This window comes from Chlamydotis macqueenii, chromosome W, assembly GCF_036417535.1.
Source record: "Chlamydotis macqueenii isolate bChlMac1 chromosome W, bChlMac1.mat, whole genome shotgun sequence".
Classification (NCBI taxonomy): Eukaryota; Metazoa; Chordata; class Aves; order Otidiformes; family Otididae; genus Chlamydotis; species Chlamydotis macqueenii.
In genome coordinates, this window is record NC_141592.1 from 631668 (window position 1) to 918989 (window position 287322).

The window sequence follows — 287322 nt, forward strand, 5'->3', positions numbered from 1 at the left end:
GGGCATGGCTTACTTGGTTTAAAACTTTCAGACAAATCTGGGTCAAAGATTTAGGCTGGATCTTTTTGTGGAGAAAACTGACACAATGTCACTGAATTTATGCCTTTGCTATTACCTATTAACATCAATGAATCTGTGCTGACTTAGATCAGTTTAGCTTATGACCATATAATTTTTGAGAGGAAATTGCTACAGGAATTCCTGGGCTCAAAGTGGGCAAAGCTGGTCTGTATCTGTTTATGCCAGGTTACTCTAGTATTCAAGGGCCGTCAGCCTTCACAAACATTCAGGGAAGGACATTTAGCAGCGCTAATACCGCAATATAATAGACAAAGGTGAGCCATATGTAGTGCTAGGACAACTTAGATCACAGAAGGGAAAATGTTGTGACCCTTGTAAGTGAATGGCTAGTGGTTAAAGATTACCTGTTCTGGTCATTCTGACTACTAAGTAGAGAAAGATTAACTTAGAGCAGTATAAAGTAGAGCAAAGGTATTTAACCGGGAAACCATGATCTCTTCTGATTTCTACTGGGGCTCAGTAAACGAAATTGATTTGAGTTTCCCAATCATCAAACTCATTACATCAGTTCTAGATCATGCTGGCATTCCCCGTAATGATTCACTATCTGACACATCCGACACAAAGAATTCAAGCTGAGGATTATCTTCAGGTTAAGAGTATGAGGCCTGGCTAACAATGCACTGTCCATGAAATTTCTGTTCTCCCAGCAAAATAGTTGTGGATAGAATTTAAGCTACTTTGATGTATGCAGATGGCTAACAGAGAAAACTTACGTTTCTTTACCTGTCCCTCGGGGGGAGCTCCCCACCCACCCCTCAAGAAAACTGCTTCCTCTGCAAACGCTGCTGTTTGGCTCCTCAGCTCCAAGTCTTCTGCCCAGGTCAGCTGTACTGCTTCCATCAGCCCAAGAAATGAACTGTCTGTCAGCGGTTATCAAAAGCACAGAAGTTCCTTTTTCCTGTCAACCACTTCTGCAGCCTACACATTTCAGGGCAAGCATTAATCCTATAAATCACAAACCACAGCAAAACAAAGTACTTAGTAATGGACATTTACTAAGAACACCAGATCTTTGTAACTTCCCGTCCTCCCTACGCTTTCCCAGGAGGTCGAGAGGCCTCCCTCTCCACAGCCGGCCGGCTGTGAGCATGGCCACAGCCCTGCCCGGCACATATATAGAGTGTTTTTCTGAATTTCAGTCAGTGATTACCAGTTCACTGTGCTGCTGTATAGTGATTGCTTTTTGTCTGGCAGCCGTTAAATGCATGGAATTTAGTCAATGCACTGTGAATGGATCTCTGATCAGAGATGTGTGTCACAGCCTGTCTCTTGTCCATGGCTTCAGTTGCTCCATACCACATCAGGTACTGGCATGCTACATGTGTGGGATACAGAAATTTTAATCTTAGAACAGTAAATAAAGGCTAGTCATTTCAAGACTATTGTCCTAAATAATTCTGGAGTCCAAATCCCAGTATGATTATTATATTCAGGAATCGCCATGGTAAATCAGACCTTTGCTTATTAGTGGCCTGTGGCACCTACCTCAGAAAAGACAAAAAAAACCTACTCACTCAGCATTTGCCACCTCCTCTGGTCTACAGATTAATGTACTTTAACACCTTACTAACTTCTGGTCGCATGTATTCAGGTCCCATGTACCTGCAAGACAGCTCTGCGCTCAGCACAGGTGTGCAGAGCTTTCCTGCTGGATTTACCACACAGCAGCCATGATGCAGTCAATGCGCCGCGGTGGATTTGAGGGGACCATCCGCTACCTTTTTGTTAATGCCACGTGAGCTGCATAGAAAGCAGAGTAGACAAAGCACAACATGAAAATGCAGATAAGGACAAGCAACTTTATTCCTTTTTTTGTACTTGCAAGTTAAAAACCTGTTTAAATCCACTTCTGAGAACTTGAAGATACTTTTGTGGCCAGAAATCTGCCCCCGCTCTCTGCTGCGGCCCCGCATTCTCTAGCTGTGTCCCCTGTTCCCTTGGGCGCCATTTTGCTGCAGGCGGTTTTGGCCATTGGTGCCCACTGGCTGTGCGTGCTCGGAGGCGAGCGCAGCTGCGGGTAGGGCCGGCAGCATGGCGGGGCTCTGCCCGCACAGCCAGCCTGGCCCAAGCACCCGAAACCAAAATGTCCCTTGCTGGACATTGCACAGGTGAATTCAACTCCGATTTCACATGGTTATTCCAGTCCTGGATGCCATAGCCCTGCTGAACTGAACTATTTTTTCACAAAACCATGGATTTCAAGACCTCAGAGAAAATGAATCTGCTGTTTCTTTTTCTAGTGCATCTCTGTGAGTAATCACTGTTCCTGTCAAGAGAATGTGTCTGTAGGGGAGGGTGTAGGCTTCCCAGGTGCAGCCAGTCCTTATTTGCTTAGATTAATGCAGGTGCTGAGCATCAGGCACCCTAAGGTCTTTGTGTATTAAAGGAGATTTCCAAGTGAGAAGAGAAAGGACTGTAGCAGGGAGAAAAGGAAGGCAGCTTGTCCTGTAGAAGAGTTGCAAGAGCTCTCTCCCTCTTTCAACAAGAAAAGTTTGTTTGATGATGCTATGGAAAGGGTTTTTTCAGTAAGTAGAAGCTGGTTTCAGTTGGAAGCCCGAGTGGCTGTAGCATTTCTTAACTGGCCAGGGATAGCTATGAGCAGTTTGCACGTTGCAGGTAACTTGCTCATATAAACAACAGCTGAGTGAAATATGGATCTTCAGCTGAAGATAAAATGAAGCAGTAGCAATTCTTGGCCTACCACTGAGAATTGCAACATTATTTAACAAAAATATTGAAAGAGGAGTTATTAATCTGCTTTACAGGCTGTAGAAGCAGGGTTTGGGAGTTACCCAGGTGTTGGGATAAGCAGGAAAGTTGTAAGCCTTCATTAAGATCAGGTGTGAGGGTGGAGCAGGGACCTTTCTAGAGGCTTCTCAGTCTGTGGAGTGAAGCTCGCTGTGGCAGGTCGTCAGAATAGCCTCTGTTAATCTGGAGAAGCTTGCATCCTGTGCTGGATATGAAGCTTGCTGGATACTAACAGCTCTGGAGTTCTTGAGACTGCTCTTCAGGACTGACTCGGCTGGAGTGAGCAGGCTTACGACTGGCAGGTAAGTAGAGTTCTGACCTCTGGTTGTAATGGGGTGACTGAGGTTCCAGTACTCAGTGGTTAAAGCAAGAGGTGGTGTTCCCTTGGCGCGTATGAGATTTTATGCCCTTTACAGAATGGATGTCTATGGGAAATGAGTAAATAGAAGTAAATCACTAGAAAACTTGCCCCCTCTCCCCTCCATGCTATCTCTGAGGGTAGAATAAAAAAAAGAAAAAGGTGTGGTTGATGGAGTCAGAGGCGGCCTTGTGTTTCAGCCTGGGCAAGTGTGGTAGTGTCTGGGTCCCTGCTGCTTCTGTGGTTTTTGTGTTCTGAGGGTGTGGGAGGCTTTCTGGGTGAGGTCGTTCAGGACAGAATAATGGGGCTTTTCAAAATCAGCCCTTGGAAACTGGGGGGTTTGCCATCTGCTAACTAAGCCATGTGGCACAGAGCTCCCCAGGGTATTTTGCTGAGGTGTAATCCCAAAGATGGTGTGGGTGTTCTAGGCTGAAGCATTCGTGTCCCAGCAATTTACAAGGTCTAGGTCTTACAAAGTATGTATTTGGTGTTTCTGCTAGCATATGCAGCATACCTTGATGGAAACATTAACTGCTTGGGAAACAGAAATGTTGATACTGGAGTCTCAGTAGCTGAGACAAGAGATCTCCCTGCTTTGTGAGCCCTCCTTGCCTGGAGACCTTTTACTGAAAGGCTGGAGGATAGCTACTGAACGCCAGATCTCAGGCATGTGTCAAGGGATCCTCAGTCAAAATGTGGCCTGGTACGTTGTGAAGCTGAGGAAGAGACTGGATTTGGAGGGGTTTTGCCAAGGAGCTGTTACAGGCCATACAGTGTTTTGAAGACCAGTATTGAAGCATCACCCTGGCAGAGCGGAGTCCTAACAAGAGGCAGGGCCCCCTTGGAGCTGGAAGTGTGCTGTGCTGCCCTGAGGAGCAGGAGGCTGCTCTGGCCGGGCAGTGTTAGCGGAGTAACGGGTAACCCCCTGGGCTCGGGACCCTGCCATGTATGCAGTGGCTGCAGCAACTGCTGTCTTGGTGTAGTGCCCTACAGCTCTGGAACTTCCTTTATTTTTTTTTTTTTAAGTGAGTATTCTCAACAAAGCTCCTGGCATGCTTTTGCTGGTATTTGAAAAAAAAGAACATCCCATCTTCTACCTTATGGTGAAATACCTGCTGTGAAAACAGAAGCGTTCAATAGTATGGTTGTTCTTGTGCGTATTCTTATAACACACCATCGATCTGTTACTCTGTGCACATGGCTTATTTTCGAAAGAAGGAGCTGGAGCTCCGTGTGGAAGGGAAGACTTTCTCCTTGCCTGGTCAAGCGGGGAGGGGAAATAAGTGACTGAATGCATGAGCTCTTTAAGAAAAACACATAGCTTTTTAAAAACTGTTAGGGGTTGGATGCAGAAGGAGTGAGCTGCCTGTGTAATCACATACCAATTTGAATCACCAGAGCTTTAAATCTATTGGCATGACCTCACTGGTTTTCCAGGTTATACAATGCTGTGCTCAGAATACAGTTAAAAGAAAAATGAATTTCAGACTTCCTTTTTTCTGTGCTTAATTTCTTAATATCTCACTGCAGTGGTATTAATGTTTGAAAGAGGCACTAGTTTGCTGGTCAAACTAACTTCCTTTTTTTTTTTTTAATGGAGAAATGAAGAGCCACTTGTGGAAGAGGTGAACTTTGGTTTTTTTTTTTTTTCCCTTTAAAGAAAAAGTGGATGAGAAGGGAGGAAAATTCTGTTTGGTTTGCAACAAATGCCTAATTTAATTATCTATATCTTGAAAACACTTTTATTTGGATACACTGCTAAGATGGTGTTGTGTGTGTTTTTTCTTTTTGGACCAAGGTACCTGCTGCTGTGTTAGTCTCTAGTGGCGCTGTAGGGGATTATATTTCTTCCCACCATGCAGTCCCCATAATGCACTTCTGCTGAATCGTCGATATTGTCTTGCTATTGTTTCCCAGAACATAGAGCATATATCTAAGCTACAATTTTCTGTCACAAGAATTTTTAAAAATGTATGTTTAGTCTTAGAGGAGTTGTCTTCAGCTGAAGATCCCTGAAGTTTCTGTGGCTTTTTTTATTTTAAAATCTAAAACTTTCTACTGGCACTAAAATAAAACAACACTTTCCAACCTCTACTTATTTTTCTATTGTATTGGAAATCAATTCAACACATTCAATTCTTGTTTTAATAATCTCAGTGAATTAATTTTTATTTTTATTAAATAGAAGATAGACTTGAGTTTATATAAAGTTCTAAAGATTAGTTATTTTCCTGTCCAAGTGAAGACTCTTAAACTATGCAATTTGCAGTCATTTCAACATTATTTACTTTAAGGCTTATTCAGGGATTCAGAAATGATTGCTTACCAAGTTTAAAAAAAAAAATCTAAATTTTATGCTTTCAGGATAAATTCTGTATGAAATGAAATGTAGAACTCACCTGCTGTTCCTAGAATACTCCTGAAAGCTTGTTTTTCTTCTGAGGAAGTTTATTATGACTGGAAAAACAAACACCACGTATACAAATCTTAATAGTTATCCCCAGTGGAAGTGGGTGACTTCCTGCAGATGCTAGCTGATGTTTTCCAACTTACATGAGACCATTATCCTGCTGCCTGTGCTGCGCAGCTGCCGTTAGTGGGGTGTGGAAGGAATGGCACTGTACAAAGGTGGCACTTGTACCTGCTGCACCGAAGGCACGACTGCCCGTGCTGCTCCAGGCTCCCAACGGAGCCTTTCCCTGCAGCTTGGCTGCGTTAAAGATTACTCAGGCTGAAGCGTATCAAGCGCAAGCCTTCTCTTAGATCTGACCGTTACTGCGGGTGTTATTTCTCTAGGACTGGTCAGTCTGGGCAGTTGTTTGCCCTTGGATAGGGCGCCATTTCTTGGGGTGCTCTGTTCTCTACAAAAAGTCAACAAGCCGGGTCACTAGGAGCTTGTGCTCCTGTCACGGCTGCTTGAAGCTGTTGGGTTTTCTGAGCACGGCACTGTTCTGTGGTGCCCCTGGTACTAAAGAGGCTGTGGTTGCGCTACTTGAACTCTCTCAGCAGACTGATAGTGTGCTGAACCGAGGTACGCTCCAATGCGCCTGGTCACTGCTGCGGAGAGCCATGTATGTTTGTGTTGTGAAATATGCCTTCTGGTGGGGAAAATGCTCATGTTTCCCCAGTGTGACTGGGGAATTCAGGTACAGTGTTCTCATGGGTTGCTTGTCGGAGCTATTTCACAAGTATGAACTTGAGAACGTTAAATATTAATCACTCTTATCAGCCCTCTGAGCAGTAAGCCAGTGCTCCGTTTTACCTTCAGGTAAATGAACAAACACTCTGGGGTCATTCGTGAGACTAAGTGGTTTGTGTAGCAAGATTTGGTTTGTTTCACAATTCTTAAATGCTAGTGGAATATAAAGTCCTATTTTAATTTAGGATTGGTGAGTAACTCAGCCAGACACAAGTACCATCCTGCTGTGGCAAGCAAAGTTTAAGATAATTTCTTGTCACAAGTGCTCAGTGAGCTGGCTAGGAAAGGTGTGTTTGTGAACAGAGGAGGACTTGAGAGGTGCAATGGTAGGTGTCTTGGCCACAGTGATTATGAAATGGTACAGTTTAAAATTTTTGGTGTAATGAGGAAAAAGGTCAGCAGAATTGTTACCCTGGCTTTCAAGAGAGCAAACTTTAAGCTACCCAGGGAGCTGGTTAGCAATGTGCCCTGAGAAACTGCTTTTGAGGGCTTGGGGGTCCATGAGTGTTGGTCAGTTCTTAAGAACTATATTTTTTGCGGGTTTGTTTGGTTTTTTTTTTTTTTAAAGAACGTTGCACAGGAGCAGGCAATCCCATTGTGTCAAAAGTGAAGCAAGTGAGGCAGATTACCAGCTTGGCCGAACAGGGAACTCCTCTTGGGTGATCTCTGGAAGCGAGGTCAGGAAGACTAGCACTGTGGTTTGCCAGCGGTGTTCCTCAGGGCTCAATTCTGGGGCCAGTGCTGTTCAACAAATTGATCAATGATGTGGATGAGGGAGTTGAATGCACCCTTAGTAAGTTTGCTGATGATACTAAACTGGGACGTGCTGCTGACTCAAGGGACAGGAGGCCTTGCTGAGGGATCTAGATAGACTGGAGCACTGGGCAATCATCAACAACAGGAAACTGAACAAGTCCGAGCGCCAGGTTCTGCACCTGGGATGGAGTAATGCTAGGCACAAGGATAAACGGGGAGAGGAGTGGCTGGGGAGAAGCCCTGCGGAAAGGGATCTCGGGGTGCTGGTTGACAGCAGACTTGATACAACTCAGCAGGGTGCCCTGGCAGCCAAGAGAGCAAACTGCATCCTGAGGTACATTAAACCTCATCTAACCAGCCAGTCAAGAGAGGTGACTAGCCCATGGTACTTAGCATTGGGGTGGCCTCCCCTAGCATGCTGTGGGCCCCACAATATTAAAAAGGATGTGAAGGTACTGGAACGTTTACTCAAATTCAGAAGGGCAACCAAACGGTGACAGGGCTGGAAGGCATGTCCTCTGAGGACTCTGGATTTGTCTCCTTTGGAGAAAAGGAGGCTGAGGGACGACCTCATTGCTCTCTGCAGCTTCCTGAGGAGGGGACGTGGAGAGGGGGGTGCTGATCTCTTCTCCCTGGGATCCAGGGACAGGGTGCCTGGGAATCATAGAGTGGTTAGGGTTGGAAAGGACCTTCAAGGGTCATCTAGTCTAACCCCCCTGCCAGGAGCAGGGACATCTCCAACCAGATCAGGTTGCTCAGAGCCTCATCCAACCTGGCCTGGAATGTTTCCAGGGATGGGGCATCCACCGCATCTCTGGGCAGCCTGGACCAGTGTTCTACAACTCTCATTGTAAAAAATTGTTCCTTATGTCCAGTCTAAATCTACCTCCCTCTATTTTAAAACCATTACCCCTTGTCCTGTCACATCAGGCTCTGCTGAAGAGTTTCTCCCCATCTTTCCTATCAGCCCCCTTAAGGTACTGGGAGCCACTCTCAGGTCTCCCCGGAGCCTCCTCTTCTCCAGGCTGAACAGCCCCAGCTCTCTCAGCCTGGCCTCACAGCAGAGCTGCTCCAGCCTTCTGATCATCTTTGTGGCCTCCTCTGGACCCTCTCCAACAGCTTCACATCCTTCTTATGCTGGGTGCTCCAAAACTGGACACAGTACTCCAGGTGGGGTCTCACCAGAGCAGAGCAGAGGGGGAGAATCACCTCCCTCGACCTGCTGGCCACGCTCCTCTTGATGGAGCCCAGGATGCGGTTGGCCTTCTGGGCCGCAAGGGCGCATTGCCTGCTCATGTTGAGCTTCTCGTCCGCCATCACCCCGAAGTCCCTCTCCTCAGGGCTGCTCTTGATCCATTCCCCACCCAGCCTGTATTTGTGCCTGGGATTGCCCTGATCTGTGTGCAGGACGCTTGGCCTGGTTGAACTTCATGAGGTTGGCACAGGCCCACCTCTCCAGCCTGTCAAGGTCCCTCTGGATGGTATCCTTCCCCTCCCGTGTGTTGATGACACCACACAGCTTGGTGTCATCGGCGAACTTGCTGAGGGTGCACTCTACCCCACTGTCCATGTCACCAACAAAGATGTTGAACAGGGCTGGGCCCAACATGGACCCCTGAGGAACACCACTCATGACTGGTCTCCACTTGGACATCAAGCTGTTGACCACCGCTCTCTGAGTGCAGCCATCCAGCCAACTCCTTATCCACCGAGTGCTCCGTCCATCAAACCCATGTCTCTCCAGTTTAGAGAGAAGGATGTCGTGTGGGACAGTGTCAAAAGCTTTGCACAAGTCCAGGTAGATGGTATCCATTGCTCATCCCTTGTCCACTGATGCTTTCACCCTGTCATAGGAGGGCACCAAATTGGTCAGGCACGATCTGCCCTTGGTGAAGCCATGTTGGCTGTTGCTCTCCATGTGCCTTAGCATGGTTTCCAGGAGAATCTGCTCCATGACCTTGCCAGGCACAGAGGTGAGACTGACCGGCCTGGAGTTGCCTGGGTCGTCCTTGTTCCCCTTTTTAAAAATGGGGGTTATGTTCCCTCTCTTCCAGTCGTCGGGGACCTCAACAGACTACCACGACTTCTCAAATACGATGGCCAGCAGCTTGGCAACTTCATCCACCAGTTCCCTTGGGACCTGTGGATGCCCTTCATCAGGTCCCATGGACTTGTGCACCTTCAGGTTCCTCAGATGTTCCCGAACCTGCTCTTCGAGTGCAGTGAGTGGTTCTTTGTCCTCCCAGTCCCTGCTTGCACCTTCCACAGCTTGGGTGGCAAGACAAGAGCCCTTATCAGTGAAGAAAGAGGAAAATAAGTCATTGAGTACCTCACCCTTCTCTATGTCCTGGGTAACCAGGACACCCGTTTCCTTCCGGAGGGGGCCTACATTCTCCTTGGACATCATTTTGTCCCTGACATACCTATAGAAGCCTTTCTTTTTGACATCCCTGTCCAGATTCAATTCTGCCAGGGCTTTAGCCTGCTCAGGGCTGCCCCAGGGAGGTTCAGACTGGACACAAGGAAGCATTTCTTTGTTGAGAGGGTGGCCAAACCCTGGAACTGGCTTCCTGGGGTGGTGGGCGATGCCCCGTGCCTGTCAGTGTTGAAGAGACCTCTGGACAATGCCCTTTATAATGTGCCCTGACCCCTGGCCAGCCCTGCAGTGGGCAGGCCGTTGGACCAGAGGGTCCTTGCAAGGCCCTTCCAGCTGAATGTTCTGTTCCAGAAGGTGTGTGCACAAGCTGCCCTGGTTCTGTACTGTAATGTGCATGAAGTGAAAGTAAGAAGAAATGGTCTGAATTTGTGTGATAATTTGACCATGAGAAAATGAGCCATGCCCAGAGTGACACTGAAAAGTCCAAGCAGAGTTAGTGACCTCCCTTCTAACCATGTGTGACTTCTTCCTGTTGAAGCAATGAGAAAATAGCATAGCTCTGTCAGCTGGGAGGACTGCTGAGCAGTAGCTGTGCAGTAAAATGGTATGACCTTGGGAATTTGGGCTGGAAGGGCTGTCGGGAGGTCGCTAGTCCAACCTCCTGCTCAAAACAGTGTTAGCTGTAGGGTCAGACTAAGTTGGTCAGGGCTTTGTCCACTTGAAATCCACTCCAGATGGAGACTGTACAACCTCTCTGGGCAATGCGTTCCCAGCTTGAGCAGATGGGATCCTGTAGGTCAGCTGTGTAACCACCAGATACCAAAGAAAATAACATCAGATGAAATAATGACCCTTTGACCTGAAATATTCCCTAGGAACTGGTAACACAGTTGCCTGGTTTTGGACCTACACACAGAACATCAGTTCTTTGTTTCAGTTTTTGTATGTTAAATCATTTTGGGTGAGCTACATTGTCAAAGAGCAACCTCCTCACATCAAGGGATGCTTTCTACTGAACGTGGCAGGTGCAGACACCTCTGTGGTGAAGTCTGCAAGAAGTGATGGACAGTTGCTAGAAGGCCCGGGTGACCCGAACTGCATGCTCTGTCCCACAAGCTGCGAGGGCTGTGGGCGGTAGCGCTGCTCAATGCGTTTGTCAGCTAGTGTAACAACAGACTTTTCAGTCCAGAGGACTTTGTGCTCCGTGCCTGACCGCTTTAACTAGTTCATCTGGCTGGCCTGTTAAAGCTGCTGGTGTGAGCTTAGACGTAAAGGCTTGTTTCATCCTGTTAGCTCTGCCCTGTGACGGGTGTGTGTACCCAGCTCGTGTCGCGTCTGACAGTCCGTAGTCAAGTGTGGAAGTTGGGGAGGAAGTATACTGGGAAAGAGCTGGAAATGCTTCCCATTCAGAGAAGGGAAATTTGCTTGATACGGGGCCTTTTGTATTTGCAAGAAATCTACCAAATTCTCAAGGAACTGAAGCTGCCAGGGAGTGAAAGGGGAAGTCTTCATGTGAGCAAATACTTGGAGAGAAAACAAGACAGGCTGTAGTTGTTGGTCTTGTCTCTAGGTGGTTCTTAAGGATCTGTAGTGGGCTTTTCAATATATTTTAGGATGTAATTAACATTTCACAATATGAAAGGTTTTGCTGAATCCCTGGCCCGAGTTTTTTTTATGGGGTGTTACCCTTCTACCCCCGCTTTTGGTGTGCCAGTAGAAACTGATAGCCAAGAACAAACAAGCTGCTCGGTAGATGACCAGATGAACTGACTGACTGGTCGTTGGACTCCCGTCCTTTGGGATATGGACAGACGTGCTCAAACAAAGCTATTTAAACAGATGCCAGTGGCACAGATAACAGGTGGTATGGATATACATGTGTATATGTACATCAGCCTTAGAGCCAAAAAAAAGGAAAGAAAAAGGGTCTGGTTTTATTAGTAACTGTCCACTGGGAAACCTGATAGCAATTCTTTCAGCAGTTTAACTTAAAGTTGTTGTGACAGGCCAGTAAGTCTGTCCTCTTTGTAAATGCCACTCATGCTGGTATGTTGTTGTTAGGCATTATTAAGTTTTAGTATGTTCTGGATTTTCTCAGGTAACCCTTATTTGTGCATGCGGCAGGTGCAGAAGGAGCTCTGACTGCCCTGAGATTGTGTGTTCCCAAGCAGCTTGATGTGGGCTGCAGCTTATGCTAGTCAGACTAGCTCTTCCTCCTTCCCCACAGCTCAACTCTGTCCTCGTCAGCTGGTTTATTTTCTGGGCAGAAGGTGCATGGGTCTTTACCAGAGAGATTTCCATAGAAGGTGCTGTAGATCAAACCGTCATTCAGTAGAAAATGGGAATAGAAGGCATGGAGGATGAAGTGATTCATTCTTCAGTTGCTGGGTTTTGTAAGCTGCTGCTGTCTGTCCTGGCTGGCTGTGGTACACGGAAGGGTTGAGTGGCTGCTAGCAATACTTCCTCCTGCTGCCTCTCACCATCCGTCTTTAGGCCTTCGTGCAACAGGTGCCGTACCTGCGTGCAGTCGGATTTTTGATTTTCAGGCTAGGATGGGTGGTGGGTTGGGTTTTTTGTTTGGGACTTGTGGGAACTTCTAGGGCCTGTGTTGAGCGGTTCTTGTACTGCATTTGGTTAAATTTGCTTCTGACCATTGCAGCAGCTGCTTGCCTTACTGAGTTTTCGGTATTGACTTTTGAGGTGAACGGTGTTCAGTGATGAGCTCAACTCACAGGCTGAGCTGCAACGCTTACCGTTAGGTTATCTTTTAATACAGAATTGACTCGTTTAGGTGCTGAGGCAGGAGTCTCTCCCTTATTTCCCTTACACTGGACACCACTTCAGACAAATGCATTGGGCTGGGTGGGTTCCCTGAACCGCAACAGGCTGAGTGTCCTTTTTCCCATTGTCATTTGCTGGATATCTGAGACCTTGCCTATGCCTGGGATTCGGCAGTAGTGGCCAGCTTTCGCTGCGGTGTCTGCGTTGCTGTAACAGGTAACTGTCGCACACTCAGGAGAATCCAGTGTCCAGAATGCCGAACGTGCCTGACGTGTTTGAGCACGCCAAAGAGAAATGAAAGGATTCTTGCATTAGCACTGGTTTTCTATAAGACCAGCATGTAAATAAACGAGATGGTTAGGCAGATTTGGGTTTCCTAAACAGACAGGGTGTGTTTATGTCTGTGCCAAAAAATAGAAGTGATTACCTTTCATTTTGAGAGTTAGCAGGAAAATAGGACAGTATTTGAAGTAAGGAGACTTTACATCCTTTGTAAAACTGAGTAAATATCAGATCTGAAAAATAATGCTCATTCACTAGCTCAAATAACCACGAGTGTTTTTGTTACTTTCAGATATCGTTATTGTAAAGCAGGCTTTTGTCCTCCTTTAATTCCAAATGAAAAGGGCCGGTGAGGAATACTTGTCAGTTTGTGATGTGGCGTGCAAAATAAAACCAGGACTTTCTGGGAGTCTCTTCTTGACCAAGCAGACCGGTTCATCTTTTCCCTGACTTTCTTCTCTTCAGGAGTAAATGTGCCCAGCCAACCAGACAGAACCCTTCTGGCAGGTGGTCGTTTGGAACAGTGGATGGGTAACTCTCAAAAATTGCTCTGGAGCGTTAAAGACGAAAGAGGAAAATGCTGAATATGAATATACGAACCCTCTGCAAATCCTTTTTCTTAGAAACGTGTGTGTATAGTCAAGGGTTGCCTAAAGAGTCAGCTTTGCAGGAACCTGAGTACTGGTGGCGATGCCACATTCACGCGAGGAGTTGCTGAGGAAGTGATTTCTTCAAACCGTCCCTGCAGCTACCGGCAGAGCCAGGCTACAACTAAGGGTTTTCCAGTTCCACTCTGGACCACAGACAGACTTTGTTGGTCCAGCTGCTTTTAAGGCTGAGTTTACTTTTTGCTCCTGAAAACTTGGTCTGGGTAGAAGTGAAGACTTTTAACGCCAGTCTGGAATTTGCCCAAGTTGTGAGGAATGTTCCCACCAGTATTGCTGAGAGCCAAGCCTGACTCTGCTTACTGCTCCAAACAACTACTAGGTGTGGAAAATTATGCTTTTATGACCAGGAAGAAGAAGAAAATAGTGAGCTGCTTTTACTGATGCTATTAGAAGATTGTTTGCTCTGCAACAAATAACTGTAGTAAGAAAAAGCAAAATTGAGATGATGAAGGTATACTTCACAAACCTGAAACTGTTTGTGGTAGAACTATCAATATATGTTGTATTTGTATCACCAAAGCATATTTCAGCAGTTTGATGTGCTCTTTAAAGGCATGAGAGGCCAGAGGTTTGGGAACTGGATCTGATCTGAGTCTTCTGGCTCCTGCATTCAAGACCTGAGAGAGGCTAGACACAACAGCAACTGTTAACAATTCTAAGGAGAAGGTGTCTCCTTGGAAAGCAGGGGTATTTTTCATTTTTTTAAATCTAAGTTAAGAGATGAAGTGACATCTTGCTTCCAGGAATCCTCACTGGAGGAGATTAAAACTCTCATCCAGAACTTCTGGTTTACAAGAACTAATACTGGCTCTTTAGTGTTTGGCTCTACGTTTAAGTCCTGATGGATTTTTCTGTGTTCCAAAAGACAATGAAGGAAGTACAGTGCTGGTGACAGCTCACCATAAAAGATTGTCATAGCAAACAAAACATCAATCTCTTCATTATCCTGAGAATTCAGAGTCTAAAAAAAATCTAAAGATTAAGGCATTTTTAGAAAAATGCCATGTTTGTCAAATCTAGGTATCTGAGGAACACTAATTTCTGTTGGGCCGCTGCTTGTGCTGTAATACTACCTGCCTTGCTGTCTTGGAGGTTAATTCTCCCTGAATACTGGGTGATCTGCAGACTCTGGTATTAGGGTTGGAACTGTTAGGATTAAAAGGCAGAAAGGAGAGAGAGGGAGATGTTCCCTGCCTTGCTATCAAACAACAAAGTCCTTTATAAAGAAGGGGGGAAAATAATTTATAACTTGGACTGCATGCTCCTATTTATTTTTTTTATACCTAGGGAAACCTCTGGGAAATAGTGCAAGATGTGCATGTTATAACAAGCCATTGAGATAACAACAGGTAATCACAATTTCTATTTATGTTGTTATTAAATAATCAGAGACAGTGAACCATCTGCGTGGTTGATTAGGAAGTAGAAGTGCTTAAAACTTGACAATTTTCTTAAAAGCTGTTGTTCACAGAAGTAAAGCACTAGAGCAAAGGAAATCGCTGGGATAGTAGGGAAAACGTCAGTTGTGGGAAGAAATAGCCCTCAATTCCCTGAATTCTAGAGGGACTGCAGAAGAAAAATTCCTAGACTTGCACAAAATATTAACCTCTAGCTGTTTCAAAGTGTCTTTTTGTTTTGTTGTGTGTAAAGAAACCTTTAAAACTAAAGATCTGTTCTGCATCAGTATACCAAAATATTTAGAGGTACAGCAGAGAAGCGTTTGTCCACTGCATGCGACTAATATTTGCCAAGTATTGATCTAGTGTCCATCTCTGTTATTCTTTAACTTTCGTCCAAGGTCCAAAGTTTACCTTTTTGTGTAAAAACTGATTTCACAGGGAGGTCGTGTCCTCTAGCTGATCCAGTAGTGATCTGTAAAGTGAAAATTGAGGTTACCACAGCTTGGAGGAAAGCTCTAAAGCCCAGACAGAAAACATCTATGGCGTAGATGTGTGTGTATCCACAAAGGCAGCAGTACGAGTGAGCCTGAGAAAGTGATTAAATGGGGCAAGTAACGAGGCCAAATCAGCAGAACAAGCACAAGCTGCAGGTTTGTCCCACCTGTTTCTGTGCATAGGCAGCAAAAATCATGTTGTGTTTCTAATAGCATCTGTGCTAGCTTAAGCTGGCCAGACTGGGGAGTAGAAGCTGGAAACCAGAGCACAACTGTTGTATTCGTATCTTTGCACGTGTTACTGTGACTCTGCTACCCGAGTCACTCGCACTGGTTTGAGGCGGTGTTATTGCTCACGTTGCTGTGTAAGTGTGCATTACAGCTAAATTCTCTGTTAGATGACAGCGAGTGCATTCAGCACTCCAGAAGATCAAGCTCACAAGCAAATTATTAGAACACTTTATTTTTCCAAATTAAAGTATTTTTAATTTTCAATCTTAACATTTTAAGTTATTGCATTGTTGTATGCTGCTGATAGAGAATTATCAAAGAGAGGAAAATGTTCTGAAACTTAAAGTAAAAACCCCTGTATTAATAAAGTTGAGATGACAGGGTAACAGATAAGAGATTTACAACAGTGTATATCTGTAATGAATATATCTTGAGTTTATATCGTATTGGACTTTAAACTCAAGAGTCTAATCTGTCAAGCTAATGAAACACCCACAGCAAATGGATGAAAATAAGGTGGGTGAAAATAGAGCAAGAATAAATTGAATTTGAACAAGGCTCTCAATCAAAAGCTGGGGAAAATAATCAATGGTAGTCATCAAGAGATTATTTATTGTTGTGGTCCTTGTACAGGGGATGTTTGGAACAGGAGTGTTTCCTGTGGGGTTGCCATGGCAAACCCTGGGTGCCTTTCTGATGGTAGTGTTGTGTAGGAATGCAAATGACAGTGGGTTTTATGTAGAGCCAACCTTGGAATGAAAGAAAGGCATGAAATTGAACTTGTCATTCAGCTGGATCTAAAACACTGAAGATTGCTGCAGCAGAGTAGGTTGGCTTTGAGAAAAGGGTATGGACCAGATTTTTTTAAAAAGCATTGCAGCCTTTTGTGATTGCCTGTAGATTTTCAGTGCCCAAATACTCATTAAATCTAGTTATACCTAAATCCTCAACAATAACTGTAATTCTCATATGCACAACTGCTCTACTCTGTTATCCCAACCTCATTAATGTCCTAACGTAGATAATGGATTTCTGGGTGTTAGCATGTACTAGTTTGAGGTCTGTCCTGCTGTTGCGCAGAGTGGGTGGAGTGTAGCCAAGCACAAGGCGTTAACGCTGCAGTGGCCGTGGGTGCGTGGTGCTCTCTGGCACTCCTGATCGGTGTTTCTCCAGCTATGCCCTGGAAGGTGTTTTGCACCAGCACTGCAGTGGCAGTTCCAAATGTTACCAAAGCCCTTTCTCAGCCTGCAGAGGTGAGGGACTTGCTGTTCAGGTTGTTGCTGGTGATATAAGCGTGACTGTACTTCTTGTTGGTTTTATCTCCCCTTGGCTGGGTCCCAAGCTGCTGCCAGGACTCGTTTCCATGTGAGAGAACTAGCTCCAAAGTAAGAGCCTATGTTGGCATCCACATGAGTGTGTAGGAAGTGTTCTGACAGCCTTCCAGATTGCGAGCCGTGGCACGCGAAGGAACCCGGAGAGCTCTGGACTACATAGATAGCAAGCGGGGTAGAGGTGTCTAAGGAACACAAGGATGAATGTGTATGAGAAAAGATACAAGGTGTCAGGCTCAAAGCAAACTCCTTCATGCTGAACATGGTCACAGGTGCTGTGCTCAAGCAGCTGTAAATAGTAGAATTTGCCATGACACTAGAAACTACTTATTTAAAAATGTCAGTTATATTGCTGTTGACACGCAAAGAAAAAGGTAGCAGGTTCTTGAGCTGCATGTCACTTGTGTTTGCTGGAAGCACTACTGTTTGCCCTCCTCTTAAGCTGTTTTGGCAGAATCTGCAAATCAGGTACTTGTCCAACTGGACCTTTAATTTGGTCTGGTGTGGTTGGTTTTATTAATGACAGCACACTTAAAGAAAGGGAATTAATTGGGTAGTGTAGGGTCTTTTCCCTCGTCAGGAGTAGGAGATGGCAGGGTTGGAAGCAGCCAGGTTTTGGGCTGGAAACACGAACACATTCACTGTTCAGTTACTGCAGCGTCTCTGTGGGTGGCCACAGGGTGGGGGTGGCTGCAGGTGTGGATTTGGGATTCGAGTGGGTTGACACGGGTGGGTTGGGTTGTTCCTCAGGGGCACCAAAACTGTACTAGCCATATACAAACAGCACATGGTAAGGATTTGCCGTTTGCTAAGGGCTTAGAACGCTATCTTGCCACAACTTAATTCTAATTTCCAATTAGAACCACAAATAGAATTGCTGTGTGGTGTGGGGTTTTTTTGGTGTTTGTTTTTTTGTGAAACCTATTGGATGTAACTATGCCAAAACATTAATGCCTACATGTAGCATGTAGGTATCCATCCCCCCTACCTTTTTTTCCTTTCCTTCAGAAATTGCAGCAGAAGGTAGCCGCAAGCGTATGCAATGTGACCCTTGATGTGTATCAGTGTGAGTCAGACCGGTGTTGTGTGCAGGCAGGGCTCCGTGTGAAGCTCAAAGGCCAAGAGACAATCTGTTATAGGCTGAGTCTGTATTTGGGACTGACAGCTTAGCGCATCTGCAACTCTTACACGCTGATACTAGCTGGGAGGAACGTACTGTGTTCCTCAAGTGAGCTGTTAGGTCAGAAATGTAATGTGGTGGGGGTTTGGGTTTGGTTGGTTCTGGTTTGTTTTTGTTGCTGGATTTTGTTTGGTGTGGTTTTTTGAAGTTAGGCATTCACACTGATTTAACAGAAGAGGCAGCATTAGTTCCAGTGCTGTCAATAAGTTGTCCTTAGTACTACGACATCGGAGCTGTAACGCTGAAAATAAAACACCTTTACCAATGCATAGCCTTGCAGTGTCACACTGAACTTTGTTGCGAGTAGGTCACTCTGTTTGTAGTACACACGCTGTTGTGGGCTGCAGAAAATTCTGCTCTACACATAGAAATTATGCAATGAAAATGATGAGACAAGAGCCACACTTATCTCAGGTATGGCTTAAACAGGGGAAGTCTGAAAGCGTGCCGCTTTGTGCGGTCACTGCCGAACTGGGTGCCTCAAGAACAGAGCTCCTGATGGCAGTCTGGAGTATTACAGGTCTGGTCGGAGACACGATGGTGGAGCGGAGATGCCAGCAGTAAGAGGTTGGGAGAGGTGCAGTTTTGGTATTGTATCTAGTGACACTTCTTCAGAGAAGGCTGTGTAATCAGTAACCTTACGGTAACGGCTCCTGTCCTTACAGAGAGGGTACCTCCTCCTGCCTTCTGGAGGGGCCCGCGCCCCATGACAGTGCCCACTGTGAGCTCTGTGCAGGGCTGTGTTCTCATTCTGCCGGGAACACTGTACAGGTGGCACTGTCATGGGCAGGAATCTGGGATCCCCTTGTACAGAAGCCGCAATATGTGGAGGGTGTGTTTGGTCCCTTTAAAATAAACAGGATACAGGTGGGACTGCGTGTGGGCTCCCCCAGCCGCATCCCAGCTGTGAAAGCCTTCCTGTAAACTGTGACCTTAAGGCAATTTTTTTTAACAAAACAAAACAAAGCTTCAGTTAGACAAAAATATATTTGAAGTATAAAATGCTGTAGCTTCCATAATTCTTTATTAAATACTTAAAGTTGCATCATTTCATTACAACAACTTCGTTTTGTCACATTGAGCTTTTGCTGTCAGGAAAACAAACTATAGTTCCTTTCACTGCTCCTTAGAAAATAAATGGAAAAAATGACTTTTGTCCATAAACAAATCCTTTTCCCACAGTTTAAAGCTGTATTAATTGTGAAAATGAGCATTATTTGTAAGTAGTAATTTAAAAATCAATTTAAGGTAGCTTAGCATAACTTTGAATAGTCTTCTAGTATGAGGTGATTTAAAAAATATTGAACAGTGAATTTAATCTGGAATGTTTGACACTTTTGCATGGTTGGAAATTATTAATAATCTCAGTTATAAATTAGATTTAAAATTTGTGTTCACAAATACAGAACATAGCAACATAGTTATCTGGAATTTTCCATTTGGGTTTTGAGAATCATAACGTATCCACTGTTGCGTGGCTGTGAGAAATGTGCAGGGGAGCCGGAGGGATCAGCAGCCTCTTTACATGCAAGAGAATGGATTACAGCATAAAAATGCAACACGTGTGCTGCTGTGTTTGGCTGCGCGCTGTGTATATGTTCGTGCATATATATTTGAAAAATTAAAAGGAAAAAATGCAAGGTCTATGTGCAAATAATACAGAAAAGGAAAAAAACCCAACATGTAAGCGGAAGGTAACGTGGACAAACAGATGTTGAGGTGTGCATCACAGACGACTGGCTGTGGTCTGCGCGGACGGTGCTGTACCTGAGGGGTTGTGGGGCCCTGGGACAGCCCTGCTGCGGATGTAGCGGTCACACGGGCACAGCCCGGTTCCGGAAGTTTCCCTGTGCGTTTCAGATACGCGTTACTGCTTAGTGCAACGTCCTAACAGCTGGGTGAAGACTGCAGGGCTCCTTTCTTTGTTGCAATTTTATGTATAAAAGGAAAAGTTCTTCTTCAAAATATAAGAAAATCAGAGTACATGTTCAGATGTCCAGGTGTCCAGTCTGGTAATCTACCTTTCTTCTACTATACACACTGCTAATTAGCCCTTGCAATCATGTAGGTAGGATCACCTCTATTTTTAACTCTTAAAAGTGCAGTCCAGCTATCCAGCTTCCTTTCCCTGGCCTCCCTAGCTTTCACAACTCCTTGCCCTTCACTGTGATGTAAATGCTTCACCCAAAGCTTCGGGACCAGGTTATGGTGGAATGCTGCGGTCACGATTAGTGGGGGACAGGGCTGAGCCCAGGACAACTGCAGTGCAGCCCTGGGGGAGCAGGACAGCGTGAGCTGCGTGGCTGGTACTTACAGCAGCGTCCTCTGCTAATTTGCCGGCACGCGACATGCTAGCGTGGCACTCGCTCCTTTCACTCAGAACTCGGAGGGAGCAGCCGGCATGGGATAACTCTTGTGGTAAAGGGTGGGGTTTGTTGCTGTTAGTTTTGGACTGAAAGCTAAAAAGCAGAGTCTCCAGCCGCTAGGCACGCAAGCGGGAGGTAATGTGATCGGTGTGGTGTACACTAACTGCAGCGTTACACCGCACCGCGCTGTGAGCCTTCGCGTGAACAGGAGGGACAGCTGCAGGCCCTGCGTTCTGTCCTGTGACTACCCTTTTCATCACTTATTTGCTTTTAAGGCTCCTTGAGCAAACAAGGAATGGTTTAGGTACTGCCTTTATGATTACCATTTATTAATGAAAAAACTGCAGCTGAATAGAAACTTTTAAAATACTGTTGGTCTGTGTTGCGGTGAAGGGGCCGAACTCAGCCTAGAAGGGTGTCCTGTGCGGGGGAAGGCACAATGCTGTGGTACAGGTCTCACAGGAGTGTGCTTTGTGATTCAGATGTTTTAAAATAAAGTAAGTGACACTTAGGGACTTCTTTTTCCCAGAAAGACTCCTTCAAATGCAGCTTCAGGAGCTGCAGGAGGACTCCTGGCTGGCCAGTCCAGACTCCAGCTGAGGCTGTTGGTAACAGCACTACAGCTTCATGTTCAGAGCCCTGCAGAAGAAAAATCCATTTCCTCTGCAGCTGCTACTGTGCACAGCTAAGGCGGTTTACTGAGCCTCACACAGGTTACTGCAAAAGTGACTGTAACTTCCTGGAGATTTTAACTGTCTGGCTGCGCCATCAGTGTAGCCACCACTAACAGAACCTGGAGGTGCACAGGTGTACAGTACGTTTCAGCAGGGGCTTGTGTCCCCGTACCTACAGCAATGCCAAGCCTGTGACAGCCGCGCTTGTTCTAGCGAACAGGAACGTGTCTGCTACCTCCAACAACAGCTTTTATGCAGGAATGGGACTGGGCTGAGCAGTTCTCCTCAGCTTATCCTACAAGTAGTCGCGGTCATTCATGAAGGCTGGCTCTGGGTTACTTATGGCCCCTGGTAAGAAACCATGCAATCCTGCCCATGAAGGGTGAGACAGCCGAAAGGGCACGCATTTCAGCAGGAGCCGCACAAGTCTGCTAGGGCCTGCATTTAGCTCAGGCTCCCTCTACCTTCCCCGTGCTCCTTCCCACAGCGAAGCCGTCAGTACAGAGCTTTATCCACTTTCTCATGTTCAGGCTCACTCATCGAAGGTAAAAGGTCAAAAGGAATGTCAGGAAACATATCTAATAGAAAATTAGTATTAACCTGTCTCAAAATAATAAAACAACCTTCCTCGTGCATCTGTTAGCTCTTCGGACTTTTTGCTAGCACACAACGGTTTGACTGTGACTAGCACTGTGGCTCCTTGCCCTCGCCCTTTCTGCTGGAGTACGGGTGTGGTGGAGCTCCTGCAGAACAGCTGCTCCTTCTCAGGCCTAGGCTGTTCTTGCCAGGGGGTGCTGGGGATGGGGACAGGGCTAAAAAAGCTGTTGGCAATGAGGTGAAGTTCTAGTTTGGCACGCGGTGTTACCTAGCTTCACAAGCATTAACTGGGATCCTGGGGAAGCTCCTGTCAGAGGTAAGTGCGTGGGCAAAACTTAGAAAACTGCGCGCTAAGTTGCTGAAGCCACACCCTGAAACCTACCCTGGCAGAACCAGAACCATTTAACTTCCGCAGATCAAACACCAGTCCTTCACTTCTAATCCATCACAAAAGAGATGCAACTGAGACATCATAGTTTAAGCATGCAACATGTCATAGGTAACAAAATTGATTAGATAGCAGTGTCGATTAAATAAATCTCTGTGACTAAGGAAAAAATAAATCACAAAAGCAACTGCTGAGGAACACGTCTCAGCTCTGTATCTGTGTTTTTGTTGTATTTTTTCTTTTATACATCAGCAGCAGCCCCATTCACAATTGATAGATATTGCACCAGAAAGACATGTGCAGTGAGAAGGAACAGAATCACATTAGTGTTTCTGATAAAAACCAGATATGCCTTCTGTGTGTCACGTAAAGTGCCTTCAGAGTCGGTGCAGTCAGAAACAAACCCGCTGTTACCCAGATACCGTTAGCAAACGCGTACAAACAGGAGACCACAGACCTGTCTGCCATGGTGCTGATCACACCGTGCCAGGCTTCGTTCGGAATGCCTCCTTTGCAAGCAGGAAAGAGGAAAGGATAATCAAAGAATCGCTGTACAAAGATTAACACAGGGTTAAGCATATCTTCTTCAAACGATTAATGCCAACCCTACCCCAAGTGTTTCTAGTACATGTAAATATTACCGATCATGAGGCAATTTCTTTATTGAACATGAGATCTGGCATGCTGGGTTATGATTCTCCTTGACTTGTAACTATTCTAATATCTATACAAAAATGCAACATCCAGGCCATACTTGTGGATACAGAAAATATTTATGTGCTCAATGAAAAGAGTTGCTCTGGATGTATAGCCCAGGTAAAGAACTTCCAACACGGCTTTCTCCTACGTGCTTAATGGTTTGGGAACACAAGGCTCAAAATGTGCTTTGAAAAAATGCCACTGGCATCGTCTGGTATGAAATTAAGAAAAATGCTCATTTTTCCAAGTGTATGATATTTAATTGTCATGAAACAAAATCTGAACATGTCTAAATCAATTAAAAAGTAAACATGAGTTGTAATACTATACCTGTAAAATGATTAATTCCATTCATTGTCATTAGAAATTACGTAAAATATTTATTAAGGGCTTTGCCTACAGAGGCACAACATAAATAGAGTAAGTCCTGCTGAAATGTGATCAGAGTTCTCGTTAAGCAGTGGGCGCGCTGCTGTGGAGACCTCAGAAAAGCCACGCACAGACTGCAGTTCAAACTTCTGGATTCCAGCAACTGCACCGTCAAAGGGTTTGCTCCGTGAACCAGTGCTGTGCAACTGCTCTGCCATAGTCACTGGGGCCATTGGGCAAATGCAAAAGTGCAAGCAGAACTTGCTTGGAGGGGAAAAACAGTCGACGTTTTAGTCCACTCCTTCAAATCCTTGAGCGTTTTCAACCGCCATAAGGAGCTTCTCTCGCAAATCTTCAAAAGATTCATATAGAGGTAAGTCTAGGCGATTAAAGCTGAAATGTAGAAGGAAAAGGATAACTTAGTAATTATTGAAAACTGTACATATTTTAAAAGAAATAGCAACTATTAAACAACGTGGGAGCCTTATCACAGGGTCTGTCTCATTGTCCAAACGTGAGCGATCTCCCCCGTGTCCCCTGCAAACCGAGGTGGTGCTTGTGTGCCCTGCAGGCGCTCCTGAGCCTGGCCCGGCCCACGGCGAGCTCCCGGAAACGACTCTGTGCCGCCTCTCTCCTTGGAGCTGGAAGTGGGGATTTGTCAAAAACCCCTTAGGAAAGGGCAAAAACAACCACCAGCAACTCCCCACTGCATTTAGGTGATCTGAAAACTTTTCATCTTTGTCAGAAGCGTGGTTTCCTAAGCTCCGCACTGGTGTTCGGAGTTTGTAGGACAGGCTCTCCGCCCTCCTGGGGAGAAGAAGAATGTCTTGAAAAGGTCTTGTAAAATCTCACAGATCGGGGTACACAGAGACGATGGGCTGATGCTGGAACATGTTTTGGGTTTTTCTTCTTCAAGAGAACGTCTTATTCCACAGAATGACTATTTTAATGGAAAGATCGCCATTCTGTACTAATGTTCTCAAAATGCTGTTCCCGTCCAGCACCACTGGAGTTACCTTCACAAAGCCACATTCCCCAGGGGGAGCAGAGCACAGCACAGCTGTGTCCTGGCTGCTGTCCCCCCTGCAGCCCTGCTCCGCGCGGCCCGAAGCCTGCCCGCGGGGCTGCGCCGCCCCCTTCGGGCAGCCCGCGGCCTCCAGGCGGCTGCCGCACGGTTTGGCACCGCGGCCTCGCTGCAGGTTGTGCCGCTTACTGGGACACGGGAAAACGACATCGCGGAGAACTGCGGAGAGGTGGGGTGCTTGGGAGAGAGGCGGGGTGCTTGGGGAGAGAGGCAGGGTGCTTGGGAGAGAGGCGGAATACTTGGGAATACTTTGGAGACAGGCAGAATACTTTGGAAGACTTGGGATAGAGGCGGAATACTTGGGAATACTTGGGAGAGGGTCGGAATACTTGGGAATACTTGGGAGAGGATCGGAATACTTGGGAGAGGGTCGGAATACTTGGGTATTCTTCGGACACAGTCGGAATACTTGGTATAGAGTCTGAATATTTTGGAATACTTCGGATAGAGTCTGAATACTACGGATAGAGTCGGAAAACTTTGGAATACTTGGGATAGGGTCGGAATAATTGGGATAGGGTCGGAATACTTTGGAATACTGTGGATAGAGTCGGAATACTTCGGATACAGTAGGAATAGTTTGGAATACTTGGGATAGAGTCGGAATACTTTGGAATACTTGGGATAGAGTTGGAATACTTGGGATAGAGTCGGAATACTGTGGAATACTTGGGATAGAGTCGGAATACTTGGGATAGGGTCGGAATACTTGGGATAGAGTCGGAATAGTTTGGATAAAGTCGGAATACTTTGGAATACTTGGGATAGAGTTGGAATACTTCGGATAGGGACGGAATACTTTGGAATACTTGGGATAGGGTCGGAATACTTGGGATAGAGTCGGAATAGTTCGGAATACTTGGGATAGAGTCGGAATACTTGGGATAGAGTCGGAATAGTTTGGAATACTTGGGATAGAGTCGGAATACTTGGGATAGGGTCGGAATACTTGGGATAGAGTCGGAATATTTTGGAATACTTCGGATAGAGTCGGAATACTTCGGATAGAGTCGGAATAGTTTGGAACACTTCGGATAGAATCGGAATATTTTGGAATACTTGGGATAGAGTTGGAATACTTGGGATAGGGTCGGAATACTTGGGATAGGGTCGGAATACTTGGGATAGAGTCGGAATAGTTTGGATTATTTGGGATAGAGTCGGAATACTTGGGATAGGGTCGGAATAGTTTGGAATACTTGGGATAGAGTCGGAATACTTTGGATTATTTGGGATAGAGTCGGAATACTTTGGATTATTTGGGATAGAGTCGGAATACTTGGGATAGGGTCGGAATAGTTTGGAATACTTGGGATAGAGTCGGAATACTTTGGATTATTTGGGATAGAGTCGGAATACTTGGGATAGGGTCGGAATAGTTTGGAATACTTGGGATAGAGTCGGAATACTTGGGATAGAGTCGGAATAGTTTGGATTATTTGGGATAGAGTCGGAATACTTGGGATAGAGTCGGAATACTTTGGAATACTTGGGATAGAGTCGGAATACTTGGGATAGAGTCGGAATACTTGGGATAGAGTCGGAATAGTTTGGATTATTTGGGATAGAGGCGGAATACTTGGGATAGGGTCGGAATACTTTGGAATATTTGGGATAGAGTCGGAATACTTGGGATAGAGTCGGAATAGTTTGGAATACTTGGGATAGAGTCGGAATACTTGGGATAGGGTCGGAATACTTGGGATAGAGTCAGTCGGAATAATTTGGAATACTTGGGATAGAGTTGGAATACTTGGGATAGGGTCGGAATAGTTTGGATTATTTGGGATAGAGTCGGAATACTTGGGATAGGGTCGGAATACTTTGGAATATTTGGGATAGGGACGGAATACTTTGGAATACTTGGGATAGGGTCGGAATACTTGGGATAGAGTCGGAATAGTTCGGAATACTTGGGATAGAGTCGGAATAGTTTGGAATACTTGGGATAGAGTTGGAATACTTGGGATAGGGTCGGAATACTTGGGATAGAGTCGGAATAGTTTGGATTATTTGGGATAGAGTCGGAATACTTGGGATAGGGTCGGAATAGTTTGGAATACTTGGGATAGAGTCGGAATACTTGGGATAGAGTCGGAATATTTTGGAATACTTCGGATAGTGTCGGAATAGTTTGGAACACTTCGGATAGAATCGGAATATTTTGGAATACTTCGGATAGACTCGGAATACTTGGGATAGAGTTGGAATACTTGGGATAGGGTCGGAATACTTGGGATAGAGTCGGAATAGTTTGGATTATTTGGGATAGAGTCGGAATACTTGGGATAGGGTCGGAATAGTTTGGAATACTTTGGATAGAGTCGGAATACTTTGGATTATTTGGGATAGAGTCGGAATACTTGGGATAGGGTCGGAATAGTTTGGAATACTTGGGATAGAGTCGGAATACTTGGGATAGAGTCGGAATACTTTGGAATACTTGGGATAGAGTCGGAATACTTGGGATAGGGTCGGAATACTTGGGATAGGGTCGGAATACTTTGGAATACTTGGGATAGAGTCGGAATACTTGGGATAGAGTCGGAATAGTTTGGAATACTTGGGATAGAGTCGGAATACTTGGGATAGAGTCGGAATAGTTTGGATTATTTGGGATAGAGTCGGAATACTTGGGATAGGGTCGGAATAGTTTGGAATACTTTGGATAGAGTCGGAATACTTTGGATTATTTGGGATAGAGTCGGAATACTTGGGATAGGGTCGGAATAGTTTGGAATACTTGGGATAGAGTCGGAACACTTCGGATAGAGTCGGAATAGTTTGGAACACTTCGGATAGAATCGGAATAGTTTGGAATACTTCGGATAGACTCGGAATACTTGGGATAGAGTTGGAATAGTTTGGAATACTTGGGATAGGGTCGGAATACTTGGGATAGGGTCGGAATACTTGGGATAGAGTCGGAATAGTTTGGAATACTTGGGATAGAGTCGGAATACTTGGGATAGGGTCGGAATACTTGGGATAGAGTCGTAATAGTTTGGATTATTTGGGATAGAGTCGGAATACTTGGGATAGGGTCGGAATAGTTTGGAATACTTGGGATAGCGTCGGAACACTTCGGATAGAGTCGGAATAGTTTGGAACACTTCGGATAGAATCGGAATAATTTGGAATACTTCGGATAGACTCGGAATACTTGGGATAGAGTTGGAATAGTTTGGAATACTTGGGATAGGGTCGGAATACTTGGGATAGGGTCGGAATACTTTGGAATATTTGGGATAGAGTTGGAATACTTCGGATAGTGTCGGAATACTTGGGATAGAGTCGGAATATTTTGGAATACTTCGGATAGAGTCGGAATACTTGGGATAGGGTCGGAATATTTTGGAATACTCGGGATAGAGTTGGAATACTTTGGAATTCTTGGGATAGAGTCGGAATACTTGGGATAGAGTTGGAATACTTTGGAATACTTGGGATAGAGTCGGAATACTTTGGATAGACTTGGAATGTTTTGGAATACTTGGGATCGGGTCGGAATACTTGGGATAGATTCGGAATACTTTGGATAGTGTTGGAATAGTTTGGAATACTTGGGATAGAGTCGGAATATTTTGGAATACTTGGGATAGCGTCGGAATACTTGGGATAGAGTCGGAATAGTTTGGAATACTTGGGATAGAGTCGGAATACTTGGGATAGAGTCGGAATACTTGGGATAGAGTCGGAATAGTTTGGAATATTTGGGATAGAGTCGGAATACTTGGGATAGGGTCGGACTACTTTGGAATACTTGGGATACAGTAGGAATACTTCAAGAGGGGAAAAGCTCTCTCCTCTCTCTGTTACACACACTTTAAAATGCCAGCAGTTATAGAAGAAAAGTCCTGAGCTGAAAGGGTTACGTGGATTACAGTAAATAGCAGTTAACAGTCTTTGTCAGAACAGCTCCTCTGGGCAGAGTTTGTTTTGGATCCCTCCACCTGCATTTACTGCAGAACACCTACAGCTGCTTGCTCTTTTACCACAGCCTTTCACACATCCCTGAAAAGGCAAGCCACGCCTTGTTCGGCAAGCAGGGGCACGGTACTGAATCGCGCACATTATATTCTGCAGCTGTCAGCAGATGAGTGCTTTTTTGCCTTCTACATACATACATACCTGCACACTCAGACAGAGGTGTGTGGGGTCCAGAGTATCCCACCTCATAAACAGCTGGGTGATCTACAGCTAAACTACATTAGCAAGTAGCAGCCATCCGTTCCCCCGTTCTTGGCAGTGTAACAACATAGAAACACTATCCAAGCTTACGCTGTTGTGACTTACCAAGTGTGAGCTCTGGGCAGTTTATCTGGACTCCCCCATTGCTCTATTGTAAACAGCTGAGGACCGTTTGAACCTGGTTGAAAATGAAAATCATATGAAATATAAGTTACGGGACACTACAGGGATGGCATATATATTATTTTAAAAATTAAATGTTTGCATAAATTGTAAGGTAGATTTTTCAACTGGTACAAACTCTCTTAATTACGAGTACATTAAGGAAATAGGAATGCTCAATTTCCAAGTCCAGTTAGCTTGTTAAGTTTATCTAACTACCTCCGTGTAGTGTATGTATCATGCAAAAGAAAAACACACTGAAAAACTGAAGCACTAAACATGCATCCTTCTCTTCTTTCTATGACATGAATATGACATAGAATATGACAGCCAACTGAAAAACACCAGGAGCTGCGGGAGCTAGGAAAGCATCCACCTAACACCCATGGTGTACAAAACTTTACTTCTTCTCAGTGTACCCCTCAAATTCTCCCGTCCTCTTGGCATCCAGGCGGAGAACTCTTACGTGGCGTCCAAAGCTGGCTATGACTGCGTTTCGGTCATGGCCAGGTTTTCGTGTTCACGTTCAGAAGTGGTCTGAACCATTCTAGCCGTGAGCGTAACCTGGGGGCAGCTGAAGGGAAACTCACCGTAAAGTTCAGCAAATCCATTCATAGGCACGCGTGACGTCCCTGTAACGAACTGCAGTAACCGAATCCTCTTCTCAGCATCCATCAGTAACACGGCCTGTTGACAAACACAGTCACCGTCACGGTATTTTTAAGAAAAACAGACACGCCCTTGAAACATCTACGGCTATTACAGGAAAAAGCATTTTAGTGGCTTTTCTGGGGACATACTTTTCATAAAAGTGTTTTGCTTCACAAATACTGCCAGACGCCTTCGATAAAACCAAAGATCCAGAGTTGCTATCATGGGTCTGTTTCTAGTACAGTCTCTCATGAGTACCACAGCTGTCACTTCCAACACAGACAGGTGTCTTCAAGCAGTTTTATGAAGAAAAACGTTTCATAACGGACTCCTCAAAACAATACAGGCACCTGCACTTTTAGGAACAACCAGAGCGCCAGATGTGGTAAACAGGATTACCTTCCAGAACCACTGGATAACGGGATGGTTTGGGCAGTAACCGTTTTTGTAGATTGTATGTTGTCTCCAGTCGTTAACATCAACATCGCCGAGGCCGCACATCAGTAACTGCGTATGGAAGTAAATTGTTTTGGCGTTAATTGAAGACAGTACTGTGTTATCCTATACACTCTATCAGAAAACAAGGTTACGCTTTCCCCCTCTTGTCTGACCTTTTAAACAGCTAAGCGGTGCAAATATAAATGCAAATGAAAAGGAGACTATTTCATTTTACCGGAGAAATGCCGCACACTAAGTAGGTACGCTGCGTGTGACAGCATCTTTTATGGCATTTCGCTCAAAATATGGCTGGTGTAGGCGTAACGGCGTTAGTTCAGTAAGCTACTTAAGTGCTTTTGTATGCACTGACTCAGCCACCTCACTGAATACTTACAGTTTTTTGTGCTTTTATGTGATTGATAGATTTATTAATTAGGGAGAAAAATCTAATTTCCCACTATATGCAAAGCATCTTTGCAAATTCACTTACGACGAGTAAGCGAAAGGTGAGCCTAGAACATAACACATCTCCTTGTGATGAGCATTACTGAGCTATTGTCTCTGGGCATCAATTAAACTCACCTCTAGTTCGTTTTCATCAAAAATTTTAATCAGATCAATAGGAAGAAGTTCTGTGAATCCCTAAAGGAAAGCAAAGCAAAGTTAAAATTCTCATATAATGTAACATTAAGTTTTATCTACCAGGCTTCAGGAAACCTAAGTAAATGACACAGGACGAAGAAGGGTTTTGAAAACAAAATACAGTTGCTGAAGCACGAGTCTCTAATTTAAAAAAATAATCACTAAATTATTTCAAGACCAAGTAATTAAAATTTGAATAAGAATGACCTTATTCTCATGGGGGAAAAATTATATATTCTTATACAAGGTAAAACTGTGAAATGAAAAACCATAAGCATTCCAGAACTTGTGTGGTTATGCAAAGCTCCCCACTCCCTTAAGGCAGACACTGATGGATAAGAACTCTGCATTAATAAAAATTCTGGGGGGAAAAAACAAACAGCTAAAGAACCTTACCTCCAAAAAAGCATTCATTTGTTTTTGAACTCTGTTTACAAACCTCCACTGGATGACCAGGCTAGAGCAGATAAAAAAAAAAAACAAACCACACATAAGCATTCTCATCAGCAAATTGCAAAGTAAGCGTTTAGAGATTTTAGCAACCCCAACAGTTTCAGTTTCTCCTTCACAAGTTCAGCCATCTCCCAGCCACACTCTGATGTGAAGGAAACAGCAGCTCTTTATTGATTGTTCATATTTATCTTGCGTGACTTATGGAATTGTTGAGAATGATCAGTGCCTGTGAACAAGCAACAGTATGAACGCTTTCCCGTTAGTATGCAACAAAACTCTACACGCACACTGCCCTGTTCCAGAGCTCTGACTTCCCTACATCACCAAGAACGTTTCTGATCTAACACTATCGGACAACACGCCATTAACTGTTTTCATCCCATGGAGATTAACCCGAGGAGGAACACGGTGCAAAGGCTCGTCTGTGGGCTGAAACAGCCGGCAGGCTCTTTGCCAGGCTTTGGCTCTTTGTAAAGGAGGCTCTCACCCAGGCTCTGGGTGCTCTATTTACCGCTGCCATTAGGCGCCTAAAGGACTGCACACTTTATATTTCCAGAGCTCCGAGAAATTAACAATTCCCAAGGAAGTCTGCAAAATTTGAGGACAGATGTAATTATATCTAACAGCCTACCTATAAATAAACAAACAAACAGATGACTAAAACCTGCACTATCAAAGGAAAAGGCTCACGTTTCAGTGCTAACCACCTCCAGCAGAAACGCCGCACAGGTTCTAGAATAATGCTTGAGAAATCCTGGGCCTTTCCTACAGAAGCACGTTTCAGTCCTAATCTGCATGAACACAGCAATGATAATGTTTGCTCCCCTCTAAAGAGGCACTAGTTACAAATGCCAGCAGATATAGTTGACGTTATTATTTTACATTCTGGGAGGCGGAGAAACAGAGGAAGCTTAAAATGAAACCTGAACAGCCTGTTTGGATGTGGCCAGTTTTTTACAGCCACGCTGGCAGTGCCGACACGGCTGCGCGCTGCGGGACTGGCAGAGGGCGAGAGCCGGCTGGAGAGCACTGCCCGGCTCATTTTAACTCCTGTGCTCTCAGCCACATCTTTCTTGTTGTTCCACCATTACAGCCGAGTCGGCGTAACACAACATTGCAGTGAGATTCACAAACAAGTACAAAGTTCTCCTCCTAGAGGAATGCTTAAACTTTTACAGAGTTCCTGAGTTCCTCTTGAGTGAACACCGCAACGGCAAGCAAATGCAAACTTGATCAATTACACAGACTCCCACTTTCACGCCTTTTTCCAGCTCCAGTTTAGCGCTCAGGCCTGCACTCACTCTTGATTTCTATCCTGTGGCCTAGCAGTTTATGAGGAAAAACTGAATCCTAGGGTGGAAGTTCATGGCTGCTGTGGAGATCTACGAAGCAGAGCTAGTTACTCCTGGCACTCAGGGAACAGATAAGCAGGCACGAAACCGGGCAAAATTTGTATCTCTACTGTAACACATCCAAGAGTAACCTGGATACAGATGTCTGTCATTCAGAGCAATCCCATCCCTTCTTGAATGTTCCTCAGGCCTACCCGTTACGAAAATAACTTCCTACTACATCACAGCCTCCCCTGATTAGCGCAATGCACGGAACAGGAAAGGTTAAAATTCAAACGTTCTAAGGATTAGGGTATCAACAATGCCAACAATAAGATTTTCTTTTGAAAGGATCTCTAATTATCTGATGGAGTACAAACTAGAGTAATTCCAGCAGGTTAAATTCCAAGACAAGTGCAACTGTGCTTTCTTACACTCAGGAGAAGTTCCATAAATGCATACGTACTCGATATATTCCCTTTTGTTTTCATTCGTTACCATGATTTCTGACCCATTTGGCTTCAGGTCAACTTGATATGTCTGTATTGCGAAAGAAAAAAAACCAAAATACAACATGACATTATTTCAGGGAACATTTCTCACAAAATCTGCTCTCCTTGAGCAGCATTTACAAATAGTATCAGAAAATTATTGTGCCATAATAGCCACTGAGACACCAAAACATTCCATGTTTAAAGACGGTATCACCAGGAATTATTCTATGATCACTTGTAAGAATGAATTCCTGTCATCAGCAAGTCAGCAAACCATTCAAAAGCAAACTTTTAGTCCTGAACAGCAGGCTCACTTGGGTAAAGAAAACATATTCCATTTTAATAAGGGGAGAAACACGTCTTCCTCGAAATAAAAAACAAAATGATTACTTAAAATCCAGAGAGAAACTGTTTCATAAAAAGGCCAAAAAAGAAAAGTAGAAAAACAGATAACAGAAATGGTGAAGCACAAATTTGCCAAGGATGATGTCGGCATTGATTGTAAAAATCAAATTCATTACAGTTCACAAGAAACTATGGCAAGTCCAAATAACGTGTTTATTTCTGAGGAACGTGATTTATCCGTAGGAATGCACGGAAGTAAGGCAGGTACCAGGACAGCCAGAAGTTGGTAGCTTTTACCAGTTAGTGCCCACACAAAATTGCTACCAAACGGTGCGCTCCATAGCTGCAGCTACGAAGCAGCATTTTTCTGCCTCTGCAGATCCTGGTGTTGACACACAGCATAGGCACGAAACCGGATTAATCTCTTGTAAAGCACACGTGCTTGGGCAGGAGAGAAGGAAAGTCAAGTATTTTGTTGCCTGTAAGTTGGCACTGTTACAGTCAACGTGTTCCATCAGTTCTGAACCACAGATCCACTGGAAGCAACCAAGATGAGACTCTGCACCCACATTCAGCCACGCCTGTTTTTAAAGCTGTTCCTGATCTGCAATAATTACTCTTACAGTTACATCAAGGGCACTTCCCAAAAAACCCCACACATACTGTGAGCATGGTAAAACGTTATGTCTAAGACAAAAGAAATCATAAATGCCATTAATTCCTTTGCACCCATGACACACAGGAATGGCACAGGGAGCAATTTGAATAAAAAGGTAAATTAAGAAATGAGCCAGAGAGCCTCAAGCTGCAGCTGTTTTTAACACCAGTTTGTAAAGTGTCCCTGAGAGCATAAACCCTCCCAGACAGTCCGCAGCTTCTAAAATTGTGTGTCACACTTGAGCAGTGATCGGCTTCTTGTCTGTACAGTGCTGACCTGCTGAAGAATGGCATCAAAAGGATTAATCTCTGCTGGAATCAGATGCATCTACTGTCAATTAAACAAAAATCAATCCTGCTGATAATGCCAGAATTAGCTATGTGAGGTATTAAAGAGTCAGGAGAGGAGCAGAAACTATCTCCAAGTAAGTTGATTTATGTTTGTGAGTCAGAGAACAAACTTCTGCCAGCAGAAGTGAAAGCTGGCAACGAAAGGCTATCGATAATTTGAAGCTAAATCATTAGAGAACAGAAGATAATGAAAATGACCAACAAACAACAGAGTGTGTTACAAAAACTTTTCATCCTATGGCTTTAATGTTCTCCCTAATTTTCCATGAATTGAGAAACATAGGTTGCTTCAGGAAAAAAGTAATAAGCCCTGAGAAGTGGATCAGAATGTTCCTGACAGTACCTTGGCTGCACAGGTTTTGAAATGCTGAAGTCAGCTTTTAAAAAAGGCACTGTGGTCCACACCAGTGGTACCTGGAGCCAAGAGATCTAGGTCTAAGAGTTACACAGCGTGACAACACTAAAAAGGGCAGAAAAGCCTACAAGCAAATTAATTTAAGAGACACAGGTAGGTATTCTTAAGTCCCAATATTGTACAAGATCAGTATGGTTTTGTCATTAATTGTGTGCATGCATTTACAACATGGTTCCGCTCCACAGCTTGTAAATAAATAGGAAGATTCCAATCACAGGAGGCAAGTCAGTTCCAAGCTCATGTAAACTCATGATTTATTGGCCTTTAAGTCCTCAAATTAAATCCAACGCATACACTTATGTACAAGACATTTATCTGTACCAAGTTATTTCCATCCAGAAACTGGTCCAGCTCTCTGAAGTTTGCTTTAATAGGATTCTCTGTAAAGACAGACTGTAAATCTATAACAAGCTGTACCATAAGCTGTTCTGGCAGCTCCTACTGATAAAATGAGTTACGGCTTCGGCCGATGAATTATAGTCCCACCTACTCACTTCTCAATTGTTAAACATGTATCTAACATTTTTCATTTGTAATGGGGAAAGTTACCCACGCTTGCTTTTGTTGTATCACCTGCCTGCATTACAAAAAAGCACTATAAACAAAGCACTTCACTGATTATAATTCTACGACTTTGTCCTTCAAGAACATCTTCAACCTGTACAACCTCAAACAGTATTTTCTGAGACAGGCTGAGAGTATTTTCTAAGACAGACTGTGTGAGACATTTATTACTCCTCACTGCAAGTATTTCATTTGGGTTCAAGAACTGCTTTTCACTAAGATGTCACATTGCTCACAGACAAGAACATAATTTCCTTCTTCGCATCTCCAGCCTCAGCTCAGGAAGAAACAGGTTAATATGCACAGCCTGCCTGTACTGATCAGTGACATTCAGCACTCCTGAGGGAGTTCACAACCACGAGATGCTGCTCAGTATGTAACGGCTTTTTGGCAATAACCAGTAACAAGATGGAAGTCCTTTACATACCTGTCCAAAGTTTTCTTCATCTATGCAAAACATGAGATCCAGCTCTGTTGGGTCATTTTCCAGGATCCACTTCAAAGAGTTGTAGTATTCGCTATCCTATAGCAAATTATAATTAAAAAAAAATATTGAAAATGTGAACATTGAATGTGTAGTTTAACTTTACATAGAACAAATGAAGACATGTAAAACTAGAACTCTGAAGGGACTGGAAAGATGAGAGCTCATTTATTTGCACAGCTACTGTAAAGCAGGGTAAGACGGATTACTTTATTCATAGGCTTTTTTCTTAGATGCTCTATTTTTAGATTCACATAACTTTTCTTAATTGACTTGTAATTATGTTATTACACAACACAATAAACTGACTCCACATCTCTTATTAGGTAAATATGCATACAGTGGTTTGAAATAATTTTTTAGAAAATGTCTTACTGATAAAACTGTACATTCTTTTCAACACGATTTATATAGCACTTCATTACATCAATAATATATTAGACAATAACCGATTGCATTGTTATTATTAAAAGCCTTGAAGTTTGCTGAATAAAAGACCTCTAATTTCCTAAAAGAGTTGTATCCTCCTCATGTGTTAGATTCGTAATTAAAGACTGACCCAAGAAAAACGAACACTTAAAGAGAAGAACGACCCGCTGAAGTTTGGTGACAGTGAGAGCTGGGGGAGAGATTAAGCAGCTGAACCAGTGTTTCTGTCAGTAACGGAAAGTCTGTCGAACTCTAAAGCATAAAAAATCGTAACCTGTGTTTTACTCTTCTCATACCGAGTATACCTTTGGCAAGACCAAGGACAGCTATTGCAGAGCTAAGAATAAAACGTTTCCCAGCTACTCGTAAGAATAAAGAGCCTGAACTTCCTTTTCAGATCCTTCGGGATATGTATCTCATGAGCTTGGTTGTCAGCTTGTACTTGAGCTCAAGTCATCTCATCTTCTGCAGAACGCGGGATCCTATTTACTGCTGTCCTTCATTTTACAATACAAAGTCAGAGATGACTAACTTGTAAAACCATTCGTTTTTCTCCCAGGGAGTGCCAAACACAACAGTACTGGATTGCAACTAATGCTGAAGGTGTGAGAGTAGAGGACGCACAGGGAACAAAACCAAAATGGACAGAAGGCCTAAGTTGTGCTGCATTCTTTAAGTATGTTTCGGAGAGAATGGTTTATCATTTGGCAACCCTTTCTCCTTCCAGCACTGGAACTTGTGCATGGGCAACTTCCATGCTTCCAGGTCAGAACTAAGCCTTTGCATCCCCTCTTCCTGGCTCCACAGCACAAGAAAGCTGCAGGGCGTGGTGGTGCCCTTGTAACAGGGAGAAAGCTGAGCCAGTGGAAAATCTGAAAGTGTAATTAGACATCTTCTCTTGTGTTTCTTACTGGCCTATTCACATCTCTCTTCCCTGTCCTTCTCACCACTGGAAGTGCACTGGTATTCAAAGAGCTGTCCTAGCAGGGAAAATCTGTTTTATTACAAAAGGACGTACATATCTTTCTATAGTTGTTACAGCTATGACTTGTGTTTTCCACCATGCAGTTTACCAGAATTGTTGGCTCTTAGAAACTTCCCCAGAGGAAAAAAAAAACCACGTAATTGCTAATGCTGATACGGCTTAAATGTTATCTTACCACGGACTCCATGTCTTTCAGAGTAATTGGCTTCCCCAGCATCATTTTGTAAAAAGGTCTGATGAAGAAGCCTAAAAGAGAGGGAAGAGTGTTACCTCCACTGGTCTGCATTTTCATCTTACATAAAGACGTGACTGCTCAAGGATAATACACCGCATTTCCTAATGCGCCAGCAAGACAGAAGCCTCCTGAAAGCAGCAGCGCTGTAACTGCTCAAGTTAACACACCAGGCTCATTTTTCATTTAGCACAGAAAGTCTGATTTTTCAATTACAAGAATTATGCCATTAGTTACCATAGGTCATTAAACACCATAACATTAATGGCAGAGAGAAACAGAAGATGGGGAATTGAGCTCAAGGTACTCTAATCCGTTTACAATTGCCATTTTTCTCTCAAAGAGAACGCTAGAGAAACAGGACAGTCAGCTCCCTCTCACAACGTGCTGCACTACTGCTAACTAAAATATAGTCAGCTTATTGTGGGATTTCAAAGTTTATCAGAAATAATATTTTCTCATTAAATCATTCAGCAATAATTTAACAGATCAAAATATGCTGCAATGGACATCCACACAACTGCTTTGGCTGCAGGCCTGCACGGAAATGGCTGATATAAATTCAGTGCTTTTCCTTTAGGGAAAGTGATTATTTAGCAATGCTGAGTCTGTAGTTTTACCATCAGTGGAGAAAGAGCGAAACTTTATACGGAACTTATTTGTTGAGTAAGACACTATAGTTTTTGAACCCCCATTCACATCAGGAATGCAATTTCCAACAGTTCCAGTTCCATTACTTCATCTCAGACTCTGTCTCCAGAAATACTGCACTCTAAAGCATATGAATTATTGAAGTGATTTATTTTACTTAATAAAAATCCAGTAACAGTAGCATAGCCATGCAGTGTAATAACTCACCATCCAGCAGCTTCCCATGATATACTGCCAGACCAGCAACCCGACCAATAAACGTGAAATACGACAGATGATCTTCGTTACAAAGACCTGAATTAGGATTAATCTGAAGTGTATAGTTGTCCCTTTTTGGGGAAAGAAAGAAAATATCTAAATAACCAAGTCTTTAAATAGGCAGATATTCAAATATGTTAATAAATGATTTGAGCATAGGGCCGTTTCCTGTTCCTTTTTGCAACAGTGTAATACTGTAATTTCTCCACGCGTTCCCCAACAGAAGTTTCTGACAGTTGGTGGGCAGGCTGACCTCATCAAAACTGCCTTGCTGCGACCATAATGATTACATGAGAGGTACCCAAAACTCCTGCTCGTGGGGCAACAGGATTCCACCTGTGGCAAGTGTAAGAGGGCTGTGCTAACCTTGTCAAAGCGTAAAAGCCTGCCGTCACTGAAAACTGTAACATTTTGCCATCAGCTTCAGCAGAATAGGAATTCCAGCTAAGTTATCTCTTCTGCTGGGCTTGGTTATTCACTCTTTCCAGTCAAATTTCAGGGCTTAAAATTTTAGAATTCTCTTTTGCAGTCGTTGCTTTTAGTTCCTGAAATATCTGAAAGTACTGAAGAGGAATTAAGTATAGGCTCATGGTCCAAGGGTCCTAGGATAAAGAACGTTTTCTTAATGCCGTCTTAAACTGCACATACTAGCAAACATCTCTGAAATACGCTTAACCCCCAGGCTGCTGGAAAGAGGTCATCCAAGGACTCAGATCTTTTAACTGGGTAACAAAGCATTAAGACTCGTGTGAAAGCGTGTGTCACAATAAGGCGTTAGGGTAAAAGCTGTACTTTCAATTTGCAGTATATTCTTAATCTCTGAAGAAATATATGGGAGTTTTAAGTACATTTTTTTCTTCTTTCTTAAAATAACGTTTGATTTCTGGACCTAAAACAAAATAACATTGTATTTAAAATATCTACTGTGACCTACATGCCGTAAGTGGAAATGTTTCAAAACAGATGTTTACCCAGTATCTGTTAGCACACAGGCAGTCTGCGCTAGTTTAAGCTGTGTTTCCCTTCAACAGCAGAATGTGTCTTCTCTGAGACACAAATGCAAGGAAACTCTCATTATGCAGTCTTTGTTCAGCTACTTTACCATCTATTCAACACTTAGTAGAGAGAGAGACTGATACTGATATAAAAACAACTGCTGCCTGCAGATAAGAAATCCAGCCTCACTGTAGCTAAGTGCGCAGTGTGGAATTGCATACAGCACATTAATACGAACGTATTTTAAGCAGGAGAGTTCCTCTCTCATTTACACTAATGGATTGCTCCAAGATTTTAAAACAGGACAAAACCAAATTTAAGCTTATGTAAAGCTACTGACATGTAAATGAGAAGCTGTTTTGTGAGCCAATTATGAAGGAGCGCTGTAATTCTGGACAGCAGGTGCTCTACAGTGTAAGGGGAGGGCATAAAAAGCGTCTTCCGTCTGACATGGCTCCTTTCACCGTTACTGGCCTCAAAAGTTGCAGTTTTGCTGCAAGCAAGGTAACACTGAATATTGCCTTAATAATGAAAATGTTCTATGAGATTTCAATGACAATGTGAAAGGTTCTCTGAAAAGCAAGTAAGAAATGATAGCACAGAACAGAGAGATTTGACTGATGCACCACGACCTAACTACTTTCCAGTGTCACTTATGCAAAACCTAATGTATATCCCTTATGAACAGAAATATTTAAATGGACACTTACGTTGCTGAATATTCAAAGAGACCATAATAAGGGTTAAACATCTCCTTGGACAGGAGAAAAAACCATTCTCTGGCCACACCTCCATAGTCAAGTCCTTTCTCTGACTCAAATTCAATCCAGAGCCTGGCTTTTAGTACATCAGGTCTCTTCACAGACATGATTCTTCTGTAGGACTCCTCAAAAATATTATTTCTGTGTAGCTTCATCTCAAATCTGTTCGGTATATCGGCCTATGTGAAAGGAGATTACATTACACTTGTTAGTCTCAATCGCTAAGTCTTCAGGCAGATTACTGGCCGGTGCTAACAACTAAATGACAGATTAGCCATCTAAGGTATAAAGTTCCCCCTTATTTTCGTCTTTCAGTGCTAGGCCTACAGGTTGAGAGCATATAGAGAACTAGGTAAGTTCCAGTACAGTGGTTCAGAGATTTCTATATTTGACAAAAGAATCAAACAAGACAAGTAAGAAACAAACAAGCCCTAAGAAAATGACTGCTATTACTATGCTCTATTTTAAGGGCCTTTTAGCTTAAAATGGTAACAAATGCATGTCTGTAAAGGCCAGAAGAGTGTCACAACAAGGACACCCACAGCACCATACACAACAGAACTGAACCGCAAAGCCGTCAACAAAAAAGCATCGGGCTGCCAAAATGTTTTAGAAGGTCTGTCTGAATAGGAGGCAGCTAACGCCCGCTAGGAATCATAGACTCAGCTCTTCTGTGATTCTGTGATTTAGCCTAGGGAGCTAAACTCAGACAGGACAGAAGAGAAGTGAGTTATGAATTTGTACAAAGACTGGATGAGCAGATAAACATGACTGTTACAGCCACGTATAGTTTTCCTGATAAAACTGACTTGAAACAACTGTCTCAGAAGGTTTGCTTTTTCCTGTATCTACGCTTGGCATGGTCTGTTGTTTCTCCCTGACACAGAACAATTGATTCCAAAAAAAGCAGCACGTGTCTACTCACTGGCTTCTTTAACTTCTTCCGGAAATAGTCATATTTCTGCTTGAACTCCCTGGAATATGGAACTGCCTATCAGAGAGAATCATAAACAGAGATTACTCCAGCTACGCAGAAGTTTGATATTCCAACATTATTTAAACAAAAAAAAGAAATTTAAGGACATGCCATCTACACACGTATGCCAAAGGTCATTTAATAAAACTCACCATGCATGAAGTACAGCAGCCAAAATTTTCCCATTTCTCAGTGTGTAAATTGAGTTAAAAGGCATGAAAACTTTTGACCCAGTTCTTCTCTTTACCAAATACCTACCCACCCTCATTTTTCTTCTTCTTTTAGGAACAGAAAAGACCAAACCCATCTTGTAACACAGATAAAAAAAATCTGGAATGTATTGCTGCCATCCATGTGTCTCATTAGGCAATAACGGGCAGGCCATATGCTAGTAAATTTTAAAAATGACTAGTGCCACCCCAGAACGTGGACTTGCACGGCTGAAAGGGCTATGCATTCCTAGGCACTACTCAAAAGACACTGAAGTCAAAGAATTTTGAAAATGAACCTAAGAACAAGTTAAGGGACTGCAGTAAAGCTGTGACATTAACAACAAACACTGTCTGTCCTCCAAAACGTGCAGGACACAACGTATACCTACACAGCAGAGTTAACTAGGCAGGGCAATGCCCACAGCTAGAAACTACCTTTTCAGCACAATGTGAATGAATCTAATTCTGAATAGTTATTAAACTGTCATCAAACTCTATCCAAACTATTCTGTAAATTACTTTTAATGAAAATACACACCTTCATAATGTCTTTAATCCAGAATCTGAAAGTATTTCACAAACAAATTAACATTCTTTTGAACCAAGTAGAAGTCACTGTGTAACATTTATCTGAATGCTCACTGCCTGTGAGTTAGACCACATTTTGAAGTAACAGCAGCATAACAGAATAATTTTAGAAGTTTAAAGATAAAAAAGGGCACAGTAAAGGCCAGTAGAACTACATTAATCAGCAGAGCCGGAAATTGGTTTCTGGCATATGTAAGCACCCCTTAAGAAACACCACAGGTCTCTGAAATGTTTCCGTGGCTTTCCAGGTTCCCGCAAGGCCTCTCAGGATGACTCCAGGCACGCACAAATCAAGGCTGAACAGAGGTTCGGACAAGCTCTGCCACCCGCAGTTTCGAAAGACATTTCTGCTTGAACACTGTGCCTCTCTTTCCCGCTAACACTGTTGAGCCAAGTGAGGACGTGACGCTAAGCTAGAAGCCTGCCATGTCTGACGGTAATCCGTACGCCACTCACTGACCACCACGGTCGTCAGGAAGGCGAGAGCGTTCTCTTCCACTACCTGCTTGTCTTCATCAGACTCCTGTGCTTTAGCATCAGGTGGAAACGCACACAAACGTCCCAAAAGGCCAGGTCCTCTACGGCACCAAGAAGTACCAGAGCCAGAAGCAGTGGAGGTGCTCTGACAGGCACAAGTCTGGCTGTAACAAACAACTGCTATGTTTGTAAGATTCCTTAATTCTCTGTGGGTTTTTCTGACAATTAATTCTTCAAGAATTTTGGTTTTAGACACCATAAACAACATCAATTTAATCAGAGTTTGGAAAGAGCTGTGAAAAAAAAAAAGACAAAGAATGCTTCCTGTCCTTGATCATAATATTTTCCGACTACATCCTTTCCTTTGTTTGCTCTACTGTTCCTTCAAGATGAAAGAGCAGACCTAATCAAACGGCTAGCTGAACAAATGAGGTGCAATTTCTTGGGAGCAAAAGAATGATTTTGAATTCCACAAGGCTGCAAAAGTTACATTCTCTGTTCCCAGAAGGCTGAATCACCAATTGCAAAGGTTCAAGTTCAGTTTCTGGGTGAGGACTGGGATTTTGGAGGAGGGAAGGTGTGGGCCTCACTGAAGTAGAGTCATGACTGGATGTAGGTGAGAGCGGGAGGTGGAAATATTTCTGTGTGGCTTTTCTCTTGCTTTGGACCACTGGCAGCAGGCTGGAAGAGTCTCCAGTGCACTCCAGCCTGTGTGAAACAGAACAGCGTCTGCAGAGTGGTCCATGCCAGGGACAAGGCATCCGTTTTGGGGCACCCTGGCAGGCTGTCACTGCGCTCGCAGACTCACAAAAGCTGGCACCTGAGCCTCTCACGTCCATCAGGAAAAGGCAACGCAAGGCCGAGGTCCTGCTCCCTGCTCTGTTCATCATGCAGAGCCTGACCTGATCTCGAGAAGAGGTATGACCTGCTGCTCGATGATGTCTCCTGCCTATACCAAATGTACGTCAGTCACAGCATTTAATGGCAAAAAAACCCAACATAGTAGTACTTACTGGACCAGTAATTGCCGGGTTCTGCAGTCTGGGGTCTTCCCACTGGGTAATTTTATTATCTGTAAATAACAACAACAACAACAAATCATTACTTCTTTGTTACCACTCTGAATTTATGTTGTTTTTTTTCTCCCTGCAGCTCTTTTCCCTACCATTTCCACAACTTAGTATTTCAGGGTTAGAAAAGGCTGCGTTCACCCATCTACACCAAAACCCCACCACACTGTTTAGTTGAAAACACTCGTTCAAAAACGCAAAACTACAACAGAATCCAGTGCATTTACACTGCTTTTATTTCTAGGTCTGTAGTAGTAAACATGTTCTATTTGAACATGGTCTGGTATTCAACTCGTATTAGAAATACACAGACTTCATGCCTGAAAGGTAAAGGAAGCCCAAAACTTTGTCAAATGACAGACTAAGTTCACTTTCTTGAAATTTTGCATAAAGATAGCCAAAATGCCATACTTTTAAGACAGCCTGTATTTAAATTTGGAGGGAATAACATTTTTTTTTTTTTTTAAAGTCCTGGACACTGATTTAATGAAAAGGTTAGAGGACCATTAAGGGAAGTAAAATTATACAGTTACGATATAAGAGATCATTCAGTTTTGAGACAGGAGATTCTGGCCGTAATGCGACAGAACCCAGTTCATCTATGGTTTTTAAGAGCACCAGGAGGGTGATACAGTAAAGTTATACAGGACCACGGTGAAACTCGCCCTGCCTCCAGACAACTGCTCCTCACAAGATTCTGAACACAACAGAATCACAACAGAATGATGATGTTGCAACAAGAAGACAATGCTCCAAAACCCAAACTAGACGCCATCGGCAATGGCCAGGTGTAAGTCATCCATTTCCTGCACTGAAGGGGCAATAACAACACATCTCTTTGTTAATGCACTGCTTTGATTTATGTGCTGTCTCTTAAGACAGCAGTCCAGATTTTAAGTTTTGTAATTGCTAGGCTTGGGAATAAACACACTAAGTTTCAAGAAAATTGTTTTTATGGCTAGTATAGGTAAAAGCAAAGAACCAAACCCACTTATAGTAAAACAAAAGTATTTTCCGTGCTTCTACAGTTGGAAAAGGCCAGCTAGTTTTAAAATGGACTGGGATTTGAAAGGTGACATTCCTTAAATGTTAACTGAAGAAAATTCAAAAAGATCACAAGCACGTTTCAAGAAATTTGACCTACCAGTTAATTTAATGTTAAAATACCATTTTGTTTCCCTTTACAGGTTCAGGCTATTTAGTGCTTATGGAAATTATGGAGGAAGGCTGTTAGACTGACAGCTCCAGAGCCACATGAGATCCAGAGACCAGTCTGCCGTAAAGGTGTGATGCCCAGTCTGCCCCTTCTCATCTTCCTTCAGCCTGGTCACTCAAATTCCCTTCTCCAACGTTTACTGGTTTTATACCAACTCATTTCTTATACCTGCTTGAACCTGACAGCCACAAATCACGGTGGTAATTTTCACTGAAATCAAAGGTGATGGAACTGGAAATGACTGCAAGTTTCTCAATTCTTTCTTATTGCCCTACATACTTAAGAGTGTATGATGTTACTGCCAAATCTTTGGCTAATTTTTTTTTTTCCAGAGTATTACACTGACAGGGACTTTATATTATAAATGCTATTCCAGGGCTTACGTGCCCCACCAATCACAAGGGTCTAACGTGACCCACTCTGCCTGGCATTGTAGCTCAAGATTCTCTGTCCTGTCCAGAGTGGATGTGGACAACAAATTCATTCCATTGCAAAAATCTCTCTTGAGCCTTCACACAAATCCAATAGTCTGCCTTCCCTCATAAATAGGGCTCTAGAGCCTTTGCAGATTCCCTCTTCTCCTCTGGTTCCTCTCCTCTCCTGAAGTTTGGGACCCCCTGCTAGGTGCGGTATTATCATAGCCGAGACATCACCAGTGCTGATGGGACCAGAAGGATTACTTCAGGTCTTATTTAAGACACTCCTGTTGATACATCACAGGATCAGTTAACTCGTGTCCAGTTGATGATATTTTTCATGCCCTTTTCAACCAAAATTCTACTAATTGTTCCCATTCTGAGTAATACTTCACAATTCTTATTAAACAGCATCTTACTTCACACTAGGGCGGCTATTCGCCAGACTCACTCTGACTTCTCATCCTGTTTCAGTGAGCACCTCCCACCTCTCCTACACTGTTGTTTCCTGCTGAACTAATGAGGACATTTCCCTAATTCACTGTTCAGATCACTAATGAATACACTGAAGAATGGTGGATCCGATGGAACCCATTTAACACATCCATCCCTCTGCCAGTGACCACTGATGACTGTTCTGCATATGGTGGGAAAACCTTTCTGTTTTCCTTCACGACACCTTCCAACAGGCAGATCATATTTTCCTGTAAGGCTCCTAGGAAATGCAAAGTATGTGCATGCTACAGTGAACACAGAATCCTGTTTTATTCATGGCTGGTAAATAATGTAGACTTAGCTAGCTAAGGACCAATCATGGACAACTACAGACTGTGGTTTTTTTGTTAAAAGACTGACCATTGCAGAAATTAGAACTGTTTATAGTTGAAATCTAAAAATATTGTATTTTCAGGCTACTATGTTACAAGTAATAACTAAATTACTTTAACAGTATTTTGCTTTACTAGTTTATACGACATACTTAATAGCAGCTAGTATTGCTCCACAAGAGGAGGTTTCTGTGCTGGTTGCATTAGACGTTTTTACAGTTGCTCTCGGGGATGAGAAAAACATCTCAAAAATAGGACAACGGTATTGGATAATTATGCAGAAGAATTACAACATGTATCTGGGGAATCAAGACATGAATACTACCTGAACCTGTCAACACTTTCAATATTTATATCGTATTCTACACTTGTTGCATCTTAACGAATGGCTCCAGCAGAGAACGACTGAAACGACGGCCAGTTTATCCTGGTAATGACCACTGGGACTTGTGTATTTAGGGTGAGCGTGGCTGATCACAGCCCGACTGGTTTCAGCATACGCTCTCCAGCCAGCCATGAACCACGTTAAGAGGCAGCAGGCTCTGTCATGGTCAAATGTCACCGCTCTGCCCTAGCCATACTGTGACAACGAATGCTGCTGTCAAGACGGCTCAAGCCGAAGCGCTGGGCTGTTTGCAGTCATTCCCTGAACAGTGAGCACAACACGATCGCAGTGGAGCCGCAACGCCTCCACTGTAACACCACTGGCACCTCTGCTCCTACAGTCCACTGGTAATTGTAGCGGTGTGGCACCAGAGCCAGACCAAAAGGATCTTTGCTGGAAACAGCAGCATTATATAAAAACCTCTCTGAACTTCTGTAAAAACTGCTTTATAAAAAGCTAAAAAAATCTCTCATCCAAAGAGGGGATTTAGGAGACTGAAAAATTTAAACTTTTTACAGGAGGCTGGGAGGGTCAACAACTATTCAGAGATTTTAAAGAAGATAGTTTTATTCTGTGACTCTCTAGTGGCAGCATTTTAGAATAATTTGCCATATTTAAGTTTCTAGATATCTGTTGGGAAAAACAATTACAGAAGGTGTGAAAATAGTAATTCTGTACTGATGATTGAAAGAGGTTAATCTTGTACTTGATAAGTGTATTCTTTCTAATTTCTATTTAAAACTATTTATACAATTTCAAAATTTGTATTACTTCAGAGACAGTCTTTTAATAATGATTTAAGAATGTCATATACCACTACAGATAAGCATCGGAGTCTGTGTTACCGATGCTGAAGGAAAAACATAATACTGTCAAATATGTGTAACAGTTTAAGATTTTAATTCTTTTCAGTTTTGCGTAGCGTTTCTGCCCTCTTCTAATGGTCTTGTGAGTTATTTATTTGTGTGAAGATTATGCCATCAGTAGAAATAGCTCAGTCTTTAAAAAAAAAAAAGGGGGGGGGGGGAAGAAACTACCTAGCCTTTCTGGGCTGCTTTATTTTCAAACAACAACAAAAACTCACAGAGCAGTTCTGAGATGCTGCAGTAAGACAAGTCTACAATGAAACATCACTTACACTAGAACTTCACTAACAGAACTGAATAATATTAATGGGCTGGGTGCAGTTTAACATGCTATAAATAGGAAATAAGATCAGAATCAGCACTGCCACAAGGCCTTCTTAAAGGAGAGGAGAGGCTACTTATCAGTGCTAATTTCTCCACCGCCTACGTGTGGAGTTGTGGCTATATGATCTTTTCTCATCTTATTTTCTATTCCTAGTGTGTATTTTAATTTATTAAGTGCAAATAAGCCATGGGATCATCCACAACAACAACAACGAACCCAAAATATCAACAAGAACAAAAGAAACCACAAAGAAGAAATGTTAATGCTTCACAAGTCAGAGAGGGACAAAGCTTGATGAGCCAATTAAAAGCAAGCTTTCAGTGAATATACAGTACCGTACGAGGGCACTAAGTCTCTGGTATCAATGTCTCCACATATCAACACCTGGCTTCCTAAATGAAGAGTAAAATTATAAAGCTTTCACTTCAATATTTATTACCTCCCTTTGTCTATTTGCTCTAGTACCTGAGTGCTTACTTACTATGGTCTATATAAAACGTTCTTCCATCCAAATGTATTCTCTCCTCCCAACCAGGCTGAAATTGGGAAATAAATTTAAAAAAAAAAAAAAAAAAAGAGAGAGAAAACAAGTTAAATACTAGCGCACTCACACAGCTTGAAGCAATACATTATCCACACCTACTTAAATGTCTGATAGATGCTTGTGAGGTAGAAAACACAAAATGATCACGGATGCATTATATCAAGGCCAAAAATTTAGGAGATTCAATGTATTGGCTATTTATACAGATAACTATATCCAATACAGTAACTATTTTTCACAAATCTTAGTAGTGGAAACTTCTTGCATCAGGGTTTATGCCTATTTCCTACCATGAGGAAATGGTCACAAAGAATAGATTGTCCGTCACTGGTTAGATTTGAGTTTCTGCTTCTACTTCTGAAACACACGTGAGGTATTTACTGTAAATATGTAAGCCAGGATCCCACTGCAGTGGGACAAGAATGCCTAAGCTAGTCCTCGATCCTTCCCTTTTTATCCATTCCCTTTTCTCATCTCCCAAGCGATTACAGCATAGAAAGGAGAATAAATGGAACACTGTTTGCATATGCAATGCTGTCCAGTCTAGCATGCATTTCGCCTGTATGCGCTACACGAGATTCAGACTCCTATAGAATATAGACAAGAAAGTATTTCATTTTGATCTTTGAGAAATTCTTGTTAAATTCTATAGTCATTCTTACCTGACCTGAAAACGGACCGTTTAGTGGCGGTTACATCTGTTACTCATTATATATTTCCAGTGATATAACGCTGAGCTATCCTGATTCACTGCAGGTTTTACCTCTCACAATTAACAGAATAAATTGTAAACTGGACCTTCAGTTACTTCCATGCAGTGCATGCATTTAAGCAATGCGTCCTCAAAGATTAATCATGCTCAACGTATCTGAAGAACTGCCAAAGAACAGCTGCTTCCACAGCTGTTTTCTTAAAGATGAGCTGCATGACCACTGTGTTGTAACCAGGAAAAGCGTCACAATAGAGATGTTCAACGGCGCGTAGTTTTTTATCTAATCAGTGATTCAAGACGTTGGGCCTGACGAATGGCCTAGCTTCATTTAAATACAAGGCAAAACCTCTTGCTAACGAAGACAAGGCCAGTGAGATTTTAGGGTGTTTCAGAGGAGCACGTCAGACCACAGAGGGTAACTGAGGTCACTGCCCCTCACCAAAGGTAGCAGTTGTCACCACTCTCGCCCAGAAGCAGCACGCGTTTTGGTTTGCTGGCAGAGTGGTTCACCTAAGCAAACTGTAACGCAGCTCAGTGAAAATGAGTAGCGTTATACACTTGTTATTCCAACTGTTTAAAACTAAAATAACGTGATCTGCCACGTTCTGAAGGGTGGGACAGTAGCCCCTTCTGCCGGCACAGCTGTTAGCAGACAGCTTGTCCACAATACGTGCTGGAGCACTGAGGTTTCCAGGGTGGCGAGTACAATTTCAATGGCCATTTCTCAAAAGTACGCTTAGTTTAATATGAGGCAATGAGCTGAATTAACACTACACTGTAAAAATTAGTGCCTTGGAAAAAGTGTTAGCTTTCACAGACTAGTCTCTGCCATTAGGGATGCGTTTTTTTAAAAACAAAGCAAAGCTCTGTATTTGATAGGGCTGTAAGTCAGTATTATACTTTGGTTACAAGTATGACAAAACTTCTGACATTAAAATGGTAATTTTCTCTGCAGAATATGGAAGTTTCATTGAAAAATAAAAATTTATTTAGATTTCTGAACAGCAATATATGCTGGTACACTGACAGAGCTCGCTTTGAACACACTGCTCCATTTTTTTCCTAAAGCAACAGGTAATTATCTAAAAGCAGAGACAAAACCAAGGTAAGTTTCTTCAAAACTCAGAGCTTCAGATAAGCAAAGAAACATGCACTCATTTCAGAAATACTATGGGCTGGCTTCAAAGGGCCTGACTGAATCACAGATCACCATAAAGCTTTTTGGTGCTATATACAAGCATAGCTTTGGTATCTCCAGAGACGTGATGACAGCAACGTATGTGTCCACATACAACACACGACTGCAATAACAGATCAGATCACACAGGCCAGCAGGTATGTATTAAAATACAGACACACTTACAGGAAGAGGGCCCAAATCATTAGGGTTCAAAGATGCTTTTGTTCTCAAATGCACTGGAAATTTCAGTCGTGGATCCTCCTGTAACAGAAACGTGGAACCATAAACCCAACAGATCAAGTTACATCTACATACTAAGTCAAACACAGAATTATCTGGAAAAGAAATCTTCCTACCTTACAGTTGTTCTAAAACATATAAAAGTGATAGAACATTTAGTATATAGATGTGTCACATACTTTATCGGGATTCATATACTGAATGATTTTTTTAAATGTTAAGATTAGGGTGATGGTAGACTGACTCCATTAAGCGTGCTGTATCCAGAGATACGCTTCAATAAATACAGCCTCGTTCTTAGGAACGCATGGCCTCCCCTAAGTGGCCTTTAGACACAGGGGCACATTTCTGGCTCTTAAAAACATAACAGAAATAAGCCAGTCTATCATAAAAACACTCCTTAACATCAATGTCCAAATGAGGCAAAAAGGGGCAAGAAAAGTCAGTCACGGAAGACAAATCTAGACCAAAAAATGCTTGAGATTTCCACTCACGTAATTTACCCACATGCAGCTGGGAACATCATTAAGAACTACCATTAAAAATATGTCATGTAACCAGTGTGCACTGGGAGCCTGAATGATGCTTAACAAATTACAGTGCAACTCATATTTCAAGGGTGATGAGAAATGCTGGGTTGTCTTTGACATTTCTTTCCTAGTGTAATTTTACTTCTTCAATCTGTTGATGAAAATTCCAGAATTATTGAAAAATGGATCCTCGTGACATAAAACAAGTAACAAAATGGATTCTGTTAGCTGAAGATGATGAACATACATTATATTAATAAAAAAGCAGCGCTAGTCACAGTGAAACACACTACAATTATGGACAGTCTCCAACTAAGCAACAAGCCAAATTCCATATCTCCATTGAACTGTATGCCTCTAAAATCCAAATCTGGGGAATTTAGAGGATAGGACTTGTATGCAATGCTTTGTCAAGTACAAAAAGATCAAACACAAAATGCAGAACACTCTTGCACGGTATATGATGTACACACACGTCGGAATCGAAGAGGCTACGAACAAATCGGCTTCCTTTCTCTCAGTGCAGCAATGGCAGCACTACGTCATCTGACAAAATCAGCCCCTCAAGGCTGTTGCTACGGTACGCGACTGCACGAGAAGCCAGTGCGATTCCTACATCAGTTTTACGGAACGTCAGGCTGACAAATCCCCCCGTAAGCACAAGCAACGCCACAATACACTTGGGGGGGGGGGGGGGGCGGGTATATAGGCAGGAAAACAAAGACAGAAACATTTAAAAGACGGCAACTGAACTGAAACGGATTATCTAGAACGCCTCTTACCCACGTGGTAGTTTTAGTGTTATGGTCGATGAAGAAGGGCCGGCCGTTGGGTGCTATCCGCATCTCCCAGCCAGGAGGGAGGAAGCTTTGTGCAACTTTGTGCTGTGGTTTAGGAGAGTTGTATGGCGAGGGCTGGGGAGACTGTGGATTGGAAAGGGTGTCCTTCACCGCTCTGCGCACAGGGGAGTCCTTCATACCCTGAGGAAAATGACAGATATTCAGATTTGTCAAACATCACTCAATAAAACTTGGTTTCACAGCAAATAGTTTTTCACTCCAGATGTAATTAATACTAAAGTGCTGGGACTGATTTCCTAGAACGAACTTAGCTAAATTCTGCTTGTTACAACCCACTGAGCTTTTTGTTGTAAAGGACACAGTGTTTTATCACTTCCCTCTGCAATTATGTTGTCCACAGTATTTACAAACAAGTTTCTAAAATAAATGGAGGTTTGTAAACCTCCATTAAAAACCTCCTTTAAAAAACCAACCAACCAACCAAACAAAAAAACCAAACAAAAAACCAACCAAAACCCATCATAGCCACAAAACCGCTTCACTGATCAATGCCTATTGGTTAAAAGCAAAAGTTAGATGATGTGGTTTGGTTTTTTTTTTCTTAAATTTTACTGGGAAACTGCACGTTTAGATGCCTGAACAGCTTGAAAAATTTGATCCACATTTACTCACCTTTGAAAAATACAGACTATCACAAGCAGAAGACAAGACTTAAGTGCTATGTTTAAATCCTGTTTGCATTTGTAGCGTTCAGTTACTTTCCAGAAACATGCTCTCATTAACTGATGTGCGCTAACTGTTTTCGTCTTGTTTTGCCAATTATTAAGATTCAACAAATCTATGTATGCTTCTTTAGGCAATTTTCTAACTTAAGCCTACATTTAATTGCTATTTTTTTTTGAGTATTACATTAGAAAATGAGGCACCAACATGGATATTTACAAAATTACTCTAGCCTTATTTGTGGCTTTTTTCGAGCTGCATTTGGGTGGAAAATGCAGTTAGATTACTGTCCTCAAAAGTAGTATTTAAAATATCTTGCATTAAATAAAAGCTTTCCATATGTTTTGTACACAAAGTGGAACATTTTACAAAAAAAAAACCAATTTAAACAAAAGAAATAACTTCTAAAAAGTTGACCTCATTTTTTTCAGGTGGTTGTATCCTTTTAAGATTTTAATATTAGTCAGCCTACACCTTACTAAAAAAAAATTAGTTCAGAGGTGAGTATAAGACGACCAGTTTGTGCTCTTCAGCATCCTCGTGGTTTCTGAGCACTGAACAAACGAACCACCCAACTGATGAGCGGAATGTTCTGCAGTGAAGAGAACACTGGGTTTGTAGCTACGGAATAGGTTACTGCCCTTAAAAGCCAGCGCAAGCTCCAGGTGCTTAGTCAGGACTTCCACCAGCTCAACTGGTTAAAATGTCCACAGGGAGAGGAACATCACTCAACAGCGTTCTGAATTACTTTTAAAGATACTTAAAATAAATTAAATACCTTTTTGAAAGACCAGGTACAAAATGCAATCAGTATCTTAATCCGAAGATTTTCCAAACTCAATTGCATGTATTATTTTCAAAGTTATCAGCATCAAAATAAATGTTTCAACTTAAAAAAATATTTCTGATTTTATACACTCGTAGCACTGGAAGGGAGTCACAGGAACGTATGTTTCAGACACGCAGAGAGATTACGTTTTAGCTGACCAAACCAAATAATCATCTACAAAAGACATCGCTCAGTGGCCATAAAAGCTAAGCAAAACTCCTGTACAATGTAAAGATCCAGATGGAAAATTGCTGAAGGAAACAGCAATGTGTTAGGGCAAAGTCAGTAATAAGGAAAAGTGGCTACGGTGCATAAATACAAAGGGAAGAAGAAGTTGTAAGATAAAGCTGTCATCACTTGTAACAAAGAATGAGCAGCCGGACACAAGCGATCTTTCTCGGTAAGAGCGTTTCTCACCTCTAGGGGAGCAGATAAAGTTACTGTGGGGGAACTGAGGCTGCGAGGCCGTCTTATCTGGGGTTCGCTCAAATGGTTGCTGCTGTTCGCTGCCGACCCAACCATGCCATCCTCCGCAAGCTATTTCAGAAGCAAAGCCAAGTCAGCAAATTGTCAGAAACACAGTTCATCCAGAGCCAGGACACTTGAAAAATGATGTCATTATTTATTATTATGATGAAATATTACATATATTTTCTTAAAGATCAAGAATTTAAGTTAATTCCATTGGAAGGGCAAATAAAGTATGTTACTATTAATAGATCAACACAACTTTCCAATGCAATCCTAAGAAAGCATTTGCCTCTCTGTAAATTCTTTCCCTTGTAGCAATCAGCTTAACCTGTACCTTAATACAGTTAAAGGACGTAACAAAAAATCCTAATAACTGCTGTTTTTTATGATTATCCTGAGTTGTCAGGACAATGCTTAGGATTTTTTTTATTTTAATGTCAAAGTCCTGAGCAGCTGCCTCAAGTGAAACTCTGCTCAACACGTGCGAAGTGTTTGCTCCCTGGATGAAGCGCTGTAACAGATCTCCATACCTGCATAATGGGCCGCGTCCATGTTGTGGTGCGATTGTTATGATTGACGTAGTAGGTACGGCCCTTGGCATCCTTCCTTTCTTCCCAGCCCGAGGGTAAGCCTGGGGTAGTGTGTACGTAGGCCACTGAAGGCTGTTCAAGCAAGAAATCACTGGATCGTTATTTTGTAATAGCTAAAACCCCATTTTCATAAGTCTGTTGTTTAAAAAAGGGGACTTGTTAATCTGCAACATTCTTAAACCCAACAAACATAGAAAAATACGGTTTCTGATTTCATTTCATGTAAGCTCTTCCACATGTACCTTTGAGTCAAATTAATCTTCCTCACAATAGATGTTTTGATCTGCTTTTGCACAGATTCAGGTATCTTGTTCAGAAAACAGCTAAGCTTATATGCCCTGAAACTTTTTAATGTGTAGACTGCATAATGGTTTTTTCCTTTTATTACTATGGATAATTAAGAACTCAATTAACCATGCAGTCAAGATCTCCCAAGTTCTCTTCTTTTCTTTACCACCAGGTGTCTTAAATCAGTCCCTACAAACTATTGCGGGTATAAAAACTCAAGTTTCACCATTTTGTTACAGTTACAAATGCTGCATTCAGGGTTAGGTGTCCTGAAGGCACAGGATACACCCCGAACTGGAGCCCCAACTTTCGTATGGAAAGATTTTTTTTTTTTTAGTTTAGTTCAGAGTCTGATGCACTGCAAGCTATATTTTTTTTGGCCACAAAACAATAAAATGAAGAGTAGTAAAAGCTTAAAAGGACTGAAATTTAAAGTCACATGAGAAATATAACAAAAATACTTTTAATTATACTGAATTTATATTAATTTAAAAGAAATATATTTTTTTTTTGCCAGATTTCAAAGAAAGAAATCATTAGCAACTGCATTATGGCTGACTGTGTAAGAAAAACTTATAACCACTTACAGCGTACATAGGATGAAGAGAACAAATGCAAAATTAACCAGTAAAACTTAGATGGCTAAGTATGATTCCAGTTTCCAGTTCAACACCTGCAATCCATTCACTAATACCTTACACTCTAACAGTTTCACTGTTTTTCCTTATTTTACTACTTAGATTCCTCAGCGCAAGTATTCTGTACCTTACGACAAAGGACATTTTTCTTTTCCTGAAGCGTGTACTGTCCCTGCTCTGAGCTTCTAAGCAGACTCACAAGAGCACGGGCAGTACCGAGCCACAGCCGCGGCTGCTTGGTTAGCTGCCTCTGCTTCTGGCTCTGCGGCTTTACTCACCACACTAACCACAAAGCAAGCGACAAAGGTACTCTTGCAGTGCCCTTACAAACAGAGATCTGTGGTTTACGATCATTCAATTTAAAAATACGTATACAGCGGGAAATTACTGCCCAGAGATCGACGATGTGAATTATGCAGTAGGATTTGACAACTCTCCTTAGGCCTCTGAAGGCTCCTGCTGAAACTGAGGATACGCTCTTTTTCTACACTCCACATTCTTTGCTCCAGCAAAGTAATTAACTGTAATTCTCGTTCTGGCTTCATATTCTCAAGACCTCCTTCCCAGGACTCTTGCTTAATTCAGTGTATTTGCTTTTCAAGAGAAGAGCACAGCTGACCCCCTGAGCTGGAGAACTGCCTAACAATCAAGAAAGGAAAGGAGAATAGAAACTGGATGGGTCAGAGAGTTAACATACTACAATGGGAAACAGAAAACAGAGGAAAACAGGTGAGGACACTAAGCAATACTCATTTAAACACTCCAAGACTCTGATTCGTTGCTTTCCTAACTAGTCAAGTGCTGGAAAGACCACGCTATTTTCCCACTGCTCTGACTTCACAGAGCTGGCGGGCAATGACAAGGAGACTGCCTTTTCCCAGACTGTTCTACTGGTTTCCAAACTGTTAATCAGCGGTCACTAAGGCCACAGTAAGTGGTCTGAAAACAGTCCACAGACAATGCTTTAGTTAAAAGTTACGTAAGTAAGGTATCTGATAGTCTGGGAGAAACTGAGGGGGCTGCCAGCGATTCACAGATTTTCTGGAGCAATGGACGACTGCCACACAGCTCTTTTCGGGCTATCAATATTGTCTACAGTAAACACAGGGTGTGGGTAATTCAGAGACTTTACCTTAAGCAATGGAATCATTTAGTTGGAATAATACCCAATCTATTCACTATAAGATGACACGCTGCAAATTATCAAGTTCAACTGTGGGGATACAGAAACACAAGAAAGATGCTCTAGTTTCCTTGCTCTTTAACACTCTACTACAATAAATTAATCTATCAGGAGCCTCTCTCCTTACTATTCATTGTGCACCATAATGCAATCCGCAAAACAGTTTGTCCTTCAACTTCCTTTCCCTATGTTAGATAACAGTGTAAAAGATATTACACCACACAGAGCAGAAACCTGGGAGATTTATCAAGAGCCTTTTACTCAAGAACTGAACGCTTTTTAACAACTGTTTTCAGTAAATAGTGGGGGAGGAAAAAGTATTATGGTTAAGGACAAAATGCCGTAAGGAAGGAGATGCTGGGACACATGATGCATTCATTTACGTTTTACTCAGACTAGTTTCACAATGTACCCTTCAGAGAGGAATGGTAAAAGTCCTTGGGGACTTCAAAGAAAAAAAAAAAAAAAAAAAAGAATCCTGAAAAGCCAAGTGGTCAGTAACCACAGATATATTTATCCAAACATGCACTTTATCTGCAATCATCAACATCTACCTCATTACGCACACTCAAGTGACAAATTTATGCATCTTCTGTCAGTAACGAATATAAAAAGTCAGCCACACTGTACCCAAGGCAGACGTAACATTTTTGCAGTCACACGTAATATTTAGTGTACCAATTTATTATGAGCTAGCTAAATGCTTAGACTTGGACCCACGGGGGGGAAATCAGGCAGCGTTAGTTTGTATGAATACACCCTTGACTAGGCTCCTCAGGCCCCAAAGCTGGCCGTGACAAGCCACAAACCCACACAGCCTGTTTCCTGCTTCAGTGACGCTCGCCAACAGAGAGGGTGAGGCCGCGGCGGCAGCACCGCCCCTCTCACAAACCAAGGGTAACCAGAGCAATCAACCAGGACAGGTCACTGGGGTTTAACCGCTGCTCCCGAAGGGGCCCAGCTCGCCGAGCACAGCGCCGAGCAGGGTAAAGCGCCAAGCACGGTTATCGCTCCCTTGCCAGTGCAACGCACCTTCCATTCTCACCGCGCAACAGCTTCCAGGGGACAGACAGTCCTGCGCTGAGCGAGTCACGTGGACTTAAATCATCTCATGCACAGGAGTGCACAGAGCTCGGTGCTCATTGCTCTTAAGTAACTCAGCTAAGCCACTTATATTTCTATCATCGCTGCTTCTTCAGATGCCACAGCGTCGCATTTTTATGCGGTCCAGCCCTGTGCCTCTGTGCTGGGCATGCTCCCAGCATGCCTGCAGAATTACGTCTCTTTAGGGGCTGAGGCTGCAGAACCTGGGTCCCAGTCCAAGGAGGGGTTTTGTAGGGACTCTGAAAGCAAAACTAAAACGATCCAGAAACTTCTACCATTGACAGATTGTATGTCTACAAACTTCAGGTGCCTGAAGGACAAAGAGAATGGTAACCTTTGAAGATAATGACTTTGGATTTAAACACATGAATCCTACTTAAGTCCTCTAGAGATCTGGGTTTCAGAGTATAAACACACACCGAATGAAGACCCTAAAGGGGGCTGCAGGAAAGACGGGGAGAAACTCTTCAGCAGGGCCTGTTGTGATAGGATGAGGGGTCATGGTTTTAAACTAGAAGGAGGTAGATTCAGACTGGACATAAGGAGGAAACGTTTTAGGCTGAGGGTGGTTGGCCACTGGCCCAGGTTGCCCAGAGAGGCGGTGGGTGCCCCATCCCTGGAACCATTCCAGGCCAGGTTGGCCGGGGCTCTGAGCAACCCGATCTGGTTGGAGATGTCCCTGCTCCTGGCAGGGGGGTTGGACCGGGTGGGCTTTGAAGGTCCCTCCCCACCCAAACCATCCTGTGATTCTATAAGACAAAGCAGGGGGGTAGGGTCCCACTAGTAAGCTGCAATATAATTAGGTTTTTACCTAATCTGTGATATAGCTGTATTAATTATGAGTCAGTGAAGTTGGAACTCAGTTATTTGCAGAAGTAGTAATATTTTTCTCTAAAAAGTATAATCAAGACAAGATGCTCTGCCAACGAAAGACCTTCTTTACATTACAATTCAATACAGTACACATTTTAGCTAAGGATTAACAAGTCAAGAGGTTTTGCAAGGACAAAAAAAAAAAATTGCTATTTGCAGAACCAAAATACAAGTATGCCCCTCTGATTCTAAAATGCAAAACCCAGTAAATAGAGACTGTATTACAGAATCATGCATCAACATCCAAATTAAGATCTGACATTACCACATATAAATAGGAAACATACCCAGTTTAAATTGCGTCTCTTTCCCTGAACAAATTATCTAGGAGCAGATATATTCATAAAGCTATTTATGATAGTTACTGTAAAATGATTTCCATTAAATAACTTGCGTCAGACTGACATTTAATCAGGTTAAAAAATAATGAGATGTTTTTGACAAAGTCTAACATAAATGAAAACCACTTTCCTTGTACAAACTTTCAGAAAAGCACTTCCAGAATTTTATTGGACGATCAAAGTAAAAATTCAGCCTTGGACTGCTGAACAACTACTGGAAGATGAAAACTGGCATTAAATAAGAGCATTAAAAGCTATGTGATATATTACTGTACCTCCATGGTTCTCAAATTAAGATCAACTAAGAAGTAAATGAGTTAGTCAAATGCAGAGTAAGGGAAGACAGATGCAAGCTAAAAACACAGCTACATGTACACCGATTTGATGTCTCTAATCCCTGATTCTTTCAGTATCAGTTTTTAAAGAGTTAGGTATTGAATCTTTCATTTTCTAGAAGCCTATGGTATTTCCTTAGTGCACAGCTCTGTTAAAACTCAGCGGCACATTCACATCATTAAAACGTGTTAGTATTTGAGTGAAACTGCAGTGTTTTGAGAAATTTTGAGAAAATTTGAAAAAACTAAAAATATAACTATTGGGTTCAGTGCTGTATTTCATTCAATACATTGCTGCTTGATGAAAAAAAATGTCCTTATTGTGTAAGACCTAAACCTACCCATAGTTTATTTAGAGATAGTGCTTGATAAAAGAGTATTATTACCGTTGGCTCCTCACCACCTGTGACAGTTGAAGAACGAGCTCTCCTAGATGGACCACTCTGCTGTTGAATGATAATTAATGTTACAGATAAGTATATTTAGTGATGAAGGTCATAGATTACTGTCACATCTTTAGGAGTAAGGAATCACAGACACTCAATTTATTACAAGAGAGCAATTGGATGGAAATAATGTTTAAGATAACAGCAAAAAAAAAAAAAAGTCATCAATCACTGATAATCAAGTCAGAATCTCATACAAAAACCACCAAAGGAATTAATTTCAAGATTTCTTGTATCCAATTCTACACACTCAGTATTGCTCATTATATTTGTTCTAAATGTAATATGATATCCCTCCCCTCCAACAAATTTTGCAAATTCTGCCCCAAACTATGGCAATTAAAAACCAAATAGATAAATTCTGGTCATCAATGAGTGCACAGAAGTAGTCAGATGAAAAAGATGGAACGGATACTATGAATTTTCAGTGAGGATTAATACGGTCAAGAAAAGTACTGTGTTTAGAAAGAAATCATGTATTTAGTTGCTAGAAGATAAATGATCATTAGCTCAGTAAAGGATTAAATATGGTTAAAATCAGGTAACATCCTTGTTTTAGAGCAATGCTTTCAATTCTGCTGGCTTGAACATCTGCTAATTAAATCCGTGTTCTGCAATAACAAAGTGGAAGACATATCGCCAGTACCAATCTGACCACACCAGTTAAAGAAGCCCAGGCTCCGTAAAGTCAGAAGAAACCCAGATTCCATAAAGCGATATGAAACAAAGCAGCAGAACACCTCTGAACAACCCGCATTCGAAGTCAACTTTGTCTAGTAGAGAGAGAAGACCGTTAGGGCGCAATTGTACTGGAAACCACACCACCGTCTACCCAGAAGAGAAAGCAGAGAGATGGATAATACTTCAGAAGGCGTGAACAGCAGCTATTGCGTGCATCTGTGAGCAGCGAGCATAGGTACACTCAACAACTTCTACAACATGTGAAAAAAATTTAACTGAGAGAAAACCACTACGATTATTGTACAAAATCTGCCCAACAGCAAGAACAGCAAAGGAGAGACACCAGCTTTAATAACAAACTTACTGATATACTCTATTTACTCAGTATTTCCTTAAAAAAGATACACAAATAAATGTGCTATTTGTGGATTCATATGTACATATTTCTAATAACAACTTGGAAAAACATCCTGGAAGAAAAGCATCATTTTTTAAAATAGTGAATGATTTTGAAAATCTGAACAGTTTTACTCAAAAGCATACCTTGCACAACCCTATTTTAAGTAGTCTCTCTACAGTCTACCACCTTTGCAATCCTCATACTTGGGTAGTAGGACAAAACATGTAGAGCTTTCTACGAACTAGATCAAAGGTGTGCATGGTTATGACGTGAATCTTTTTTAAAAAACATCTTTGCATCTTTCCCTGTTTGAAGAATCTACCTAAATAAAATGGCAGAAGCAGCTGCTTACCTAAACCACTCAGATTAAAAAACCACAGCAGATGAAATTCTATTCCATTCTATTGTGTGAGGACTATCACAAAAGGCTCCTTTTAACTACAGCTAGGTAAAACACTGATCCTCTGTGACGTTACACAGATTCATATATTCCAAGCAAGATCAATTCATAGGACACAACAATATACCTGACAGGCGAGTCCTGCAGCTGCTACAGTTCCAAGCGTAGCTGGTGCTACTGCCGTCCCCCACCCCAGCTGCAAACACCCCTTGGAGGATTTTCTCTCCACTGACTACGTACCTAGGGTGTACTAAACTAAATTTCTACGTCAGATAGCCGAAGCTGTGTGACTACGCTCTCCGTCTCAAAACGCTCTTCTCTCTCCTGAATGTCCTCATTCTAGCTGCTGACCAGGATTATACGAATTTGGTCTCCATTACTATTTGGGGCAGTCATATGCCTGGACTGCTACTGATCTGTATCACTAGAACTGACCTAAGCAAAGACACTATTCACAATCAGGGAATGTTCAAACAAAAAGAAGGAAACAGAAGTTAGCTTTGGTTTACCAAGGATAATTGAGACTGTTCAGCAACTGTGTCTGTTACACTGCACGATCTTAATCTTGAAGAAGGATCTCTCTGCTGGAAAAAGAAAGAAAGACGTCTTTAAGTTAAGGTGTTTTAAAACATGGAGGTTTTATTCAGTAATTTTACATTTTTCCCATTTAATCCAAACACCTAAAAAAATATTTATGTTGCAGTGGTTTTAGTTTTAATACTTCTACAGAAATGTGGCAAGCAATGAAAAATCTAAATTCTCAGCATTCCATCCCGGACTGTTTCACATTAACTGAGAAAAGGAAAGCACTTGGGCACATACCTTGTACTCATCGCTAGCATACAAGTTATACTGTTTTACTGCCCTAATCTAAGAGAAGAGGATAGGCCATCCCATCTGGGCAAACACGCAGGAAAATTAACAGTTGTGGAATCAGTAGCAAAGGGGAAGATTAACTAAAGACATAATGGGACATGAAAATGCCATGGAACTTTTGGAAAACTATTTTCAAATATCTTTGGAAGACATTTTAGAGAACCTAGAGGGAACATAAGAGGTATAAGAAAAATGTAAAACTTCTGCCTGAATACTGGCAATGTAGTCCTTGGAAAATCAATAGGCTGTCCCTGTTTACAGTGACCCTTTTTTGTAAAAAATATATATATATATGTGTGTGTATATATATATGTACGTGCGTATATATATATATATAAAGGGCTCATTCATTTTCTAAAGGAGAAATGTCAACATGAACAAATTCTGATTGAAAGAAGTTGGAATTTTTTTTTACTACTATCATAAAAAGTGTCAGAACGCAGCAGTATTACCCCAGGTCAAAATACTAATTCCAGGAATTCTGGTTTGAAGTCAGTGAGGATCAGCTGAACTGCTGAATGTCTTTGGAAAGGTCAAACAGAAAGGGCAACTCTTACGTTAGAAATCCCCAGTCCCACATGATTTTCTAAGTGTAAGTGATGGGAAATCTTAGCATAAAAGCAGGCCAATTTGTCCAGCAATAAATAATTTTGATATGGAAAAAAATCTGAGCAGTTAAGCTAAGAACACTGTTTCTTAGATAAAAACTAAGCAGACGACACCTCTCTTAAAACCAGTCATTGTAATGAAAACTGTAGCTGTAATACAGCTTACTGTATTACAGTAATTTGGAAATATCCCCATAGCTGGCACGAAGACTTCTAGAAGGCACTAGGCATGCCATCAGCAATCATTTCTTGTTACTCTCATGAGGAATCCCATATAATGAAAAAAATGTTCAAACACAGTAGTGATGAGAGCTGACAACAAAGCACGCCATGAATAGAATACTGCAGTTGGAAGGGACCTACAAGGATCCAACTGCCTGCCCACCTCAGGGCTGACCAGTATTCAATAAAATACAATCTTTATACACTGTTCAATAAAATCAATCGGTATCTAAACAGCATTTCACTTCGAATGCCTTTTCTCACCCACCTTTTCTGCATGGCTTCATTGAGGCTGCAAGTTCCACGTACAGAAACAAGCCCTGGGTAATCCCTAAACTTATTTTGCATAACTGATACCTCATCTTTATTCGTACTTATTATTTTCAATATCTGCTGTAACATTTTAGATATGTTTTATCAGTATTCACTTATTAGCCCAGCACCGAGGGTTTATGAGGCAAGGACTGCCGATTCGCAGGGAACCAGCCCAGACTGGAGCGCTGGAGGAGGCCAGGAGCCCTCGGAGAGGCTGGGGCAGCCCCGTTCGGAGGCCCGCGCTGCCGTGACAGATGTGTTGGGGCTGCACACCGAACACCGCTGACCCACTGGACCCTCTACGCAGACTTTGGGTGCCTCAGCAAGGCACCTTAGAGCGATTTCACTGTCTGGTTTTTCTGGTGCTTTCACTATCCCAACCCCTTACGCTGGCTGATGCACAGTAACAGAGATTTTGGATGCTTTGGCAATTCCTTACTTTGCAAGTGTGGTCTGATTATAATTTTTATGGCACTGACAAGAAAGATGCTATCACTTAATGGCGCATGTAAGAGCTGGTTTGGATAGGAATATAATTATTGAATTATTTTCATTAAGATAACTTTGCAGCTATACAATTTATTTATTAATTATTGTTAGTGTAAAAAAAAACGTAGGCCCTGATCTTGCCACTGAAACAATTTGACTAACCTCCTGCCCTCTAAGTGAAGGTCTACTGAAATCTGCAGTTATCTACAAAAGCACAATCGCTCTTCATGCAGATGGTTAGCCATCAGAGCTATCATTTGCTAACTGATCTCTAGATAACTTTCAAATCATTGTAAGACACCTATTGCCTAAGCTCTTGGCGAAAAACTTGCACCTAATCAAGATTCTATTTAATCAGAACAAAGTGAATATAATTTATCACCTCTTGCACTGCAGAAGTACCTTGATGACATATACCAGGAAGAAAAAAAAAAAAAGAATAAAACACAGCATGATGTTCTGTTTAATTCTTAGTATTTTTTTTCTTAATCTAAGAGACATAAGATATTCCCCTCCTTGCAAATGGATTATCCTTATTTTTGTGCTATCATCAGCCTGACAAACTAACGTATAACACAAATATCGAGAACATTTTTTTGTTTTACCTCAAGTAAACCCTGACGGTAAGAGACAAATTTCTTCCAGACTAGCCATTTACAGACTTGTGGAGCGTTTCACCAAAACTACCTACTTCCAACCCTAATCCTGTGTCAGTCTTACAATAGTTTATCCAGTAAAGTACGAGGGCTTTATAAAATCCTAATATAAGAGAGCACATGCTTAAATATAAACACGTAGAGTTAAAATACTGAACTGAAGAAGAATTATCATGTCGTAAAACAGATGGTGATTGAAAGAGCATCGACAGGTTTTCCTCTTTGGAAATTCTTAGCTTGGTACTCTCTAGTACTGCATAGCTTGTTTCACTAAAGGTGTAACAGTAGCAGCATCTGAAGCTAAACTCACGCAGAAGAGGACATTAAATCTAAACAGAGGAACTGTGGCGTTCCAGGCAGTTTGCTCTATGGTGAAATTATGATGCATTTTTTGGAAGATCATTTTTCCTGTATGCTCAGGTTTTCCTGAGACCAGCAATTACTACCCACCCGTGTAAATGATTCAGATTACGTCAAACTGACAGAAGATTACAGAAATACAGGTTTATGTAGAAGGAGTAGCATGCCACTTACAATCAAAGAACTGAGTTGTTCCCCACTGGAATCAGGAGTGACCTGAAGTCTTCTGCTCAGCTCCTCAGACAGTTCCTGAGGACTGGTACGGGATACTGGAGACGCAGGAGGAGGTGGCAACGATAAGCTTAAGGAATCTCCACTTGCACTTGCCTCCTCTGAAATGGTTTCCCAAGGCTAACAAAAGAGAAAAACTACATTAAGGATTTATAAAGACAGACCAAGTCGTCTTTCCCTTTGCCTTCTATGTGACTCCCTCATCATGACAGACACAGGCGCGATGATGAGCCTCAACATTTAACGAAATAAACCAGCGCCTAGAAAACACAAACATTCTTCTCGGTGTGAAGCAGTCACACGGAAAAATGGTTTTCATGTTCACTTCAAAACGGTCTTCATGTTGACGATGACACAATGCTTTGTGGTTCAACACGGAAAATTTCGTAGATGAAAATACACATAAGACAGTTCTCATTAAATAAACTCCATTCAAAATTTTTGTTCAAGATGTAACTAGCTGCGCTCTTACTAAAAACTTGTAAGAAACAACTGTTAATTTTAATTTCAAATAAAATGTGTAATAGAAAGCACTCATTAGTATCTGCAAATCAAATATTAACAGGTGACGAGTGCAACAAAATTTCAGCAGTCTATGTTGTTCTGAATAACATTTAGTGAACCGAAACTAACTTTCACAAAGGATTTTGTCTGAGACTCACATAATAAAATATTGTTTAAAGTTGAACGGGATTAGAGCTTTGCACAAACTCTCACTTAGGTCTACAAATATCTACCAAATTTAATTTATTTAGTCTAGCTATAAATTAAACAAGCACTCACCCTGATTAGTAATTCTAATTCTACCTAAATTCCAGGTAGAATTCTACTTAAAACCAAGTATTTTGGGAAAAAACTCAACAGCTTCTCTTTTCTCTAATCCAAGACACTAAAGAAAACTGAAGTACATGATAGTTTCAGCCAGTATGTTTCCCTTCTTTTTACAACTTATTCCACTGTTATTCAAAGCAGAATATTGACAGTGTTTCTATCAATGTATATATAGCAAGCAATGCTTGGGATTCTAAAGGTTTGTCTCGGCATTTGCATAGCATTTAATTCTGTGCACATATTACCAGGCACCCACAAACGCACGGGACTTGGAAAGTATAGCTCTGTTTAGGGTTTTTATTGTGTCACTGGAATTGTACTAAGGCAATTTCCACAAACACCATATAAAAACATTACTATGGATGTTGTATAGTAATTAGCTGACAAATGACAAACACATCAGCCTGAAGTTCAGTCAACTTCCTAAACCCAAGACCTTCACATACCTCAGGAATGTCTCCACTCTCCGTAGGTTCTGGTTCCAAATCCTCACTAATGTGTCTCCGCGAGCGGAACCGCCTATGGGCTGCTTCTTGGTTTATTTGTCTGATATTGTTATCTGAATCAGATCCCACATCACTGGAGAGCGGGGAAATGAAAGCACGTGAAGGAGAAAGGAACAAGAAAGTTACAAATGTTAAACTAAAACACCTGCTTTGTCCATTACTTCCAAAACCTCATTCATGCTTTTGATTATAAAAATCACTATTCTTGCATATGTCAAGCTTCATAAATGGGAGACAGTTTAACCTCTCAATCAAGAAAATCACACCCTTCACAAATGCCATAGAATCAGAGAATCTGAGCTTGGAAGGGACCTCAAGGATCATCTGGTCCACCCTTTCTTGGCAAAAGCATGGTCTAGACAAGATGGCCCTGCACCGTCTCCAGTCAAAACTTAAGTGTCCAACGATGGGGAATCCACTGCTTCCCTACGGAAATAATTCCAATGGCTGACTGTTCTGACTGTGAAAAATTTTCCTATTGTGTGTGCCTTTATAAATTGCTTCATGAAAGCCTTGGTTACATTTGTAAACTCAAAATGGTTACCTTTGTTGGAAAAAATTACAACCGTTGTTGCTAACTTTGCACACACCCACTAAACAGTACACTGCCACTTACATCAAACTTGGTCGATGCCACTGAGTAGTCCTGTTGTTATGGTTGACGTAGTAAGTCCGTCCCAGGTTGTCCACCTTCTCTTCCCATCCAGGAGGGAGTGGAGGTGGTGGTAACTCCTCCTGACGTTGAGATGCGGAGTCACTGGAATCAACCACATCCCATCCATGCTTAGGAATGAAGAAGAAGAAAAAAATTCAAGTTCAAAAAAGTTCAAGTTAAAGAGAAGTTATTTCATTGTTGCTTACATCAGTGTATAGGTGCAGATTCTGAACATTTTCCAAAGAGACGTTCAAAACTACTTAAATGTAAACCATATAGAAAAAGAATGAACTCCATGGTTACAGTGTGCACCTCATTTCAATGACAAACACCCTAAAATCCCACCAGTCTATTACACCAAGGATTCCCAAACGTATTTGGGTGGTTGCTCATTCTTGTGGAGGCTAGCTGCAGATTCCCAGTCACGCAGCCAAAGAGAACCAACTGCCAGCTTGCGCACGCAGAGGTGTGTGCCTTGGGATGAGAGCCCCCGTTCCCAAGTTACAGATGACTGCTGCACACGGCGGGTAAGGCAGGCAAACTTCAGCTGACGTTCACTGTCAGCCCTAACTCCAGCTAATTCTTAAAATGGATGGTGCCTGCGAAGTGCTGAGAAGTTTTCAAACCTGCTTGCATGAGCCTTATTCTCTCCAAGCCAACGCTGCCAAGGAAATAAAGAAGTATCTTCTAACACCTATTCTGAAATGGCCTCTGAAGAAGAGGTACCTAATACAGACCATTACATTTATAAACTACTTGCACAGACTTTCTGAATTCTTCTCCTTGGCACGATGTCCACTTTTACTTCCTCACACACTGAGTCAGCCAGCCTTTAGAATTCACTGTGGCAGCTGAAATACTTTGAAATACTTGAAATGGTTGAGAAAACATCAGGTTACAGTTAAAAAAAAAAAAAAAAAAAAAAAAAAGGCAGCTGGAGAGGGGGAGGAGAGCAAGCTGCTACTAACACTAGCACCGGGGTCTTGTCTTTGAGGGTGCAACTTCTTCTGCAGTGATACTTGAATCTCTAACAACCTGAAAGCCTCCACAAGCACCGAGCCTTACCTCGGAGTCATCCCTCTGATCACTGTTTTCTTCCTCTTGGCCACCATTTTTAGGCATATAAGCCATCTTCAGTCTCAAGAAACCCTTTACACGAGACTTGTGGCTGGAAGACAGGAGGTACGTGTCACTCACCGACCCCCAAACGATTGCAAATAAACCCTGAAGCAAGAAGCGTTTCAGAGGACAGAGGTCCTCCCGCTCACCTTCTTGGTCTGAGGAGGAAATCCTTAAACGTGTACGGCCTTTCCATGGTGGGGTCTTCAGTCTAGAAGCACGCAAGAAAACGACAAGTTAAAGGGCTGGCCCCGGGGCGGGGGCGCGCAGGGAAGGGGGCGCGCAGGGAAGGGGGCGCGCAGGGAAGGGGGCAGGCCGGGCGCGCAGGCCCCCCGCTAGGTGTCGCTGCACACGGCGCGAGGGCGGGCGCGGGCGCACGGGCCGGCTGTGCCCGGTCCCCGCCGTGCCCGGCCCCCGCCGCTTCGCCCGCCCGCACAGGTTGGCAGGCAGGAGGAGCAGCGCTGTCCCTCAAGACCAACCGCCGCAGACACAGCCACGCAAGCGCCGCCGGGACACTACAAAGCCATCCGCCTGCGCCGCTAACATCCAGCAACAGCGGGAAGCCAAATTCAGGCGAAAACGGCAACAGCGGTGCTAGAATCGACACCTTACTGTGACGTAAACATTTCAGTTGCTTCCACCGGGCCCATGTCCACCCGTTCAAACACAAAAACCCTCCAAGTTCATGTAAGATTAACGTGTACAACATTTACAAAATACTAACTACCCCCAGAACCCTGTCCAGGTAACGTCAGGCATCCCAAACACTACAACGGGTACGAGAACACACTCATACCAAGCACCAAACAATCGCTGGATGTATACATACATACACAGAATTTACTAGAAAGCTGAAGTAGAAAGTGCAGTTTTTCGCATTTTCAAAGATTAAAAACAACTGCAGTGCTTCACTTTTTGGCTTTTTTTGATACACATTTTCTGCCAAGTTCATTTTGGATTTTTGTCTCCTAAAAAAAAAAAAAAAAAGCAAGACTATAGAGCAATACTGAAAAACCAAAACCGAAGCAAATCTAGCCATGAAATAAAGAATTCCTTCTCACTTCTCTTTGAAAATTGCTTGACGGAGGCTTTTGCAGCAGGGGAGGCAGCACTGCAAGTACCTCGCACCTTGTGAAGGAAGCTGTCTACGCAACGCCCAGACTTCATCTGCTGCGCGCACAAACCGAGGTTAACGGCAGGCTTCCTACAAGGAGAACGTCACAGGCCCTCTCTGCTCTCTCTTTACAGAATTACGGAACAAGCTTTACACTCAGAATCCCTCCACTTATTAAGGAACAAAAACAAATAAAGAAGACATCACCACTCTCAAATCAAACACCTCAAATATTTGACTCTTAACAATAAAATTATTCAAACTCTGTGTCTATTATTTTAATTATTTGCTATTAGGACTCTTACTGCTAGCAAATAATTCAATTTTAGCTAAAATAATGGATACAGAATCACAGGCTGGTTTGGGTGGGAAGGGAGCGTTAAAGCCCACCCAGTCCGGCCCCCCTGCACGGAGCAGGGACATCTCCAACCAGATCGGGTTGCCCAGAGCCCCGTCCAGCCTGGCCTATGCACCACGTAGCTATTGCAGCCTTTTGGTTTTCCATGCTCATCGATACCACCTGGTATTTCTGCACAGAAGGTTTCTCTGACCACAGGGGCGCATCCCTTCCCACGCAAACCTGACGCAAACCAGCAGAACACACTTCCATGTCACCTGACTTGTGTGTCACCACTTCCACAACAGTGCAACTCGCTAACTGAAGTCATGAGCATGTCTTCAACAGCACACTACTTAGACAGAAAATCAGACACATAAATAGGACTCCCAAAAATGTGTTTTTTTCAACGTTTTAACAAAAGTTCTGGAGGAAATGGAGTTTGCACTGCTAAGGGAGAATACAACTAACTGTTCCAGCTGTAAGGGAAAATCAGGAAAAGGACGAAGTCAGAAGATTAAAGGGAGAATCATCGCCAATGGTGCGGTGAGAAACAACCAGTCTACTAGCCACACGCCATTCATCAATTGACTCAGACCAGACACGGATTTTAAGGAAGAACCAGGATGAGGTGCATCCTGCATGGTGAGAAATTTAACAGATACCAGAGAACAACTGTGTTCCTTGTCCCTGCGAAGGGAACAGTCCCTCCCAGCTCCTGTGCACAGTGGCACTTTGCTGTCCATAACGTTTTTCTTTAAGCCTCTAACGCTAGGCTGGGAGTGCTCGTTGTAAGAAAATTTAACCGGACTACTTATGGAAATAAATTCCATATAATATCGGGGTTTTTCACATCTGGCGATGACAAAAAAGAGCATGCGGAGACACAAGAACTGCTTACCGGAAGGTGACTAAGTGGCACATCCACTTGACCCAGGAAGTCGTCTCTAGTCTGCCAAATAGAAAAAAAAAAAAAAAAAAGAGTAACTTTACCTCTAGGGCCATCATTACATCAGAAAAACAAACGATAGACATCAATTCAGCCACAATGAAGCAAAAATCAAGCTGGCTGAGTACCATCATTTCAGCAATTACTGGTTTCTACCCCTTTACTGTTGCACATTATCTGTTGTTATAATTTATCTATTCCAGCAGAGCATATTCTGTGACGTTCCAAACGGCTTCTTACTCCACAGTGTGCATGTTAAGTACTGAGAAAATCCCGCTTCCTCTGACCACCCAAGCACAATTCAAAGCACAAAGCAATAACCCAATCTTTCCACGAATTAGTCTCCACGTGCAATGAGTGAAGTTACTGTTCACCATGCTGTTGAAACGTTCACGTCAAAGCTGGGTGAGTTTTTCGCAGTTATGTCCCCGTAGAAGTGATAAACACTACTTTTCCACACATTCAACGCTGTCTGTTCAATCGCCACCTTCTCTGACAGCAGACAATCCAAAGGCAGCCTCTCCCGCGAAGGTAACCACCGAGAAGCTGACAGCGGGACCCGGTCCCCATCTAACCAGGCCTTTACTACCGGGTACTTGAAGCACTACTCGTAACTCCACCAGCTGTGTTCCACACCTATTTTACAGCTGAGAAGATGCCAGGACAAAGAGAACCCTTCAAGGTGTAGAGGTTCAACGATCTATCTGATCTCTGCAATACTCTGTGGCTCTTGAAGATGCTCCGACTGGACTGCATGTAGCGGCCTAGCCATCTATTCATACCTACCGTGCCGAAGAGCATAAAAACTCACGCTGGATATTTCAGTGCATTTCTAGCAATGCACTTACAAGTACAGACAGAAGAAAAGGAACATGACATATTAGCAGAGGTGGACAAGCTAAGGATAAACTTTGAGAGGGGAAACGTGTACTGTTATCACTCACTTCACAGCTCAATGAGGCCTAGAAAGAAACAGCTCTCATCCGTTTTCTCAGACAACGACGTCTGTTCAGTCTGTATACTCAATTATACTAGATAGAACATCTCCAGCTGAAAACACTCGCGTACTGAATGGACTGTGATTGCTTTAAATAAATTATAACTTTACAGCACTGCTCAGTTGTTATCTTTATCACTTAGAGACACCTCAAAACTAATTCAGCATTTAACCATTTTTATGATTAACAGTGTCACCTGAAGAGCAGAGTTGCACCAGAACCTTTTATTGTCAATTAACGTAAATCTCAGGGGTGATTTTTCTTTTAAATGTGGCTGTTACTATCCATCCAACCTCAACACATCCCTGTGCAAACCAAGAACGCAGGCCGTCTCCCCGTTTGAATCACATACGCACGACCTGCCCTGCTGGTAAGAAATAAGAGGGAACCCAGCAATAAAATCAATAAAAAGCACAGACAGTGCGGTCAGGCACCACGTGGTGAGACTCCCTTCTGCCTCTCAGTGCTGTGTCGCCTCGAAACGCCCCGTGTCTGAGAGCTTACTGGTGTTACGAGGTACGCTGGCACGCGGCAAGTACTCACACACTGAAAACGAATACAGTCACGGGGTCCCACCGAAATACAGCTCATAACGAGACCAAAAGCACGAGCGGCAGCATCCTGGCCTGCGCTCTCAGGCGCTGTGAAGAGAAGGCGCAGTGACCGCACCAAGGATATTCAGAAGCAGCTGTGCAGACACCAGACAAATATTCCAGTCTCTCCTTATAACCAGGTCACCCTTCTGATGGATTTTCATCGGCGTGCTTGCACTTAGCCTAACCAGCCGCGCACAGTACCACTCTGGACAGTACTGGGGGGAGTATCCCCAGAGCCGTGTGAGGGTGCCCACGTGGCAGCGACGCGGACGTGCTGAAAGTCAGCGCCGCGGCTTATCTAATCTACTCATTGATCACGATCCTCGTTTGCTCATTTGTAACGGCAATTCACTGTTCTCGCAGCTCAGAGGGAGACTCCTTCCTTTTCTCCTGTGACGAAAGCCATTAAAAACATGGCAAAACCCCAACAACCCAGAAACCCCACAAAACCACCGAGGAGCCCCGGGCGACTGCCTGTCAAAGGGAGCGGCTGTGGGACGACAGTCCCAAGCCTCCCTTCGTGTGACCAGTTCCCCAGAGGAACCGGGCAGCTTCTGAGCCCCCGTGGAAGGGACAGCCACGCTGCAGGCACCAGCGGGGCATCCCTCGCCCCCTCTCCAGGAGGGTCGGCTGCTCCCCGTCCCTCCGAGGTTAAGCGAGCGCCCACCCTCTGGGCGCCAGAAGCCCTCCTGAGGCCAACACAGGGTCCTGACAGGAGGGATCAAAAGAGGGAGAGCAGAGATGTCACGCCGCTGCCTCTATGATCTTAATTCCCACCAGTGCTTATTATTTCCCTCACAATCCACCCACGACTGAGGAAATCTTTCATCTTACGATAATTTTGGCCTGAAACATGGCCAGCTCTGAAACAAATTGTCTGAAATGCAGATACCTTTTTGTAAATCAAAAACACACAGGCTGTTGTAAACAGCAGGTAACGCAGCGATGTGGCCATGCGGACAGGGGTCATCAGGAGACCTGCCCAAAGGCACCACGCAGACAAAACCAGGCCTGGGCCGCTTCCGCTCGTCTCTCACTGGCCAGGCACGGCTGGCACGGGCGCAGCAGTGAGAGCAGAGATCCCTGTTGTGGAGAGGCCAAGTTGCGGCACGGGCCAGAGCCCCTGCACTGGAGAGCGCTGGTGGTGTGCCGCGCGTGCTGGGAAGATGTGAAGAGAGGAAACGGGCGCTGGAAGGGCGTGCGTACCTGGGTCCCGGGCGGAACCACCCCGGCGCAGGCAGGCTGCCGCTGGGGACAAGGGCCTGTCCTCCAGCCCGGGCACTGCTGGCCGCCGCGGGGCCAGGGCTGTCCCGGCCCGCTCTGCTGAGCGCCTGTGTGCGGGGGGCAAACGGAAATCCCGGGTGAGAAACCAGCACCCGCTCACAACAGCCAGGTTTGACCCATGCAGGAAACGTGACGAAGTGTGTGCCACTGAATGTCCTGGCAGCCACTCCATCCCAAACGCCCCTGTAACCACGGCGTTACACACCAGGTAACAGCAAGTTAATAAAACATAACAATGAGGCAGAAAACCCTGATTCTTGTGGCTTATTAAGAGCTTGAACCATGAAGGGAATACTTCTCAAAGGATTTGTAAAAGCCTGTTTAACCCAATACAAATATATAATCTTTCCAGTGCTGTAGACACGTGCACAAACAAAATATAGCTCCCTTTAAAATTATTTTAAAGCTAGACCTAAACCACACTGACAATCCTATGCTTATCAATCATTTTAGTATCTTACCTAAACATGACGATTTTGATCTAGATTGGAAATGTTATATTCAACAGTCAAAGGAATGACATTTTGGCAAAAGATGAGGTATAAAGTAATTAAATAGCACGGATGTGCTTGCTTTGTGAGCTGGGCGCTGCGCTCGATGGATACTTGGCATTCATTAATAAGACATGAATTTTCAAAAGAAAGCATACTGCGTTCTTCAGAAATCAACTGTCTGTCAGGGAAAGCAATTTCTGCCAGATACTGTTTATGATACCAGATATCGGCCCCAGCGGTTCCCAAATAACCTGCTGCCTATTTATAACCCCGCTATGCACAGAATTCCAGGAAGTGCATACTGCTGCTCCAAAGCCAAGTTTACATATTTCTCATAGCAGAGCATTAAGTTTAATATTAAAATTCATATTTTATATGATAACATCATAAGAATTCTGTTTCTACTACAAAGACAGCACAAAGTCCCGTGATCCCCAAAGCACGGACACATACCGCTGTGCTGCATGCCCAGGAACACCACAAAAAGAACACCTGCACCAGAGAGCCTGCCTGTCTTCCAAATTTAAGTAATAATAGCTAACAGATTTTTCCTTACAGAATTTGTCTATTAATCTTCTCCCTAGCAACTACTGGAAAAGCCTGGCAGCACGCACCGTTTTTAGAGAATTAACATATTTCTCCTTTAATATTGGCAAATACCAAGGACCTCCCACCTCCTGCTTCAATAGAGTTACTACTCGGAAGAAAATGTATACCTATTTCTAGATCTGCGCATGTAGCTTTTAGTTCACAAAAAACACTGCTCGCAGAGATGGAAAATTTTCAGGTTAGTCAGAAACAGAATGGTGACCGGAGAGGGACGCATTTTCGCTCCGTATGTGGGGAAGAGGGTCCTTCTCCTGCCTAGGCAGCGGTGACTTACGTGCGAGCACCAAGCCTGAGGTACCTGATACATGCTGTAGGTACACCACGTATTTACCTGATTTTAACACACCTAGGAACGACTGGAGCTGCTGCATCTACCCTGAATAACTGATTTTGTCTGCCATTTCCAGTGGCACTGCAGCTACAGGAGCAACGTTAAACTGGGCTGCAAGAACTGGGTAAATTCCAGACTGGCGTTAAAAGTCTTCACTTCTACCCAGACCAAGTTTTCAGGAGCAAAAAGTAAACTCAGCCTTAAAAGCAGCTGGACCAACAAAGTCTGTCTGTGGTCCAGAGTGGAACTGGAAAACCCTTAGTTGTAGCCTGGCTCTGCCGGTAGCTGCAGGGACGGTTTGAAGAAATCACTTCCTCAGCAACTCCTCGCGTGAATGTGGCATCGCCACCAGTACTCAGGTTCCTGCAAAGCTGACTCTTTAGGCAACCCTTGACTATACACACACGTTTCTAAGAAAAAGGATTTGCAGAGGGTTCGTATATTCATATTCAGCATTTTCCTCTTTCGTCTTTAACGCTCCAGAGCGATTTTTGAGAGTTACCCATCCACTGTTCCAAACGACCACCTGCCAGAAGGGTTCTGTCTGGTTGGCTGGGCACATTTACTCCTGAAGAGAAGAAAGTCAGGGAAAAGATGAACCGGTCTGCTTGGTCAAGAAGAGACTCCCAGAAAGTCCTGGTTTTATTTTGCACGCCACATCACAAACTGACAAGTATTCCTCACCGGCCCTTTTCATTTGGAATTAAAGGAGGACAAAAGCCTGCTTTACAATAACGATATCTGAAAGTAACAAAAACACACTCGTGGTTATTTGAGCTAGTGAATGAGCATTATTTTTCAGATCTGATATTTACTCAGTTTTACAAAGGATGTAAAGTCTCCTTACTTCAAATACTGTCCTATTTTCCTGCTAACTCTCAAAATGAAAGGTAATCACTTCTATTTTTTGGCACAGACATAAACACACCCTGTCTGTTTAGGAAACCCAAATCTGCCTAACCATCTCGTTTATTTACATGCTGGTCTTATAGAAAAGCAGTGCTAATGCAAGAATCCTTTCATTTCTCTTTGGCGTGCTCAAACACGTCAGGCACGTTCGGCATTCTGGACACTGGATTCTCCTGAGTGTGCGACAGTTACCTGTTACAGCAACGCAGACACCGCAGCGAAAGCTGGCCACTACTGCCGAATCCCAGGCATAGGCAAGGTCTCAGATATCCAGCAAATGACAATGGGAAAAAGGACACTCAGCCTGTTGCGGTTCAGGGAACCCACCCAGCCCAATGCATTTGTCTGAAGTGGTGTCCAGTGTAAGGGAAATAAGGGAGAGACTCCTGCCTCAGCACCTAAACGAGTCAATTCTGTATTAAAAGATAACCTAACGGTAAGCGTTGCAGCTCAGCCTGTGAGTTGAGCTCATCACTGAACACCGTTCACCTCAAAAGTCAATACCGAAAACTCAGTAAGGCAAGCAGCTGCTGCAATGGTCAGAAGCAAATTTAACCAAATGCAGTACAAGAACCGCTCAACACAGGCCCTAGAAGTTCCCACAAGTCCCAAACAAAAAACCCAACCCACCACCCATCCTAGCCTGAAAATCAAAAATCCGACTGCACGCAGGTACGGCACCTGTTGCACGAAGGCCTAAAGACGGATGGTGAGAGGCAGCAGGAGGAAGTATTGCTAGCAGCCACTCAACCCTTCCGTGTACCACAGCCAGCCAGGACAGACAGCAGCAGCTTACAAAACCCAGCAACTGAAGAATGAATCACTTCATCCTCCATGCCTTCTATTCCCTCCCGTCCCACCTCCCAAAAACCATCAGGAAATCTCAGGGTCAACAAATTGCTTCCCCTTAGACACGGCACAGCACATGGACTCTGCGCTAAGGAACCGTCACACTGGGCTTCACACGTACGTACTCATAACTCCTTTTCACTTCCGAAGGGGAGAGCCTCAGGATTAGCTACTGCTGTTGGGAGCAGCAGGAGTGGCAAGGCTCAGGCATCCGATTTTCCTGTTAATTTAGCAAGGGAATACAGAAAAGGAGGTACACGCAACCGAGGAGGATAAGGACAAGTGGCGTAATAGCTGCTGGAAGAAAGAAGATACTGGCTTAAAATGGATGTAGAACAGAGTAAATGTATGTATAATCTTACCGTGTCACAGTTTGTCTTTTACTTATGGTATCGTTAAAGATCAAATTGAGAAGACAGCTATCATTAAAGGCGATGGCATGAGAAAACACTTCATTACTATTAAGTGTTACTAGTAGTCAGTGACTTAAAAAGCTTTAAAAACCAACAGAACTACTTTAAAATTCTAACTTGTGCCTAACAACTTACAACATGAAACAACTGCTCCGCATTTGAGATACAGATGACAAGGTGACACTCACAAGCCAAATGCACATAAAAATTAGTCTGCAACTCAATAGATGTCCAAGTCGTAAAGCCAGTAGGAGAAGCCTGGGATAAAGTTACACCAGCCTAAAAGCCCTTAGTCTAGTAAAGAGTATAGAAAGGAAAGCATCCATCACATCTAGGCACAAAACATGAGCGTCTAGTTGACACTTAGGGTGGCATACGTGTACCTCAGTTTTACCTGGTACCGACAAAAATGGGAGTCACATTTAAAAACTACGAAGAAAGCATTGTATTGACCTTAATTTCAGCATTTCAGTTTGTTGCTTTCCGGAAGGGAAGGTGTCTATAGTTAACAGCTAAGCTCTCACAGACCCTTAATAATTGACAGCTAATGTTTTAACAGAATTACAGAATAATCTCCAATTCAGAAAGACAACGCTTCACAAAGGGTTCTAACACACTTCCAAGAACGAGACACATACTAATTTGTCTGGAAAAGGGCCACACAGCTACAGCAGCTCTTCTGAGAAGCTGATCCCCAGTAAAACTGGAACAGCACTCAGTATGTGGGAGATTCCAGATAAGCACCTATCAGTGAAAGCCTTCCTCCCCTCGCATTTTCTTATACGGCATCTTCTTGCAGGAGTACCTGCTTGTTTCAATCCTGGAATAAAAGATAACATTACCTCTGGTGTACACCTATTATTTAACCGTGATTCTTTAGGGATGCCTAAGTACAGTATTCACTGTAAGATAAAACAGGATGTTACGGTAACCCTTGCAAACTCAGACAACACCTGAGTAACAGCTGAGTGCGTATGAGTAACTGCTACAGGCATCTTAAGCTGGCTTAACTTTATTCCAGCCCAAACAGAAATTAGAAGTTCAGAAAATAACAGAGGTACGAGACAGGTCAGTCAGGACTTCCGCCAAAAGGTTGCACGAACGATGTGAAGGACCTGCAGGAGGAGGGGGCAGGTCTCCAGGCCAACAACTGGTTACCACAGCTGGCACACACAACAGGGAGTCAGGCTTTCAGCTGTGTGTATAAATATCTGACTGGGGAGTAAAGAAGGTGAAGCCGGACTTGGCAGTGCCCAGCGACAGGGCAAGCAACAGGCAGAAACTGAAACACAGACAATTCCACTTAAACAAAGACAAAACTTTCCTGTGATGCTGGCCAAACACTGGAACGCGCTGCCTGAGGACACTGTGGATTTGCCATCACGAGATACTAAAAACCCAACTGGCCAAGGCCTGAGCAACCCCCTCTGGCCCGGACAGGAGCAGGGGCTGGACTAGGTGATCTCCAGGGGTCCCTTCCAGCCTCGCCATTCAATGACCCTGTGACTAGTAAGCAGAAAAAATACCCTCTTTGTGAATCCCTTCAGTTTGGATAAGATGGCGTGGTCACGCCTGAGCAGCTGCAGGCGTGTGATGTTAGAAGGCGGCCCAGCATGCAACCACAGCTCTCTCCTAGGACCTGTGTTCACGCAGAGGCTTCCAGCTCCAGACACTCAAGACCTACTTCAAACTTAACTTCAACTCAAGTATGTCAGGCAAGCTCTAGTAGGTAATTCCTCTGTTAGTGTTTTTTTAAATACGCTTCCTGCTGAATTTTCACACATACCTTTCTGGTTTATGTTTTTATTTTCATCTTCATAATGATTATTCATATACATTTCCACAGAAGGTCTGGGAGTAGGCAGATGGTAAGTTAACACATTATCATTCAGTTGGTATCTCTAGAGGAACTTGAAAAGCAAAACAAAATCCTAATCACCAGAAAAACACTATTAAAACCCCCGTATTTGTACACAAACACGCATGCCTACGACACAGTTCTCCTCCCAAGCAGACTTTAATGCTGCAGTTCAGTAACAGGTCAAACTGGTGAAACCCTGTGTCGCATCTTCTGACCCCCAAGATGCACCTCCATCCTCGACAGCTGTCTCGACAGCCCTGCACAACTCACTCTGTGTATCTTAAGACTATTTCCCTGTCAACAAAGTCATGTCAGCGACAGGAATCTAAAGAGTCACCAGCCGGGACACTCTGAGGGTTCACCAGCGACCACCTGAGGGGCAGCACCTCCAACACGTACGTGCTGTTACGGTATCGGTGCAGACACGTGACTGTGACAGGGCGTGACTCGCGTTCACACGGTATCGTACGCAGCATATCAACAGCTGCATCCAGTCATTTACTAAGTCAACACAAGAAAATAACTTAGATAAAGGATTGACTGATGTAAGAGTTCCAGTCCATGCCATGCAATTCCCATTTACAATCACTGCAATTAGCATTTAGTGAGAAAAGCAGATCAAGTCCTTCCTGATTCCATGCTTTCTGCTTGCTTCCTCCCTGGCACCGAGCACCTTCCACCTCCCATTTGTGCTCGCGTGAACTAGATCAAGAAATCAAGCTGGCTTGAAAAACAGCACACGAATTGCCTGATCTAGATCACGAAGTGATTCCGTTAATAATCCCACTGGCACAACCGGGGAGGAGGGATGGCACAGCACGGAGGCGGGAGCCGCGGCAGGAGGGCTAGGGCAGCCACGCGTTGGGAAGGATCACAGCCGGGTTCCCGCTGAACGCTCGTCTGTCAGAACCCGCTGTCGGTCGCCGTGGCCTGGGAACCAGCCACACCTGCAAACCACTCAAGCGACGTCTTACCAACATTTGTACATGCAGCTGCAGCAGTGACAGAGACACAGGGAAGAAGCAAAAAGAAAAAAATATATATATATACAACAGAATCTGTACTGCTGAATGCTGACACCCCCTGCGATGCGGAGGTGAGCCCTGCTCGGCTGTGGTTACCAACAATCCCAGAGGGGTTTCCAGAGATGGTTTGGTTCCCTGGCCCAGCACCAGGTTGGGTAACAGCACTCCACCTACCTACGCTTCCCTTGGCATTTTCAGTTGGTCAGGATGTTCCCAGCTTCCTGACCTAAAAATTGTTGTGTACTATTTCTGTGCACTGTTTAAACAGATGCCACATTCCAACCCAGATATTGCTTGATTTCAGAGCTGGCTGACACCATCCCTATAGTAAATCTTACTGGTTTTTAATCCCTGCAGCTTCTGCTTAAAGCAAGATACAAGATGTTCTGTACCCTAAACTCACATCCCATGTCCTGTGGGGGCCCGCGGGTCAAACCTTTATTTTCTGTTGTTTAGCTCCTCATCTTTCTCTCATGCTGAAGACCAGGAGCTCCTGGCGCCGGAGGAGCGAGAGTCTGGACGCGCAGCCCAGCGCGCGGTGTGCCCTGTCACGTCCCCAAACAGGCTGAGGGGCCGTTATCGCTGGGGGCCAATTTTAACACTGGCAGCCTTAGCTGCAAGGAATGATCAGCATGCCAGTGTAAATCATCGCCCAAAGGTGCAGAAGTACAGCAGGCTCTGGGGATGTACAGCCAAGCTTTAAGCTGAGGTGTTCTTAAAGCCAAAAAGCTAACGACACAGTTAAAACGGGGAGAAACTGGCAAAATAAACCAACCTGGCAAAGAAAACCAGGAGACTGTAAAGAGGCAGTCACCACCACTGAGCAAATTCAGTAGCCAAACTGTTAGAATATAAAGTGTAAAATTAAGCAAGAATTAAGCAAATTTTACGTATGTATTACTGCACTTGAGAGATGATGAACCATCACCAAGTGCCACAGATAGCATTCCCGGAGCTTTAAAGACTGTCTCCCTTATTTAGCACTGCGTTTTCACACCAGAAATGCAACAGAGTTGCAGATACAAAAAAAAAACCCAACCCAAGAGCAGAAAATATCTGCTACCTTTAGCTGAACGTCCAGGAAAGCACACACCTCACCGCCATAGAGAGCTCTCCCCCCCGTCGTGAGCGAACACAGAAACACGTTCCAGCCACGTAACACTGCAGTGGAGTCCTGGTTCGGGACTTCACGGACAAAAGCACCGCTCATTTTGCAGGAGCAATCATTCTAATATAGGAAGCCATTGCTGCATTAAAAATATTTTTACAGATATCACAATAAAAATCAATCATTCTGTCCTCCCCAAGGGCACTACGTGTAAGGAAAACAACAGGAGAACTGACAACCTGAGACACATACTTTCCCTTCTCCCCACAAATGCAATTAGGCTTCCAGTGTCCTTAATTTGTCTCAACTCCCAGAGCCCCGAGATTCATAGTAAGGTACCTGAATTGGGAAAACACTGAGCTTTACTTTTACTGAAGGCTTTCAAAACCAATATAACTTATGTTCCTATAAGTATTTGTAAAATTATTTTTTGAAAACTAGCAAAATATGTTTTTACTAATTGAAATAAAGCACGTTCATCTTTAACTGCTTTTGACTATCATCTTAAAATATTAATTAGCCATCACAGATGTCTTTCTGCACCTGGGGCATACCAACTCCCTGATCTCATTCGCATGAACAAAGCTGCACGGATAATTTTATTACATTCATTTATCATTTGATGAAAGGAATACCAACATTCAATTCTTAGTTGGTAAGTTTCAGAAATTTCTCTGTCTTCTGCAACAAAACTCTTCTCCTTTACAGAAACGTAAAGGAATTTTGTCAGTTGGCAGTGGAACCTCTCCTTTCTGAAGTCAAACACTGCCATCAGGACTCCCTAGCTCCCACGTGCAACCACAGTCCCGTTTTTCCAACTTATTACACTCTGCAGTTAATCCACGCAACGTGTTTCCCAAAGGTTTTTAAACAACGGTGTTTTAAGCACTTCAGGGTTTGAACGATCATACTTTAAAACCTGAGCTGAAGTCAAACATGGGTGTAACTTTAGAGAAATATAGAAGAAAACACAGTCACTCTCCCCCGAATTTGCAGAAGTTTAAGTGAGAAAATCTCATTTAACAAGACATGAATTCCAAGATTACTTCCATGGCAAAACCCCAAATCATTACTCCAGGGTATTTCAGACACAGTCACCTGGGTTTGTACGACAGAACCCTGAACTCTGGTTTCAGCTAAGGAGGAAAGCTCTCACAGCAGCCTCACTAGCTAATTTGTCTAACTGTACTCGCAGCCTCTCCCCCCCTTCACAGTCACGATAAAAATAGCTTAAAGTAAAAAAGAAACACTGTCACCCATTCGGCATTTTAGACCAAATGAAACACCTTCTTCCTTGTAGAATTATTCCTCTGCCGAGCTTTTTTTAGAACGGCGTTATCACAAACGTCAGGCTAAGCTTTCGCGTACAAAACACCTTCATTTCTGCAGTTCAGACATGACAGAGCAGGAACTGAAAGCCGGAGGAGGAACAGCGAACGCTAAACCTATCCGATTAGAAGTCACTACATTAGAACTAATCAAACTTTATTTCTGCTGGAATTTATTATTATTGGACCTTTTATTTAAACGTTGGCGTTTTCAATTGCACTCCAAACACTCGCAACACAGAGAAACGCTCCTAAACGCAAGCGCAGTGCCGCGGAACGCGGGCCCACCGCGGCGAGCCAGCGCCAGGGGCCCGCGCGGCCTGCGCGCCGGGAAGGCGCCGCGCCACCACGCGACCTCCTCGGGGCGCGGCCTGCGCAGGGCGCTGCTTCCGCGGCTCATCAGGCGCCCGGGCAGCTCCGGCCGCGCCCGGCCCCTCAGCCTCCGCGGGGTCACCAACCCGCCCACGCCGTCTGCGCCAGGCGGGAGCTCCCCACACCGGCACCCCAGCGCCGTGCCCCCCGAGCCGGCGCGGCGCTGCCCGTCCCTCCCGGCAGCTCGGCGGCATCTTTCTGAAACGCGGAGAAAGGTTTTCGTTCCCCTGCGCCGCACCGGCGGGAAACGCTGCGCGCTGCTTTGCGCGGCGGCCCAACCGCGACCGGCGGGCACGGACGGTTCAGCGATCGCCTTCCGTCAGACTCTGCGCACGTAAGCGCGGGCCTGCAGCCCTCGCCCAGGGCTGCATTCTTCATTCTCCATCGGTTTTTTCACTGTTTCTTTTTGTGGCATGAAACATTCAAGATTCTTATTCTAGAAAGCAAAATACTAAAGAAAAAAGTTTTTACATTGCAAACATTTTTTTTTCTTGAATGCATAATTTTTTTGCACTTGGTATTTTCTATTTTTAATTCATTTTTACAAACAGCTCTGCTGACAGAAGCATTACATGAAATTTTTATTTTGGGCACAATTTACTGCCTCACAGTAATCTAAGGTTAGTCGGTGTTTGCGTACCATTTCACCACGGAACAAAACAGAATAAACACTGGCGGTATTTTCTAGCGGCTGCTCCTACTCCAGGTCTCTAAGTGAAAGTACCGCAAAATACAAGGGCTAGTTTTGTTTGCTAAACAATTTTCTTCTGTTACTCCTTTGTACAAAAATAAACAAACACCGTTCCTCTAACAGCCTTCACAGAAACCAAACACAACAGCAGCGCCGGTTATGCTTCAGTTTCCGTAACGCTTTCTTTCTCAGCGCAAAGCCAGGTCTGCCGTGGGGACACGTTAACGCCAACAAGCCCGTTTCCAGCACGGACGCCCACGACAACGAGACCCTTACTAACACGCGTTTGGCAAGCCACAGTACGCAAGCATGAACTATTTAAATTCTGCAACATTTCTCGTGTGTCACCTCTGCTTATTTAACCATACTGAAAAGCCCTGGGCACCCACGCCAAGATCTGATGCATTCCTGAAAGGTGAGTAACATCCAAAAAAACTCCGGATGATGACAGGGAAAAGACAGCAGGTTAAAATTGATTCCATTCATTCCAACAAAACAGCTTCCTCTATAGATCCCCATTATAATTAACCGCATGACACACAGGAGTGCTGGAAGCAGACCGCTATTTCCTCGCGCTAATGCGGGGCGCAGTTATAAAAGGCGGTATCCGTGACGTCAGCTGTGAACGGCTGCATCCGTGACGTACGCTGTGACAAGAGCGAACGCCTGCTATTATTAGCGTTACTGCATTACTAACAGCCTCTGGAAAGCAGAGAATATGTTCTTCTCTAGACACTGCACAGACCAAACGGGGAACAAGTAAAGGAGCAGTCTTGGCAGGAGGGGGCATCTGGTGCCCGAGAGATCCTCACAACAGGCCTGAGCGGGGAGCTACTCAAATGCTTAAAATGCGTCCTGGAGAACTGCAGCAACCGAGATCCGAAAGATGTAGGAGCTCAAGAGGCAGAACGCATGCAACTCTGGCAACCGTGCTGGAAGATTAGCAATAGGAGAGCAAAAAAAACCCTTAGAAATGGACATCACCTTCTCTTAAAACTTTTCTCTCCTGCTGCTTCTTGAAGAGGGCAGCTGAGAAGTATGAGAGCATCTTCTCCTCTGTTGTCATGACCATCCACTAGCATTTGATGGGGGAAATCACGGAGAGGTTTAGAGCCTGTCGGAATGCAGCTGCCTTTGAACAACATTAACACTGGGATTTCCATGGGAAGTCTCATATTTTTAGTCCTCCATCCCCCAAACATCATTACACTGATGTAATATTAATTTATTACTGAACAGTATTCCTGAATTTGTTTTCCTCAATACGTACACTACCATACCAACGTCAAAGTCGCAGTAAAACATGACAAAACGTGACTCAAGGCGAAACAGAAGTCCCCAGTTTTCCCCTCAGTAGCCGGACTCATTTCTGCTGTCTCACACTCTCCCCAACACGCTGGGCGCTTGGGCACGGGCCACCACAAACAGCCGAGGCAGTCAAAGAGCAGTCATCCCGCAGCGCCCTGAAGTTTGCTGTAACTTGACCACATAACACAACGTACTCAAATGCCCAGAGACAGGTTTTGAAAGCCAAGAAATGTTTACCTGACCCCTTTTGAACTCCTGATAAAACACGTGGCTGTAAGGGCAGACAACAGCTAACACTGATTCAAGCTGCCGTTCCCACCGAGAGCATATCGAGTATGCAGAGCTACCAGTTACAGCTCCCGCGTCTCCGAGCAAATTCTCTCCGTCTGGAGCAGCTGAGGGTGCATCTTCGTCAGCACCACTCTAGAAACCTGCGTGTGCAGTCAGCCTCCCTGAAAATGTAGGAGCGGGCTTTTGTTTAAAAATTACATGCTAGAGCTCCAGTGGTACTGAGAAAATTCTGCTCCTCCTGAACGCTGTGAGACCGTCCTATAAATTGCCAGGGACGGACGGGAGCAGAAGTCACAGCGAGCACCTTCTCCGAGTATTCAGTTATATTGCATTAGGAGTCAGCAGCATGTTTATCTTGGACCGTGATGCAGTACTTCAGGCATGTGGCTGGTGGAGGAACTGGAGACTGAGGTTACAAAAGACAACAGTGACAAAGAAAAACCCCAACCCGTGAAAGTATGAGGAGGAAGAGCAATGAGACAGCAGTAAGGGAACCAGAGGAAGCACGCTGACAGTGATTCAGATGGAATTCTCCAAAGGAACTAAGTACGTTCTTTCAACCATCCGATCGTTCGAGAGGGCATTAGACTTGGCAGTATTTGACGTAGTATTTTTGCTTTTATGATTTTCCTAATGTTAATGGCAAAAACAAAAATACACAGTAAGAATTCTAAATGCCAAGCTGATCTGACAGAGGAACGCGTACAGCTGCCGTGGATCAGGAGGCTGAGGGGAACCATGGCCATGCACCGACCAGAGAGAAACAGAGAACTGCTTGGTGTTGAGAACATCGAAATGCGGACTAGCAGACACTTCACTAGACTTCGGATTTCTGTAAAGGAATGAACATTCCCACCAGTACACGCTCAACCCCTTCCTTTCCTGCCGAGACAGAGAGCCTTGCCCCCGGCTGACCGGCAGAGGCCTGTTGGTACGGAAGACAGCCCAGGTCAGCTTGTCTCCTGGTCTGACACCACCACGGCCCCGCTTCCCTGCGGGAGCCCCTCCAGCCGAGCTGTGCTCCGCACGACAGGAGAAGGCAGGGTCTGAGTTTATACTCTGAAACATTTGATGAACCCTGCTGTTACTGTTCCTCAGAAGTGACCTTTCAGAGGTCCACGAGCTGATTCAGAAAACCCCTCCAAACAACCTACATGCTTACCCTGCTCATACCCCGCAACAGGGAACCAAAGCCATTCCGACTGGAACGATTTCATTTGGGCAGTCATCGTTTCCTCTAACAGAACTTCCTTCTGATGGAATTTAGGAAGTTACGAAAAGTCAACTTGGAATAAGGGGACGTTTTGTTTAATTAATTCTTCAAGAACAAGACAGTTACTAGTTCGCACAGATCAATCAATAATATTCACTGCAAGGTCTGTACGGCGGGTAATCACTTAAATCTCAGTCAGAAGAGTAACTGGTGATATAATCTCAGGGTCAAAAATAAAGAACGTGGCAGAAAACCTTGACAAGTTTGTTTCACGTTGCACACATTTTTAACATCAGCTAGCAATCTCTTTTGTTCTGTCCTGAAATTCTGCACAATGAGTTGACGTTTATATATTTACAATTTGATTGTAACAAAAAGCAGGAAGGCCAGAGCTCCAGAAATATTTGCTGCAAATATCTGGTCAGAAACACTAATCCCCGTGAAATTCAGGAACATAACAAAAGGCAAGAAAGAATTCTCTGCAACTGCAGGCTCACAGCAACTCATCAGAAGGAGACTGCATGTGCTGCAGAAGGGACGCGGCACAAGGCAAACACACACGTCAGCTCCATGGAGAATGGGGCTGGCGCTGCAAACCGACGGCTCCACATTCCTTCTCCTCCTCTTCCCGCATCTGTTTTGGCCGGCATCTGACACAAGACATCCAAGTGATGTCACCTGCAGTGCTGGAACTCGCGCCTCAAGACAAAAACAAAGCCGAAAAGCAGGCAGAGAGCTCGGTGATCCGGGCCCAGGAGAGGCAGTTTGCGGGGAGCTCGCCAGCTGACCGTTCTCTGCGCCCACATCGCTGCTCTGTCACTGCCGTCCCCGGCTCCTGCGGCTCAGTGAGCATCAGGGCAGCGCGTGGCGCGGCACAGAACAAACACACCAGGAACAAATGCTGACCGTAACACATGCAAAAAGGAAATGAAGAAAAAACTCAGCCACCAAGTGTTTTGAAGGGAACAGGCCGTGCGCGAGCTCCCAGAGACAGAGCGTTGCAGCAGCGCTCAGGGACTGGGCGTTTCCCACAGGAACAGAAGGCGTTCTCCGGCATAATGCGTTCAAACAGACGCGCCTTGCTGCGTGTCCCGCAGCCAAAGTTTACCTGTCTCCTGTTTCCATCTGCTCCTGGCTCTATGATAGAGGAGCTGGTTAAGGTAAGGTCATGCTGCCACTCCAAAGCTGTAACACGTTAGATGTGTATTGCAATAACCCCTAGTTCTTACTAGCAAGAAAAATTGGGCAGGACTGATAAACCTCTAAGACATCGGGTCCTCCTGTGGGATAAAGATGCGTCTAGTTAATGCAAAATGAAAATATTTTACATTTTTACATACAGATACACTCTGCAAAGCTGGGCAGTTCATTCAGTGTACCAAACTCACAGTATTTATGAGTCTATACAGCGAGAGCAACCAAATTCTCTACAGAAACCCCTCTCTACGCCTTTTTAAAATTTCTCCTAAGTTAACAGAAAACGGTCTCTGTCTTTGAGGCTCTCACTGGACCACACTGCCATAACACTGTTCATCCTGGAATCTGGAGAAAATCCCTGCCACCTTTCTGGATGCGCATCAGTAGAGCGAGCAGCTCTGCAGGACGTTGATGCCTCAGCGCGAAGGGCCCCGCACAGCCTGCCTGTTCCGAGCCGCATCCGCCCGAGCGGCACCGGGAAAGCGCAGACAGATCTGCACACTCCTTCGAACAGTTGTTCTTCCCCACGGTTGCTATGCGAACAGAAGCAACCTTCTACTGCACGAACAGACTATCCTCAGACCAGCAGCCCTCTCCTGCACGTTTCCTTTGCTGCGGAGCGCTCACGTACTGAGTCCTGCCCACAGGGAGCTGCGCTCAGAGAGAGCTCAGGGTACAGTTCAGAGAGGTTTGCGTTTGTTTTCTTTTTCCTTTTTTTTTTGCCCAGAGCTGAATGACGACACTTTATCTAGAGAGGAGACAAAGCGGACAATCTGCAGTACGTTACCAATATATGAACACAAAGTAATTTTTTACTTTAAAATACGTGAGAATTTTAAATTCCTCCAATGACTCAAAGACTGATAATTGCAGAAGCTGCCAGACGTAATCCTGAGGACTGGAAAACCCACTACCACTTTTGAAGATGTCTGAAACTTCTGCACGCTCACCTGTGAATAACAGGAACATACAGTAAATGCAAACTCACAGCCTTGTCGCTGCGCAAATAAACGCTGCCGTGTAGGTGTGCTGACTGGTGAGCCTTCCTCCTGGCAACGGCTAATGCGGGGCTTTGAGGATGTGTTGTTTCAGCAGAGCTTGTACATGTCCCAAACAGTCCGTTTCCCCTATTCTGGCTCCCCCCACTCTGTTTAAAAGGATTACTTGTTTGCTGCTGTGCTTCCATCAGGAATTTGGCTGGAACTGCTGCGCAGCGATTAGGGTTTGGGATCTGTCCCACACCCGAGCAGATCCGCGTTCAAACACGGAGTAGCAGTAAGCATGGACCGCACCTACAGCAAGAACGACCTCCAGGCAGCCCATCTGAGAGCTTCCGTTTGCCTCAGAGGAGATACTAAGCTGAAGCCTTTGCAATTACTGTGGCTAAATATAAGAACAGCATAGTAAAAGGAAGTTCAAGTTGATGGCAGAATCCCTAATAACTTCAGACTGGTCAAGATTTAGCCACGTACCTTCAAATCCCACAAACTAGCCAGAATCCTCTACTGCTGTCTGAACCCTCAACACGTGTGTGTGACAGGGCCTCCTAGAAGATCGGGCACAGATCATTTTAACTAACCATTTTAGTTTGCAGTGGTTACAATGAGCGCTTTACAGGAAGCAATTCCTGCCCCTCTCTGCCCTGCCAGTTTCTCATTTCTATCCGGTCGGTTTTGTCTCGGCCCGCAGGGAACAGGAGCCCGTTCCTCTGACTCACTCAGAGCGGCTGCGAGCGAGTCACGTGGCAGCGCAATGCACTCCGGCATCAGCAAGAACATTCCGCACGGCTGGGAGGGAATCGGGAAAGCTGAGAATGTCACAAGTCCTGTAAAGTATATAATTAAACAAAATCTTTCAGAGTTACGCTGCAGCTTGGTTAGCGTGCCTTGTGGAGTACCTCTTGCCATCCTACACTTCAAAATGTCCGATATTTAAGAACCCTTCATGCTTCTGCCTAGGGCTGGAAACCCGCGTTACGGAACGCTGAACTCCGAGGAGCTGCGTGTGAGCAAACCGGCTGCTGCAGAGCCGCACGGGGCATCACCAAACGCACCGCAACGCTTCCCAACGAGTTCACTGTGTTTATAATAACACAGGGTGCTGGCAAGCGCGCTGATAGAGTTTCTAAAAATACCGAGGCGTTGGGAATCCAGCAGCGCCAGCAGCCTCCCCTCGCAGATCTCTGGGGAGAACACCAGGACCCGGTGTGTCGGGTGAGGGAGACTGCCCGGCCTTTCAGCAATGAGTTCCATCCCGCCCTCACGGAACGTGAAGCAAATAAACGTCTTTAAGAGGATGCTGGGACCATAAAACCGTGCTTGAATCAGATTGCAAATAACTAAACGGTTCGCGTATTTGTATTTAAAGTCCTTACAACACCAAGTACTAAAAGATAAATGCAGTATTGCCAAAATGCACAAAACTTCCATTACAGGAGTTTTTCACCATCCAGGATGATACGTGCAAAAAGTAACGGATATATTCTTAGCCTTGATAACAGTGCTCTAAATTGTTATTTAGCAATATGAAAATGTTTTAAGTAATTGTGATTTAACACAATTCCTCAAATAATACTGCTAATCCCACATCTTGATGCCCTGTAGTTTTTGTGCACAGGATATGGAGTACAAATAATTTTTAAAGCAGATTTTTTTTAAAAATTATGTAAACTCTTTTAAAGACTCACTTGACATGAAACTTAGGCTATACCTTTCTCAAGTAGGCTATCAGCCTCTAACATCTTGTTTGATGAATACTTTTCTTACTGAAGTAGCTTGCTTTCCATAATAAAAGCATTTCAAATACCACACTCCAGAGTTTCTCTTCGCCTGTCCAGCAATCTGTTGAACAATAAAGTTAACGCTGAGTAAATAGGCTCCTGTGCCTTATTTATTACAAACAGCGATTATATATTGTTCCTTGCCATTACGAAACCCCTCCTTACACAGCAGGACTGGGAACGTAAGAGTTCAACAAGTAGCTGGCAAGGCGGGCAGTCAGGTCATACAGATCCATTTCCTTCTGGAGACAGAAACCTGCGTGGCCATGCTGCTGATCGTACTCGTTTCTGCTTCCGAACAGAACTGCTGGCTTGTGGAAGCTAGCAAGGCCATTCTAGTAAATGGAAAACCACATAAAAGCATGAGATTTTAGATGAAGCTATGCAGTAACACATTTTACAATGAGGTTTAATCTGGAAACTAAGTAAACGGGAGATTTGGATTCAGAACAGCCTTTTGAGCTAGAACAGTCATAAACCATGCACATTCCTGAATCCTGGATCGCCTCACCGCTTTTCTCAAATAGGAAAGCAGCTGAGCAGCACTAAAAGCAATCGAGACTCGGCGTCTGGTTTGTTACCTGCAATTTTCTGTGGCTAGATCTGCACCAAAGCTGCTCTGGCTGGCACCAAAACTCCGCCGTAAAGAGATTGCGGCGCACTGAAACTCAGCACACCGCTTTCCACGCAGGAGCAAATCCTTTATTACTGCTACTTTAAAAAGTGATGTTATTTCCAGCTCTTCTGCTCAAAGCTTTATTTCAGGGTTTTTACAGAGAAATACCAAAAGACACAGCTTTCAGGGAGAAAAAGAAAAATGCCCAACAGTGAAGTCTAATAAAATGGAGAAGAATTTCCCAGGGGACTTTGAGCACGTGTAGGGATGGGTAGAGACAGCACTGCCAATTCCTGACTCTGAAAACTTGACTAAAAATTGCATATGGATCTCTAGATTCTGCAAGCTAATTTACCGTACTTGCAGTGTGCTATTTGTCCTCTACTTGCATAGGGACATAAAAAACCAAAAATCAGTCTGCTCCTTGGTACCTTCCTTCTTGTAAAGCCGGCTTCTGTTCTGCAGGTGTTTGAACTCCATAGTCCGCCCCTTCCAGGGCAGGAAGATCTTCTAAGAATAGATGTGCAAGGCAACGGAAAGTCTCATTAAGAAGGGGGCCAGCTCATTTCTGAAGGTGTTAAAAAAAAAAAAAAAAAAAAAAAAAAAAAAAAGGAGTGGGGTGTGCAGAGTTACACATGAAGGACAGGCCTGGGGTGGGCTGTAACCTGCGGCAGATACCTGAACAGAAAAGGATGGGAAGAATGGTAATTGCTAGGCCAGCAGATACCTTTCATCCAGAGGCAGCTTTGTCGAGGAAAGCGGAGGAAATGACAACTGATTTTGTCCTTGACCAAAAACCTAAAAAGACCCGAGGGATGGAACTCATCACCTCTACCTGCAGATGTCAACGAAGTCCTTATCTGCACGGAGCAGAGGCTTTCCAGACCGTCACCCGCACTCCTTGTATAGCCAGTGCGGAGACAGCACGGCTCATCGGGGCTATTTTAAACATCCAGCCAAGGACAACGTAAATTATGCTCCAGAAGTGCCTATTAGAGGCCAAACAGCAACCTCTGAAGTAGGTCTCCAAACTTCGACATGCGCACCGTAAAAGAGAAAGTCACCGTGTAGCAGCCGTGCCGTGCAGCTCTGGAAGAGACAGCAGCCTCCTCAAGGTGCAAACGCTCTCCTCCCCGCTTGTCTCCCGACGCCCGCATGCAGGCGAGCTGTCCTAGAGATCCAGGAAGGAGTACTTGCTTCTGATGGGGCTTTTGCCTGTTTTGGAAGACCTCTACATTTCCCACAATATGCTCCTGGTACAACGAAGGCTAGCAAATAAACGGAACGGTTTGACTTTCCATGGTTCGTACCATCAGGAACGCTGCAGCACACTGGGTAACCGCTTCTGAAGCGGACGGCGCAGAGCCAGCTCAGCGTGGCTCAGCCGAGGCATTGCACGGCAAGCACCAGAAGCGCGAACGTAGCCAGTTTTAATTTCTGCGCCGGTAACTGCCGCTGCGCCTGCACAGACGGATGGGCAGGGAGAAGGAAAGTCTCCAAGGCCAAGTGTGTTTTCACTCCGCACGTCAGATCTCAGTAGAGCGACTGCTGTCCCAGTATACTATATTTCACCATCCTCGTGAAACCAGGACAGGCAGACAACCAGCCACACATACCAACCCAAACCATTCCACAATTCTGTTCTACTCAAATACACCTTCGGGAACAGGATTTGTCCCGGTTTTGTCTGTTTATTCCTCAGAGCTCTCAGACATTCAGACTTGGTTCAGAGAAGCAATTAAACCTCTTCTCCAATTCGGGAGCACCACCACTTCCCATACCAACCGAGCCCCTACAGAAGTACCAGCGCAGGGGCCGGTCAGGCCTGAGGAGTGACGTTACACCCAGTGCCGAGCACGGGGCCAGGGACAGCCGGCCAGTGGCCACACAGAGGGCACAAGGAGCAGCAGCACTAGAGGAGACAATTACAACCTCCTTCTGCGGGCTGCGTTAACTGACCCAAAACAAATACATAAACCATTTGGTGTCTCAATACTGTCTCCAGAAAGAGACTCTCGGACTTTGCCATAGTTTACACTGAAATATTGTTTTGTTTTTTTCCTAATCAAACTGATGAGCTTATGCACTAAAGTAAAAAACCAGAAAATTCAAGGCAGAATTGAATGTCATACTAACCAAAATATCTGTCATTTTGCAAATCACACTGCTGAAAACACAGAACGGTGTTATTCCTCCACTGCCCTTTTTAACTGTCAGACAGCCGTATGTGCCTTAGAAATTAGGGCTCAGCACAGGACAAGCACGACAATTGCTACTTGTTCGTTAAAGCTAGGTCAGGTCGCAGGATGGAACTGCTGGTTAACAAATTCTTCTTTTCCAACCCACGGGATCCAAGACAGACTAGAAATTGGAAACAAATGGGTAAGGGAAGTAAATACTACGGCAGAAATACAGCCTAATGAGATTTGTTCCGCTTTCCCTCGCTTCCAGCGGCGAAGGCTCAGCCAGCCGTAGGTGCCCACATTCCAGTGTCCGGGCATGGCGCAGAGCAGGATTTGGCCCTTTGTGACCGCTGCACCGTGTTTATCCTAGCTCGCTCCTTTTGGTTTGCACGTCCCAATCCCAGCTGATAGCTTAGGAGCATAAGGAGATTCTGTGTGCTTTCACAGCAATATTTATTCTAAAATTACTTCTAAGAAAGGAAAATAAAAGCTGAGTTGTGAGAAACGCAGAGTTGGGAGTTGCCATTTCTGTTTGTTCACTAAATCTAAGGCAATACTACTACAGCATTTTGTCAGGGCACTCTGTATTTTTATCACCACAGAGACGCCTTTGTCAGGTCTCCAGAACAGTTGTCCAGTACACGAGATTTTTGAAGTGTTTCGCACAAATACAGCTATGCGCTCGCAGCCCCCAAATCGTGAGCAGTATTTGCTCTGCGCCGCTGCACGTACACGCGCCTAGCAGCAGCCGATTGCGTTACACAAAGTATCGCACTACTCAAAATCATTTGGAACAAGGCTTCCCAATAACATTTTTCATAACTGCACATAAGGTCCTGCTTCACTGAATATTTGGTAAGGACTTGTAATGAAATACATCCTGCTTGCCCAGAACCGCTCCTGCCCGAAACAGAAGATATTCGAAAGGTCATAAACACTTGGTAGCGGCAGGACTGCAGACGCCCGCTCGCGTGTTTTCACCCAAGATAAATAAGGCTGTAGCAGCTGCTGCGCACAGCCCCGGGCCCATGCCCTAGATCAATCAAATTCACACAGCCCTGGGTCACTGGGGGAGCCTACAATTGGTTTTTGTTTTACACTAACAACTATAAAACACGGCAACTTTCCCCTCAGCTTAACAGAACAAAGATTTCGGGCACACCCTTACCTAGCATCACAGGTTCTCCAAACCAGCTTCTGTGGGACAGACTAAAAATGACGCCAGAGCAAAGAACGTTTTAGATGGAGACAAAGCAACGCTTTCACCAAAACGCCCTCATCGCCCACACTGCCTACGGCGCCTCGTCCAGCCAGTCACCTCTACCCACAGCATTTCTGGGTCTACTACAGCTAGGAGAAAACACTGCAAAAAAGTTCTACATTTCAATTAATTCTTTATTTTTTAAGCTTTTTTGCACTAAAGAACGCAAGCACCATTTGGACCGAGCGCCTCTGTGGCTGCCATGCTTCACGGCCGAGTAAATGGATTTCACATGCTAGCTGAAACTAAGAGCACACAGAACAAATTTCCCAATTCTCTCTGGAAACGCTGAGGTATGTCTTTGGCACGCGAACCAGTACTACGGCGACGATCAAAGGAAGGATTTGGGGGTTAGGAAAAGGAGAGCTACTGCAGAGGCAGGGGGGCACAGCTCCGCACAGACCTGCACAGCTCTGAAGCTGCCGCACGACGTCTGACGCGCCACAGCTCCCGTAGCAGCTGGTATGGGGGCTGGCCGTGGACGGCCGGCAGTGGCAAGGAACAAGGGACAATAACCAGGACAGGGAAATCAGACATACTTTTTTTTTTTTACATTTCACTTTTAGTATGAGATTTAGATTCATTTTAGTGTAAGACGACTCAGTATACTGTGCTGCATACGTGAAAGTCAAATGAAGAACAAAATCAGCGAAGTTTCTGCATTCTGGATTTTCCTGCTGAAGTGTTCTCGGCTGGCAGGAAAGCCACTGTGTCCTGCTTACAAACTGCAAGCTCATGACCGAAACGAACCCTGCAAAGGCAAGGGACTACGCTTTTTTTATTTTACTTTTTTTTTTAAAAACAAAAGCTTAGGGATGCTTTGTGATTTTCTGCTCACAACATGCACTGAAGAGCTGAACAGCAGGTTCCACTGGGGTAACTTTGAGAGGATTAGCTTTTCATGGGAAAGCTGCAGAGTCACCACCCGGCCCTGCTGCAGCGAGCAGCTGTCCTGCGCTACGTTTCACAGGAGGAGAACGCACGAGCAGAGACCACAATCTCCTCCAGTGAACCTGCTTCCGCAGCTGCAGCCAGTGCTCACCAGTCTACACACAGCTCCGCCAAGCTGGGAAACCCACCGGCGCAGCGGTACATTGCGCAGGAGAGAAATTTAAGCAAATGACTTATCTAAACCCTTCGCTTTCATTCCATTTTGGTCTTTTAAAAAGCGGCTGAAAAACATAAAACGCCAGTCCTCTCCTGTCACAACAACGAAAAACCAGAAGATGAATCTTGTCATGCTAAAGCAAAGTCGAGGCAGGTACAAACCAGCCAGGTTACTAAGCTGTGCCAAACGACGCGCAGTGCTGTTGGATCAGCTTGTGGCACACAACAAACAGGACACGTTTTTAACTTCCACAAGGGGGGAAAAAAAAAAAAAAATTACAAGAAAGATTTTTTTTCCTAACTTCTTGGTACCTTATCTGCTAAATCAGTATCTTGATTGGAATTATCACAAGATTTCTACAGTCTCAGCTCCTACTGCATTACAATACGTACTCTGAAATCGTGCAGAAGTACACGCGTGTACGCTATACTTAGGTGGTGTCAAAGGATTTGTTTTTAAAAACAGCAAGGTCTCAGCCAACAAAATTAACATGAACAATTAATTTGCCATTTGAATATTCTGATTTTAAAAATCTTTCCAGCTGATGTAATACTGAATTAAGAACCGTGTGACTCTAGGATCTCAAAATATTACCCGGGATATAATCAGAACCGAGAGCGAAGATAGGTTAGGTTAGAAATAGAGATGATTCGCGGCTTGCTCCAGGGAAATGCAGAACTTTCTAGCACTAACGATGGCAGGGCTTCTGCTGCCTCGAGCCTGGCAGCCTTCGCATGGCAATTCTGTATTTCACTCACATAGCACGCGGCATCGTACTTACTGCGGCGCTGGCTGCTGTAGGAGCAGGGGTGCCCCGACCCTCGTTACCAACAACCTGATTTTGCTCTTCAGGACCACGGGTGACAAGAATTCTGAAGTGCTGCTGCCTCGTGTTTTGATCCGGCCGGATTTTAAAGAAGCATCCCTGCCCTTGAGGAATTCGCTCTACTGAATTGCTTTTAGGTACTTCTGACCCGTTCCTGCCATTTCCGCGCAGTTCCGAGTTCAGTCCATCCTCTGCAGGGCTGCCTTCTGCCGGCGGCTGGACAGGGTAGGAAGTACTCCTCTCCAGCCGTATCCGAGGATACCTGACCAATCTGTCCCCTTTTGTTCCAGTAAAACCAAAGTTATACTCGCCTCCTGCACCCGCACCACTCGTCTGCGGTTGCTGTAACTGGAGAACAAAGAACTTTTTCCCTGAATTTGCCGACATATCCGGCACATGCTGCAAAGACCAACGTCGGGGCTCCGGTGTGGGGGCATTATTTTGAGCCTCAGCACCAAAGGGAAGCAGAGTGACCTGCGGCACGTCTGCACTCGAAGCCCGATGCTGAATCCTCACACCGCTTATGTTTAAACCTGAAGCTGCCTCATTTGCCTCATCCTCTTGCGCAGCTGATGAGGCGTCCTCGCTCTGGTTAGTAGAAGGAACAGCACAAAATACTCGGCGATTACAGCAAACAGTTCCATTAATCTGTTGCCCTAACTCTTCCGTCAGCCTGAGTGGAGAACTTTCAGGAGTCACCTCCGGACTGCTCGGAGAAGACGGGTTTTCAACAGGGGACGCATAATGCTCCCTGAAGTCCGAGAGTTTACAAGGAATTGGCTCCTCAGGAGATTCCAGGGTTGCGCACTCGTCCGCGCAGCCGTTCGCAGCTTTGCGCTGAAGAGAGATCTGCATTGACGAGCTTCTCGTTGGACGCACGTCGATACTGTTCAGCAGCTGGGGAATAAACATGGATGTGCTCCTTTTTAAGGAGCCCACCTCTTGCAAGTCGCTGCCGCCATAATCTGCTCCGTGTCGAGAAAAAGCGTGAGGACTGCTCCTTCTTGGCAAAGTGTGGAATGCCATGAAAAAGTCATCTTCTCTCTCGCGGTCGAGGATCTCCGATTCGGGGGCTGTGTTGCTTCGCCCAGAGCCAAAATGAAACCGCAGCCGATGGGCCATGGTTTACAGAGAGGAGAAAAGGAGAGGGAGAACAGCAACAATTCAGGCACTGCCAGAAGTTAAAAACCAAAGACATAAACTCCAAGAAAAAGTGTCCCATCTGCCAAACTGTTAGCACTGCAGCCCTGATAGCGACAGATAGCAGAAATAGCCCAAGTGGCAAGCGGCATTCCAGGCATGATTGGGTAGGAGCAATCAGCGCTCCTCCGCACCGTGACATGGGGTAGGATGGCGGCAGTCACGTGGCCAGCTTCCCCCTCTGCAGGGTAAGCCAGTGGGGGTTTTGTTTTTTTTTTCTTTTTTTTTTTTTTTTTTTTTAAACGCCAGCAAGAGCCTGAAACAGCACCTTCCCAGCTGCTCCTTTTCCATCAGGGAGGAGCGGCCCCAGCGGGAGAGCTCTCGCAGCTGACTAAGGCAGCGAACACACGCGGCGCTGCCATAAATCTCGCCCACATCACACTCACCAGGCACATTTGTATAAAGCACACGCACAAAATTAACTACAGCAAACCCACTTCCATTTAGCGTTAAAAGTTTAGGTCAAGTCCACATGCAAACGAGGAAAATTACTTCAAGCTTAACATTTGGGTGTGTGTCACGGCATTAGGCTGTCATGGCAGAACGTGAATAAATATAGCACGGTTACGCTTTCAATTTTAACTGTGCCCATAACGTGATTAAGCAGCAAACTCCTTGCCTTTAAAAAGCAACAGCCTTTACAGTGTCCCTGCGAACGCAGTATAACCTACGCCAGGCAGCGCAGTCCCTTTCAAAAAATCTAAAATCGCAAGCAGCAAAGCAATCGGACACATGGCGAAGATTCCTCAACACAGCAAAAACAGCCGCAATGTGCAAGACGGCAGAAGAGAAAGTTTCTTTTTCAGTTTTACCAGGCAGCAAAGACGAGTGAAAACTGGAGAGGGGTGCCGCACGTCGTTTGGTACCGATTTGTCTTAAGCACTGTACAGAAACTCTGCCCATTGCTGGCCAGCCGCCAGTGAGAAAGTTCGCAATATTACCACGCGTGTGGCTGCCAGCACGGAATACAGTTACGTCTCCAGAGCCAAAGGGCCTCAGAAGAAGAACAGTCCAATACAGGATACAGCAAAACGTAAACCAAACGTCCCAAATCAGCTATTCCAGCGCAGACCCTCCGCGGGTCCGGGGATACTCGCGTCTGAGGTGTGCTCCCAACAGCACTTGTTAGCACGCACCAGAAAAGGAACTGGTTAGCAAGAACTGAAATTTCATTTCAGTTCATGGACATTTCTGCCCTAGGAGAACTTGAAAGCACAAGTTTTGCTGACAGCTCTGAAATTTGTAGGGGGACTATACTCTGTCTAGGCATCTAAACCTCTGTCCGTAAGCTGCTTGTTTCCAAAAGACAAAGTGACCAATTGCAAGAGAAGTGGGAGCTGGAAAGGATGCAACTGCCAACAGACAGCACAATTCCCCATTGTTCTCCGTGGACTGGGAGCCAACAAGGGAAAAACAGGAATAGCTTCTACACAGCACCAGTGCTGGAGACTGCCTGTGGCAGCACAGGTGTCGGTATTATTTTATTTGTCAGACACAATATATTATCCAGGGACAGTCTCTTTGCATCAAAGATGACGCTTGCATCGTATACCCCGTTTTGATTGGGAGACAGAGGAAAGGATGCGCTGCAAAGACAGAAAGCACTTTGATAATTTGGAAATGTGAAGAAGAAACAAAGTTCTTGCGAGAAAAACCAGGCAAGTATGGACAATGACTATTTCAGAGTAAAGCCCAAATAATCAGCTCAGTGTCTCCTCATTTTGTAACCACAACCTGCTGGAAACCTGCTACTCTGAGAACTCCAATGCAGGCGCTTTGCCAAGAGCTCAGAACACCTGAGGAGAGCAACAGCTCCCAAACCGCAGGTTGCTGCCGTTCCAAGGAGGTTATGAGCCCGGGGCAGGCTGGCGACAGAAGCAGGATCACAGCAAGAACAAACAGTGAATGATTCAACAATAAAATACCACGCGAGCGCCAGCACTGCATACAGGAACATGAAAATCTCCAGCAGCGTATCTGAAACGAGTGCACTGAACCTGTCACTTCTCAGCTGTCACTGCATACAGAATTCCTCTCCTGAACCCGTCACTTCTCAGCTGTCACTGCATACAGAATTCCTCTCCTGAACCCCCACCCGGCTGCCCCCCACAGCCATCCCCATGCTTGCCCCTGCCCTCGGCAGGCAGAGCAAAACCTCCTCTGCCAGTGCCCCGCTGCCCTCCACACCAGCACAAACCTCCTCCAGCCGCCCCCACGACAAGCAAGCCACGCCGCCCTGCCAGCACGGCCCTGTGCCCGGGCTCGCATACTCTGCCTCACGGTTACCGTTACAGGACTTCTGCTTCAGTGCTGTTTGCATTAGCTGGCGCTGGAGAGGACCTCAAAGCTGGGAAGAAGTGCCCGAGGATCTCCTCTAAGTTCAAGAGACCCAGGCAGTCTCAGCAGCGCAGCGGTCACTGTGCTCAGTGTGTGTCAGCAGGTACCCCCGCAGCCAGCCCACTGAACGGACACTGTCACACAGCCACCATTTCCCACCTCCCACCTGGCTCCAAGCCCTTCTTCCCCCAGAAGGCTGCAGCTTCTATGTTTTTCTTCACTCCACAGTGAATAGGAAGATGGAGGAAAAGAATGTATGTTTTGAAGACAGATGTTTCCATACTGGTTTTTTTTTTTTAATAAAAGGATCTTCACTGACCCTGATCTTCACAACACGAACCAGTTCAGTAGAGATTGTACTGCACCCAACCAAGTAAACGTAATACCTGATCTCATAAACAAAGAGATGGTGTGATAATTTTCAAAAGACAAAAAACCAAAAAAGCCATTCAGCCAGTATGCATGGCACTGGCAGATCTAACCCAGTACGTTCTGAACAACAGTGTCACTTATCCCACGTGTGGCTGGGTGAAACCCTTCCTACTTTAGCATAGCACAGCAAGAAGCAGCAGACGTTGGAAGACTTCTCTAGAAGAGTTGCTGCATCAGACAAATGGTGTTCAAGGCTAAAACCACTAACAATATGCTGGACATTATGAGGCAGAGAACTGAAAACAACAGAGCATCATTTTGCCGTTACCTTACGCTTCCATACGCACAGATCTTGAGTACGCGGTGCAGCTCTGGTAACCACATCCCACAAAGGGACGCAAAAGTTAAAAGGTACAGGAAAGAGACACAAAAATGATCAGAAGATGAAGCAACTGCTTTGTAAGTGACAGAAAAGGCTGAGACTTTATCAGTTCACACTGGAGAAGCCTGAGGAAGACTATGATGAGGTTTTCATTGGCAGAACAGGGTTAAGGAGGAGCATTTTGGTCTTACCCAGCAGGGTACCTGCTTTTGTGTTTAATGCTCCCTTAGTCCCAAAACCCAACGCTTTTTATGCTTCCATCTGCATTTCTCAGCACACTTAGGCAACAGACAGAACCGCACCCTTCGGATGTGCTGTATGTTCATCAGCCGTGTCACACAAGCCTTGCGATCAGTAAAACCCCACCAAGACGAGCACTCACCAGTCTGTTTTCATCAAACACTTCAAACAGGAGACGATGATTGGTTGGGTTTACCTACAAGAAAATTCAGATCACGTCACTTCAGGTGCGTTACCTCGATGACAACAATATACAGGTGCTGGTTCATACAGCAATGAAACCAAGGCGAATGGATCAGGAGTAACAGGTTTGATGTAAGTCTTTAGTTTTGCTTAAACTGGAGCACTAGAACACATTTCTAAACGCTGCTGCGCCTAGGAATAGCCCGGCAGTTCTGTGGGGGTGGTGAAGGACTTCCTAGTTTAGAGAAAATCAGAGAATTGGGATATGCAAAGGGTATGCGTTACTTTATAGAATCAAATTATCGCTTAGGATTTTCAACATGTTTTAACAGAGCTTCTACGAGCTATAGCTTTAGTTTAGTTTAAGCAACACACATCGTGGCAGTTTTTCCCTTTTCCTGGAAAAAGTGAATGACTGAAAAGGCTACCTTTAATAGTATCAGTTAAAATTATAAAAAATAATAAAAGCACAAATATACATAACGAGTTTGCTTAATCCTAACCAAATATATTTCCCTAATACATGGATTTGTTCCTTACAGTCTGTCTTACAGCCCAGTGCATTTAGGAGACCAGTATTCCTAAAGATGGGAGTACGGAGGCCAGGTCACCCATTTCTGAATCATGCCTGCAGCCTGAAACATCTTCAGAGAGCTAAACAGTCAAAATTTTTCCTTCGCTTCCCCTTCCTGTGCCATGGTGATGCTGATAATCTGTGTAATTTGTCCTCTGTACTGTAGGTAAAGGCACCACAGAATGCTCTCTCCCTGGGCAGTGACCTTCAGCAAAACTACAGTACCGCAATCCCTCGGCATCCTCACAGGGAGCTCACCTAGGTCACCCCAGGGCAGAGCCACCTCTAGAACCAGACCTGTGCACACATCAAAATCCATCGTGATGGAAACAGGAAACCCTAGGTCCAGTCGTCGTTTAGTGTCAAAACAGATTCTACGGACTCCGCATAACTTTAAAAAGCGTTAAGTCCACAATTTCCCCTCATCACATCACAAAAATCAAAATACTTCATTAGATAAAGATGATTTTAGAGATGTATTGTTGCAAACCCTAGAAAAGCTATTTGGTACATGTTTAAAAATAAAAATTCACTTAAACCCCTCAAACCTATGCATTAACAAGTTATACTGGTGGGAATTACCTATCTAAGAGATCGTCGTGGCAAGACAGCTGGTCGCCAAGACTGCACGCAGCGGTCGATCGAATGCCTGTTTTTAACAGTGCACAGCGACATCTTTTCTCTAGCAGCTGCTTAAGATTAAATTTTTTACACCACTGAAATTCTACCTTACCTTCTTTTGTGAAAGCTACAGCAGCACTAAAATTAAGTTTCTTCTTTGGAAAAATATTGTCAGCAACCAACTAATGAAGTTGTTATTGCTCTTCTCATTTATATTACGTTGGTTTTGATAATCACTATTTTAACCCCTCCTTTACCACTTTCAAACATTTACAATTATTTTTCCTGATAAAAATCAAGCAGTTTTAGCTAGAACTTGATTTTAAGCAATATCTAGAAACTACCAAAAAAAAAAAAAAACCCAGTATATTTTGACCTTTTTGGCAAGTAACATAAAGGCCAAGAGAAATTACTTTTTCTATCTTCCTTCTCTATATTTGTATTTTTTTTTTTTTTGCCATGGTAACTTAAATTTCGTACAGTCTTTGGAAATAACTCTGATTATTTGTCACTGTGTTAACATTTTAAAACTACAGCAAACACGCTCTGCTAAAAATACATTTTTAAGTAAAAAGAATTTGTATCTGTCAGCTGAATTAACTCAAAACTTACTCTAAATAAAATATCACCTTGTGAAGCTGTCAGTTTCTAATTAGCCTTATGCCAGTTTTTGCTGATCACTACAGAAACAGAAGAGCAATTGCACCAGGACAAGCATTTGTTATGTAAACATGTGAAAAACTAATAAAAATCAGCTTCTTCCCAACTCGATAAAATGCCATGTGATTAATTGTACATGCTATAATAACGATTGCAAGCAAACGGAAACTTACTCTAAAGTAAAATTCTTCATTCCATTTTGGATTCAGTGTCTGCAAAAGAAATAAACACAGTTACACGCTACAATTCCTTTAGGTTTGCCATTTGCAGTTACCAATGTGCATGCAAGTGACAAGTTTCTAGGAAAACAAAGGACAAAAAAATATGTCTTAAAGAAACTGAAAAAACATTGCCATCAAATTATTTAGAAATTCTCTCGTGAGTAAACCGAACACGGAAAGATGTCCGAGCCAGATGATCCTACAGGAGATGGTGAGTACAAACAGGATCCTGGGGTGAAAGGCAAGTCACTGATGGCCTACAGAAATAAACCTGAACACATCTCATTCTTAAGCTTCATTTAAACCCAGATGGAAAAAAAAAGAATGCATTTTTAATCACAAGGACAACAAAATAAGGACAGGTTTATACTGTAAATTAAACAGAAAGAAAAAAAAAGAGAACAGACGGAAAGGTTATCTCCTTTGAGAAGTATGATAGTCTTCCTCAACTCCCCCAAGTCTCTGCAGGCTTTTGTTTTAATGACCCGAATAAAACGTACAGAATAAAATACGCATATAGACTGCAGTCTGAAGGGAGCTCAAGCACGAAATAATAAATCGATTAAAAAAAGAGATTAGAACGACAACCATTCACATTTCGGGCAGTTCACCTTTGGAGAAGTTGAAAGCCAAGCGCAGTACGTCCAACGGCCTTGCTTTCAGGCCAAACCCTTCCCTCGGCCTCTCTCAGAGCAGAGGTTTCCCCGAGAGCAGACAGGAGGGACTGGCCCTACCCCACCAAACTCCGCTAGAGCCGAGGACAACCTGGCCGTTTCTCCTAACCGCCCAGAGATCAATGATTTGTCAGGTCCAGGCCGCAGCACCTCACCACACGACAGAGAGCAGCCGCGGCAGCTCAGTGCTCCTCGAGCGCATCCTCCCGCGCCCTCGGCACGGGGCTGCGTCCCAGCCCAGCGCACCCGAGTACCGGGACACCACCACCGACCTTCAGAACCCTGATCTGCAAAATACAGGGGGAAAAGCAGGACAAGAGGAAACAAGGGTATAAAAACCGACCAAACTCTCAACTCCCAGAGAGGCCTTACCTGTTCCTCCTAAGCACTCTCATGTCAGAGCAGGGAAATGCTCAGGAAAGAAGAGACCACTGTAAAGGGTAGGGACAGGGGGTGGGGGCAGAGAGAAACCTTCAGCTTTTTTGCCTTAAGGAGCACAAATACATTCTGTAAAAAAACCAAAGTAGTAAGAAAAAAAACCCTGACTTTGTACATAGTTGTATTCATCCAATGCAGCTGTTATTGGCAAGAGAGGCTCCATGTAATTTAACAAATGAAGCATGGTCTCGTACCAAATTTGAGGGCACCACTGTCCATCAGTAATGCATTAATAACCACAAACACAAGCTTCAGGAAATACTCAGCGTATGAGGCAGCGTAACTCCTGGTAAATGCCCTGGTTGGCAGCCACGGCCTCCACCTTGGCGAGTCGCACAAGTAGCGGGTCAGGTCAGAAAGCACAAACACCCGCCTCCGAGCAAGGAGAAACACGCTTGTACAGCCAGCCTCCAGAAATCTAGGCACGAGTGACTGCAGGAAAGATGTCAGCAGGGAAACAGCGACAAGATGACTCCGTGGCAAGAAGAGCCACATCCTAAAAAGGGCAAGCGGTGCGCAGACAGAGAACTGCCAGGAGTCACGCTGAGCTCGCCCTTCCTCGGGACTGCGGAACAGAGGGGTTCTCAGCCTTATAAACGAAACGAGAACGTGGAAAGAAAGGATGCCACCAAGCAATGAAGCAGAGCAGGGAGACTAAGCGTATTCAGATACGGAAATTGTGTTTAACGCTACATATGGGAAGGCAGGAGAACCGAGAGGGAGTGGCGGAAGACAGGAGTTGTCCCAGCTGGTGTAGAAGTGACGTCTTCGAGGCTCAGCGCCGTCATTGAGGAAACCAGATAATCTTCATCCAGACTTTTAAAAGAACTGACACGTGAAATCATGAGCCTAGCAGCAGGAGTTTAAAAAACGTACTACACATCTTACAAGACTAAGATGGCAAACACCAGTACAGCTTCTGCTGCTGCAGAAGCAGGAGAGCGTTTCCAGCAGGCCATTCAAAACCGCTCCAAATGGGAACGCAAGGTGTTAACCAACTAAGTGTACAGAGGGCAGTAAATAAAAATTCAAACATTTTGAATTTCAACACAGCTAGATCATCCAAAAATTTTCCTTATTATTTTTTTCCAGAGTAAAGGTACAACGAGTACTGATCCGTCAGGCTGTAACTGAGCACTCTGTAAGGCTAGGCCCAGCCGCACAGCAGGACACACATCAGACAATGCCCCGCTAACGTAAAGGGAGAATAAAAAGGGGAAACTGCCAACCCTTCTGCCTTCTTGAAGGCCATTCCTGCAAGACAGCGCCCCAAAGTTAACCATTAAGCTGGGGAAGACAAAAATGAGCAGAAAAATAAGAAACTAGTGAAGGGTTAGATGCCATCCCGTTAAAAGAAAAGTTGAAGAGCTGAAGGAGATAACTGGCAGTGCCTTTCAGAATCGCTCCTGAGATGGGTTTTGCTCAGTATTTTTTTTGTTAATGACTAATTCAAAATCAAGACACACTGCTGATGTTTGCTGTTCATGAAATAGACGGCAAGCTGCATAGGCAGAACACTGCTTTGGGGGCAGCAGTGTAACAATCCAAACAGAAATGACTAACAGGAACTTTCCAGCGGATGAGTTAATTTTACTGTTATGGAAATGACTGAGAAAGTCCAGGCCCAAAGTGACAGTTACAAGAAACGGTGAAAAAAGGCAGATGCGATCCCAGGAACACATCACAGAACCGCTGAGGCTGGCAAAGGCCTTTCAGATCCTTAAGTCCAACCACAAACCCAACGCTGCCAAGTCCACCCCAGAGCCGATGAGCATCACCTCATCATCAGTGCTCTGTCTGCAGCTGGCCTGTTGTGCAAACGTCGTCCTTTTTACCTCCCTTCTGCGGGCTGCACCACAGCTGTCAGTTTATCTCCTCTTTGATGCAATCAACACCATACTTCCACATCTTTACTACCTTTTCTTTTGTTTGTTCCTGGTGGCCTCTTCTCAGAAGCTTCCTTACTGTCCTTTCACAGGGATCCAATGCTGTATCAGCTGTAATATTACACCTGATTTCCAAGCCAATGCTCTCATTTCACCCTCTCCCAACTTTCTGCACTGCAGCCACTACATCTCGAATGTGTAGGAGCCGAATACGCCACATCTTTAGTAACCATGCTTTTATGCCAGCAACGTCTTTTCAAGTAAGGACAATGTTACTCTAATACGAATTTTTAAAATAATTTAAAAATCAAATTAATTTTAAAAATAAATCAGAAATTGAATAAAACTCTGGAAGTGATCACTATTATTTCCTGAGAAGCAAGGGGGTGGGGAGTCTTATGTCCATGCCACACTTCCTATCTCCTCTCCCCCCATTTCAGGGACTTGCTACAAAGTCCCTTTGGGAAAATTTAATATTTTTCTCACAAATTTTCATGTCTAAAAACTTTATATAAACTCAGCTAGATGGGCTATAAAGAATGTATTTTAAAGGATACAATGAATGTAAAAATACTATTATTAAACAAGTACCAATGTTAGCCAGGAAATCTTTTAAAAATTACTTTTATTTTCCAGCATCAAACATGCCCTGGCTCCTGTGAAAAGTGCTGCTTGAGTCTTCCATGCTTCCAGGATTTCACCTCTGTTTTCTCATGACGCCTAATGTTCCGATTCTAGAACAGCATCATCCTATTTTACATTTTCAACAACAAAATTTTCCTCACTATTCTCTTTTGCAATAACGATTTCAATTGAATCACTGTTGATTCTAAGTATCTTCACAAAAACGACAACTCATTATTTTCCCCTTACTTTTTATATGGGTTATAATACTTTCCCCCTCTGCCATTACTACCAGTAAATTAAAAAAAAAAACAAAAAAAAAAACCACACAAAAAAAAAACCACCACACCAAAAAGACCTTCTAAAATCTTAGGGCCCTCATAAGGACAAATACCCTGTAGTGGAATTTCAGTTTCTGTGGAATTAAATTAAAAAAACCAAAATTTAATTTTGGTTCTAATTAAAAATGAAAACATTTTCAGGGCATTTCCAGGCTTTTCTTACAGCACATCTTCTGTCATTTGGCTATTTTAAATTCCCCTATTAGGAAAATATTTTGAAAACAAAAATTTTGAAAGGGACCATTAAAGAACAATCATTTTTGCTGAAAGTCAAACAAATGATCATTAAAGCAGAGTTTCTTAGTTCTTTATTTCAGCTACGTCTTTCATTAAAATATGACTTTGATAAAAGAAGGTGTGAACGATGTAAAGAGATTTATAAGTCAAGCTTTAGAGAATAATATGCAACATATTAGATCCTGTCAACAGATGACACACGCTGGAGATGCATGCACTTATTTTCCTACTTTGTTTTGAAAAAAAATGCATTGATCAGTTGCTATGCATGTATACAACGATTTCAGTAAGTGCTGTATTATGTTATCAAATTGTGTTCCAGGATCATTAACGCTTCCAAACCAGCGGAATAGAAGAGTACACACATACCTTTTTAATGGTTTTGGTCTGCACAAGAGCAAGCTCTCTGTTCTCATCTGCTACATACAAGGAAAGTTTCACGTACGGGTCACTGCAAAAGAAGACGTCGTATTTAATGGGAATATCATTTCACAGCCAAACATCATTTCAGGATAAATTTGTTATTAACTGAATAACAGCAGCAGCTCTAACCACTGCTAGTGGGAGTGTTCCCAGTGACACCTAGTAACTGCAGTAAGCTCCCGAAACATTCGAAACCCAGGTGTGAATGTGCTCAGTTACGTACCAATCGTAGCGTGACAGACAATTTAACCCGCAGCTTTGTCCCATTGCTTTGCATTATCTTGAAAAAGTGGTTCCAATATTACGGAACCGTAAACCCAAGCTGCGTGGTACCTGTGGTCATACCAGTACGGCCCTTCTGTCCATCTGACACCCCTGCCCAGATCCTGAGCTCTCCTGCCCACATCATGGGTCTTGCAACCCACGCTTGTGGGTCCCCCCGAACGCTGTCACGGGCCCTCTCCCCATCTGGTACCCTTTCCCAGACCACGGGCCCCATGTCCTACTCGCTGACCAGTCCAGCCTGTACGCTAGTGAACGCCGCACGTACCCTCCCACGCTCCAGGGAGTCCTTAGAGTGACTTTCAATACAGAAAGGGGGTTGTGAGAAAGATGGGGAGACTTTTTACCAGAGCCTGCAGCAAACGGACAAGGGAACAACCCTTTTAAAGTGAAAGGGGGTCGGTTTAGATCGCACAGAAGGAAGAAGTGCTTTACGCTGAGGGTGGTGAGGCGCTGGGGCTGGTTGCCCAGGGAGGCAGTGGGTGCCCCATCCCTGGAAGTGCTCAGGGCCAGGCTGGACGGGGCTGCGAACGACATGGTCTGGTGGAAGGTGTCGCTGCCCAGGGCAGGGGGGTTGGACTGGGTGATCTTTAAGGTCCCTTCCAACCCAAACCATTCCACAGTTCTATGATTCTATGTTGAAAGGACCCAACTGGGAGGAAAACATCCTGCAGAAACAGACTGGCCCCACACAGATATAATGTCAGAAAGTGGTACGGGAGCAGTGCCTCTGCTCAGAGAGAGGAAATGGGTGGAAGAGTAAAACCAGGACACTGAACTGCTCCAGTGCTTCCCTTTCAGCTTTGCAGCAGTCAACGGGACGCCAGTCTAGGGGTTCTCGAAGGAAGAAGCAACAGACATTCAATAACCCATCAACTCATTCAGAGATCCAGACACTCTCAAATATGTTTCTCTGATGTTTTTTAAATTTAAAAAACAATTTTGAGACAGTATCACTACAGAATAATCAGCAGTTGAGTGCTCATTATACCAGACGCTTAATGTACTTGGAAAATAAAATACCACAGAAAGGTGAAGGTAAAGTAAGCATTAAGAAGGCATCATGATTATTTGTGTCAGTGGACGCACATAAACGCATCTGTTTAAACTGCAATTAAACTCAGCACTAAGCACCAAGGTTTAAAAGGAAACAAAGCATCACTGTGATTAAAAAGAAATGCTGATACTACTTCACTTAATTCTGTGCTGGCTAATATTTACTGGCAAAAGAGTCTATCACCAGCAGCAGCAGCAACCAGACAGTCACTGAAGCCTGCAGCGTGCAGTGTGGGGGAGCAATCAGAGCCTGACACACCATTTTTGGGTTTGTTTTCAGCTTTTTCAGTAGCAATGAGCATTTTGAAAGAAAAAACAGAAAACTTAAATAGAACGTAAGGAAACAAGAAGAGAAGAAACAAGACCTTAGATCTACCAGTACAGTTGCTTGCCCAGAAGCTGGCTGATGTGATTTGATGACAGCTTATAGAAAAAGTTGTTTAACTCATGTTGTTATCTGCTTTACACACTGCTGAATTCAGCATTTCATTCAAAAGCCTAGACAAATCGGACATTCGGGAAGTTTCTTCTGTGCTTTGAACCCCTGGTCTGTCCCCAAGAGCTGTGAAACTTCACGCGAAAGCTCTAGGAACTGAGGAGCAGAGCACCAAACTCACATAGCAACAGCAGCAGAGACAGCATCTCACTCAGGTCCCAGCTTCCAGGCCAAAGCGTCCTCAAAGCATTTGGTTATCTGAAGAGTAATCACCACGCACAACTTCTGCTCACACCATCAGAAAATGAAAGGACACGAGTATCAGACACCACAGAACAGTGCACGGAGTTTGTAACAGCGTTCTTCTCCACCTGGGAGTAGCTGTAAATAAGGAATCTCGCTGAAGTCCATTAGATTGCTTCTCTCACAGCATAGCTCTCACTCAGCAAAAACATCCAGGACATCATCTCATTTTCCTTCATCAGGGCGCAGTAGCATGGTAACCACGCAGCCACGGCAGGGGCTGAATCCAGGTACGCTTCCAGAATCATCCATCTGTACCTTCTGCGCCCAGACGGAACGCAGACTGACACTTCTCTTCAAGCACCACACACACCAGTTCTTAGTCCAAGAGACGACACAGAAGTCAACGCTCAAGGCAGCACTTCAGTCAGCCCCCTTGAGCTACGTCTTCGTTCGGAGAAAGCTGGTTTTACATCACTCAATTCAATTCAAAGGTCTCAGTGAAAGCCAGACAGTGTGTTACAGCTCAGGGGTTTCAGCCAATCCCACTGGCACAGGGTTCCGTCACAGCTGATTGCAGTGAAGTTAATGTCTAAGTGAAATTGAAATACAGCAAAATCAGCTGTTTCTAAATCCGCAGATCTTAAAAAAATAATATTTAAGAAGTGAGATGACTCAGGTGGCTTTCTACTGCAGTACCTGGTCCTCCAGAGTTCAGGAACACTTACTAGTTTCAGCACAATGCCGAACCGAGCTATTCCCAAACACGTGAGCACAGTTAATAAAGCTCTAAACTCAGCTAATGAGCCCTCCAAAAAAAGAAAACTGAGAAGAAAGCAGATGCTCCAAGGCGGCTCTGCCCTGCAGGGCCGGTGCGAATTCCCCGGATCCAGAGCTGGCACTGCAGCCAGGCGCCTACGTCCTCTGATCCACAGCATCCCAGCACCCGTGCTGCGGGCAACGGGAACTCTGGCATTGCCGGAATCCCTGCCCCGCAGCTCCCGGTGACAGAAACCATCTGCAGGGAGCACGCCTCTCCAGTATTTCCAGTTATCATCCCAGACAAGCTTGGTAAATTGCATCAAGGTGAAGTAAATATTTACTGCAACTTTTCTCTGAGCAGTTTATTTTCAAAATACTGCTAACTGACATGTTACACTTCCACAAGGATGTCACTGCCCTCCCGTAAACACCTGACTGATTCTTACAACAAGGTTGCTAAACAAAACTTCCAAAAACTACAAAACTGCGCTGGAACGACAAAACACCTCATCACCAGATGGTGTCAATGCGGAAGAGCGTGTTCTTCCTGAAGGGAAGGAGCCATTGAAGAACCGCCACCGTAGAGCATTACTGCGCAGTAAATAATGGCTTTTCAACGCTAGGAGCAGACTCTGGCACTTTAACCTTCAGACCTCATCAGCTCAGAGACCTTTTCATGAGAAGGATTGTTACAGAAAAGGTCAAGCTCACCATAATTAAGGTTGGGTTTTGTTCGTTCGATTGTTTGGTTTTCACTGTTTCTGTGGGATATTCCTCCTGTACCCTGGTGCTGTGCCGCCTTTAAACTTCTGCTGTTGATCACAACTGAAGGCTTGTCCTCTTCAACCAACCGCACAGCTGCCCCTGCCTGGAGAACAGGGTTGGACCAGAGACCTCCTGCGGTCCCTTCCAGACCGAGCTTTGCCATGGCTCTGCGATTACACTCATTAGCGTTCACTGATCCCAGAGTCAGTTTTCAAAAACACAGACCAAACGACTTGACGTGGTCCCTACCGCCATCGTTTGAAGATCCCTGTACCCAGCGTACTTCCACAGAAGTTGAAATTCACAGCTTTCCTGTTCCAAATGTAAAGTTTAACATCACACTGTACACAGCTTATTAATTTAGATTATGTTCTATACAAAATAGTTAAAACACCTAAAAATTAGTATTTACAAGTGTTAAGTGTGGTTAAGGAATTTGATAAATTTTTTAAAAAATTAATAAATCAGGCAAAAACATATCATTGAATAGTCTGAGTAACCATAGAATCACAGAAGGGTTTGGGTGGGAAGGGAACGTTCAAGCCCACCCAGTCCAGCCCCCCTGCCAGGAGCAGGGACATCTCCAACCAGATCAGGTTGCTCACAGCCCCGGCCAACCTGGCCTTGAATGGTTCCAGGGATGGGGCGTCCACCACCTCTCTGGGCACCCCGGGACAGTGCCCCACCACCCTCAGCATACTAAAACTTATTCCGTAATTTCCGTAATCCAGCACTTTAACCCCCCCATCCTTTTTTTTTTTTTCCCCCCCTCTTCTTTTCTCTCCCCTTCCTTCTTCCAGTTTTGGTGGCACTCCCGGTTTCAAAAGACTTTTGTTGACATTGGGCTCCTCTGCGCAGCGTGTTTCAGCAAGCCAACCCAGCAACATTGTGATCATTCTCCAACAAATTTCTCAAGTAACCTGACAGAGTTTCCAGGTCATAAATACAATTAGACAATCATCTGCATGGCAGTTACGCAAACTCTTATTGACTAGAATATATCTGACTAACAGTAAACCTCTTGCGTTTGGAAGTCTAGAAATAAACCACATAGTAAAGCTTTTAAGAAACCTGTTACTTACAATCAGGTTCAGATTGCAACTGATAAAGAAGCCATTTAATTCAGCAGCTCCACGTGAAACACAGGGGTTTGTACATCCACAGAAAGAGAAGCCTCAGCTGTCCGAAACGCCTGCAGAACTAGAGCTCTGTTAGCAGAGCAGCGACATTCAGACAGCCTTACAGGATTCAACGTTAGCCGGCCCAAAAGGGCTGCACAAAATGGGAGATTATCAAAAGTCACTTATATTCTAATGTGCCTTTTCATCCTGACTCACCCCAATCCCATTTGTACAAACTAAACGCAGGTGAAAAATGCCCACTATTTTAAACTTTTAGCCAGATTCCTAACAGCAGTGTTTGTAGAAGCGAAAGGAAGGAAAACCTGATGATCCAGACCACAGAAGACACAACGATGATGAGATACCTGTTGGGAGCACTCGGAAAAACCAAACCGTCTCGGTTAGAGGGAACTTTTGGGCACAGAAAGTGGACTCTGATTGGTTTGAAGTTGTACTTGCCAGATATTTTCACCCTGAATCTGTTGGATTAAAAGGAGGGGAGGCAGGGCACTGAGATGAAGTACTGTTTGCTTGACTTTTAGAAGGCAGAGAGATTCATTCCTGAAGAAAGCATTATAAAAATCCTCCCCTCTGGTGCTCCTGGTAACCACAAGTGATGTATGAACACTTCCACTGGGCTCTAAAAATAAGTTGAAAATAAAGCAACTCATTCCGCAGCCCCTCGTGAACGTCAGTGCTGCACAAAGGACACCGACCAGCCAGCCTCGGGAGCACTCACAATTAACACCACCGCATCGCAAACGGCAGAAACCCCCTCCCTCCCTCGCGGGGCAGCGAGGGAGACAGGCGCTGCGCTCACCTCTGAAAGGTTACAGCTCTTAATGCTTCGCATTTTCATACTCGACAGCGTCATCACCCGCCAACACCAGAAGCCAGCGGATACAATCAGTCTGTATTATCAGGCACTCAAAGGACTTGCAGGGTTTTAAACTCAGGTTTTTGTAAAGAGAAATGAGCTCAGTCATTATCATACCAGTGACTGGAGATGAGTGGGAGCTGATTTCTTGAACACCTGTCCATAATATTCCTCTCTACAAAATTCCAAAGTGCTTAACAACAATCTCACCTATCCCGACGCGATCTGCCTGAACCTAAAGAGAAGGTCAGTGCCTGCTTGGATAGCGGAGCTTTGAAGCTGACAGCAGTTCTTAGGATTCCAGCTTACTCTCCAAAGAAAATGACATTACTTTATTTTCTTAAAGCTCAGGCACCTGTAGATACAATTATCATCTCTCATTTGAACCCCAGCGTGAAAAGGCAAGCTGCCAGCTCTTCTTCTTTTGGAGGACAAGAGAAAGCGCTGATGACTTAAAAACTTTGAAATATATATTTAAAAAAAAAAAGGGGGGGCAAAAAAAAACCCCAAACAGATGAGCATCCTTTAAACACGACGTTATTTCAGAGCACTGTGAAACCGGGGCCCGTGAATAGTTTCCTATTTGCCCACTTGAGTCTGGAATTGCCTTTGCTCCTCTTCTGGAAACAGCTTTGGCAAAGTCTCAAAACACCTTTTGCCAGTGACCCAAGAAGGGGGTGGCGAGTACAGGCATACGTGAAAGAACAATGAAACTACCGAGCCCTACCCCGCTCTATTTTCATTTCAGAAGCTGAAACCGCCTCCCCGAATACAAAATTTAGTACCACTTGTTATGCAAGCGCCCGCGCGCCAAGCTTGTCACAAGAAGGCAAACTTCACGTTTCAAAACAGTCTCATTGTTTCAAAGGAAGCAAGCCTTGCATGAGATGATCATTTGGCTTCCGTACGACATGCAGGTGCGTTCCCTTTGTGTTAGCGCTTTCCCACCTTTGCTCCACGTACAGGAAAGAAACTCAACAGCTCACGCGATTCTGTGCTACCAGCACCCCACACATGAAGGCAGAGAACGCTTCTTCTTGAAGTGGCGTCCAAATTCAATTCTTTCCATAGCCTTGGGGGACCCCTCTCTGGCTACTGGCCAATTTTCATCCAACACCTTTTCCCACCCACTCACCCCATCAAACCTACCTGCGCCCTCTCTAGTGCCCAGTGCAGGGGGGACACACTAAAATCCTTCTGGAGCCCCCTGAGGTACGTGCCTGCCTCCCTCCGTCCCTGAGTAAGACGAAGTTGAGTGTTTTAACATTCCCCAAAACCACTAACTTCAGATTTACGTCAAGTACGTTTGTCAACCTTGGGTCATCTTCTTTCTGAGGGTTTGGAGGCTGAGGGGTGACCCCATTGCTCTCTGCAGCTTCCTGTGAGTCCCGCATGCCCAGTTCTAATGATCTACATGCAGAAGACTGATCAGTTTCTGCTGTTTAGTTCCGAACCCTGAGACTTGCTGAAAGACTCGTTCACGCCCCTCTACACAAAGAGGGAAGCAAGCACCATCCGACCTGCCTGCAGCTCTCCGAATTCGCTCTGCAGCAGCTTAGCGCTAATTTACTCCAACAGGACACAGGTAAATTTGCAGGCTGTGCTCTACATGAACTATTATAGATGCACTTCTACAGCCAATATGCCTTCAAAAACACAATTTATAAATCCAGACCAGTAAAATATACCATCTTAAAAAATACTTATCTCAATGAGTGTCCATAAAATTATGGGAGCCCCAAGAACTGCAACTAACATCCGGGCTGGAGCAGATTATACTTGGCAAGAGGAAGTTCCTTGAACTGGAAAATGTGTAACAGAATCATTTAAACAGAGACAACGCTGTGTGCGCGTGCACTTAGTAGAGCTTCAAAAGTGATCAATCATTTTAAAACATCCCGACGTTCTGCCAGATGATGTTTAGATGCAAAGAGATTATGGAAACAAAGCCCAAACTACGCATCATTAAATAAGGTTAGAATATCAACGAGATACTTCTAACAAAGCTTTATGAAGAGTAGTAAAACCAATGCTAGAAGGCAGACTATCTCTTAGAGTCACTCCCATTTTTATTCCAACAACCACTTTCCGTGCTGAATCTCCCCGTTCCTGCCAGCGCAAGAAGGGAGCAGTACAACGAGGACACGCAGAAACCAACTACAGGGAATGCTTCAGACCACACCAGCTGCATTTGCTCACTGGTTTTCATTTCAGCATGAGCCTTCTGGGGTTCACCTGTCTGTCCCATACAAAATCCACCACGAGTTGCTCTACATGAGAAATAAGACTGAGCTCTCACCGTCGTACAAGTCTCGTGTCCTGTGACTAAACCAAAGCACGAAGTGACTAACTGCACTAGAATAAAGGAACGCCTGCTTTCAAGAAAATAAAACCTTACCTTATCCTCCACCGAAACGCCAAACTTGCAATCCACTGTGTCCAAGCACGGCAAAGATCTCACCCCTCCATACTGAATCCCAGAGCCCTTTGCCAGGCCTCACGTTTTCATTCCAGATTTTATTTTCCAAAGAAAGGCCCACACCTCATCTGGCACTACAAGAAATTTAGCAAGGCTCTATTCAAAGAGCCGCTAGAGATACTGACTCACATCAGACAGCTGCACAGAAGCGCCTGTGGGTGAAAAAGGGAGTTAGACACTGTGCATCGAACTCCACCTACAGCGTCTCCACCTTCCGAGGTCGCTCCTTTAAGACGCGGTGTTCTAATGAGGAGTAACACCACCAGGCTCCTTTTGCATTTTTCCTGTATCAGAAAATTCCCAAAGCAGAAAGAGAAGCTCTGTTCTCTAAATGTCTCAAAAAAAAAAAAAAGTATCTTTTGTTCTTATAAAAAGACGGAAGCGTAAACATACGTATTTTTTCATTTTCCTTGAGGCCATTTTTGTAAATGTAAGGCGAGGTAAGTGTATGCTCTAACAGAGAATCTGCATACATCAGCTCCTAGATCAGAATTCTTCCTGTGCTGTTTCACACTCCCAAAATATCTTCACAAGTTCTAAAATCCAGCAGGAAAAAAAAAAAAAGACAATTCAATGGCAGCTGATTTGGGGACAGAAAAGTTGAAGGCAGGAATTCCAGGCAGCATCCCCACCAAGGAACACCGCACATGCCAGCCGCGCTCAGAACAGGCTTACCCAGCTCGACACGACCTCGCAAGAGAGGCCGCAGCTTCACACGCGTTACATCACCCAAGTGAGTACTGCTGCCGGAGCTGGCTCACCCCACCGCTCCTCCACCGCACCCCACCGCGCCAGCCCCTCGTCTGACAGCAAACACGCACCTCGCGCAACAGGGATCAACCGGACGGGGAAACGATTTGGGTTAACGCTGGGCGAAGCCCTCCTTCCCTCAGTCCCGGCTGTCAGAAACCCCGACAGGGTCCTTCACCCAGTTCGGACTGGAGGAGACAGGCGCAGGCCCTTTGGGCTCACCTCCTGAGAGAGCCCTTCCAGACAAGGCCACAGGCACGGAAATGCATTTCCTTTCCACCTCACAACAGGATCTGGGGTACTAAGTATTCACCCTTACTGCAACCACATACAAAAGTCAGCTATAAAATCTAGAGGGTTACGTGAACTCACGCCACGAGAGGAGCCACCAGGGACCACGCTTAGGATGTTCAGAAAAGACATGGCTTTTGTCAACTGTCTTCATCCAGCTGAGACTGAAGAGATCCCACCCACAGCCTGTCCAGGTCAGTTGCCATCCTATCCCATCCCAGCTGAGAGCACCCCCCGACACCTCCCCACCCACTTACAGATCCCCTGCTGTCCTCACTCCTGCCCGAACTACCCCGACGGGAGCGGGCAGGCTTCGGCAAAGCGAGCCCTCCGACGGCGACGGGTGGGCTGGCAGCCACGCACCGGCGTTTCGGCAGGAGCAATGACCTTCCCTGGAGGGAAGCTGGGAGCACGCTAACTGCACCCAAAATACCCATTTCTCCACGGCTGCAGCAGGAAGGCAGGTACAGGGTGAACCGAGTGAAATCCCGAACGCACAAGGCACCTTTAGTAACAGAATCGCACTTCACGGCAGCATTGTGTGCCAGAACGGGAGGAAAAAACAGAACAAGCCAAGAAAATTCTTCCTTATTTTAGAGATGACAGAAAATTTGCCATAAGCCAGCATGTGAGATTAAGTCCTTAGTCACAAAGATGGTTGTTTGTCATGAGGAGGTGTTTACGAAGGTGGATTTAAGAAAAGCTTGTGTGCACAGGGGTTAGCGGTGCCTGTCAAAGCTCTGCAGCTACATCTGTACCAGCGGAGGCAGCCGCTCTCCGATAAGGCAAAGGGAGGCTGCAGGCACCAATTACCAAGAACAGCTTCAAGAACACTAATCAAAAACCGCTGAGAGGGGGAGCTCAGTTCTGTTCTCGTGTGCCATTACTCACTGTTGCAATGAGGTTTTGATGAGAGTCACCACCACGCTTTCCACCTTATCCCCTGCCTCTGCCGCAGTCGCGGCCCCCAGCCAAACCACCGCCCCAGGGCGGGCCGCCCCCGGCCCTGCTCTCCGACCCCGGAGCTGGGGAGAGGCGCTCGCCCCCTCGCCGCACAGGAACGGCCACCTTGCCAAGGGACGCCTGCACGCACGGGGACACGCGGACAAGTCAGTGGCACTGCAGACCGCCTTGACTTGACCGTTTGAGGAAAACACCGCCAGCAGTTTGCAGCTATGGGTGCAAGAGCCAGCCCTCCACAAGTGCCAAACCCCACTCTTTAACTGCACCAACGCGCGCTGCTCGTCAGCAGCGACCGCTCTCAGCTCCTCATCGCTCACGCTGACACAGGCACGCCTGGCTGCTCCGGTCCAACGGCAGCGCGGGACCGCTGCGGCAGGGCTAGGCTTTACGAGAAGTGCTGCTGGCAGCTCCTTTCGTTCTGACAGGGTTGTGTTGTGTCAGAATCTCCTCGCTTCTCACAGCAATTAAAAATAACTGCTGTGCTGCCAAGACGTGCAAAATGTTCTTCTGTGTTTTCTCAGGACAAACCCCACTGTTTGCTGTACCTGGCCTCACCTTCCATAAAACTCGGAGTGTATGATTTTATTTATGTGTTTATTTTTACCAGCTAGGTGAAGATTTGAATGACTGCACGAGTGGCAAATAAGCAGCTGGGACAAAAGGTAGGGCCCAGGAAAAGAGCACTGCCTGGGGCAGCACGAGGGCCCCGGCACCGCCGTCCCTGCCAGCTGGGGTTGCTGCTGCCCCAGCTGTCCCCTCCTGGGGACACCCAGGGAGAGACCAGAGGCTTTAGGTAAGCTTGAGCTGAAGGCTAGACATCCCCGAGAGCGCCACACCGAAATCACGGCACGTATCTCAGACAAGAGAGGCACGACCCGCACCAACACGCAGACTTACGCGTCATCAGCACAGACATGGCTGAATTTGAAATTGCGGATGGGAAAATGAGTATGGGAAAAGGGAAAAGGCCAGGAAACTGGCCTGCCCAGCAGCAGATCCTTGTGTTTCACCAGCTAGCAGGAACATGCCAAGTTCATGGCTCTACACACAAAAAATAAGCTGTTCAGCAGCAATACCACTTCCCAGCCACGGCCCAAGTCTTGCGGCCTGCTCGCTGCCGTCCTACAAAACTCCATCCAGCTCTGTTTGCCAGGGCCCCCTCCATCCCTCGGGGAAGCGGAGGAAGGACAGGATGGCAGATGAAGTCACGGGGCCCTCAGCTGGTCGCTCCTGCTGCAGCACGAAAGCCCAGAGAGGTCAGCCAGCACGATCAAGGAGAGCAGCACAGGAGGAACCCTCAAGCATCCCACAGCGCATCCTGAGCAACATCGTATGTATAAATGGGTAAAATCCTGTGATTTTGGTGAAAAACACGAAAGCCTGATTTCTGCGACAGCCACAGAGCACTAGGCAGTGGTAAAAGCTCTGGAAACTCTCTGGTGCCCTCTGCTGCCGGCCACCAGAAGATTGCAGCCGCTCACCAGTTTGGCCAATATACTGGCACACCTTAACCCACACAGCAGCCTAACGCTCCCCCGTTTCACCCACCTGTGCGAGGCACAAATCAGCATTCAGGCTTCATAACTAAAAATACCTATTATCCAATGAATTTCATCTGAGCAGGCTTTAATCCCTCCGAGTAACAGCACCCTCTACTACCTGCTACTCGCACGCATTTTGGAAGTCTTTGTTTCAGCGTCCCTTCAAAAGCTCTTTTGACATAGAGCCCAAAACATTTTCCGGGACCAGAGACCGAAATAGCACGCCCAGAGTTCCCGCTTGCTCTGCCATGGCCCACGGCTCCTCTGGCCAGGTCATGGTCACCATCCCCTTCCGTCACACCAGTCAAACTGGGCTGTAAACCCAGTCACCCTAGGAACAGCCGCGGGCCAGGCGACAGAGTAAGGTGTAACCGCGGCACAGGGATGAAATGAGCCACAGGAGCAGGCAGGCACGGACTCGGGCTCTGTGTCGCTGGCGAATACGCAGACTGCGGCATCTTCACCTTTCTGCAGCACCACCGCTGACCGTGTCTTGAGGACAACTGCTCAGCAACAGCGAGGGGTCTGCCCCAGGACCACCTGACACCACCGTCATTTGAGCGTGTATCTTGCAAATCCCTCCCGAGCCACTGAAGGAGAAGCAGAGGGGGCCTTACGGATCAGGAGTCTGGCTCCTGCAGCGACCGAGGCTGAACGCTGCGCGTACTGGGGACGTGCTACCACCAGCAGCCTCTGCTTCCAGAAACAGCCCCCGCTGCCCGCCCCGGTCCCCGTCTCCTCGCCCGGCTGGCGCGCGCTCCTGCCCTGCACACACGGACTGGGTTCATCCCACCACGTCCCCAGGCGCGCGCTCCTGCCCCACAGACACGGGCTGGGTTCAGCTCCCCACGTTCCCAGGCTGCTCCGATGGCCTCGTGCAAACCACACGCAAGCCGCACAGCTGCTGCCTTGGCACAGACACGCTTTCCTCAGGACACCCTCCCCATCCAGTGTTTACTGCCAGCCTCCCAACGCTTTGCTTTGTTTTTGCTCCTTTGCCTTCCAAAGCACAGCTTGGTTTAGAGTTAACGAAGCTCTCAGGGAGTTTCCTTCCCTACCCCTACTCTGTAAATAACACCTTCATTTCTACCACGCTAGAAAAACTGTCATTTCTGTACCGCACATCGAGCTGTCGTTCAGAACACACTGCCAGCAATTTCCCTGCCCCAGTGCAACACTACAACAGCCAGGTGTGGGATCGTTCACCGTTTTAAAAAGGTAAAGGCAGCGGGGACAGGAACTCAGCCTGGTTTCATCCCAGTGCCCGCTACAGCACTCATTCCAATCTGCAAGAATAAAAAGTCTCATTTAACTATTTTTTTGTCAAAGCTCCATAACACATCAAGAGTTCCTAGAGAAATTCAACCTGGATTGCGCGGTCCTCCCTCAAAACACAGCAATGAGAAAATTAAACAGCTACGGCATGTACGCAGCAGAGGTCGAGAGCAAGTGCCCTACTCCCCAGGTAGGGCCAAACACAGAACTCAAGAAGTGGGAGGTTTGTACAGCTTTCAGCACTCCATTTCTCAGTCACATGTGCCGTCCTTCCATTGCCAGCCCACAGGAACAGAACATACAGGAATTAAAGAATCCGGCCGCGTTTCAAGCGGGGGTACACAGCATGACTGAAAACCCCAGCAGAGGCCTGGAGCCAGGCTTTTCAGAAAGGAGTAGGTAAAAGCAACAAACCCAGCGGCAACCCATAATAAGCTATCACATCATTAGAAGTGCAGCTTCTCGTTAATGAAAACCATCCCTAATTTTAACTGAAAACACTTTACCTTTTCCAGCTGGCAGACAGCCACAATCCCCACTCACGGTTTCGAGGGCAGCGACTCCGGGGTTCCACCAGCTGCCCCCACCCACAGTACACACAATCCCTCCCCTCTGTCCAAAACCGTTCCTCTGACAGGACCGGCCGCACCGCACTGTCCACTTCACACAGCCGACAACAACCAAAGACATTTTCTTCTCCTTTATACGCAGGCACTCACCTTTGTTCCTTGCGAGTGCACGTGTGCAGACGCAGGAGCTGTACTTGTAAGTGTGTGTCACCACTGCGCCAGCCCACCGCTACCTTCGAAAGCCGCTGCATTTCACTGCTTTGTATTTTGAGTGGAAACAACCAATCCAAACCCCAAGCCCACACTGGACATACCTTCAGGGAAAGATCTGACCTTGCTCACTGAGGCGGGCTGTGCCCAGCAAACGGGTCGAGTCACCGGGGAAGCACCTCTACTTAGATTTCAGTGATACGTAAAGATGCTCAGGAGAGGAAATTCCATTTTCTATTCCAAGGCTCCCCAGGCAGTGACTGCGTTTGCCCGCAGTGACTCGCAGAGTGCAGCTTCACAGCGTCAGTCTCAATGTGTGAGTGAAGCCAAAACAGTAATAAATAATTGCCCAGTATGTTGCATAACTAAGATTAATTAGATTATAATTTGCATTACTTAATCATGTAGAAGAATACAAATACTGGCTGAATTCATTAAGACATTACATTTAAGAAGCTGAGAGGGAATTAAAAGGAAATAAATGTAAAATCATAATGTATACGTTACAATACAGTGTATGTCAGGTGTAAATGTACGTGCTGATGCACCGACAGCAACAAGACTGCCGTGTGTCTTTCACAGTTAAACACACAAAATAATACTAAATCCACTGAATTCCGGTTTGCAGTATCTATTAGCCATCGGTACCTAGCGAAGACTTGTCCCTTTACAGTGCAAAACGTACAAACGGGTTATTAAAAACCCTCTTACACCTACACCAACTTGCCACTCGCATCCACCTCACCCGAAGCTATGCAGCTGACGCTCATCACGTGCAACAGCACCTCGGGCTGCTGCTAGCCAAAAGCTACACCAGCGCAGAAGTCGGAGATTGTCATCTCCTGGAAGTTATTTACGGGAGAGGGAAACAACACAGCGTCTGGGGCTACGGCCACGCCGAGAGAAGAAAACGCACGTGACAGCATTACTGCAATGTTTTAGGGATCCTGAACATACACTACGCAGTAAAAAACTACGTGTACAGCTCTAACACCCACACATTTTCCTTATCCTCTTGCTTAGGAAGCGTTACACCTTCTCCCCCTGTGCCCCAAACGGCGTGGTTCAGGCGCCACGCGACGTTACCGTTTCAGCAAGGTGTGCAGGGCCCCTAAAACAAACAGGACAACTAAACTGGAACTTTAGCCAAAGAATAAACTTTCTGACAGCCTGCCAACACGGCAACACAAGCATCTCGCTAGGTTTATGGTATGTGATGCTGTCAGCCTCAGCCTTCACTAAAGAGCTGTTTAAAACAAAGTTAAAACCCAAGTTAGGAATATGTTTTTAACTCCCTGGGTTTAAACCTCAAGAGCCATCTACTTAAATATTTAAGGGCCACACCAACAGAACTCAGTTCAAACTTCACTGAGTTTAAACCTCATGCATTTTGAAAGATAAAAGCTATTTTTACAATTTAACAATTGTTAAGCAAATTTTAGGAGTTCTTTTGAACATGACATCTTAAACAATTACCAAAGTTCTGTGAGCAGTGTGGCTGAAGGAGACACTACACTGCCAGGGATTCAGCTGAAAAGATTCCCACCTCTCTCTGATTACTTTGCTTTTTTCAAAAGAAGTGGTAAAATTTAAAGCTCTGCAAACAAAATCCAGCCAATTAAATCTATCAAGTAAACAACAACAACAAAAAAAATCTGTAATCGTACAAAAATGCCAAACCAAATGAGCTCTAGAAAATGCAAAGCTACACAGAAATACAGCCATCCTGGAGTCAGTACTTGCAACAGAAGTCTTGTTTTCTCTGTCTCTTAGTCCCACCTCTTCCCTAGAACTTGCTCCTCTCTCCTTTCGGCACCGCAGCACCTGAGGGCCAGCGGCAGGAGGCTCCGCGGCAGACCCAATGCGCCGGCACTCCCACGGCACGCCCAGCGACACCGCCGTGTCCGACCACCTCTACGCAGGAGCTGCTCCTGCTCACGGTCAGGATCAAAAGCAAAGTTGGGGAAAGAGAGTTTAAAAGCTTTGTCTTACCACAGTCTGCACACAGCTACCAAAGGAACATTCATTGCAAATTTCAGGAAAAAAAATTAAAGTTGATTAAACTTTGAATTGCTGCTTTCATGTAGTTTCAAGTTAGATATGCAAGCTAATGAATAATTTATAAGCATCATTAAAGAAATACAAGGAAATCCCCAGGGAGGCTCATTTATACATTAAGAATTAGTCATTTCAATAACAGCTAAATTGGATACCACTAATTTCAAACTGAGAGAAAACTTCTAAGTAGATTGGAGCCGTAGCAGAAAAGACGTTCCTCACACTTAGGCTTGAGATGGCAAGAATGTCAAACCTGAATTAACCTTTGGGAAAAAAAAATAATTGTTTTCCACTCATTTTGGCTTCAGAACCAGCTCCTCCCCAGTTTGATTCTTTAAGTCGCTGCACAGCCAGCCTAGGCTTGGAGAAAAGCTGTTCCTACGCCTGTGACTAATCCTTTCAAAAGGGAAGAGGTGAGAATGTACAGAGTGACTCTATCTGTATCTTTCCATTAGACCATTTTAAACCAGTTTTTTGTTTGACAATCGTTATTTTAGCCAAAGATCAGTACAAACTATGGTCTGTTCGGCCCGCCTCTTGGTACGCAGAGGAACGGGGAAGCAATCGTAGGAAGACTGCTTTAGGCACTCGGAAAACTTCTCTTTTCCCTCTCAAGTCCCCAGTTTAAAACTCCAAGTGGCTCAATGCTCAACTGGAATTAAATCCGAACGCTTTTCTACAATAGTACTTACTGCTAGCCTTCTTGTGGCACAGGCTGAACAGGAGAAAATGCTCTTATTGTCTTTCTCTCTAAAAGGTGGACTCGACAATCCTTACAGGTGCCTTCCAACTTGAGATATTCCATGATTCTAAGGTAGCATCCTTAGGAACTGCAACAGCGGCACCCAGACACACCCCAGACCAAGGCACCTCACAGCCTGGCTGCCGAGTCAGCCTCCCACGCCTGGCACCTGAGAGACCGCTCCCGAAAGCCAGCGGGGAAAGCTGAGCTTCCTCAAAATGAGACAGGGGGTACTGCTGGCTTTTGGGCTTTCCTGCACTATGGGAGGTGAACGGGGAGATAGCTGGGAGCCCTAAGTACTGCCCAGTACTGCCAAAGCCGGAGCCGCCCCCACAGCCTCGCAGAGCTAAGGCAGAGGGGGAATTCGGGAGGGCTTCTTGCAGTGGGAGAGGGCGTGAACAGCCACTGCTGCGATTAATGGCTTTCCTGCCGACACACAGTCTGTAATTTGCATCGGTTGTAATCAAGTAACGGGATCTCTCATCACGTTTATGAGCAATCAGTCATAAAGCGTCCTTGCTCTGCTCCGTTCGTTCTGTTTAAACGCACAAACCAGCCGATGCAGAACACCCACCTGGCTCCGAAGATGTCTTTTTTCGCTAGATCAATGCCAGAAACCACCTTTACCCTGAGGATACGAGACTCCTCCTGTTAACAAAAGAGAAAATGGATTTAATGTTTATTCTGTAATTCATTGTGAACATCAACAGTTTGCAAGAGGTTACGCTGTGAGTGAACGCTCAGCCTTTAGACAGCGGGAGACTTTCCCAGGCAGGACTCCCAACAGAAAATCCCCTTGGAAGGAGGGGTACACGATCCGCTAACAGCAGCCCTGTCCAAACACAAAGAGCACCCAACTCCAGTCAGGGCTGTGCAGAGTTAAATAAAAGCAGAATAAAAGTAGGTAACAGTAATAACGCCATAGCAGTAATAATGTAACAAAAACAGTAGTAGAAGACAATTTACCAGCAGGGCCATTTCCAAGCAGAAATGACCCATGCTCCACAGAAATTCATTCTGCTTAGACCCTAAAGCTCTCTTCAAACACAAGGGAAAATATTCCTAACACTTTTGTCTGATAATGCCAATACCTCTTGGTCAGAGACATGTCTGCAGTTTTAAAAAAGGGTGCAAGATTAAAAATAAATCCTAAAATCCTTAAAATTACATTGCTTCAACCTGTCTCACTATCTTGGTATACCCAGAGCTCAAAACCAACTCTCAGTGACACATTCTGAAGGGGTGTGTTACTCGGACGTCAACGTTTATCACTTCAGCACAGTAAGCTCCTGAGGAACACTGGTATAAACGGTATTTTTCAGTTTTTTTCACCCTGTTTGACCAGTTTACTTTTGCTACACAAAGAGGCCACTAAAACTAAATCTGGAAAGGCTCCTGCAGAAACAGGTTCTGCAGTCACCCGTATCAGTTATGCCTTTTTCTCCTCCGATAAGCTTTCCAGAACTGCAAGAGAGATGATCCCCTTACAGTAACCTGAGACCGCATTCCCTGAAGCTTGTTCGGAAAACAATAACATTTTCCCACAGGGTGATCCTGGCGTGCCCGTACTACACCTACGCTATTTGCTTTAGACAGCTGAAGGCGAGATAGAGATTTGCCAGCCGTACCCGAGATTGCTGAGATGGTGAGGAAGGTCAGAAGCACCCCAGAGCAAAGCTGCGCCTGTGCGATCCAACACCCGTCCTCTGAAGGGGTCGGAAACCGCTTACCTCAGAGAAAGGGAAACAAAACTCACTGAGCCTGCCCGCGGGGCAGCTTTCATCCCGACACACGCCCTGCCTGAGGAATTGCGCTGCTCGGAAACCAGAGCTGGAGGATTTACACCCTTTCTCTAAATCTGGTTGTTGGCATTCTTTCCAGCAGCACTTAACACTGTCCAAAGTCTGATTAAGAAAACAGGATTCCTTCCCAAAAGAGCCTAAAGCTTCCCAGAACTGAACAAAACAGTACGTGACAAAGAACAATTCAATGGTGTTATCTGAGTGGGCATTGAAACTTTTTTTTTTTAAGTTAACTTTTTTCAATCTGTTAATGTCAATATAACACGCCTGGTCTTCTAGAATGGTTTTAATAGACACAAGGCAATGAACTTGCAAATTGCAATCAACCAAATTACTCCTTAAGAGAAGACAGCATAGGAGAGGGGGGGAAAAAAAAAAAGTTAGAAATGCACCTGACCTCTCTGAAGGAGAGCTGGCGGATAAGACGTTGTAATACTAAGTAGAGAGGGACAGAAAGACGGATTTTGGACAGTTACTGTTACAATGCTACTCAGACTGCCTCCCACAAAGTCCAACATCAACTTCACTAGAGTGGCATCTTATCTCTGCGCTGAAATCATTTCTGCATATTATCTGACTTTAAAAAGCATATTTAAAAAAATAATCACAGGGCGGGAGGAAGCCCAGCTGCTGGAGGGGGAGAGTGAGGTTCTGCAAGACCCAAAAAGATGACACTCCAGATGATCTAAACAGATCCCCACAAACACACTTGGCGTTTCACTTCACTTTAAGGACACCAAAAACCAGACCCTCCTCCCTCCCTGCACGCAGGCGCGCAGCCTCTGCTAAATATTCCATCCCACCAGGCAGAAACAGGGCTTTTGCCAGTGTTTGCTCACACTTTCATATGCATGAAACATATGCAATCGTTACAAAAACAATTAAAATACCTCAATTGGTAACAAGGCCTCACCCGTGTACCCTCAAAGTTTCTCCTTCTGTCAGCAGGAGACTTGCTTTGGTGACGCCTGTTGTGTATATATACACACACGCAAGGAGCAAGGTGAATGTCGGATGACAGAAAATTCTTCCGCAGAACCTGACAATATCTGCTGCTCTGAACCCCAGGAGCAGCTGTTCAGACAGCTTGTCTGTAAAACCCTTCTTTTCTGCAGCCACCGCACTTCTCTTACGGGCATCACTGTCTACAAGAAGCGGCACTCGCGGGCACGTGTATGCACAAAGAGCATAATAAAAGTGTGCTCCAGCTCACACGAGCACACAAACCCCAGATGATACAGGATGGGCTCCCAAATCAAGCGTGCTCAAGCATCGCCACGGGCAGTGGTGGGTACCAGCAGCAGCTCCCGGCCTCCCAGCTGTGCGCAGGCTGACACCTCACATCTGTGCTCCTGATCTCCGCTTCCTCAGCTGGGAACACTGCCTGGGGGACCAGCAAGACCGAAGGGCAGAAAAAATATATTTTCTTATTCTTACGCTTGCTCCTTGTGCCCCAATTTGTTCATGGATCTCAAGCGTGCCGTGTCTAGGTAAAGAAAGGGGTTAAATTTTCACAGCGATAGGTGATCTCGCCTCATTGTCCACCAAAAACACCAGCTCAAGGATTGCTTGGCCAGGCAGAGCCAGAGACTCCAAACACAGAGCATCACTTACCCGGCATAGCTTCCACCCACCCTTCTCAGAGAAGATTGCACAAGAAAAGAAAATCAGGATTTTAGTTTGTTTTTCTTGTACACCAAGGGCACAGAGAGAATCCAAGCCAAGATCACTAAACATGGAAAAATTCTGAGTGGGAAGACTTGTTATCCAAACCCCAAAGCGATCCCTTTGCAGCTTTGAGCCTGAGCTAACATTTAGTTAAGCAGCACTTAATGCTTGTTGAGACTAAGGAGGTGTTTACACATATATTTATTTCAGTGGAAAGTGCCCACTTGAACGGCTCTCCCCTCCAGTTGATTCCATTCCCGCCGCAGTTTTTCTGAACGCAGGTCAGCTCGGGCCAGCGGAGCGCACAAGGCACGCCAACAGAACCGAACAGGAGGAAGAAATGGGCAGCCAGAGACGAAGGGTGGGCGGAGGCAGCTGCCCAAAAGCCAGCACTGCCGGATAAAAAACACTAGGATGAGAGGAAAGGGCCTCAAGTTGCACCAGGGCAGGTTTAGAATGGGTATTGGGAAAAAATTTTTCACCACGAGGGTTGTGAAGTATTGGAACAGGCTGCCCAGGGCAGTGGGGGAGTCGCCATCCCTGGGGACGTTTAAAAGACGTGTAGAGGTGACACTTAGGGAGATGGTTCAGTGGTGGCCTTGGTAGAGTTAGGATGCAGTGATCTTAAGGGTCTTTTCCAACCTAAATACTTCAGTGATACATGTGGCACCAAGATCAGAAATTTGAGGTTTCAGCCTACAACATTCAATAACATTCAGCTGAGTTTAGAAAGTGCCGACTTGCCCCTTATTTGTACTCTGAATACCTAGATTCATGAGACGGTGAAGTCCTTATGTACAAGCATGGAGAAGGTCTTCACCAAGTCCTGTGTCATCTGGACACATCCTCTGAATTAAGTAATAACTGAAAAAGCCAAAGCCTTAACCACCACCCCAGAGTTAGCTAACTGCAAGCCAAGACCACTTCCCAATAAAGCCAACACCTCTGGTAAGCCTTGGGCTCATTGCTCGTGCTCTGCAGTGCGACTGACGCCTCTGAAAAGCGTAAGACCTGAGTCAGCAACCCAGTACAGCCCAGTCCAGAGCCACCTGTAAGTCCCTAAGCATATGCTCACAGCACCCAGGAAAACCCCAGGCACAAAGAGAGAAGGGGATGAGGAAACAAACCTGGAGGCTGAAGGAGAAGCGATGTGTTGTGGAGCTACGGCTCTCGTTGGGACCCTACGCGCTGGAGACAGGGCGTGCAGGGAGGTTGAAGGATGCGTGGAGAGGCATACATTTAAAGTTCCAAGTTGCAAAATGTGCAAATGAACAAGACCACGTGGAGCAGGTTAACAAGGCTGACCAGAAGAGAGACATTCACACGCACAGATCTGCGGGGACTTGGATCAGGGACTATACAACCAAATAACAGCAGCAAAGCTCCCTAGGAGGGATCACCACACGCGTTTACGCGCACCAGAGACCGACCAAACCAGCCACCAGAACTGGGAAACGAGAGCCTTTCACCACCACAGCAGCTGAACCACCACACCTATGCTTCCTCGAGCGTCTGATGCAACGCAGGAAGGGATGTCAGAGAGGTCCCTGACCAGAGCAAAAGGATTTATTTGTTGGACTTCAAGGTACTTGGTTAACTAGCCCGTGCGTATCTTAAAAACGAAACAGATATGGCAATACTGAGTTCTCTTACAGACAAACAGCTTTAGATACCACACAAATTGACAATGCCACGACCTGATACGCACAAATCCAGTAGAGCACAATTTATTGGCAGGTAAACATCTTGACTGAAAGGCTTTCCTGAGTAATCAGTCACGTAACTCATTCCCACAGAGCAGTTTCCCAACACGAGCAAACTTCCATTTTCTGGTAACAGTATCTAACACCCCTCCGGGTCAGTACAAGCGAAAAGCAGCAATCTCTTGCCACCCGCCAGGGCGGTCCGGCTCAGGGACACAATCCTGGGATCCTCCAGCACCCACCCTCCCTCGCCCAGCACCCCGCCCCAGCTCCACCCCAGCACCCAAACGTTCCTTCTTGCAACACCCCAGGGATCAGGAGGCAGTAACACGCAAGGGGGGTCCTGTAAAGGGAAGGCAAGGCTAGGAACGCTGAGGTCACCTGACAGAAACACTGTCCTCAGCAGAGGACTTCAGCTATTCAGAAGCCCCCTGCTGCTCGAGTTGCCACTCCCGGCACACTCCAAGGACGAGGCAGCAGCCCACAGGAGCACTCCAGAAACAGCTCATGCTCTGCAGTCCCCACCAGACCACCCTAACCTACCCAGAACGAGTTACTACTTGGTGCTCCAAGGTCACTTCAGTCAGCTCTGCACGTTTTCAGGGTGTCAATCCACGTCAACAGGAGCCAACCGCTACACTGTCTGCACGGTCACGCCGCTTCCAACAGCATCCGCACTAGAACGCGAACAAGGAATATCTGAAACCCACAAGATCTGGTTTCCTCTCCCCACTTCCCCAGTACCGTGGGAGGGAGCTTTTGACCTGGATTCCCTCCTCTCCATCTTATGTTCAGTAATCGCAGAGAACTGGTGCTCAGATGATTTAAGTGCTCCCATACTGACCGTGGTTAACAGCAGCAACTCACCAGCTGCACCCCTCTTTACATCACTTGTCATAACCCTGCTAAGCGGGCACATAAAAGGCACCACTCTGGTTGAGCTCAGAGCTGGAAACAGGTACAGAGGAATCCTGGGCTGGTGGCAAGGTTGAACTGTGCCCACCTTGTGTGCAATTCCTGCACTCTCGGACGCAGCTGGGATCAGCCACGGACAAACTGCAAACTAGACCAGACAGACATCTGACTCTGCAGATTTTGTAATCCACTCAGTTCCATTTGTTTTGAAAAGCATATATCCTGCGTTTCTTTTTGAAAGGCACTGTGTGAAAGTTAAGCTCACCCACAGAGGACTTTTTCTAACATTGTAAAACCTTGCCTGTAGCATACTAAGCCTGGAAGGGTCTCCTTAAAATGCCAGGCGCTGCCACTCCCATGCCCGTTGAAGAGCTGCAGCTGAGCACCCAGCAGCTCCTGCTTCCCGAGGACGGAGCACGCTCCTCCGCAGCGCAGCGCTGGCACCGGCTCCGGCACAGCCCCACATCAACACTGAAACTACTCTCCTCCAATCAGTTTTTTCCACTGTCACGCAGAACATGCCTTGGAAGTCACAACTATTTTGTTTGGAGTACTTTCATTACAAAACTTTGCGACACCGCTGCTAGAAATCCAGTGCTGCGCACACGTCTCAGGACGGCGGCTGCTGGCCGGCAGTTAGCAGCTACGCAGTAAAGCGCTAACGTTTACGAAGCGTCGCTTGTCAAAGCCACCTACGCCCGTACTCCTCCTGTCCTCGCCCCGCCGCGCGCGGCCCCCCTCACCCGCCGCAGCAGGGACGCCATAAAGCGCTGGGTTAGGTATTAACGCCGAGTTCCACTGCTGACCAGTCATACTTACTCCTGGGCTTTGTCCAATGATTAACGTGAAGTTTATGCATTTATTCTTGCCTCCCTGAAAAATGTCAGAGGTTACACGGTTCTCTTCTTTGCTGAAGGATAAACTCTACACGGACTGTGTTTCCTCGTCCGTAATTCACATTGTCATTTTAGAAGCTGATTTAGGTGGAACCAAGCTAGGAAACCGACAGCCAATCATGCAGCAAAACCCAGACTTCACCAACAATGAACAGCCCCCAGTTCACCTCAGAAAACAGGTGCGAGAATACAGACAGGTCTACAGATTTAGAATACTTTTGTACATAACTTTGCGTGAATGACTCACATTTTAAAATTCACTTTTAAATGAACAACACATTTACTTTCCCCAGGCACTCGAAAAGCAAAGTAATTTCTAACACCTATTAAAGCATTCACTTAAAGAAGATGTATTTAAGAGTCCTCCTGCCCTTGGATTAATAAAATACGCTGGAGCTGGGAAGTTGAAGGAAGTTATGGAAACAAGGGGAAGATGGTGTGCAAAATGCGGCGCCCCGAGCTGTGCGCTTCTCCCCCGCGGGTGAGGATGTAACGCCAGCCCTCAGCTTCGCCCCTCCAAAGAACCATCCGGAAGAGGCAGCCTAGCCCACCCCAGCTCAAGCCAAATGGATGTGCTATGAAAACCAACCTGAGCACTCCGGGAATACACACTCCTAGGTTCTAAATACACGTAAGAAGAAATCCACAGCAACTCACAGCCTGGTGTAAGACAGCAAGCTGCAGACGTCAGCTTCCTACAGGACCGAAAATCCCACGATACGTTTAGAGCATGCACCAAGGGAACAGCTCTGAAATAACAATCAGTACGGGTACAAAGTTAGAAGCGTGGCTGCTCTAAATGAACAGATGAGGGTGAAAGGCACAACGTTTGGATGAACGCAAAGCAGTATTTGAACAGACGCCATGCAGACCAGAGAAGATGAAACACTTAACACGCTATTCCACAACTACCTCACAAAAGGTACATAAAACCCTCTGCAAGCCAAATCCCTCAAGATGGCCAAATCTCCTTCTATATTTTCCAAGCTAAACCCCAGCCAGCCTTCATCACGCCTGCGTCGGGGACAGCAGAACCAGGCTGTCACCTGGCCGGCCGGAGCGCACCCAGACATCAGGCCGGGGTCTCCACGCGGGCCCCGAAAGCCAAACTTACCGAGCGCTGGCCGGCTGCTCCGGCGCAAGACCCTCGCGTAACAGCAGGCCGCGTCCCCGGAGCGCCGCGAGGCACCGCGGCTCGACGGGCCCCAGCAGCCTCCGCCGGCCAACGCGGAAGTTTCGCCGAGGGAGGCAATAAGTGTCCCGCACCAAGGCAACGAGGTGAAAGGACAGCAATCTAGGATTTCACCTGAGGAAAGCTTAACAGGAACCGCGGTGGGGGAGTGTTGCTTTGGTTTTGGTTTGGTTTTTTTCTCCTCTCTGTGTAGAGACATTTTGATTTCAAACCAAGATAGGCGCCAGCGAGGTAAATTTCCACTGAGTGGAGGGAGCGAAACCAGACCGCACTGGAAAGTTACCTGCACCCAGAGACTCCGAGTCTGGTTTCACCCACCCAGCACCTCACCTCTGTTGCTATTATACCTGAAGGTTTGCAAAACATGACAAAAGGGAAAGATAACAGATTTTTAACTCCATGTTTGGTTGCAAAACACACCAGAATGAAGACGACAACAAATCTTTAACCCAGTGTTTTAGCTGCTGTAACTTTTGTTATCCTGAAGGAAAACACACACCGAGCCCCCGCTGCGCTGGATGTAACAAGCACGCACAGCTACCCAAACAACCCGCTCCTTAATTCTCCCCGTTACAGTGAAAAATCAGCCAGGATGTGCAGTTTCAAACCAAACCTACTTAAAAAGAGAGCAGAAGAGTTTGCTACAGGCAAGCCCAACAACATTAGGCTACTCCTAAGTCTTTTAACAACTGAAATTCAGAAGATGAGGTAGATGCAGAAGTCATGCTGGTTCTTACTTTGATTTGCTGGGGGGTTAAAGCAGCCCACGTTACGGCTACGTGAAAAATCCATCTTCTAGGAAGCTACTCCCCATCGACTTCTTACACAGAACAACACCACGTCAGATTATCCTCTCTCCGACACACGGCCACCTACCCAACACCAAACAAGGTGAGGGCAACCCAGAGGGAAAAGCAAGGCAGGACGCCCTACCCAACGGCCCGCCGCCACCACCCCGGGGCAAGGCCAGCCAGGGAAAACTCGCGCTCCTGCGCTGCCGACGCACAGCCGTGGGGAAGCGAGAGCGGCCGCCTCGCGCAAGCTGCTCCTGCCTCAGGAGCGGCGAGGTGGGACCGAGCGCTCAGCCCTGCCATCGCCCAGCTCCTCTGATCTCCCCCTGCCCGGCCAGGAGGCAGCCGCAGGCTCCTGCCCAGAAAACTCCAGCAACGCTCCGCTTTCAGGCTAAAATCCCTGCATACATTTAAAGGAAAAACAACAAAACACCACAAAACCGCAGTTTGGAAGAAGGCCGTGAGCCAAGCGCGGCAGTCAGTGCACATCCGTAACACCGGTACCCTCGCTGTCTCCAACAGCACGGGCAGCCAGAGCAGGAAGCAGCCGGTTTTCTGTCCAGAGGCACGGGCAGAAGAGGCATCCGAGCGACCAGCTCAGCCTCTGGGGACATCCACCGATTTCCCAAAGGCCACAGCAACAGCACCTGATAAGTCTCAGCGTAATTCTTGTGATATCTGAATTTTGCAAACAGTCTTTGATAACAATCTCAGCTCTGCAGCGAAAACAAAAACATGCACTAAGGGTACGAACCCTCTCTCCGCTCTGCTCTGCAAAGCTCAGCGCAGGAAAACAAACTCAGAGTAAAGGTCACTGGGTTACCATCACCTACTCATCTGGCTCAAGCACAGAAATTAAAATCTCATTTCAGGTAGCTGCACCGTGAGCAACCTGGGCACCCAGCTCAGCTCTTCCTCCTTTCAAGCACTGATCACGTTCCCCCTCACGAAGTCCGAGACAAAAACAAATTGTGCCTCTTCCCTGCAGGATTCTCAACCCTCGCTGCGTGATGCGTGTTTTTCAAAATCCCATTATTTTGTCTAAAGCAGATCTCAAAATCAGAGCAACTAAACCTAGAAGCTTTTGGAGGAAAAACGCCACGTACTTTGGATGAGAAAGACCCTCCAGGCTCCACGGAGCCGGGGAGCTCCAGCGTGCTAGCACCCACAGCACGTCTCCAGGCTGAGGGGAGGAATTCCCGCACAGCACAGCGGCAAAACCTGAGACAAACCCAAGTTCTAAGGAAACCAGAACTCCGCTGCTCAGCAAAACCTGCCTTCTCATCTTCACACAGCGACGCCCCGAGCTGAGGGGGACGGGCTCCTTTTGGCGCTGGAACAAGGGTGCACCCCTCGGGTCGCCCAGCGGAGCTGAGGAGGCGGCAGCAGCTCCAGCAGCTCGCTCTTTCTGCGGCTGGGTCCGAAGGGCTGGCAGGAAAGAAGAGGTGTTAAAGTTCTCACGACGGTTGTATGAAGCCAGGTTCCTCCAGCGTAGCCACAGGCCGTGTCAGGTACACTCGAAAGGCTCCGATTATCCCGCAACGCTACAAGATTTACTGAATTACGTTTTACTGCATATCTTACTAACGCACACCAGGACCACCACATCAACAGGCACCAGCAAGCATCAGAAGAACTGTGGAGTTTGGGGAAGCGTGGGAATCAACTTCACACCACAGAAAAACGTTACATGTTTTACAGTAACGACACAAGTCCTACTTCTAGGACTTAGGACCTCTAGGAAGAGGCACCATATCCATCTTTTCCTTGGTCAGAGGGACACAGCTGGGAAGAACAAATACCTGGCAAAATTTCAGAAAGGCACGAGGTTGTCTTAGAGGGACAGTTCCACGGTGCTACTCCTGCACACGGACTAGACAGCACACAAATCTGCAGTGAGCAACTTCAACCCACACAAACCAGGAGCAGCGTACGGAGACCACAGGCACCTGTGTACCAGCGACGGGGCTAGGAACCAGGACTCGCAACTCCCAGCCCAGTGTGGAAGCACACCATTCAGAAACAGGCTCAAATCACAGTACTGACCTCAGAGTCTGCTTACAAGGTATTTTTACCGCACGTTTAAAAAAAAAAAAGTAAGCATTCCAGGTGAACTGCAATCTATTTTTATTTAAAACATCAGCTGAACTCCACGTAGCTAGCTATTCTCAAGCGATTTTAGCAAGCACGTTGAGCCAGGTCACTTGTGGCCTTTAGAAATACCTAAGAGAATGCTAAAGAACTTTAAATTAAGGGATTTGCTGTACTGCACAAGATTTTATTCTCCTTATTTAAAGTTTAGACCTATTTATATCACTCACCAAAGGATTAATCTGACCGACAGCTTGTTTTCTGCAGAACCTAATTCCCTAAACTCCCCAGTGGTCTCGTGCAGGCTGTGCACAGAAGTCTTCCAGATTCTGCTATGCCAGTCAAGAAAAAAATTCCTACCCAACAGCTTTCTTCCTGGTTTCTAACACTGCCAGGGGTTACAGTCTCCCCCCTCCAGCTGACAGCAGAGACCACGACAACCAAAACTCAGACTCACTCCCTTGGACGGCTCCAAGTGCTCGGAGTGGCGGCTGGGGAGAGGACAGGACCTCTGCCAAAGGGGCTGCGGCTGCTCACTGGTTTCCCTTTGCTTGCTCCCGGTCCAGGCTCAGGCTCGGTGGTTACCTGGAGTTCCATCTTCCTGGCTTCTCCACCTGAACAGGCAGGCTCTGGTCCACACATCCACTCCTGTCACTCATCCAACACGAAGGACTACCCCCGAGAAGCCTGCAACAGCAACAGGTTTGCCATAAAAAGCACAACGATCGCTCCCATCTGCTTAACTTCGCATCACCTTGTGGCAAGTATCTCGGAGGAAAGAAAAAACACAGCGTAGTATGAGAAAGGAGGGTACGTTTGCTCAATCGTCTGCGTACATCGCAAATCTATGGTATACCAAGTTCTCTTTCTGAAGGAAACACCAATCTACTTTTCTCTGGACATGCCAAGGGACATATTTAATCTTTGGTAGCAGCAAAGAAACAGGAAAAGCGTTTGCTGCGTGCTGCTATTGAAAATACGAACAGAGCTTTGACCAGGAGCTACTGGTGCGTTTGCAGAAGTCTGTGACCTGAAAGTGACACTCACACTGACTTAGTTCTAAAAGGGGAGAAAACCAAAACCCAACAAAAACCAGAACAAAAATCCCCAGACCATCCAACCCTGGTCTTGCACCAGAGAGCAGCACCAGGATCATCTGCATCCAAAGTGAAAACTTATTGCAAGTTTAAACAGAAAATTCACAGAGGAAACTCTGACCCTAACTTCTGCTCCTTCCCTGGGGGGGTACAGAAACTCAGCTGATTCATTAAAATCTCAAGCTTTTATTTAAACAAATATTGAAGTTTCTGGCATGCAAAAATAGCCCTTCAAGTACCAACGACCATAAAATAAAGGAATGATGTTTTTATGCGTAGGATGATTGCATTACACTGGCCCTGACGCTCGTAAAAGCCCTGCCAACCGGAGAGCGAAACAAGGCCAGCTGCTCTATTTAATTTCACATATTCATTATCCTCGGGTCAGCGTCCGGACAGATCTACTACTTTCCAGCGCACAGAAGAGAGCAGTACTTCAGAACCGATTAGTCAAAGGAGGAACACAAAAAAGCCCAACTCCGCGGCGAATGTCTGGCACTAACGACGAAGGGCCTGGATCCCCCATAACGAGCCCGCAGCAACAAGTCACCGAAGGACACAACGGACTTGTTGCCAAAGCACCTTTTCCGGCGTGACAAGCAGGTTTTCACCTGTCACTAACTCGACCGCTGATACAGGGTTGTTTTTTCTAAACACTAAACATCCTGAAGTGGTGGTGTTGATATGATGAAATCCACCAGGTTAACATTCAAACTTTGTACAAGTGAGAAATTACGAATTACACTGAAGGCCATCCTCTCAATTTTTCCTTTGCAAAATGCCTCTCCTGGAGCATAGGGTTGTCCCTGCCCGGGCGCAGGACACGCACTGCCCTTCGCTGAACTCCACGAGATCCCCGCTAACCCGTTTCTCCAGCTTGTCCGGGTGCCTCGGAACGGCAGCACAACCCCGCGGTGCATCAACCGCTTCTCCCAGTTTGTATCACCTCCAGCATGAAGGTTGCTGACAAACAGCAAACTGGACTGGGTGCACAACGGGGCAGGCACTGTTTCAAATCTAAGTAATACTACTACTACAAATGACAAGTTAGAGATAAGTTGGAAACAGATAAAAATAGAATTCCTGGAGAAACAGCTTCAAAACAACCATGGTTAGGAATTGGACGCGTAGGAGAAGAGGGTTAAAACAAGCGTGGGGGTAGGAATGGGGCAGGCAGGAAAAGACGACGCTCAGGTTTTATTCGCAGGCAACGAAACGCGCAAGGCTCCAAGGAGACACGCGGCGAGCTGCTGACCAAAGGGCACCGGGTGCTGGCGCGCAGCAGGAAGCTGCTCTGAACAAGGACAGCTCTTGCAGCTGCAGCACTGCCTACCTGCTCAGGCGTCGCCGCGCTGCGTCACGCCTCGGAACCCACTTCCCAGGAACTCCGTGGTCAGTTGTTCAAACCGAATTGGAATATTCACAATGTCATGGAATCCCAGGCCTCTGAAGGCCATCCAGTCCGACCCCCTGCAAGGAGCAGGGACATCTTCTATCACCACACCTACCACTGTTTGGCACTTGACCAGATTTAGGACTTGCGCAGCTTGTCTGCAAGACAAATATGACAACAACGAAACAACAGTTCCGAAACAGGAACGTTATTTTACCAGCCAAGAGAAGATCATCAACCATGCTTATGAAATGTGTTACATGTTTTGTTTTAGGTTTTTTTGTTTTGGTTTTTTTTTTTTTTTTCAGACACTTAGAGATATGTTTTGGTTCGTTGTTGTGGGGTTTTGGTTTGGTTGGGTTTTTTTTTTGTTTTAGTTTTTTTTTTTTTTTTACATTCACTGGGTCTGAGTATTATGACCCTGTATTTAGACAGCTCCTAAGAAAAGGCTCATATAGTTTTTCACAGTGGAAGGGCAGTATAAAAAGAGATCTCCAAAAGATGCTCTTCCCTCACAGAGGAGCCAATCCCCTTTCTGATGGATCACTCGTTTATTTTCTGGAAAACCGCCAGCAGCCAACTTTAAAAGTTCTTAAGAACGGCTCATTCAGCAGCTAAGCAGAAAAAAAACAAACGTCAGAAGAAAACGACGCCCTTCTATCTCTTGTTATGCTCGTTACCAACCTGTATTTTACCCCTGCCATTTCACACACTTCAAAATGCAACTTCCGAGCTTCTATCATTTCTGTGATAGCTTGCAAGCAAGTCTTGGATAACCACTTCCCAACAGCACAGCAGCGACAGGCTGTTAAGCGCGCGCCGTGAGCGCGGATCCAGCCGGCGTGCTGCTAACCTGTCAAGGGGCAGGTCACCGGGATTCCCTCCCCGGGACCGCTTGCCAGGGGACACTTCCATTTTCAAACGGACGCTGTGCTCCTACGCACACTGATAGACCAAACTTCCAGATAGTTATGTTCCAGAGAAGCAACCGCTTCCTATGTGCATCAGATATTCTAGACATCATTTGTTTAAAGCAAGTTTTATGAAAATCATTATCTTCTTTCTTTAAACCGAGGACATTGATAGCTGTGATTAAAAAACCCAGCCTGATTATCATCACGCCAGACCGATATTCACACTTCCTTAGCAAAAAGCCTAGGAAGTGGCTGCAGGTAACTAAAAAAAATCTGGTATCTTACAGTTTTATGCACTGGAAATGTACATTCACAAGTATAGTGCTGGTCATCAGCGTCATTTTTTTTTAAAGACATGTAAATCTCAAATACTTACTAAACTTTCCCATTTTTGAGAGGCTGATTGTGCACATAAAACGTACAAAGGAACACCACGCGTCAATTGGGGAGGCTGAGCTGTACTTCACTCCAGTAGCCCAGTTAGTTGCCAACTGACCACACAAGCATGCTTACGTAACCACATTCTATATTCTTGTTAGATATTTAATGATTTTAGGCCGTAAACAGTCGGCTTTATCGCAGCTGCGCTGTTTAATGACAGAACACGCATTCAGTAAAAAGATAACCCAACAACAAACTGTGACTGGAGGCTTATTCCTACGGCAGATGACCGCAGCGATCCGTTAACAGCGTCCACCCGCGGGCCAAAGCTGCACGGCTGGCTGTCCCAGCTGGAGAACAACCTGGGGGCAGGCCGGGAACAGGACAGGGAGTTCCTTCCGCGGGCTTCGCGGAAAAACCTCGACAGCGGGAAAACTACACTAACAAGAAAATGCCAGAGAGACTCTGAAAACCTTAAATATCCCCAAAAGGAGAGCTTTGTACTGCAGCACGTCAGCCTCAGAAAATACGGCATCGAGCACATTTTCAGAAGGTGGACGGGTATCAGTCACCCCAGGACCTGCGGCTCTGAAGATCTAACGCTGCCGTAGCAGAGGTGAGACGCGTGTTAGCTTAGTTCACTGGCATGCGTAAATGCCAACTCTTGATTGCAGAACATTTGGTAGAGCCAAATACTGCAGAGATAATACATGAGCTTGACTGATTCCAGGCATAGTTTGCACCAAGAGAAGGGAAAAAGCTCTTCAAAATCAAACAAAATTTGGAAGAGAGCAAAACGTAAAGAAAATTCCAAGGTTTTTGTTTGTTGGGGTTTTTTTTTTTGTTTGTTTGTCTGGGTTTTTTTGTTTGGATTTGTTGTGGGTTTTTTTTTTTTACATATTTTTATTTTTCTCTTCTGTTCAAACCAGAGATCAAGTATGACTGTATCATCAGTAATTACACCCTCCAATCATAACATGCTAATCCTGGCTTGTTGCATTTACTGCAATCCATCACAAGGCATTCAGCAGCGCTAACTTGAAGCGTACTAAAAGAAGAGTGCCATAGAAGATTCCTCCTTAACCAACAGCATCGTAAATTGTTAGGTATGACGCGATGTATTCCTAGTCATCCTGGTCTGAGCCGGGAAGGAAAAATAAGCAGCGGTGTTAAAAAGCAATACGCAGTGCTACCAAATCCAAAATACGTGGCTGAAGGCAATTTTAGAAAGATTAGTGAAAATTGCTGGCACTAAACCTTCATCTACAATTTCAGTGCTTGGTGCATTAATTTACTACAAAAAAGCTCGAGTTCGAAACTCAATTCACAGCAAGCCTGACAAACTGCACAGTTAAAAAGAACGAAGCAGGGGCTGGTACCAGTACAGGAACTGTAAGCAGAGGCTGCTGGGGCGGGCCAAGGCTGCCGGAGGTAACAGCAGCAGGAGAGGCTGAGGGAGGGGTTGCTCAGCCCAGAGCAGGCATAGGGGCTGTAACCGCTGCCCACCCGACAGCCTCCACACAACCCGCTCCACCTCTTCCCAGGGCCTGCAGCAAGAGGCCAAGTAGCGACCGCCGCAGCTTGCAACCAGGGAAATCCCAGCTAAACCAGAGGGCAAGTTTTCCACCTCACCGGGTGGGGTTAAGGACTGGGATGGGGCCTAGGGGCTGCGGAGCCCCCACCACTGCAGACAGGCGACCCTGGACTGGGGACAACCCCACATAACCTGCTCTGCCGTTGCCCAGCTTAGAGCCAGGGCGGGACCACGCTGTCTCCAGGCACCCCTGCAGCGCTGGTGAGGGCTCCTGCCCGCACCCCGGATTCAGGACAGAGCGTCCCGAGCCAGCCCTGCGCCGGTGGGCAATGCTGGCAGGTTACCTTCCCCCTTTGCGCCCGGGCTCGCCGGTGACGCAGTGAGACGCAGGGGAGGTGCACAGCTCATCGCTCTACAGGGGCTGGGGGCAAACCAGCAGACGGTGTGAAACACGGGGACACGGAGCCAGAGGCCAGAGACAGACCGCAGACCCCCAGAGACAGGGACAGCCTGCCGTCTGAAGGGAATTCAGCCTGCACGTTTCACCTGTTCGTTAGCTGGTACTTTCTGAACGATTGTAACGGCTCAACTGCTGCAGACCTCAGCTCAGAGCAGAAATCAGGAATGTCACTTTTCAGAGAAAGACTCCATTTTCTGATACAATTTGTTTTCTTGTGTGAATTATCATATTATCCAACCAGAAATGAAATTAGATCTTCCAGCCCTCAACTGAAGTTACTGATTAACGCTACTGTAGGAGTTTCCAGTCTTCCCTGGTGAAGAACCTCTTTCAAACACATTACCACTTCAGTGAGTGCTGCTGTGAGCCAACCCAGCAGCTCACTCCGTGGGCCTCTTTGCTCTCTTGATCAAGCTGCTTTTTTTAAAGGAAATATCAATATCCTCCAGCAGCACCTCTTCTCCCTTCAGCCAAGCTCGGCCATAAGCTCTGCTCCCCAAGGATTTCTGGGTTTGGGGGATGAATCACTCCCATTGCGCTCTGCCCAGAGTAGGGAGGAAAAACCAGCCGCTCAAACCAGGGCCTAAGCCAAGCCGGTGGAGAAGGGATCCGCTCTCACCAGGCACGTCTGCCGCTCACGCTTCCGTACCCTGCTGGTATTCCTGCCGTTTCTAACAGACGTGCACTCCATGTTCCATCTCCTTCTCCCCTGCCCTTCCTACCCGCTTTACAAACGCAGCGGCTCTGTGACAAAGATGTGACTTCTGCTGTTTGCAAAGAGGATTTGCCATTTAAATGTACGCTCTGGGGCCAGCAAGCTCTTACAGCTGAAAACTACGGTGTCTCACAAAAGGACATGAAAACTGTAGTTTCTAGTTCAGGCTCGGAGGGATTCGATTTGGGCCGTTAGGCAGGGAGCAAACACAGGCCCTCCTGCCTGGAAGGACAGCAGCTCTCACCAGGGACGTCAGCGGTCTCCTCCTCAGTGTGCCCGCTGATGTATGAGGATACGTGACGAACGGCCGCGGACGGGGACAAGAGTTACGGTGGTGTGAAAAATAGCTGTGGTTTAAAAAAAATTAACAAGAACATGACCTATGCATGAGACTAAATGTAGGTAATTCAGCTACAGCAGTTATTTCCTACGCATACGTGCATTTAAGGTGCTTTTCAGGAGGAGGAATAGTTGTCACTGTCTTTCTTTTAACTAAAGGACATACGATCACCACTCAAAAATGCCAGAGGCGCACCCGAGTTAATATACACAGTCAAGATCACCAATGCCAGCAACTTCATCACTAGCAGCACTAGCTTTTTTGGCTTCTTTATATAAATAATTTCTCTACACACTGAGGGTGGAAGGCTTAGGGGTTGTGTTTGTTTTTTTTTTTTGTTTTGGGTGGTTCAGTGTATTGTTTGCTTTGATTTTGGTTGAGGTTTTTGGTTTTTTTTTTTCTGTTGTTTTTTTAAATTGTATTAATCGCTCATAGAGAACTCCTTAAGAATTTTGAAATCCTGTAAATAAGTGGATTGTTGCTGGACAAAGCTCAGAGGTTACCTCAGTCACTTGCTCCCAGAATGGTACTTGACACTGACTAGACTAAGAAACACTCATTAAAATATTCAACACTCATTATCCAAAACAAAGGACAGACTTCGTGTTCTGCCAGGCATTCTGGATGCAAAATGTGGCTCAATGCACGGAACAAAAACCACATTCAGAATCGCTGTATGGCAGAAGATCTGCAATAAGGTCAGTCATTCATCATCTCAGAGTAGGGCCGCATCCCAGAGAAGCACAGATGCATGTTTTTGGAAGAAACAGAAAAAGCAGGGAGCAGAGGGCACAGCACTTCAGAATTCCTTAGTCGAGTTACAAGGCAACTGAACAGCTTCCATCCCATCTTCTGTGGTGTCAGCAATGCGATCAAGCGCCAGCAACAAGCAGGTAGAACCAATAATTTCTTCACTACAACTGGCTGCAGTCCCAAAACTACACAACCAGCATGAAGTTTTCATGATTTGGGGTTTCATATTAGTTCACTCAGCTGTGTCTACCTCAGCAGCCTGCAACAACAAATACAAGCCATTTTCAGAACTATTGACATCTTAGCTCATCATTTTAGACACAAGAGTTCTACGCTAAGTTGAGCCTAGCCCTGAAGCATCTCTCCCTAGGACAGCAGGAACTCACCAGTGAAGCAGCACGGGGAGCTGACGCACGGAGCTGTGTGCAAAGGGTGTGCTTCTAACACCGTGAAGTCTCTTCCTTTCAGAGAGCTCAGTCAAGAACATCAAGAATCAAGGACAAGATCGTTTTCCCAAGACAAGAAATGAATATTAGGGTGGATGAAGTACAGCGGTGAGCAGCTCTGGGATAACACCAATTAACAGAAGTAGTTTGAAGAATGAAGTTAGTTTCCTCCAGGCAGGTTTAAATGAAGTTACGTTGCCTTTCAGAAATAACAAAGATGATCAACAGAAAGCCCAATTTTGCTTCTAAGTCATTACTGTGGCTGCACAAAGCGAAGGGAGAAAACCAGCTCGGAGCTGCTGCAGAGATGCCAAACCCAAGAGCACACAGAACTGGCTCCTGGAACAGGGTACACTTGGTATGCACTGGAGTTCAAACCAACGAACAGCCTCAGACACTTTATGCAGTGCTCTCTGGCCTATGCACAATGCCGTGCTGCAGCTGCTTGTACCGAATACAGCAAGATCTGCCCAGAGGATCAGGGAACAGCTCTAGAAAATGCAACCGCTGGTAAGGAACTTACCATGCTAAGAAAAGCGCTAAAATCGGGCAGTAAAGAAGGTCAAGCGAAGTTTACAGGCATCAGCAGTGCTGTGAGGCAAGCAAAACAAAGTTATCCCTCCTTTATCTCTTCTCTCCCTCCTGCCACACTTGGTCAAACCTAACTGAAAGCAGCTTTAAGTTGCTGCCCAAAGGAAGCCCAAAACGTGGGAGATGCAGTTACCCACACTGCCACGGCCGTCAGTAAAGGAACACAGCCGTAGTACGTTCTGAGATGCCACGACAAAGGATTATGATTAAAACGTTTCCTAAAGCAATGCCCAGGCAGTGCTGGTGTGCCGCACCAGGGTAAGCCGTTTTGTCCGTTAAGACTTTAGACGGACTGTGTTAAACCACCGAGCACAAAATAAGAATGAGGGGGGCTGTGCTGAGATTTATTTGGCAAGCTGAAAGTTTAATGCAAAAAGAAAAAAAACCCCAAACTTCCCAGAATTTCTACACTATCCAGGCAACTTCTCGTTCCCAAGTGAATACCACCCAGATAACAAAAGCCGTCTCCAAAGCAATAGCGTTCTCACAGGTTCAAACAGAGGATTCTGCCGGGAGAGTGCGGCCAGCACGCGCGAACTGCACTGCTCAGGCAAAGCCTGTTTACAAAGTCTTCTGGGCTCTCCTCTCCTCCCACGTTCCGCAGGGAACGCCAGTGAGCGCAAGTACTCACTCAAAAACACATTCCCTCTGCAGGCAAGGTCTCCAATAAACAACACGTACAACTCAAGCAACCGCCAAGAGTTCAGCTAAGGAAAGTATCTGAACGTTCTGTCTAACTTCTGGCTTTTCCATAAAACCCCCACAAAGCATCGTCAAGACATTTAGCTGAAGCGTGTTCTGCACGCAACATTTCAAAAGATAAATTAATTTTGAACACCGAGAACAAGAAGAGATGCAGCATTTTACCCTGTGTGTTCCGTCACGAAGGAGTCCCGCAGACGAGTCTGCTGAAGCAATGCAGAGGGACTGGCAAAGAGACATCTTCTAAAGATTTAAGATTTAAGCACATCTGAAGATTTAAGCACAACATACTTTTCCCAAGAGATCAAATAGACCTCCAGGCCCCTAAGCCAATCTACACAGATATCAACAATTTACAAGCAAAAAGGAAGCTTTAACACACGCAAAACAGAAAAGGAAAAAGACTGAAACACAGCGAACTCTGACTGACCACAGCGTATTTTGTTGGAGCGAGCCCAACTGCAGCTACCCACCACTACGCAAAACCCGATCCCGAGGCAGGCTGGGGCACGCAGAGCGGTGCTGCAGGGATCGACGGAAGGAGCAGCGCCGGGGAGAAGTACAAGTTCCTCCCGTGTAACGAGTAACCGCCAGGCGATGGGAAGATGACTAAAACAGAAAAGTCACAGCACAAGAGGCGGGTTGCCAAAGACGCGAGGCAGTAATGAGAATGAGAAATTAACATTAATCACTAAGCCTTCAATCTTCTGCTACAACTCTGTCTTGTTTCATTTCGATCATCTCAGAAGCACAGCAGCTTTTCAGCTCAGTCATCTTCCAACTGGACCATACTCCAGCCCAGCAGCACGGCCAGAACTACCACTAAACTGTAAGTCAGCTGAAATAAATGGAAGAGTCTCACAAGCACTCTTGTGAGCACTCTTTCCCAATGCCTGAATGCAAAAGGGTGATTTTTAGTTAACATTCTTTAAGAGTGCTGGCCCACCCAACAGACTTCCACTGGCATGCAAAGCCTCCTACTTCATTTGCTCTTTTCTGATGGGAGTATCTAAACGTTCCCGCATCCATCAGCAGTGAAGTGTGATCTCCTCACAACATCTTTAGCTCTCAAATAGCGATATGGCCACGCTATTCTTTCCTCACCCAGCCTTCCCCAAAACCTACAAGTGAGGTTGGAAAACTGTAAAAGACAGTAAATCAACATACCACCTGTCCGGCACCCTCATACACCTCCTGCCTTTAACGTACCTTTCAGGTACTTGGAGCACTTACGGGACATTGAGCTGTGCGGGAGCTTTTCTGAGGCGATCAGGTAGTGCAGATCATTCTCTGCTTCCGCTTACCAACAACCACGTCTTCCCATTTGACTGGAAGACTCTTGTTCAAAAACCAAAGATCTCTCTGGTGTCAGTAAAACAGCAAGTACATTCCAGTCTAAGCTACACAAGGCTGGGACAGCATTAACGGCCAAAGGGCTTACACATCTTCTGAAGGGTGATGAGCCCCACCTTTAGCCAGGACAACACAGAGAGCACAGACTGCAACGAGACATCAGACATGAAACCCAAAGGCCAAGAACTGCACCCATCCTCATGCTCTGGTCCTTAACAGCACAGGCCAGATATGAACAAAGGCTTGAAGAGGAAGCGTAACTCCGTAACGCTAACACCGACACCAGCGACGTGGAGGAGAGGAGCGCAACCGCCTGGTTTCACAGGCAGCACAAACAAGATCATAGTATCCAAACAAGATCATAGTATCCAACAGAAAGAAAAACATCAAGTGTCACAAAATGAAAAAAGCTGTTGCTAGGCAAACACATGACTTACGTGACTGTCAAAGCAAGAAAAATTCAGGGATTCCAGATGAGAGCTGTGAACGGCTCCTTCCACACAGAGCTCTGGATTTCAGGGATATCACACTTACATGGAACATCACCAAAACCACACAAGACGTGTTCCTGGTAAAGGGTTCTTCCCCACACGACCTGTCCTGACCAAAGGCAGCCGTGGCTGCTCCGGCGAGGTAAGGAGTTCCCCACGAGCTCAGTCCCAGCCTGCCCACAGGCACAGAGCGAAGGAGAGGGTCCCAGCAAGTCCCTGCTCCCCAGCAGCCCCAGCAGGTAAGCCCGCAGAAGGCACCTGGGAAAGCAAAGCCAGTCCCCCAGGACACATCTGAAGATGGTTTGACCTCCTGACAGGAGCTACCTTGGGTCAGACATCCAGCAGCGCCGGTGTGGCGCTGGGGGCAGCGGTGCAACAGCCCCAGCGTCCACCAGCCCTAGCACAATTCCAGGCTGGTGGACATGAGCTGCAACGCTGCCTCACTTCTCTGATAAACATCAGGATGCCGAGCATTAACACACCAAAACCAGCCGGTGCTAAAATCCAAGTTTCCACAGCAACGCTAGCAGTGACACACAGTGCTTCTGTAGCGCGTTCCTGCGCTACCAAACGCTGCTGGCATGGGTACCCAGCTTGCTCAGTTACACCCAACTGAGGACCCCAATTTCATTTTCCAAACGCCACAGTCTTGGCGTTTGAAGTACTGAGCCCGAGCTGCCAAGAAAACAAAGGCGGTCGCAGTGCTTAATGATGTCCCTTGCCAGCTACCGGCTGCAACAGCCATTTCACCACTCGCCTTCAAACCGCCTCTCACATGGCGTTGCTGCACAGGTTAACGGCTTCGCTTCCGCTGTGAGTTTTAGGAATCTGAAACAAAACCTCCATCCCCTGTCGGGCACAGACCGGCGAAGGCACGCAGCACGCGGCAGCTGAGCCAGCTGGCTGGCAGCTGCACAGCGCAGAACACACTCACACAGGTCACAGTTACCTGTGCTGCGTTACGTCCGATCCTCTTTCACTGGAGCGAAATGGAGAAAAACAAACGCAGCTTCAAGTAGTTCAGAACTGAACTGATGGACTTAAAATAAAATCAGACTCCATGACTAGCACAGCAGATCAGAGATAAATTTTCATAGTGCCAGCTGGATGAGAGAACACCACAAGTTTTTGCTAAATCAATTCAAGCAAGTGTCAGGGGCATTTCTTTAGTAACAACGTCAATCAAAACACAGTGACTGAAGTCATGACTGAAATGCTTTGAAATATGCACAGTTCCAACCCATATTTGGGACAGTATTCTAAGGAAAAGTGACACGGGTAGGCACATAACATCATAAGATCTCCACAAGACTTGAAAACACATTAGCTACAAACCTTACCGCCTGAGCTCTGAGGCTTTGAGGCTGCTCGTTCACAGTCACGAAGGAGCCGGGGCTTCGACAGAAGGGGCCTTCCCAGCACCCCGCACTACGAGCACGCAGGCACACGGGGACAAGCGACCTCCCAGGTAACGCACAGCCCCCCGTAACCGCTTAGCGGCACTACGTTTGACAACATTGGACTTTTTAAACTACAGCAGAAACTAGCAAGACAAAACCACAACCTGACTGCGCGGCCTCGCTTCCCATGACCTCTGGTACCACCGCAGGATGGCCCTGGAAAACAGCTCTAGCCTCTCCCGAGCCCCGCGAGCCCAGCCGCCGCAGGACAAGGAGGGCTGCGGGACGGTCCTCGCTGCACCCATCTCTTGGGTTCAAGAAAAGCACAGCCACCACCCTTGTGCATGCAGCTGGGCCTTACACAGAACTAGGTACAAACGAAATCACATCCTCAGCGCAGGGGAGAAGATCAAGAGGTTCTTTATCACGCTAATTAAACTGCAGAACCAGAAGGTGCCTGCTGGATAAAAGAGGCAACGGGACAGCACCATCAGGATAATCCACATTGAAAAAAAAAACTGGAAAAAAATACATGTGGTGTTACCTTAAAAAAAAAAAAAAAAACAAAAGAGAACGATCCACTCAAGTTAACTACCCATTTTTCCTACTAAAGATGGCTTTGAAACACTGCTGGTCACCACGTTTATGCCTGGCTTTCTAACCTTTAGCCCAGCCCATTTCTGTTCCTGCGCAGCTCTCAAGTTCCTGCGGCAGCAGCGAGCATCCACGCAGACTGCCTGGAGTCCTGACACGCCGCCGCGCTCCACCGGCTCGCCTGCGTGGGTACACAGCCAGCCAGACCAGGAAGCCCAATAAATCAAACAAAAGCCTTCACGGATTCCTTAGGGAAACAGCTACCAGGCAAAGGAGATGCCTTTTTAAACTTGGCTTTGACAGCTATCGCTGTTAGAAAAGCACTCAAAAAAAATATTGGTTAGTCAGCCCAAAGCTGCCACCTCATCAGTAAGATAAACAGAGGCACGCAAATGAATCCAGAATACAAAAAAAAATCTGAAAAGTGGAAAACCACACTCTGAGAAACCATCTATCTGTACAGTACTTCAACAGCCCGGGAGACTTGAGTGTCACTGGATAGTGCGGATCGGAAGGGACGTCTCTAGCCACAGCTCCTGCTCCCACAAGGCCAATACCAACTTCAGACCAGCTGGACTGGGGTTCCGTCCAGTTTGGTCTTCAAAAGTGACTCCTTGGCCTCTGCCCCAGCACTGAATGGTACTACAAACCAAGAACAGATGCACAAAGAGATACACGGCAGGTAAAACACCCTGGGCTTATGACAGGTAGCACCACGCAAAGTTAACAGAGCATACTTCTTTGATGAGTTGAAAAAAATTGCTGCACAAAGGATGTGCTGTAACTGTTACTCATCAAGACTTCAGTGAAGGGACAATGACAAGGCACAGCCAAGACTACTGTTAGTTAAACCGCCGGCTGTGGTCACAACCTGAAAGAAGCTTGTGAGACAGCAGAAACACCCGTGGTACTCTCAGGCTGCTAGTGTCCTAGGAACACCTGCTTTTCAGCAAGAACGCTCTTGGACTTGTCTCCTAGAAGCCTTTTATCAACCGTTACTGTTGGAGGAGGACTAGTAGCAGAACCGTGGGCGAGCGCTAGCACAGGATCTAGCCAAGGAGATGACAACACAGCAGAAGCAAGCCCTCCTGCTGGGTAGGACCGTGATGTTCAGAGGCAGGGAGGTACCATCAACGGAGCAGACAGGAAACAAGACTCATCCTCCTTACTGTGCTATCTAATAAGCCCCTGCTCACACAGCGAGCACTGGTGAGTCACCGTGCAGGACACGGTCGGGACCCAGGTTGTCACAGTACTGCTGGGACCAGCCTACCCTGCAAGGGAAAACGGCAAAGCCCCTTCACACGAGAACCGGAAATGAGAAGTGCCTCCTCAGGCCAAGGCTGCGGGAACAGGCACCGCTCACCCAAAATCCTGGCTGAACTTGCACAGGAGTCTTTAGCGTTATGTTTGCTATTTCCTACCTGACCTCCAGGAGTTAACTTTTTCCATCGACACTGGAAATGAGGAATAAAACATTAAGTGGCAAGACTTGACCAGATGGAACTGAACAAAACAAACAGACAGTAAGGATGAAAATAAAGGTCTTTCTCCCACCCATCCAACCACATGCCTCCAGCGCTTATCTGAGACAACGGCAGGACTGTATGACTGCACAGCAGGCAAGCTGAACTCACTGAAACAGCAGAAAGCTAACCTGTCCTAAATTGGGATTTATTTTCGATCCTTTTTAGCCACACTGAATGAATTTACCTTGATACTAGAAGAGTGCCAGCACTAAGGGCAGGAAGGGCTCACAGCTGGAGCTCAGGAGGGGCAAGGGGAAAGCAAAGCCACCCACCCTCCCCACTGAAGCTGCAGTAAGATGTTCATTTAGCTCCTCTGACGTACAAAAAATAAATTGCATCTTAAGAGCAACCACTTTTGTCACAGTTGGTGAACGCCTCCTAACCATAAGGAAAATGCTACTATTCAGTCAGGAACTCAGTGAGATTCCAGAAGTTTCCACAAGTTCAGGTAGGCGCTCAGACTGCTTGTGCCCATTTAAACATATTTATAGCCATGAAAAACGGCAGAACTCCCCACTCAGTACAAAGCAACGTACAGTACTGATGCACTACTTAAAAATACAAAGACAATATTTAATTTTTGGCATTACAATAAGAAAAATCATAAGTAACTGGAAAACCACCTCAGGAGTTCTACCTGCTCCGTACTTTGAGCGTTTCCAAGCTTACCAAATGCCACTCCAGGCACCAATAAAAAGTTGTGCCTCGGGACACGTAACTTCTGCAGTGAGGCGGCTCCCCCACTACGGCGCAAACCCAGGTGCTCAGCTTCGCACCCTGCCGTTCCCTGTCCTCCTGAACCAGCTTTCTCAGGGAGCGCAGGGAAGTTCACCATCTCCTCAAGCGTCTATCTACCGATCCATTTGTGTGTGAAGTTTAGCACTCAGACCGCATTTTAAAAAAAGAGAGAAAAAGTACATACAAGGAGAGCCAGGGAGGAGAGCCCAGTAATGCTGAGACTTCAAACAATTACAGCATTCCCACAGCTCGAAAATGAAGTTGCAAAAGCGTCATTTCCTTACTCCGTACAGTCTGTGGCTACCATGTAGTTCACTAAGCAAGACTTGTCCAAAACAGAGTATTTTCAAGTTATTTTGGTTGCACACTTACAAGCGTGGCTAAGCCAGTATTTTATAATACATACAACACCGTGCCAAGAACGGAGGTTAGCAAGCGCACTGCTGCTTGCTCTTTCAGAAGCAGCAATTCTGTGGCTTTGGTAACAAGGCTAAATCAGCATAAGCAGAAAGTGGAGACGTACAGTTTTGTCCACACACCATGCGTCCCTCCCACCACTCCCAACAAAGGCAGACTCAAGAAACCTGTATTTTCTCGACTTGTTTGCTAGAGTCAGTCCATTTAACATTTCAAGAAGGCTACAGATGAGCTGCCTTTAGACAAACTTACCGCAGATTTCATCAGGGTCAGGATTCCAGCCAAGCTCTGAATTCAAGAGATCCAAACAGCCAACTTGATAGCTCACGGCCACCACAGCCCTGCCCTCCCTTCTCCGCACACACCCTCACCACCACCCCAGCAGCTCCTGCCACATACCTCTGACTCTCATCACCTCCCTGGCAGCTACTGCAAGTCAACAGCCCAGCAAAGAGACGGGCAGCTGTCTGCCAATTCGCAGTTCGGACTGGTTCACAGAAGATCCCGAGACGCACAAGAGACAGCAGGACCTCCCTTTCAGCAGGGCAAACCCACCAGGTTCGTGCGAGCTGCTCGAGGAGCCACCACCTCACCACAGCAGCCTCCGCTCCCTCTGCTGAAGGGGCTGCTGCACACACGCTGCCCTCACGCTCGGGCACCCGACCCCTAACAACTCACAGGTGCCAGCAAAATGAACCTCCCAGTAACGACTCACAGGTGGCAGGAGGATGGACTGTGCCAGTAACGACTCACAGGCGGCAGCAAGATGGAGGGCAGCTGGGGGGCCGGCCCCCACGCAGCTCTGCCCGTGCCTGCCCCAGCCTCCCAGCAGCAGGAAACCAGGGCAATGAGGGAGCCGTGGCATACAGCGTCAGACCGAGCCCAGAAATCCACTTTTCAGTTCATTTTAATAAACTGGGCTAAAGGACCTCTTACAGGAGCAGCCAGTTTAGCTTCACTTCCAGATGCCTGGCCTGTCTCCACCACCCACGGCCTCAGCCTGGCCTCTTCCTTCCCACCGCAAACCTTGACCCTTCTCTTCCACGCCAGAACCCATGGAGCCTTTACTGTCCCCCGCCTGGCACAGAGCTGGCATGCTGGGACCACCCGGTCACCTCCCCTCCGCCAACGCCTCGCCACTACGGGGAATCAGCTTTTCTAACACCTTCAGACTTCGCCATTTGACAGCTGTGCCAGGACTGCAAAGCTTTAAAAATAACGCTGAATTTAGTAGCATACCCAAGTGACACTCCAGGATTTACTAGACACACAGCGTCAGCCGAGATCTGAGATGGCAACCTCGGTGACCTTACAAGGCCACACCTCGAAACCTTTGCAAGAGGTGCAACACACACCCCAAAGCTTGGAGGCTTTCTGAGCAGCTGGACAAGAGCAGCAGCTTTCCAGCAATCCCCACGTAACACTGCCCAACGGGCCCAGCTCTGCTTTGTGGATGACTGGGTGGCAGCACCCAGGAAACCCATCTGCTCACCTCGCTCCAGAGCGGACCCAGTTCACCCAGCAAGTCCCAGCGCAACGCTGCTCACGTCTGGGAGCTGGTCCGGGACAGTCTGCAACTCAGTGGCCTTAGGGGCAGAAGTCGGCCAGTGCAGAGCCAGACAATGTCCTGACCCTTTCCAATTTAAGTTCCAGAGCTCTCTATTATCTAAGGAAGCACACACAAACACGAAAAACCGGAAGGACGCCCAAAGACATCCTTTGACTCACAGGTGTAGATATACCAGCCAAGGTACAACTGGGCCAGCAAATGGCTTCCTAACCCCGGTAAAAGCAAACACTGAAGAGAGCAAGAGAGGCAAAAACCTGGCAACATCAAAACGGTATCACCTCCTCGGGGCCAGGGACTGAAGGCCCAAGGCCCTTTCCGGGACCAGATCCGTATCTCTGAATCCAAAACCAAGAAAGCGAGGCAACCTGTTTATAACAGAAAGTCAGTCTTTCATTTTTATTCGGGGTTTTTTTTCCAATTACTATTATTTCTTTTTGGGCACAGCAGAATCAGGATCTGATGACTGCAAGACTACGGTTTCCATTACACACCGGCCAGAACACGTTATCACTAGCTGGCCATAGGGAGCAGTGGCAAAAACTCAAAAATCAGCCCAGAATTTTTCTTTTTTTAAAAAAGGTCATTTATTAAGTTTGTTCAAACAGACAAAGAAGTTCGAGTGAAATGTCTCTGCTTTCAATTAGCAGAAGAAATGAAGCAAGATTTCAAACAGACAAACCAAAAGCTAGGAAGAAAAGAAGCCTGGCTGGTGCTCAGCAGAAAGAAAATAAAATACTGAGAATGTGAAGCAATGTCTCTATTGTAATTTCTCAATGATTAAAAAGCTAAATACTTTCGTTGACTTATTTCAGAAGTTGATGACAGCTTACGTAAGTTACTCCACAGCTTGAAGGAGACCTGATATTCTCTCTCTCATCAGAGAAACTGGATAAATAGATAGAGCAGGAGGACTGCAAGCAGAGGGCAAGACCAAAAAAATTCCTTTGGCTCTCCTCCCTTCAACGTATCCCAGAAAACTTCTTCCTTGCTGTTAGTTTATCTTCCAGAGCACTTCACTCCTGGAATATAAAATGCTGCTTCATCCTCCAAAGACCAAACACAACCACGACCTGTCCCGTAGCGGGGGAACAGAAGAGCAGAGCAGCGCCTGAGCTGCGCTGACCGCCTCATGGCACACGGACAGCAGCCACGGCTCACGGAGCGGCACGCTCAAGTCCTCACGTCCAGTCCCACTGGGAAGAGGCCAGAGGGGAGTCTTTCCCCACCACACCAGGTACCAGATAGACAGTGGGCGAGGAAGTCACCCCAGGACACCTTCTAGAGTTACTCATCACTGCCATCTCCCCGAATCCTGCCATGAACGCAGTGTGATCATCTACATAAAGATGCTTCGGAAGAGTAAGACTTCCAGCTGCTCTCAATTAAAGACAAACACAGAACAGCACAGATTATATGAACATACTTCCATCCTCAAGCCAGGATTATTCAGAACTAGGATCCGCCAAAGGAGAGGGGACAGCGTGACGTGCACCGTTCCAAACAATTCCGCTCTTCTCCAGAAGATAAACTACACTAAAAAAGGGAAACCGGCCTCGAGCTGGCATGACACCAGTAAAGCACCACTAATCCGAGCAGCTAGGCACAAAAATAAGGTACTGTATCTTCACGGCAAAGCACAGCTCATTCCTGGAGTTATTCACATCCTGCCAGTGTTCTCAGAACTGCAGCCATTTCTTTTGATTACAGGCAAGGGTCCTAATTCCAGAAATCAGGATTCTGACAACCACCTACATCCTGCCAGTGCACAGGAATTAACGTTAAAAGAATGGAGGGAGGAAAAAATGAACAATTACAAATACAGCGTCGAGTTTGTTGCCAGTGAAGACACCATTTCAAAGACAGACATTTCACAATACACTGCAAGAACGAAGGGGTTTTATTTCTTCTGTGGGAGTCTGGGGTTGTTTCAGTGTTGTGTTTTGGTTTTAAAAACCAATCTTAACTGCAGTTAGCTTCCAGGCCCCAGCAATTAAACCACACTTCTTATTTTAAAATGAATTGCCAGTTGATTGCTGCTTCTTTGCAGAAAGCAATCCCCTTCCTAAGGTTTTGTTTTTCTTCCTTCTTGGTGGGAAGGAGGAGGAAGAGACAGAGGGAGGAGGTGAAGGGAACGCTCCAGCAGTAGAATCTCGGCAGTTTACGAGCTCCATGCTGGAAAAAATTGGCATGACAGCGGGTTAAGTATTTCTGAAAGCTACAGCTCCGGTCCCAGCTGAAGGTAAAACTCCTGGCAGGTTTTAATAATGAAATGGCAGCAGCTCAAGCCCTGAGCTGAGCACACTAGCAGTAAAACCACATTCCTTTCTCCCAGCACGCAAATCGGAGAAGTCACCCAACCTGCCACTGCATTCTTACCCGGCTTACCGAAAATAACAGAGTGTTTACAAGATTACACTTCATTTCTTTCTAAAAGGGGAGAGAGCTGCCTAGTAGCATTTCTTTTACAGCTACAGTAAAACCCGTACTGGACACAATCAAGACAAACATTTAAGAGGAAGTAGCAGTGAAGGCAAAAGATGAAGAAATTTACCAAAGTGAGATTTTCTCTGTTCACCCTCAGCAAAATTTACAAAACTGTAACTAAATCCAGCTACTTCTGCACACTGATATTGCATCTATGACTTTTTAGTGACTGAAGCCGTTGGATAATCCACCCCTCACCGCTATTAAAAGGCCTAGAGGATTCCAGCTCACTCAGAAAAGTCCCAGTTTATATGCCACAGAGTTTAATTAAGCAAGAGGTCTTGGCCCCCTGTAATCCTCTGGGGCTAAGAGGTTGTCAGTTCAGCCTGATTCAGCTGAAATCAGTCAGCTGCCAAACAGGCTGCATCCCCATCAGATCTTGCGACACCAGCACACAGCTGCTTCACGTCACCCCCACAGCAGATGCCTTGGTTGGGCTTCGTGCAGCATGACCCACCGGTACGACACGAATAAAGATAACAGCTCCACGTCCCACAGTCTCTGATGTGGCCTCTGGAGCTCACAGCACCTCTGGAGACAGTCCACCTTGCATAACGAGCTGCACTTGCTTTAGAAAGGATAAATACCGTAACTCGTTGAACCTCTCATTGTCTGAAGACACGACTCCAACCCAGAAGCTGCAGTGGTGCGCTCTTTCTCCCCTAACACCCCAAGATAATAATTTTAATTCCTTCTGGAAGGTAAGCTCATTCGGCACTGATATCGTGCCTGGTTAGATTTTCAAAACAAAAGGCAAAAAACCTATGAGAGATTCGTTAAACATAACTCCCAGAGAAAGCCGTGCCCCCCAGGCTGAGAAGACTGCTGTGGCAGCAGAAAGGCTTTGCTCAACACCTGTGGGGCTCACAGTCCATGTTTACCTCCCCAGAAAATGGCATCTGTGCAGAAACAGCGATAACCTTGCATTTACATCTAGCACTACACAGTGCCCTCCAACGGCCGGCCCACAACACGGATCTGGAAAACACTCAACCCTCCAAGACACTCATCACCCCTTCCCCAACAGCGGTGCGGGGGCAGTAAGGACAGCGACGGCCCAGCGACCTGCAGCACCGTCCCTCACAAGACTGTGAAACAACCACTCGCTCTACACGAGAGCCGGGCCGGAGGAGAGGGAGAGCTCTGTCCGAATGGGCACCTACAGAAAACTGACACTTCTTCACCCCTCCAACCCGCGGTTTAATACAAACCACCTCAAACGTCTTGACCTTCATTTCACACGAAAGCTAGAATTTACTCAGTGTCAGTAACAGTGGCCAAAACATGCTGATAACTCCTTAAAAGCAGGTTTAAAATGCAAGCTTTTATTAAAATCTATTGTCCTACTGAGAAGCACAGCCTATTAATTTTGTACTATGCCACAACAAGTAGATACGCAAGGCCTTTCATTTATGAAAGGCCTCCTTATCTGGACTTTGGGACTTTTTAATCATCATTTAAAGTTTTACGTGCCAATGCGCTTAGAATCTATAAAAGCAACTCATTATTTTTTTTCCCCATTTAAAAAGCCAATAAAAAGTTACTATTCTGAACTGCATATTACTAAGACACTGTGTCACTGCTGCGACCAAGGGAGGCCCCTGCTCACACTCCAACGAAAGAATTACGCCTTTACATAACCAGAACATTCAGAGCAGAAACAACAGACCTCACTCTTTAAAGAGCCTGCATTCACAGTGCTGTTCACAAAAGGCGTATCTTCTCAGGAACTGAAGGGTTTTCTACATAAAAGCCTCCTGCTTCACGTAAGCAGCGGACTGAGCTGGAGCTAGCGGAGCCAGATGATGCACCCGGAGGGAGACCGGCCCCCGCACGCTGCTCTGCCCGTTTTCCACCTTACAGTTGAGCTCTGGCAACGCTCGACAAGGAACCACTCCAGCACGTCACCCGCAGCGATGCCCCGTGCCCTTTGAAAGGTAGTCACCCATCCAGCGCTCTTCCAGTGCCACAGCGCCCAGTCCTCCCGCGCTGCTCCAGGAGCCGAGCTGGGAACCACACAGCGAGGGGACACCGCTCGAGAGCCAGGCCTGGCAGGGGCCCTGCGGGGACAGCCTGGGCTCCAAAAACCTCTGGCTGTACAACTGCGGCGAGGTGCGGGGTGAGCAGCAAGAGACAGTTTTACCATCAAGGCGGTGTATCAGGAGACATTCCCTCAAATCTACCAACAACCACCTAGAACGCAGACGCTTCCCCAACAACTCACCATCGTGCCCATGCCCAACATTTATGGTTTGCTTAAAGCGCAACAGAGAGAAATACAACACTGAACTCCACTAGGCCACTGCTTTGTCACCGAGGCAAGTGGGGGAGGAAAAACCGAAGCCCTTTTCCTCGGTAATAAATCAAGTTAATCGGTAAGCAGTGTGATAACCTGCTCCTTTCAAAGCCTTCGCAGCCCCGTCTCATGGATGGCACTCAAACACGCACAGACCGGCTTCACTAACATGGCATTCAGGCGCAGGGAAGGAGACGCCCTCAAGGGAGATCATTCCAGAGCAACAAATCCGTCAGGAACACGTGAACACGAGACACAAAAGCCAGCTTCCCACATGCCTCATGCTGAAGCGGTCTGCACAAAAAGACAGCTTACCCATTGCGTTGCAGCCGTACTCCTTGTCACCTCGTGGCCCAAGCTGCCCGTCACCCTGACATCAGTGCGGCAAATCTCATTTCTATTCTTTACTCTGATGTTAGACAAACTATGAATGAGCCTATGCTTTACAGGTATTCAACCCATTTCCATCATACCTGAAAACTGGTTTTGCTTGTGTTTACCAAAAGTCTTGACTCCTTCAGGATTCGTTTCTCACACACAATGCTTTGGCCAGTGCAGTACACGAGAATTAAGACTGAAAAAAAGGTTAAGCTGCAGGACTACACCCAGAACTATTTATTTTAAGGCATATGCAATAATATCTCATGCATCAAGATATTTTCATGAACAGAAGCTCCTTTTTGGCAATTTCTAATGTATGACAAAATGTCATCTCAGTAGGAAGCTTGTCATTTCAGTTCATCCAATCACAAGTCACGGAAGTCAACTAGAACTTGAAAATAAAAGAATGCTGGAATTGGAGAGAGCGGTTTCACATACAAACCTCTTCTTTGCCTATACTTTAAAATACAAAAAGATACTCTTGCTTCAAGGATCTTCTTTCTGAAGACACATCGTTTATTTAACCAAATGAGATACAAGAAGCTGCAAGTTTTTCTTCCACCCAAGCACACTGAGAAAGGGGAAGGGAATACTTGTGGAAACTTCCGTTTTGTCTGGGCCACATTCGACTCCACGACTCTCAAGAAACCCAAACTGAAGTGAATGAGAGGTGTACTTCTCTAAGGGACACAGAATTTCCTTGCTCTTGTCATAGGGGAAAAAATTAATAAAGACTAAAATGTAAATTCAGTTTATGAGATTACTCCAGTAATTCCTAAAAATCAACGGTCCTGACGTACTCAGCGGTTCAGGAACTCCCTAAACAAAGGGACGCTAGAAGCTGGGGGAAATCGCTTACGTCACTTGGGCTGGTGCTTCCAGTTTCGCTCCCTTTCTCTCCGCTCCCGAGGCCAGCGCTGTTAACAGCGGGAGCGCTTCACAGACGGCCGGGGCCGTCCCACAAACCAAGCGCGTGCCAGGGATACACAGCTTCGGCTGTACGTAGGAACACAGACATTTTCAGCTATTCATTTTTTTAACGTACTGGTACTCAAAGACTGCATGAAAGCACCTAAGTTCCCAGCAGACTATGGAAATGTTATTGCACAGAATCACAGAGCGGCTGGGGTTGGCAGGGACCGCCGGAGGTCACCTGGCCCACGCCCCCCGCCCGAGCCAGGGCCGGTTGCCCAGGACCGTGCCCAGATGGCTTCTGAGCAGCTCCAGGGAGGGAGACTCGCCGCCCCTCTGCGCAACCTGCGCCGCTGCTAAACTCACCCCAACAGTGAAAAAGTCACAGGAGGTGAATCTGATTTACAGGTGATTTTAGCTAATAGATTAATCTAAAATTTTTATAGCTCCTCTTTACAAAGAGGCAGATTTATGAAAACATTTGAAGAAAAATGCAGTTTGTCAGTGGCTAAACGCAACGGTTGGCTTGTCATCTGTGACTCAGTAAGTCCCTAAATCACCGAGTGTCTTAACGCCCAGCAGAGTACTTGCACAAAATAAGAACAGATGTCCATATTGAAGGTATCCACTGATAATTACAGCTATTTGCAGAGATCAACGTGGGCACCAACTCTGCAAACATTTAAGCATATGCTTAATTTGAGACATGAAGTAGGCCTACTGACACGCACATCTACTGTGCAAGGAGAACTTAAGTCTATGCTTAATTATTTGCAAGAGATACTGCTGTTTTTATGTGAAGCCGTTAAGCCAGTCCAGCTTACATTTCAATAACTACTTTTTCCCATCAGTAGATGTGCTAGGACAGGTAGTCCAACATAAAGCCTACTTACAACCCTACATAAAACACCAAGCGTGCAAGAGCACTGCAAACTGTATTCCAAACCGAGGCAGGAACAAAGAAAAATTAATAGCCTAAATATGCCCACATACATGATTTGGCCCCTCAAGACCAGGGGGCCAATCTCTCAAAGAGATTTTGCTTTTCAAAACAAAGAGAAAAGTCAAGTCCAAGCCAACGCTAATGGGAAGTCATTATCCACAAAAGCCAGCGTGCAATGGAACTGTAAACATACCTGCCTTTCTCAACCACCCTTCAGATTTAATGAAGGTTACGTACAGCTGCCTTCCCCCGGGAGGTTCTCCTCCTTCAGTGCTCTCCTTTGCCCACACGCGTACCACAGACTCGACAACAGATTAGGCTGTCGGTGTACTGAAATTACAGCCCATCGGGCTGCGCAATACCACCCGCGTTCTCCTCCATGCCCTTCCTCACGCTCTCCCTTTTTCTTCCACTCTATTTCCATTTGCAGTCTCCTACCGTATTTTTAGATGATCACTGCTCTGTTCTGCGAAGCGTCCGGCACAGTCACGATCTACAGCAACACAGAAAACAAAGAACCGCTCCGCTGTTCCTCACAGGTAGGGTGACTGCGGTCACGACTGCGTCCGTGACGTGGGACCATCACAGGTCATCGCGGAGAGACCAAAGGCTTGCTTTTCCAAGCAGTTCTTTTTTTAAAGAACTTTGGTTTTACCTGAGGAGGTGAGTGACAGATGCCTCGTCTGACCTGGATGGCCGTGGCTGCCCTTCAACAGGCCAGGCCCCCACTGCCAGCTGGGGACACGGGCACCACTGCAACAACCGCCCTCGCTCGCGCGAGATCCCCTCCGCCCCAGAGCCACGGCGGGGAGCGGGGTGCCGAGCAGCACAGCCAGCAGCTGCGCTTCTCGTCCAGCACGTTTCTCTCTTTAACATTCTGTGCAAGTACCAGCATATGTCGAGGAAGGAGGCAGGGACAAAAGCTATCGGCGAGTACACACACAATGAGAAGGCAGCAGCCAGACTCCAGCGTTACATTCTCAGCCACCGATTCGGGACAAGGCAGGATGGCTCACAGGTTTCCCTCTTCCTCACAGATTGCACTTGCTCACGTACTCAGATCCGTGAAAGCGGGTAACTGCCGCCAACCCAGTGTTCTGGGGTGCCCGCGCTGGGACAGCAAGCCCCGCTGGCCCAGGCGTCCCTTCAGCCCGCAGGGGCCCTCCAGCAGCGGGAGCAGGCAGGATCACTGCAGATGGCTCAGCAGCGGGCCCGGGCTACCCGATGGGTTGGGTGGCACAGTTCCTGCGCAGGGGAGCCGGCCGGGGCGAGCCACCCAGGGGACTCCTGCGGCCTGGGCTGCTGTCGGCGAGGCTTGTCCTCATGTGAAGGCTCAGGAAAACAACCCAGGGAGGAAAAAGATTCTCCTCCAATTTAGTGCTTGCCATCTTAAGCGCCCAAGGCTCTTGCAACACGCTCTGCTCTTCCCTACCTTTGCACCCATACAGAGCGTTTCAAATGAGGCAGCACCCACAGCTTTATAAACCAACAAAAGCAACTAACCACCCTCCCTTTATAAAAACACCCACTCCAGCCAAAGAACCTCCTTTCCAATTAGAATTAAGCAGTACAGTCATCTAGATTTGATGCTATTCAGATATAATAGGTAATAAAATTGTCTGGCAGCTTCCACAGTCGGAAGATTTTTTTTACGCCAGTTTCCTCTATACCTCAGAAAGACTGACAGATAGGCCTTCATGTTTAGTCCCATAAAACTGGAGGTAATGTTGTTATAATTACCATTATTCATTCCTGTAAAATTACAAGCCGGGCAAGCAACATGCCCGATACGAACGTTGACATATTGAAATCCCAGAGCAGTAACGCAGCCTGTCCCTTTTCCGATGCTTTGTTACACTGCCCACTAAGAAAAAGGAGCACCTCACCCAGGCAATGGAATCAAAAGGGCATCAGCTGCAATTTTGAGCGTTCGGCGAGATAAAGCGCACTGCTCTGCCCGAGCATATTTAGTGTTTGTTAGCACCGCACGCAAACAGTCCGTGTGCAGCGGAGCGGGCTGACAAAGCCAGAGCAGCGTGATTAGTTATCAGGGTCCTACCCAATTCACCAGGCTGTGCCCGACACAAGCTCGGGGCGCGGGACCCACGGGCCGCCCCGCGGCTCCTCCTCTGGAACCGAGCGGCCTCTTCCCGGGGAGCCCGGCGGGGCCGCGCACCGGCGCCCGCGCACCCACCCGCCGCCCACGGCGCCTCCAGCGCCAGCGCCGGCTCTTTGTTCGCCGCCAGCCCCGCCTGGGGCGCGCAGGGAGCCCGGGAAACGCTCCCCGGCCCCACGGCAGAACGCCCGGGCCCGCCCGGGCAGCCGGTCCGCGGGCACGGGGCGGCGCAGCGGCTCCAGCCGCCCTCGGCCCCTCGCAGGCGGCGGCCGCACCTGCCGGGGCTGCGGGCACCGGCGCCCTGCGGGAAGGGGCCCGGCCGCTGCTGCCGGCAGCGCGGGGGCGCGGAGCCCCCGGGGCGGGCCGGGCCGGGCGCCCTCCCGCACCGACCCTCGACCTTCGCCCGGCCGGCGGGGGCTGCTCGCCCCGGCCCGCTCCCCGCAGCCTCCCCCGCCGCGGCTCATGGAGATGGGGTGGCCGGGCGAAGGGTGCCTGTCACCCCGCTGCGGGCGGGGCCCCCGCGCCCCGGCACACTCGGGTGCGGGCGCGCACACGTGCGCGGGCAAGGCGGGCGCGGGCACACACACACGGTTCCGCGGCCGGGACCACCCGCGGGAGCTCGCCCGCCGCCCCCCGCCCCGACCCACCTCGTCCTCCGAGAGCCCGTAGACCGGCTCCACCGCCGCGGTCGCCATGGAGCCGCTGCGCGGGGCGTCCCGCCGGGCGCCGCTCCCGCCCGCCCGCGCCCGGGGGCTTCGCGGGGGCGCCGCCGGCCCGGCCCAGGTGAGCCGCCCGCCGCCGCCGCTTCCTGCCGCTGCTCCTCGCCCACGGGCGCCGGAAGGCGGCCGCCGAGAGCCGAGCGCCGGCGGGAAGAAGCCGGGGGCGGTGCCGCCCGGTGGTGCTGCCCGGGGCTGCCGCTCGGGGGCGGCGCTGGGGCCCGCCCGCGCTGCCGCCGCCGGCTGAGGCTCGCCGCCGCCGCAGGAACGCGCCCTCCCCGCGGCGGGGAGCCCTGGCGGCGGCAGTGGCCCGGTGGGGCGGGGAGAGGGCCGGGCAGGCCCAATGGCGGAGGCGGCAGCCGGGGGCGGGAAGCCTCGCCGGGCCGGGTCGATTTGCTGCCGCCCTCCCACCGCCGGCCGCCGCGCGGGAGGGGGAGGAAGGGCGCCGAGCCGCACAAAGCGCGGGGGGCGGCGCGCCCCGCCCCGGTGCTCCCCCCTCACCCGCCGCCCCTCCCCGCCCCCGTGCGGGCCGCCGCGGAGGGAGCGGGCTTGGGCGCGAGCGCCTCCCGGCGGGCGGGAGCGGCGCCGCCGGGGCTGAGGGGCGGGAGCGCGGGCGGGGGCCGCGGGGAGCCGCGGCGGGTGGGGCCCCCGGCAGCCACTGCCCGAGAGCCCCCCGCATTCAGCGCGGCGGGAGCCCCAGGGGGGTCGGGCCGGGCCGTGCCTCCCGCAGCAGTGCGGGCCTGGCGCGGGTGGGAGGCAGCTCCGCGCTCGGTGCCTCCCGAGGGACGGGCCCCGCTCCGCTCCGTGCCGCCCTCCCGGGGCCCGGCTGTCCCGTCTCCGTGCGTGCCGCTGCGGGGAGGGGCGGAGTGGGCGCTCTGTCACGGCACCACGAGCCGCCCGCTGCTCCGGGGAGCGGGACTGCCGCTCACCGCGGCTCAAGGAAACACAGACCCCGGGCGCGGGGAGCTCCAGCCGCACCCCGGCTCCCCGCGCCCGCCGCAGCCGCTGCCCGCCCCGCCCTCAGCTCGCTTACTGCCTCTGCTGCCTTTGGGCGATGTGACAGTGCTGAAGGGCAGCTAACGAGCTCCACTTTACCTGAAGGCTCTTCTCAGACCCATTTACGCTCTTACAGGGCTTCTGCTACGTTTACTCGAGTACGCCATGCATCCATAAAGCCATGTGGAGCCGATGGCACGGGAGAAACTTTCTGCCACCACAGCAAAGGGTAAATTGGCCACGAGCAAAAAAACATCCCTAGAGGAGCCTTCCACTAACTGCTCGACAGACATACCAGCCCCTGGATGTTCGGACACCATCTGACACCTGTTTTCTGCTCCACAGAGCCCAGGGAAAGGGAAATAGGAGATCTCTTTTTCTAGAGAGATTCCACAAGCAGTCCGTAAGCCAGAAAGTTTTTTTCCAGGCTTTACAAAAGCTCTTCCTGGGGAAGGAAGGATTTGACCTCTGCCCAGACAACAGTGCACAAGAGCTACAGTGGCAAGCTGTTAAAGTACAGCTTATGAGGGCATCAGCCTCTGTACTCACGTGAATGTCCCCGCTCATAAACCACACATCATGTAGCTCATCGCTGGTGCGTCTCGGCAGGGTCTTCCCCAGCACCCTGCTCCAAAACGGCTTCCATTTCCCCCGCCTCAAGGCCTCATCAAGGCGGCCCCTCCAATGGGCGGGTCCCAGGGAGCACCTGGCACCAGGCTCATTCGGCGCTTCTCGCGCTGAGAGAAATTCCGTTTTATTATTCTTTTTCTGAGCTCAGCAGATCATTCTCAAATCTGGATCTAGCTTTTCCCCCATGGTTTTCAATCACCTGCTTTGATGCCTCAACAGAAGCAGCTCCACCACCTCTCATCCCCTGGATGCCATGAAAAGTCAGGATTCTCCCATCGTTCCCTCCAAGGGTCTTTCTCTTCAGCTGCCCCCATCTTGCTTTAACTCTTCATACTACAGCTTCAGAGCTCTGAGCAGGATCATGCATCACTAGAGGCTTTTTCTCAAAAGGCCACTTCTTCGATAGTCTTCTGTGGCAGTTTGCTGTGCTACGAGCCGTGCCTCATCACCATGGATCTGACCACAAGGCAAAGGCAAACTAAGCCCAAATCACCTGCTGGGCTAGCTCTGGGAAATTCAGGTGCTCCTTGGATACCTCCAACTGTACAATTTCAGGAATCCTTAAAATGTTTTGGTTTTTTTTCTGTAGTCAGTTTCATAAACTCAGCTCTTTGCATGCCTGTATCTTCAGGTCTCAGCAGCTGAGACCATTATTAGCTGGAACTGTTAGGAACCTGGCATGGACCATCACGAACATTTCTATTTCTGAAGAACAGAATGAAAAGCAAGCAGGTGACTGTAACTCAAGGACTGTCATTGGAGTGCAATCCAAACACTGTAAAGCTGGTGATACATGGAATCTCCAAAGCCGGATCCTTTCTGCAGCACACGGTCACAAGGGGTGAGCTCTGGATGCGTGCAGCGCCACAGGCCGTCTCTGGGCCTCTGAAACCACAGCGATCGTTTTTACCTCCGTCGTAACATCAGACAGCACTCCCATCAACAGGTTCTCCCCAGGGGAGAAATAGCTACGTATGTAAGCCGAACGAAAGGCTCTCTGATGACAGAGCAGAAAATCAGCGCGCTCTGCCTCTAACACATCATCTCGATTGGATTGGAAGGCTTTAGTATCAAATCCGTGACGGAGATTACTTGTTTATTTGCTCATGAGTATTACATACATAATTCCTCTTCAGAATTGTGTTTACAATAATAGATGGCCCTGCAGAGATGCAATTCCTTCGAGAATGCTGACATCAAAAATCTCTAGGTGCAGCTCAGATGATTTATAACTGGCCTCTTTATATAACAAAGGCCCATTAATTATTAAAAACTTTCAGGGAAAAAATAGATGAAATATATATTATGGATGGCAAGTCTCCGTTAAAGATTAAGCGTCACACAGCCCTGTCAGGCGGGGTGCAGCCGGGCGCGGCGGCAGCGCTCCCCGGTAGGTCTGTCCGGGAAGGTGTGACGGAGGAGTGCCGCTACCGGCACAGGCACCACGAGACTGATGAATGTTTTGAACCTTCAGCCCCAAATGCGCAGCGCTGTGCCAGAAAGGCGGAGAGTCCAGCTGGTGATTAGCCTGTGGCCTGGGGCGGAAGGGGGATATCCCTCGTAATGCCTTTAACCTCATCAGCGCAACAGCAGACGCTGCTCCTGTTCATACAAATACCTAATCCTTCTCTAAATCTCCCTAACCACTTCCTCCAGCAGCAATATACCCTGGGCTGGCTACGGAGATTAATAAAAAAAATTCATCCCCAGAATCTATGGGTGCGCTTGCCACCCATGCTTTTGCTCAAGCTAAGTAGCCAAATAATGCCAGTGCCTACTTCTCCGCAGAAAAAAAGGAAAATACTTTATCTGCTTTCCTGCACTGACCCAATCTGTTGGCTTTTAATTCTCTCACATGGCAAACAAAAGTCATAAAAATACCTGAGCACGTGCCCATTTTCAGCCTCCAATTGGTTTTCTTTGGAGATTTGCTCGGGAAATTGTTATTGTTAATGTGTCTTTCTTCCCCTTCGTATGACAGTATAAATGCTCAAACATCCTCCAAGTACAACGGGGATTTTTTTTCCTACTTTGCAATGCCAAGTGATAGACTGTATTTCACAAGAAAGGGTCTTTTAGTGGGAAGGGTCAGAGCGAGCAGCCTCTGCCCCAGCTTCAATTAGCAGGGTTCTTTCTGGACAATAAGCTGGCAAACAGGAAACCTTCCCGCTGCAGGTTCAACATATTGTTAAAACCCTACTCGTGGAGCTCACTCTGTCCCCATGTACGAGACTTCTCCCAAATCTCAACAGCTATTTTAAATCTCTTCCTCGGCATGTGTGTGAAAGATGAAGAGGAACGAGCTCAGAATGGAGTGCTCATTTACCAAGGAACACACTTGCTCCCTGTCTCTTTCAATTACCTTTTTCTCTATACTCTACAGACAGGTTTTGTAAGACACTTTTCTTTTTTTCCGCATTGCACCATCAACATTCGTTTGTATCGGATGCTATTTTTGTTTCATTTTTAGCTTAGGCTGAAGTATAATACTGTACTCTAACTTTTGTACTAACATTGGTCTTATCCCTTCCTAGGTAACTTTCTGTTTTTTCCACAACGAATCGATGATACTTGATGTCACGGTCTATGAGCTATGAACTCCAGTGTGAGAAAGCCTATAGCTCCACTGCACTTGACGTGAATTATTTCCAATTACAATTATTAGAATTAAAATGAACCTTTTTTTTTTTTAGCTTTTGGCTTGTTACTAATGAGAAAACATGTATGGGAGGTTCCTGGCATATTCTGCCAGAAATAGTTCCAGCAGATTTAATGAAGTAAGCAGATTTTACTTTTCAATCACTTCAGCTCAGCATTTTACTGTGGCTTGTTTCTGAAGTTCCATTTTTATGGACACAAGGACCAGATTTACCTCACCCAGCCACTCTGGGATCCTTTTATCCCCAACAGAGAGAATGAGGAGCTTTTGAAATGCAATTCATCTCATCATCCCGAAGCAGACATCTGAGAAAAGTCAAATGAATGTTACCATGAAAGTGCCTCTCTCTCTTTCCCGACTGTAAGAAAGCCCAAGGCAACGAGCTCCAACAAAGGCACCCGCGGCACGGGCGCCTGGCTGCAGGTGGGGATGGGACTGTCATCACAGGCAGCCAGATTCACCTGACCCAGTTTTCGTTAATTTTAAAAAACGAAGTGCAGTAGTATAAGAACACGTTTCCCCTCAACGTGTTGAAACGTGAGTATGGACTGGGGAGTATTTTAACTCGGCTCCTAGACAGGTGGAACAGCCACCCACCGAGTGCCTGGACAGCAGTTCATGCAGACAACGAGAGGCAGGCTGTAACCCTTACTCCTGGCAGCGCCTGCCAGACTACATTCGTTTAGATTGTGTCACATTAGCAGGCACCAAGGAAATGCGCTGGACAGAAAACCTCTCCCTCAGAACTACGCGGCTGCCAAAACTGCCTGCCCACAGTTCAGCCAAACACTTACGTGCTTTGCCAAACTGAAATGGATTTAAGCGTGTGCTTAAGATGAAGCACTTGCTGTATTTCTTTGCTACGTCAGGGCCCCTAAGATTAACGCCTATATTTTTTTTGCATTTGCTGGGAAATATTTAACAAACTATTCTGTATCAATGGCATGCCAAAAGAAGCTAAACCAACACATCTCCTATTAGTAATCCCATCAGGTTCACTATAATGAACAGCACAAAAAGAACTAGAAAGATGTTCCGAGCTCTGCCAGTTGTCTTGTGCTGCCAGTATACCTCAAAAGCCTCTGCCAGCACCTGAGCAAATCTCTCATGTCAGCATCAGTGCCAGAAGAAAAATAATTCCTTAAATTTCCAAATTTCAGGCCACATTGCTGTAAGAGCTCGTCCTGAAGCCACTCTCAGCAGAAGCAGCCCAAGCGCGAATGCAGAGCTCATTTCCTCTGGCTTGCGTTTCCAGAGTACGTGTGACGCCGTGCTGGCAAGTTACGAACACTGCGGCACGCTGCTTAAAACGGAGCAGGTAAAGAACGGTAACCACAGAAGAGTTCGTCTCCGCGCACTTCTTGGCTGCTCTGCTCCTTGTGCTGGTGTCACACAGCAGCTCCTCTCCGGACAGAGCCGCTGCGCTCAGCCCAGCCGTGGCCTCGCCCCTGTGATGCCGTCTTCCCCTGCCCCAGCCCATCCCTCACTTTTTAGCCTTCTCATGAGAACACGTGGAAGGAAAACCAAGCATCCCAGCTTGGATTAGCAGGCGATGCGTGTCCGTGTACCGCCCACGCGGGGCTCTCCAGCTGACGTACTGAAGCGAGTCCAGCCGAGGCCGCTGAGGTGACACGGGGCTGGGGTACTCGAGGGGCTCATCAATGCAAGTCCTACAGAAGTCTTCTTTGGGGCCCCAACAAGCTTGTTGGGACTGATCTTTAGTGACTGCTTCATCATTTTCCTAGAAATACCATGCACACTTGATACAAAAACATTAACTAAGCACTGCTGGGTATTTGACAAGAAAACTTCAGGAATTACAAATAAAACCAAAGCCTAGTGAATAGGCCAAAACACTGCAAAAGCTTTGCTCTTTCCACTATTTGCAAGCATTATACACTGCAAAAACGTTGCTATTTCCATTATTTGGAGCTGTTATTTGTTTTCCTGCTGGACTTAACTGTACCAGCTGTTACTCAAATATTGGGAGACGCTACGTAGAAGGTCACTGTAATGTGCCAATATATCGACTTTACACTGTAAATCCCCAGTACTTTTAATCAGCCACTGCAGCAGACACAAAGGAAATCTAAATAAACCGTGATCTTCACTGATACAGATGGTTTGAGTTTTATAGAATTGGCTTGAACAGATTAATAGAGCCACAACCTAAGCAGAAAATGCTCTTTAGGAAATCAGACGGATGCTTCGCCGGCTTACCAAACAGCATTATCATAATAAACTGCTGCCAGAGTCTGTCCAAAATGACATGCTATTCTGTTCGCTGGAAGCTGTAATTCACAGGGACAGTTTCTAAACAACGTGGTGAAAAAAGAAATGATGGCGCGGGAGTCCTGGCAAGAGAGTGAGCGCGTGTACCCGTGCAGAGACCCCCGGGCGCGGCTCCCCTGGCTGAGCTGCGCTGGCTGCCCCGAGGCCCCGGCATTCCGGGTCTCCAGTTGCTTCTCCTGCAGCAAACAGTTATTCCTTTTCTCCGGCACGGGTCTCTACTCTCCCACGGGGCTGTTGCGGGACTGCGGCTGAGCCTTTGCTGTTCCTCCCAAGACGCGGCTGCGGTTTGGCAGCAGAGCAGAGGCCGAAGCCGGCCGTCGGCCATGGAGGGCTCTCCCCACCCTGGCAGTCCCCACTGCACTGCGCCACGCGGCCACCAGCCCACGGAGGCCGTGGCGGGCCCAGAGCCACCAGGAACACGCTCCCGCGGGGCCCAGGGGACGCGGCTCTGCCCGGCCTGCGGCCCCGCCACACGCTCTGCTCCCGCTCTCCCTGGGGTCACCGAACCGCCCCGCGCAGTGCCGGGCAAGGGTGCCACGGCCCGCACCAACGGCACCTCGTTAATTACATGAGCCATCGGGCTATTTTTAATCATGCGCTGCTAGGACTGAGGTATCGAGCGACAACTGCAGAACTGATTGACTACCCAGCCTCGTTAGATGCCAAACGCAAACAGCCTGGCGAGAAAATAGGGCATGCCGCGTTCTGTGCCTCTTGCGGCTCTAATGCCTTCAGGTGTCGCGTGCGACGAGTAGCTAAAAATCACGCAGCCAAGGCTGCCTTTCATCTGATGGGCACTCGCTGCATGTTGGTTTTTGTAACTCCTTTGTCTTCTAAATGATTATCGCACTTTAGTGATTTCCAAGGGGATTTTTTAAAATGTTCTATTCACAATGTATCGCTGCCTCCACTGAGCTTAACAAATCGTAAAAGTAATAACGGAAGGTTACAGAATTTATCCCACTGTCTTTTCAGTCCTTAGTTTAAAATAGATTTTCGTTATTTCCACAGAGGCGAAAATAAATCTGCATCATACTGCGCCGAAAGAAGGCTGTTTACAGACACGCTTCAAGACAGTTCAATATTTAATGTTCTTACGGAACAATCTTTTGCTCCAAAAAAGGCTTTTCTCAGTGTAAAGCTTGTCAACGGTGATCACTTGTCTCTTTTTTTCTGGAAAAATTTCATAAGAAATTTTAATATTTTATCAGGTTTATCTTTGAATGACAACGTTGCATCTATATTTTCAGTATCTTTCTTAAAGTATTATTGCAATGTCTAGGGGCTGAATATGATTCTGAACACAGAAAACTGGTTCGGAACGTAACAGATTAACTCTTTAAAAACACGTTAGTATTTTGTAATATATTCTTGAAAATGTCATAGAAAACTCGTCAAAGCTATAAACTGAGTTGACTCAAACACCCACTAAACATAAATAGCTTTTAATATTTTATTACTCAGTTTTTGTCTCAGTCCTGTTCTTTTCTGGTTTCATTACTTTACAAGGGTGAAACATGAATGCCCTGGCCTGTATCAAGGTGTCACTTCTAAAGGGACTGTGGTACGGTGGTAAAAACACCTCAAAAGACAGACACCTTCCTGTTGTCGGGGTTGGGCTGAGCCTCTCATTACAGCGGCATCGCGTGTCAACCAGCCAAAAATCCCACACTAACATGTCCTGTAGCTCTGTGTCATCAGCAGATAATGCCCAAGCACGAGACAGCTTTACGCGACACAGGCTGAGGCCGCGGAGCGGCCCCGTGTTAAGGGAGTCCATTTCCCTAGCAGCACCCACGAAGGGCACAGGGTGTGTTAATCTCACCTTTGTGCTAGGCTTTACCCTCCCTGCAGTCAGTGGAATTTTTCTGTCTCGCAGGGCAGGAAGGCCTGGCCCGACGTTTGGCTAGGTGAACTGCTGCGCAGTTTCAGTAACAGTACAATACTTCAGGCACGAGCAAGGTGCTGGCCCCGCCTTCAGTGGGATTTTACTCTGTGGTGACTTCCCCGTGGTTTTGAACACTTCGGATGCACGTCAAAGAGGCGCAGGCAGAAAGCGCTGATACATTATACATAAAGGTCTGCTTTCACAACTTCCCACCTCATGTCAGCCGGAATGCAAAATAATCAGAACAGTTTCAAAAGTCAGACAAATCATTTGCTTTCCTGACTCCAGATGCAGCACAGTGTCGCTGAGTGTCAGCAGAGGGGATGCAGGAGAAGCCTTCAGCTGGCGATGCTGTAAGGAAAGAACAAACGACCGACATTTTCAGCAGCAGCGAGCCTTCCCATCACCCGAGCTGCAAGGAAAGCGCGCTGCTAAATCATGCATGGGCTGGGGCTGGGCACTGGGATCCCTCCGTCTCCGGCCTTTTGTTCTTCTCTTAAGAGGAGAAGAGAACTGTCAGGTAACCGGCAGCTCAGTCAGGGCTGCCAAGAGGATGGATCAAACACAGATTTAGGGAAAACAAAGCAGAGAACATTCAGATTTACTGGAAAAACGTGTCTTCTTGAGAAACTACCAGGAGAAAATCCGTATAAGCATTTTTGTCAGGCATTTCTTTACAAAATTGTTCTGCTTCTGAACTAATATTTATGCTACTGTGGCATATTGAGACTGCTATGAAAATGATACAATTTTAAAATAAATATTAAATAAAATGTGCCACAAGTCACCTAAGGTCAAACATTTAATCTTTTTTTCCTTCACTTTTCGCTCATTTCAACAAAGCATTCATTTTTCACACTGTCCTTTCTCTTGTTAATTAACTACTTTCTTCAATGGCCAAAGAAACTTTGTAAAATTCACGTCAATCTACTTTGCTTACAGGGAATGCAGGATTATTCAGGAAAAGTGAGTTGATCTGCTTGATTTTCATCAAAGTTCTGGTTTTGTTTAGTGAAGAAACCAAAACATTTTTGGGATATTTTAAAAAGAATCTTACTACAATCGCGTGACCTGATCCGTGAGGTGTGGTATCACAAAGGCTCTGAGAAGTGGCTGCTAACTGCTCTTGAAGGTCTCTGCTGCAGCCAGGGGGCTGGTTTTTGGGCACTGCAGGAAACCCTTAGCGTTCCCTGTCTCCCAGGCAGGCAGCTCTCCAGCCAGCGGGGTAACTCGATAGGTTGGTGAGTAGAGGGGACGCATCCCCAGAGAGCAGGGTCATGCTGGCAGGCGGCCCAGGGTGAGGAGAGATGGAGTACTGCTGTCACCCGGAGAGGCTTTTCCTCTTTCTGGGTAATGAAGCTGAGAATGCCTTACTTTGCTTAGTGTTTGAGAAATGCAAATGTTATGAGATTTGTTATGCAAACTGTTTCATTTGCTTGGATTTGACGTTCTGTCTGTGTTTAATAAATCTTGGGTTTGTTCAGATGACTGTGGTACTGATAACCCTAGGCAGACATCCCTGGGGAGAAAAAAAAAGAAAGAAAAAAAAAAAAAAGAAGAGAGGAAAAATCATTAAAAAAAAGAAACCTGAACCCTTCATGGGAAAGTGATGAAAAGTAAAGTTTCCCAAATGTACACGTCCTGCCAGGCTCTCTCAGCAGCGTTGGAGTCCGATCGCCGTGTGACGCTCACCCGAGCAGGGAGGTGGTGGGTGAGGGAGAGCACCCCACAGGCCAAGAGATCAGGTCTGGTGGCAGACCTGGAGACTTTGAACAGATCCACAGAGAAACACCTTTGTTTCCAATGAGTCACACGCGACGCTGGCTGCAGCACTACCTGGTTCAGGCCTGTAGCCTCTGATCTCTGTGGCAGCAACCGAGCAATGCCGCCTCTCCTGTTGCACCACCCCAGGGCACGTGCCGCACCACCCCAGGGCACGTGCCGCACCACCGGCCACCAGTCAGGGCTGCTGCCCGTCCCACCCCGGCCCCGCTGCCCTCACTGCGAGCTGTCCTCACTCATGCTCAAGTTCTCTTCACCTCTTGCAGGATAAAGCAAAGAACAAACCCACAGGACTGGTGTAACTGATGCTCAGGCTCGTCTGGTTTGGGATCTGGTCTCTGCCAGCAGCAAACAAGGCAGGCATGCAGTGACGCTTCTGCTGCCTAACCTGCCAGCTTCCAGCAGCGCGCAGCTGAGCCACAGTCTCTATCGTTGTGTTTTGTAGACTTCGATATGTTTTTCTTCTCTAAACCGGTCAAAATCCTTTTTGAACCTATGTCAATTTTTGGCATTATCCCCACATAGCAAATTCCAACATGCTGTGTGAAAAATTACCTCCTTCTGTTTGCTTCTCTATAATTTTAACTATTTCATTTTATTTCTTCTGCTTCTTATATTATGGTTAATAGGGAATAATTATCAGCTGTTCAGCTTCTTCACAGATCTATGCTTTCACTGGCTCATAACCTCCTCTGTCAGCAACTTTCTAGGCTGTAGACTTGTAGCAGACCCAGGCCTTCCGAGTACACAAGCTCTTCTTAATCTTTCCTCATCTCCGTGGCCCTATCACACCTTTTAGTAAGTCTGTTACATCTTCTCTAGGCTTTAGGATTTGGGGAGCTGAAGACTGGATGTAACCACAGTGAGGGCGCAAAGGGCCCTCTGTGGCATTGCAGTCTGTTCTCTTCACTTTACTATTTCCTTCCCAGATACTCTGAACCAGTCTGCTCGGAGGGGCCGGCTGGGTTTTGCTGGACAACCACAGGTATTTAGCTGCTGTTTCCATCAGCCTGCCTACAGCAGCGTCAAGAACCTGGACAAGCAGGGCAGAACACATCACGGAATTCTGTATTGGGGCTGGCTTTCTGTGTTACTGTGCATTTATCCACACTAAATGTTATCTTGCTCGCACCTTCAGTAGCGTGAAATTACTCTGCAACTCTTCTCAGCTCGCTTTTTTTTTTTAATTATCTCCAATAATTTAATAATTACTGGAAAAACATTTCACTTCATGATCTTTAACAAATTATTTCTGAGCATACTTATTAGGTTGCAGCCAGATCCCTAAGAAACTCCGCTGTCATCTTTCTGCACTGCGAACTCATCATCCTTTGTCTCTTGTTCTGTAATCAATTATTAGCCCATGGCAGGAGTTTCCTTCTTCACCAGTGACCATCTTGAAAGTTTTGACAAAACCCAACTCCGCCAGGCAGATCGCTCCTGTCCACACGCTCGGTAACTTTTCCAGAATGATGTAACAGACACATGAAGGCAACTTCCCGCCCCAGACGCTGTTGTCTCTTTCCTGCTATCTTACATTTCCCGTTGTGCTTGCTGACGTTACCATTTCTGCCAATTTGTCTGCAGAGTTGGACGTGTTGGAGGGTGGTTCCTAGATTCCCCCTGAAGCCTAAAACTTGGGAGATACAGCTTTTTACTTAAGGAAGTTTGTTGTTTGTCCAGACTTCTTTGCTCTTTTCAAAGGTTCTTTGAAATCAGAAATACACCCTTAAATTCTAACAGACCTTTTAAGCAATGATATCCACCCTGCCTGCATGCAGTCTGCCCTTCTGACTCTTCCTTTTAATTACTCCCAGCTTTCTCAGTTTTGTGTAGTCCTTCAGTCAGAAAGTCCTGCAGTGGATCTCTTCCTGCATCTGTAAAGGTATTCAGGCTGGGTACATTGGGGAACTGTGTGACCTTCAAAGTGACCTTCAAAAAATTCCAGCCCAGCATTTTTGGGTCTAAGCCGTGCTGGCTTGGGTCTTGGCTTAAGAAGAGGCTCCTCTTCTCTAGTCCGTCCATACCCAGCCGATGGAAAGATTTGTGTTTTAGACCCTGGAACATTTTTATTTGTCTGTAAAGTATTGCGCTTCATTTTCAGGTTAGGTATAAGATACGGACAATGCCATCAATTGTGTACTCAGTTACCACGCTGAATGTGTTATAAGACTGAAAAAGATCAGAAGATGTTGTTTGATGTTATTGCCCTTCCAGCAGTCAGCCTGCAGCTCAGTCATCTCCTTTTTCTATTTCCACATGAAAGGCTTTGCTACTCCTAGACCAGCCAGCTGTTTCTGCACTGTGAGCTGCAGAGAATCCATAGCCCGACTTAGAAAACAGGTGAAAGAGGCAGCTCACCAGATAAGCCCCCCAGCCATCCCGTATCTGCTGCAGGCAGGAAGCTGCATCTATCCCCCACGCTTCTCAGCACCTGAGAACACGGGAGAGGCTAAAGACTGCCCACGTGCATCATTTCTACCCACTGGCACCCGCGGGCGCACAACGCTGGCCAAGACTTCTAAAGGGGAACACGCAGGATTTCAGTGCGTGACTGCCATACACTTGCTAACAAGCCAGCTCCAAGTTGCATAGGAACAGCAGGCTTTCTTCTTATCAGTTTCCTTTGATTTTTAATCAGCGTGCGGCAGGAAGGCAGGTGACCCATCCATTGTGATCAGCCACTGAGAACTGGCAAGCCTGCTTTTGCCCATTTAAATAGTCAGGTCACAAGCGATGGCAAACATTATGTGCAGCACGGATCTAGGTGAAGTCCTGGGGGCAAGCCCACGGTTAAAGACTGAAAATAGACCGTGCTCAAGCCAATATTTATTTAAAAACTCTGCTGGTCTCCTGCATTTTATGGCAAATGCGTAACTTGTGTATTGGAAGACAGTTATTCAGCTGCTGTGACAAATCTTGCCCCAAAGTCACTATTTGCCATTGTCATGCCTTAACAGGCTGTGCCTCCCTCTCGGCTATGACTTTGTGCAATCGTGTTCTGTTGTCCCTTCTGTTATTAACAGATTTTGTAGGCCACCTGCCTTTTTAATTCCCCTGCCCTGTTTTTTTTTGGCTGTGGCACAACCACTTTCATCCCCTCCTAGCCCACTGCAGCTTTGCTATTTGGGAGTAAGAGCACTGACAAACACAATCCTGTGTCAACAGGCCTGCAGCTTTCTATAACAGGGAGTTCTGGCTGAAGATGTGCTGCTTACAGCATTAGGAAGGCTGCCCTACCAAATACGTCTTTCCTTAGCACACATGTCCTATCCGAGCTGGCGCACCACCTTGAGAAGTGGCGTCACGCCACTCCAACACATGGCATGGTGCTACACTCTGTGTAAGCCTGAAATCTGTTTGCGCAGGGAAGGGTTCCAAGCCCAGGATACTGCAGTGATATTTTTGGCTGCCGTGCACACGGTGAAAATCCCGAGCCAATGTTTGCCATGTTCACTAACCTCCAGCACTCAATTTTAGGCATCTCGTGTCTGATTAACAAAGACAGCAAGACTTCAGCAATTCCAGCTTACCTCAATGCCCCTGAGCAATATTTCTGCCAGTGCAGAAAAGCTGAGCGGTAGCTTCCTTTCCCCCGCGATGCTGGAGCTCATCTGCCACACGCAGGACAATGTACATAATATACAATAGAATATACAATATAATATACATATCTAAAATATACACAAGCTATCTGCAGTGAAAGTTGCCTTTCGCTGTCAAAAATTCAACAATAAACAACATTTATACAACCACATGCAACCAGCTCTGGGCTCTGGCCAAGTGGAAGGAGGGGTCAGCTCCAGTTCTGGAGCACTGCCCATGGGAAGAGGGACACCTGAATTTAGGTCTCAGGGAAGTTTCCTAAATTGCTCACTCTCTACAGGATTATCAATGAGGAAATTTGCACTATTGGAATTTGAGCAGTGGTAAAAGGTTGCATTGTAGGTGATTTCATTTATGAGAAGGATTCAAGATGGGCTAATTCGCTTATTTTCAGAAATGCATAGTCTTGTACCGTTGGGCACCAGATACAGCTTCCCTGTTCCCAGGCCTCTTTCAGCAAGCGCCGTCTAAAATCCCTCTCTCTAGACGTCTCTTGGAGGAGATGTTGCTGTGTTCAAGCTGGGAAGCTCTGGGAAGGAGCACGACCTATCTGAATTGCCTCTTCCTGCCCCAAACAGTAATCAGGAGAACCGCCCCACCCGCCCTATTTGAATCCCAAATCAGGCATTCATATCTCTTGGTTTAGGGTGGAGATCTCTCCCTGTATTTTGGTTTTCGTAACATCAGTGTTTGCGTATAGATGACAATTATTTCTCCTACTGTGTCCGTAGGGTGCTGAATGGCTTCTCCCGTGCTAAAAGCAAAGTGGCAGCACAGTAGCTTTGGAGAGGTTTATCCAAGTTGTGACAAGTTCTCCTCCAGCTCCTGGGAGGCTTTAGAAGCAGAAGGACAGCTTTTTCTCCAGGCTAATTCATTCTTTGGCTTTTAGGCTTTGGTAACCGGATGGCACAGCGAGCATACTCGTGTTTTTTGCTTCCACCACCTCACAGATCAAGGGACGAGGACAATGTGCGCTCCAGCAACTTTTCATCCCAGAGGCTCGGGTGTCCTCCTACTGCCGGTCCCGAGCGCGCACAGCAGCGTGGGCTTGGGGCTTGCCTTCACAGGAGCTGGGAGGCAGCTGCGGTGCACACCCAGGTCCCTCGGGCTTGTCTAACCAGTACGGGTGCCTGTGCTCCAGGGGTTTTCCTGCAATGCACCAGGCCTAGGACTAACACAGAGCCAGAGCAGCAGAATAACAGTTCCACCAAAGTAAACAGCAATGGTAGTTCGCACCGGTCGCTAATTTGGCCCATGGTGCCGCTGCTTTGCACATGTGCGCTCCCAGTGAGTTTGCTGTAGAACAGGATGTGTCCGTGGGAATATCAGAGGTCACACACCTATTACTTTTCTTTTTTTTTGTACGCTGTTCTGCATTACTTTTTGCAATCACAGAAGCTGCTGCAGGAGGAATCGTTATCCTCAGCATATCACATATGCTAATATCTTCCACCTCACTTTCACTACTCGTCAGGCTCCAGCTATGGTTATGGTGTCAACTGGTCAGCATGGGCAGGAACTCTGCAGGACAGCAGAGAGGGGTGCTAGCAGTTCCACTACAAACTCCGACTGGAGATGGTAACACGGATTCCGAACAGCAAAGAGGGAGTGAAGAGAGTGGGAGTTTGGTGTACACCCATGCCCATGGCGTTGCTTGTTACTTAAGTACAAGTTAAGCTGGATGCAAGCGAAAAAACATGGACAGGTTATGCTAAGAGTCAGTAACTTTTGCTTCTTACCTTTTGAATTACTGAAAAATACATTGCCTTTAGTAACCTTTTCCCCAGTGTGGCTTCCAGCTATGTTTTTCCGTGCAAACTCCCCTTGCTTTGATGTCTCTGGGGTACTTTGGAGCGGCCTCGGCTACAGCCGCAGAGGGAGGGTGCTACTCACTGCTGTGCCCTCGCCTCACAGACCATACCTCTCCGCTGCGCTGCGGCAGGAGGGCCTGCTTTTGGGTTAGAGCATATTTGCCTCCATCCCACGCAGATCTTCTGGCATCTTATTTTCACTACTCTAAATCACTGGTGTGATGAACACAAAACTAAGGTGTCAGCCAATGTTATTTACGCTGACCCTACGCCCTCTGCTCTTTTGCCTTTTTCCTGAGGTCCTCTATCTTGTCTCCATCAGTAATGAACATTGCATATATTTCCAAAAGGCACGTTACGCTGAGGTGGAAAGACGCCACACAGTAGTGGGAGACACCCAGCACATCCCTGCTCCTCACCATCGCACCCAGCCTGTGTTCTTCTTAACGGAGGCAGACCTACAGCACCAAGCCAAGGCTCCTAAACTCTACCAGGCATTACATACATAAGTATCTGGCTTGTCTTTCTCACTTCTTCCATTTTGTTAAAATAAACCAGCATTAAAAGCAAATCATGAAGGAGAGGGACGCTTAAAAATTCTGCTTTATAACTACACCAACACGAAAGCTAAACACAATCACTCACGTATGGCTACATGAGATTCCATTGACATAACTCAGGAGATTTATATATATTTCAGTATTGGATTTTTTTTTCTTCATCAAAATCAATTCAACTGGCATTTACAACCTATTTGCAACCACTAAAAGTCTTGATTTTTTTTCTTGCAGAACCAACCCCTTACTACCAGGTAGCTAGGTTTACTGCTAACACCAAACAAAGAGATGTGGTAAGGGTTCCCTGCTACTGGCACTCCAAGAACACGGGTGCTTACGACAGGAGTGGCCTGTAGCAGCATGCCAACTCAATTACACAAAGCGGTACGAAGTGGTGTTCAGTAATTACAGAGCACGTGCATGTGCATTCATCACTCCACATGTTAATAAAGGCCAACTACATATGCTCTGCCAAGAAAGTGTCATGATCTGCATCGCAGTGATGAAGCCCAAGAGGAGCTGCAATCAAACGGCAACAGAAGGAAAGTCCTGGTCAACAGCCATGAGGCAAACAGGCTCCTGGTGAAACAGGGACTTGCTCAGAGGATTTGGATCTAATCACCGCCTGAAGGGCAAAGCAGCTGTCGTTTACAAACACTAGTGACTGTACTGTTCACTCATGTGGTACCAGGGTTTGTTCTCACCCATACCGAGCTCCCCTGTTCCTATGAAAGGTCCAGGTTAGGTCAACAAAATATTCTCCATTTTAAGACCATTACACTAACCCATTGGAAATGCTGTTTCCAACTTCGCTAGCGCAGACAGTCTGCTAAGGAATGTAGAATATACTGGTACTTCTTCTGTGAGAAATGGATGGGGAAAATCATTAAAGTTGAAGCCAGGAAGGGCTAATTAGATAATCGTACCCTCCTCCTAGTGTATGTCAGTTTCTATTAATAGTGAGATACGTTATTAGGGCTATCTCTACTTTTTAAATGTCATCTTTATAAAAGAGAATTTGTTTGCTTACCTCAAATTCAGACGACCTCAGGAATCTGTTTCTAGTAGAATTCAAGGCAGGTCAGTCAAAATGCATCTTTTCCACAACCTTTTGTATTATTGCAGCAGAGTCACAGCCCCATCTGACCATCCCTGAAGTTTCAGGGGGAGCAGTGGTGATCCCCAAAACATGACCTTTTAGACCCTTTAAAATGTGACAAACATACAATTAATAACAGGCAAACTGCTGCAAGGGGGTATGTCAAGACATCTCAGCCCCACCATCTTTTTTCCTGTCACAATGAGAGAGGTTTGTTCTCCCTCTCTCAGCTGCAGAGCTTTACCATTTCCATGTCTTCATTTTGTGTAGGTAAATCTAGACAATACTAACAGAGGCTCTGAAGCATTTCCAAGGCACACAGAGGTCTCCAGGTGAGAAGCCTGAGACAGAAACGCAGATCTGTGTTAGGGTTCCCTACAGTTTCTAATCTTTGGTTTTCTACATCACGGAGAAACCAACCTTCCTCTGTCCTCTGCCTCGCCATCTAACTCTGACTGACACACCTCTTACGGTTGTTCTTGGGTTTGTCCGTTTGGCTGCTGCCTGTAGAGCAGTCAGTGATCTGAGAAAGCCCGAGGACTTCACTCAGGTTTCACACTGGTGTAAACAGGAACTAACTTTGCTGGAGTCCAAGCAAACAGTAAAGGGATTAGTTTTTTAAAGGAAGGACTCATACAACTGTTTGTTCCCTCAAAGCCATTATCTGCCCTGCCTCGCAGTGGTGCTAAGGCTCCGAGCAGCCCAGGAAATCCCATGGAAGCCAACATCCCTCACCTCCAGCAAAAGCAGCAACAACACAGGCAAACTCGCCTTGGCCAGGCGTGCTCTGCTGGAAACACCTTGTTCCTCCACAAGGTTTCAAGCACATTCATACGGGGCTACGAAGATCTGGAAAAAAGTGACCGTCTGTGGTTTTCTCCAGGTAACACCCCAAATACAATCTTTCAGAAAACACCTGTTCTTGAATAAAACACGCTACATGAAAAGAAGCACAATTATTCTTGTCTTGGGGTTTTTTTGTGAAGCCAAAGGCTTTAGTTGTCTCCTAGCCATAGCAAAGTTTTGTAAGGAGCAAGTCATCTGCCTTGGCTGCTGTCCGTCTGCAGAAAGCTAGCCTGGAGGCCCTGCAAGATCCTTGGGCACAGAAAGCAACAGCATCGCTCTGAAAGGGATGGAAGATTGCGCTCCAGCCCCATGGAGTGATTGTCAGGCTATGGCATAAATCCCATCAGCTCAAGCAGAGGCATTTAGATATTAGTGCTTAATGAGCTGTTTGGTTCCATTTAGTTTCGTATTGCGTTTAAGAATTTCTGTGCATTCAACCAAAGAAAATGGTAATAGCATAATTTATTCAATTAACTTCTCAAAGAACCTTAAAACATGGGAATACTGTAGCAATGACTACTGCAGCGATAATATTTTAGAATGTAAAAGAAACTTTTAAGTATTTTGACAGAATTTTCATTAGTGTGATTGCAGTATGAAAACTAGTCAGTCATCTGCATGCTAGTTGAATTATCTTTATAAACAGTTCATTTGCATACTGAGGAGACTGGGATGCATACCATGAAATCACCGATGTGTAAAATCGATCTGAAATATTTCCCGTCTGTTTTCTCACACTGTTTGTCTAGCGTAAACTCAAGCTGCAAATGCATTTCTGTATTGTCAGCCCTACCAGCCGTGAAGGCAGTCCGTGTGAGGTTACAGCAGAAATCCATGTGGATGAGCAGGGAGCTGGGCCAGCACCCAGGGCCGTGTGTGTGTGCAGCGGGAGGTGTGTGCTGTGGGTTAACCTCGGTGGGCAGCGCAGCCCCCCAGCCGGGTGAAAGCACAAAAGCTGAGTTGAGATAAAGGCAGTTTAAGAGGTAAAGCACGAGCTTCGTGCACAAGCAAAGCAAGAGGAGGAATTCTTCTCTCCCTCCATCGCAGGCAGGCATTCAGCCATCCCAGGAGGGACGGCCCCATCACGCCTAATGGTGACTGGGGAAGACAAAGGCTCTGTCCTTCCTCCCCAGCTTTCGTCGCTGGGCGTGAGGCCGTGCGGTCTGGGACATCCCTTGGTCAGGGGGTCAGCTGTCCCAGCTGTGTGCCCTCCAGCCTCTTGTACGCCCCAGCCTGCTCGCTGGTGGGCAGGGTGAGGAGCGGAGACGACCTCGATGCTGCACAAGCGCTGCTCAACAACAGCTGAAGCATCCCTCTGTCACCAACGCTGCTCCGGTCACAAATCTACTACGAAAAAATACCTTTCCCCAAAGACTGGGGATGAAGATGATTTGTGAGAAGCAGGGTCTCTCTTCAGAACACAGATTCAGAACCTTCTAATAATGAATTAAAAATACCTTTCTTTTTTTAGTATCCTTTATAAAGACCTGCCACACAGGCATTTCATTCCCTATTTAAACTAATAGTATGCATGTTGCTACAAGATTACATATCCTTTTTAATATTAGATCACGTCTGGAATTTAATTATGGAACACATTTTAAAAATCCAAACGATTTGTTATTTTATTCATTTTTTCCATGTTTTTACTATAAGGTACAACCAGTTTTGATACTTTGCTTACTTGGATGTATCTGCCTGAAAATTGTTTTACTTTAGCTTCATCCTTCACAAGGATCGTTTTCTGGCACCAGTATGATACCTTTGCTCGGTAGCCAAATGCCAGGGTTTGCAGGCTGCTTTCTCAATACAGAAGAAAGGTGAGACACAGACATGGGGTATACTCTAAATGGACTTTTTCTGTATCGTAAGCAGAAGGCAAATGCACCAACTCCTTGTTCCAAGAGAGCAACTGTGCTTTAGGAGCCTCAACTGGAGATGGACCTCACTGAATACTCACCAGCTCCTTTTCCAAGAGCTACCATCTCTAAACAACCTCACATAACAGCAGGTTTTCTCGACCATATGAGGAAGAAGCACTTTAGGAGTACGTATCACAGGGATATCTGATGACAGCTGTCCTAACAACCACTAGTACCTACACAGCTCCGTAAGTTTATCCAGAAGGCTGACAAAAGCCATCTAGATGTGTGGCTACTCAGGATTCACATTACAAGGGAGTTCTGGCGTGGGATAAGGAATAACAGTTAATAAAATTCATATACCACAATATTCACAGAAGCACTTGGTGTAAGCCTTTCAAGGAGCTCAGAAAGGCACTTCACCCTTGGCTGTAAAGTCTGCATCGGACCTTTGGCCAAGCATCCTACCAGCTAGACACTCCAAGCACCAGAGGGAAGAAGGAGAGGGAACAAACTAATCAGAGAAGAGGAAAATGAGATGAAGGGATTAGTTAGAGGAGAACTGGGAGGAGTGTAGTGAGCAAAAGGGTGAGTAGGAGGAAAATAAATCTGAGATGTAGGCGGGTGAGAGGTACATAAATCCATGAAGATGATACCAGATTACAGAGTCGTGAGTCAAACACTGAGCATGAAACACGTCTAGAAAGGGTATCCCAGATTCGTCTAATTCACACAAAATCTTCTGCAAATAACACTGCCAGAGAGATGTTACGCAAAATCAATACTCATCTTTGTGGGTTAAGTAATGTTTAAAGAGTGAGTCACATAGCTGATGCACATATGCGAGTCTGAGTGGTTACACGGGTTCAAAATGTGCGTGAAGTACAATAAAGGAGAAGAGTGAGATTAAATATTGTGCAAAAGGTAAAAACCGAAATTGTTTTGAGAAGTCTCACTCTGAAAAAGGAGGAATTTGCATGGGTCATACTTACATGTCAGATCGGTCCGGCTTTTCAGGATCTTGCCACCGCCACACAGGTCTAACACTTCACTGAAATCCGCTCTCCAGAATACAGAATTGCTTTCTTCCAAACGGTTTTTGCCTCCTTGATAGCCTGGTATTTGTGTACCTCCGCGCAGGGATGTCTTTCTCCTAAACATGCCTGCAAAATAGGGAATAACAGAAATGATCTTTCTTTCAAAATGAAGGCTGTGCATGCAGACACAGCCTGGGATGGCCGGGCAGCACCATGGGATGGGGTGGGCCAAGGCCAGGCTGGGGTGTCAGCCCACCGACAAACAAGCTTTTCACAACAAACAGAGCAAATTCAGGCTCTGAAAAGGAATCAGTTCAATCCACCCAACCTCTGAATTACACACATGGACATTCTTTCTTAATCAACCACATAGGGAGTTAAGACACTTAACCTGGTAAACAAAAGATGGCTAAAAACAGATTACACGAAACCTGTGATCTTTTCTCTTGACTTAAAACTTTATCTACACTTGTAACTTATTTCTGTAAGCTTACACTTCTTTATAGCATCTCCTAAACTTCTTGGCCTCACAGCAGTAGTCAACTCTATTTTTCTTCCTAGACCACCACATACTCCTACCTGTAATGACCTTTTTATGTTCCACAGCTTTGGGGGCTATTTGCCTATAACTGACGACGGTCTCACAGACCACCGCTGCTCTGCAAACCAGAGCACTTCAAAATGCAACCCTGTATTAAACACAGCGTGGGACTAGCCCAGCATTCCTAAGCTGCTCATCCTCTATGCTGCTGAGAAAATCACTGCGTTTTCAGACAAATACAGATTTTGGTAGAGAGAAATTTGACTTCCTTTGTTAGATGCTTTAGTGGGTATCTCACTTCTTGTTTCAGAATATTTCCTCCATAGAAATTACAGTAATTCAGGATTTCATTCCACCTTTATATTGTCCCAATATCCTTTTTCAGAGCTGCAGAGCCACGAAGGACTCATTAATAACTAAGCATTTTCTCTGACTGAAAGACTTTTGAAACTGGAATTAATTTTCCTGACCTGTAAGCCCCTTGCGTTGGCCACTCAGCCTGACAACGTGCAAGATCAAAGCAGCAGCTTTTTGCTGGCAGCGGAGCAGCAGCATCTGTTGCAGCAGCAGTAGCCATACCAACGGAGACTGTGCGCCTCTCAGGTAACTTCTGCGTGGTCCTTATTTGCTGGAGGTGGTGTCCCTGCTGACTCTGCCTGCGTGGAGCCGGGGAAACATTTTATCCATCCTGCAAAGACAAGAATAGAAATGCTGCAAACTCTTGCCAGTATCTTCTGGCAAGTATTCCTTCAGTGTTACTGGAGCACATTCATTATTTTATCTGAAAATAAGACAGACTATAATCAAGCCTACTAAAATAATAAGCTATATAAGTTTAAAGAAATACAGTAGCTGCAGGGTGTCATGAGAAAGTCAAGTGTTTGGCAGTCACAAAACCTGCAGTAGCACAAGCAGTGCTGTCCTCCGCAGAGCAGCGCTGGGGAAACACAGCATCCGAAAGCGGCAGCTGGAACGAGCGGCGGGGAGACGCTGCCAGCCCGACACCCGTCAGGACTGGGGGAAGGGTTGAGGACAGCAGGGGCAGAGCAAAGGACAGGTCTGTGCCTGAGCCAGCACAAGAACAGGCTGCAAAGCCAAACACCTTTGAGGTGGCTCCCAAGAAAGAGAGCGGAGGGGGAGAAGCCCAGCTCACAGGGGGCGATTTCAAACAGGCGGCTCGGCTAAACCAAATCACCTCCATCACACCTCGCGAGACGCTGTTGCACAGACTGATCCCTCTCCTTGCCCTTCTCGTCGTAAGCACTGGGAATGGCTTTGAGACAAGTCAGGACGTTCTGCCCGATCGGTTCACGGCAGAGCAGCAAGGTATTTCATTCAAGGGCTGCACCGCTCAGCTTCCAAACGGTAACAGGGGCTCCCTCTACGAGCGTCTTCTATTAGTTCAGAAAAAAAAACCACAAAGGAAAACAAAATTACAAAGTATCATTTAACAGATTAAACATCTCCAGTCATTATTACTTATCGATGCTGCTCTAGGTATTTATACTGCTAGCTTAGGACATAACATTCCCAGTGGAAAACTGGGGGACAGGTTTGCGCAGCTCAGAACTACCCCGACAGCCTTGCAGGATTTTATGTAAGTATTTTCAGGCTGGATTTGAACGGCCTTTTCTCCCCCACAGATTCCATTAATAAGTACGGGATAGCGAGGTATAGTAAAGGACGGCTATAAAAGGAACCGCTCCCCCTCAATTCTTTACAATTTGCAGAGTCAGTGTATTTTACCAGAAACACAAGGTCTGCTTTTCAGACCACAGCTTTACCTCCACAGAACCCAAGGTGGTCTCCCTAGGAAACGTCCGCACACACGGAGAACAGTCAGATGTGCATGCGAGGGAAGACAAGCGCGCAGAGAGGTGAGTGGGTATGTACTGATACTACGTTCAGCACACCAAAACATCTGTGCAGGACTAAGGATCCACCGATGAACAAGGTCTTGATCAGAACATGGAATCATGGCCTATTTGGGTTTAGTGATACAAGTGGGAAGCTTAATTATGAAATAGTAAGCTGTGGGGAATGACAAACAAGCTTAGCCCAGCTTTTATTGCTTTGCTAGGAGAAGCTGAACTTCAGCTTACTTGTGCAGCCACTTGGGATGACAAACGTCCCAGCCAGGGCGCTGGTAAGACGGAATGCAAAACACGCCAGAACCGATTCAGTCCTGGGTTCAGACTATCGCTGTCTGCCCTGAACTCCACCACAGCTAACATCTGAGGTAAAGCCTTTCATTCCTGTCACCACCAAAAGGGCACAGGAAAAAGCAAAAGCTGAGCACAGCTGGGGCAACAAACTCAGCAATTCTTGTGAAATAAGACGAAGTATTAGAAGCACTGTATCCTTAGCTATCCAATTCCTACTCTTGGTATTGTTAGCACTCCCTGTGCACAAACGTTAGTGCACTAGAGCCATCAACCCAGGAGAACTAAGAGTGACACTCCTCTGGTATTTTCCAATGAAACATTGTGTGCTGCAGGAAAGACAGGGTGTCAGCTCTGTTTGAAAAGGGGTTCATGACTCGGGATGTTCATCTTTCCGGGTGAAATTCAGTCCTGACTGGCTAAACATCATCTGGAGACTGCACTGGCATTTCTATATTCATCTGCATCTGGTGTGCTTGGAAGAAGAGCCAGAAGAATGCAGTGAGTAATACCTGTTCTTGCCAGAAGACCCTCCAGGTACAGATGATGCCAATGGCAGGACATGCTCTTCAGGGAGGGGATCACATATCTCGTTGACTCAAAAAACCCTCAGGAGAGCAAACGCCTTCTCTGACACTGAAAGATCTGGAGATAAATTTTCATCAGCAAGGAAGACCTACAAATCCATTAGAAATACTAATTCAGCAGGTTCAGCAGGTTTGCATTTCTGTACCAGAGAAATATCTTTTGCCTGTCTGTTTTTTAAATTCTGAACACAGTCTTTTCTGCTGACACTTACAGGGATGAAAAATCTGGCAGAGGGAAGCTGGGGACAGGACATCTCAATCCACTGAAGTCAGGCTCTTCAGGGCTTCTCTGCCGAGACAACAACCTGCAGTAACTCTGAGAGCAAGATGGTTGCCATTTACATGCTGCCAAAAGAACAGAAAATAGTAAGATATACGTGAAATGTTTATGCCATTATTTCTTTATTGTTTATTTCTGCGGAGTCGCAGCTCTGGGGATTTCCAGTGGCATGATGAGGTTGCCAGCTCCTGGGAGAGAAACACATGACCCGGGAGGACCCTGTTAGGCAAACGCTATCTGCAGCAACGTGAATGAGCCAGTGCTAACCAGAACCTCAGCTTTTTGTTTATGAGGATACAGGCTGAACACTACAGGGAACCCAGTTCTCAACCTACCCCAGCAAGAGTCACGAATAATTCTCCAGAGACCTGTGAAATTATTCTAGAATAAGTCTTATAATGTGACATTTGTGTAAGCCTTTGCAGTTAATTTCTTGCTGAGTGGGAGGAGGATTAGTAGAGAGAGAAAAAAAGACATCAGTTAAGGTAATGACTCTTCTGTGTTGTCAAAAACTTAAGTACGCGTAGCTCTGTAGCTGGCTATACATCCTTACGTAGTCAATACAGATTTCTGCGTGGTTCTGCCTGATTTTAATCAGCCCTAGCTTTATTGTATACCTATGATTTTCTGTCTCATAAAGCTGATCAGTCACATGAACTGTTTTTTTTAATTAGCTTAAGTAGAAATATTGGGTTTTTAAAAATTAAAATATTAAAAACCCTGTGGTTTTACCCACCCATTACAAGCACGCAGCAAAAGCTCTCCAGATTCCAAGGAAACAAACTGACCCCTCTCCATTTTCCAGAAACCCTCATCCTTCTTTAAAATTGTAAATGAATAAAAACTCTGGAATAAAATCAAGTTTTCTTGACATCACCTTCGGCCAGGGTAATGGTAAGGTAGGTTTGTCCCTCCAGGAACACCCAGCATTTCACTGGTGCAGAGACAACATCCCTCTCAGACCTGCTGGAAAAGCCAGACATGCCAGCTGGCCCCGGCTGCTCCGTGTGCTTCCCGTTTTTTACAGCGGATCCGTGCAGAACAGGACAGAAGATCCTGCGCTCAGGCAGGCAAGCGGGGCTGTGGCAGACGGCCGAGCAGCCGCGAGGGCGTGGGTGTCGCGGCGGCAGCGGGCGGTGGTGGGACAGGCTCTGTGGCACCCACCTGTCCGTGGATCCGCGGCCGGCGTTCCCTCCAGCGCCTCTGTATTCCCCACGCTGCCAACATCCCTCCTCAGCCCTCGTCCCGCAGCTGACCTGTGTCTGCGTTCCCCTTTGTCCCCAGACCACTGGTCCCACGTAAGAACTAACTGCTTCTCCTTCTCCACGTCTCTCCTGTCTGTTTTTAATTTTCCATCCACATCATGCCCTCACTTCTCTTTCCCACCAGATTTTCTCAGTTCTTCTTCCACTTCTCTCTCCCCTAGGTTCCTGACCGCCTTAAGTTATTTTCCTCAATCACATTTTAACGCTTTGATGGACATATCCTTACGGTTTGAAAGCCACAGTATACTCAAGAGAGAGCTAAACATGTTATTTCTAACTGCCACCCCCAGCAAGCAGCCCGGATGATGTGCTGTATGCCAGTGACAGCCTGGTTTAGCTAAGCAGCAGCAATAGCTGAAACAATTAAAATAAATACGCCTTTGAAGCACGCTAAGTCAATAGCTGCTAACTCACCAAATCTAATAATTACATGCTTCCTCCTGTGAAACTGGGAAAAAAAGGGTCTATTTCCAAGACACTATATTTAAGCAAATCAACAAAGAGAAAAAGAGAATGCACGTTTATGTGGGTGCACACATATAATATAAATATATTATTGAATATTTTTTGGTCCAAATAGCAGCACCTTTGGAGAAACTGCAAAAATTTAATGCAGATGTGTCTACATTAAAATTGCTGACATTCCCTAAGGGAACAGCATTTTAACTTCCATAAAGCACCTCCCTGTAGAAATATGGTACACAGAAAGAGGAAAAGACCAGAATAATTTATGTTCACTGTATATGAAGTTAGTTAATCATGTCAGTACTTCCTGTCTTGTTATATTTTAGCAAAGACCAAACAGATTTTTTGACCACAGTTAAATGGATGCAAACTTGCCATTGGTACCTGAAATCCTTCGTCATCCGAATGCACGTGCCCCGCCGGCTAACTGCTGAACAGCACAAAACCTCCCGTGGGAAGCGCGCTGCCCTGCTGACTCTCCTTGTACCTGCACGTGTTAAAGCTACGCACATCACGCAGTGCCCACTAAAAATGAGACGCAGCTTGCAAAACTACCGCAGGAGCTAGCCATAAGACAGGAAAGGAAGGATGCTGTGACAGGTTTTTTAGGAAGACTATATGTGGCCTCTTTATTGTAAAGCCTCTAAAATATATATAGCCATGGCTGTTGATAGAAGCTCACTCACGAAAATGTTACATAAAATGACTCTTGTGAGGTTCTAAAAGCAGTAACTTCCCCTAAAAACAAACAAACTGACTCACTTTCACATGGCGTGTCTCCTGGAAAACAGAGCGATGCTGCTATGTGACGGGTAAACACCGTGAATCCTGGAGACAGCCGCAGAGCAGCTGAACCGCGCGGGTACAGCTGCAGCACCGATGCTGCCCTGCGGTAGCACAAACACGGGCTGGGCGCCAGTACAGCAGTGGTTCCTTACCTGTTGCCTGTGGCCTACACGTCCAGGGAGCCCTTGCCAGAAATCTCGGTGAAGAAACATAGGCTGGGCAGAGAACGGATGGAGAGCAGCCCTTAGGGAAGGACTTGGGAGTGATGGTGGATGACGAGCTCACCATGAGCCGGCACTGCGCGCTTGCAGCCCAGAAAGCCAACGGCATCCTGGGCTGCACCCCCAGCAGCGTGGCCAGCAGCTGAGGGAGGGGATTCTGCCCCTCTGCCCTGCTCTGGTGAGACCCCCCTGCAGCGCTGCGTCCAGCTCTGGAGCCCCCAACAGCAGAAGGACACGGAGCTGCTGGAGAGGGTCCAGAGGAGGCCACGGAGATGCTGAGAGGGCTGGAGCAGCTCTGCTGTGAGGCCAGGCTGAGAGAGCTGGGGCTGTTCAGCCTGGAGAAGAGGAGGCTCCGGGGAGACCTGAGAGCGGCTCCCAGTGCCCAAAGGGGGCTGCAGGAAAGGTGGGGAGAGACTCTTCAGCAGGGCCTGGTGTGACAGGATGAGTGGTAATGACTTTAAACCGAAAGAGGGTCGGTTTAGATTGGACATAAGGAAGAAATGTTTTACACTGAGGGTGGTGAGACCCTGGCCCAGGGTGCCCAGAGAGGCGGTGGGTGCCCCATCCCTGGAAACATTCCAGGCCAGGTTGGCCGGGGCTCTGAGCAACCTGATGTGGTTGGAGATGTCCCTGCTCCTGGCAGGGGGTTGGACTGGGTGGGCTTTAACGCTCCCTTCCCACTCAAACCCCTCTGTGATTCTATGATTCTACATGATTTATCACATAGTGCTGGATGTCCTCCTTACAAACTATTCTTGAAAAAGGAAAAAAAAAAAATCCACATAACCTATTATTACTTTTATGTCTTAAAACTGTGGTAGCCTGCCCAGACACGCCAGACTGCATGGCAAGAGAGCAACCGTAGGGTAGGAGTCCATGACATAATACTCCATTAAGAGCATCTGGATGCATAGCCTGCAGCCACCACGACTTCTTGGTATTCTTACTTTCCTCTTTGTAATCGGACTCAATGCCTGCCAGAGGGTGCAGCAGCATTTAAGTCACTGAAATTACTTTACTTCAGAACATCTCTCTTGGAATTGCTTTAAAGATTATTTAAGTGTTTGTACAATGCTTTGCATTTGTAAGTAATAATATTGCTTTAATAGCTTGCTTTCTCCTGAGGGATTCCATTGTTACAGTGAATTTTCACAGAATTATTGCTGGACTTGCCTGGCAGTTTCTCCCATCTTTCTAGCAGGCCACCAAGTCAGGAGCAGACTAAGAGCCAACGTATACTATCTGGGTAACAGTCCTAAACCCTCACAAAGGACTCTGTGAACAACGCGACAGCAATTTCTGACCACAGAAGTGCCTCCAACGGTAGCTGCAGGGAAGCACAAGACTGATTCCCTTTGTAGGCTACAGAAAATAATAGCAGGTTTTTGTTGCCGCTTCAGTCAAGCCAACATATATTACCTTCCCTCAGAAAGTATGAAAGCAGCAGATTACCCCAAATGTGCACAGTTCTGTGCATCCAACAATGCAAGTCACAAAATCGGTAACACACAGAAACAATTGCTCAGAGATGAACAATGAAATACATCATGCATAAGCTAAACAAGAATAATGCTCCCTTCAGGAAAGGCACATCAAAATCACAAAAGACAGCTAGCTATACAGATTGCAAAAACAGAAGTGACAGTCAGAAAATACTGAGTTTTGATTTGTGGAAACACAGACTCACATGGAGAAAAAAAAAACACAACAACAAAAAAATCCTTCTACAGTAAAAAACGCAAAAAGGCAGACTTCCTACGTGTAAAATTTCAGTTTTTCAAGGGTCCAGAGACCAGTTCTGTAAAAAACCTACGGCCTATGGCAAAACATGAAGTCCATAACACAAGACTACCGTATCCACATCTTTTGCTTTTTAACTCGACTAAACAGACAGCAGCACGTGCACAAGCAGGGGCCACGCAGCCCGCGCGTGTGGAACGGTCCTCACACTGCTTTATGCTTCACGCTGGTGCATCTGTAAGCAACGCTCAGTTTCCCACTGAAATACCACATGGGAGCCTGAGTAGCAATGAATGCCTGAACCTTCAAGGCAAGTAACAATTATTTTCCAAAGCTACTTAACACGACAACAGGATCATATTGCAAATCCAGTTCCAGAGCACCAAATTGTGACACATCATCTCTCAGTCATTCCATTCACTCAAGAAAAATCCATTTTCTTCTGCATAAATCCAAGCTGCTGCTAAAATGTGCGTCCCTGCCTTCCCCCTTCTTGTCTCTGCTCGTTCGTTACGAGGGGGCCACCCTTCAGGCAGCCCTGTGATGAGCGGTACTAGGCAACCGATCCAGCTGAAGATGAAGCTTTTCTCTTGGGGTGATCAAATTTGTATTCAGCCTGCTCATTTTGGGGATCCAGCTCACCGCACAGCTGCGCAAACGCTACCGCCACTGTAAAGGGAACGGCAGGAACTCAGACACTGCGGGGAAAGGCAGTGTGAGCTCCCGTAGGAGGAAGCGGCAGATTCACGGTCTGTTGAAATGACTGTGTAACCTTTGGAGTAAAACGTAACAAACCGCAACCCCGTCAGAACCAACAAACATGTCACAGCTGGAGTGCTGCTGCAGAGCCGACGGCAGCTGGTTCAGTGGCGTGGCTCTCCATCCATGGGCCGGAGGCAGGAATGACACTGGTCCCGGCGCGGGAGGGACCTGATCCTCACGGAGATGAGAGATAACACGCTGTGCTTTCTGGGGCTGACGTCTCACCATTCAGTGGTAAAATGCTTTACTTGGACAGATGAACATGTAGCTATAATATGCTGTCTTTTCTTTTTTCTGTTTTTGTTTGCTAAAAACCACCTTCATTTAGGAAAAGCATTAGTACATAAAAGGCACAGAAACTGGTGGTTTTGAATGATACATTTCTTTCTCTGTCTAAAAATCACCTGCTGATCTATTCTTTGTATTTGTGGTCTGTGAAAATAAATCTCAAATATTTTGTATAGTTTTTGGAGATGAGATTAAACATTGTTTGCTTTAAAAGCCAACAATCTCATGCTAGATTTAGAAAACAGATGGAGCCAACAGTTCCTTCTGTATCTGTTAGAAACATTAAGTCTTGATTTTACAACTACATCACTTTGGGAAAAAAAGTTGCTCCCCTCATGTGAAACATCACTAGTTTGCTCAACTGTGAAGAGGTTTTCTTTACAGAAGCAGGAGATTCTATAAAATGCACGTGCATATATTTGATGATCATAGTCAGAAAAGGGAATATATAGGAAACAGAATTTTTTGAACAGTTGGAATTGGAAGTCAATGTCATGCTCTGCAATGGATAGTTACCAATCGAGGCCACTTACTTTCAGCTCTCTTGCAAACTGCTATACTACAGTTTACACCACAGTCTCTTACCACTGAGCTCACCGATGCTCACGCACATCACTGGAACAAGCTGCAATCGCTACGAGTGACCCTCCACCGGCACCAGCAGCGGAACTAACAAATGCTCAGGTAAGAAATTAAGGGATCCGCGGGCACAGAGAGGTAAGGCAAAGCCGAGGAGGCAGAGGGGTCTCACACAGCTCCATCAACAGTGCTCTCCAGGAAAACCCTTGGGTCTGGGTGTCTCCTAACCTAGTACAGCACGTAACACAGATGAGTAAAATGTGAACCCTACACCGTGGAGGGCTCCACCCTGCGCAGGATTCCAGCTGTGAAGCGGTTCTCAGCTGCACGACAGCTGCACACAGGGAACGGAGCTCTGTACCTCATCTAATCGACTCCTCTAGGCATCCTGTTCCTGCAGGCAGGGTGGGAAAACGCCTTCTGGTATCATTATCAGGTATCCTGTAAGTATTTCAATTAAGAAATATACTTAATACTTTCAATTAATAAATTAATAAATCAATTTTACTTAACAAATAAGGAACAGCTACCCGACTATTAACAGAGGATGATCCTTCTGTTTCTGTAGAATGCAGTGGTCAAACTTCCTCCTCATCTCTATGACTATGCCGTGAAAATTGCATTAGGATTGCTTTACGGGCATGATGTGAGAGAACATCCCTCAAACAGGGAATAATGAGGCGTGCTCTAAGTGCAGTTTAGCAGGCACTGCATCTTTGTGGAATTCCCTGCTGAGCTGCACCAACCCCAACACCACTAATTAACAATTAGATTAGAAACGATCCCTCATTTAAAGCAGAGCTATCTCCAGCAAGTGCAAAACATCAGGCATGTATCTACGGAGAGATGGACTTCATGAGGGAACCTGTATTACAACACACAAGGCACCTGCGAGCAAGGAAAGGTTAGGAATATCCACTTCCATATTTCGCTAGATTACTGAGTCCCTGCATTATAAATTATTGTAGAAAAGTCTCTTTGCTCATCCTGTTAATAAGTTTCATTTTTACAGTATCCGCCTTTGGGGGAAAAAAACAAAACAAAAAATCCCGCAAAACTTCAGACTACTCTGTTACTGCAAGAAGTTTTAAGGTTCTGGCACAAAATGACACCTCCTTTTTTTTTTTATTTTAATGACTAATATTCCATCTGAAATCACATTACTATGTGAAGAGACAAGAAGGCATGGGTACTCTTACGCCCTGAGAATTATCTCCAGAGTTCTGTCTACTATTGATTCATTGATTCCTTGACTTCTAAATATTGACTTTAGGATATTGAATCTTCCAAAGCTGAAGCAGTAAAAGATCTGGACTCAGCCCCTTTGACACTCAAGCAGGGCTTTAAATTAGGAAAACCTCCGATCTATCAATTTTGTCTGAAAGCTCTTAATTTAAATGGTGAAAAAAGCAAAAAGAGGAAACAATAATAAATATTACAAATGCCTCATTTCCAATTTGAGCTCTGAGTAACAAGTTGTTAAACACTGCCTATCTTCTGCTGTCCACCAAGCTATCGACTAATGCAACCTGCAGTGAGGAGGAGAAGAAAAATAGTTACATGTAAAAACCATGAAGTATAAGGAGGCAGACTACTTTGGGGCTCTCAAACCTGTCTTCAGATCTGAAAGAGAACCAGCAAACCAGCAAACTAACAGGTTAGGGAGTCTCGCTCTCAGTTTAATTTATGACGTACACAGCTCAGTTCAGCCCTGTACGCCGTTCCCAAGCTGCACTTAGCCTGCCATCTTCTGTTTCTGTCTCAGAACTGAGCAAGGGCTTACGTACCCCAAAAGCGGTATTTCTATGAAACTTTTATGAACAATGGTCACACTGAATAAAAATTCCTGTCTTTGAAAAAATATTACAGCCAAATCTTCCTCTACATCAGGAATACTTTAAACCAGGGTATTTTAAACCAATTTAGATTAACCTTTATAAATACTGAAAAAAAATTCAACCTGTCCAAAGCTGCCTGTGAAGTTACAACATAAAGTTAGCCCTGAATCTAGAAATCCTGTAATTAGACATTTTCAGAACAGGCAGATCAGTGCACCCTTCACACATTTCAATCAACATAGAAACACACAGTTTATTTTCTGTCTTTACAAACTCTACAAGCTCTAGCATCCACATTTTCCTCAAATGAATAATTTTCAAATTTAATGTCTAAATTACTTTTGCGTCCAGCTTATCTAAAAGATATAGAGAAGTTTTTTTGCCCCATTTGGGTTATTTGGTAGAGAAACCAACGGAAAGACGAACAAGGAGAAGAAGATGGCTTTTCTAGCACAGCCTGTGAATCGGAGCAGCTTCAATCTGCAAATTCAGAAGGCTTTGAGCCACGCTGTCAGGGGCACCCATAGCCCGGTGTGGACACCATCCTGCTCGGGGCCCCACAGGGCGTCTACAAGGCTTGGGGACCTCCTCCCTCCCGGAACGCTGCAAGAGAGTCCTACCAGCTGATGGCACAAAGTCTGTCTCCAAAGACGAAGCCTGGCACAGAAATAATCCATCATTTCACAAACATACAGTTGGTCTTTGTTTAACAAACCCAGTCAAAGTAAACTGAGAACACGCCAGGACGACATAACTTTGCTAGGTGTTTAAACCCTGATGGTAGTGCCCTTCTCAGCCCTCCAAAAGAGCTCTTCTGGCTGAATGGTGGGTTTCAAAACCGGAGATAGACATAGAACATGAACAGAAAGAAAAGCTTGTTTTCTGCATGTTAGGAAATTATTCAAGTAAGAATGCAAACAAAGATGCGTTATAGAACTGCTTAAATACATAATTACTGATACGCATAACCCTTGCTACGCAGGAACAACTATTAGTGTTAGGCTCAAATCAAGTGCCCATCAAGATTTCTGAACAATTAGTTATCAGCAAGAGTGAACCCTGCCTTGACACTGTCCTCAGCTATTTAAATCAGGATCTGCTCATTGCTTTAAAAGAAACGCCAGCATTAGAACGGACAACCAAGGGTTGCTATTGTAATACTATATACTTACGTTATACAACTCATTCTGAAAAGGACTCTATTGACGATCAAAATAAAAGATAGCTTTTGGTTTTGAGAGACTAGACCAATACTCCAAGTTTTGGGTGCGATGTCAAGCTTAGCCACAAACTGCCGGTACGATTTGAACAAAAAGAAATTCAGTGTTTGTATCTTTTTTTCCCTCTATGCAAAATGTGGCTACAATTCCCACTTCTCAAAAAATAAATAATGTCTGAAGTTCTAAAACATTCTAGTGATGAGGAATACAACGAAACCAAACAGACTCAGGTCATGCAGTTTTATATTGACCTTGGGGGTTGTACAGAAATCTGTAGGCAATTTATGGGAAAAATAATAGCCTGCCTGGCAGATTCAAAACATTCTCGTAGCTGTTGCTTGTTTTCAGTTTGCTTATCTCTCAGTGATTATGTCTATTAAAAACAAACCTGCTTTCCACCCACCAGGAATTAACAGATGCCAGGGTTAACTTCTTCAGGCGACACCAGCTCCTTTTGCAAGGCTCTGTGCAGCAGGAAAAAAGACACATCGGTTCATTACAGGGGGTTATATCCTTTTGCAGCATGTCCCCTCGTCCCCTGTGCTCCCTTTCCTAAAAGCGCCAGCGGAGAGCAGGGCAGGAGGCTGATCAGGAAGCAGGAGCACGGCAGGGACGGGGAGATGCCGTGTGCCAAAATACGCATCAACTCCTGGACACAGTGATGTGGCTTGTGTTTCCATGGGACTGGCAGCAAGGAGAGGCCAGGCAAGAACCATTCCTGCTCAAGTCCTCCTGTCTACCCAGAAAATCTCAGATCTGACGTGCTAAGTCCCACACACTGACAACTGGGACAAACAGGAGTAGAGGGAGTGAAAGAGAGAAGGAGCAAGGGTGCAGAAACAAGTGCATTTTTGACTAGAACATGTGGCTATTTTGGGGCAAAAGGGCCTGAGTGAAAGATGAGATTGAGAAGTAAGGGAGAATGGAGGAGAAAAATCCAGAAACAGAATTGGAGATATTTGCTGGGACCGACCAAGATCAGGGTCTGTGAGCGGCAGCAGCGGAGTTCCTTCATTGTGCCCGCAATTCACAGAACGCCTGCTGCACTTCCCCCAAGCACGGGCCAGCACTTTGTTATGTGTAAAATGTAATATTTGGACAGGGCCATCAATCACTGCTATAGCAATTAATTACTGTTAAGGGGCCTTTTTATCTCTAACAGTGTTCTTCCTGAAAGAACGTCACACAAACCTAGCCGTGCACACGGCTGTCCAATGAAGACTGATGTGGAAACCACCCTGGGCATGAATTAACTTCCTGGACAGAAATGGAATTGTCAAAGGCAGAAGTAAGCCTCTGCTGCTTTGTGAACGCAAAACGTTACTGATTTTTAATGAACCTTGGTTTTGTTCCTGTGAAAGGAATTTGAGGCAGGTAGTAAAAGAGAAAGGTGCTGAAAGACACAACTTTGGAATCCAGCATCACATTTTAGGTCCAGGAAAAACCATCTGTTTGAAAAGACTTTTTCTGGCACAGGAGAATTGAGTATTGTTGCTACTGAAAAATAAACCAGCGATCTCTCACATACCTGTCAGTCCAAAACAAAGATCACTTTTATTATAGAGCAGCATCCGCAAGTGGGCAGACTCTATTTCCGCAACAGCTACTCGTAAATGAACAGCTGAACAGTGTTAACCTCAGCCACGCTGGTTCATATATATAATGACCAAACACACTTTTATGAGCTAAGCCTGCAGCAAGGAATCAAAAGATAGGATGATCTGATGGCATATTAATTTAAAACTGCAACAGACCAAACTTTTTATTTTTTCCCCCCCTCTGGTTCTATACCTGTTCAATAACAAGACTACTGTTTTGCCAAACTAAGAAGGTATGTGAAGGTAGAAAGTACATTTCTCGTTTCAAGAATAGAAGAAATTCTACTGTGGTCTTTCTCACTCACTTTTGTGATATGACTTGAGTAACAAAGTAACAAAATGGATGACAATGTTGGAAGTTCCTGCAAACACCAGTCACCGCTGTGACACTACCTTCTGCAGGTGAAAGTGGAGCTGGGAAACAGCAGCTGGTTCTTGAGGAGAAATGAGGTGAAACCATGCAAACTGACAACACAGCAAGGACCCCAGAGCCATACCTGGTGTGCATTTAAACCAGTATTGCTGCCCAAACGTGACTTCCTTCCAGTTTTGCGTTCCTTCCCCAACCGTTTTCCTCCACCACTGTACCACTCTCTGCTCCATGCAACGCAAACATTTGCGTTCACAGATAATCTGACAACCTGGACAAGGTAACCAGCCCTGGTGAAATTTTACCCAGCAAAAAAACAGAAGTGATTTTTTCAGCCTCATTAAGTCCCTTGATTGCAGTTCGCTGTGACAGCACAAGACTTTTGCCGCTGGCAAGCAATGTGCTGTAAGGAGATGGTACTGCGCAGCTAGGAAGAGAGAGCGGAGACAACTACTTTGTGCGACTGCAGCCTCAACCCGCGTACACACCCAGACCTCCTCGGTCACATCAGCAGCACAAAACGACAATCTGGTCCCGGGGATACGAGGCGGTTCTCTGCCTAGGAGCTCTCAGTGTGTCTGTAGGGGCTGCAGAACTCAGAACAGTGGTAACACAAAGCATGAGAGATACACCCATAACCAAACTGGATCCAACCATCACAAACGGGGATTACGATACCATAACAAGCAGCTTTTACCCTGTCTGCAACGAGATACAGCACTGGGCGTGCTGGTAGGTCGGTCTCAGTTTGCATTAGCATACACGGCTTCAAAAAGGGAGCTGCCAGGATGGGTCTAGCAAAACAAAACCAGGAACAGAATGCAGTGAAACAATTTTCAGCAAAGTCTTGGAGGTTTCACTTACACTAATAAGGTCAAATAAAAAATAGAGAAAGTTTCATTTAAAAGAAAATAAGGAAGCTGGGCTGGTTTAGAAAGAAAACATGAGAGAAACACATGTTTATTTTACAGTGGCCAGCCACTGAGCAAAAAATGGAAAGCATTATTACAGAAAGAGCATATTAAACACCAGGGCATTTGGCTTATGTTACAGTTCCCATCACCACTTTAAGAGACAGCTAATATTTTCCTTTTTTTTCTATGTAATCAGATCAGTAAACATATCTGCATTTCACTCGCCATAAACTGCATTATTTGTGAATAAAAGTGCATGCAAAAATAACATAATTGTTTAAAAACTATTTCTTTATCCTTTAAGAACATTTACTGATCATTTTTCTCTAAGCTGGGCTCTATAATAAACTTTTAAAATCTTTATAATGGCACTGCAGGAAACAGATTTCTCGAAAACAATAAAAAGTCCAGCCAATTCTTCCTGCTACGGCAGACTGGTGCAGGCTAGCGTCAGCAGCTTCACAGACAGCCCTTCCCAACACCACCATTCCTGAAACCTGCTCCAAACGTTAATCTCTTGGCTCATATCTGCACTGCTTCAAAATTGCCCTCTATTCCGTGTGCACCACCGTACAAGGAGGTCGAAGTGCCAGCAGGATGAGGCCATTGGTGCCGTTTGCTCCTGGATGCCTCCTGCAACCAGGACGGTTGCCACATAAATGCAGACACAGGGCAGGGGTGTGTGTGTGTACATGCAGCAGCAAAATAATAGCATGAAGGCCTTTGAGACAGGGTAACCCGATCAACAAACCCAGGATACAAACAAACTAGCAAAACCTCTCTGTCTCCAGAGTTCAAGTCAGGGGAACTAGCAGCCAAGCACAGCAGCACCCAGGATCACATACTAAGGCTTATGAATTAAAACTTACAGTCGGAGCTTGTCACATTCATTTGAGGAGTTCCCCATAGGCTCCTGAGACGCTTACATGTATTCTGCTGCAGCCTGAAAGAAGAAAAATACAGTGAAGAGGATTGCAAACAGATACAGCATGTGGCAAAATCGCACCACTATCAACCCTAAACATAACCGCTTTATTTGTGACTTAATTAATGAGCAAAAGCATCAGTCTCAAGTGTGAACAATATCATGACCCAGCGTCCTCCAATACTCCAATCCTTCCTTAACAGGACTTGGGAACCAGGAGGCCGTTCTGACCTTTTACAAAGGCGAAAAGGTTAAGGTCCTGTAGCTCTTACAAAGTTTTCTCTGTAACTCTGTGCAGTCCTATTACTTAAGAAGGGATAAAGCAATTCTGTCAGGAAAAGCAACGCTGGGAGGGAGGTCCCAGCTGTGGCAAGAGCCATGCCTCCTGGGTGCCAGCACCCGTCCCCCCAGGCCGCAGCCGGCACCCTGGAAGGCCTGGCGCCCTGGGCCGCGCCGAACGCTGTCCTCGTGCCAGGCAGACCATCCCCTCCGCACGCGGTAGGGCGACGAGCAGGCATGGCAGCCGTTTCCCAGCGCCGTTGGTATCGCTTTGTCAGCCCACGCTGAGCGGCGAGCGATGGGCGCGGGGCCAGGCTCTCCCCGCGCAGGCCTGAAGCGATGCAGAACTGCGCTCCGCTCGACCAGCACCCGGCCTGTCGGCGGGGACGAGGCCCGGCGCTGCGTCCTCTCCCTCCCACAAGCGTTCAGGAGCCGCTACTCCCCAACCCTCAGGGCGACGTGGCCCAAAACACGCGCGAGCTGCCCCGGGCTGCCAGCGTTACCCCCTCGTGGCATCTCCTCTGGGTAACAGCACGACCGCCGCCACCACGGAACGGCGGCGCGGGCAGAGCCGGGGGGCAGAGCCGGCGCGGCCTCGCTGCGCGGCACACGGCGAGGCCGGGGAGAGACGAGGCCTGTTTCTCTGGGGCAGCGATTGCCGCTCGTTCGTTATTACCGCTAACAACGTCTTCCCTCACGACGCGGCTGTCAGCCCCGCAGGCCCCGCAGCCCGCCCTGCTCCGTTCCGAGCCCCCGGCTGTGAACCGGGGCCGGTCCCGCCCTCCCCGACGGCGAGAGGCGCGCGGGCCGCTGCCGGGCCTGGGCGGGAGCGGGGCCGCTGCCCGTGCGCGGGAGGGTTCCCGTGGGGCGGGGGCGGCGGGCGGGAGCGGCCGTGCCCGGCCGGGACCGGGACAGGGGCAGCTGCGGGGCCGGCGCGGTCCCTCCCCTCCTCCTCCTGCGCGGCGGGGCCGGCCCGGCGAACTGGGGGAACCCGTCTGTCCGGTCTGACGGCGGTTCCCGCGGGGAGGCCGGGCGGGAGCGGGGCCGGCGGAGGCATGAGAGGGCCCTGAGCGAGCGAGCGGCGCCGGGACCCGCGCCCACAGGTGCTGCCGGCCGGCGGGCGGGCTGGAGCCGGGGCCGGGGCCGGGGCCGGGAGCGGGGCGCTGCCTCCGCGGGCGGCACCCGCCGAGGGGCGGCGGCGGCGGCTCCTACCGGAACCCGGGCGCTTCGGTACCGGGGAGCGGGGCCCAACCGCACCCGTGGGGCTGCCCCGCGTCCTCTCACCTCCCCGCGCGGTCGCGGCCGTGCCGGCAGCAAAGTGCGGCGAGGCGGGAAGGGCCGGGGGCCCGGGGGCGGCTGCGCGGGGCGGCGGCCGGCAGGTACGGCGGCTGCAGGGGCACGGCCCGCCCCCGCGGGAGAGGGCAGGGCGGGCCTGAAGCGGTTTTCTCTCTCAAAATGTCACCTCCTTAACCTGGAGGCCGGCGGGACCTTGCTGGGGGGTCTGTGAGCTGCGGCGCCTCGACCGCTGCCGGGGCTCGGGGTGTGAGGGCGGCGGCTCTGCCCCGGGGAGCGGCCGCCGCTGGCCCGGGCGGGGCCGGGCCCCAGGGAGCTCATTTTCCATTGGCCCGGGGAGGCCCGGTAGCGCAATGAATATTTAAACAATTAAATATTCATCCGGAGGAGAGCGGCTTCGGCAGGGGACGGCGAGGCGGCCGGTGCTGGCGCGGGGGCCCTTCTGACAGGTGAGGCCTTTGCTCCCCCTCCGCCGCGGCGGGGCCGCCATGGCGGGCACCCCCCGGCCCTGCCCCGCGCACCCCCCGGCCCTGCCCCGCGCACCCCCCGGGCCCTGCCCCGCGCACCCCCCGGCCCTGCCCCGCGCACCCCCCGGCCCTGCCCCGCGCACCCCCCGGGCCCTGCCCCGCGCACCCCCCGGCCCTGCCCCGCGCACCCCCCGGGCCCTGCCCCGCGCACCCCCCGGCCCTGCCCCGCGCACCCCCCGGGCCCTGCCCCGCGCACCCCCGGGCCCTGCCCCGCGCACCCCCCGGGCCCTGCCCCGCGCACCCCCCGGCCCTGCCCCGCGCACCCCCCGGGCCCTGCCCCGCGCACCCCCCGGGCCCTGCCCCGCGCACCCCCCGGCCCTGCCCCGCGCACCCCCCGGCCCTGCCCCGCGCACCGGGGCCTCTCCTCGGCCCTGTCCCTGGCGGGACAGCACGTTTCGGGAGTCTCGATCCGAGCCCTCGCCGTGACACGAGTCTCTCTCTTTTTACCACCCCGAAAGATGCACGTCAGTTGATGATCGAACTTAGCACGGAGTCTCCCCAGTCTGAAACTTCGCGTTAAGGAAGGAACAAGCATTTCCTGGGAGGTAAGGCACGGGAGAACAAACACCGCTCTGGCAGATACCCCCGTTTTACTGACTTGCTTTGGGCTAGTTGCTCTGCTTCTGCGTTTTTTTCTTCCCACTCCCTCTATCCCATATCTATAAATGAGGAAAATAGCTTTCGTGGTTGTGGGGTGATTACTCATTAGTCAATGTTTATGCAGCCTTTAGAGCGGTAATAGGTGTCTATATTAAGGAACTGTCATAATTTTGCAACAGAAAGTACTTGAAAAATTACTTGTGAGGTCAATTTCAGTTTCATCTCATACTTGGGAGATGAAAAGCATTTTTTTTTTACTCCCCAAAAATTAATATCTCAGTCGTGTTTCCTGCTGCTCTGTGTCTATAGCTTAAATAGCATCCCTTCTCTTAGATCCTGAATGGAACTGTGTTAAATGGAGCAGCATTTCACCACTGGCTTGAATGTCAGCATAAACGTTTTGAAACTGAAGAAGGCATACTGTACAGGGAGCTTCTGGCAATAAATAGTTTCTGGTAATGAGTAACAGTGTGGTGTCTTTTATCTTGTGTGTGTGGTGGGGGGGCTGGATGTAAATGGCTGGAGAGAACCAAAGAGTGCCCTGGGCGAGTCAGTGGGACTTACAGCTAACCCGGTTCTTGAACAGTCCCAACTCCGTGGCTGCTGCTAGAGTCCTTGGGTTTAACTTCCTGCGGAAGTGTCTGTGCTGGCTCAGATCTGCTCACATTTTTTGTTTGGTTCTGGTTGTTTTTTTTTTTTATTTGTCTTTCTTTTCAAAGTCTGATTCTCATGTCAAGTGGCATTTGGTCATCTTGTGCTTTTCCTTGTCAGCTTCTGCATTGCTGTTACTGAGGTTCACATTAGAGTGCAGTTGCTTTTGTATCTTTCCTGGACCTCTATTAATCTCTTTGTTAACTTGTAGGTATCATAAAGATTATTTTCAGTAGCTTCTAAACTGTTCGTTTAATTTAATTCTCCCTTGTGAGACAGCCTGGGAGTGTTCTAGTCCCTTGCTTTGCAGTTTGTGATGGTGAATTCAGAAAGCAACTTGCTCACTTTGCATTGAAACTCTCAGTTTAAATTAGCTGGAACTTATTTTCCGTACTCTTTTGTTGTTGCGGCTTTTATTTTGATGGCAGAAGTAATCATATTGGGCCTCAGTATAACAGGCTACCTGCATTTAAATATGGGGAGGGGTTTGACTGGTTCTTTTTTAATTACGAGGGAGTTTGATGTTCTTCCTTGGCTGCTTCCTTTATCTGGCCTCTGTTAAATGAGATGCTTTGTGTAGACGTAATTGAATGCAGTATATTAGCCAGGAGCTTCTGAAACTTAACCCTAGCTCTGTCTGTGCCTTACCCTACGGCCTTGGGCAAATCACTTAACCTCTCTGTGTTCCTGTACTTGTCAGGGGTGAAGAACGTGGTTCTCATTGTCTCCCTAGGAGGCTGACGGTGCATGAGCTCTCAGCCCTCCTTTGAAGATGCACCTTTGCTTTTTGGCAAGCTTAGAAACTGTTCTGTAACGTGTAGTGGTGTGTTTAGTGCTGTGTGTTTTTTCCTCACGTGTTCATCTATAGATTAGAAGTATATTTTTAATTTGACAGTAGAGATGGACAATTTCAGCAAGTGCGTGGGTATTTTTGTTTACACAGTAGTGTACAGGTATGCACAGGGAGATGTAAAACAAAAATAACATCTAAAAGGAAGGAAAAAAAGGAGCGGGGAAGAATAAGCAGTGTAGAGAAAACAGGAAGCAAATCAAGGAAAAAACCGGGTCATTTGCCAAAGTGACTTTCTGCCTGAGAGGAGGAAAAGGAGATAGCGTGAAAAGGTTTGGAGAACTAACCAGAAATTTCTCTTTTTATTAAGAAAGCTTTGCAAGGCAAGTTAATTTCACTGTTTCCCTAAAAGAAGTTTTCTTTCTTATTGCATGCTCACAGTCTCATGAGGTGGAAGTCAGCCAAGAAACCATTTTCTGACACTGTTTCGTTACAGATGGAGCCTAATTTAAAGTCCGATACAGGGGATTCTTCTTGAGCGGCCAGTGGTCTCTGCTGACGGTACGAGCCTTTCGAGCTACGTCTGTAATGCAGTCTCTTGGTTCAGTCACAAACTGCATTGGATAAAGGTCAGTTTAGGAAAATATCTGTAGTGTCAGTTTTAGATGCTGACAGAAAATGTGTGTTACTGTGTAATCTCCAACCTTGTTAGCAGGAAGTAACCCGTATTTTTTGCAGTTAAAAATACCCGCTGGTTTTGGTGGGAGGGTTAATATCTAGGAAAACAACTCTATTTAAAGTTCAAAAAATCTTCCATGCCAAACAATACTGTTTGCGTGTGCACAAAAATCATTATTTTTCCCGTTACTGAAACAAAGATATGCTGTTTTATAACATGAACCTTGAGAGGCAACGTAAGGATCCCTGCAAACAGCAGGTTGAAACCCCTTCAGAGTACACGCGAAGCTACTGCTTGAACAAAGGTTACCAACCTTATTATCTTCTGCAAAGATAACTTGTCTTGACTTGGACTTTAAATGATGGAAGGTCTGCATATCTGTTAATGAAAAATCCTACTGCAGATAATGGGTAAAATTATTATTTAGTTTCTGCAGGTGGCCCATCTGCAACCGTCCTTGCCTAGCCTCAGGCAACTTGGACTGCAGGCTATGGGTCTCTCTTTGTTGTTATTATTTTCTGTTAAATTGTTGGTGACTAGTTAATCTCTTCCTTGTGTAGAGTCCTGTTGGGTCATAGTCATCAATTCACTTATACTGCAATGTCCTTCATATTCAATCTTAAAATTTTAATAGGTGGCTATGTCAATGAGTGTACAATGGTCGCTAGTTTAGTTCTAGGGCTCCCTCTGTGAGGAAGGTGTGGTGGTTTGTTTGTTAAACCAGGTGCTTTTCTCCAGTTGGTGGGATCATGCAGAACTGAGATGGAAGCATTAGGAGTTAAGGCATTTGGAAGCTGTCTCTCCCATGTTTTCATTTTCTTCTGGTAATACTGTGGGGTTTTTTTAATTTCTTTTTTTTTTTTTTTTCCCCCACTGAGATTGGTCTTGGATGTCTGTCAGCAATACAAAACTGTACCCCCTCTTTCTGGTCACATCTCTCCAGAGGGCCTCAGGGTTTTGGCGCCTCAGCTTGTTTGGCTGGGTGTTCCTATGTTCATTGAAGAAACTGTCACTTCCCTTCAGCCCAGTTTGGAAATAATAGCTTTGGGAGAAACTAACATTTCACGGAGATTAGTGGTACCGAAGTGTTACAGTTTTACACTGGTGTTTACCTCCTGATGGGGCAAGTTGTGTATGATGCCAATTAAAAAAATATTTTGAAGCTGGAAGTAGTCCAATTTGGTAAGTCCGTGATCCTGACAGTTAAAAAGGTACAGCTGAAACACCTTTTTGGAAACACCTTTTTTAATGAGTGGTTGCCCTCAGTACATCGTACGAGCTGGGTGTGTGTGTTTCTGATTGCAGTGTAAGCCGAAAGGGACGCCGTAGCTGTCTCCCAGTACTGTGCCAAGGCAGAACAGCCGCCTCCTCGTACACGCGGTTTGCCAAAGCACTTTGTTTATAGAGCGGGCCACAACAGTGCAAGTTTGCTTATGTCTTTATTTCTCCAGCATCCTTATTCTGCACAGCTATGGCACTTCTCTTTTCCCGCTTCCAATAGGGTGAGTTGATAACGTTAAAGATTTGAGAGGGGCGCTGTGGGCTTGTGGTGCCTTACCATATAGCTGTGTACACACAGCTCCCCATCAGTTGTCTGCACTGTGGTATTCCCAGATTTTTATCCTGGTGCTAAGATTTCGAAATTGGTGGTAAGAGGAGATAAGGAGAAATCAATTATTCACTAGAGTTCAACCATCTTCAGGTCTCCTTCCTCTGGTGGATATTAATGCTGGTGTTACTGCTCGTTCTCTGTTAGTGTACGGATTGTGCAAGATGCATTATTTCTGATCATTAGATAGAAGATGTTGACTTTCTGAGGCTAATGCCTTTGGAAAGCGAAAGGAACCTCTGCTATTCAGGTTAAATTCAAAGTAGCCTCTGCACAATTTGTGGTCACAAATTACTTGAAATAACCTTTTTAATAGAAGTTTTCTGTGAGATGAGGTACTACCGTGAATCAAAAAATATAAATACTTTATATTTTTTAATTGTGTGTGTGTGTATTTATACATGCATATGTGTATAAAACTTGGGGCTGGGTGAATGACAGCAATAGATGATACAACCAAGCTGACTCATGTGAGACCTGTTGCTTCCAAAACAGATTCCCCAGGGATTTCTCGTGCTGCTGTGGGGTAGCCTGAGTCTCCAAAAGCACTGTTTGAATCTTTTGTGGCTCTGTTGTGTGGTGAAGATCTTGGACTCCTCAGATATGATGTGTGTTCTGGTGTCCTGGGATTTGTAGGTGCACTACTTCACCACGAGCATTTTATCCATAGCCATATTTTAATCACTTGAATGTTAATCACTTTTTTTGGTGGGAATTTGAGTCACCTCCTCTTAGGCATGTGTTGGCAGTTTCAAGGTGGGAACTTTCTTCAGTGTCACAGTGCATGAATGAAGGTGTGCATGGTCAGGAGTTTGTCACCTTACTACCTCGGTTTTGATTAGCTTGTACTCTGAAGAGTGGTTTGAGCATACTTATTTCAGAAAATGCCTGACCCCAAATGCCTTTACTTGTAGGTGGAACTGTTGAGCTTTGGGAGCTCTGACAGGTGAGCAAATCTCTGCTTATTTCCTCAGCTCCGGTGTGTTTCTGTTGGAGTGATCTGACTGTAAGCTGACCCATTTGCAGTTCAGTTTTCCTGAAGCAGCACCGGGAACTGGGGTGTGCCTCTGCGTCGGCTGCCAGGAACCTGATTGTCCACAATGTCTGGGCAGAGTCTGCTCATCAGCTGTACCGAGCACCAAACCGTGCCACTTCTGATAGTCACTGGCAGCCCTTGGGATGATACTAAAGGGCACACACCATATACGATGCGTTCTGAATCATGAGCCATGGTTTTTTCCTTGATGCAAAGTGCACTTGGTTGGCCTAGAGGAGTTGAGGCTTCAGCTTCGGGATGTAGTTTGCCCCACTTATGTACTGCATCGATGGTATTTGATGGAGGCAGCCACAGATGGGCAAGAGCATGTCTCCAGTCACAGCTGGCTTGAAATAATTATGCGCTGGAGGTTGCCTTTCTCCAAGGCATTTCAAGAGCTGGGCTTTACCATGGTCATGGCATACTGTGAGGATGCATACAGAGTCACTGTGTTTCAGGACAAATGACTGATAGAAATCGTTCTCCTTGATTTTGGAGGTGTTCAATTATTTTGAAGTAGTCATTCAATGAAGTAAATACAACTGTATGTATGAAGTAGCTATATAAATTGATGAGCTTAAAGCATGTAACTTGCATGGCAATCTAACCAAAGCTTAGTAGTGTTTGGAATGAGGGTTATTTCCTTGGCCCGTTTGTGCTGATTCACACTATTTCAAGTAATGACTTTTTTTTTTTTCCTTCTCAAAACACCATAAAGATTAGCTGGAAGGTTTGAGTTGTTTGGAAGATACTTCTGTCTGCCTGTCCAAGCACTTGTTCCCAGTAAAATTTCGTATCTGTTTTGAGTAATATGTCATCTGTCTCTCATATTTTGGAAGCAAATCTAGTTTTATTATTTGACTGTTTCCTTGTAGAAGCTCTTGTTACAGGCAGATTAGTTGATTAATACATTTTTAATGAAGGGTGATACTCTATTAAAGCATTTGGCTGGGATCACTGAAGCGAGAATAGAAATGCAATATCCTGCCATCAAAGGACTTCGGCTCTGACTGCTGTTTTGTGAGGATTAAATACCGAGCATTAACTGAACCCACGTTACCAATTTGATGATTATCAGGCTGGGAGATGGACTGCCGTGCAGTGTCCCAAGGTTAACGGTTCTTTTGGAGGCCCTATAATGCTCACCTGCAGCTATTATCTGATTTGTTGTTTGTGTCAGCCAGTGGAAAGTTAGGAGGCAACTACTTTTTTGGCTGTAGGAATTCCACTTTACAAGCAAACAGTATTTTGTGTGGTGAGCAGTTGCGCTCCTGGTGTGTTTTACTACCCCTTCCTCCGTGTTTCATGGTATAAAACCATCTTGCATTTAAGCAACTGCGTTGGAGGTATTCATCCCATAACTCACGAGTTTGGTTTTTTTATGCCCTAAAAATAGCAACAGTTAATAATAGCCTTGTGAATTGCTGCCACCAGGTGAAAAAAAAAGAATCTTTGCATATTCACTGGATAGAACCATCCATATGCTTTGAATTGTGCTGCTCCTCTGTTCTGTTTTAAGCCATTATTTTCCCTTCTGTTTGAAGCCCACTGCTGTCTTTTTAGTTTCAGAATGCTAGCCTTCAGACAAAATGCATGCACCTCCATATTCCTTCTGCTTTGCTGTGTAATGCAGAACTTCCTTTTTCTGAAGCAGTCGGTTTCTTGGAGTTCTACTGAATTTTCTGGGTTTGTTAGTAGTGTGAAGGGGTGGGGATTACCCCAGTCATGTCCCGGTGTACCCTGCCTAGCCGTTTCAGAGCCCACTTGCCACAGTCAGGCTTACAAAATGGTCGTCTGGATTACATACTTGGCTCTGTATCTGCACTGCCAGAAAGGATGGATAAATTGATCCTTAGGAAGTGGTTGTTTTGTTTCGCTTGCCCAAGGCTTGATATTGGTGTCCAGGTTAATTTAAAAGAAACAAAAGTGCAACCTCACCCAAGCGTGGGTGATGAGCTAATTACAAACTTCAGTTCTCGAACATTGTTAGAGCTGTTCTTTAAACGTGCGCTCATGGACAAAAAAATCATTCTTAAACCTATTGGGGTATAAGCTGGGGTACGGACTTGAGTCACCTAAATACAGGTGTCTGCTCTGGTAGAGCCATCCAAGTACTCTGGGGGCTCTGCTTTCCTTTTTGGTGGTTTGGATTGCAGTCCTGCAAGCATCTGTTCAGTTGCTCTATTTACCTAACAGGCTGTCTTTGTTCCCTGCTCCCTTTTTAGCTTGAAATCTCAGTTGTTGGCAAGATGAGCAATGTGTAACAGCTGAAGGTAGCAGAATAATTACTTCTGTCTCTTAGGGGAAAACGTAATTGGCGTAATCGTGCATCTGCACAGAAGCCCTTGGGGGGAGCACCCCGCCTCGTGTTAGATGTGGTGTTCTACCTGCAGTTCTGGAAGTGCATATTCAGTTCTCCTGTGAGCAGCTTTTGTTTTTCAATGTTTCTTTCTCCAGTAACACATAGTAAATAAATACATCTAGTAAGTATAGGAAAGCTTTTTAAAACATGCAAATTGGTGACATAAGAATTCTACATGGGTAGAGAAATTTCATATTTTTTTTTAACTGTTACTGTGTTGCAACACTATTCCTGCTGACAAGGAAAACCAGTATCATTTGGCTAGTTCGTCGTTGGAGCTGCCTGTGGGGTACTGGCTTTAAAATATTTGATGGAGTTTCCTAAGCGAGACTGAAATACGTTCTCCTTTTCTTGAACAGGATATTGGTGTTACCATGTTTTATAACTATGGCTTGGCTGTTTTATTGGAGAAGACTGTTCAAAATGCGTTTCCTTGTTTCACAACAATACAGAGCCTGACAGCTTTGTGTTTGGATTACGTCGTTAAGGGCTTGGCAGATGATGGCGATTCAATAAATGCTGAGTTGGTGCAGCTATAGAAGTTTCTGTCTTTGCCCTCTGCCTGCCAAGGCAGTGATTAGTCAGCTGCTGGTCAGATTTCCTCTTGGGATCCTCTCGACAGGTGCCCAAGAAAGACTTTGTTCAGGGCCATACTGAGGCAGAAAGCTTGTTCGCATTTACCTGTTTTTTGCTTTGGGTTTGTGGTTTGGTCGTAATCTTTCTAGAGTGAAGAAATATGGGACAAAACTGAAATATCTGAGGATGAGGCTTTTAATTTACTTACTTTTAAAAATATATAGTTAAATATCAATAAATCATCTTGGTGGAGCTTTTTGGTCCTATTTTAACTCCAGAGACCTAAAGTAGTTGAGAAAGGTTTCTCTGAGCTTGTTTTTTGTACTCTTTGAGTTTGTGTTATGACTCTTGCTTAAAATATTGATGCTGTTATGTTCCAAAACAACAGTCCGTGGCAAGGTTTGAGAAGCTGTCGTACTAGGCACTGCATGAACACGTGAGATTGTTGTGCAGAACAAGACGCTAAGGAGACGATGCGGGTTGTAGGCTGTGCACTTGTTGTGAAGGGACTGGTGACTGACAGGTATGAAATTGTTAGGCTTGTTCTCTTTCACATTGTAGGTTTTTATATCCACAATAAATAAAAATAACAAATTTAGTAGCCTTTTAATTCTTTTACTATGGATATGCCTTGCTCTAGATGGACCTGTAACTTGGTTGTAGGGCCACTCTGAGTGAGTCTCTGATCTGCAGCATTGAAGTTGCGCTGTGCTCCCTGTGACCCTCAGTTCTTGCAGCAGTGACTCTCCAGAGGAGAATTTGGAGTAAGACTTTTTGTTGTTGTTGTGTACTGCCTTCAAACAAATGCAGTAAATGCTTTTTTTACAAGGTTTAAGTTATTCCCAATTAGCTGGTACTTGCCCTGAGGCGTGAGCAGGCACAAAACCTGAGTGACCGAAGCACTGTGGAATTTGCACCTGAGTTTTCTGCCCTTTTAGTAAATAAACTCAGGCAGATATAATTGAACTTGTGTTTAATACTACTTTCATCTCCTTTCCCTCCCCATACGTCAGTCCTGCTGTTGGATCAGCTTAACTTTCTAAGACAAGGACACTCTTCACTTGCTGTGCCAGAGCTGGGAGCTAACCATTGCTTCCCGCTGGCCCGGGAAGTGTGGCCGCCCGATCCGTGTCCGCCAAGCCCAGAGCCGACCCCAGCCTCGCCGATTAGACGGCCTTTGTTGCCGCAGTGGCCATCTCGCTGCACGCAAGGTTAAAGCAGCTGCAGTTCAAGTTGTCGGTCTGCGTGCCTGCTCTCAGAGGCTGGCTCATCCTGATGGATGGCTGCAGAGTTAGTGGCTACTGAGCTGTTGGGGAGACCTCTTGATTTCTTCTAATGCATTTTCTAAACTGAGGTTTTGTTTAATGGAAGGGTTTCTGGTTTTGTGACTTACCTGAAAGGGAGTGAAAACCCGTGTCCTCAACTCCAGAACTAGAAAATGAGGGTCATGTGACCAAGAACCAACTGTTGTAAGTGTTCTTTGAGTATTTTAGCAAGCACCATGTAACAACTGTGTTGTTCCATCTCAGGCCCTCCAAGAAGCACCAGAAGCTCTCTTCCTAAGTTTTGGCAGCAATAGAAGTCAATTCAGAATTTAGGAAGGTTACTTGTGTGTAGCGCTTCTGGAGGGATGGAGTTTGCTGCCCTTCAAAATGCATAGCTCGATCCCCGAGCAGCAGGATCCTCCAGGGTTCAGACATGTAGCTTGCATTTCATGTAGTCAAGTAGATCTCGTTTTTTAAAATGCTCATCCTGCCTCTGAGAGGAACTGTGCAACTTTTCTTGTTTTGCTAATTGTTTTTCTGTACCAGCTTGATATGAGAGATGATGCCTTCAGAGAATTTTCCAAAGCCTATTTATTTCTAGCTTTTTTATTAGTTTGTTCAATGCAAGGTCTGTAAAAGCAGTGTTCATTTTGGGTTATATTATTATGAAAGGGGAGAACAGGTGGGATCTGGTTTGAGACAGTTTTACGTGACTTGGGTTTTTTTTTTTTGTTTGCCTGAGTTTTTCTGCTCGAGCAAACTAAACCCTTTTTTTGCCTTACTTGAAAGACCATTTTGTAAGCAATTGTTATTTCCGCTCAAGGCTGGACATAAGCACAAACATAAGAAATTGTCTGTATCCCTTCTGAGAGGAGATCCTTTTAAGAATGGACCATTGATTTTATTTTATTTCAAGATTGTTCATAAATAGTTTTTCTCCTGCATGGCATAGACTTTTTAGGTATTTTAAAAATTTAATTCTGGTGCCTTTTTTCTCCTCAGAATAATGACTGCTGGAAAAATGAGTAGCTGCCACCTCTCTTCCTGCCACGTTTAATTCGCCTTTGGTTTCTGTTGTGTCCATCCCACATTAGGTGCCGGTGGATGTGTGCTCTCCTCTCATTCCACCTCCTGCTGGCTCAGTATTAGTTGGCATCTCTGCTGCTCTGTGCTGTCAGTTTCTCCCATCTCCTCTTTCACCCGGTGATCGCTCTCCACCTTCCTCTGAACTTCTGGCATTGCTTTGACCTCCTGGCTCACCCTTTCCATGCAGACTAGGTGTCAAGAAACTTAACTCTAAACCAATTTGTCACCCTGTCACTGGAGGACTCCTTCGCCCTCGGCCCCACAATACCTCTCTGCTCTCTTCCGACTGTGAGTCCCTGTCTACGGTCTCCTAGCCAGCCCCAGGCTCCTCCGCTGACACACTGACAGCTCCGCCTGCGCTCCCCGTCTGGGACCACCGTCCCCTGGGCCGCTGCTGGTCCCCGAGGGCAGGGTACGTACAGAGCGGGCAGGCAGCGATGCTTCCTGGGAGGCTCTGCCAGCCCCCCGGGATGGTAGCAGTGAGGTCTTTGGGCGCAGAGATGGTGCCCTCTGCGTTCCGTGGTGTCAGGGGTAGTAAATGCTGCCTGAAGTCACCGGCCTGTGTGCGACTGCGTTGTCTTCTGCAGAAATGGTAGTGGTGTTGCCTGCAGCACAGAGCAGCTTAGCGATAGAGTTGTGCTGCCTACATGGTAGCAGTTAATGAGATCTCCTCTATTAGCAGGGTTTTCCACTTGGCAGTTTAGTTTTTTGAGGAGATGGAGTGAACACAATTAATTTGAACTTTTCCCCCTCAAACCATTGCACTGGCATTCCCAGCTAGCATCTCAGGCTGCTTCTGTTCGTGTTTTAGCTTCCATTTAGCTATGCATCTATAATAGAAAACAAATGCAGCGGTTTTTGGACATCTCCTCTAACCCTTTGCATGATTAATTAGTTCATTAATCATTAAACAGTTAATGAGTAAAGATTAATAGACTACAGGCTGAATCTCTATGTGCCAGGGGTATGAGCTTATTTATTTGTCTTGGTGTGAGAGTGAATCAAAGATCTGGTGGTATTCTTACTTTTAAGGACTGTGCACGGAAGGATCTTCAGCTCTTCCCCTCCAGCGCTCCCCACATAAAGTGTTAGCAGAATCCTTGACTACTGCAGGGCTTCTTGCAGTCATGTATATTTTCTATATATTAAAAAGAGGAGTATCAAGCGTTAGGTCCTGCTCTGAAAGGACTTTGTCCAACATTCAAACAATTTGGGATTGAAAATATAAGGAATTTTTTCTGCCTGACCAGTCATTCAGTGCAAAGAAAACCTAAGTGTCTGTAAACCCCAGAGTAGACGCAGGTTAAGAGTCTGACCCTGGCTTGCTTGCAAAGCAAAGGCATTGATGGCTAGGGGCAGAATTGTCCATATCCCTGTTCAGATAGGAAAAAAAAAAACATGGAAAAAGTCAGTGTTTGTGTTGGCTCTTAAACATTGCTCAGCAAGTCAGAGTTTGCAGGACTGTTAAGAGGCAAGACCCAATTCAGCAGCACCTGCCTGGGTTGCGGAGAGAGCGAAACCTCAGTGTAACCTGGGAGGCCCTGAGCCCTGATACGGATCAGACAACCACCTGCCTGAGGCACCGCGCTCAGCGAGGGCTGTAGAGCCAGATGCTCGTTGACCGCCACACGCGAGAAACGGCATGGATTGCATCACGGGCTGGTTCCTGTAATAATGTCTGTCCGAGTTGTCCTGGCCCTGTGTTTTAAGTCGTTAATGAGCAGGTTGCTCTGGAGATGAATTTTTGGTTCAGGTTTCTGGTTAATACTTTTCTTCTTTTCTGTAGCAGGTGAAATATGAGATTTTATGGGGATCGGGTGGTAGTTGAGAAAGAACAAATGGGATAAAAAAATGAGAAATGAGCCAAAATATCACAGTGACGTGTTCAGGTGCCTGAGTTTGAGCTGGAATCTCCTATGTCTTGAGGTAAATTCCCTAACTCCAAGGCTATTTAGAAAACAAATGATCTTTTCACAAAAGTTTTAGGTTCCACAACTGTGTTAGTGACTAGCTGTCATATTCCTGGCTAATTGCGTCAGTGAGCAGCCTCTAACAGCTTGAGTGGATCTTGGGAGAAATTGTATTAATTCATAATTAATGTGAGCGCAGAGTGTGCGCTCATATGATACCTGGTGGTTTGGGTTTATTTTGTAAACCAGCAGTCTTGAAACATTAGCCTGTGTGCTGGGCAAGCACTGCCGTGCTGCAGCCCATGAGCGTTGCACGCTTCGGGCTCCCAGCCAACAGTCCTGTCATTTGAGTAGCATATTAAGTGCTCGTGTAATATTTATATCTCTCTTATAAGAGATATTAAGGATGGGAGACAATTCAGCTTTGCAAAAATAGAAACTAACATGGATGTCGATGGGGTTTGGTGTCAACCCCAATGACTGCTAGTTTTGTTAGCGACAGCACACAGGGTGGCACTGGCTTTCTTTCACGAAAGCGAGCTCTTTTTGCAAGGTGGGCCGACAGATGGGTACTTGGTAGCTAGCTGCTGTGCGTGTTATGTTCCTTGGCTTCAGCCATCCTTTAACTTGGTTTTATTTTGAAGCTGCCAGGGAGCAGCGAGAGCAAGGCTGCTCCCCATGGGAAAACAAGTGGATGGGGGTCCCAGGGCTCACGAGGCAAGCAGGACAGACCCTGAGGTGGTGGCCAGGTCCAGCCAGAGTCCAGGCCGGAAGGCAATGAGGCGGGTCAAGCCGGGAAGTTGATGTGTAGTTCAGGGTTAGGATCAGGCCCAGTGATGGCTGGAGAGGTCTACAGTGTTGAGGCAGAGGCAAAGAGGGCACAGACATGGCCACAGCTCAGCTGGAGATCAGCCCTCCTCTGACGCAGCTGGAGGGCCCGTGAGCTGCACCAAAATGTGGCTCCTGGTCCTGTGGGTGTGGGGCGAGGCTGGTAGGGGCCGGAGAGGCTTACTGGTGCCCTCGAGGCCCTGGCAGAAATGGCTGAGGTGATGGAGCCCCCGCCTCTCCTCACAGTTTTTAATTTTCTTACAGTAGTTGTGGTGCTTAGCACAGACAGGACAGAACCTATTTGGGAGTTTTGATCTGCAGAAACAAGTGCAGTTTAAGCTTCACTACAATAAATTGGGGTATTGCATGGTTAAAAATGAACAGGACGCGCTCATCAGAATGGCCAGCTCAATTATTGAAATGCCAGGACACCCAGCAAGGTGAATAACTGGCCAAATGTAGATGAAGACCACCTAGGAATCATGCAGGTGGTTATTTGTAGGTAGACGGGAGAGGATTTGCATGCGAGTAGATGGTTTCTGGATTTTGTTTACAAGCAGTTAATTGGATGTTGTATGTTGTAACAGATAGAGCTTAAGCTGTAGAAATGGTCTTGGTGATCTAAAAATGCTGGAGGAGGCTGGGATCCCTTATTGTGTATCTGGCTTGAGATCACAGCCAGCTGCAGCAGCCCAAGTCACGACAATGTTGGGAGTTTTTCAAGACCTATAATTCAAATAAACTTTATGGAAAGTGGAGATCCCAATTTGGGAGACGATGTGCTTAGCGCCCAAAGGTTGGGGAGCACGTGCGCTTTCTGAAAAGCTTCAGGCAGAGGTACGCACACACACATCACAGCTCCAACTGACTGGTCTCGTGTGTTGAACCTCAAATTAGTTATAAACTTCCTCAGGGATTTGGACACCGCGAGGTGTGTTCTTGCAATGAGAAATGCTGAGGTTCAGTGTGTGGGGCGGGGAGAGGAAGCGAGGGCCGGTTTGGGTGAGACTGGGCAGCTGGGGATGCAGGAGCAGCTGTGTGAGCCGAACCCTTGATGGCACGGCTCGCGCTGGCCTGGCGCTCGGTGCCTGGTGCCTGGCCCCACCATGGCCAAGGGGGACTCTGGCTCCTGTGGCTCCGCAGGGAGTGGTGTAATGACCGCTGGGAGTCAGGTGTTTGTGGGCTCCCCGATTCCTACGTCCCACTCAAGGTGTGCTGCGTCACAAGTGCAGGGCGTTCCTCAGTCTGTCCTCTGAGCACATGTAATTACATATAGCAGGACGGTAATGAAGGACTTACTCTGAAAATAACTGCCTCGTTACTTTGATCTGTGCTTGAAAACCGAGCCCGTGCTCTATGCTGCTCTGGGGAAACTGGTTTCAAACGTGGTTTTTAGTGACCAACATCAACGGAGTAAAATTAGAGACATGGTTTCCAGCACTTGCTACATTAACTAATTTCCCTAACTTTCACAAAATGCTCGCAGGGCGCTAGCAGCATGATCCCAGAAAGGGATTCGGAGACCACCTTCGATGAGGATTCCCAGCCTAACGATGAGGTGGTGCCATACAGCGATGATGAAACAGAGGACGAGTTGGAGAGTCGGCAGCCTGCGGCCGAACCGGGACAAAACCACATCAACAGAGGCTCCGAGGAGAGCCGAGAGCCATTGAAAAAAGGTAACTTTATGACAGAAACGTGATTTGGGTAACAAATGATCCTGAATACAGAGGCTGAGCTACGCGTGGATTAACTTTATTTTTGTGCTTATTCATTAGGTAGGATTTGGAATGGCTTATCTGAATCTGTGTAGGAGTAATTTATGGCAATTCAGTTTAAGAAATGTCAGAATGACAATCGGCTTCATTCCGATCTGCAACTAGAGTTCTATGCCACTGTTTGTTGCGTAAAGGTAACGATGTGCCCGGTGACCTCATCTGAATTAAGGCGTGCCGCCTGCCCCATCTTCTGGAAACTTGAACCAGCATAAGCAGTTGGCTGTGTTTAGTCAGTTGGTTTGCATGGATTTCTGCTTTCTAAGTCTTGCGCAGATGAGATTTCAGCTTCAGTGGTAATTTTGTAGCCTCAGGGTTTTCTTTATTTGCAGTAGTTTCAGAATTACAGAAAGGCAGGGTGAGTAGGAGTTCAAAGAAACCCGCCAAGTGCGGTCTGTGTGCTGCCGCCAGGAACAGAAATGGGAGGAACTTCTCTGGTGTGTTTTAGACATACCTGTTCTTAACCTCTGACCAAGGAAAGTCTGTAACCCCCCTAAATACCTTTTTTTTTTTTTTTTTTTTTTAGAGATTTCTTCCTGTTTGTGTGGTAACAGGGAACAGTTGATCACCTCTCATTTTATAACCACCTGTTACCTGGTTCCATCTTATAACCACCTGTTACATGTTTAGTTTGGGGTTTTTTTATGGTGATTGAGGTGACATAGTCTGTAGAATAAACACAGTTTTCTTAGCCTGTCATCATCCATCATATTTTCTTGAGTTCTCATCATGACTGTTCCTCTCTCCCCCTGCTTGCCCCTCTTATTTTATCCAGATATTTTATTGTTAGACGCATTACACCTGCAGTCACAGGTTTGCTTTGTGGCCTAGTATTAAGCACAAGAGAGAGAGGAAAAAAAAGAGAGAAACAAAACTAAAACAGGACCTCCTACACAGCTTCAGTTTCTTTTCTGAAGTGTCCCGTGCCTTTTCCTTTGTCCTGGTGGACTGGAGAGGATCTGAAAGCAGGGAGGTGAGTTTTGATTCTGCCCTCCAAAGGGCAGAACTAGCAAACTAGCTCCTGCTAGTTCAGTGTAACCACAAGTCTCTGCTGTTTGTGCAGTTAATGTTCCCAAAATTATTATCCAAAATATGGACTAGAGCTATGGATATGGCAGAGTTCCTTTGAACTCTGAGCTGGGGCAGAAGCTTCAAGGAGGAAAGAGATGTTACCATGCAGGCTTGGTAGGCCCGTACTCTAATCACAGAGCTTGTAAGCAGTTGACAGACTTTGTCAGATTGCCCCGCCCCCTCGTCTCTTTAAACCCTTTGGGGTTTTTTTTGTTTGTTTCTTTAAATCCTTTTTGCCTGCTTTTTCTGATTAATAGATAATTTTCTGGCATAAGTTGCAGAATTTGTAGAATCTGCTGACTGGTTCAGTAGCTAATTATATTCAGGCACTGCTACAAAAATGTCATCCTTTTTGCTTCTTAATTTTTCCCCTCAACAAAGATGGATTTCCCTTTATGTTCTTTAAAGATGATGAATTGCTGATGCAGCTTCCCAAATATTAGGTATTAGTATAATTTTTAAGCAGTTCAAAGTAATTTTGGGGAGCTTCCTTCCTGCGGGTTTTATTTAAGATCTAATTTGCCAGTTTTCCAGGTGGGACGCTAAGGTTTTATCAACACTGCAGTGTTTTTGTGAATGTGGTGAAGAAATGTTCCTGTAGACGTGTTTACAGTTTTCTTCAGTCCTGTCATTAATAACTTTCAGTAATGCTTATCTTCTAATCCAAAACCTGGTCCTCCAGTAATTTTTTGGCAAATTTTATGTAAGGCGGCTAAAACCCCATGACTGGCAGCGCTTCTATGTAAGCCCTGACCAGGCTGCACAATGTATCCTCACCAGCTGCTTTATGTCTTCATTTATGCAATCCTAAATACAAGTGCTACAGCAAGATAAATATTTCTCCACTATCTTCTCAGCTTGCGACCAGTATGCAGAAATGAAAGTTGTGTAGTCGCAGTGAAGACCCTGGATACATCAAGTGAGAAGTTGCTTTATGTGTTGGATGGAAAAAACAGGCTTTGTGCCTGGATTTGAGTTTAAGTCTGAGTCAGCCGTATCACACGGCTACGTTACAGAGGCCTTTAGAGCAGCCCAGGAGCGCCTTCGCACCCGCTTCCCCGCCGGTCCCTGGCAGCCTGTGCCAGTCCCAGCCCACACCTCTGCCTCCAGGAGTTTCACCCCATCCTCGCTCTGCGGTGCTGGATGTGCTTGGGTCCCAAGAATCCCGTGAGACCAAAAGAGCACCCATTAAGGACAATTACTATGGGTTGGAGAAAAGGGAGAGATAGTTAGCTGATGAGTCAGGAAAGCTGAATTTCAAAATACTTTCTGCCTCATCCTTCCCAGGCAGGCAAAGTGCTCCTGTGAGTCGGCTTAAAAACCTGCTGAATGAGTTCAGCGGGGAGTTTCTTTGATGTGGGCAGGGCCTGAACTTGTGGATGTGGGTAGCAGAATTAATAGGGTCATCGGTGATGCAGGCTTGAGGGCAGGAAAGGGATTTGAAGGATCTTGGAGGGAAAGAGGTAGCCTGTGAAAGAGGGGGCATGGAAAATAACTTGACAGCAGGAGGCATTCTGGCAGTACGTAGTGGTTGGCCAAAAGCTATGTGTGTCCTAGGTGAACCCCATTTAAAGGTGGGCTTCACAGGACTTCGATTAACGATAGAGACCGTAAGGAGGAGGTGGATGGCTTGTTAGCAAGCCCTCCAGAAACTTCTCCCCTAGGGAGGCTGTGTGTCAAGTTAGGTTTTAAATGCTAAATACTGAAGGTGACAGAAGGAGGCTCAGCTGCTTTGTAAGCAATTTTGTCAGCTTATGGCCTGAAACTTCAGAAGGCTACTGCAGACATTGCTTGGTTAGTTTTGTTAAACTTGACTAGAAAATGCAATTTGTATTTCTGAGTTTTTAAGCAATCAAACAAAATCGATGACTGAAGAAATTAAATGAGCGCTTCAGATTTTCACTTTTTTATGGTTGTAGATGAAAGCCATTGCGCAGTATGGTTATATGAAATAATTGTTTTCAAAGGTTGAGTGGACCTTTTCATTTCTAGAAAGACTGAGAAACCCTGTTCTGGGTGCGTACTACTTCACAGGTATAACAAAAACAAACCAACAGAGGAGAAAGAAGGGAATTTATCATGATTAAATGTTACTCTGATACGTTTTCAGTTTCTGATAAAACTTTCAAATTGTTAATCACCACTTCTTCCTACCTCAGATTATATTTTAATAGTTAATAAGACAAATAGCCTGGAAACTTCTTGAAAACATTTTTAAACTATGTACCAAAAAGCAGGTATCAGTCTTGTTTCAACTGGAAGTGCCTTTAAAAGATGGCATTTGAGAGAGAACCTGAAACTGGTAGGTTTGTTGCGTCATGTTTATAACAATCGTGTTGACCCACTTTGCCTTGTCTCTTCCAGACTGCAGCTGGCAAGTTAAAGCAAATGATGAACACTTCTACGAACAGCCCCAGTTTAAGAGAACAGTGTTTCTGTGCTTCAAAGAAAGCAAATATGCAGTAAGTTCTCTTTATCTCAATTATGTGCTAATAGTACTTGTCAGGGTGAATACTCTCTTAATCTCAGCAGGATCTTTCCAACCACTGCCGATCAGTGTAAAAGCTACAATTAACACTTCCTTAGGATTTCCATCAAAGGTAGAGAAGTATAGCTGGTTTGGGGTTTGTGAATGGAAAATCAAGGTATCAAGAGACTTGTTTAAGATGAGTAGAGAATTAGAAGCCAAATATCATCAGTTCAAATTCCAAGTTTCATCTGCTCAACTCCAGCTGTTGCAAACGTCCGCATAGGTGTCATCTTTCGTATCAGAAGTCTCAGTGTAGTATTAAGCAATATCTTGATTAAACTAGACTGGGACAGTCTTAAACATAGATATTTGGGAATGTCTAGTCATTTAAACAGTTTCATTTAAAGCCACCTAATTACGATAAAAGACACACTTTAACCTCTTTTATCAAGACAAAAGGTTGCATTATTTTTTCCTGTTCCTAATTTTTAACTTTTCAAAGTAATAAAGCTATGGTGCTTGTACGTGGTGCTGGTTGTGAGTGACAGAGGCTTGGACTGCGGGGTTACACGCGGACTGTGCAGGTTTATCTGTGATGCATTGGCTCACGTGGTTCCCTTGTACCTGCTGAGATACCTGCCGTGCAGACTTGAGGTAGTTTGGATTATCTCGTGCATGAGTATGAACATTTAATAGTAAAACTGCTCCAACTGGCGCTGTTCAAATGGAAATCGTTCATGCTTGGACTAGGTGGAGGCTGGCACCCATGAGACTTAACCTTTGCTGGATCTGACATGGTCCTTCCTGAATAAGTCTAATTAACAAGCCTGTGTATCTGGAGTCATTATTTGTAGTTTGATGTCTGAGACCAATTCTATCCCTAATAGTGATACTGTACGTTCAGCAAATAATGTCAAAAGGCATTACGGAGAAGATTGCCTAGCAGGAGGAGAGCGCTAAAGCTTCCTGCCCTTCTGCCCTTCCTGCCCTGTGCTCATCTGGCAGTGCCCTGTGCACTGTGTCGTTTACCCGTGGAGAGGCTGTAACCTTTCCATGCTGCAACTGTGCAATGCCCTGTAGTCCTCGGTGTAGCTAAAGCTTCCAATGCTTTTTCAGGTATGTTAATGTCAGTGAAACAGAACTTTTTTGCCTTATGTCATGAAGATGGTGACCCATGTTAAACTTTTGAGGAAAGGTACAACTCTAAGAAAGTTCATAGGAAAGATTTCACTAGTAGAATGCTTTACTTTACAAATGTAGAATCATATTTTCATGTAAGAAGAATCTGCTGTTGTGAATGACATTTGGTTTTCTTCAACAGGGAAATGCAATTAGGACGTACAAGTACAACCCTATCACTTTTTTACCACTGAATCTGCTTGAACAGTTTAAAAGAGCAGCTAACTTCTACTTTCTCGTTCTTCTCATTTTGCAGGTAAGAAAAACAGAGAGAATACTAACTGTGAAGTGAATCTGAGGTGCTAATCTACTGAGCTGCATAACACTTAGGACACGATTCAGTGCTGTCCTGTCAGGAAACTGCAGGGTACTTCGTAAGGGACTGTGTCTGAAATACTACAGAAACTAAGCCCATCTTAATAGAAGTCTGGAAAAACCTTCACTAGCTTTGTATTAGGTAGGATGAGCTAGTTGAGAGTTTGCTAATTTCATGGGGAAAAGATGTTTCTTTTACTCTGTAAAACATGGTGGCCTTAAATTCCACTCATGAATCAGAAACTCCAACAGAAAATGTTAGCAACTACAATTGTTAAAGAGAAGCTGATGCTGAGGTAGGTCAGCGTGGTCAAACTCTTCCCCAAGAGTTTTGTTCATCTTCACAACCTGACTTAAAATTCTCTCTCTGATGTGTTGGTTTTCTTTTTTACGTTATAGTCAGGTCACTAAGAAACGTCTCTGAATTGAGCTTGATTGACAATCCTGCATTCAACTGATTTTATTTGTCTTTTGTAGTCGATTCCCCAAATAAGTACTCTGTCATGGTATACGACACTGGTGCCCTTACTCTTGGTGCTGGGAATAACTGCAGTCAAAGACCTAGTGGATGACATCGTAAGAAACATGTTTCGTTAATATTAAAAGCAAAAAACTCCAGAGTTGTTAATTTCTTTCATTGTGATACACAGTAGGGAGTACATTCTCTAATCCTGGTTTTCAGGCTCGCCACAGGATGGACAACGAGGTTAATAATAGGATATGTGAAGTCATCAAGGATGGAAGGTTTGTACTGTTCCCTTCTTAACTCTGTAAGTAATGTTTGTTGCCTTGTTACTAGGATTCATCACAGATCTTAAACCATAGATGATAGGGCAAGTTCAGCTTTTTGTTCTCTACTGTTCCACATGTCTGAGCGAAAACCTAAATGAAAATGGAAGAGAATTGTCCAAAGGAGTAATTTAAACTCCGTTCTGTGGCTCTAAATCTATACTAAGAGCAACTTCTTTGGAGAGAAGAACAGGAATTCATATGTAGGTGAAGAGGGAAGAGAAGAGGTAGGTTGACTTCTAAGTTACAGACCTCCAACTAAATTGCAGTTTCTGAAAATTAAAAATACACCTTACCAAGAGGTAATGTTTTTGTACTAAGGGAAGTTCAATATTTCAAGATTTATAGAGTGCATACTGTTGTAGATGAAACAGTAATAATTATTAAACTATCTTGATATTAGGTTCAAAAACACAAAATGGAAAGATATTAAAGTTGGTGATATCATTCGTCTGAAGAAAAATACTTTCGTTCCTGTAAGTGCTATAGATATTTGTTTTATGTTTCTACAGAGTTCTGTACGAATCGTGACTTGGATTTATTTGATGGTTATTTATTTGTTTTTCTAGGCTGATATTTTGCTGCTGTCCAGCTCAGAACCAAACAGCCTCTGCTATGTAGAGACAGCTGAACTAGATGGGTAAGGCTCTATTTAAGGATTTCTTGGATTTAATTTTAGCTCACTGTTGACAGAGCAAGAAGTGTGCATTCCAGACTCTACTTGTTAAGCCACACCTGGAAAACTATGTCCAGTTTCTGATTCCCACAATTCAAGGATCATTAAAAATTGTTGAGGGTCCATTGGAGTACCACAAAGATGTCTGAAGTGTTGGAGAACATGACATATGAAGAAAGGGTGAAGGATTTGGATTTATTCAGCCTGGAGAAGAGAGAGGTGATTTAATCAGTCTTCCGGTATCTGAAAGGTAGTTACAGAGAAGATACTCTCTTCAGAAAGATGCACATTGATGGGACAAGAAGCGACGGATACACGTAGCTCCACACGTAGGGAGGTCTGTCGTTACTCAAGAATAGTTGTTCTCATGGTGGATATTTTTTGCCATTGGAATAGGTTGCCCAGAGAAGTGGTGGAATTTCTCTCACTGGAAGCAGTCAAGGCTTGGCTTGACAGTGCCTTGGATAACCTCGTCTAACATCCTGCTTCCAGCAGCGGGTTGGACTGTTGATTGCCAGAGATCTCCTCCAACCCGGCCCTTTCTACCATTTTAAACTTGTCTTATTTTCTGTCAGAGTGGGAAAACAGAAATACATATTTTTCTATGGAAGTTTTTCATCGAAACTACTTAAATAGCATAGATCTTACTGTCTCTGTCACGTTGCTTTGTAAACGTTGGTTTAGTTGATGTTGTCGGAAAAGCTAGTGCTGAATTCTTTGAGAAGTCCATAATGATATGGACTTCACCTAGTGGTGAAGTGGTGAAATGTTAGGTTTTATGAATGAGCAGTGTATTCCTCATTCAACCTTTAGTAATCTAAAAAATGATGACTTCCCATGCAAAGGATCTGTTTCTGTTGCACAAGGTTTGTTCTCTATTGGAGCTTTTAACCCTATCAGTTATTAAATATTGCTTTCAAATAACCATTACTTCAAAGTTAATTATTGCATTAGTAAAATAGAGAAAGTGAAGCTTCTCAGAATCATTGCAGTGAGTAAATCCACTTGTGAAGAAAGGCAGCCAGTGCAAGAACTGGTCACGTGGTTCGTGAGTGGTTCATATCCGTGCAAATGCGTGGCTCTGCCATTGCTTCCAAGTAGGAGGTTGGTACCTATGGCGTATCGATTTGCTCGATTTAGTTTTGTTCAGGCTTCTTGTATCTGTGTTTTTAGTAAAATGACCTTTTTATCTTTTCTTTTTAGTGAGACTAACTTAAAATTCAAAATGGCACTTGAGGTAACACACAGATATCTTCAAGAAGAAAGTGCGATGGCAGACTTTAATGGTTTGTACAGTTATTTCTTACAGCTCTTCAAATGTTGCTCGGGCAGTTCACAGGGCAAGTAAATAAAACACAGCGGGGGACAGAAGCATGGCCGATGGCGCTTGTGATTCCAGAGTGAGTGGCTTCCTGGCTTTTGTCACGAGCCACTGTAAACAAGTAGCACACAGGAAACTGTGCTGCTGAGCAAAATACGCTCTGTCTGAAGATGAGACTGTTGCCATGAATGAGCTACAGCACACTAAGTAGAGGTGATGGAGCCCTTTGTTAGTGTTTGCCCGCCTGTTTTCTTTGGAAAAAAGTATGTTTGCTGTTGGGATTGGATCTGGACAATATCTTCTCTTGTCCTTTTCAAATTTATCATTGTGATCCAGCTGCTTTTTGTTCATGTTGTGGAAACTTGAGGGGCAGGAATCCCCGCTCTTACTGAGATGTGACACAGTTTTATCTCAGCTGAATTTTTAGCAACCCTAAAATTGCAAATGCTTAAAGGAAACAAAAAAGGAGGGGAAAAAAGAAAGAGAAAGGAGGGGGAAAAAAAAAGACTTACAACAGAGTGACATGGAGATGTAAGCAAGTACTGGTTTCCTTCAGTACGAGAACTGAGGAACATGAAGTGAAATGAGCAACTGACAAATTGAGAATAAACAGAAGGGAGACTCTTTTTCACGCAACACGTAGTTAGGCTAAAATTCACAGTTTGCCAAAGGATGTTGTGGATGTAAAAAGCTTGTGCTTTCAGAAAACATCTCTTGACCAAATGTATATGGAAGGAGAGCCTGCTCACAAATGCATCAGCTCTGTTCAGGAGATCAGTTGGCTGCAACTTGCTGTTGAGTGTGAAAGTGTTTCAGTGGCCTGCACCTCTGATTTTACTCTTCTGTGCGCATCCACCAGTCTTGATGAGAGACGGGGTTCAGGGCTAGAGACAGCAGTGTTTTGGCTTGAAGCTGCCATTCTGTGCTCCTCTGTAGCAATTGGCAGTTCTGCTGACACTTTTATTTACTTATTTCTGAAACGGTTTTGATAATGGTGAGCGCAGCATGAAGCAAAATTTTAGGATGAGTTCAGTTTTGGGAATGGAAATGCAAATATCAAGCGCCAGTCATAAAGCCGGCAGCGGGAATGGGGCAAGTCCTAAGAGTGTGTACTGGTCCTGGTGCAGAAATGAATTATTTCTGCTATTGCAGTCTGGAAAGCAGAATGGCACCCTAAGGTACCGTATTTAAAATGTCAGCAATGCAGCACTGAGTATTTGTACACCCTAAATTTCAAAGAAATTGTTTATTCAGAACACTAATTGTCTCAAAAAACCAACCTTATGAAGTAAAATTACTTGTCTGGTGAGTACAAATCAATGCGTTTTTATTTAACTGTTGTATCTTAAACCTATTCTCTTCCAAATTTTTTAGGTCTGATTGAATGTGAAGAACCTAATAACCGACTGGACAAGTTTGCAGGATCGTTATTCTGGAGAAACTCGAGTTATTCACTGGATGCTGATAAGATTTTATTACGTGGATGTAAAATCAGGAATACAGACTTCTGCCATGGAGTGGTCCTATTTGCAGGTATTTATGAATCGAACATGTGCCATATTTACCAACTAAAAGCATGCCCTTTATGTTACAAATATTGACTGTTTTTATGTCCCAGTTTTGCAAAATAGTAATGCTAGCACTTGTTTGTGTATTGTACCTTTTCTTTTTTTTTTCTTTATTTTTAGGCGCTGATACAAAAATAATGAAAAATAGTGGAAAGACGAGATTTAAAAGGACAAAAATTGACTCCCTTATGAACTACATGGTTTATACTGTAAGCCTTTTTGTTTAAAATTCAGGTGTTTGAGCTCATTTTTAAGCGAATAGAGTGAATGCACATTTAGGAAACTCTTTTTTTTTTTTTTTTTTTTTTTTTCTTTTGGTGTAATAAGTATGTTTCCACTTTGTTCTGACCTGATGGGTTGGGATGAAGTGGGAGGGAACCTAGAAAGGTGCCTTGCTCTTGGTGCAATCTGCCACCCGAAACTGCAGGTGTAGGGCAGCCCACGCAATGCAGAAAAGCGCTTCAAACCCAGTGTTGCAGGTGGTTCTGTTTGTCTCCACTAAACTGTTGGACAGAGAGCTGAGGCCCCCGGTCCTGGTCCAGAGGTCTGTTCAGGCTGAAAGGTTCACCACCCGTGTTTTTGTCCATGGTCAGCACAAGGAATGCGCACTGTCTTACAACCTGCGCTCTACGGAGTGTGATTCCTGGGACGGGAAAGAGGAGAGAGGAGCTGGCCTGTTGGCAGGCAGAGGCGTGTGTCTCGGCATGACTTCCGTTCTGCCCCTGCTCCGAGCGTGTTTGCGTACCCTGTTCACTGCCTGCTTAAATACACGTAAAAAAATGGAAACGATGCTTGGGGAATAGACTAAAACTAGAACCCAGATTATTTGAAGAGACCTTTTTGTGGGAAAGGTTTGCCTCCCTTCTCCTTACTTAGAAATACATGTAATGTTCTCTTTTGAACTTGGAAATTTGGGATTTAAGTCGAGGAGATGTTTTGGAAGTATCTCGGGCCTCTCTGTGTACACTGTAGATTTTTGTTGTCCTCATCCTGCTGTCGGCTGGCCTTGCCATTGGACACACTTACTGGGAGCAGCAGATTGGCAACTCCTCTTGGTACCTCTATGATGCAGAAGACTCCAGTCCTCCGTATCGTGGCTTTCTGAACTTTTGGGGATATATCATTGTTCTGAACACCATGGTCCCCATTTCCCTCTATGTGAGGTAGGTAAATACCTTGGCCTTCAATAGCTGAGCTGGTGATAGGGTACTTAACTTACGGATTAATGGTGAATGGACTTAGTTTCCTGTAAGTGGTAACAAACGCCGCTTCACGTTGGATGGGAAAGCATATTAATTCTCTGTCTTACTGAAAAGACACTGGCTCTTCCCCAGTTACTGCAGTGCTGTTGAAGCTGCGCTGCGTGGTCCGAAGTCGGTTTGAGTGGCCTGTGTAGGGGTGGTGGTGTGATGTGCTGGTAGGTGTAACTGCGGTGTCTCTAGCTCCTGGGCTAAATAAGCAGTTTGAGTCCCAGAAAATAGAGTCTCCTGGATCTGATAACACATCATTATTTTGAAATATGAGATGCAGCTGGGAGTAAGAAAATTCCTTTTCTTTCGTTTAGTGTCGAAGTGATTCGTTTGGGCCAAAGCTATTTTATAAACTGGGACCTGCAAATGTATTACCCGGAGAAGGACACAGCTGCGAAGGCCAGAACCACCACGCTGAATGAGCAGCTGGGGCAGATCCACTACATCTTCTCGGATAAGACGGGAACGCTCACACAGAACATCATGACGTTTAAAAAATGTTGCATAAACGGCCAAAGATACGGTAGGTCTGTGCCAGGCTGATGCGGCCTGTAGTGAAAACGATGGCGGGCGCAGGAGCTCTGATTTGTTACAGGAACGCGGGGCAAGGCTCTGCAAGTCCCTGCGCGGCACAGCTGGCGGCCTCTGGCCAGACTGTACAGGAGTAAGAATTTTAATGCTTGTTTGAAATCAAGTGCACACGAGACTTTTTTGTTTCAATTGAACTTCCACAATTTAGCCCTGGCATTGAGTAAAGCTCCAGTAAAATTGAATTGTTGGGGTTTTCCCACCGTTTTCCCCTTTAAAAAGAGGAAACTGATGGACTTGAGTGGAAAATTCCTAGTAGAAAATTCAGAAATTAGTAATTTACAGAATGCTTTACTTCTGGTAGAAATGCTTCAGGGACAAAATTAATCTAGAAACAAAGAAGAAAATTTAATAAGAACAGCAGTTTTTCATTTTAGTATTAATTACTTCTATTTCCAGTTTTCTCTGGATTTCAGTATTTAGAATACACAGCGTATGTGCTCCAAAACAATTGTTTGGTTGGTTCAAGTAACGAAGAATGCGGTGTGCTAAGCCATGTGCTTTTTAAACATCCTGCCTCTGAAGAGAGAGGAGGAATTTCTGACAGCGAGAGCTGTGTTAAGCCGACATGCATGTTTTATGACAATTCCACTGCATGCTTTTTTTCTTACATTTGCTTTGGTGTCACGAGTATACAAAGGTACCACGGCTGTGAAAGAACTTGCTTTTTAAAAAATCTGAGCTATTCTAGTGCAGTAGATATTCCATGTATTTTTTACTTTGTGAATGAGTTGTAAAAACTTTGTTATTCTATCTTGTGCCTTCTAACTGATGGAGCTTGCCTTGCAGGAGACTGTCGAGATGGAGCAGGGCAGCTTCAGAGCCACCCAGAGGTAAGTTGGTCCAGTCGGGCGCTGAAGTCCCTACGGTCTGTGGAACAGGGAACGTTCCCTTGCCAAAGTGTGAAGAGATGCAGGTAGGCACGAAGCAATTGCACATGAGGTAACTCAAACTCTCTCTTCTGTTTTCTAAGCAGCAAGTGGACTTCAGCTGGAACATGTACGCAGATGGAAAGTTCTCATTCTATGATCACTATCTGATAGAGCAAATAAAATCTGGAAAGGAGCCAGAAATTCAAAAGTTCTTTTTTCTGCTTGCTGTTTGTCACACAGTCATGGTTGATGCTTCAGATGGTGAGTATGTTTGGGTTTTTTGTTTGTTTTTTTTCCTCTTGTGTAAGGGGAAACAATAATTCAAATCCAGTTCCAGAAGGGAGAGGTCCAAAACTAATGCTGATCCCATAAGCGAGAAGGAGTGCTAGGCTGCTCTTTTAAATTAAACAAAAGCAAGAGCCAGTGCTGTTCTGTGTGTTGAACTTATCTGACCCTTTAAGGGAGGAAGACTGTCTTTACGACAGTTGCAGTTGTGGCAAACTTGCATCTTAAATACCAGGAGATTTAGAAAGGTAGGGGAACAGTTTATACAGAGATCTTGTGTCTTCTTGTTATGGGTCTTCTCTCTGTTCAAATACATATTCAAAATCTCAAAAGTATAAACCTCAAATAAAATGATAATGACACTGGCAGTCTCCTGCCTCCTTGCTCTTCCTACTCATGTTTTTTGGGGTTGTTCTACTATGTTATATTGATGTCTGTGGCCAAGGATTTGTCTTTTGGAGCTTCCTTTAAAAATGCTTAAATTAACATCTTGAGAAATTAGGATATTTAAGTTATATTTATTTTGAGACAGAGAAGTTAGTTTTTGCTTTTATACCTGGAGGGAGGAGAGTTCAGTGACTCATCCCATTTGGAAAGTACAGGTAAGAAAAAGTGCACACTCTCCTCTGTGTGCACTGCTGTCCAGTGCCGCAGCAGTGTATTAGACCCCACTTCAGAAAGGGAAGGACTTTGCCTGGCCAGCTCTCAGTCGCTCTGAAGAACGGGTGTGAATTTTGTAGCTGTGGTGTCCAGATGCCGCTGTAACCCTAGGTATATCCTGGCTTTCTCTTTTCACTGCCCCAATGACACAGGTCAGCTCAATTACCAAGCAGCTTCCCCAGACGAAGGGGCCCTGGTTACGGCAGCCAGAAACTTTGGCTATGTTTTCCTTTCTCGAACACAAAGTACCATCACTCTAAGTGAAATGGGGATTGAAAGAACTTACGATGTCCTTGCCATCTTGGATTTCAACAGTGATAGAAAACGGATGTCTGTCATTGGTAAGCTGATTACAACCACCCTTTATAGAAAAGGTCACTTGTATTTCATAGGTTAAAACGTATGTGCAAGGGAAGTTGTTTGAAGTCAAGAATTATGGCTGTGTAACACACAGTCTTATGACAGATTTTAATTCATGTAGCTCTGAATAGCAAAAGAGAGGCTCTGTAACTGGGTCACATGTGTCCACCAGCCAGTCCTGGTGTTCAGACATGGCTTAGGTCCCTTTAGTAGAAGCTTGAAGAAGTGCTGCAAAGGTTATTTATTTCCCTTTTCCCCCAGAGAACAAACAAGTTGTATGTTCCTCCAGCCATTGGAACGCTAGGTATGCAGGCTGAGGTATTAATAGGTCTTTAGTTTTGATTCGAAATATCTTTAAAGAAGTCAGTCATGAATGAGAGAGCTGCTGGTTTTAAGGCTGTAATTATGGTGCATCATATCTCTAGCATGTGTCTCTGCCCAGCTCCTACAGGCAAGTGAGATGTTAATACTGTACGAACCATTATCCAAAACGTAATCCTTGGCAGTTTTAAAACATCCTCCCCCGTCGTGACAGAGAAGAGGAAACGCACTTGTCAACCAAGTTACTTAGTTGAACAATATTAGAGATTATGAAGAAGAAACATGATCTTGTGGTTTTGGTTAGACTGAAAAATCTAATCTGAAAGTATTCCTGTCTCTAAATGTACTCTAACATTTTGTCCTACCTCTCGTATTTTACTCCACAGTAAGAGAAGCAGGTGGAAACATCAGACTGTATTGTAAAGGGGCTGATACAGTAATTTATGAACGGTTGGACCCAAAGAATCTAAAGAGAGAAGCTACAGAAGAAGCACTAGATGTACGTTAGTATTGCGTATGCTGTTCTTAAATTTCAAAATGTTTATTTCTGACTACAATTTTATTAATTTCCTTTTCCTAAGCTGTTAAAACAAATGCAGACCTATAATCGGTTCTACAAGTCATCCCAAACCTGAGAAATAATCAAAGCAATACAAGTTTTCATGCATGTTCTTAAAAATGCATTCATTGTCCTTTCTTTCAAATTCTGTCTACGTGCTTCTTTTTCATCGTTACCAGTATTCCAAATCACTGCACTCTATTCTATTTGTCACCTCTTCAGTCCTTCAGTTCAGACTGCCCTGTCAGCTATAATTTCATTTTTGGCATTTCTGAAATACCCAGGACTAATTGTGTGGTCAGATTTACTTTATCAAGCTTGCCAAACGCTTATGATCGTAACTCTTATGTTTGGAGTGCAAATGAAGGGGTTTGTTTTGTGGATGTGTGTTTTTGAATTATTTTTCAGATTTTTGCAAGTGAAACTCTGAGGACACTCTGCCTGGGCTACAGAGACATTAGTCACAATGAATTTGATGCTTGGAATAAAAAGTTTGTGGAGGCCAGTGTAGCTACAACTAATCGTGATGAAGCTCTGGACAAAGTATATGAGGAAATAGAAAAAAACTTGATTGTAAGTCAAGCTTTAAATTTTTCGTATTTTTGTTCTTATATAAGAAGAAACAGATCTCTTTGAAAATAAGTGATCCTTCATTTATTATGACATTTTGATTTAGATCTTTTCAGTATTGTATTTGCTTTAGAGCCATACCAAATTTTACAGCTTAACAGAACGAAGGGAAATGTATTTTAGTACGTCTGTTTCAGTGTGGTCACTTCTGTGTGCAAGAGTTTGTCTTTACTGAATTCTTAAACTGTACCTTGGCTTGAAGACATAGGCAGAATGGTTGCCTTCTCTACTGAAAACGAATCAGTTTTCTATACATGCTTATCCTGCTAAATACCTGCATTTCAAATATCTTCCAGCTGCTTGGTGCAACAGCTATTGAAGACAAACTACAGGATGGAGTTCCAGAAACTATTTCCAGACTTTCAAAAGCAGACATTAAAATCTGGGTGCTTACTGGTGACAAAAAAGGTGGGTTTACTTACGACCAAAGAGCTAGGAAAAACAGGATAAGGGACAGGAGACAAGCCGGGACAAATGCAGACTAGAAATAAAGCATATGCTTCTAGAAAAGCTTACTATGAAAATCTATTTAAATCAAAACTGGAGGAATTTCTACAATTTCATGCCAGCTGTTCCCAGTCCAGAGTTGCTGACTGGGCTTCTGTGTAACTTCTGTTCCTCCAACAGATGAGCCCAGATGACTGATTTTTGTGACTGTCTTCTGTAGGAAGTATCCAGCTACTGCTTTTCCCAGTGCAAAGCAAATGCAGGACAGCTTCCTTTTAACACCAGACCTGCTTGACTCTGAGGGCAGGTACCAAAACTTGTCTTTTTACAAAAAGCCCCTGATCAGGGCTGAACTACGACAACAGGGAAAATTTACTTTTCAAAGAATCACGAGCGCTGCTGACAGCGCCTGATTTGCTTTTCTTTTGGTAGTTGCTACTCTGCAGTCTAGCCACACATTTTGTTAAGCCAGTTCAAAAAATGGCATGAAATTTGTAAGTTAAGAATCGCTGTACTACAGCCTGGATGGAGGTGCAGCCAGAGCCACATCTCTCTGACACTGGCAGCCGTGGTTCAAGGAATCCAGACTAAGGACAGGGCAAGATAGCGTAGCGTAACCTGCGGGTGATTCTTGCAGTGCCTCTGACATGGAGACGGCCTCTCCACCATCCAGTTAAGGAGGCCGTGGTAGATCTTTCTTCCACGAAGTGGCTGATAGACTTTTCCAGGTCACTAGCAGTTTCTGCATTCAAAATATCTTGTGACAATACATTCCACCACAGTACTGTACGTTTCACAGGAAATATAATTGTCTGTTGTTGACTTTAAATCCGTTGCCTACCGTGCCTTCATTGCCACACGTTTGTTGTAGGACAAGTAATTAACAACCATTGCCCCAGCTTCTCTGTGCTATGTATGGGTTTGGTTTTTTTCCTGTTCATCCACACTGTGGAAACGAAAGGGAACTTCTCATACTGAAACATACCTTCCAAAATTACTTAAAAGGACTTCAGGTACTTCTGGCTGCTCCCAACAGTTACTCATGACAGGACTAAGTAAATACTTTCCTCTCTTATTTTTTATTGTAGAAACTGCTGAAAATATTGGATTTTCTTGTGAACTCTTAACAGATGAAACAACAATCTGCTATGGAGAAGATATCAGGCAAGTGAAAAGCACAAAGGATTTCTTTTGTGGGAATTAGAAATGTTCAATTTAAAAAATTAACCCATCAGTAACATTGGTTTATCCCACAGAAACTAGTCAATGACTGAACAGTGTTTCTTGACAGTTGTTCAGCTGTACATTGTCTGTTTCTTTGCTTTTTATGGAATTGTAATTTTACAAGGCAGCCTCTTAATTGTGGGTAGAGGTGGTGATATCCTATTTGCAGCAGATTATATGTTCTAGGTCAACAACTGTTGACATTAAATTTGTCCTGTAGTTCAGACAACTCTGGAGCCCACCTGGAGTGGGCTAAGCAGGTCTCTACCTAGCCTAAATTTTAAGTAGTTCCCAGGTTTTGCTCTCGTTACCTGTCCGCGAACTCCAGCATTACCCCAGCATCTTTCACCCTGTCCCATGCTCCTGTATGCAGTACAGAGCTGTGCTATGAAAATGCAACGAATCACAAAACATCATAAAGAGTTGTCAAAAAGAATTTGTCATAAAGAATTTATCAAAATGGTTAGACTCAAGGAAAAACAGCATGGGGCTGGGAGAACTAGGGCCTTGTAACAGTGTCACAACTATTCCCGACTCATTTTCCCAAATTCTTCCTTATTTGCAGAGCAGCAGGGATATCACACCAGTGTGATCCTCTTTTCACTGTTGCTCTAGCACTGCTTAGAACATCACCTAATACATGGCACAAACAAATCCTTGCAACATATATTGCATTTCTTTCTTGTAGGCTTTCAGTCTGGGACTGATGTAGCTTAAAAATTTATCCTTGATTTTTCTGTAATAGTATCCACCTCTCTTTCCAGTGCTCTTCTTCAAACTAGGTTGGAAAACCAGAGGAACAGAGCTGGATCGAGTACACATTCCTCCCTAAGAATGAACGAGCCCTTCTTCCAGAGTAATAGAGATCGTGCTTTGATAATCACAGGCTCCTGGCTGGTATGTACAAAAGATGTTCTCCTGCGTGTAAGGCGTAGGAAGCAGGCTGGGGATGCCTACAGGCCATCTAGCAGTTGCATCAGATAAAATGCAGGTCTCTGTTACCCACTGCTCCAGCAGAACTGCCCCAGAGCTAACCCAGGCGTTCGCAGGGCACTGCCCCACGTGCTGGGCATGGCCGTGCTTCCTTCAGGAGCTGGGGAAATAGGAGAGAGGGAAGTTGAAATACCGGGACGTTTTCAGAAGTGAATTGGTTCTCATCAGAAGAAATATTCGTTAAACTCTGCAAGAAGTGCTGTGACACTAAATATAAGCATTTTGCTTTTGTTAATCTCACCAAGTACATTCTTTTCATTGTTTCAGTAGCTCTTTGTTCGCTCCTCTGCATGAGCATTTCATTAAAATGCTGTAAATGAGTAATGAAGTTAAGTGCGTTCTATAGGCAGTACTTGGAGTGCAATTTGAAATAGTGTAGGAGGGAACATAAAATATTTTTCTTACACAGAATGAAATCCTCCTAGAGAAGAAAAAGAAGAAAAAGAAACTCAAACTGAAATTCCCCAGAACAGCAGAAGAGAAGCAGCAGCAAACTGAGAAGAGAAGAAGGGCTGAAGCTTACAAAGAACAGCAGCAGCAGAACTTTGTTGATCTGGCCTGCGAATGCAGGGCTGTGATCTGCTGTCGAGTGACTCCGAAGCAGAAAGCCATGGTAGTCGAGCTTGTGAAGAAATACAAGAAAGCTATTACTCTGGCTATTGGGGACGGTGCCAATGATGTAAACATGATTAAAAGTAAGGCAGCTGTACAGCTTCTCTCGGTAGGAAAGGTCTCCTCTGGGCGTTCTGCAGTCTCTTCGCTATTGCTCTTTGTTCAGAAGACTCTACCAGCTATGTCGTTGCCCACGCTGACATTTCGTGGGTTTTGTTAGCTTCTATGCCTGGGCTTTCCCTTTTTGAGGGAGCCCTTTCTGAAATGGTTAGTGGTTTCTGCTGATATATTTTAGCTTTTTCTGTAGGTGTTCCCTGAGAAGGGACTTGAATTACATCTGTTATCATCTTGTGGGTTACAAAAGTGTATTATAAAGAACAGAGTAATAGCTTAGCTGCCCTTTGCTTGGAAGCATTAGCCGTGCTGTATTGCAGCCGGTGCTCTTTGAACCGCTTCCTGAAAAATCCCACTGAGAAAGAAACTTCTGGGATATGTTTGTGTTAGGAGTGTATTTGTAATCTGCCTGGCCAGTTCATCAGGGGTTTGCTTGCTCTGTCCCACAGCTTAGTTCTCCCTTGGACAAATTTCCCAGCGTCCGTTCTGACAGAACAACCCCTGAGAGGGAATCCAAGCGACAGTGGAGACGTGAGCCGTAAACAACAGGGAAAGGAAGGGCTTATGCACTGTTGTGTTAGTCTTTAAGGCAGCCTTTGTGCTGTATACAGAAACAAAATGGGGCAGAAGAACCTGAAGCAGAGAACAAGGGCAGGTAGAAGATTTGCTGTCGGTCACGTTGTTCCTCTCCCTTTGTTCAACGTAGTGTGTGGTCTTTGTTTCCTTAACTCAGCTGCCCACATTGGAGTTGGAATCAGTGGCCAGGAAGGGATGCAAGCCGTCATGTCAAGTGACTACGCTTTTGGGCAGTTCCGCTACCTCCAAAGACTGCTGCTGGTCCACGGACGATGGTCTTACATTAGGATGTGCAAGTTTTTAAGATATTTTTTCTACAAAAACTTTGCTTTTACACTAGTCCACATCTGGTATTCATTCTTTAATGGCTTTTCTGCCCAGGTAAGAACGCGTACTCGAGTGTGATATTAACAATCAGATCTTCCTTTTTGTCAGTGCAAATAGCAATGGCTTCACCTGGGAGTGATGGGGACCTGGAGTTACTATCAATAACTTTTGCAGGAGAATAGGTGATAACTACTAAGCTAGTTAGTTACAAGCTAAGCAGCTGGTTTTGATTTCAGAATACTAAAGTCAGTACCATGATTGTAGAGGAGGAAGGGATTGTTTTGTAGCAGTCTGGGAAACCTTTCCCAACCCTGCTACTTGAAATATTGCTAGATGGTGAGATGGTGCGTGTTTATATCAGAAGGAAACCCAACCCAAATTGTTTTATCTTCATCTGCTAGCTAGAATGGATTGAAGTGTGTTTGTTGTAACTGCCAGAGCTCGAAGTTCACGTAGTGTTGAAGGGTTGTATTGCGAGGTCTCTAAGAGTTGAGATGCGTCTCTGTGGGCATAACCAGAAGACAGGCAGATGTCATTGTATGGACCAGCATGGCGGGTCAGGGCCATAGCCACAGACAAGCAGCCCTGCCTGAGGTCAGTGCTGTGTGCTGTGATGGAAACTGTGGATGCCTAGGACAGAGAAAAAAAAAAGAACATAAAAAGAAAACGGGGTTCCCAGACTCGTACGTGAAATGCCAAGTGCTCATCACAGTCACAAGTGCAGCTATAAACCAGTGACACTTAGCGTGAGGTGTTCAGGTCACGTACCACCGATGGTTTGTAAGGAGCGGGGCAGCTTAATACGAGCTAAAAATAGTTTCAACAGAGCATTGGGCTAAGGTGCTGCTTGCCTTTGGGTAAACACTGAGACAGGTGGAGCAGGGGTGAATTTTCTCAGGAACTGGAAGGAAAATGTGTAATCAAAACGAAATATTAGCTACTGAAATTCTCCTCCTCTTGCAGACAGCGTATGAAGACTGGTTCATCACGCTGTACAATGTCCTGTATTCCAGTCTCCCGGTTCTGCTGGTTGGCTTGCTTGACCAGGTATTCTCCATGTTGTTAACAACAGATGAATCCAAAGGCATCTAACATCAGGTCTTTAATTACACTGCAACTGGCTGCTTTGGTTTATGTACAAGGCATTTGGGGGTTTTGTTTGGCTTTCTGGCTTTTAAAAATGTATTCCTCTTCCCAGTGCGTGAGGTAACAAGACAATAAGCAGAGGGTTACCGAAAGAGCCAAAGCTGATTGGGTCAGAGGTCTTCAGTGCTAATAATGTTTGTTAAAAATACTTCTGAGTGCCTGCTGTGCCATGAAACCACTCACGCAGCACAGCAATGGGCGGCTTTGTTAAAGGAAAAGATATTCCTTGCTTACCCTTCCGAGCCGAAGGTGCAGGGGCTGAGCAACTTTAAATGACTGTATTAGACAGGAAGTCTTGGTGCGTAGCACTGGTTTTAATTCAGTGGGACAAGTGCTTTTGGCCTTCTCCACTGGTGTTTTCCACACAAAGCTTACCTGCTGATTGGGGAAATCAATGTTTCCGATTTCTTTTATGACAAAAGCTAAGAAATAAATTCAGTATCAAATTAAGATCTCACTTGAGTGTTTGTTAGAGGCCTAAAGAGAGCATGCAATGTTAGCCCCCATCTTCTGCTTATTCACCGTGGAGGGAAAGGACTCCAACACAATACACCGCTGTAGAGAGCTACGCAACTGTGAACGTTCTTGTGTTGGCAAATAACGGGCTAAAAATGTAGAAGCCTGGAAAGGGGATATGTCATAGCTTTCTGAGAGATCTCCTCCAGGCTTGGTTCTTCCTAGTTGCACGCATTACCCTGTGCGGAGTCCTGCTGCCCACACTGCCGTTTGAAACGGAAAAGAAATCTGCCCTTTCCTTTGGGACACTGTGTAGTTGAGCTTCTTATTCTTCAAAGCTCACACTGAGAACAAGAAGTTCCAGCAACTCTTTTTTTTTTTTTCTTTTCTCCCTTTATTAAGGATGTGAGCGACAAATTGAGTCTTCGGTTCCCTAGACTGTATGTTTTGGGACAGAAGGATTTACTTTTTAACTACAAGAAATTCTTTTTAAGTTTGCTTCATGGAGCTATAACTTCACTGATAATCTTCTTCATACCATACGGAGCTTACCTTAAAACTATGGGACAAGATGGAGAAGCACCTTCAGATTATCAGTCTTTTGCTGTCACAGCAGCATCTTCTCTTATATTTGTCGTCAACTTTCAGGCAAGTAAGCTTAGCTTCCTGATCTCTGTTGCTCTGAAAACACGTTCTGGTCATGTTTCTAAATTTGTCTACTAAAACCCATAACAATATGCAAAAAGCTTCCCTTTTTTACCTTCTCTCTTCCCTGTTGATGCGTTCTCTCTGACTGACGTGTAACTGGATGAGAGAGAACTTGACCAAAATGCTGTCAGTCCGCAGAGCAGCTGACGTTATTTTAAATTAATGAACTCATGTGGAGCTTTTCTTTGCTTTCAGATTGGCTTGGATACATCTTACTGGACTTTTGTTAATGCTTTTTCAGTGTTTGGGAGTATTGCACTTTACTTTGGTATCACATTCGACCTCCATAGTGCTGGAATCCACGTTCTCTTTCCTTCTGGCTTTCAGTTCACAGGTCAGTCCTTGTGTTTTGTGTTTCTTGTTCCTGTCTCGTGTGGCTTTGTAGCTTGAGCAGAACTGTGGCCAGAAGTCATGGCATGAACCCAAGGCCTGCGAAAGGAAAGAACGTTCAATGCTAATTCACTTCCAAACTTGTGTTTGGGGCCAGGTTGCTTTATGGGAATATTTCTTCTCTTTCAATGAAAATGAGCTGGAACTTGATGTTGCCCAGCAGTAGGAGTCTGCAAATGAAAAGGAAAGGGAATGTGATGATCTGGCAGGGTATGTGTTTGCCAAATGGCTATAACTGAGCAAGGTTAGGAAGGTAAAACCCCAAGGTAAGATAGAGCCAAATGCTGTTAGCAGCTCCTTGGGATTTTGCTGGAAGTCCAGGGGGGTGTAAGTAGCAGCCAGTTGGAATTTTTTTTCTGAGGAAAACGGTGCTTCCTAATTTTCCTAGCGACAAATCTTTCACATCTTGCCTTGGATCTAAATATCCCCCTCCAAAATAACAAGTCCCCTCAATTTTATGTTCTCATGTTGAAAAAAAGGTAGTTGCCTCCAATATGTTTTTCTTTGACCTTTAGTAATCTTTTAGACTTATTTTATAACTTCCTTCTACCTGAATATTTTATGTATTTGAGAAGTTTACAAAGATAAAACTGCTACTTAGTTCGACAGAAGGTTCCATGAGATTGGCTGTGTTTGGCTATGAAATACCGCTTGCTGTCTAGAGCACATACGTACCAGTGACGCTGGGAGGACTTTTTCTTGCTTTGCATGCTCTAAAGCAGGACAAAAGCCACGCATCTCAGCCAAGCTTGGTCTTGCAGCCTCCCATAACTCTCCAAAGGGCTTTGACGTGAATATGGATGTGTTGTAATAGAAGTGCTTCACAAAATTCTTTCCTGTTATGCTCTCTTCATCGTGGAGTCTCTGAATAAAAGCTTGATGGGGCGATACAAAACAGAATACCTGAATGTCAGGTGCTCAGGAAAGAAGCTCTGGCTTTCAGTATCTTACTTGTGTTTTATAACTAGTTTACTTGATCATGTAATAAACTATTTCTTGCTCTTTTTCTCTCTAGGAACTGCTCCAAATGCTCTGAGACAGCCGTACCTCTGGCTGACCATGATTTTAACAATTGCTATTTGCTTACTTCCCGTAGTGGCACAGCGTTTCTTATCAATGACAATTTGGCCTTCAGAAAGTGACAGAGTGAGTAAAGTCTTACATTGTTTCAGTTAAGTTGGCATGTATTTACCCACAGGAGTCAGTGTTGGTGCTAATATTGAGACAAATAAGTGACTGCCCTAAGGAGAACTACACGAGAGCAGTGCTCAGGCTCCGCGGCCAGGGAGGGTGGCAGTGGGCTCTCCAGAGGCCAGACGGAGCCCGCCTTCTCGCTGGGTGACAACTGGTGCTGTGAGGTTTTGCCATCCAAAGCGGAGTGTCGCTTTGTGCTCTTGTTTCCCAGTATCTTCCTTGGGCTTCTGTGGGACGCAGAGGTGCGTGTACGAGCTCAGCACACGGTTCAGTGTGGGCTCATTCATTGTTGGTCTTGGCTGAGCACTGGACTCCGTAAAACCGCAGAAACCTACTGTGAAGCTACTGGTGGCCTGACTTTTGTTTTCATTTGGGCTGTGCTGGAGTTCCATCATTACGTGTCAGAGTATAATGGACAGTTTTTGTTTGCCTCTGTTCTGCCTTGAGCTGGCAGATGGCACGTGGGTATGAACTCAGTTAAAATGGCAGTACTGTTGGTTAAACATACCTTAGAGAAGTGTCAGCACGAGAACACAGGAGGAGCTTTCAATTGCGTATCTTCAGTGCGCTTCAATGCAAGACATTTAAAGATAAACAAAATTCTGAAGTTGAAAATAATATAGTAAGTCTTCCTGAAACAGTGATGTGTTACTGCATGTATTCTTCTTTCTAAAAAATCAAATAGTAAAGAAGAGAACCCTCCTGTTAAGCAGCTTAGGGATGTAAAAAAATATTGGGTTCTTTCCCCAGACAGCAAATGCAAACGAGCCGTTGTCCCTTGTAATCCATAAGCTGATCTCTCTTTGCATGCACGAAGATTCGGAAGAACCGCAAGAAATACGTGGCAGAACAACAACAGTGGAAGCGAAGGCAGAGTGCTTTTCGCCGAGGGGTGTCTGGCCGTCGTTCTGCATACGCTTTCTCCCATCAACGGGGCTATGCTGATCTTATTGCTTCTGGACGCAGTATACGGAAAAAACGAGCTCCTTTGGACGCAGTCCTAGGCAACAGCGTGACAGAAGTCAGAGACGCTTGTGGAACAAGCTGATTACCGCATTTTGGGGAGAAGGTTTTTATCCCAATGATTGCACAAAATATATATATTTTTTAAACAAACTCAGGATATTTTTTTAACCAAATGGCATAAGGATATGAAGAGTCTTCTGTTTTATCACAGAACTTCCTGGTTTTGGACTACTTAAAACCTAGGAAAGCCAAGAGTTCTCTACAGAGCTATTAATCCTTGTGCAACTGATTTCTGTTTAATGTGAAAGTGAAGGATGGGCGTGTAGGGTATGAAAACCCAGCATTGTAACTCCTTTTTTTTTTTTTTTAATGATGCCTGGAATTGCAATTTTTTTTTCACATTTTAATAATGTGTTGGTGTAAAACTGCAGCTACATTTCATATTTTGTCTTGGAAGCAAACTGCAAAGTAGGCGTTACCTTGTGCGCGCCGATTCATTACATTGCGCAGTCAGAAAGGCAAATCAGAGGATCCGTCGTGTCAGAGGGCCCTGGACATTCTCACCTGGGCTTCTACAGCTGAGGTTAAATTCATCTGGCGATAAACTGGAGTCAGTGTCAGCTTTTGTGAGGAATTCTGACACTTACCGGTGTGGTTTCTGTTACAGCTGACTACAGCGTGCTGCGCTAAATGGAGAGCGATGGTGCTCTGCATCGCGCTTGTGTGAGCGATTCGCCTTTACTCCTGTCGTAACCGATTCCTTCATTCCCCTGCAGTAGAGACCCGACTCAAGCGTTAACAGCGGGCTTTTCCTCGCTCGCCGTTTCTCTGCCCGTCTCTGTCTGCAGCTCCAGTTGGTGCCTCGCGTCTCTGGGAGGCTGCCCTTTGAGCTGGCAAGGGTTTCTTCATTTCGGTTGGTACACAGCGGTCAATAGTGGGTAACTAGAGCACAGTCGCTTTGAGCTGGAACGCGTTTCACTTGCAGCGAGCCAGTTCTCACCCTGTCAAGGGTTTTTTATGAATCTCTCGACATTTGCACATACTTTTACTCCTTGAGCTATCTGAATGTTTCAGTTTTTATCTACTTCCCACTCCCGGACTAAAGTTGATTACTGAAATGGTTTTATAGTAAAAATCATTATTTACAGCTCTTGCTTAATGGAATGTACATTTCAAAAATGTAATGCAAATAAATATCCTTAAGTTTCCAGCTTCCCTTCCCTGGGTCAGAATAGAAGCGTGAGAGGAGTTGAAGGAGGAAATGGAGGTAACGGCTCTCTCAGTGAGACAGATGGCGTTGGGCTTCAAAAGAAAGAGAAAAAACCAGCCCCCCACGCGCGGGGCTGTAAAGCCGGGGGTACTATTAAAATATTCGGCATGTATAGGCCTTTAACAGGATCAGAAGCCGCGCTGCTTTGGCGGAAGGGGCCCTTCCCCGGGAGCACACCCCACACTACAGATTTATAAAATATCTGTTTGTCTCTCCCGGCCCGAGGCCGTTACCCCCCGGCACAGCCGCGCCCCCGGGCACGCGCAATCACACCGGCCCGCGGCGCCCCGGCGCGCCCCCGCACGTACGTGGCGTGTCGCGTCACCACGCGCGGGGAGGGGGGCACGGCTGATGCAAGGCGGCGGGCGGTTGGCTCAGCGCGGCGGAAGCGCCGTGACGCCATTTCCGGCGGGCGGCGGCGGCGGTGCGGCAGCGGCGATGGCGGGAGAGGTGCTGGGGCGGACGGCGGCGCTCGCCCTGGGTGAGGCCCGGGCGCGGGCGGCCTCGGCGGGGCCGGGTCCCGGCGGGGCGGCGCCGGGCGGGACGGGGCGCGCGGGTTGGGCCGGGGCGCGCGGGTTGGGCCGGGCACGGGCCGCGCCCCTCGCCGCAGGCAGAAGATGGCGGCAGCCGGTACCGGTGCCGGTGTGGCTGGCGGCCGAAGGGGAGCGTGCTCGTCCCGGGGCGCCGGCTTTAGGGTGGGGAGGGAAGGAGCCGTGGGGTGGCTGGGGCTGGGCGAGGCGCGGCAGGGCGCGGAGGGGCGGCGGGACGGGAGCGGGAGCGCTGACGGGGGAAACGGGAGCTCGGTGGCGGCCTTGCGATCAGAGAGCGACCGCTTCCGCCGGAGCGGAAAGGTGCGCGCTGCAGCAGTGGGTCGGAGGGGCGGGGCGGCCCCGCTCGGCGCGGGCACCGCCCGCTGTGCGGGCACCGGCAGAGTTCCCCCGCGCGGTGCTTCCCCCGCCTTGCCTTTGTGATTCGCTGCGGGCTGAACGCCGGCCTGAGCCCTCTGGCTTCTCTCGCATTACTCTCTCCCTGCTTGCCTAGAAAGAGTTACTTCTGTGAAAGGCTGCTTCCTTCCTTGTGCCTGATGTGCAGCCACTCGCTTTCAAGAGTTCAGTCCTTAAGGCTTTAGCACAACGCCTTTACTGCGCAGGTTGGGTTTTAGAATGGAAAATATTGAATAATTCCTACCCTGTCTGACCACCAGGTTGTTTTTGAGGGTTCGTCGCTGCTGATAACCGTGAAGATTCTGTATCCTTGTGTGCATCCACGTTCTTCCTGACTGTTTCCGTAGCTGATAATACATGATTTTTTCGAGTAATTGCCTGTGTTTGTCACGTATTGCAGAAGAGCTGTATGTTTCTGAACGAGAGGGCAATGATTCCACTGGTGATGGGACACAGAAGAAACCGTTCAAGACTGTTTTAAAGGTAAATGTGGAAAACACCTGCCTGAAGAGCGTGAACTGCGCTATAGGTCCAGCGATCGGCCTTGTATTTCTAAACGTAAACGTTGTACTGGCTTTTGCATCTGACCGGAAGCAGGATGTCTGCTCAGGCTCTTCAAGGATGACTTTGGTTCGCTTGCAGTGCCATTGAGTCTGTTGTTTTCTCCCCCTTTTTAGGCTTTGATGACAGCGGGAAAGGAACCATTTCCTACTATTTACGTGGATTCGCAAAAGGAAAATGAGGTGCTGTGGCATTAGAGCATGCTAGCAGAAGTTACCGTAATGCTCCTTTGTGTGAAGGGACGCAAATGCAATCTTCTGTTCTCTCCTTGCATTGATGTAGAGATGGGCCATTATTTCGAAGTCACAGATGAAAAATGTCAAAAAACTGTGGCACAGGGAACAAATGAAGAATGAAGCTAAGGAGAAGAAGGAGGTAGGTTGCAGGTGATGCCAAGTTGGAGGAAGCATACCACCTTTCTGTTCCAAAAACATTAAACAGCGTTGTTGCCGTTCGCACCTCTCTGAAGCAGCTTTGGTTTGCTCTTCATCTGTGTCATGTTACACGTGTGTTATTGACAACCTGCCTTTCTTTGTATTGGGGCCAGCAAGTGGCTGCAACCGGATGAGTTTTGAGTAACTGTAATTTTTGCCTTTAGAAAAAATCAGAAATGCATCTGTGCATTGTTTCTTATCCTGCTCTCGAATTAGGGCAGGTGTAGGCCCCAGCAGGGTAGCGTCAGGGCCTTTTATGACATCTGTGTTTGTAAGCACACGTTATTGTCTCCAGTAATTGTAAAGAGGGGCAATCTTACCGAGTCTGGTTACAGCTATTTTAATACTACTTTTTTTTTTTTTCCACCAGGCAGAAGATCTCTTGAGAAGAGAGAAGAATCTGGAGGAAGCTAAGAAAGTTGTTATCAAGAATGATCCTAGTCTGCCAGAGCCGAAATGTGTGCGTGAGATACAGTGTGCTTGATACGTGGCCTGTGTTGTAGCATCTTGTCTGCACAAAGATTGGGTCTGTCTCTGCTTTGTGGCTCTGGCAGCTGTTGAAGGCCGCTGTCTTGTTACTGTCCATAAACGTAACTTTGTTTTTCTGATTGTCTGTGTCCTCTGGTATATAGACTTCAGTCTTTCTCATGCACTTGATGCGTATCTGAACCTTCTTAGTTCATATGTCAGACTTCTCTGCGTCTGTGGTTCTCTGCTGGTAGAGACCGGATTTCTGTTTGAGAAAGTTCATTAGTTTTGCTTTGTTTGATTATTGTGGTGTGGAGTGACTAAGCCGTGCTGGTTAGAGCACGTAACGTAAGTTACTGAGTCATGGGGTGCAGTTCTTATTTGGCTGTTTGTAGAGTCCTGTGGATTTGGTGATCTGGTGCAGTCCTTAGCTTACTAAGCAGATCCTGTGTGTGCTGCTCTGCAGTGGGTTTTTGGATAGACCCTGTGTGGAAGAGGTTTCTACGGATGTGTGTAGAAGATGGCTTTGATTGGAGCCCTGCACTCTCGTGGCTGCTCTTTGCGAAAGGGGCAGCCAGGCCCGGCTGTGCTGAAATCACTGTCTCTTCTAGACCGGTGCACTGTAGCGTTCGCTGCCCGAGGCGTGATCCGTTCTGAAGGTGCCTGCTGGGTTAGTTGTTCTGACTGGAGCAGCGTCGGTACCTCAGCTGTGTGTCTGGATGTGCCGATGGCAGAGCAGGTCCTCTGCTTCTTTGGCTGCTAACTGAACTCATCCGTTGAAGGTCTTCGGAATTAACCCAGAGTGCATTCAGCGTGCCAGAAAATGTGTCAGAGGCGTCCTTTCCAAGTATTCTGTGATTTAATGCGCCTTGGATTTCCAGTAGTACCCCAGTACTCTGAAGGTGTGAGCTGTTAGGTGTTTTCACTTCTCCTTTTGGTTAAGTGCACTGCGAGCTTCTTTACAAGCTGCCCCAGTCCTTAATTTCTACGTGACAGTAAGCCTGCTACATAGAAGGGACTCGGTATGAAGTCTGGATGTGCTGTCCCCGCGTGCTGCCTGTCCTGGCTAAAACGCTCTCCTTGCTGAGCAGCTGGTCGGTACCCACAGCTGTGCTTACGGCGCGGGGGGAACTTCGCCTCGGTGCTGGAGGAGCCGCTTTGGGAGGGAGGCTCTATTCTCAGTGGTTATGTGGAAAGCACCATCTAAATGGTGAGTCTTCTCTGTTTTTGTCACAGGTAAAGATTGCTGCTCTGGAGGCTTACAGGGGCCAGAGAGTGAAGATTTTTGGATGGATTCACAGATTACGGAGGCAAGGTAAACCTGAAACATTTAGAAGCGACTGAACCTGTACAGAGGGGTGGAAGAAATACAGTAGCCTTCAAAATTTGGGCACTTAAAATAAATCAGAGGGCACCTATTCTTAAATTTTTAAACCATCATTGGTTTAAAAAACCACTTGGTTTATCACAGTGGTTACTACAACACTGAAAATTCTGCGTGATGTATGAGCATATAGACATTTTGAAGTTGAAATCTTACAGGATTTTCAGTTTGGAGGCCAGTCCTGCAGAATTTCCTCAAAAGGCTTGCTCTGTGTTTTAAACTAGTCCTGCAAACTGAGGAGCTAACTAGCATCTGCTCGTAGTGAAATCAGCAAAGTGGAATTTTGAAGTTATATGAAGTGGCGTAACTTCTTTTAAAAGCAGTCTAGCAAGTGATACTTGCCATCAGAATGGCTGGTGTTCTGGTTAGCGAGGTGGCTTGGCTCAGCGCGTGGAAGCGGCCGGCAGAGGTGGTTCTGACCCACAGCTGTTTGTTCACGTTGGCACTGAAGGACCTGACAAAGTGGCTGTGGAGCTGGCTGTCGTGAGCAGTTCCTCGCAAATCATTTTTGTGGTGAAGTGCTTTTGCGGAGAGGTGGGTGACACCATTTGTCTGTGCGCGGTGTGCCCTCGGCCTGTGCATTCAGCGCTTTGCTAACAGACTTGTGGGCCCTGGGGACCAGAGGGGCGTTTGAGGCCGTGGCGTGGCAGTGCAGTCCCAGCCCTGCTGAGGCAGGAGCAGGCTTTGCTCTTGGTGTCTCTTGAGACGCAGTTTAACTTTTTATACGAAATAGAGTTCTGTGAAAGGCTTCTGTGACTGCGCTAATGCTTCAGCGCTTACCTGGAGCATCTCTGTTTTTTAAAATGGAGGAATGTGGTCACAGTCCTTCTGTAATAATCTGCACATGAGTAATTAATATGTCTTGGGAGTGGATCTGTTCAAATAGATGAGTGAATAAAGCTGAGGCTCTCTGATGTTTTTTTCCTTCTGTTTTTAACTAGGAAAAAATCTGATGTTCATTGTTTTGAGAGATGGCACAGGTTTTCTTCAGTGTGTCCTTTCAGACGAACTGGTAAGTTGTGGCGATTTAATCTTGTTTTGTCATTAAATCAGGGAAGTGTTCGTACCTCATCTGTTTTATATAGAAAACTGGAAGTTCCCCTAAACCTACAGATTAAGTTGTTTTGTTGTTAAATTGTATCTCCTACCACTAGAGTTTTTTTGTCAGTGTGAGAACCATTTAGAAGTGACGGAATTAATCTTGTCTGTGACTCCAGTAGATGTCGTAGGACAACTAAAAATAAAAAATGACCTTAATACACCTTTGTCTCTTTCTCTGTAGTGTCAGTGTTACAACGGGCTGATTCTCTCTACGGAGAGCAGTGTTGCAGTGTATGGCACGCTGAACCTTGTTCCTGATGGCAAGCAGGTATGGGAGTCGGCGTGTCTGGGTTCTCCTCAGTTTATCGGTTATCATTTTCCTGATAGAAAGAGAAGCAGAGATGGAAATAATTATTAGATTATTTCAGTGGGAATTTAGTTTAGAGAAAAGAACAAACCTCCCAAAGCTGCTGCTGTCGCCTACGGTTCAGTATGTGACTATTCTGAAGTCTGTTCTGTTTTACCTGGAACAGTTTCCCACAGAGACTTCCTAGGATATGTCTCATAGATACTTCCTAGAGTATAACAGTGGAAGATTATATTAAATAAACAACATAGGTTTATTTTCCCTAACAAGAGGTTTATTCAGTTTTATTCTGTGAGGCTACGAATTTGGGATGAGCTCTCTTCTTTTACTGAGACGGGTTTGTAGGCTCTTGCCTATTTGTCCTTCGGCATTTGGCAGGTGTATGAACTAGGCAGTTCGCTGTAACTTCGGTAAGGCTTTGTTTGTAGTCCTGGTCTTGGATTAATGACAGCGCTTGATAGCCGCTCATAGAAATGTCCTTTTTTTCTGGAGGAGAAAGCAAAGCAAAAATGTTGAGATTTAGCGGATGTTTAATCTTGCTAATCTGTAAGCTCACCTCGTCCTTTAGATATATATCTGAACTTGTCAGCTCCTGCAGTGAGAGTTGTTCTTTTGTGTGGATGGGCAACCTGTATTCTCCTGCCTACTCTCTTGAGTAAGTGTACTAACTCTACTAAGATACCAGGGGGAGAAGCATGCCTGAAAAAAAGATGACATTTTGGAGTGTTACATTCCTTCAGACAGCGCTTCCAAAGATGTATTAGACAACGTTTGAGCAAAGTAGTCCCTCAGTGCGGCTGCCTGTAGTGTGTAAAATAAGGTCAAACTGTTAGCCTTTTGTAGCGCTTTGCAGCTAATTCAATTTTCTGGTAAGCTGTGTGCTGTTGGCCATCACCGGCATGCTTTGCAAATGAAATTTGGATAGGCTTAATTGTTCTAGTTGTCCCTGCTGCTGGGGTCCTGTCCCCAAGAGATTGACCTAAGGTTAGAGAGCCAAGCTCTGCTCATTGTGAGTCCGCTCCCTGTTGTGTTTGCCGATCAGAGGTAGAAAGATTTCCTTTCCTTCATAGCTTCCGCTACTGGGAGTTCTAAAAATAAATGCAGCCAAACAGGGATCACTTTTTAAAACAACCTTCTGCAGTTTGGTAATCGTAACTCATAGTGTGTAACTGCTCATAATGTTTTGGACATTGAAAACACAGCATGTTTTCATGTCTCATCACAGCGGTGCAATGCTTTTAGTGAACAAAAGCACCAGATTTGTAAAAATCGGTGCATTAGACTTTGAAAATTTGCATTTATACCCTGAAAACACTGTGAATGAAAAAATCCATTTTAGAGGAGAGAAGCCTAGTGTGACCCACACGGGGGAGCTGGTGAGACCAGAAACGAAGAGGTCTGGTGTGCAGCCGGGGCAGCCGGACCGGGCTGAGCCCTGGCGCGGGGACCTCTGCGTGCTGGGTGGCAGCGAACGGAGCAGGGGGATCGGCCAGCGTGAGGCTTGCTGTGTGTGCGCTGCGGTGAGATGCTGCCTCACAGAAAGATTGCTCGGCTGTCCCTGGCACACGAACTCAAAAGAGCTGTAGTGAGCTAGTTCTTCCTCTGTCGTGATCCAGGCAGATTTGTTCCACTTTTCTGAGGTTGGCTGTGCGGTAGGAGGATGAGGCTCAAACAGTACAAGGGACAAAGCGTGGGGAATGTTGAACTGCAGTCTTGGGTCTGCATTTTCTTCTAAGAGAAGGGAGGACTCTTCACTCTGTGTGGTGTTCCTAAGGCATACAGGAAGGGTATCTTTTCTTGAAGAAGATCTGATATGAGGTCAGGCTGCCAAGGGTGTCGTCCAGATGTGTTTCTGAATGTCTCCAAGGCTGGAGACTGCAGTCTGGCTTGGACTGTGCTTGAGCATTTCACCACCTTGTGAATAATTTTTTTCTTTATAGCCAGTTGAAGTCTCCCTCGCTGCAACCTGAGATGTTTGTCCTTTTGCTGGACGCATCCAAAGAGTCTGGCTCCATCTTTGGGGGCTGGACTAAATGACCTTTAAAGGTCCCTTCCAACACAAACCGTTCTATGATTCTGTGATCTTCTCTATAACCACCCTTAAAACCAGAAGAAGGTAGTAAGGAGTTTCCCCCTGCTTAGCTTTCTGTTCTTCCAGCTGAATAGACCCAGCTGCCTGGGATACGTTAGACTTAAACGGAATGCCTCTGGAAGCTTCTCATTTTTCTGCCTGTAGTACTCAACCCTGTTCGTGTAACGCCTGAGAGACTCACGGTGGGTTACAATGGCACCTCCGAGCATGGTATGACTGAGTTACAAAGCAGTCACTTTGAAAATATTGCTATTTAGGATTTTAGCATTCTTTAAACTGGATTAACATCTCTGCCGCAATGCCAGATGGTGACGTCCAAGGGGCAAAGAGCGGACTTCTGAAACTTTGGTTTCTCTTCAAATTGGCAGGCTCCAGGAGGCCACGAGCTGAACTGCGATTACTGGGAGCTTATTGGTCTGGCCCCAGCAGGGGGGGCTGACAATCTGCTCAATGAGGATTCGGAGGTTGATGTGCAACTTAACAACAGGCATATGATGATTCGAGGTGAGAATATGTCCAAAATCTTCAAGGTGCGCTCCATGGTAGTACAGGCCTTCAGGGATCATTTCTTCGCCAATGGATATTATGAAGTAAGTATGTTTTCCCTTGTCAGCAAGTGACTACTTTAATGTCCTGACTTCAAGGCTTTCTTTTTCCTGGAAAAACTATGTAGATAGTTTCTGATTGGCCTGAAAGGGGCAAAGGAAAAGCTGTTTCTCAGGGTTGCTTTCATAGCCATAGATCTCAAAGGTGTGCAGGCACTTCTGAGGCATGTCAGTGTTGCAGCGTGATTCCCAAACGGTCTGCATGCCTCTTTGTGACGTGTTGGAGGGTATCAGACTGCGGTACTTGTATGCGTGTTTACAGAAGCTTTGTAGGTGGTGTTCTGGAAGAGCATGCCTTACATCACTGCTCTTATGTGTTGTCATCTTTGTCCTTAATTCTTCGCTCGTGTAATGATAGTTCTGTCCTTCAACAGGTCACGCCACCTACTTTAGTCCAGACACAAGTGGAAGGAGGCTCAACCCTGTTCAAACTGGATTATTTTGGTGAAGAGGCATACTTAACGCAATCGTCCCAGCTCTATCTGGAGACCTGCATTCCAGCGTTAGGAGATGTCTTCTGTATCGCTCAGTCGTACAGAGCCGAGCAGTCCAGGACGCGCAGACACTTGGCAGAGTATGGAGAACGTACACGTCTTTGCTTTTTTTGTAGAGGTGACTCTCTAAAGCAGGGGGGCGGCAGGCAGCTGGATGACAGTGCACAGTGAGCAGGCAGCCTGACGCTAATGCGGAAGGACTGAGCACACGTGCGTGTTGGGGTCCCACCTTCTCGTGGGGAACGCCCGGCTGGTTATAATGTGTTGACATTTAGTGATGGAAGATCCGGGCAAAACAGAGCTGATGTATTTTTAGGAGGCTTTGTCTTTTTAGAAAATACAGTTCATATTGCTGTCTTCCTTTTTTTTTTTTTTTCCCTGGCTTTATTTCCTTTACAGTGTAGAAGTGAGAGAAATGGAAAAGGGGACAAAAGTGTGTGGGTTCTTTAATGAGAATTTTTTTCACAGCTGAAGATTTATTTGTGTGTGGTTTTGTAATGGTGTGGTTTTGTTTCAGATACACTCACATTGAAGCTGAATGTCCCTTTATAAGTTTTGAGGATTTGTTGGACCGCCTGGAGAACTTGGTTTGTGACGTAGTAGACAGAGTCTTGAAATCACCCGCATCAAGCTTACTCTATGACCTAAACCCGGTAGGCAGCAACGTGGAATAGCCAAGAAAATAGGATCTTTGGCCCTTCCAGATCAGCATGTTCATTTGGGGAAGGCAGGGCATGGCAGTGAGCTCTGCTTGCTTACTGCTATTCATAAGAAGAATATTAAATAACATCAAAAGACTGAAAATGCCGCAAGGCTGGTAATGAGGCAGGGCGCTGTGGGGGAAGAAGTTCCCTGCTTGCGAGTTTCAGGAGCCAGCAGTGTGCTGGGCTTTACTGCAGCCTGTCCTGTACCAGTGGAATAAGAACCCCTCTCACAGAGCTCATCATATCAATCAGCCGGTACTTGCAGATTGAGCGCAAGGGAGCAGTGAGACAACTGGTGGTTTCCTTTCTGCTCTGGAACGTGGAGCTGTAAAGCTGCTTCTCATTTGTGAGAAATCCTTTGTCTTCTGTTGCCTTTGCAAAGATCTCTTTAAGAGACTTTATCCCCATCACAAGCTTTTCTCTCAGCACGTACAAACTGGGTCATCCCTGTTATTCTGACCAGTTTTCCTGATAAATGCTGGGAGGGTGGGTTTTACGTTTGGGCTGAGACAGGAGTCAGGAGGTAGGAAATAGCAGAAGCACAACCCACCTTGCAAAGGCGAGTTCTGAAGCTGTTCTGTGCACGGGGGAGCAAATAGATAGCTTTTCAGTACTGATCTTGATTTGCTTATTTATTAAGTAATAATTAGTTTAATTATTAAGTAGTAATTTGTTGATGTATAAGCTGGAAAGAGTAGTGTGTATGCTTCAAGTCTGGCAGTGGATTTGCTGATCAGCTAGAAAAGTGTTCTTTTCCAGTAAAAATGGTACTCCTCCAACTGTCTTTGTGCCCGCTCTTATTTACAGGGCTTCACGCCCCCAAAACGTCCTTTCCGACGAATGAACTATACTGAAGCCATTGAGTGGTTAAAGGAACATGATGTGAAGAAGGAAGATGGCAGTTATTATGAGTTTGGAGAAGTAAGTCTTTCCGAGGCTCTTTAGGAATTAAAACCAGCATCCCACGGCCCTGCACTCAGGGTCTGTATGTGCTGGGAGGTGTAGTAATGTTGTATTGGGGGATGGAAGTGTGGGTTGGGTTTGTTTTAAAAACTGAGATACATCGCAATGAATGCGTGGATACATGTGGTCTGAAACTGTCGCATGCCTGATACATGTGGGACACAAGGTATTGGAGTGGTTTTGGTTTTAAATACAAATAAAAGCCTTCTTTAACCGTAGGATATTCCTGAAGCTCCGGAGAGACTGATGACAGACACCATTAATGAGCCGATCTTGTTGTGCCGATTTCCTGCAGAGATAAAGTCTTTCTACATGCAGCGCTGTCATGACGATTCCCGGCTTACGGAATCTGTAAGTTGGTGTTTTGTGTAGTGTTGCGGGCTTCTGAGTAGAGCGGGGAATGTCAGTGTGAGAGACCGTAAAAGAATCAGTACCGCAGGAAAATCTTGGAGAACTCTTACCGGGTTTTGTTCTGGGTGTCCCTTGGCATGGCTTGTTGGTCCTGTAGAAGTAAATGAAGCAGCTCTGAAGTGCTAATAAATTTGGTAGATCACAGCGAGTCTGCTCTTCACTGACCTCAGGTACGTGCTAGTCTGGTGATGGTACGTGTCGCTTCTTGGAGGCTGTGTTGTCTAAACACTAGCTGGCAGCCAGGAAGAGTGGTTGTTAGGAATGCTGCTGGGTTTGTGGTTTTGTGGTGTGGTTTTTGGTTTGTTTTGTTCGGTGTTTGGTTGGTTTTTGCAGTTCAGTGTGACCAAGAGTATTGGAAATTAAGTTAGAGAACCTAGACAGTTAGTTTATTCCATCTGTAAACGGGGTCTGGCAGGAATTGCCTGCCTTCCTGTCAAAGAGAAGGGAAGTTATATGGTAAAATGTGTTATGGAAATACTGCTTTAATTTGGGGCTATTTTACCTCCCACTGAATTGTAATGGCTTGATCTGTTACGTGTTTGTAGGTTGATGTGCTGATGCCTAATGTTGGTGAAATTGTTGGAGGCTCTATGCGTATCTGGGACAGCGAGGAGCTGCTCGAAGGCTATAAGAGGGAGGGCATTGATCCCACGCCGTACTACTGGTACACTGATCAGGTTTGTACACGGATTAGAGCTGCTTGTCAGAGATGGTATTTGACCTTTTTTTTTTTTCTTCTCCTTTTTCAACTGGTCTTAAAATGATGCAGTCTAAACTGGAGAAGTATTTTTGGTGGCCCAGAGTGGATAATCATGTAGCCATGGGCAGAATGCAATGGGTAACGGTTTCCATTCTGTTAAAATGGCTGTTGTTTGCTGCAGTTGCACGCTGCCCTTTCCAGATGACCTTCATTAGACTGGTCTGTGTCGGTCTGTTCCTCTTGTGATGTCTTGCGCAGTGTTTGTTGGTCGACAAAGAGAGGTTGGTCTTGAATGGCTAAGCTCTGGCTAGCGTAAGGGCAGGACAAGAGGAGGTAGTTGAAAAAGAATTGTTAAGACTTTCTTTTTCACCTCCCTTTTTGCTCCTCTAGTCCTTACATGGCCCCAGGAAACTCAGGACAAGTAAGCACAAGTATCTGACCTGAAAAGAGCGGAGTCCGTTTTCCTCGTCATTCAGAAGATAACCTTGGAAGGGCTTTGTTGGGGTTTTTTGTTTGTTTGTTCCTGGTTGTATTACTGTAATTATAATACGAATAACAAGAAAATGTTTAATATCTACTCTCTGGTTTTAATTTCACAGAGAAAATATGGTACGTGCCCTCATGGTGGATATGGTTTGGGATTAGAACGGTTCCTAACCTGGATTCTGAATAGACACCATATTCGAGATGTCTGTCTCTATCCACGCTTTGTGCAGCGCTGCAAACCTTAGCCATCCGTGCGATAATCTCCTAGAAAACTGGGCAGCCGATGCTTGAAAAAGGACAATACACTCTGCTATACTACGGCCTGTCTGACAACAAGACTTACTGCAACCAGTTATTAATACAAATACTAATTTAAGATGTGGAGAGGAAAATTAAAACCCCATTTTTAAAGGGAAATGCTACTAATTAACTAGAAGAAACCCTAGAAAAAATTGTTAGGTGTGTTTATGCTCTCAAGTCAACATAAAACAAAGGTCCTGATAACTTGTCACTTAAAAAACAAGATACACTTCTGCTTTTCGTTTGTGTCTTTAAAGAAAATATGCTGGGCATTTGATTTTTTTTTTTTTTTTAATCTGTTTTCTCTTGTGGTTTCTTGTTGGAAAAATCAGAAGTTCAAGCTCTTTAAATTTTCTAATAGTGACCTCTAAGAATGGTATGAAGAGACTTCATCTAAATAGCTCAACAAAGTATCAAAATGGGAATAATTACATTAAGCGTTGCGCTTCTTGGTTCCTACTGTTTTTAATGGAGGTTCTGTTTATTCAGTAGCGAGGTATGTAGTGTGGAGCACAAAATTCCACAGCAAGAGATGTGGGTGCTTTAGTTAGGGTTGGTTTTTTTCCAGATTATTTATTGGGTAGAAATGATGCTGCTGATGGGGAGGCAGGCTTTGGTACGCTTTCCTGATAGCTGTGGATGGAGCGCTACGGTGGGACCACGCACACCCAGCCTGTGCTGAATTAGGGTCGGAGGGGACGTGTTGTCAGAGCGTTGTCTGTGAGCTCGTTGACACTGGGATGTCTGTGGTGCCTTCCACATTAAGATTCTGCTGTCGATTTCAAACCGGAAATGACTAATTGAAGACCCAAAGAAACTGGTAACTTTGAAATACAGTTGGATGTCAGCATTGTATGCTGACTGAGTTGCTGTCCTCTAGATGAGTTGTAGTTCGGGCAGTGCTTTCCCACGTTGTGCTGAAGTGCGTTTTCGTAGTAGAGCAGTTCCATGTTTCCTGGTTGGCTCAGTGTTCTCCTGTGCTGCTGCATCTGAGCAGATTCTCTGGCTGTAATCAAGTTATCAAATGGGATTAATTAATAAGTATTTAATGTCTTGAGTCATCAATGCTTTTTAGTCATGAATAAAGCAACTCCTTTTACTAGAGAGAAAAAAAATGTGCTACCTGCACCGAGACTTGATCTGGATTTGCTGTTCATAGAATTGCTGAGCTGTGTGACATCCATATTTTTGTAAAAAAAAATGGCTGGTTTTCTTCATCTTGCATGTTACATATATAAACTGGTTTAAATGAGCAACCAATAAATTATGGCAACACCAGCTGTTGTACAAGACAGTAGTTCTTGACCTGTAATGTCTGTTCCTTCCCTCTCCCTTAGCCCTTACAGCTTCCTTGCTTCACGTAGTCCGTCCTGGCACAGGCAATGTCGGTGCGGGCAAAAGCACGGGACCAGTGAGTTTTCAGGTGCAGTGAACACGTATTCCAAAAACTGGAACGAGCTTGTTTCTTTTTAAACTAAATCCTGTTAATTAACTTAAAGGCATGAAGGTTTTTTCCAGAGCTCTTAAACATCAGGATTTAATGTCTTGAGTTTGCTGGGGACCGCTGTGACATTGCTGCGTGACCTGAGGATGTCCCTGTGGAGCAGGGGAGGTGAGTAGAGGCTGCGTGAGGGTGAATGAAAGATGCTCAAAGAAACGAGCATTGCTGCAATGGTTTTCCTTTTTACCCACCTCTCCTGGAATTCACCGTTTTCATCTATTTTCTCTGAACTTCTGTAGCCACAATAGAAGAAAATCTTGTACAGTAATGTGCCTTGGCTCTCTCACACTTGCCCTACGCTGGTTTTATGGGTTGTTCTTTGAACGTAGACTTAAAAAATTCTTTTACATACCTGCAAAAGTGTATTCAACCGTAGATTTCCTGTGGTTTGGGGTATTGTTGCCTCTGTGTTAAGGGCATGAACTAGAGGAAAAGGAGAAAAACTAACCAGCTTGACTGCCACAAAATGCTAGCAGTTTCTTATATGGCAACTTAATAACAGCGGGCTACAGGAAAACTCGCCCCAGTCCGGGAGTTGAACGTGCTGCCACATAGTAATCACACCCCTTGGGGTTTTCTTTTTGTGGGATTTTGTTGTTGTTGTTAGTGTTTTAGGTGGTGGGGTGGCTTTTTGAGGGGAGGGGAGCTGAAGAGGCTTCTGTAATTTAGAATATTTAGGAATTTATGAGCATGTAAAGACTTTTTAATGAAAAAAAATTCCTTTGAGGGCCTGAGGTGAGGTGAAGGGAGGAGGAAGATACTACTAGAAAAACATCATTTGTTGGTAATCGGTTTTCTGTCCTTAAAACTGGAAGGGTTGAGCTGCTTTGTAAAGGTTAAAAGCCTCCGTATCAGGGGAGCTACTAGAGGAAGGTCTGAGGACTTAAGAGGTGCTTGAGGAAGAGGCAGATCAGATAAGGAGCTTAAAAGGTGACTGGGATGAAAGATGCTGTCAGTCGAATTTAACGGAGACTGCTGCGCAGTTCCGTAATCTGCTCTGGAGCAGAGGTGGCGCTGGGCAAACCACCTGCGCAGGAAAGATCCCTGAATTAGGCAGAAGTCTGTGCAAATCTGCTGGTGCAGTAATAAGGAGTAATGCCTTGGGCAGCCACTGAACGCTAGCCGACAGGAATGTGGTCATGTTGAAATGTGGCTTCAAAACAAACCTTGGCTATGTTAAATAGCACTGGTCTAGCTCCTGATTCATCGTCAAGGTTCAGCTCAGGTTTTTGATCATTAAGAAAAAAAATAGAGATTGAAAAAATGATAAATATATCTTGGTTTTATTTCTATGTCCTATCAGTTGTGGTTTTGTCTGGTGTCTTACACCTTTTTTAACTGTATTCTTACAAAATGTGCTGAGTTCGATTATGTCTCCAGTGATTTAAAACATGATGATCCTGGGTGTTTCTCGCGGCTATCCAGAAAGCTCCTTACCACGCTCTGCGACAGCAAAGCTTTTGATGGTAAGTTCTTATTGAGGGCTGATGTAATCATGTTTGCTGCTTCACATGTTCTTTGGGCTAGCAGTCTTCCCAGGTCCTTCCCATCTGAGTTCGATGTTCAAGTTCCCCTTACTAGTACAAGTAGTTTGTATGTGTGGGCAATATTGGTCAGATGCTGGGGGAAGCAAAGCCGCTTGTTGGTCTCACTGGCTGTTAGGATTCCAGGGACTAGAGGGAGCAGCACTTTCCTCTGGGCTCCATCACAAATTCCTGTGCAGCTTATATCCCTTGCAAATCATGATCGTTAATAATAGCTCTCAGAAAGGCACTGCAGCTGCTGGGAATGCAAGAATACGTGGTTTTGTTTTTGTTACGGTAAACAAATCTGCAAAAGGGGAGAAAATGTGCAATCAGAATTTGGGTTTCTCCTCATCTTCATGTCCTTTTTTCCCCCAAAGTTTCTCGGTCAGATTGGCAGTTGGGTTGGTACTGGGTAAACTGGACTGCCAGCGCTGGCTCCAAGGGCCTTTCAGGGGTAAATGGCAGCTTAGAGATTGCTCTTGCGTAGCTCTGGTTAGATTACATCTCCTTACGTGCATTATTTTGTATTTATTTATGTTAAAACTCACCTGGCCACCCTTTGTAAGGACATTTTGAAGTTCCTTGCCACTGCTGTGGCGCTAACAATCCCAGAGAGCCCGGCGTCCTTCACAAACTTGGGGTTCCTCCTCTTCGCTCACTTCCCCACGGGGCAGCTGAGACCGAAACAGCCCCTGCTCGCTCAGGGCTATGGCGGTAGGGCCAGCAGTGTGAGCCCCCCAGCGCGTGTAGCGAGCCAGCAGCAGGGCCAGCTGCCGTCGCACCCCTCCTGCCCGCAGACAGCCCCATCCGCGCACCGCGCCGGGCTGCATCCGGGATAGAGGATCCCAACTAGCGCCATTAACGGTATGCGGAGGTGCTGCCGGTCATCAATCCCTGCCTCCAGCCGAGAAACCATGTTCCTCGCAGCGTGCGAAGGAAATCTCATAAATTATGCACGCCGTAAACACGGCGCGCGTCCCTGCGCCTGGGCTGCAGTCCTCTCGCAAGGCTTTCCCACCGTGCCCTGCCAGAGGAGAAATTTCCTTTGAAAATCCTATTCTGCTTCTTAGAGTTTTCAGTCTGCAGAGTAAAAATATGCCAATTGTAGTAATTTTTTTTATTTTTTTTTCCTGGTGCGCTAGGCCCCCCAGCCAGCCTAGCTGTGCAAACCTAAATATTTTATGTAGCGTGCGCCTTTGCAAGGAAAAAAAAACCTTTTTAGCGTAACGCGAGGGATGCCGTTGTTAGTGGAGCTTAAAAAAAAAATTAAGATTGTTTTGCTCGTGGGGTTCTTGATCTCCTTTCTCAGCCCTTGGCCCTGTGGATAACGGTTGCACGGGGAGTGTGGCGGGCACGGCGGGACACAGCTGCCCGGGGGATTCCCGGGCCGGCCCCTCAGCCTCCGCCGCCGGCCCCCCGGTACCGCCCCCCGTACGGCAGCGGGGGCGGTACCGGGGGGCCGGCGGCGGAGGCTGAGGGGGCGGTGGCGGCGGCGGTGCTGTCTGAGGGAATGCAGGCGGCCGCCGCTAAGATGGCCGCCGCCGGGGCCGCTGTTGCCGCCGCCGCGGGCGGGCGGGCGGCGCGTCAGGGTGAGTTTTGTGTGCGCCGCCCGCAACCGGCGGGAACGGGGGAGAGGGCCGCGGCACGAGGGGCTGCGGGGCTGGGAAGGCGCGGCGGTGGAGGGGCGGCGGGGACCGCGTTACACAACGCCGGCGCAGCGCCTTTGCGTAACGCTGCCGGTAGAGCCGCGGCCTCCCGCGCTGGAGGTTTGCGGGGCCGGGGAGCGGCGGCGGGGCCGGCTCGGCCCCGGGGGTCGGCTCGCCGGGGTGCCCGCGCTGCCCAGACCCCGCTCTCGGTTAGCGGAGCGCCTGGGAAGTGCCGGGCAGAGCGGTGATGGTTTTCCCTCTTGAATGAACTGAGGGCTGTGAGGCTTGGGCGCTTTTTTTTTTTATGTCTGAATTTGTGGTTTGATGGTATCAGGCTCGATTTTTCATTGTTTGTTTTTTTTTTCCTCTCTCAGGAGTTTAATTTTAAATGAGGCACTTTCCTTTTTGAAAAGTGTTTGTGAAAAAATCATCCTCGTTTAACAATTCGCAGGTTGAGTTTTCAAAATAGGGCCAGGTGGGGTGAGGAGAGGGGAATAATAAATACGGTTACAAGTTAATTTATAGAATTCACGGAAGGGTTTGGGTGGGAAGGGAGCGTTAAAGCCCACCCAGTCCAACCCCCTGCCAGGAACAGGGACATCTCCAACCACATCAGGTCGCTCAGAGACCCGGCCAACCTGGCCTGGAATGTTTCCAGGGATGGGGCATCCACCGCCTCTCTGGGCAACCTGGGCCAGTGCTCCACCACCCTCAGCCTAAAAAAATTGTTCCTTATGTCCAGTCTGAATCTCCCTCCCTCTATTTTGAAACCATCACCCCTCGTCCTGTCCCAGCAGGCCCTGCTGAAGAGTCTCTCCCCACCTTTCCTGCAGCCCCCTTTGGGCACTGGGAGCCGCTCTCAGGTCTCCCCGGAGCCTCCTCTTCTCCAGGCTGAACAGCCCCAGCGCTCTCAGCCTTTCACAGCTCCTAGAGCTACAAATGTGTGTTTCCTGTACTCCCTACATACACACATGCATGGCAGGTTTTACCGTATGCAGTCAGTTTTGTGTGCGCCTTCAGCAGTGGCTTTTATCGGTACACTTTGTAAACTTAACCCGGTTACTGCTGCGATGGCAGAGTAACTTCGCGTACCGGCACTGCTGTGCTTGCCCAGGGACTGGTGGAAGCGTGGGCACGCACCGCAGGCTGGTTCTGTCAGGCCTCGGCTCCACAGGCTAATCCAATTATACTGTTTCTAAAACCTGTAAAAGAACGCTTTCACCAATGTTCCGCTGAGCTGGAATTGTCATCACCGCACATCCTGTGTGGTCTGCGTCTCGTGCTTTGTGATGTGGATAGAAATGTGCACAAACCTCACCTGAAGGAAAACAAATGCTTTCCAGTATTTATTTACAGCACAGAAGGATCAATAGAGCCCTTGAAACTTCTCTTTTTATTGTTGTGTGTGATTTTCGTACGGCGTCAGTGCTTCAGAAAGTAATAACCTAAGGACTGGAAGAAGAATACAAATATCTGAAAGGAGTCCTTCAGGCATCAGCGATGCTTGAACTGAAGTTCCTCAGTTTGCAGCCTTTTACATCACTGCAGGCACAGACATCCACGGCTACCCACTCTTAATCCCGAGTAAGAGGCTGGATTTGCAAGGTGCTTTTCACTGTCATTGATTTCAGCAGGTTTTGAGGGCGTTCAGCATCTGTTCAGGATGTTATTAGGGAACTGTGAACCGTAAGACGCTCTGCTCAGCGGGTGGGTCGGCCGCTGCACAGCTCTGTGCTATTTGGGCTCAATTGCTGCGGGAACTCCTGCCGACTGACGAGGGAGGTGTCGCACCAAACGATTGCTGGAGAGCCAGGGATGCAGAATTTAACAATTTTTTTTCCATCTTGAGCAATTCACACTATTGTTGCACTGAAAAATATCATATAATGACTATGAACTCCTGAGGAAAATAAAGCGTGCTTTTGAAAAAGCAAACTGTAGCCAGCATGTGGGAGGTAAAGTATCCTGGTTTTCCGTTGATGCTGAAAGCCAGGAATAATAGAAGCTGCCTAGCTGGGTAGTGCGACAGAGGGCTGCCTGCGTCCCTGGGTAAATGGCCCTGAAATGGCTGCTCCGTGTCCCCGCGGCAGGGTCACGCTAAGGAGCGGTGTGCTTGTGGCTCGCAGGTACTGACCTGCGTTGCTGAAGTTTGCTGAGGACCCTAAGTTGCCGAATGTCCAGCCTGCGTCGTAGAGGTGGTGTAGAAACACTTAGCTTGTCGAGAGTTAGCCCAGGTGTGTCTGTGCCGTGAGGAGTTGCGTAGCTTGGCACGCTTCCTTGGTGTGTCAGCCCCGCGTAGTTTCTCCTGCATGGTCACCGGTTACTTTGACCCGATTGGAGTTTAGAGATTAGGGAGGCTTTTGTTTGGTTTAGGTTACTGCCTGGCATCTGAAAAGCTGTTAGTATACAGAGTGCTCAAAGAAAGGCAGAAGCTTGCAATTTCTTTGATTCCAGGACCCGGAGCTTAAGGAGAAAATGCCAAGCAGCGCAGTACGGCCAAGTGTGTTTGTGTAGCTGTGGAGGGATTAGTGCCTCTCCGGCGAAGAGGCCCCTCAGCCCGCTGCAAGGTTATCGATGTGCTGTTGTCTTTCTTCCAGTTGTAAAGAGCAGCAGTCACCTGAGGGTCCCGGTACGGTGGAGAGGTCAGGCAGCTGCAGCCGCAGTGACGGAAAGCACAAAGCCTCAACTTCAGCCAGAAGCACGGTAAGTTTGCCGTGAGGTCTGGGCGGGCGTGCCCTGCTCCCCGTGCCCTCTGTCTCTCTCCGATACGGCGTGCTGCTTTACTTGCGTAACAAAGCTGGTTATGTAGTAAAACGTGGCAGTCTCGGGGCTTGATCTATTTTTTTGTGCGTGTGCGATTGCTGTTATCTGTCTGGCTGCATTCACCGGGCCCCTTGTTTTCACAGTCCTATGGGGCAAGGATTGCCCGCCTTGTTTTTGGCGGAACGCAGCGAGGCAGCGGCGCATGCGAAGGCCCGAGGCAGTGCAGAAGCAATAGCAGAACAAACAGTAGGACGTTGTTCTGTGAAATTCTGGTTCCTGCTTCCTGATTTTATCCCACAGCCTCCTGATAGACACTCGAGGAGGGAAAGGGATGGAAACTGAGGCCCTCACCCATCGGGGCAGGCCTAGGCTCCTCTCAGTGCTCCTTTGTAAGGCTTTGGCTTTAACAAGAGGAGGGCAGAGCTCTCTGTGCAGTCTTGGCTCTATCTGCTCAGGAGGCGAGAGATCCCGATCGCTGAGCTCCCTTGGGCAGGAGAAATGATTCGATGGGGAATTCCACCTCCTGGATGGGAGCTGTGATCAGCAGCCCTTTTGGTAAAAGCTGGTGCTGCCCTCCGCTCCGCTCTGCTGGGAGGAATGCTTTCCTTAGAACAGCGTGCCAGACCCCCACCTGGGTAGAAAACCCATTACAGGCGGGGAAAGACCCCAACAACCCGAACAAAACCAACCCTGCACTCGTTTTAGTGTAGCACGGCTCTTTGCTGCTTTTGCTGCTTCGGGAGATGAGGTGTGTCTCCAGAGCAATGAAGACAAAGACCTGTGTGGGTAGCTGTTTGCTGCGAAGCCGCTGCTTGGTTTGGGTGGAATCCACAGCTGGCATTCAGACCCTGAACAGACCCTGTTTCATAACCTCCCTCGCAGCCGTCAGCTGCGAGATAGTTTTCTCTCTATATTTCTAGTTGAACTGTGTGTTGCAAAGGGATTACTTTAAAAAAAAAAAAAGTAAAGATCATGTAAATACTTGTACTGTTTATTCATGCTTGTAGTTCGTACTTTTACATAAGCAGGATGAGCCTCTAAATAGGATGCAGCTTTTGCAAAAGGCAAACGCAGGAGGGTAAGCTGATTGTTTTGTAATAATAATAATAATAATAATAATAAAGCAGTAGGTCACTCGCATTTGAACTCTCTCTTGCTCCCTTAGGAAACCTAAAACAGGAATCTTGATGTTAAACATGGGAGGTCCAGAACGGCTGGATGATGTGCACGATTTCTTACTTCGTCTCTTCCTGGACAGAGATCTAATGACACTTCCAGCTCAAAAGTGAGAAACGCTGTGACCTGCTGTGTGCCAGTCAGTGTTGGGTGTTGCACTCTCAGCTGTAGGCTCGAACGCTTAGCTTCTGTTTATATCAACATTTCTTAAGACTGTTTCATCGTGGCACCAGTCAGTGCAAGAAACCATGTTACCAATCCCTGAAAACAGGCGTGCCAAAATCGTTCTCTTCTAATTGCAAGTTGTGGTTTCCTGTCATCTAGTAAGCTTGGGAAGGCTGATGGAATATAAGATGAAACAAGCCATGCAGTGCTGGTTTTGCTATAATGTGGGAGGTTGCCGCGGAAAACCCTCTGCAGGGGAGGGATCTGGGGAAAGGGGTGGTGATCTGGGTTATGATATTAATGCATGTACCTTTTGAATGCTTTAGTAAATTGGCACCGTTCATTGCCAAACGCCGCACACCCAAAATCCAGGAGCAGTACAGCAGGATTGGAGGTGGATCACCGATCAAGAAGTGGACGGCGGTGCAGGGAGAGGGCATGGTGAAACTGCTGGACAGCATGTCTCCTCACACCGGTACTTCTTTGCTCTACTGTGCTTGTTACAAGTCTCTTTGCCTTCATGTGTGCAAAGTATACTCTCGTAAAGCAGCCTTTGCTTCTCGCTTTTTATTTTGAGCATGAACAGTGTTCTCAGTCCTGCTAGGAAATCATCACAAAGATACTGCAGAAGTTCCGATTCGTTAAAAACTAAGCATATGTAAAGCACAGGGTTCCCACACATGCAAATATATTTTTGTGCTATGGGCACTTCTGTGGCTGCATTGGAGAACGGCTTTGATTTTGGAGAGCACTCTCAGGACTCGCTCAACCTGCAGCAACAGCGTAGTACCAACAGCCAAACGTTTGGCCCCCTTCTCAGGCCGGATGCAGCCTGCGCTGTGGTCCAGCTGCCACCTCTGTCTGTGCCCACAGTAGCTAGCTTAAAGGCTGCCCCGAGTAAGTCCACCCTTAGAGGCTTTTGGCATAACTTCAGCCATCAGGAAGTCGGGCGTCTGGCCTAAACTGGTGGCCTCTGCTCCCTCTTTCGTCGAGAGAGAGTAGGGCTTGCAGAGAAGGTGGTTCCGGTTCATCCTAAGGTCGTTGTCGCAGGTGAGGGGGGTAACCCTATGCAGGTACACTTACCTCTCCCTTTTGATTATGGGAGGAAATCTAGATGACTACAGCAGACAAAGTATCTTGTTCTCAGACGCTAAAGCTCGGTGACAGGAGTCTCCGCCGGTGGGTGCGACTGCAAGGCGTAATGCCGTGCCCTGTAAGCCCTACCTGGGCTCAGAGAAGTCTACGCTGAGGACAAGGGGCTGAGCCTTAGAGGGCAGGAAAGGGGATCGCACGTCATGTGAACAACTAGGGCAGGCATGGGAGAGGGGTGTTCGCCAGCATCAAGGAGGTGCAGATTTGTCAGCGTTGGCAGTGGCAGCGTAACCTCGTGTAATTCTCTGACGTTTAATGAAGGGATAGAGTGGGAGAATGCCGGGCTGTTAGGCCGCAGGCGTGCATGCGCACACACAGCACAAAACGCCTGCCGATCTGGGGTTTGCCCGTTGTTCATGTTCTGCGCGCTGGTGCTATTGAGTTTCTCAGCGGGGTGGGATCTCCTGCTGTACGAGGCACAGCCACCTTCTTGTGTCGCAGCAGCCAGCAGTTAGGGCTCGGGGACAGCGCAGCCTTCCCTGCTCCTGCTGCTTCCTGCAAGCGTCCTTCCCTCTGCAGGGCCAGCTCTGCTGGGACTGCCCCATGTAGAACAGCTCTGGCGCCAGAACTTAACCCTGGAGAGCCTTTTGTATTTGCCTTTGTCAATGCCAGCCTGAGCCTGAAGAGTAGGCGACTGTGTGGGAGGGTGCTGGGAATCTCGCTGCTCTCCACGGCCGCAGATGTCTTTCGTTCCTCTGAAATGCCTCTCTGCAATTGCTGCTTGGATGTGTCCAGCGCGTTTGAAACTTTATCTGAATCTGTAACTGTTAACAGTGGATAAAAGATCTAACACCACGTGGGCCTGGTCCCCGGGCTGAACAGGAGGCCGGCCGGGAGAGCAGACGAGGTGTCGTAGCTGAACGTTGCAGGGCTTGCTGGAGTGATAGCAGTGAGCCCCACCCAGGGACGTGAGCGGGAGATAAGTCCTAACGGTTTGCCCTGAGTGGAAGCAGATACTGTCTTTGCCAGGTCTTCCTTGCTGACAAGAGAACTTGGAAGGTGGACACAATGCCGCTCCCCTCTCTCCGGATCCCAGAATCTCTCTGAACCCTGCTCCCTCACAGCGCGGAGCTGTGACTGGTGTGGATTACCCTGTGCCAAGCTCCTGGTAGCACTGGTGTGATGGGAAATGGGCGCGGACCCCTCTGAGAATGTCTGCGGACCCTTTTACTAGGGGCTTCTGCTAACACTTTTTACCCTGCAATTGCAGTGGGCTGGGTGTGCAAACGTGTTAATTTGCCGTGATTCAGCCATTCGGTCTCTCCTAAAACCTCCAGCTGAATTGATACATGAGTCGTTTCTAACCCAGGTTAAATGCTCACGGGGAGTTTGCACTAGCTTAGCTGAACTGCTTTCAAGTTGGTTGTTAGCTGAATTTGACTTCAGCTTGTATTGTCGCTCAGCTAGCAGCTGCGGTGAGCTAGAAGTCTTTGTTCCTCTTGTGCTGCTTGCTGAAGGTGATAGATCATGTGGTTACAGTGCCCTCTGTGCTACCGTTTCTGGCTCTGTGACATTAAAACCATAGTGCTAATAAACGTGAGTGGCAGCACTAGAAATCCTAGCAGCCCAGGGGTGATGGCCATCTTCTGTGTCTTGCCTCTCGCGGGACAGACAGGAAAGGACAGTGAATCACCGCTGCTTTGACAAAAGTCAGGAGAAGCAGCGACGTGATGGTTGGTCTGTCTGAAGTGACCCGTCTGGGTCCTTTGTTCTGATGAGGTATTTCTCTGCGTTACGCTTTTTGTTCCTGAAGCAACAGACTGCCTTTGTGAGTAGAAGGAATTAGCGAGATCACCAAGCTGCCTGCCGAATTCCTCACCAATGCGTTAGCTACAGATAAGACTTCTCATCCTGCCACTCGAGCAGCAACCCTAAATGCGTTTACTAGACAAACTACTGGAGTAAGAGAAGCCAAAGAGGAGAGCTCTCCAAAGAGGAGAGTGCTGCAAGCCTGTTTCTCCTTTCAGGTTCTGGGGGCTTTGCTGGTGTGATGCTGGTGTGCCAGGGAGTCCCCCTCCGTGTTTGACAGTACGTGTTGTTTGATTCCTGCCTGTTTTGTCATTCTTTGTGGCACTTGCTTCAGACTCGGGCAGAAAAAAGCTAGAGGCAGAAGACTAGAAAAAGGCTCTGGAAAGTGAAAAGTAATGCTCTTGGAAGGCTAGAACCAGATTTCTTTGATTCCTTCAGCATGTAACATGTCACTGATACCTTCATTTGGGTGTGTTTGATCCTTTTTCCACAGATGCTAGCTTAATTCCAGCCGTGTTCCCTGCAGGTATTGTCAAAGCCTGAAGCCAAAACCACACCGGGCCGCAGCACCCGAGGCAGTAGTGCTTTCGGCAGCAGGATCCCCTGAAGGGCCAGGCTTGCAACAGGTTCTGCAGATAAAGCTTAGAAAGTTTATCTGCTTTTCTCAGTGTACCGCTCCCACTTGCTTTTGTTTGGTGACTGCTTTCTGTGAAGTCACGCCCATCTCTGTGCAGTTCTTACAGCTGATAAGTCCTTGAGAGACCTCTTCTTTCTTTCTTTTTTTTTTTTTTTTTTTTTTTTTGCCTAACAGTAGCTGCCGGTCTAAAAATTGAACTGCTACCTATTGCTAACAAATGAATTGAGTGCCGGGCGGTTTCCGTAAGCATTTCAAGTAACCTTGCAGCAATACCGAGCACCGCGTTGTTTCCAAAAAGCTTGAAACAGTTGGCTGTGCTTCCAGAGGGAGCCACGCGGTTTGCAATGTGCTGTGCTCACAGGTAGAGCTTTGGGAGCGCTGAGCCCCGTTAATGAGTAACTTGCGGGTTGTGGCGGTAAGGCTCGAAACACATGGCCAGGAAAAAATACAGTAGAATTGTAAAATGAAGCTTTATCATTACAGGCAGCTGGCTGAAAGCGAACACGAGTGCTTCCTTTCGGCATGAGTGGGGCTACACAGCCTCAGTCGCCTGTAAGAACAAATCGCACAAATGTGATGACAGGAAAATCCATTTCTATTGTTGGGGTGGGTTTTTAGTGCTAGCATCAAATAGACTCATGCTTTGCAACGGTAATTATGTTTTAAGAGGGCACATCTTGCTTTTTTCATTGTTTTTAATTACAACAGTTCTTAGTATTTCTTACAAGCTGTATTTTAGCTGAGGTTCCCTTGTCAGCAGAATGCCAGCTCACAGGATGAGGCGGCCGCATTGTTTCTTCAAACTGGCAGGTCAGATGGGCTTGTGGAGGGGGCTGCCACTCTCTTTCCAGTGGTTCTGCCTCTGACAACAAAATTAAGATGTGTGCAGCCATGAAAACTCTCTTCGCTGCCTGTGATCCAGGACAAAACAGAATACTGCGAGAGCATTGCAAGAGGTTTCCAAGTTGGCCCTGTCTTTTCCCATTATGTCCTTTCCCAGGTTAAACTCCCACTGTCTCTGCTCTGGTTAGTCGGACTTTTGTTATTAATGCCATTTACAAATGTTAATGAGGTGACTGGCTCCTGGGGCTCCTGAAGTTGGGTCATTATTTGCTGCTGCTCCCCGCTGGGAGCTCTCCTGCCTCCTGCAGAGAACTGGGGCTGACTAAACCTGTTTTCTGAGTCCTGCATAAATGCACGGAGCAGAGACCAAGCGTGGGACATCTGCTGCCTTCAGAAACCTGGTAAATGTTATTTCAGAGCTAGTGACCCGGAAACCCTGAAAAAGAAACTTCGCTTTTGTTCTCCTAAGAACCTCTGTCCTCTACTTTTAAAAAACCAAAATAAAACAGCAAACCTCCCCTTCCTCCCCTCACCAACCATACTCCCCAAACCTCAAAGCCAATACCCGAAAGCTTAGAGACTGAAAATGGGAAAACCTAAAATGTCCTTGGAGAGAGTAATACTGCCTCTAAAATAAAGTGTTTAAAGGCATGACGATTTCTATGAAAAAAACTCCAGAAACCAGAATGAAGAGCATGTGTCCCTTATTCAGTGCCACTGATCTCCTGCCCCAAACAGCAGTCCCGCTCCTTGGGGCTTTGTGAGCGAACGAGCGGACTGCCCAGGGTGGGGGAAGGCATCTTCTCTCACAGGGATGCTGACCGGAGCAGTTCCCTCAAACCTCGGTTTTAGCTTTGTTTTCTGATGTGGTTAACTGGAGGCAAGGAAGTGGGAAGAAGTGGAACAGAATTACATCTGTGTGAAACGATTGAAGGAAAAGAGAAGAGTAGGTGAGGGAAGTGGACGGGAGCCGGGTGTTTGGTGACGCTGGAATAGAGTTAGAGGGCAAGGATGAGAGCATGGGGAGCAGACAGCCGGTACGTGGGAATTCTGCTGAGCGCCCTGCGGTGCTGGGACTGAGGGCCTGACCCAGCACAGGCACATGAATCCTTCGGGCACTGAGGGCATCCTCTTTTGGTGACTTCTCTGTTGGCACCTGGAGCATGGAAGGGATAAAATGGTCTGATTTTCTTGAAATGCTGTAGAGGCAGTTAGTGTCTGTAAGGTGCAGCGCCTTTTCCTGTTTGAAGCTGATCCCTGCGGAGCAGAGTATCTCAGCGCTGGCACACAAAATTGCAGCCCAATTATATTTGAAAGTTTAGGTAAATGAAATTTCCTGAAATGTGCAAACTGCCTAAGCAGTGTGTTTCCTCTTCTAGGGCAGAGTGAAGAAAGCCTTCTGGTGCATAAGGTTTTGTCATTCTAATTACATTGGTGTCTTTAAAACATCTGACTGATTTCAGTGGGTGAGTGGAGCTGTGCTGCGCTGTGAGGAAGCCCATAGCACATCCGTAGCTGTGGTCAGTGTTAGGGCATGGGGTGTTCATTTAGCATCGCGCAGTGACACGTGTTTGCCAGTACATCCTTAAATCAGAACTCGCCCAGTAAAACGTCAGAGCTCTGTACAGTCTGGGAACCATGCCTCTGCTAAACTAAGTAAAACCAGAAGAGTGATGCTTCCTGCAGAAACAAACAGTAGTATAAATTACTTTTAACTTCTAGTAACAGGAAAGTGAGTTACCAGAAAAATACTTGTCCAGAGAAAGATGTGTTTGTATGACAGTGGTTTAGAGAAGTAGCCAGAAAATTATCAACAAGTTTATTTCAGCAGTTTCAGTCTGTGTGGTTCTGTACTTTATACTTATTAATGATGTGCTGTTGAAAGTTCTTGGGATTTTTTCTGCAAGTTCTTTTCCTGTGCTTTGACTGGCAGCACCTCACAAATACTACATTGGCTTCCGGTACGTCCACCCTCTGACAGAAGAAGCAATTGAAGAGATGGAGAAAGACGGCATTGAAAGGGCCATCGCGTTCACGCAGTACCCGCAGTACAGCTGCTCTACCACAGGTGAGCATCCGTGCAGGAGCCGAGCGCGGACGGGGGCGGATGTAGGCGCTGGCTGCGAGCCCGAGGGAGCGTGCGAGTGTCGGTGCCAGCTGTCCTGTCTTCCTCAAAGTGCCCTTCCTCTTGGCTTCGTTGCCAACTCCAGCTCTTCTGCACTTACTCGAATTCCAAATTTTAGGTAGAAACTTTTTACCTAAGGATAGCTTTATGTTATCATTCTTGTTGCAGATGAGATAAACTGAAGGCGCAGGAGCACGACTGAGTGAGCTTCCTTCACGGAAGCTAGAGCGGTAATTGTTCTTTGGTTAAAGAATGGTTTAGCAAATTGTTCTTGGCTTGTACGGAGGATGAAATTTGATATAGTTGTTCCCATTTCAGACTCCCAGTTCTGATTTATGGTTGCATTTTAAGTATGTAGCATTTCAAAATATTATCATACCTTGCTACAAAGCTGGTTTAATCTGGCAGGCTGCTAATGCCTTGGCTGAACGTCCCTTCTTGTTTCTCTGTATTGCAGGAAGCAGTCTAAACGCCATTTATCGCTACTATAACAAAAAGGGGAAGAAGCCGAAGATGAAGTGGAGTATAATTGACCGATGGCCCACACATCCCCTTCTTATTCAGGTATGGCTCTGCGTGGCAGCCTCTAGAGTCAGCGCTGGGAACGAGAGGTGTGAACAGAGCAGGTCCAATATGTTTCCAAATTGGCATTCCTGGGGTTTTCTTACACTGGCTGTCGTAGGAGAAACGTGGTATCTTTGCATTGCCAGCTGACTTTAAAACAGCAAAGAACTAAGTAAAGCTTCCTTTTTAGAAATATTTGCTACTAGTAAAAACAGAGTATAATGTTAAGCAGCAGAAGCATTTCACTCAGATCAAGTCTTAGCTTCTGACAAAACTTACAAGATTTTTAGCTATAGAATGTACTAAAAGATGATGAGCCTTTTGGCTGATTTAGTCTGTGTTTTTATATATATATATTTTTTTTTTTTAAAAAGAAAAAAAGTACTTGAGCAGCATAAAAGGAATGCTGCAGTTTGAGGGTACGTTTTAGTTACAGCAGTGAGATGTAGGAAATGAGCGTGCAGAAGGACGGTTATTTCGTGCCAGATGTTTGGCATGATAATGAGTGGAAGGGACCACCATGCACATCTTGTTTTAAAAGCACAGTTGCATTACCACAACAATGGTGCCTGGAAGGAACCTCTGGAGGTCATCAGTCCAAATCCCTGCTGAGAGCAGGTCTGTGGTCGACACAGAGGTCATGTGGGTTTGTCAGGTTCTCATCTGGCCGCGAGGAGGGAATTCCTGGCATGGCACTGGCTGTGGCAGCAGCAATTCTTGCTCCTTCCTTTTCAGAGAAGATGGCATTTTTATCTTTGTTGGGTAGCCCGTGCTGTGCCTAGAATTACCAGCATCTTAAAACAACTAGGATGATCAGAAGTTGATGGGGGCCTGTGGAGCGCTGGGACTGGGCACTGTGTGATGCTGCAGACCTGACAGCAGGTAGTGCGTGCTGTCCCTTGCTGCTACCCTGCACGTACCAAAGGGAATGCTGACGTTCTTAAGGTGCCCTGGAACACTGAGGCTGCCTATCTCAGGTCATTTGGGAGCACGTAATGCTTCTCAGTGTTTGAGTCACATCTTTGCTTTTTTGTCTTCCTGAACAGTGCTTCACCGATCACATACAGAAGGAACTGAGCCTGTTTCCACCGGACAAAAGGAAAGATGTCGTCATCCTCTTCTCGGCTCACTCGCTGCCCATGTCTGTGAGTCATGTCCGTCACTTCTGTCCTTGTTAGCCACGCTGGCCGGGCTGAGTGGAAGGGTGTGCGCTCCCACACCCGCGGGGTAGGGCTGCGGTTGTGGAAGTGCCAGGCAAATGTCAGAGAAATACGAAGGTGAGTTAGGGAGTTGCAGGTGGAAGCCTGATGTGGAGCTGAGGGCAAGGGATGTGAGCTGCAGTTACTCTTGCTCAGGTCTGTGCTGGTGGCCACCGCTGAAGATGGGCCGCTGGGTTGGGTCAGGCTCAGTCTGGCTGCTTTCACGGCCTCACAAACTTGCCAGCTCAGACCAGAATGGTAATGGAGGGCAAAATCTGGTTATTTTCTCACCTCTAGAAGGCTGTATAGTAATGCTTTGGTCTGTGCCCAGACATGTTCACTGGACTGAAAAGCTCTGGTGTTTTTGTGTTGAAGGTAGTGAACCGCGGTGATCCGTATCCTCAGGAAGTGGGAGCGACTGTCCAGAGAGTCATGGAGAAGCTGAACTACTCCAACCCGTACAGGCTCGTGTGGCAGTCCAAGGTACGTGCTCACTGAAGCTGTAAAGCCACCTGCCGCTGTAAAGCTCTTCAGGTGATGGAGTTCATGATCCAGCTTAAGAAGATCATAACCTCAGTGACTTTTTCCCATTTTCAGCTAGTCTTTCTGCTAGATCGGAATCCAGAACTTGTACTCAAATTTAGTCTTTCCAGATACTCTTTAGTCACAGTTTCCTGCCTTTTTTGTATATTGCATCATTTAACAATAGATTTTTTGATATGTCTGTTAGAAAACATATGACGTCATAACATCTAGTTCGGCTGTCATCTTTCGCTGTCCGAAGGAAGAACTGAGCACTCGCTGGATTTGTAAGGTGTTGCTTTTTGAGGATCTCTGAGCAACTTTTCCAAAGTAATCACTGTGAGACAGATGTTCTTTATAATAATATTAACTTAAACAGGCTTCGTTATTCTTGAGGAAGACTATTTGCATTACTTTGTATTTATGAGCACTACTGGAAATAGCAAGGAAGGTAGGTTTTACCAGAAATATGTCACACAAGTAACCTTATGTCTCAAGGGCGTTAAGACAACGGTGGCATGACAGGTGTAAAGTTGTGTACACCAGCACCCAATACTGCACCAGTAGTAAAGGGTACAGGCAGTTTGCTACGGAATGGCAGGTAAACCCTGGGCAGTAGTGGTCAGGGTTTTATGGAACTGAAAACAGTACCCCTTTCTTTAAATTTTCATTTATTTTAATGAGAGTCTCGTTTAGGTCAGCCCAGGTTCTGTTTCTTTAGGATTTAAATGACAGGAAGGTATGACTTCGTTAAAAAAAATCAATGGAGAAACTGAGAGGTACTATCAAAAGCAGAGAAAGACAAGTAAGTGGCTTAAACATAATCTGGTCTGTGTTGTCCTGCTTAGGAAAACGTGGGTGTTCTCTGTAAGAATGATTTAATGAGGGTGTTTTTCCTTTCTTTCCCTCCCTCTTTTCTTACAGGTCGGACCGATGCCTTGGCTCGGTCCACAGACAGATGAGACCATTAAAGGACTGTGCCAAAGGGGAAAGAAGAACATGTTGTTGGTCCCAATAGCATTTACAAGTGACCACATTGAAACTCTTTATGAACTGGACATTGAGTATGCCCAGAATTTAGCAAATGAGGTGAGTGGTTTATAGTTTCTGTAACTGTGCGGATAGCGGAGCTCCAAAATTGCTTTTCCTCATTTGAAACTTGCTTTGTAATTGCTTCTTGCAGTATGATTTGGGGCAAAATTTACTTTTCTGTAAATTGAAAATTAATCTTATCTGGCTTAATGCAAATTAATTTTTAGCAGCACAAAACAGGTGGGAATTTGACTTTCTAGATTTAACTCTTTAAGCCACTACTATCCTTACTAAAAAAAGAATCATCGATTTTTGGCCACAAAGTGGAATTTTACATTGTGGTTACTTTTGCTGCACTGAAAAACATGGTACTGCTTTTCATTCTGTCCTTTTGGGGCAACTTCTGAGTGAAGTAGAAAGGAAGATTTTGAAGGCTAACTAGTGAAGCATCTAGCAGACTTAACTTTTTTCCTCTTTTTTTATTCAGTGTGGAGTTGAAAACATCAGAAGAGCGGAGTCTCTTAATGGAAATCCACTGTTCTCCAAGGTATCTTCTTTGTTCTGACAGTTGTACAAGTTTACAGTTGTGTGTTTCCTACTAGATTATGGATGTCCTATTGTAGTTTTAAAGTATTTTGAGTTTTAAGAGCAAAAAATGGAAACCCCTGTACTTAATCTGTATCCTACAAAGTGTTTTCTTTTACCACAGTGTTCTGCTTGTTTGTTTGTTTAAAAAAAGTTTGGTTTGACAAAAAAGGATAACAGTTTTGTATTCATTTGTAGCAATCTTGTGATGAACTATTTATCTCAAGATGTTACGCCAACTCAGTCTTAAGCAGGATTTTTCCCCTGAAGTTAGGGAGGGTGAGCGCTTAGGAAGCGTAGTCTGCGGGATACACAAGCTGGCCGTCTCACTAGTCAGCGTGCCACCCGTTAAAGCAGTTTTAAATTTTACGTCGGTAGGTCTGCTCACTTCTGGTTTTTACCTACCTCTCTTCCAGGCGCTGGCAGACTTGGTCTGTTCGCATATCCAGTCCAATGAAATCTGCTCGCGGCAGTTAACCCTGTGCTGTCCGCTCTGCGTAAATCCCGTCTGCAGGGAGACCAAAGCCTTCTTCACTAACCAGCAGCTGTGAGGGGCGGGCTGGGCCAGCACCGCTGGATTCTACGGGAAAGTCGCCCTAGTGAAGCCGTGCGAAGGAAAGAAACCTGACCTGACTGCTGTTACGTGCTTACAGGCTGGTACTCTGCCATGCGAACCTCACGTAACAGCGAGGAGAACTCGACTTTTTTGTTTTGTTTTGTTTTTTTCTTATATTTTCTTTGTTAGAGAAGAGTTTGTAGAAAGTAGGGAAGCAAAGGGCGTTTATCCCGTGAGATGTGACAGGATCTCCTTTCACCTGGACTTAGCACGAGCACATAAGTACGCACTGAAAAACTTTGAAAACTTTTATACAAATTAGCTTCTATTTCCTATGCAGGGATTTATTGGTATGCAGTTTTGTCAGGAGTGCATTAATTTCAGTGTTCCAGGTCAGGCATACCATTTTTTTGTTTTGTTGATGCTTAAGGTGCAGTATAACCAGCGTGGTCACTGATTGTCTCTTCTGAGAGTGATTTTTCAGATGGGTTTTAAGATCAAATGACTTCTAATGCTTTTTAATGTGTGTGTTTTTCAGAACATAAGGCATAAGGTTTGTTTTGGTTTTCTTTTTCTCCTGCCAGAAACTTCCGATGAAAGCTTAGCTGGGCTAGTAGGACGCACAAGATTTGTTTACATTTTCTAGAAAAACACTGATTATCTGCAGGAAAGCCTCCGCATTTGAAACGCGTAAAATGAAAGGCATACTCCTGCTTGGGGGATGCTGAAGAACATGCTCAGCTGAAACAAACTGTGCTTCAAACCTGGCAGCCATCAGCAGCGTGGATGGAAACATGCTGGTTTGTCTTTTTGGCAAAATGACTTAAAAAAATATTACAAAAAAGGGCTTTCTGTGCTTGGTGAAGTACACTGAGGAAGTCAGGCTTGCTCTCCAGAAGGTTTATAGCTCTGTTCTGTGCTTTCTACTGTGCCACAGTGCTGTGGTTTTTGTGGGATACCTGTGGAGTTCCATAGGTACAATTGACCTAGCTTAATTGGTGTTATTATTTAAAATGGAGATAAGTCAGGAGTAATTTACGTTCGAGATGCCTGAGAGCAGGCAGCCCTGCAGGCCAACAGCTGGGTGCTTCTGCACACTTTTGTCAGGAGCCAAATTGTGTCTGTTAGATTTTGGGCACTGATTGTGGGCAGGGAGTATGCACTGCAACCCCGCTAAACTTCTGGCTTGTTTTGACGGGTGTCTGGGTGCACCAGGACTCCTCAGTAGCGGTGGTCTGGTAGAGCGAAAAACCTTCTTAGGGCAGCGCTCCCTCCCTGCCGGCACGGGACCGGTGTCCAGGTTAGCCTTGGAATAGGAGGCGCAGCGTGCCCGAGCTCGGCGCTGGCAGGGGTTCAGGGCAGAAGTACCGCAGCACCTCAGGCAGCGGTCCTCGCACGCGGACCTCTCCTCCTGGGCGGGACGCAGCAGCGAAGCTGCGACCGTGTTCTGTGGGGCTGAGCCATACCTGTGTTACTCCAGCTGTGCGCGTGGGTGGAAATGTTTACTTTGCATCATTAGCACTGAAATGCCGGCACTTGGCAATGCAGATTGGTTTCTGTAAATTGGTGATTCAGCTAATCGTGATGTTGGAGAAGCAGACGCCATGCTGCTCAGACAGTTTCGTTTGCTTGTGTAATTATGAGGCATGGACAGTTTAAGCTCTGCTCTTGCAAGGATAGGGTTGTTCAAAAAGAAAATAGGCCGTTGCTGGTATTACAGGAGGTATCTCGTTCTATTTTATGCTGAAAGAATTAAACATGGGATGCTCACGAAAGATGGATGCTGTGTTGATCGGCCAGCGGGCCGAGTACTGCCACAGAGCGATGTAAATCCTGCTGGACAGCCTCGCTCGTACCTCTTGAGTTGGCGGACGTGCCTCCACTGCCATGCTGCAGCTCGCCAGCGCGACTATGGCGAGACAGACTGAATTCCTGCAGTGCCAGGGCCTCCTGCGTCGCTGCTGCCCCTCAGTGCTTCAGCAGAAAGAAGTCTTCCTTCACCCTTCGGCCCTGTGCCTGTTCCAGCGGCAGGGAGCCGGAAGCTGAGGCTTCTGCTCTCCCTTCCTTGCCCCGTGCTTGGTCTCTGCTCGCTGCCTTGGCCGGGAAACGGAACACCGAGCTGATTCCTGCCCTCGCTCAGGGCGGTAGCCAGGGTTACCACACGTGCGTGGAAGGGCGACGTTTTCATGGAGAAGTTTTGAATTGTCGAAAGAATAAAAACGTCTGCAGAATGTCTGGGAAGGGAACACTGGCCTTGGTCACTGGACACAGAACTTTCTCTGTTCCCGCTTCTCTGCTGACACTTATGGGTCAGTGGAAAACAACCTGCTTCGTAAAACCTTCCTGCTTACACCTCTTTCCTGCCAGCTGAAGGGTGTGTTGGCCTTCGGACGCAGGGTGTGGCCAGCACGCTTAGACCTGTGACTGAGGCTGGAAAGTGAAGGTTAACTTTGTGAACATTGTGATGCTATAAATATAGATTGGCTTTTCATTTCCACACGAGAGAGTACTGAAAATATTAGCTGGCACTAATTATGAGACATTACGTTTGTCCCCAGCAATAAAAGGTATTTAAAATTCACTTTTTAGTGCGCTAACCACAAGTGAGATAATTACCAAGCCGATTGCTGCTATTAGATCATACTGTAGAAATCGCTTAATTTTCTAGCTTTTTGCAGATGGGTCTCGTCTCGTCGAGCTGGTGGGGTTCTGCATTTTGCGGAACAGATCACGTAATACCACTCTGTCCTGCTCTTTAACATGTTACTGTGTCTTAGCACGGCATCAAAAGCCTCTTGAGAAACTACCTGGGCAAGTTACTAGCAGCTCTGCTTGATATTTTTAACAGAAATCCAGGTAACAGTGAGACTAATCACAGTGGGAATTCTGCCGCTGAAGTCGTCTAATCCCGGGTTTCTCTTTGGGAGCGTTTCCGACTGTGCTGACAGCGGAATTAATTTGACCTTACTTGAGATGCTTCCGATCTGCACGTCGATGCCTGAGCTGGTCTCCTCGGTACTATTTATGGTCAGAAGGTTGTTTTCATACGTGTTTCTGGGAAAGCGCTCATCCCAAAGCAGACGTCCGCAGCGGGTTGGGTGGGTTTCACTCTGAGCGTGGAGGGAGCGTGTGCACTGACTCGGGGGTCGCTGGCTGCGTTGCACGTGTCTGATGCGCGTCCCATCCATTTCTGTGCCTTCTCCAGCACTCTGCCAGCTGCGTAGCCGCTGCCTTTGGGAGGTTGCAGTCCTGACCCCGCAGTTACGCGTTCAGTTTGCCCCTCTGGCAGATTTTAGACATTTGGTGCTACTCAGGACCCGGTCTCGTCAGATCTGAGCACTTTCTGCTCTGGTTGGAATGATTTGAGCGTGTGGAAGTGTCTGCATCTGGGAGACTCCAGTCCTCGCGCAGTCATCTGGCTTGATTTTGTCGTTAGCAGTTACACTTCTCTTGCAGTACTTTATTTCACTTGCACGTGTTTGTCCTTTGCATACACCCTGGCAAAAAGCGACCAGTCGGAAGCGAGCCAAGCAAAGAGCCGAGTCCTCAGGCTTTTTGGACGGTGCGGTGTCCCTGTCCCCTCGCCCTCCCTCCTGCTCCTGCTGGCAGTGCCCAGGCGGAGCGGGCTGACGAACGGCCGCGCAACCGAGACTGCGCCTCAGCGGGGGAACGGGGGCTGGGGAGGGAGACCCTCACACCAGCGCTGTGGGGCTCTGAGGGTGCGGAGTGAAAAGGAGAGGAGTTCGGAAAGAGCCCCTGGTGTCCCAAGGAGAGAAGTGGGGAGTGAAGGTGTTGGCAAATGGAGTGTTCTGAAGAATTTGCTTGTGGTTAGGCTGCTCTCCTGATTTACATCTCTGCAATTTTGCTTTTTTCTCTTTGTTTTAGTTGAAGTTTTTCTCTTTAGGGGTTTAGAGATAATCTCCCCTGTTACTGGCTGCGTTTCAGAAAATGAGATAGCTTCCAAAAGTGGTGCTGTAATGCGGAAAGGTGTGTGGATGGCATCCGTGAGCTGACCTCCGGCTGCTCCTGGAGAAGAGGGCGTTACAGGGAGTGCAGCGGGGCCGGGTCGTCCTAGGAACATGTCAAAGCTCACTTTATTTTCCCTGTCTACCGCACCCGGAGAGCTGGAAATCAGTATGACGTGCAAGGTGCAAGAGAGACAGAAGTTCCTGTTATTTTTTCATGCCAGATGTGTACCGATACTTGCTGTTAGTCCCACATCTGTATTTCAGCTTGAACAAGGACTTCCATTTAATGTAACACACTTTGTATAACCTTACCGTGTACCATTTGCCATAAAGGTGGAATTTCAATTAAAGTTTTCGGAAGAAATACCTGAGCTGTGTGTCTTTAGTAGGAGCCCTTTATGATGGTATTTCACGTCCCCTCTGTTTCCTTCCTTTCGGCAGTTAGCGCGATGCTGGGCCTGAGAATTTTGCAAGAATTTCCCCTCCAGGCCTTCCCACTTGGGCTCAAAAACTCCAGTATCAGTTAAACTGGTCCCTTGGGGGGCGACCGTTGCTTTTGCGCAGGACCCTGCCTACCTCTGGCTCGGAGAGCAGCGCCGCCCTTCTCAGTTTGAGGTAAAAGGGCTCAGATTCAGCCTGGGCCCTTTCGAAGGCGCGGTCTGTTCCGGCGCAGATGAGCGTGTTCTGGCTGGGGCGAGCCGCACCTCGCCCTGCCGCTTCGGCTCTGCGTGCCACCCGCGTGTCCGGGACAGTGCCACCGGGCTGCAGGGTGAGGAAGGGGAGATGAAATACAGGGATGCGCGTGGTGCGGTCCAGTTGCACGCTCGGGTGGAACCGAGTGTCTGCTTTCAGTGAAAACAGGATTTTTGGGCTTTCTGTAAAAACGCACTCAAGGAGACGGTGAGTGAAAGATTTGCGCTGGGTTTGAATCCCACCTGCAATTGTTAATTTATTCAGTTATCTATTAGCAGCCTCTAGGCAGCTTATTTCTCATGTTAAAAATTAAGTGCTTGATTGATTATTTCTAGAACAGTGATGAGGGTTGTTGGATACTTACGCGGATCCATCCGTGAGCTCTCACCACTGGGCTGTGATGGGGGAGAGCTGGACGGATGGAAGCCGGGAAGAACGGAAGAGAGCGGTGGTTTTCCTTCCTTCCTTCCTTCCCCCGGTATTTCAGTCGCTGCTTCGCCATTTCGCATTTGAGTGGAGGTTTGGCTGAGTAAGCGCGGCAGAGCTTGAGCAGTGTCCCCTTTATGTGAATCCAGACTCCCTAACGCTGGGGAAGCGCTGGCTCGCTCTCCCTTTGGAAAGTACAGACGGGTAAAAAACTACGGAGCGTCAGTTCGTCTGCGGTGATGGCCTGCCTGCCCGCTCCTGCCTCCCCGCTTCCCAGAGGTGGCAGCGAAGAGGGAGGCTCCTCCTTGCGTGGCAGGAGTGGCCATCCCTCCGCTGCTTTTGGCCGCTTCTCGCCCTGGGGTAAATCAGCTCGTTGCTGGCTTCTGCTGAGATCTGGGGGGGACGCCGCTCACCCCTCTGCGGCTGCGAGGGGCTCCGCAGCACCTCGGTGCCTCAGGGCGAGGGCACGGGCAGGATGCGGCTGAGCGAAACGACGTGGTGTGCCGGGCAAGTGATTTATTTGTAACTTGTAACTTTCAAACCCTCACGGCCACGTTCTGCTCTCGCACACGGAGCACAAGGATTCAGAAATCGGGACCTGGTCTAAAATCTGCCTTCTGTTTTCCTGCTAAATTTGCACTCGGCAGCAAGTGCCAGGAAAAGGTTATTTAATTTGCATCCCTTGGCCTGGCTGAATGGCGTCCCTCACAGGACTGCACGGAGATGGATCGGCAGGAGATGGATGGTCCCTGAGACGCGCGGCCTTTTATCCCCCCGGGCTCAGAGGTTGTGTCGGGAGCGGCTGCCCGCTGCCATCTGGGCCCCAAAGGCCAAGGGATCAGGAGGCCACAACGCCGGGAGAAAGCGCTGAAGGTGTCGCTGCCGTTGCCCTCGCAGGAGGGGGCTGTGCCTGCGATCGCATCGCTCGCGGGGCAGGAAAAAAGGCCAAATGTCACAGGCACGGGGAGGCCCCACCGCGTTTTGTAAGTGAGAATCGGCATCCTCTGCTGAAATAAGTAACACGAAAAAGGCAAGTGCTGCGCTAGTGCTATTCCTGCTTTTAAAATGGCCGGGGGGCCGAGCGCGGAGCCGGGCGTCGCAGGAGGGAGCGGGTCAGTCGGAAATGGGGCGCAGCAGCGTCCGCAGCTCGGCCAGCGCGGAGCCGGGCACGCGGCGGGCACGGGCTGGGCCCGCGGAGCTGAGGCCTGGTGCTTTGGGTGTTTCTCCGCGACCCCAAGGACGGCTGCTCCATCCAGGACCCGACCCGCCGCGAAGGATGCAGTTGGAAGTCAAACCCCGGTCTCGTTACCTTGATGTCAAAATCCGTTACCCACGCAGCACTAACGAGCGGTATTACCTCCTGCTGATTGATGGCGGGGCGTCCAGGGCCTCTCAGAAATGCCCGTGAAGACACACTTACACTCGCCGGTGGCGAGGAAAGCCTGACGCAGCGGCAGAGAGCAGAGGTGCTCCGGCAGAGCTGAAAGCAGCGCTGCTGCGCCTCCGCTGCAGCGCCTGGAAAAAGCCGTTATAAATAGCAACCGCTCCCCGCGCGGCGCTCCTGGGCCGCGGCGCCGGCTGCCGAACGCAACGGCAGGAAGGCTCGGAAAGATCGCAAACCGCAGAGCAGCTGCACGTGGCCGAGAGGGAGAGGAGGGATGAAGCTGAGTCCTCCGAGCGGCTGGGAGCGCAGGCGTGGCCGGGCCTGCACCGCGAGCGCGCAAACACCCCTCCGGCGAAGGGGAGCCCGCCGGGACGGCGCGGTGGCAGAGCCTGTGGGAGCGAGCGTGGGATTCCGCTCAAGGCGCTCAGAATTTATGTTGGTGTTTGAGACAATTAGCTGTTGTTAATTTTGGCTGGGGTGAATAGCTGGAAGTCAATATACCTACCTGAATAATTATGCCAGCGTCGTTTCCCTCGGGAGCCAGCCCGATGCGGTAAACCGCAGCGCTGTGTGTCCAGCAGCGGGGCTAGAGAGAAACTGGAGACATGAGGCGAGATTTGGGATTTCTGAGCCTACGCGTGTGGTTTGGAGTAACGGTGCCGCGCGCGCTCCTGCCAGACGATGTCCTGTGCCCAGCAGCACGGCACTGCCTCGTGCCGTCGCTCCGCGCTGCGACTGCCGAGGTGAGCACAACGTGCCCCAGCTCGGGAAAATACGGGAGCAAGCACGTTTCTAGGAAATGGCTGGCGACGCTCCGCCGCTCTGCAAGGTGGGCTGAGAACACGTAGTGGGGACAGACGGGGCTTCAGCGTGCAGTAAACAAATCACGTCCTGGTGTCCCCTGCAAGTCTGTTTGCTAATTGCAGCTGCCGGGAATTTCATTAACGCCCGGGTTAACATCTGCTGAATCGGCGGGGTCTTCCCGCTGCCCTCTGAAGGAAGCCCACACCAAGCGCGCAGGCCGTGATGCCCAGCCCAAATGGAGCACGCAGGCCCTGATGCCCGTCCCGAACCGAGCGCGCAGGCCGTGATGCCCAGCACACGGCGCTGCAGTTCCAGGGCCGGCTCCGCCGCCTGCGCCCCGCTCCTCACAGCCAACTCCCACAAGCGCTTTTAGCGCAGAGTTATTAGGCCATTATGGTCTACGATTGTCTTTTACTGCCTTTGATTTCTCCTGGTGTGGGGCGTGAGGAAAGTGATGTGTAATCTGATCCAAAGTGTTCTTGTTTGTTTTAATCTACTGCTTTAATATATTGTGGCTTCCTGCCATTACGCCTTTCGGAGATGGACCCTGGGGTCGCTCGCTGAGGTTTTATAGCGCAGAAGCTGAGAGGCGTTTTTCCAGTGGGCACATCGGCCGGTAGGCGGTCTGCTCTCTGCCGAGTACGCGCCGGCTGTTCCCACCTGAGCACCAACGATCCCGCCGCGCTGTCCCGCCGCGCTGCCTGGCACAAAGGGTTTTCCTCCGGGTTGGTTGGCGGGAGCACCTCTGCGCCACGCGTTCCCGCTGCTTCGGGCCAGGCTGCTCTGCCCCGCTTGCCGGGCAGGGTGAACGTTTTGGGGAGCGCTGTGGGCTCCTCGCCCCGTGCTGTGCTGCCCAGCCGAGCAGCAGGGCCAGCAACCGGCCTGTCTGCCCCAGGGTGCCCCTGCGTCCCCCCGGTGTAAGTGCAATGTTTTGGTGGGTTTGCTTTTTAACATTGGTGACAAAACCGAGCGGTTTTTAGAGCATTTTAACCTGGAATGAGCATGTGGGTCTCCCAGTGCTGCGGGTGCCGTGTGCGGGCACGAGCTCCCACTGGGACAAATGGGAGGAGCAGGAGCATCGACCCCTCCTCGCGTTCCTCGCTGAGTGCAGCCGCTGGCAGCGCCCGTCGTGTGCGCGGGGCCCGTGGCGGTGTGCGCGGCGCCCGTGGCGGTGTGCGCGGCGCCCGTTGCGGTGTGCGGTGGGGAACGCCCAGCGTTGGCAGCACCGCTGGCTGCTTCGGCGCAGCCCGGCACCCACCAAGGCCGGTGGCTTTGCCATCGGCGCAACCGGGCAGCGGCAGAGCCGGAGGCGTCCCCTCGCCGGGAGGATTTTGTGCAGTTACAGCATTTGCACAAGCCGAGCGGCGTGTGCACCGCTCCAGCATCGCAGCCCGACTGAAATCCCGCCACACGCTCGCATCATCCCTCAGCTTTTTGTCAGCGTAATGAAATGGTGCCATTTCCTTCTTCCAGATGCGCCCGCTGCTAAGTGCCTGCAAAATGCGTTCCCGGGGGAGGGATCCCGCGAGTGGAATGGAAATGACCCACCACGGGCTGCATTAGTCTCATTAGTTTTTGCTGTTAGAGTGTTTTTACCTTTCCAGTGGCCAGCTACCATCCCGGCCGTTCCCCGGGACCGGCAGCCATCCCACGGCCTCGCCGCCGCCTTCCCGCGCAGCAGACCCCTCCGCCGGGACGGTTTGCTGCCCGCGGCAGAGACCCGGGGCTCTGCGTGCGGCGGGGGTTTGGGGAAAACGCAGCCAACCCAGCTTCTCCCTCCTGCTCTCACCGCAGAGCCCGAGCACCAGGATCCGGCGGGGGCCAAAGGGGCGCCGAGCGGGCGGGCTCCCTTCCCCGGGCACGCGGGGACGGGCCCCAGCCGGAGGGTGACGCTGGGACGGGGACCGGAACGGCAGCGTTCTGGGCTCCGCCACACAAAACGCCGAGGGGGCGGCTCTGCTTTCACTTGCACCGGCAGCCGCTCAGCAAAGTGACGTGCAGCTGGGTGAATTGAGTTAAGGGCAGAATCTGGCCCGGTGTCGAGAGGGGGACACGAGGAGAACGGGCAGGAAAAGGGATTCTTCTGCGATGTCATCAACCGCGGGCGCGAGGGCCTGCGCAGCAAAGCGGCGCTCCGCGGGGCGGGACCAGGCTGCGCGGGGCAGCCGGGCGCGAGGAAGGCACCTGGAAAAGAAGCAGGAACTTTTCACGGCACAAGGAAGCAAAAGCGTTGTTTTCCTCCTTTATTGAACTTTGGCAAATAATATGTGTGTGGGTTTTACATCAACAGCTATAAATAAAAATTTGAAAGCAATGTAATACTCGTCATGAGGATAAAGGACATCTATTGGCACAAATCATTGAGTAAAAACCCTTTAATGATAAAATAACATTCACTCTTTAGCTACTTTATTTGTCTGAAAAACTCAGCTTACACCCAGTTCAACGTATCACCTTCCACAAAGTTAAAAAAGGACATAAAATGACATAATAAAATATACCTCAAATTCCATCATAGGAGGACCTTGGCAATTTTCGCAAGCCGGACCACCCAGGGCCGTGGTCCCGCACCCCGCTGCGTGCCGCGGGGCCGCACCGCGCAGGTGAGCTCGGCGGGGCGGGCTGAGCGGGGCCGGGGGCCGAGTCTGCCGAAATGAATACTGGGTCTGCTTATTGCGGAAGAACGGGTAAAGCTTTCCGGAAGAGTAAACACCATTACAATCATTAACTGTCTTACAAAAAAAACCACTATTTAAAGTTCTTGTCTCCGTTACTGTCTTTGGCAGATAAATAAGGAAAAAATAAAGAGACTATATTACAAAGCTTTCATGATCACACTCTACTGGGTAAGGCCAAATAAAAACGTGTTTCTTTGCACGAATGAAAGCACAGCTCTAACAACTCCTTCAGGACAGACACCCACGCTCCGCCCGGCAGGCGACGTGCCTTCACGGCCAGCGCGCCCAGCGAGCCGGGGCACGTTAGGAGCCTGATGCTGGCCGTGGACACAACAGGCCCACCGGTTTGCCGGGCCGCTGGCGGTACGAGCGCGGAGCGGGTTTGTGACACGAGGGGTAACTCGGGGGGCAGAAAGCACCGTCAGAAATGCGGGCGCAGAGCAGGGGGTGGCGGGTGCCCGTGCTCCCGGCCAGGCCGCGCAGGCGGTGCAGGGTGAGGGCTCTGACGCCCCGCGACGCGGCTGGGGGAGCGCCGCTGGCCTCAACTCGCCCGCGTCCCGCCCAGCGCCCGCCGCCTCGCAGCGCGTGGGACGGGAGGGTCGGCCGGGGCGGAGGCGGCGGGCGAGGCGAGGGCCATGCCCCCAGGGCCGGTCCCCGTGCCGCGCGCGAGGGCCTGCCGTAAAGCCAAACAGCGCCTGTTCCTGGGAAAACACGCACCGCTGGCCCCGTTCTGAGCAGGACGTGTGGCTTCAAGTGACGCCTTACGGGCCCAACTGGCCGGGTCCCAAACTTTTCCTCCAATCAAAATTTAATTTAACTGGCATCCAATCCCAGCCTGGTGGGTGAGAACCGCTCTAAAAACCAGCTCTGCCCAGTCGCGGCCGTACGGGGCGCGACTGCGTGTTTTCAGGGCCCCAGCCGCGGCCAGGTGACGGGCCCCAGGCACCAGCGAGGACCACCCAGCCACAAGGCCTCTTTTGCAAGCAGAACAGAAGGAGCTGCCATGAAGAACCACGACGCATCACACTGCTGGGGTTTGGCCTCATGCATAAAAACGGTAGCGCGGATTGGCCGTTGCTAATTAGAACACTACACCGTCACACAGAACAACGCGCTGTTCAGACCAAGTAGCACAAAGGTAGAAAATAATCTTTTTTTTTTTTCTTTTTTTTTTTCTTTTTCAACAGAGCAAATCAACACAGATTGTTTCTTCAGCAAAATATGAAACTGTAAACTTTGGGCTCATTCTGCAACTTTTCCCCAATCCATAACAACCCAAAAACAACCCCACGGGAGAAAGACCGAACGTACATGTTTAAGCGCACCTTTTCCGTCTATTACAAAAGCACAACCTAAAACGTATAAAGCTTTTTTTTCTTTTTCGTCTTAAATCACAGTTACCAAAAAGAACCAGTGAATAATTTATTACATACGCTATAATAACATTACTCTAAACAACTACTCTCTATGAGGTATATCTGAGAAAACTCGGGGAGGGGGTGCACGGTCTGCGTTGCCGACATGCCCGGGTTGGTATTAAAGCTTTGGAACCATGAGGAAGTAGAGGAGGAGGAGGAGGAGGGAGGCAGGAGAGGAGCCTTTGGTATTTTTAGGAGATTTGTTCTTTGCAGGGCTGCGTTGCAAAGCACCACAGTACAAAAAGCCCACCAGGTACGATTCGGCGGCCCAGTTGAAGCTGAGGTATTCACAGGAAGAATTAAAAAAAAAAAGCACAGAGAGGTCTCGACTGGCAAAATCGTTGCTTTGGTTCAAGCAAGGCACTCGTCCCGTGGTAACGTCACGCTCTGGAGGTGGGAAACGCGATTGCTGCGGGGGACCCTGCCAGTTCCGGGGCTCTTCTGCGTCCGCCGGCCACCGCAGGGGCGGCGAGGGGCCGGCACGAGGGACGGACCGTCCCCTCCGCGCCCAGAAGGCATCCTGAGAATCGTTATAGCTTTTAGTGACGGAACACACACACATCTCGACATAAAAAGCACACTTGTCAAGTCCCTAGCTTTTCCGCTACGGACTTAAACCCGAACAGGAACGGGAAAGGAAAGGCAACGTGTAACCGAAGCGGAGCGGTTGCGTTGAGCTGGTTGGCGAGCTGCCGCGTGACGCCAGGGCAGCGCCGACGGCAGATTCCGTAGGGAAGGGCTCAGGTCCCCGCGCAGCCGGCGGCACTGCCCCAGCCTGGGCGCGGTTCCCGCGGCTCCGCGCTGCCGCGGGGGTCACCAGCCTGGAGATGATGCTGCGCCGGGGTGCGCGTCGCCTCAACTGCCGTTCAGCCGCCTGGCTCTGCTGAGGCCGGGGCTCCCGAAGAAAAGCCCAGCTTGCGTCTGAAGGGACGCGGGGGGACGGCGAGCCGTGCCGGGAGCGGGTTCGGCTCACCGGAGCGTTCGGTTCAGGCCTCGAACAGGATGAAACAGGGTAAAAGAGCCAAGTGCTAATGGGCACCGCTCGTTCCCCGCAGACACCTGGCCAACTTTTACGCAACCGCTCCAGCTCAGCGCAACCGCTCCAGCTCAGCGCAACCGCTCCAGCCAGCGGCATCTGGCCTGGGAGGGACGCAAAGTGGTTTCGCGTCCCCAGACGGTTTTTGGCTGGCAGGAAGGCATCAGGGAAAGGCAGAAAACGTCGTCACCAGAACTGGCAGCTTCCGCGAGAAGTATTCCCGTGGGACCTGGGTCGCAGCTGAACATTGCTGTGTGTGGGAGAGAAGGGCGGAAACGACCAAAGAGCACAAGCAAAATGCAGACCGCACAGAGAAAGAAATCTTTGGTATCTTTGGTATCATCAACACGATTAAAATTACAAATGGAAACAGTCAGTGAGGTAGCCTCTTTGGTTCTCACTAGAAATAGAAAGGTTTTTGTTCTTTTTTTCCTTTTTTTTCCTTTTTTACTTTTTTTTTCTTTTTTTTCTTTTTTTTTTTTTACACACACAGAAGTTCGTTCTTGGAAGCAGCTAGTGTAAGGGTTTCTCTTTTTGCTTGGCATGTATTATTTTTCCCCCAGCTTAAGTTTTAAGAAGCCGCAAAGTTCAGGCAAAGTATCCCAGTGTCTTTTTTTTTTTTTTTTTTTCCCCGTTGTTTCTGAATGCACAGTTTTAGGTTGAAGATTCATTGCTCGTCCTCCAAATTCGCTCTGTTGTCCTTACAGAAAATCAGCTGCAGTGCTTTAACGGTAACTCTAAATAAAAAACACAAACTATACAAGGGCATCCTCAGATGACGACGAATAAGTTAAATAAATAAATTATATTACGAAGGCTTTATGTGCCATAATAAAGGCAGGTCGCACTTTCTAATGGGATGGGAAGAGATTAACTTAAATAACTTAACTCTGATATTTAAACAATTAAAATTAATTAAAAGAAGAAACTAAAGCGCGACTCCCGTTTCACGTAACTCGTTATTTTCCTCCTGTCTGTAACAGAACCTGGCTGCTCTACGAAGCCGTTCTAACTTTTAAGCGCATTTACTAACGTAGGCTTTGCATCTTTGATGCGCTACAACAGTCAAACGGATAAATAAGCAAAATTAATCCCAAATTAATTCATAAATGATTGAATTAAATAGTTACAAATAACTAACATTGGACCCTGACCCTGCAGTCTGTACTGAGGCAAAACTGCCACTGAATTTTAAAGCTGAACTGAAACCCAACGGGATTTAGACCAAACAGAGATTTCAGGACCTACTCTAAGACTAAATTAAATAAATTACATTATTGATAGATCATATATCGGGTTAAAACCCACAAGTGTCTGGAAAAAAATAAAACCATTTGAAGCTCTGCCTTTCTAAAAAATTTAAACAATAAAAATTCCCCTTAATAAATACAAAGGAGGCCAAGTATAAAGTTTCCCCGTGTCTCAAAAATACTCAGGTGTCGTGACAAGCAAGAAAAGCATCGGGTTTTGTCCGAGGCGAGCGCACCCTGCGCAATACCGTGTCGTTACCGTGTCTTGCTTTGGAAGAGGAGATCCCTACTCCCTTACGCAGGCTGGAGCGTAGCTTGCTGGTTTAGTCCTTCGCAGGTCTTTGGATTCAGCTTTAGGTAAGAGAGATCCGCAATAAAGCTATTCAACCGAAGTCATCAAGCACATTCTCTGTTCCTTCACAGGTGATTGAACAATACCCAAGGTGTCTCGAAAGTTGAACTCA

The 287322-nt window shown here is 46.4% G+C and overlaps 4 protein-coding genes across 12 annotated transcripts; 3 read left to right on the forward strand and 1 right to left on the reverse strand.

Annotated features, from left to right (window-relative positions):
• Positions 1-18894: 18894 nt before the first annotated feature.
• Positions 18895-161395, reverse strand: NEDD4L (NEDD4 like E3 ubiquitin protein ligase). Of its 7 annotated transcripts, XM_086769502.1 has the most exons (32): positions 161229-161395; positions 123548-123621; positions 106500-106581; positions 101883-101921; positions 99814-99867; positions 69443-69493; positions 67240-67301; positions 67037-67139; positions 65933-66099; positions 65257-65389; positions 63923-64099; positions 60732-60806; positions 58682-58741; positions 53474-53605; positions 52890-53009; positions 50903-51100; positions 49534-49611; positions 47396-47450; positions 47250-47306; positions 42823-42881; positions 40482-40547; positions 39506-39735; positions 37749-37870; positions 36834-36904; positions 35188-35283; positions 32401-32474; positions 30547-30607; positions 30091-30150; positions 29470-29577; positions 29010-29106; positions 28363-28435; positions 18895-23375 (listed from the first exon to the last, which is right to left on the reverse strand). In XM_086769502.1, the coding sequence occupies exons 1-32, from the start codon at positions 161274-161276 to the stop codon at positions 23273-23275; spliced, it is 2985 nt and encodes a 994-aa protein (XP_086625628.1). In that variant the 5' UTR covers positions 161277-161395; the 3' UTR covers positions 18895-23272. The 7 variants fall into 7 exon arrangements, with proteins under 7 accessions (XP_086625628.1, XP_086625629.1, XP_086625630.1 ...); XM_086769503.1 differs by lacking the exon at positions 47250-47306 and having other exon boundaries at positions 161229-161390; XM_086769504.1 differs by lacking the exons at positions 47250-47306; positions 58682-58741 and having other exon boundaries at positions 161229-161387.
• Positions 161396-203584: 42189 nt separating this feature from the next.
• ATP8B1 (ATPase phospholipid transporting 8B1) lies at positions 203585-241446 on the forward strand. Its single transcript, XM_010119053.2, has 28 exons — positions 203585-203672; positions 215881-216073; positions 219605-219702; positions 221032-221145; positions 221682-221780; positions 221887-221948; positions 222397-222469; positions 222563-222633; positions 223873-223955; positions 225365-225523; positions 225679-225767; positions 226531-226721; positions 227123-227331; positions 228186-228229; positions 228373-228529; positions 229366-229554; positions 230281-230393; positions 230862-231026; positions 231380-231491; positions 232619-232694; positions 233519-233651; positions 234157-234442; positions 235207-235430; positions 236340-236423; positions 237381-237626; positions 237882-238020; positions 239092-239222; positions 240088-241446. Exons 2-28 carry the CDS (start codon positions 215893-215895, stop codon positions 240316-240318), a joined length of 3759 nt encoding a protein of 1252 aa, XP_010117355.2. The 5' UTR covers positions 203585-203672; positions 215881-215892; the 3' UTR covers positions 240319-241446.
• A 481-nt stretch (positions 241447-241927) lies between these two features.
• NARS1 (asparaginyl-tRNA synthetase 1) lies at positions 241928-254757 on the forward strand. Its single transcript, XM_086769705.1, has 15 exons — positions 241928-241987; positions 242851-242933; positions 243128-243193; positions 243294-243386; positions 243816-243905; positions 245150-245228; positions 246239-246309; positions 246580-246666; positions 249166-249387; positions 249777-249976; positions 250414-250549; positions 251408-251521; positions 251783-251914; positions 252520-252651; positions 253274-254757. Exons 1-15 carry the CDS (start codon positions 241945-241947, stop codon positions 253403-253405), a joined length of 1680 nt encoding a protein of 559 aa, XP_086625831.1. The 5' UTR covers positions 241928-241944; the 3' UTR covers positions 253406-254757.
• Positions 254758-257956: 3199 nt separating this feature from the next.
• FECH (ferrochelatase) lies at positions 257957-273713 on the forward strand. 3 transcript variants are annotated; one of them, XM_086769490.1, is made up of 11 exons: positions 257957-258076; positions 260731-260836; positions 262062-262181; positions 262564-262712; positions 268552-268686; positions 269201-269307; positions 270354-270452; positions 270882-270989; positions 271953-272117; positions 272548-272607; positions 273062-273713. In XM_086769490.1, exons 1-11 carry the CDS (start codon positions 257998-258000, stop codon positions 273194-273196), a joined length of 1263 nt encoding a protein of 420 aa, XP_086625616.1. In that variant the 5' UTR covers positions 257957-257997; the 3' UTR covers positions 273197-273713. The 3 variants fall into 3 exon arrangements, with proteins under 3 accessions (XP_086625616.1, XP_086625617.1, XP_086625618.1); XM_086769491.1 differs by lacking the exon at positions 257957-258076 and adding an exon at positions 259648-259738; XM_086769492.1 differs by lacking the exon at positions 257957-258076 and adding an exon at positions 259648-259717.
• The last annotated feature ends 13609 nt before the right edge of the window (positions 273714-287322 follow it).

Excerpts from the sequence above, each read along its gene's own strand:
- NEDD4L (XM_086769498.1), bottom strand. The coding sequence starts at position 96,262 with ATGGCCCATCGGCTGCGGTTTCATTTTGGCTCTGGGCGAAGCAACACA. Across the intron at positions 69,494-95,095 it reads CTACAGCAGCCAGCGCCGCA|ACTAGAGACGACTTCCTGGG; the intron begins GTAAGTACGATG and ends TCTATTTGGCAG. Across the intron at positions 42,882-47,249 it reads AGACTTAGTGCCCTCGTACG|ATAATAAAATTACCCAGTGG; the intron begins GTACTGTATATT and ends TGTTATTTACAG.
- ATP8B1 (XM_010119053.2), top strand. The coding sequence starts at position 215,893 with ATGATCCCAGAAAGGGATTCGGAGACCACCTTCGATGAGGATTCCCAG. Across the intron at positions 219,703-221,031 it reads TCAAAGAAAGCAAATATGCA|GGAAATGCAATTAGGACGTA; the intron begins GTAAGTTCTCTT and ends TTTCTTCAACAG. Across the intron at positions 236,424-237,380 it reads TGGTTGGCTTGCTTGACCAG|GATGTGAGCGACAAATTGAG; the intron begins GTATTCTCCATG and ends CCCTTTATTAAG.
- FECH (XM_086769490.1), top strand. The coding sequence starts at position 257,998 with ATGCAGGCGGCCGCCGCTAAGATGGCCGCCGCCGGGGCCGCTGTTGCC. Across the intron at positions 268,687-269,200 it reads GTACAGCTGCTCTACCACAG|GAAGCAGTCTAAACGCCATT; the intron begins GTGAGCATCCGT and ends TCTGTATTGCAG. Across the intron at positions 272,608-273,061 it reads GAAATCCACTGTTCTCCAAG|GCGCTGGCAGACTTGGTCTG; the intron begins GTATCTTCTTTG and ends CCTCTCTTCCAG.
- NARS1 (XM_086769705.1), top strand. The coding sequence starts at position 241,945 with ATGGCGGGAGAGGTGCTGGGGCGGACGGCGGCGCTCGCCCTGG. Across the intron at positions 241,988-242,850 it reads GACGGCGGCGCTCGCCCTGG|AAGAGCTGTATGTTTCTGAA; the intron begins GTGAGGCCCGGG and ends CACGTATTGCAG. Across the intron at positions 252,652-253,273 it reads ACTACTGGTACACTGATCAG|AGAAAATATGGTACGTGCCC; the intron begins GTTTGTACACGG and ends TTAATTTCACAG.